General features: G+C 51.5%; 18 protein-coding genes across 34 annotated transcripts; 13 read left to right on the top strand and 5 right to left on the bottom strand.

The window, feature by feature from the left end:
- Window positions 1-399: 399 nt before the first annotated feature.
- On the top strand, window positions 400-38,835 carry PLXNB1 (plexin B1; the record flags this gene model as incomplete). Its single annotated transcript, XM_084214630.1, has 36 exons — window positions 400-1,533; window positions 6,042-6,224; window positions 6,640-6,768; window positions 8,530-8,630; window positions 9,306-9,438; window positions 10,146-10,302; window positions 13,145-13,253; window positions 13,352-13,460; window positions 14,032-14,892; window positions 15,015-15,140; window positions 16,201-16,323; window positions 17,294-17,387; window positions 17,641-17,807; window positions 18,829-18,980; window positions 20,839-20,944; window positions 22,245-22,381; window positions 23,002-23,178; window positions 23,368-23,536; window positions 24,646-24,888; window positions 26,131-26,307; window positions 26,641-26,789; window positions 27,152-27,252; window positions 28,019-28,236; window positions 28,423-28,601; window positions 29,085-29,151; window positions 29,708-29,854; window positions 30,329-30,506; window positions 31,297-31,400; window positions 32,052-32,136; window positions 32,844-33,010; window positions 33,353-33,513; window positions 33,756-33,903; window positions 34,607-34,671; window positions 34,753-34,828; window positions 35,185-35,259; window positions 35,801-38,835. The coding sequence occupies 36 exons, from the start codon at window positions 400-402 to the stop codon at window positions 35,903-35,905; spliced, it is 6,612 nt and encodes a 2,203-aa protein (XP_084070756.1). The 3' UTR covers window positions 35,906-38,835.
- Window positions 38,836-43,698: 4,863 nt separating this feature from the next.
- Window positions 43,699-53,103, top strand: LOC311158882 (SRSF protein kinase 3-like; the record flags this gene model as incomplete). The annotated part of the gene is made up of 11 exons (XM_084214557.1): window positions 43,699-43,744; window positions 43,903-44,011; window positions 44,506-44,593; window positions 46,674-46,778; window positions 47,030-47,116; window positions 49,006-49,168; window positions 50,377-50,462; window positions 50,889-50,996; window positions 51,423-51,492; window positions 51,576-51,668; window positions 52,916-53,103. The coding sequence occupies 11 exons, from the start codon at window positions 43,699-43,701 to the stop codon at window positions 53,101-53,103; spliced, it is 1,143 nt and encodes a 380-aa protein (XP_084070683.1).
- A 1,124-nt stretch (window positions 53,104-54,227) lies between these two features.
- On the top strand, window positions 54,228-118,562 carry SETD5 (SET domain containing 5). 4 transcript variants are annotated; one of them, XM_084214642.1, is made up of 24 exons: window positions 54,228-54,365; window positions 80,136-80,310; window positions 84,106-84,211; window positions 85,093-85,304; window positions 85,625-85,683; window positions 86,086-86,273; window positions 87,311-87,349; window positions 88,881-89,123; window positions 94,158-94,306; window positions 94,624-94,741; window positions 95,166-95,275; window positions 95,561-95,807; window positions 95,994-96,074; window positions 98,377-98,667; window positions 99,492-99,809; window positions 100,285-100,527; window positions 103,885-104,014; window positions 105,204-105,457; window positions 106,748-106,804; window positions 108,212-108,679; window positions 110,347-110,630; window positions 113,309-113,442; window positions 116,889-116,962; window positions 117,126-118,562. In XM_084214642.1, exons 2-24 carry the CDS (start codon window positions 80,240-80,242, stop codon window positions 117,720-117,722), a joined length of 4,473 nt encoding a protein of 1,490 aa, XP_084070768.1. In that variant the 5' UTR covers window positions 54,228-54,365; window positions 80,136-80,239; the 3' UTR covers window positions 117,723-118,562. The 4 variants fall into 4 exon arrangements, with proteins under 4 accessions (XP_084070768.1, XP_084070769.1, XP_084070770.1 ...); XM_084214643.1 differs by having other exon boundaries at window positions 86,140-86,273; XM_084214644.1 differs by lacking the exon at window positions 95,994-96,074.
- A 3,406-nt stretch (window positions 118,563-121,968) lies between these two features.
- On the bottom strand, window positions 121,969-132,006 carry LHFPL4 (LHFPL tetraspan subfamily member 4; the record flags this gene model as incomplete). The annotated part of the gene is made up of 4 exons (XM_084214693.1): window positions 121,969-122,404; window positions 122,725-122,741; window positions 122,925-123,161; window positions 131,601-132,006. The coding sequence occupies 4 exons, from the start codon at window positions 132,004-132,006 to the stop codon at window positions 122,396-122,398; spliced, it is 669 nt and encodes a 222-aa protein (XP_084070819.1). The 3' UTR covers window positions 121,969-122,395.
- A 1,561-nt stretch (window positions 132,007-133,567) lies between these two features.
- On the top strand, window positions 133,568-164,838 carry MTMR14 (myotubularin related protein 14). Of its 3 annotated transcripts, XM_084214668.1 has the most exons (19): window positions 133,568-133,742; window positions 133,818-133,963; window positions 138,265-138,373; window positions 139,403-139,478; window positions 140,203-140,263; window positions 140,758-140,880; window positions 141,408-141,481; window positions 144,241-144,311; window positions 144,908-144,982; window positions 147,317-147,383; window positions 148,362-148,447; window positions 148,683-148,759; window positions 148,982-149,018; window positions 150,480-150,550; window positions 151,175-151,224; window positions 151,432-151,570; window positions 154,273-154,449; window positions 161,157-161,312; window positions 164,482-164,838. In XM_084214668.1, exons 1-19 carry the CDS (start codon window positions 133,614-133,616, stop codon window positions 164,657-164,659), a joined length of 1,902 nt encoding a protein of 633 aa, XP_084070794.1. In that variant the 5' UTR covers window positions 133,568-133,613; the 3' UTR covers window positions 164,660-164,838. The 3 variants fall into 3 exon arrangements, with proteins under 3 accessions (XP_084070794.1, XP_084070795.1, XP_084070796.1); XM_084214669.1 differs by lacking the exon at window positions 161,157-161,312; XM_084214670.1 differs by lacking the exons at window positions 161,157-161,312; window positions 164,482-164,838 and adding an exon at window positions 154,561-154,672.
- Window positions 164,839-165,005: 167 nt separating this feature from the next.
- Window positions 165,006-172,031, top strand: CPNE9 (copine family member 9). 4 transcript variants are annotated; one of them, XM_084214675.1, is made up of 20 exons: window positions 165,006-165,329; window positions 166,794-166,834; window positions 166,919-166,965; window positions 167,171-167,274; window positions 167,459-167,498; window positions 168,073-168,149; window positions 168,365-168,428; window positions 168,545-168,648; window positions 168,729-168,833; window positions 169,195-169,236; window positions 169,329-169,404; window positions 169,475-169,528; window positions 169,641-169,702; window positions 169,983-170,029; window positions 170,111-170,292; window positions 170,477-170,604; window positions 170,720-170,822; window positions 170,899-170,956; window positions 171,101-171,174; window positions 171,288-172,031. In XM_084214675.1, exons 1-20 carry the CDS (start codon window positions 165,253-165,255, stop codon window positions 171,438-171,440), a joined length of 1,638 nt encoding a protein of 545 aa, XP_084070801.1. In that variant the 5' UTR covers window positions 165,006-165,252; the 3' UTR covers window positions 171,441-172,031. The 4 variants fall into 4 exon arrangements, with proteins under 4 accessions (XP_084070801.1, XP_084070799.1, XP_084070798.1 ...); XM_084214673.1 differs by lacking the exons at window positions 165,006-165,329; window positions 166,794-166,834; window positions 166,919-166,965 and having other exon boundaries at window positions 167,018-167,274; window positions 167,459-167,630; window positions 171,036-171,174; XM_084214672.1 differs by lacking the exons at window positions 165,006-165,329; window positions 166,794-166,834; window positions 166,919-166,965 and having other exon boundaries at window positions 167,018-167,274; window positions 167,459-167,630.
- Window positions 172,032-172,611: 580 nt separating this feature from the next.
- BRPF1 (bromodomain and PHD finger containing 1) lies at window positions 172,612-184,438 on the top strand. Of its 5 annotated transcripts, none has more exons than XM_084214648.1 (13): window positions 172,612-173,330; window positions 174,216-175,175; window positions 177,379-177,535; window positions 178,619-178,750; window positions 179,090-179,218; window positions 180,151-180,463; window positions 180,929-181,243; window positions 182,229-182,516; window positions 182,606-182,753; window positions 183,258-183,379; window positions 183,480-183,598; window positions 183,705-183,859; window positions 183,924-184,438. In XM_084214648.1, the coding sequence occupies exons 1-13, from the start codon at window positions 172,735-172,737 to the stop codon at window positions 184,126-184,128; spliced, it is 3,639 nt and encodes a 1,212-aa protein (XP_084070774.1). In that variant the 5' UTR covers window positions 172,612-172,734; the 3' UTR covers window positions 184,129-184,438. The 5 variants fall into 5 exon arrangements, with proteins under 5 accessions (XP_084070774.1, XP_084070773.1, XP_084070772.1 ...); XM_084214647.1 differs by having other exon boundaries at window positions 180,932-181,243; window positions 183,258-183,394; XM_084214646.1 differs by having other exon boundaries at window positions 172,613-173,330; window positions 183,258-183,394.
- A 241-nt stretch (window positions 184,439-184,679) lies between these two features.
- On the top strand, window positions 184,680-186,362 carry OGG1 (8-oxoguanine DNA glycosylase). Its single transcript, XM_084214690.1, has 7 exons — window positions 184,680-184,898; window positions 184,980-185,266; window positions 185,343-185,522; window positions 185,609-185,787; window positions 185,864-186,005; window positions 186,098-186,147; window positions 186,222-186,362. Exons 1-7 carry the CDS (start codon window positions 184,789-184,791, stop codon window positions 186,282-186,284), a joined length of 1,011 nt encoding a protein of 336 aa, XP_084070816.1. The 5' UTR covers window positions 184,680-184,788; the 3' UTR covers window positions 186,285-186,362.
- Window positions 186,363-186,770: 408 nt separating this feature from the next.
- On the bottom strand, window positions 186,771-190,110 carry CAMK1 (calcium/calmodulin dependent protein kinase I). Its single transcript, XM_084214685.1, has 12 exons — window positions 190,040-190,110; window positions 189,502-189,615; window positions 188,654-188,785; window positions 188,367-188,441; window positions 188,160-188,298; window positions 187,947-188,073; window positions 187,774-187,849; window positions 187,567-187,679; window positions 187,385-187,463; window positions 187,200-187,287; window positions 186,988-187,114; window positions 186,771-186,910 (listed from the first exon to the last, which is right to left on the bottom strand). Exons 2-12 carry the CDS (start codon window positions 189,585-189,587, stop codon window positions 186,855-186,857), a joined length of 1,098 nt encoding a protein of 365 aa, XP_084070811.1. The 5' UTR covers window positions 189,588-189,615; window positions 190,040-190,110; the 3' UTR covers window positions 186,771-186,854.
- Window positions 190,111-190,553: 443 nt separating this feature from the next.
- TADA3 (transcriptional adaptor 3) lies at window positions 190,554-193,443 on the bottom strand. The gene is made up of 8 exons (XM_084214676.1): window positions 192,951-193,443; window positions 192,576-192,826; window positions 192,301-192,406; window positions 192,008-192,149; window positions 191,753-191,856; window positions 191,547-191,656; window positions 191,238-191,423; window positions 190,554-191,161 (listed from the first exon to the last, which is right to left on the bottom strand). The coding sequence occupies exons 1-8, from the start codon at window positions 193,155-193,157 to the stop codon at window positions 190,969-190,971; spliced, it is 1,299 nt and encodes a 432-aa protein (XP_084070802.1). The 5' UTR covers window positions 193,158-193,443; the 3' UTR covers window positions 190,554-190,968.
- A 263-nt stretch (window positions 193,444-193,706) lies between these two features.
- Window positions 193,707-195,701, top strand: ARPC4 (actin related protein 2/3 complex subunit 4). Its single transcript, XM_084214698.1, has 6 exons — window positions 193,707-193,838; window positions 194,020-194,138; window positions 194,469-194,580; window positions 194,653-194,748; window positions 194,888-195,058; window positions 195,487-195,701. Exons 1-6 carry the CDS (start codon window positions 193,836-193,838, stop codon window positions 195,490-195,492), a joined length of 507 nt encoding a protein of 168 aa, XP_084070824.1. The 5' UTR covers window positions 193,707-193,835; the 3' UTR covers window positions 195,493-195,701.
- A 62-nt stretch (window positions 195,702-195,763) lies between these two features.
- Window positions 195,764-199,297, top strand: LOC311158883 (tubulin monoglycylase TTLL3-like; the record flags this gene model as incomplete). Its single annotated transcript, XM_084214558.1, is given in 13 exon segments — window positions 195,764-195,849; window positions 196,247-196,331; window positions 196,335-196,358; window positions 196,362-196,634; window positions 196,759-197,070; window positions 197,191-197,319; window positions 197,387-197,501; window positions 197,599-197,706; window positions 197,960-198,128; window positions 198,205-198,353; window positions 198,431-198,677; window positions 198,755-199,236; window positions 199,239-199,297. Coding segments are annotated over 13 exon segments (2,238 nt in total).
- A 1,261-nt stretch (window positions 199,298-200,558) lies between these two features.
- RPUSD3 (RNA pseudouridine synthase D3) lies at window positions 200,559-202,578 on the bottom strand. Of its 2 annotated transcripts, XM_084214691.1 has the most exons (9): window positions 202,424-202,532; window positions 201,952-202,019; window positions 201,831-201,875; window positions 201,658-201,754; window positions 201,462-201,569; window positions 201,309-201,393; window positions 201,113-201,239; window positions 200,891-201,030; window positions 200,559-200,810 (listed from the first exon to the last, which is right to left on the bottom strand). In XM_084214691.1, the coding sequence occupies exons 1-9, from the start codon at window positions 202,498-202,500 to the stop codon at window positions 200,640-200,642; spliced, it is 918 nt and encodes a 305-aa protein (XP_084070817.1). In that variant the 5' UTR covers window positions 202,501-202,532; the 3' UTR covers window positions 200,559-200,639. The 2 variants fall into 2 exon arrangements, with proteins under 2 accessions (XP_084070817.1, XP_084070818.1); XM_084214692.1 differs by lacking the exons at window positions 201,658-201,754; window positions 201,831-201,875 and having other exon boundaries at window positions 201,462-201,593; window positions 202,424-202,578.
- Window positions 202,540-203,681, top strand: JAGN1 (jagunal homolog 1). 2 transcript variants are annotated; one of them, XM_084214697.1, is made up of 3 exons: window positions 202,540-202,602; window positions 202,802-202,899; window positions 202,979-203,681. In XM_084214697.1, the coding sequence occupies exons 2-3, from the start codon at window positions 202,811-202,813 to the stop codon at window positions 203,439-203,441; spliced, it is 552 nt and encodes a 183-aa protein (XP_084070823.1). In that variant the 5' UTR covers window positions 202,540-202,602; window positions 202,802-202,810; the 3' UTR covers window positions 203,442-203,681. The 2 variants fall into 2 exon arrangements, with proteins under 2 accessions (XP_084070823.1, XP_084070822.1); XM_084214696.1 differs by lacking the exon at window positions 202,540-202,602 and having other exon boundaries at window positions 202,657-202,899.
- A 122-nt stretch (window positions 203,682-203,803) lies between these two features.
- Window positions 203,804-208,174, top strand: IL17RE (interleukin 17 receptor E). Its single transcript, XM_084214664.1, has 16 exons — window positions 203,804-203,919; window positions 204,000-204,015; window positions 204,484-204,639; window positions 204,736-204,842; window positions 204,917-205,040; window positions 205,112-205,251; window positions 205,333-205,401; window positions 205,507-205,573; window positions 205,666-205,853; window positions 205,992-206,039; window positions 206,155-206,200; window positions 206,318-206,466; window positions 206,538-206,606; window positions 206,684-206,735; window positions 206,811-206,912; window positions 207,091-208,174. Exons 1-16 carry the CDS (start codon window positions 203,812-203,814, stop codon window positions 207,696-207,698), a joined length of 2,049 nt encoding a protein of 682 aa, XP_084070790.1. The 5' UTR covers window positions 203,804-203,811; the 3' UTR covers window positions 207,699-208,174.
- Window positions 207,725-213,015, top strand: IL17RC (interleukin 17 receptor C; the record flags this gene model as incomplete). Its single annotated transcript, XM_084214559.1, has 19 exons — window positions 207,725-207,790; window positions 207,944-208,121; window positions 208,453-208,751; window positions 208,825-208,846; window positions 208,931-209,304; window positions 209,487-209,598; window positions 209,665-209,709; window positions 209,868-210,007; window positions 210,200-210,262; window positions 210,417-210,471; window positions 210,574-210,758; window positions 210,846-210,896; window positions 210,980-211,025; window positions 211,135-211,247; window positions 211,356-211,424; window positions 211,532-211,589; window positions 211,722-211,817; window positions 211,894-211,932; window positions 212,385-213,015. 19 exons carry the CDS (start codon window positions 207,725-207,727, stop codon window positions 212,990-212,992), a joined length of 2,619 nt encoding a protein of 872 aa, XP_084070685.1. The 3' UTR covers window positions 212,993-213,015.
- Window positions 213,016-213,690: 675 nt separating this feature from the next.
- On the top strand, window positions 213,691-216,856 carry CRELD1 (cysteine rich with EGF like domains 1). Of its 3 annotated transcripts, none has more exons than XM_084214677.1 (10): window positions 213,691-213,879; window positions 214,346-214,428; window positions 214,507-214,617; window positions 214,701-214,792; window positions 214,889-215,065; window positions 215,152-215,247; window positions 215,337-215,420; window positions 215,534-215,629; window positions 215,713-215,856; window positions 215,961-216,856. In XM_084214677.1, the coding sequence occupies exons 1-10, from the start codon at window positions 213,697-213,699 to the stop codon at window positions 216,179-216,181; spliced, it is 1,287 nt and encodes a 428-aa protein (XP_084070803.1). In that variant the 5' UTR covers window positions 213,691-213,696; the 3' UTR covers window positions 216,182-216,856. The 3 variants fall into 3 exon arrangements, with proteins under 3 accessions (XP_084070803.1, XP_084070805.1, XP_084070804.1); XM_084214679.1 differs by having other exon boundaries at window positions 216,351-216,856; XM_084214678.1 differs by having other exon boundaries at window positions 213,867-213,935.
- A 142-nt stretch (window positions 216,857-216,998) lies between these two features.
- On the bottom strand, window positions 216,999-221,482 carry PRRT3 (proline rich transmembrane protein 3). The gene is made up of 4 exons (XM_084214651.1): window positions 221,464-221,482; window positions 219,508-220,628; window positions 219,282-219,422; window positions 216,999-218,841 (listed from the first exon to the last, which is right to left on the bottom strand). Exons 2-4 carry the CDS (start codon window positions 220,607-220,609, stop codon window positions 217,100-217,102), a joined length of 2,985 nt encoding a protein of 994 aa, XP_084070777.1. The 5' UTR covers window positions 220,610-220,628; window positions 221,464-221,482; the 3' UTR covers window positions 216,999-217,099.
- Between the last annotated feature and the right edge of the window lie 1,454 nt (window positions 221,483-222,936).

Genomic DNA, 222,936 nt, shown 5'->3' on the forward strand with positions numbered 1-222,936 from the left:
GGTCCTGCAGGTTGTGTTTGTCTTAGACAGTAGTTTGTTTTTCTGTGGTGTTGCTCATTAATACCATATGCAATGTGCTGTCTCCTATGGAAATTTGGTCTTGTCCTGGAGAACTTCCAATACAGCATCATAGCTCAGCTGTACAGGAGTTGAGTTAAATGTGGGTTTTTGTGATGTTACAAGAGTAGTGATCAGCTTCAATGTTGCATTTACTTGCAGTACTGCAGCTTCTCCCTAGGATGCTGTGCCTGTCATCTTTGTGTGGAACTGACTGAATTAAATCTCTGATACTCCTGAAGGGCTCTTGCTGTGGGTGCTATTGAAGGATTTTGGGTATAAGTCTTTACTTCTGGCTCCAAGGAGTTATAACAGCATTTCATCTCTTGCAGAGTGTTTACCATGCCTCTGGGAACGTTCCTCCTTCCCTTTCTCTGTTTCTTGGGAGCATCAATTCCACGGGGACTGCAGTATGTCACATTCTCACATAATGCTACAAAATTCCTCCACCTATCCATGGACTTGGAATCTGGGACCATTTACTTGGGGGCCACCAACTTTCTCTTTCAGCTGACATCTGACCTGCTGTTGGAGAACATGGTTCAGACTGGGCCAGTTCTGGACAGTAAGGATTGCCTCCCACCAGTCTCAAAGCTGGAGTGCCCTCAGGCACACCACACTGACAATCACAACAAGCTGCTGCTGGTGAACACTGTGCAGAAGGAGCTCATTGTGTGTGGCAGCGTCCACCAGGGGATCTGTGAAAAGAGGAGCCTGGCGTCCATCGACCACGTCCTCTTCCGGCCAGAGAGCCCTGGGGACACTCAGTACGTGGCTGCCAATGATCCCAACATCACCACTGTGGGACTCATCACCTACTCGAAGGATGAGGTGCCCTTGCTGTTTGTGGGGCGAGGGTACACCAGCCGAGGAGTGGGAGGAGGAATTCCTCCCATCACAACCCGGAATCTCAGGGCCCATGGAGGGGATGTTCAAGCAACAGACTCTCACTCCATTTTCTCCTATGAAGAAACAGCAAAACTGGCTGTGGGCCGGCTGTCAGAGTACAACCACCATTTCATTAAATCCTTCACTTACCACTCCAGTGTCTATTTCCTCTTCTACCGGCGGGACCTCAAATCCCAGTCGCGTGAGTACAAGACCTATATCTCACGCATCTGCCTGGATGACTCCCACTATTACTCGTACGTGGAGTTACCTCTGCTCTGCCAGAGCAAAGCCAATACATACAGCCTGCTGCAAGCAGCCTATGTCACTCGGCCGGGAAGGGAGCTGGCCCAGGGACAGCTGGACACCAAGGGCGAGGTGCTGTTTGCAGCTTTCTCTGCCTGGCAGGCTTCCTCTGGGAAACTGAGCGAGGAGTCTGCGCTCTGTGTCTACACAATGGAGGAGGTGGATCGCCTGACCAACTGGACTAGGGATGTTTGCTACATGAGAGATGGGAAGTCAGAAGAAGGGACAGAAGTGGCATATATTGAGTATGATGTCAGTTCCAACTGTGTCCAGCTGCCAGCGGTAAGTGGCTTTGTACTTTTGAGCAGTCTGCAGTGTGTTCTTGTGTTGCTCTGTGTTCCTGAAGTTATCTGCTTACACAGATGGATGTTGAAATCTGGGTTAAAAGCCTTTGGGCTCAGTCTGTTGTGTCCCACATGGACAGGATTCCTTGCAGAGGGAGAGGATCTGTATGTGGCAGTGGGAAGAGCATCTGGTGTGACCTGGCCCTGAGGCCTGTCTTGTGGCAATACCAGGCAGGAGCACTGAAGCTGCTGTTCAAGTCATTCTTTATCTGTGTCATCTCCTGGTCTGCGCTGCAGGGAAGGAGAGGAGCGTGTGTATGGGCTCCTGTGTGTTGGGAAGGAGGGAACTGAAGGGGTGTGCTGGGTCCCTGTTGCTTATGGTGAAGTGCACTTCACAACAGCTTCCTGCAAGGGCACTCGGGAACAAAAAGGAACCTTAGCAAAACCAAATGTCAACAAAGAGATGTTCAAAAGCCTCCTGGATGTGCTCCTGTGTAACAGGTTTTAAGTGATCCTGTTTGGCAGAGGGGTTGGACTAGATGGTCTCCAGAGGTCCCTTCCAACCTTAATAATTCTGTGATTCTGTGAAAATCCCAGTTTCTTATAGACTGCTTTAGTCTTGCAAATTTTTGGGCGCAAGAAGGACCTTCTCCTGAGTTGGCTCTTTTTCTCCAGAGCTGTAAGAGGTGATGATCCCTTACGTTCAGTGACAAAAGCATGATGGGATGTTGCAGGATAAAAATGTGACCTAAAGTAGCTGTGACCCTGAATTCTCACCATCTGGCAGCCACACTGGCTGCAAAATCAGGGACAGTGAATCAAACATGGCAGCAGTGCTCTCCTAGGTGCAGTGTCCTGGCATGAGGCTCTGTGATTATGAGCAGCCTGTGTATTTCAGGTCCTTAGCAGAACAGTATGATACCTTGTGTCTTCCCTCTACAGAATAGGCTGTCCAGAGAATTGCCTCTTCCCAGCCTGGTGCTGTAAAGAGCAAAGCGTTACTGCAGAGCTTTAGAAGTTTCTGGGGTTGGGTGTGTGGTTCAAAACCAGTCTTAAAATTATGGTTTTCCTTTCAGTAGCTAAAGTTGACTGTAGAGTACTTGTGGGACAAGGGAAGGGTAAAGAGCAGACTTGGAGCAAGATGACTGTGAGGGTAGGAGGCGTATGTAAGAGTTAGGAAGGAGACTGTCTAGCTTGATGTCCTGCTTTCACTGTATTTCTTAGGCATGCCCCATGAGTCCTTTGAAAGGCCACACGGGATGACTTGTCACAAGTGATTTTTAGGGGAGCTTAAGGGAGTTAAATGTTGAACAGGTATGAGCAGATGAATCCTTCATTCAAAATGATGTAGAGTACCTTTATACCATTTGATCCAGTGGAGAAGTGGATGCACAGGGTGGGAAGAAAAGGTAGTCTGTCTGTGATTCCTGGTGCACGATCCTGGGGTCCCAGCTGGATGGTTTGGCTTGAGTGGGCTGACCATATTGTGATATTTTATTAACAAGTGTGTCCAATGATATGTAAATGTCCTAACAAACCTGATCCTTCACCATTCAGTACATGGTAGCGCTTGTCGTTCACATTGGATCTAACATGGTGTAAAGGTCTGTGCCGGCTCCCGCCTGCTCCAGTCAGGGCTGAGTGGAAGCGGCTGTCAACGGACATTTTATGCAGGAACAGTTTTAACTTGTTTTAGTGGTGGCAGCTTGTGCTGGATGTAAGGATAATGCTAATTAATTTCACATTTTTCTGCCTCCAAACCAAGTAGTGCGTAAGGTATGCCCTTTTCCTTAGTTAGCTCTGCCTCTGGGTTTCAGCTCAAAAAGGGAGGCTAAAATTGAGTTTTATAGTTCAGTACAATCTCTTGAACTGGGGGGAAAAAAAAACCCAGCTTGTTTTTATAAGAATTTCAGACCCAGTTTATTTGTTCAGTTTGCTGGAGATTCATTAGTTATGAGAGGCAGGAGGCTGTGTAGATGCTGTTTAGTAACTTGATAAATTGGAAGTGTGAAGCATTTCTACAAGGCTCAGGAAGACTGCATGTCTTCTGTGGGCATAGTTTTCATTGTCCTTTTGTTTTTAGTCCTCTTCATGCATAGATATAGTTTGCCTTATTGTTGTTTCCTACCTGTGCAGATAGGATACACACAGCAGAATTCACGACAGCAGCTGCTGCATTTCATTAAGATACTGGATGATTCCTCAAGTGCATTTTCTGCAACGTTGCCAAGATGTTATTCATTGCAAGCAATTCAAAGAGCTTCCATGTAAATTTATATAACTACTTTATACAGACAGCCCCTGCGAGGCTACGGCTGGGCTGTGCCAGTGCTGGGAGAGCTTGCACAGGTCACGTTGGTTTATGGTAAATAAATGCTGTGTGTGAGGTGACTTGCCCTTGGCATCACATAAAGGCAGCAGTAGTGGTGAGCACAACTGGCTTACAAATATTTCTGACTTGTATGTGTACTTTTTTTAAGCAGTCTTTGAAAAATCAGCCAGTAGTGGGGTCAATAGGCTCCAGAATTTGTACAAAGGTTACAAAAGATATCTAGAATCCCACTCAAAATAAGCACTTAATGCTTTGGAGCATGGAATTTTGGCAGTGGCCTGCTTCCTAATAAATCTTTTAGGAATTGGATAGCTGGAGAAATAAAGGTCTTTAAGTTACAAGAAGATGATTGAAAGAGGCTTAAAAATCAAATGGCAGGTGGTAAGAAAAATATATACTACTAAAAATGAATGATATTTTAGAGGATGGTAAAAAACTATAACCCCCTCAGACTTTGTCAGAACCTTACACTAAGTGTGCAGAAAAATAATTGAAGTAGTATTTGAAAGGAAAACAATAAAGCACTGGACTGAAAGCAGTGCTAGTCTAACTGGCATGGTTTGTTAATAGGACTGCTGTGTCAAGCCTTGCTTCCCTGCTAAGATAACAATGCATTTGAGAAGGGAACCGAGCTGAGCAGGTTAAATATCTTTTAATGTGGGATTTCCATAGACATTACCAAAAGCTGCCGATTGCTTCTAGTTTCTCCAGGAAGTAGTCAAGTATTTAAAAAACAAACAAAGCCAACAACAACACAAACCACACCAAAAAAAAGATTTAAAAAAAAAAGAGAAATGGGAGGAGAGGGCAGAGAGGGCTAGGGTTTTCCATGGGATCAGTGAGTGGAGATAAGCAGACACCTCAGGAATGCCATGATGTGCTGTTATCATGGGTCTCTGACAGGGGAAGCTCCATTGCCTGGTGCCGGTTGGTACTGTGCAGCCTGAGCTGCCAAATGCAAAGCCACAGACATCAGGCAGAAGGAATATGTAACCCTGTTCACAGGGAGTCTAAATTGAACCACATTGCCTGAGGCAAGAGAGAGAGCTGGAATCAGTATGGTCTGCACAGTTAATGTGCTGCTCCATGCTTAGCTTTGTCAGAGTAATTAGTAAGGGGCTGGAGAGGAGAGTGAAAACATTATCCATAAGGGATTTCATGATGAAAATCTTGAATTTACACAGGCCACATTGTTTGAAGAAAAGACACTGATCAATTAAAAAATGGTGTTTTAGATACTAATTGTTGGGTGAACAATCATGTATTCAGTCTCCAAAAGGATACTGTAAAATTGAAATGGACATGGAACAAGGCGCCAAGAAGGATATAAAGCAACACAGGAACTATCGTAGATAAGACTGAGCTTGTTACTTAGGAAAAAGATGAATCATAATGGGATGTCTTTTCTCTGCACACAACAAATAGTAAATAAGTTTGCAGCTTTCATTGTCCTTCTTTAGAATGCAGTAAGTGAAGGTTTGGTGGCACTGGGAGGGAGCTAACTGGAACAGAAGAATGACTGTTTCTGCACAGAGCAGTGGAGTTAATGTTCAGAACTCTCACGAGACTTAGAAGGATGCAAGCCGTGTGCAATGATGTCTCTTGTATGTGCTCTCTGATTCCTAAGTGCAGTTAGTGAGCTCTTTGGAGTACGTCATGTCCCACCCTGTGTTTATGTATGTCCTGATGCACTGGAATTCTACTTCAGGCTTAGAATTTAACTTGTAGGTGTTACAGCAAAACCATGCAAATTGCTTGAGGTGGAACTTGTCACAAGTTCCAGTGGCTTTGCACTGGAAACAGAAATTCTCTTATTTTTCCTTTGTTCAGAAAAACACAATTAATCTTCCCCAAAGCAGTATCATGGCAGCGTGTAACAGCAGTGTTTTTTGGAGAACTAGAGGGAGTTTCAATGCATTTCATTACTGATGCTGAATGAACTGGCTGAAATGTCTGCAGGATTCTGTGAGGGTACAGACAGCCAATATACCTAAACTAGTTATTAAAATGTGGGTGGTTTTGTCCTCAGTAAAAAAGTCTTATGAGGGGTTAAAGCTGAATTCACTGCTGGAGAATTTGGGTAGAAGGGGGATGGTGGGTATTGTTAAATGCTAGTGTTATTTGTACCCATTTTTTGGTACTGATTTCCCTGTTCTTTTCACTCCTCCAAAAAGGACACCCTGTATGCCTACCCCTGTGGCTCTGACCACACTCCCAGCCCTATGGCCAGCCGGGTACCCTTGGAAGCAGCCCCACTCCTGGAGAAAACTGAGGCCCGTCTGACAGCTGTGGCAGTGAATGTGGAAGATGGTCACACCATTGCTTTTCTGGGAGACAGCAGAGGAAGGCTGCACAAGGTATGATCTGCATGCAGCAAAAAGGATTAAACTAACCAGAGGTGCTCATGCAGAAGGGGAAAAGGGCAGTTTTTCTTTTTGCTTGGGAAGTTGGGTTCCTACTAAAGATTATTACTATCAGATGGTCTTTTCTCACCCTGTACTGCCTGTGGAAAATGGGAATGCCCCAGATGTGGTCCCATTGCCTTTAGTTACATCTGCACTGAGCCAGCAGCAAGGCTGGTGCATCCTGCATGGTTTGCACAGGTATTTCTGGGCATGTGCTTCACAGGGCTGAAGTCACTGCACAGAAGTTCTGGTGGGAGGTTAAAACCCTTGCACACAGCAGCAGTTCCAGTTTGTTCCTGTTGTAGGACAGGTGCCCCCAGCTCCTGTGGTGGTGCTTTGCCTGCTCGTAACTGTGGCTCTCTTGCAGGTGTACTTAGGAGCCCAGGGAGAGGCACACACCTATGCTTCAGTACCTATCCAGGTGAACAGCATGGTGAGTGGAGACCTGCTGTTCGACCAGTTGCAGGAGCACCTCTTTGTTATGACCCAGTCAATGGTAAGAGCAATACAATCCTTTCCACAGAGGAGCTGAAAACACTAGATGTCCAGACAAACTGCTGACAGGAGCAGGGGAGGCAGGGGGAGCTGCACCTGGCTAAGCTTGTGCTGGGCAGCAGCTGCCTACCAGTCTTCTTACAGGAATGGGGACTGACCTTTCCCAAAAGCTGGAGGAAGCATGGAGAAAGCCTTGTTAGCCTAATCCGTGGCTTGTTTGCGTGTGCATTTTCTGAAGTCTGTCAGGCTGTATCAGCAGTGATGGAGGAATGTGAACTGCAGGCTGTAAAAAGCTGCTCTGCTGGCATGAATACAAGGGACCACCAATTCCTGGATTCCTGTGTTGAGCAGGAACTGTTTGGACAACACTTTGGATCTCCATTTGAGCAGAAAAAAGCCTCTGGGTTCACATGTGACCCATTTTGGTTTTACAGGAGTTTAAAAAGAGAAAAGAGATTTTGTCACTTCTGTTTTTAATCAGTTAAAAGATCAAGCTGTTCTTCTGTAACCTACAAAAAGCAGAAATGTGTGGAAAATGTCTTCAGATAGCAGAGGTTCTCTGACCAGGGATATAATAACAGTCTTGCAGATTAAATCAGGCTGTGGAAGGACCCATATGAGGCACCTCTCTCTTTACCCCTGCTTTCTGTAACTCTGTGCCTAGAGGCAGTTGGAGAAGAGGCATTGCAATGCCTCAGGCTTTTGGGATATTGGTGTTTGCTGAGTAGGAAATCCAACTATGGATACTTTATTTGAGAGGATTTTTACCACCACTTGTATCAGCTCCTTGAACTGGAAAGAAAAGGATCCTCCTGGCAAAGGAAAAGCTGTCCTTGAGTCACTCTGAAGGAAAGAACAAACAACACATGGGAGCCACTGCTTCCCTTTACTCCTCCAGTGCACTTTGAGATACTTGTAACATTTGTAACACTTCAAAGCAGGAGTTGAAATCTGTGAGTGGAAGAAGATTAGCGAAATTTGAAATATATCCTTAACAGTAGTTATTCTGCCAATTAAAATATGCAAATTAAATCATGTACTTAGCAAAAGTAATAGGTCTGGGATTAGAAGTTGGTATTTCAAAGTAGCTGACAGTAGTAGCTGAAGTGTAGTAGCAGATTAAAGAGGGCAAGAGGCTGAAATCAGCAAGGATGGCAAGTTAAAGCAGAAGAATTTTGCAAGTAAAATTTACCCCAAGATGGCAGAAAGTTTTGTTCCACATTGATCAAAGCTTCAGGGTCTACTTTCAGCCAAAATGATAGCTCTGCCCGGTAGAGCTGGGCAATAGTGCAGATGGATTCAGAGGCTGCAGCTGTAGCTGCTGTCTCCAGCTTCAGTCACCTGTGTGTCAGGAGAGATACTCTCACATGACAGAGTCCAGAAAAGCAATAATGGATGATATTTAGTCAGCTATTCTATAATTCACTTGTTAAAATGCAGTTTTATGACTAAATACAATTTCCTCCTTGCAAAATGTGTTGCAGAATAACCAGTGAATAGCAATACAGTTTGCTTTCCACAGTGTCTCTCTACAGCCTGATGCCTAGATGTCCTTCACCAGTATGTGAAATGGCCATTCACATGGGCTCTGGAGACTCGTTCCCATTTTGTCTTTAGGGGAGGATAAGTTGAGGATCAAAAAGTTGTTTTGATGAGCATGTGGATGATGAGACTTGCTAGTTAGTTAGGCATAAGAAGCCAGTGACCTGGGAGCTGTGTTGTGTGTGCTGTGTATTCCACTTTTTATTTCCTTCTCTGGCAGGTGGTAAAGGTTCCCATAATGGAATGTTCCCTGTACTTGGACTGTGAATCTTGTCTGGCACTGAAAGATCCCTACTGTGGCTGGTGTGTCCTTCAGGGAAGGTAAGATAGATCCCTCTTCAGCTGTAAGGATTTTGGAGGGAGAGTGCCTATGGATTGTCTCTGCTTACTCTCTTCCTTATATCTGTGCCTGGATTTTGTTTATTTTTAGTTCCTTTATGGGATATTTGCTCTAACTTACCATTCCTCTCTCTGCTTCCCTAAAACACTGCCAGCAGCAATAGCAGTTGCACACAGGAACATCTTTCCATTGCTTTTTGGGTCTTTGGCCCCACTCATGATTCACCTGTTCATTAGATTTCAGCCTGGTTTTAATCTGGTTTCAGCTCAAACTACCACATTGCAAGTTTAGAGAAACTATTTTGTCTCTTCTTCTGGTGTCTTATTTGGCACTCTTTCACTACTTGTTCCCCTACGGATGTTGCTTAATGAGACATAGTTTATTCCAGTGTCTGTGTCTGCCTCCTGGCTCTGCTTCCCTGTAGAAAGTCACAGGAATTAGTTCATGACCCCTGAAGCCCAAAAAGTGCTTACCCATCTATAATTTCACAACACTTCGTCCTGTTATTGAAGGTGGTAGGAGGCTGGGACTTCAGTAGCTTGTGCAGCAGCTTCCCCAAGAGTCTAGCAAGGCTTGAGACAGCCAGTGTCTGCTTGGAAGCCAAACACAAACTGCTGCTCAGGTCTCTTACGGGGCTTCTTGCTGTCTCCCTGCAGGTGCAGCCGTCGCTCCGAGTGCTTGCGGTCCAGGTTGAGTGAACAGTGGCTCTGGAGCTTTAACTCTACACAGCAGTGTCTGTCTGTCCAGTCACTAACTCCAGCCAATATCAGCAGAGAGGAAAAGAGAAATGTGAGTGGGGGGTGATCCTCTGATGATGCTCAAGGTTATAGAAAGTCCTCTACAAACTACAAGGAGGAGTCACAAGTCTTTCTGTTGCTTTTACTGGGGTGCTGAAACACTGAACCTTCAGGCACATCGTCTGCCTCACATAAGTCCTGCACAGGACTTATCTCCTGGTACAGCCAAGCTGTTCATTCAGTTTTTTGGTTGTTTCTTTGTTTTCTCTGAAACTAAATGTCCTTGCCTGCTAAGAGTTACTGGGTATTCTGGAGTGTGTGATTCCTGCTTGGATGGGGATCCTCCTTGTTTTAGTATCTATAAGGTGCCTGTGTCTGTGCTTTCAGTGTTTCTGTCACTTGCTGTCAGGAAGGCCTGAAAGGAGTGGCCCAAAATTACAGCTCCTGTCTGGCATGTGATAGCTGACAGAAAAGCTAAGAAGGTGCTGGAGTGATTTGAAGTCTGTCATTTTGTCAGGAGGTAGCAAGAACCTGTCTTTTGCTAGAGGCTTGGGCAATGGGGGAAATTGTCAGTTGCTGGAGGGATGCCAGGTTCAGTTCGGGAATAGCAAGAGATGATGAATGGAACAGTCAGTCCTAGGAGACATTATAGGAAAATGAGCATTTTTGTAACTACTTTATGGAGTTCTTGAAAAATCAGAACAAAAAAATTATATTAAATGAAGGCAAATTATTTACTGGATATTATTGAATTGACAGATATTCTTGACCATCTCGGACTTACCTTCTCTGCGTGAGGAAGAATTTTACTCATGTTATTTCGAAGATTACGAAAGCCCAGCAGTTCTGACAGAGTCAGGAATCATGTGCCCTTCTCCAGATCCCAGCCAAGCACCAGCTTTGCCAACAGGGACAGGTTAGTGAAATGCTTTAAATGGAGTATGATAGCTCTAATAACATTGTTGGGAGAAAGTATGTTGTAGGCTGTCGTATTGCCAGGATTAACAGCCATGAATGTATGTGGACTGTCAGCAGGTGTTCATTTCATTCCTCATAATATCTGTTTGCTTTCTACTTGTGTCACACACATCCTGTGCTATTTTGGGCTGTTGCCAAATTCCAGTGCCAAATTCTGATAGTTGGAAAGGAGATCCTGTTTGAAGGGGTGTATGCAAATCTGAATGTGATCGGAAATGCAGTCTAGAGAGTGGCCGGTTTGGCAGCTTTTTCCTAAATCTGGGGAGAAAGGTCTCATAAATATTGCTTTATTATTAAAACCAAGCAAAGCACAGCCTTCTCAAAATCCATGTAGTGGGAGAAGGAAGTACACATAAGGAAAGGCAAGAAGAGACCTTCAAGTCTCTTAAAGAAGAGTCCTTAAAGATATAAATAAATCTGCAATGCGGCATAACCTTGGAAAATACACAGCCTGTGAACAATAGCTGGCTGAGTATTGCTGATTGGCTGCTCTAAAGAACCTGGAAAGTTCTCAATTTGTTTTCTTTGCATTTGGATTTTACCCAGCCTGTCAGTGTGAGCTCTGATGAGCTGATCTCTTCAAAGAGCTTGTTCATCTGAAGTAAAAGGCAGGTGTCCATTGGGACACATTCCACACCATTCACCTAAATGGCTGAACAGATTTTTCTGTGCAAGTATGCAGCTGGCTAATAGGTATGAAGCAATCTCCATGGACATAACATGACACCAGAACTCAGCTAACACGCTCATTCAAACTCCTTCATTTTCAATATTATTTGCAGTATTTTAATACTTGGCTTTCTCACTGCTTTAGTCTGGAACAAACCCACCAGGTCTCCATTCAGGGTGGTCAGGCAGAGGGAAGAGGGCTTCATGCACTGCCACTGCAAGCTGTTGTCAGGATTTGCTTCTCTGTTTAGTCATATGGGCCTGAATGTAAGCACAGTTGTGAAAAATCAGATAAAGCCACAGTCTAGGTCTCATTATTCTAGGCTTCAGATATTCTTATCAACTCCTTTGTAAGTCAGCCTTGCTTTTATTGCAAGGTACCTTTCCTACATTACTTTCATATTGTGGCTGAGACTTATCCAGTGGCTCCTGTTCTGTAGCATAAGCTTGCTCGTGGATGGTTTCTGTCTGTTTGATCTATTTGTGTTGTCCTTTTGCTTCCGCAGTGCTTCTCCCACTCAGTGAACTATGGCCAGGCCTTCCTAGCACAGAGCTTTGCTCTTTAACTGTGCCGGCTGCTTCTTCGTGTTCTCTTGTTTCTCAGACTTCCTCTCTCCTTCATTGTATTGTTATTCCTTCTCTGCGTGGCTTCTGTGCTCTGCTAAGATGAATTTGAAGCTGGTAACCAGATTCATACATTGTTTTCTAAATGAGATCTCATTAGGGCCTCAGATACCAACACTTTCCTATTCCTACTTGTAATACTTTCCCCAGTTCACTAAAATATTTGCCATTTTCCAGCTTTTTTTTAAAGGTTGCATACCGGCTCATCCATCATGTGTAGCTGTTGAGCTCCAAGTTATTAGCACAAACTCTTGCTCTCAATCTGCAAGTGCTCGACCTCATCTTCTGTACTGTCAAACAGCATTATTGGCAGTCATGGGAAATAATGGCATTTCTGGAGAAAAGAGTATTTATAAATATGGTGTCATAACCTTGAAATCCTGGGAGGTGTTAGCCCTTCCACCATTGCCAAATGCAATCACCTCTGTGACAGTGATAGGAGTTGGCAGTATTACAGTGCTTCCAGGCTCCAGCTGCATAGGATATACCTTATTTTCTGCACATCCTGTGTTTCAATACACCCCCCATCACTGTTTTGTTAGCATACTGCTTCCCTTGCCATCCTGTCAGGAACCCAGCTTAGACCTGACTGGTTCTTCACATATTGATTGTTTTGCTTTGACTAGAGATTGCTTGCAAGAGGAGCTCTGAAATCTCATTCTTTGAGGAACAGTGCACAAGGTTCTTGTTACTCACTTTTATTGCAAACTGCCTGAGAGAAACAGCAGCTCCTGGGGTTGAGCAGAGAATGCAGTGTGCTCCCATTATTTGGAGAGCTAGTAACAAACTCTAAGGTTGAAGGCATTTGTCTGGGACAAGTTTAATTAACAAGATTAAGCTGATTTAGTACTGTTTTATGCAAAGTATCTCCTTTCATCTGATGCTGTCAGCTGCAGTAAGATTTGACCATCTCTGCAGCTATTTGGTCTGCAGGTGACAGTCTCTTCCCAAAGAGAGCAGGGCTATCCTGAGGGCTGTGATTGATGTGAGACCTGGATTTTAAAGCAGATAAGCCTTCAGTCATTGCAAGTGAGAATACAAATCTTATAAACCTCTTCCCTGACTCACTTCTTAGTCTAGTCATAGAACAAAGCTCTCAAGGTAAAGGCAGCATGTGAAGGGTGCATCAGTTCTAAGGTTTCATTTTCCTTTGGATGGCAAAAGAAGGCAATCAGCTTTGAGCCTTAATATTACTTCTTTCTGTAATACAGAGATGGCAGTGGAATTACAGAGATAAGGATGGACAGATCTTCAGACTAGACTTCTTTCCCATGGGTTGGCAAGAGCTGTCACAAGCTACTCCTGGTGAACTTGTCCAACCTGTTTTTAGTGTCCGTAGGATAATCCAGTGATTGAGATGCTAAAAGCGTGGAAGGGAATCCGCCTCAGTGTTTGACAGTGTCTATCCTAAAGCATGCTGCATCTCCTAACAGTATGGCAAACTTGTAGGGGCTCCATTTCTAAGAAATTTTTATTTTCATTTTCAGATCATGTCACCATAAAGCTTGTAGTGCGTTTCCATGACATCTTCATTGCTTCTGTGGACTTCTCTTTCTATGACTGTGCTGCAGTGGCCCTGCTGTGGAAATCGGCACCGTGAGCACCTGCTTTTTCTCTTCTGTAGTTTTAGGGAGGGTGGCTGTCCCTTTCTGGGTTGTCCTGTCTTAGCAGCTGCTTTTCTGTCATTGTTCCAGGTGCCAGAAGTGTGTGAGCAGTCTCTGGGGATGTAACTGGTGCATCCAGCAGCACCTCTGCACCCACAAAGCAACCTGTGAGGAGGGAACCATTATCTACAATGAAAGGGTACGTCTCCTGCTCAGTCCTAGTCCTGTGTGCTCTCACAGCCTCAGTGAGTCAGATCTCTTCTCAGGAAAAATAGCAGCTGCCAGTCACATCAAGCAAGGAGGTGAGCTGCTGGAGCAAAGAGAAGTGACACTAGGCTCTGCATCCCTGATAGATGCTACAGGTTTCTGGGGAAGTGCCATCAGATGAAGCAGGTCACTGTCCTGGGGCTATGCAGCCAGTGTTGTCAAAGTGCAAGGACAAAAGCAAGCTGGCAGGGAGGTGGAACACGTGCCCTGTATGGCTGCCACAGGTGGCCTTGCATTTTTGTGGAGGATGAAGACTAGCAGACCTCCCTCTGAGAGAAGGCCAGTGCAGGCATCTGTGGGAAGAGGGAGTGTTGCTGGATCTTCTGTACTGTGAACATTCCCCAATCCCATCGCACAAGATGGTACAAGATATAGCTGTCATTAAAATCCAGAGGGTGGAACAGCATTTTATCGATGGGAAGTCACACAGAGTGTTTTTCTGCTTGGGTTTTATTGTTTCATTTCTTTCCCTCTTCTCATCTCACCATGTTGTTTCTTTCTAGGCCCAGATCCCAACCTCGAGTGTGTATCCCTCTTCAGCTGCTCCCCTCACCAAGTCCTCCACCGCAGCCCCCACTATGGCCACAAAACCTGTCACTACCCCTGTGCATGTGGGCCCGAGCACTGTGCCCCACACGGAGCCCATCCACGTCACGCCCTCCGCAGCCGCGGAGACGACGACGGAGCTGGCGCAGAGCCCCAGCTACACCCACCTGACCCTGCCCACCGAGGGCGCCTCTCTGCAGGCTGCCACTGAGGCCCCACTGCCACCGCCAGCAGACAAACCTGTCACTGTGCCAGAGACAACTTCTCCTGCTGCATCCGTCCTCTCCAGCCCATCTAAGAACATGGATCACATAGCCTTGCCCACTGAAGGGCCAGCCACAGCCCAGGAGGCCCAGCACACAGACCCACCCACCACCCTCGGGGGCAGCCCTTTGCACACGTCTCCAGTGGCAGCTGTAACACCTTCCCCTCATGTCACGAGTTTCAAGTGGCCTCCAAGTCCTTTTCCTACTACAGAGGCACTGACATCTGCCATCTCATCTCCCCAGACCCCCAGCCAGGTGCCAGGGAGTCCTGTTGTCTCTGATGATGCTCCTGGATTGCCAGGAACTGAGCTCCCTGTTTCAGGGCTCCCAACATCAGCTCCCCCACAGTGGCTGCTGGAGGAAGGCACAGAGCTCCAGGACACAGAGGACTGGATGGATTTGCTGCAGGCTGAGAATGACACATCTCTTTTCTCTGCTTCTACTCTTCTGTCGGGTGATGGCGATTCTTCAGAGAGGGATGTCCCTGACTTTCCGAGGATCCTTCACCCTGACCTCGATTATCAGTATGATGCCCCTGAGTTTTGGGAGGAGGTAAGTTACTGGCCTTTTGTAACTCACAGTCTAAGGCTGTAACTCTTTGAAGTTTTCTTATAAATTGCTAATATAGTATTTCAGCACACAGGAGGGGTTGTGTCCTGTGGTTTTTTTTCCAGAGTGAAGAGCCTAGCTGGGGTCCAAATGCATGTCCCTGTGTGCAGGGAATCCAGGGATCTTCGCTGTTTCCAGTCAACGTGGCGAGGAAGATAACCCTGCTGGGAAAGAACTTCCACCTCTATCAGGTAGTCAGCTTAATGCCATCACCATCAAGAAATTGAATTAATGCATGGCACTGTTTGGACAACCGGGCCACTGGGCTGCTAAAAATGTATAAGATAGAGGTGTGACTCTGCCTAGATTTTTCCTAGAGGAATAACCTATTTCTATGCATAAAGAATTCCATAGCTGGATGTGTTTGTATGTAGAAAGTCACCCAGAGAAAGGGAGAGTACAGGTGTGCACCAACCTGCTGGAGAAGATCTGCATGTATTTGGATTAAATTGCACCTGTGCCTCACTGCAGATGGTAGTTATTGGAATAACTTTCTGCTGAATCCATCCTGTTTGTCTCTCCATAAGCTAAAGCCAAGTCATCTATTCCTTTCTTTTCTGGCATGCTCATGTTAATGTGGCTATTCCTGCAATACCTGAAACTTCTGCAGTGGGGAAAACCACCCTTGACAGCTGTTTCTTGGGTGTGCCTCTGATAAAAATTCTCTTTGCTTCTCAAGACAGAAGATGATTTAGTAACCTTTGACAAAAAAACAACTCAAAACATGCAGCCCACAGTCTAATTGTTACTTTATACATTAAACCTGACATACTGCACTGCTCAGAGGAGCAGAGCTGGTTCCAGAGAGATGCATATCTAGCTTTTTTACAGGAAGTATCTAAGCAATTCAGTGGAAAGTTTACAGGAAAGAGACAGGGAGGAGAAATACACACTTACTGGTTTTGACATGCTTTCCCCTAATCTATGTACTGTATTCTTCATCTCCAAGCTAGTGTTTCACAGGGATATACTGGCTAAACTTCACTGTCCCACTGTTTGGTTTTTTTTTATTTCTCCCTCTGTGCTAAGTTCTCTGCACAGTGACACACGTGCTCCTTTCTAGGTGGAGGCAGTCACAGCATAGAGAGCCCTTGAACATAGCATAGAGTTGGCATAACAAGGGGAACAAGAGGAGCATGCTGCTGGCTTGGTGGCTTGGGGAAAGGTGCTGAAGTGGAGAGGCGGGACAATATCTGTGCAGCCCAAAGCTCTGTGTCACTGAGGAATGGTGCCATGTGTCTCCTCCTGCAGGACCAGCAGTGGGACTATGAGTGTGTCTTGAATTTGGAGGGGAGGACAGTGGTGATGGAAGCTTATGTGGAAGGAGAAGAAACAAACAAGTCCCTCTGTTATATCACCTGCCAGATGAACCAGGTGAGTGCTGTGCCATTTCACAGATCAGACAGGTGCTGGTTTTGCTCAGCAAGAGAATAGGATGGAAGACAAGCTCTGGAGAAAAGAGCATATTTTGAAAAAGTATTTGTAGACTGTTTAGCACTCTGGGGCCTTCAGCTATGATGCTGCTGCCTGCCAGTACTGGTACCTTCAATCTCAGGAAGATTATGCAGTCTGAGCCACATGATCTATTGCTGCACTAGCTATAGCAGGGGATGGTGCTGTCTCTGAACTGGCCGGCACAGTGCCACTCCTGCTTTAGCTTGAGGCACTGTTGTTTGTCATTCTCTGCATCATGGCTCCTGTGATGATTGTTCTTTTGTGAGAAGAAAAATGCTGCTTTGTAGTACTGATTTTGTCCTTGGTGATAGAAGCAGGCCTGTGGATTGTAAAATTATCAGGGAAAACTAAAACAGACATGTATGCTTCTGGATGCTCTGTGAATTTTATTTAAGGCAAGATTTGCAAGCAGAGATGTTATTTTTACTTTACAAACTCATATAGTTAAGGGAGAAGAGCAACAACAGGCTCTTGTGCATGAGCCCTGCAGACCAGTTGTGATCCTACATTGTCAGCTCTACTGAAATTACATAAATGCCAGCTTGAGCAGCTTTCTGAGCAGGTGGCTTGTAGATAGGAATTGGCCACTTAGGAATGCAGTTAGGAAGTTAGACAGGTATTGTTGTGAGCACAGACTTGGTTTTCAGTGTTCATCTTAGTGAACCAAAACCTGCTACTCTTTCTAGAGCAGAATTGTGACTGTGAATCATTGAGGACAGGCCTGTGCTGCCCCTGCCCCAACCAACACTGCCTTGTCTACATGCATGGAAGTTCCATGTAGGCTGTTTGTGCCATGCACTGTTCAGTATGGATGCTGGTGCTTCTTGCCCATTCAGCTGGTTTGGTTTTGCCTCTGTTAAGTCCTCTTTGATGATCTTTGTCTTTGCAGTACAGTTACACAGCGCCTCAACTCGAATTCAATGCTGTGGTGTTTGTACAGAGGCGACGACACCTTCGAGTGGACAGTGCTGCAGATCTTCATGGTAGGAGTGCAACACCTTCCCAGTAAAAACACAGCAGATGAGGTGGAAGGGAACTGAGAAATCCTCAAGTGAGGCTTCTTATACTTCTGGTAGTCCTATTACAAAAAAAACTAAGGAAAACAGAGCTGCAATTCTGTCACTTGTCACAGGGGCCAGGAGGAGGAGTGGGGTCTGTAAAAGACACCAGGTTGCTGGGTTATGCTGTGCCCTGTGGGCATGTTTGCAGGTACCTCTGAATTTTTCTTCTTTGCAGTGACTTTTTACAACTGCTCTGTGGGACACACTGATTGTAGCCGCTGCCAAACAGCTGACTCAAAGTACAACTGTGTGTGGTGTGGAGGTGACAACCCCAGCTGTATCTTCAGGGGCTCTTGCAAGGAAGAAATTGAAGACCTGTGTCCAGCACCTCTCATTCACTCTGTGAGTAATTTGCTCACTGGTGTACTGCACACAGGGCAAGGAGGGCTCTGTTCTGCAGTGGAAATCAAAGGGCTGTGAACTCAGAGTGCAAACAGTGCAGCTCATTAATTTATTGACCTTCTGAAGAGGAAGTTCAATTGGAGTCCCTCAGTGTTGTGAGGATTCTAGACTGTTGTTGCTGGGCTTTCAGTTTGCTAATGGAGAACAGTGGAGAATGATTCATTTGTATCTCAGCTGAAACTGGCACACCAGAGTCATTCAGGAGCTGGGAAATGGTCCACAGGATGGTTCCCCAACTGTCTTGAGCCAGACCCTGAAATAGGTTGGCCCAACTAAGCCTGGGGCAGAGGAGGGTAAAATCTAATAACAACAACACAGCAATGATGGGAAAGGCATGACAGGTTACTGGAATTATTTTTTTGTCTGTTTATTTTAAATGTTTCTTGCTAACTGCCACATGACAAGTGTCTGTAGCCATGTGTCCCTTTTGCTGTCAGCTTGTCCTCCCTTCAGTGGCACACAACATCCATGTGCTGCATCTTGTCTTAGTTTACCTTGGATGCTGCTCAGGGACAGAGCTTTGACATTTGTGCAGCATGCAGTTCATTGTCGTCCTGATGCTGAGGGGGGAATGGTGCTTGCTGCTTCAATACTAGTAACATGTATTGGCTTGTGCATTCCCACTCTTGAGCAGAAATGCCCTATGGAGTGGTCAGCATGTTGATGGGAAGGCAAAGTAGGGCAGTCTTTGCCTTCTAAGTGGATTATCACCTCTGTGTGGGGACTGCTGGCATCAGCGAGGTATGGGAAAGAAGGCTCCAACTGTGATGTTCTTTGTGGCCTTTCTTCTGATGAGGCTGCAGCCTGGGACTAGTCCAAGCCAGTAAAAGGAGTCAACAGCAGTGACCTGAACAGGCAGAGTTTGCACCAGGGCAACTGAAGGGCCCTGTGCTGTAGATCAGTCACCAGACTGGAGGTCTGAGATACTGTGACATTTACACGTGCGCGGATGTCTTTGCAGGTGTACCCCCTGTCTGGACCAGTGGAAGGTGGCACTAGAATCACCATCACTGGCTCAAACCTCGGGCAGAAACATCAAGACATTGCAGAAACTGTCACTGTTGCAGGAATTCCCTGTGCCGTAGATGCTCAAGAGTATGAGATCTCTAGCAGGTAGAGTATCTGTGAAACCTTCTCCCAGAGGCAGGCGCTGGCTTTTCCCTTGGCTGCTGACCCAGCCTGAGCTGTCTTTGCCTTTGCTGTAGTAGGTGTTGAGCCCTGCCCATTCCCAGGAAGTGCCCTGGGTAAGTTCACTGTGTGAGCACTTGCTCAGGCAGTGACCCTAGAGAGATAAGGGTGTGTACAAGGTGACAGCCAAACAGTGATGCTGTGTTCCAACCACGCTGCCCAGACAGCATGGAGCTGTGGGCTCAGAACCCTGCAATTTCATGGGTGTCTCACTCAGCCACAGGAGATTTCAATAAAGCAAAGGACATGGCTTGTGCAAGTGTCACTGATAGGGAAATAGCCTGACCTGACCGTGTTAACACAGGGTGAGGATGGGAACACGTGGTTGAAAGCGCACCCCTAGACTGTCAGTCTTCACTTGGTAGCAAGACTTCCCCCCAGGAACAAATTCAAAGAAAAGATCCTCTCTGCCAGGGACAGATGAGGAAGTCCTGGTGGGCCCAGTGCCCCTCTTCTGGTGATCAGGAATGCCTGACAGGTCACATAGTGCTTGTAAAAGTAGTGGCAAAGAGAAGGATGAGAAGCAGAAAGACCTATCCTCCTGAATCTGGCTCATGTCAGTGATAGAGAATTGTGTAGCTGGTATGTCTGACCAGGGCAGAACAAAATAATAAAGCAGTAGTTAGGTGTTATGAGGTATGAAGGGGGGATAACTAGGAAGCAAGGAGAAAACACTATTTGTGTAGTTGGCCTGTGGTAGGACAGGTAGGTGGGAGCTTTGGACAAGGGAGGGAGAGGAGCCAAACAACCAGCAGGAGAAGAGGAGGGCAATTGTGAGTAAACTCTTATCAGAGCTATCACAAACATGTTTTTCCATTCCATGGTAGCAGTAGTTGTAGCACCCTTCCCTCTAGGAGCCAGGTAAGATCCTGCTGGGAATGGCTTGCTGTGTTGAGCAGTGTTGTCCTGTCTGTGCAATTTGTTTGTCTGGATCCATCTGCTTTCTGTTTTCATCCTAGAATTAGAGCTTAATCTTTCTGGGGTTAGCACTGTCTGTGTTCTGTATCTGTAAATCACCTGGCATCACAAGGTCTTGGTTTGGACTGCACTGCCTTAAGTTCAAATTCCTCAGCCTCTTTAGTTGCGGGGATATAGCTGTGAACCTGGAACCCACTCCTGAGCAAGGCCCAGACAAAATTAATCTCCTGCAATGCAGGAGGGCTGGGAAGTCTCCTGCAGATTAGCTTTTCTGTTAGCAAATGAGTGCTAAGGGACTCCTTGCTGCTCTAAGTACAGTTCGACTTTTCATCTTGTCAGCATCTCCCATAGCAAATTATGTCTGGAAAAAAGGGCAAAAACGGCTGGGAGGAATGGCTGGTGCAGATGACGGGATCTGGCTGGTTGCAGAGGCCACTCGCTGAAGACCAGTGACAGCTAAACCCAGGTCTTGAGTCTGCTCCTGCATCAGATACAGCACTAATGTGTGAATTGACTACTGCTGGCCAGAGGTCCCTCCAGATGCGACTGATTTTGATCAGCTCTGGAATATAGAAGAGCTCTTGGACTCTTTGTGTATCTGTGACACAGTGAGATTCATCCTGTCTGTCCCAGAAAGAATAATTTTAGATAGGATGGGCCTGTTTGGAACTAGTCCCTGCTTTTTTCTGCTGCACCTAACCCAGCTTTTTTAGGGGTGTTTCTTGATGTTTGGTTGCATATTCTGAGCGTCAGATGAGGCTGGAAGAAGGGAACTGTGGTTGCTAGATGTTTTTAGGACATGCTGCAGTGGATGCAGCTCCCCTGCTCTCCCCTGGTGTGACTTTGTTTTTGGATTGTCCTGCAGCATCGTGTGCGTCACCGGCGGGAGCTGGACAGAGAGGTTTGGGCATATCGTGGTGGAAGTGCCTGGAGGAGGTCGTGGGGTTTCTGGTCATGTTTTCACCTATCAGGTAACATAACTGAAATATCTCCCCTGTTTTTCCAGTACCTCTGCTAAATGGCTGTTTATTGCATGAACTTACAGGACTCTACCAGGCACTTGCTGCTGGTATTTTTGTCTGATTTTTCTGCTGCTTGTGTTGTGTGGTGTACTGGGGTTTTGCTTTTTTTTTTTTTTTTTTGTTTGATTTGGTTTGTTCCTCCCTCACCCCCCTTTAGATTATAAGGACAGTTGTACTGGTAGTACTAAAGGTCCTGTGGTATAGTGATTTTATTTCTTTTTTGACAATGATAGCTGTTAAATACTTAGAGATACCCTTTATTTTTCCTCTATGCTTCCAACTTGAAGTTTTTTTTTTTTTTTAATTGATGGCTTAACATCTTACAAAGACTTTTGATTTTTCTTTCGTTAATATGCAAATTACTGTTTGAACAGCAGCTGGTGGCAGTAGGTCCAAAATTCCTGTGCACTGTGTGGAGAAATGCTTCCTATAATTTTTAAACTTGTTTCTGATAACTTTTTGATATCTTAAACCCAGCAACTATATGAAATAATACTTAAGTAACTTTTAAATACAATTACTTCTTTTTCTTCCTTTCTGTGCCATTTACAAGAAATTCTGACAAGTCTTGAGTTCTTCAGTTTTTGGCTTGATAGAACCATTTTATGGTTGTTGCTCTTCTTTTGGTTACCACCAAGATGCCATTTAGAGACTAGCAGTGGTGTACATGTTTGCTTTTTATCCTTTAGTCTCCTTCCTCCTCCTTACTACATGGATCTTGCGTTTTGTTTGTCATCAGTGACTTACCTGTGTCACTCTGCTAAATTTTGCTGCACCTCCTCAATCATACCAAGTTTTTTTTTGTTGTAGCACAGGTCTCAACAGAAATTCTTAGGGCTCCCTGCTGTTAATCTCCTCATCTGCTAGGCAAACAGGCAATTTATTTGCTACCTTGTTTTTCCTAAACTGAGTTATTAATCCAGTTACTGATCTGAACAATCCCTTTGGACTGTTAATCCTCAGGTTTGTGTGTGAGGCTCACAGCTCTGCTGTTTGCAGTATCCATATGCCTTTGGCACTCTGTGGAAAGGTCCTTGATTTGTGGTTCTTGCTGGCGTTATTGATCCCTCCTCTGCTCAGGAAAGTAGCTGCTGGAGTATAGCTGAGGCCTGCCTGTGGTTTGGATCTGTAGCTTCTCTTTTCAGAGCATTGTAGGCTACTGAGCACATTCTGCTGTTTTCTTTCCTTGTCTTGTCTTTTCAGGTCCTTGTCATTCACTTCCCTTTTATTTTTTTTTTCCTTCTTGTAGAATCCAGAGCTGAAATCCATTGTTCCAACCCAGGGTCCCAAAGCAGGAGGAACCTGCCTTACCCTTCTAGGCTCAAAGCTGCTGACTGGGCATCCTAATGAGATCAGTGTTCTGCTTGGAGACCTCCCTTGTCAAATGTAAGATCAGAACTTGCCGGTATGCCAGCTGTGCACTGTCCTGAGTCTTTCCTAGAGCCTCCCAGGGTGTGATGCTGCCTGGAGCAGCTGGAGCTCTGCTTTCCTCTGTGTTTCAGGGGATCTTCCCTGTGAGGGTCCTGGCAGCAACCTCAACCATCTTAGATTCTGGCCCACCTTTTCTGGATGTGAGCAGGGCTGCACACCTCTGTTCTGCTTGTCCCTTGACAGGACTGTAACCCACCCTGGCGCTCTGCTTTTCTTGGTGGGGAGCTGCAGTTGGCTTCTGCAGCCTGATCCCAAGAGCTGCTTGTTTCCTTGCGCCCTGGGACACGTAAACCTGCCTCACCTCACTGCTGGTGAGGAGGTGCACATGCCTCGGTAGCATGTGTCTAGTCTCTTCAGTCTGGACAGTGATTGTACCTGCTTTTTGTCTGTGTGCTGCTCCCAAGAGCTGCCCAGCAATTATTACTTGCACAGATGAGGCACAAAAGCTTTTATCATGAGATTTAGGAAAAAAGCAGAAGCGGTTTGCAGACTCTCTGCAAAGAGAAAGGTACAGTACTGTGAAATCTGTCTCTGCGGTGTCTGTGTTAATCCCTTGTTTTTCTTGTCTCTCCAAGCCTCTCTGAGATGACAGAGGATCAGCTGGCATGCCAGACAAGTCCCAGCAATGTGTCCACAGAGCTCCCAGTCACCATCAAATATGGGGAGCAAGAGCGGAGATTGGAAGGATCCCTCTTTAGATATACTCTGGATCCCAACATCACTTTTGCAGAGCCACCTAAAAGCTTCCTCAGGTAGAAAGAATGAGTGTTCCTTCCCCTGGGCAGTGTGCTGGGGCTGCAGCACCAATGTCATCCCTCTTGAGTAGCCCTTTGGGGTGAAGACAGGCTTGTCAGAATGAGCATAAACAGAAGGATGGGAGCATGGACGAAATTGAGCTAATGAATAACAGGTGAGTCAGATCAACTACTTCTGTCTTTCAGTGGAGGGAGAGTGCTCAGAGTTCATGGATACAACTTGGATGTTGTACAGAAACCAAAGATCCGAGTTACCGTTTCTCCAGCTGAACGGCGGCGCCGAGGAGTGGGGCGATGGCGAAGGATCATCCCAGACTCTGAGTGTCCTGAGGGCTCTCTGTGCAGCATCCAGCAGGTAGCACAGCATTCTGTGGGGGTGTGGATGCACAAGGGTTGATGTTCCACCTTTGAAGAAGTGGCTTTTCTGTCCCTAGGGCTTTTTTCCTCCCACCACTTGCTGTTATCTGCTTGGTTGTACTAACGGTCTTGGCCCATGGAAGTGTTCTCTGCCAGGCTGAGAGGTTAAGCACTTCCACAAACATTTCCATGGGCTGGGTCTGCCTCTGCCTAGAGATGTGCAGGACTGTGATGTGGGACAGAAATAGCAATGTAGCAGTGTGGAGATAAAGGAATCTACATCTGAGCCAGAGAGCTTGTGTTGCTCAGTGTGTCTGTGCTTCACATTCTTCCTTTTGCATATTTCAGTCTGTCCCTATAGTTCCTGGGATGTCTTTAACTCTGACATACAAAACCAGGCAGTGAAATTACCGGAACCACAATTATTTTCTGCTCTGCTGCTGCCAGTCTGCTGAGATGGGTCATTACAGAGGTATTGATGTGGTCACCAAGGTCACAGAGCATGCAGCAGAATTTGCAGAGGTAGAGGGTGGTTTGGCAGCCCGAGTACAAGAAGGATTTACATTATTAGTGCAAATGATGAAGGGCTTCCTGTCATAAATGTGCTCCTGATGCACATGCATCAATAACAGCTGGTTTTATCAATGTTCCTCAGAAAGATTTATGGCTGTAGGGCAGAAAAAAATACTCTAATACTTTCACCAAATGCATAAGACATATCCAACCAGGCATGGGAACACTCACAGAAGCATTCAGACTGGGAAAGCAGCCTTGCATTGAAGATGTTTGGTCCTGTTCTCTCAGAGCAGGGAAATCTAAAGCTGGACTCTCCAGAATTTGCTGCCAGGGGAATGTCAGAGCTGATTCCCACTGCTGAGACTTTCCAACAAAACCAGTGCTATGAAAGCTTTCCTTTAGAGGAACATAGGGAATTCCTCAGATCTTGGATTTTTCCCCTTTACAGTTAAGCAGGGTTCTTCTGGCATTTCTCCAGATTAGAAGAATGCAGACTGGCCCCAGATTGTTTGGGGTGGAAAGTACTGCCAAGCTGCAGGAGAAGCATTGGTGTTCCATTACTGACGCTTTTTTTTCGCCTTTTCCACTTAGTTTGAAGAACCATGTCTCGTTAACTCTTCCTACCTGATCCTGTGCAAAACTCCAGCCATTAACCTGCTGTTGAGGAGTGTCCGAATCAAACTGGAATTTATTCTGGATAATCTGAGCTTTGATTTCAACTCACTGCATCCCATGCCTTTCTCTTATGAAGTCAACCCCATCCTAAAACCACTGAATGCTGAGGACCCTGCCAAACCATATCGTCACAAGCCAGGAAGTGTCATCTCTGTGGAGGTAAGACAAAAGCCAGCTGGAATTAATGTTCCTTGTATGAAGTTTTAAGTTGGTGTCGTGCAGCGTCCGAGGTTTTTAAAGCATTTGACAGGTTGCAACCTGTCACAGCACATCTGCTTTGGCCTGTGAGAAACAGTACATAAGAGAAGGGAAAAGTACATCAAAAAAGCCTCTTGAGTCCATAAATCATTGCTAGGGCTTCATAGGGCTTATGGAAACTTCTGTGGTTTGTTTTTGGGTTTTATTTAATCCTAATAAACTGTTTGTATATGAGATATTAGTACTACATTATCCCTACATCCTGATCTCAGCTGCTGACTATCACAACTACTTCAGTTTCCTCTAGAAGTAACTTAGGAGTAAAAGAATCCTGCCAGTGGGGAAGACCTGTTACTAAGTGAAGGCAGAAAAATCACTCATTAAAGGTGATACAGAAGAGCACAGTGACTCTATTTTTACTGTACATGCAAGAAAAAAGTTTTTGAGGTATTTATTTTGTATGGAAAGGTACTTTTCAGTTCAGTGCTCTTAAAGAAAGTAATGCTGCAGCTATAGGTGCAAATTCTCCACATGCTCTCTTTTTACATGTGGGTGAAAAACTGTGAGGATGTAAGAGGATAGACGTACCTAGACCACTGCCACTCGAGTTGAATGCATCTTGGAGATGTAGGGCAGTTTGAGAAGACTGGAAGAGAACTTTAAAAGACAAGGAGGTTGGTCTGTCAGCTTGTTGGGATACCCTGACAGAGCTCTGGGCTTAGAAAGCATTAAAGCATAAAAATGTAATTAACATCAGTCAGCATGGTTTTATTAAAAAAAGAAAAAGTCTTAATCCCCAAAAATTAAACCAAATAAGAGAAATAGCCCAAATATGTTATACCTTTAAAAGGCATTGATTGACTCAGCTGAGTGTGCAGGTTAACTGACATAAGCCTACCTTTTTAAATATACGGAGTGAAGAGCTGAGCTTAGCTGGGTTTCACTGAAGAGCCTTAAGAGGACAGGCTATTTATAACTGTACTTATGCAGTGTGCTACAGGTCCTAAAGCTAAATCTAAATCATATGCAACTGAATTTTTTAGCTTACAAACTTCACTCCTGTGAACCCTATTCACATGTGAGCCTAAACAAAGAAAAGGCTGCTTTCATCTCATGGTATTGGTCTCCTCCGTCTTCTCTGAAGCCATGGCAATACATAGCTGTTTTTTTACAGATCTCATGTGCTGTCCAAATGTATTTCAGGGGGAAAATCTAGATCTGGCTATTTCCAAGGATGAAGTTATGGCTATGATTGGGGAAGGCATCTGTGTGGTGAAGACATTAACAAGGAATCACCTCTACTGCGAGCCCCCATCGGAGCAGCCAGCTCCGCGGCACCGCACCAAGCGGGAGGGCACGGACCTGCTCCCAGAGTTCACGGTAGGGAATCAGCAGCACTGCCAGGAACCCTGACATTTCTACAAGCATGTGCGAGAAGTGGGAGTGGGATGTGAAGTTAGGAAAGGTACAAATGCTGCTGAGGGACGGGGGAGGTAACAGGGGTGGCAGGGAACTGGTCTTGTTCTCAAATTCTGCTCTTAAAGGCTAAAGTTGCCTGAAAGTAAACAGTATAGCTGGGTTCACTGGGCTGTGGGACAGCTCTTCTGGGCAGCTGTGTGCCCCCTGTGCTCATTCTGGAGAAGTCCTGTGGCTTTGTATTTCATTCCTGTGCAGAGGAATGGAATCATCATGGCAAATACTTTCTTGTCACAGGTTCAGATGGGAAACCTGAACTTCCTCCTGGGCCGAGTGCAGTATGACACGGAAAGCCAGCTCACCTTCCCGCTGGAGGCACAGATTGGTTTGGGTGTCGGTGCATCCTTTGTGGCACTGATTGTTCTGGTCATCGTCTTCATATACAGGTAAGAAGTTCTGGCATGGGTGAGGCCTTTAAGTTCCTCTCAGTGTTTTTCAGTGGGTGTCACCAAGTGTGTACATCCTGGGCCTAAGCAAGGTTACAGTTTTCTTTATTTTGTGCCAAATTCTGAGCCCCTGGTGGTGTTGGATGCGGGAGGCATATTGCACTGCTAGTGCCAGTCTGCACTGTGGTTCATTCAGAATCTAATGGGTGCTTCAAGAGACTCATCTAGTTTGTGTGGTGTCCTGCAAAAATGATGCTCTGTAGAAACTGCCTCAGCACCAACTGCCCTGGCAGCAACACAGCAGTTGGCAAGGACAGTCTCTGGGCTAGTGCCACCAAGAACAATTTTGCTTCTTATTGCAGGAGGAAGAGCAAACAGGCTCTGAGGGATTACAAGAAAGTTCAAATCCAACTGGAAAATCTGGAAACGAGTGTTCGGGACAGATGCAAAAAGGAATTCACAGGTCAGTCACTGAGCTCCTGTGTTTTTGCAGCTTCAGGGAAAATTGGAGAACCACCCTCAACCCTACCTCTCTTTCCATTCCTGTGTACTTGTCTGCATAGCTCAGAGCAGGCGATAACTTATCCTGTGCCAGTGCATAGAAATGTAGAGCCAAATTCTTCCTTTTTTAATTCTTTAATTCAGGGCCCAGTGTTTTATACAGGCTTCTCTCATTCTCCACTTTATCCTCCAGACTCAGATGAAGAGCTAAAGTCGAGACAGCACACTTGGAGAGATCTTAAGGACAACTACTAGCCCAGTCTTTGTGTAGGGCAAGTTGAATTGCAGCCCGTGTTCTAAGCTTACAAACTTTATACTTCAGCTCTTTACAACTGTGGGAGACCTGGGGCTCTGAAACTCTGCACATGACTGAGACTGTAGTCCCCAATTAATGTGTGAAGGAGTGAGGAGCAGGCCTCTAATACTCTATCTTTGCTGTAGGTAATGCCTGTAACCACAGATGTGTGCTGAATAGTGTCTTTCTCTTTACAAAATTGGAAACCAGCTCCTGATTGGAACGTTCCTCGTGCTATTTCTCCTGCTGCCTAGTCTAGCTTTAAATGTTCTAGCAATGAGACCCCAATATGCCTCTTCCTGAGAGGAAACAATCTTCGTCTTTCTTGGTCCCATGCTGCTGGCCCTGGTTCCTCCGCTTACCTCATGCTCTGCACCATCAGTTGAGATAGTGTCAGTTGTGTCATCCTCATGGGCATTTTCCTTTCTCTTAGACCTGATGACTGAGATGATGGACCTCACAAGTGACCTTGTGGGCACAGGGATCCCCTTCCTGGACTACAAGTCCTATGCAGAACGCATTTTCTTTCCGGGCCACCGTGAGTCCCCACTGCAAAGGGACCTTGACATCCCTGAGTGCCGACGGCAAACAGTGGAGCAGGGCTTGGTCCAGCTCTCCAACCTCCTCAACAGCAAACTCTTCCTCACAAAGGTAATGTCCCTCTCTCTGCTGGCAGCCTGCTGCGGGGCCAGAGCCATGGCACTGGCAGCAGGAGGTGGGCAGTGTCTGTTAAGGTTCATTCTTAATAGTTCTCTGCACCTCTTCTTCCAAGAGCCAGCAGCTGTGACTGCTTTGTTTTCAGCAGATTCACACACTGGCTTTTCTCTCTCCCACCAGTTCATCCACACTCTGGAGATCCAGCGCACTTTCTCTCCCAGAGACCGGGCCTATGTGGCATCGCTGCTCACGGTGTCACTGCATGGGAAGCTGGAGTACTTCACTGACATCCTCAAAACACTCCTGAACGACCTTGTGGAGCAGTATGTGGCCAAGAACCCCAAGCTGATGCTGCGGAGGTGAGTGAGCCAGCCATGGTCCCACCTCCTGAGGGGACAGAGCCTTTCTGCCTGGTTGGCAAACTCTGAAAGGCTCTACCAAGTCTTTTAATCCCACTTTGCTGTTTAGAGGTCCCTGAGTTCACAGTTATGCCATGTTTGGAAGCTAAACTGAGATATTTCCCATGTTTAGATCCCCAGTACTCTCCTATCTGGTCCATCTTTCTGATCTGAACGCATTTCCCTTGTTTGAGACCTACCTACAAGAAGGTCCCTGCTTCTTGTCTCCCCAGTTCTGTAATTTGGTGCCTCCTTCAGGCTGACAAGTGTTTTCAATAAGCAGTGTAAAAAGCATTAACTGTGCTGGTGTTGAAAAGCTTTTTTCCCCTCTCCATTCTGTATCATGACTTAAAGTGCCCTTCTTCTGAAGCGAGTGATCTTTACCTTCAAATCTCCCCCAGTTCTGCACCACATTCCTGTGACCAACCTGTTGCTCTTTTTCAGGACAGAAACAGTGGTAGAGAAGCTCTTGACCAACTGGATGTCCATCTGCCTGTACGCCTTTGTGAGGGTGAGCTCTTTGTCCCATTGCAATGTAGAGGGGCCAAAAGAGGGGAGACAGGCACAGCTTTGCTTTGTGCCTCACTCATAGCTGAAATAGTGCCAGGGTCACCTTGTATTTCAGGGTGAGGAATAAGGGCTGGGCTGTTCACTGGGAATGGGGATTCTTAAACCAACATCAATACCACTTTTTTCCAGGATGTGTCACCAAGTCATGGAGGCCTCATTGTAGTTCCTTTATCTTGAAATACACAGGACACAGGCTGGTCTGTGCATGGGAGGACAGATACTGGTCTAATTCCTTTTCTAGAGGGCTGGGGAGGCAGCAAGGATTCTCTCAGATTAGTGACATGGAGGCAGAACAATGCCTTGTTCATGTGCATCTCTCTGGTAGCTGGACAATGCACTTTTCCTGTGCAGGGAGTAGGGGCTGTTGGCACAGGCTCTGTCTTTGCCTACTGTTGCTCAGCTGCTGTATCCTCAGTCCTGCTTGATATCCATGTTTCCATGCCTGGGGCTCTGCTGGGAGGAGCACGCTGAATTTCTCTCCTTCTTTTCCATGCCAGGATTCTGTTGGGGAGCCCCTTTACATGCTGTTTCGAGGAATCAAACACCAGGTGGACAAAGGGCCGGTTGACTGGGTGACAGGGAAAGCCAAATATACCCTGAATGACAACCGCCTTCTGAGAGAGGACCTGGAGTACCGCACTCTGGTAAGTGCCAAATCTTCTGTCCTCTTTTGTACAGCAGGGCTGAATGTCTCTGCTGCCATAACCAAAGCACAAGTGCAGCACATCCTGCCACTGTCTGCTGGGAGCCAAGTTTGTTCCAGCAGCACAAGTGCATAGATGATGAAGAGCTCTGCTAAATCAGCCACTTTTGCCCCAGGCTGATGGGAGCTTTCACCGCATTCATCTGGTGTACGTGCTATGCTGTGTCTAGAAATAAGGGGGTGACGTTGCTGATGGCACATCGAAGCTCCTGCCCAATGCTCTTGAACTGGATTCCAGCTCTTGACACAAGGCTAAGAACACAAGACTGAGGTGTTTAACATCTGTGATGTTATCTTTTCTGAATCTCCCAGTGAAAGGACTAGCTGTTAACTAGCCTGAATGCCAGCCATCAAAGGTGTAAATGTGTCAGATGTAATCTTATCAGCTGAGTAGCTGTGACCTTTTCTTCCCCAGACCTTAAATGCTTTGACACAAGCAGGAGTTGGTGGAGGAGGGGCAGAAGACTCTCAAGGGATTTCTGCGAAAGTGCTGGACTGTGACACCATAACGCAGGTGAAGGAGAAAATCCTAGATCAGATCTATAAAGGGACGCCATACTGTCACCGGCCAGACCCAGACACCCTGGACCTCGGTGAGCAGAGCTCTTTGGTGACAAAACTCAGTGAGGAAGTGAAGGAATGGTGGTTCAGTGTCTGTGCACAGCACCCTGGCATGTGTGACATTGGTCATTCTCTGCTGAGTGTGCAGAATCACTGACCACTCTGGCTGGGCGCAACAGGGAGGAGGCTGTAACAGAAAGAGGCAGGGGTGGGGAAGGAGCAGTTGGGGTCACCCTCTTTGACTTCATGGTGTTCTTTGCCAGACTCAGACCACAGCAATGGCTTGGGCAAAGGGATATGGAAAAAGTGTAGGAGGGGAGGAGGATTTGAGTGCAGTGCAAAGATGCTGTGGGCATAGACTGGCACTTCCTGGCAGCCTCTTAATAATATATGTCAGGGAGGATTTTGCCCATGGTAGCTAATGAATGGTAGAACTTACATTGGGCAAGAAAACACTCAGTTCTCCATCTTCTTAATTCTGTTGATGAATAATGGTGGCATTTAGGGGTGAGAAGGTACTGAGGAAGTAGTAGTCGATAAGAACTATGGATGCATGTTTGTGGTTTGAACCACCTACTTGAAGAGTCACAATCTGACAGAATTTGTAGGAACATCACAGATGGAACATGGGAGGCCATGAGGCCACTTGTCCCTGTGCTCAGAGTGGTCTGTCCTGTGAGTGCAGGACTCAGCATCATTACAGGCACTTGCTCAGGTTATGTTGTCTGTGAAATAGCACAGGTAAAAGCTGATGAGAACCAGAGGGTGTTTACAGCCAGGTTGACCTTTCCTTTTCGGTGTTTCTCTGTGTTTTCTCTGTAGAGTGGAGATCAGGGCTGGCAGGTCATCTGATACTGTCCGATGAGGATGTGACATCTGTTGTTCAAGGAACTTGGAAGCGTCTGAACACTCTTCAGCATTACAAGGTCAGAACTCAGTCTGCCTTATCTGTCTTCTCATCCTTCTACACACTGTCAGGCTCTGTTTGTAGCTCTGGCTCCTGGTGGACCACTGTCAGAAGGTTGGACCTTTCTTGCAGAGCATATTTAGTTTAAGTCAGTGCTGTGGCTGCAGCCTGACTTCCTCAAACACAACCCTGTCCTTATCCCATACCTGAAATGTGGGCATGTGTAGGGCTTGGAAGGATAGGCACAAGTTCATGCTGCAGTGAAGGCAATGTGCTGGATCTGTTCCTGTTCCAGGCCAGATCTGTTAGGAGGTGATGACACACTGAGCTGCCAAGTACCTTCTAACAATGGAAAGAGGGATTTTTTTCATTACCTTGCACCAGTGTGTTGTATCTTGCAGTATGTTAGTACCTTGCTGCAACATGTTCTAGATTTGAATGACCTCAGTCCCTGAATATTATCTTTGTTGTGCTTTGAACATTTGTTCTTTAATTAATATAGACAAGATTTTCTCACCCTCAGGAAAGGCAGTGATGGTACCTTCAAATCCCTATTTCTGTCCCTATTTCTAGTGATGGTACAGACTTTTATGCTCTACAAGCACTTGCCTATTATGCTGATGAGAAACATGCCATTTGCTTTGAATATTGTTGTTTTCCTTGTGTGCAGGTGCCTGATGGAGCAACAGTAGCACTCGTCCCACGCCTGACCAAGCACATCCACAGGGAAAATCAGGATTACATCCCAGGAGAAAGTGAGTTTGATGTCTTGTTCTCATAAAATTACTTCAGAGCACTTGCCAGTTAGTGGGACAAGTCTCTTGCTGTAACCCCAGCTTTATGCTGATATAGAAGGCTGACACATGCCTTGGACCCTCATAGAATTGTCAGGAAATTTAAAAGCTTGGTCAGGTGAGGTCAGAGAAAAGCAAAAGTGTGAGAGCAGAGGATGGCTGGGCTGGGTGTGAAAATGCAGAACAAGCACAGTTGTCTGACTCTCTAGGGCTGACCACAGTCTGCAACTTGCAGAAATCTTTGTGCCTTCAGATGCTGAGCATGGCTTGAGAGGGATGATAGGATGTCAGGCAGTTTCCTTAGTCTGGCAGAGTGGACAACTCCATGGATACTTCCGTGGCATGAGGGATAGTAGCCACAAGCTGCAGCTTAAGAGATTCACATTGGATATGGACAAAACTTCTTTGGCAAAAGTGTGGTTCAGCCCTGAAACAGACCACTGGGGTGGTGAGGGATCTCTGTGTGGGGAAGCTTCCAAGACCTTGAAGGTTTTGGGTGAACAAAGGCAACCTGCTGTACTGTTGGCAATGGTTGTACTCTGCAGAAGGCTGGATAGAGGCCTCCTGTGTTTCTGTTCTACTGGGAAATCTTGCTTTCTTGGGCCTCACCTGGCCAAGGTCTACTGTGAGAGAGCCAACACTCATTTGTAAACAATTGCTTCGTTTAGAAACACCAATGCTGGAGGACGCGGATGAAGGTGGGATCAAACTTTGGCACCTGGTAAAACCAACAGAAGAGCCAGAGCTTCCCAAGCATCGGCGTGGGAGCTTAAGAGATCGGGAGCGGGCCAAGGCAATCCCAGAGATCTATCTGACACGTCTGCTCTCAATGAAGGTGAGAAGAAGCACAGATTGTGTTGTGCTTGGGATCTTGCCTTCCTTCCTATCCCCCAGCAGATTGCAGAAGTGTGTGTGAAGACTTTACCTTCAGTGGCTTTGAGAACATTTGAGTCTCCTCTACATTTTGCTTTGTTCACAAGGTTTTCCCTGGCCTCTGTTCCACACACCACAGGGGCCTCCTTTCTCCATTGTTTCTGCTCCCTTCAGTGGGGGTGGAGTACCCTTGGATGGGTGAGGGGCTGTCACTGAGAAGAAGAGGGTGACCGTTCATCTGTGAGGCCTAGGCTCTCTACTCTCCTCTGCCTGTGCTGACCCTGTCCTGCTTGATTTTCCACAGGGCACTCTGCAGAAGTTTGTGGATGACTTGTTCCAGGTGATCCTCAGTACCAACCGCCCTGTTCCTCTGGCAGTCAAGTACTTCTTTGACCTGTTAGATGAGCAGGCCATACACTATGGGATCGCAGACCCTGAGACCATCCATATCTGGAAGACAAACAGGTAGGGTGTTCCTGAGGGCCATGGAGGAGGCACTGCTGACTTGCTTAGAGCTTGCAAAGTGACAGCCACCTCTGCTTCCTGAGAAGGAGCAAAATTCAAGGGCAGGGCAGCAGACCATAGGGTGAAGAGCTGGTTTTGCTGGGAGGGCAGAGCAGAGAGGTGCCAATAACATGTAGAACATCTTTCAACACTGTAGCTGCTACCTCAGCTGATGCCCTTTTGTACTTCTGTCCTCTCTACAGCCTCCCCCTGCGGTTCTGGATCAACATCATCAAGAACCCCCAGTTTGTTTTTGATGTTCAGACATCGGATAATGTGGACGCTGTGCTGCTGGTCATTGCACAGACCTTCATGGACTCCTGTACGATAGCTGACCATAAGTTAGGGCGGGTGAGTACAGAGGGAGAAGGGACCATGCTTGGCAGAGAGTTGAGCAGTGCTGCCTTAGGGAGGCAGTGTTTACATAGCACCACGGGGACAGCAGGCCAGGCTCCCCCTGGCTTCCATGTGCAACTGGAGCGGAATGGGGGCTCTTGGGAAGAGAGGAGGGAGAATCAGATTTTGTTTAGCAACAGAAATTGTTGAGGAATGCTCTTTATTTGCAGCTTGCAGTTATTTGGGGGACAGAGCTGAACTCCAGTTGGCTGTGGCAGACAGTGGGAGTCACAGGATGCAGCTTGGGACATTCAGATTGGCCATTAGAAAGGCTTTCCACCATCACTGCTCACCCTCTGCTGAGGGTGGAACAGTCCTGCACAGGTCACCACAGATGGGATGGGTGGATCTCTGGAGCACATCAGGCATCAGCTGTGCAAAGCCGTAGCCAGTATGGTCTCATACTGGTGATCACCCAGCTCCAGGGAGAAGGCTGGGCTAGGGGTCCTGGGGTGCATTCATCAGCACATCTCAGGGTACCTCAGACTGCATTACCAGAAGAGAGTCTGCTATTTTAAGTGCCTCTCCATGCAGAGGACAAAAAATTCCTGATCCCAAACAATAGCGAAAAATAGAAGTGATGGTGTTACCTGCTGAGGTTAGTCCACAGTACTATAAAGGAGCTTTTCATAACCAATTCTGGTTTTGGATGTTCAAGGACTCTCCAATCAATAAGCTGCTTTATGCCCGGGACATTCCTCGCTACAAGCAGATGGTGGAAAGGTAAGTGATGGATTTGAGGAGCTGTAGTTTCAGCAGTGAGGAGGGGGGACCATGCACTAATTCCTGTGTGCCTCTGTCTAGGTACTACGCAGACATTCGTCAGACCATCTCTGCCAGTGACCAGGAGATGAACTCTGCCCTGGCTGAGCTGTCACGGGTAAATAAAAGTATTTCAGAAGTCACCTGGCCCCTCACCTGTGCATCCAGGAAAGAGTTATTATGCAAAGATGAGATATTCCAGCTGAGTGTGCAGTTCTGTTCAGACACACTGACTGTGCCTAGTGGCTGCCCTGCACCACAGGGAGGGTGAGGGTCTGCCCAGCAAGCACTGGAGAGAAGAGGGTGTAGTCAAGGATTCAGGGCAAGAACTACATGTGATTTTTTCCCTTTGCTAGTCACTGTTGGTGAATTCTCTTTGCTGTTGCTTTCTTAATGAGTTGTGAGGACAAAGAATTTGATAGGACAATTGTTAGGTGTCTCACAGTTTTCTCTGATTTCTTCTCTTATAAACAGAATTACTCAGGTGATCTCAATTCCTTGGTGGCTCTACATGAATTGTACAAATACATCAATAAGTACTATGACCAGGTGAGTGTGTGTTTCCAGCAGGTATGAATATACCTTTCTTCTTCTACCACCCAAACAAAAAACCAATAAAAATTAACAATTAAGAGCAGCCAGACTGTTCCAACACTGCGTATTGTTTCATTGGCATGCATAACTCATGTCATGAGTTTTTATTCTTATCAAAGAGCAAGGGAGGAGATCAGCAAAAAGAACTTATCTCTGACTTGGACCCTCTTGGGATTTCATTTGTGCTTCTTTATTTTTACACCAATATCCAAATACTCAACTTAAAGAAGAAATGCAGTTAGTTCAGATTAACTTACTAAAGACTTAATTTTCAGGTGAGAAATTTAGCTTTTTTCTTTGCCGTGTGAAGTCTGTAAGTTACTACAATGAATCTAGAATACTTCTTTTGTGGCTAATTTGAGATTAATTACTGCATACCCACTCTAGACTAGAGCATACTGAATTTCAGCTTGAGGTTCTCCATAATGCATGCTGTTCAGCTGGTTGGGTGTTGTGTGCTGGAGAAAGGCTGCCAGTGAGCTCTGTCTGGTTGCAGATCATTACTGCCTTGGAAGAGGACCCAACGGCACAGAAGATGCAGCTTGGATATAGACTGCAACAGATTGCAGCAGCTGTGGAGAATAAAGTCACAGATTTGTGACAGGCACAGACAGACTGCTCTCCCCTGGCTGAATGGGGACAGTGCTCATCCTAGTTGATAAACAGGGTGTCCTGCTGCCATTGGAACCAGACTCTCCAAGGAACCCGCGGGTGACGTGAGCAAGGGGATGGCCAAGGCAGTACAACGTACAAGCGTCCTTGCATCTCAGAGAATATTTTTTTACAGTTTTTTTTTTCTTTTTAAAAGCAAAATGAAACAAAAAAAAAGGACAAACTCTGGTTTTTCCCTGGCAGACTGCTGAGGGACCACACAGGTCCTTCCTATAGATGTTATGTGAATGTGCCAAGTTTGCAAACCATGTTATTGAAGAGCCAGGTGACAACACCGAGCACTGTCTGTGGAGTCCTCAGCCTTGCACGGATGCCCTTTTCAGTGCTGGAACTCTCCCTGCTGCAACCAATCACTTCCTTGGGGATCAGGAAGCTTTTCCTGAGTTGATCACTGTGCTAACCTCTGTTTCCAGCTAGCAAGCACTCCTGAGAAACTCCTTGCAGCAATGTCCCTGCTGGTCCCAGATGCTGGATGTGGAAAGGAGAGTGTCCAATGGTGAAGGTCTCTTGCTCCCCAGTGCTCTGATCTCTTGACAGCTTGTGTGTGGCACCTGCTTGGCTGGAATGTGCTCACCAGCGTGGGTGTTTGCCATAGGGCCCACTGTAAATGAACAGCACCCCTCACCCTTTCCCTCAGGACAAATTCAGTGTCTGAGAGTCGCTACCTGGCTCACTTTGGTCTCCACTGACTCAGCTCGGATCTGTCTTCCTGGTTCCTTGTGGTCAGAGGTTGCCCTGCTCTTCGGAAAAGCACAACAAATGCCTTGTGCCACTTCCCCTTCCTCCAGTGTCCAGCTGTTCTGCTGCTCTGAACTGGACTTGTAAATACTCTCAAAGTTAATGTATTTAAATGCTAAAGGAGAATGTTTAACTTCGTGGCTTTGAGACAAAGCTTTTCTTGGAGAAGTATCTCTGTGCACTTCTACTGACAAACGTCTGTCAGCACTGGAGCAGTTTTCTCCACTGCTTTGTCTGCAGGGATAACTTGTAGGTGTCTCCGTTGTTGAACCAGCAGCTCACTTTTCCCCGTGGCTCAGTCCCAGGCTCTCTGTGCTCTTCTCTTAGGCTTGCCTTACACCTAACTCTCAGCTCCACTGCTCAGACTCTCCTGTTGTGGCACATAGAAGGGTTATTTGGTGAGCTGTGAACTCAAAGGAGCTGTCAAGCACAACCATGATGTTCCCAAGGAGGGTCGGGTGTCCTGCAAAAATGAATTATTTGTGCATGGAAGAGAGGCCTGGAGCAGGCACAAGCACAGTTAGTTGGCAGCTGTCACTGGGCAGCTCCTCACTGCTCCCTCCTTAGTTCCTCCACTTTGTGAACAGTCCTCTGCCCTTCTAGCAGCTAATTTGTAAGGGCGATTTACTTGCTCTCTCTCCTGCTCGCCCCACCCCTGCCCCCCCCAGCTGCTAATTCCACACTGATGTCCTGTGTGCCTGGGGCAGGTAGACAGGTCTGACTCCTCTGCCACTACTCTGAGGTAGTGATTGTGTGGGCCAGGAGGGAGCAGAGCTAGAACAGAGCAGGATCACATCCCTACCTCTCTTTACATTGCAAATAGCAGTAATTCCAGGCCTGCTCCATCAGCCCTGTGGCTTTGTGTGAGTGCTGTGCAGTTGCAGAATTGTTCTTGGAGCAGGCTAATGCTGGCCTCTTCCTCTTGTGTGACCCTCTCTCAGCAGTATAGCAGTGTTCCCAGGTACTTGGTGTGCCCAGAGTATGAGCATCCCTGTGCAACCTTCTGCTCCTATCCTGCTGTACAGAGCAGTAGAGTGGCTGGCTGGCTGCTGCCAGGTAAAAATGGGGCTGCAGAGTTTGCCTCTTTCCCCAGGTGAGGACCCATTAGCGTCTCACTCCTGCCTGACCATCCATTTCCACAAAACTCATGGGAACTTAGCATCACTGAAACCTTTGCCTTGACTAAATCTGATTGAATTGGTCACCCCAAAAAGCTGAGTAGAGGAAAGGACTGCTGGATGGGAAAAAGCCAATACAATGCATGTTAGTAAAGCCCATTTTTTAGGGACTGCAGGAGGAGATTGCTTGGTTTGAGGCAGGTGCAGGTATAGTGGTGGAGTAGCATTGTCCCCTTGTGTGTTGGATGGACTTTCTGCCCTAGGAAACAAGGCCTGGTTTATGGCCTCTCCAGCTTGCTCAGTGTCTGCCAGAAGCCACAGAATCTCTGCTGAATTTCTGGCTCTAAAGACTGTCAGTGTCTGCCCCTATTTTTGCAGAATTATCTCTGCACTTTCCCAGAACAGAGTGGCTTGAGGCTTAATTCTCATTCCACCTCCCACTGGTATCCAGATTCTCCCTGCTTCTGTGTTCCTGGATGTTGGAAATCATCTCCTTTCTCTGAGTGTATCTGTGAAAGTCTGCTTTTATTAGATTGATAATCAAGACTTAAAAATAGAGCTAAACATAGGTGATTGACTTACGTAACATATTCAGCTTGTCCTTGCATGGCTGGACAGGACACACTGCCCAGTGCAGGTGCAGTGAGGGTGGACAGCTGGTAGTGCCCATCTCCTCCCATCCATCTGTCCTCAATGTTGTAGATACCAGCATCCTGCTCCCTGTGGACACACACTGAAGGCCCTCACTGGGATCAGCTTGGGTGTTTAGGCATGGCCCCTCTTACCTCCGTCCGTGCCCCTCTCCTGTGGCAAAATCCGTTTCTGTGGCAGGGTTCTGTTGCATTTAAATTTGCACAAAACAGGTTTTATTATGAAATTCCCTATTGCAGGGAAAAACTTATTTATTTATTCCTCCTGATCCTTCCAAGTTTTTTCCAGTCTCTGCCTGATTCCACAACCAAACGGACATTCCTTGTCAAGGACAGAGAATCTTGTCTGGATGTTCCTGTTTGCTCACAAGTAGCAAGTTCAGTGGGCACCAGCAGAGAGAGCCCTGCCACCGCAGCCTGCTGTGGGACACAGGGATGTCACTGCTCCAGTGGGACTCCCAGGACCTCGATGCTCCCCAGTGGCAGGCACCCAGCTTTATTTAGTGCTGTGGTCAGAGGGAGGGACTTGCTCTTGCCGTGGTCTGGGTGAAAGGCTGAGAACTGATCAGTGTTAAGATAAATCTCCGTTCGTGTATTTGAATGTCTCTCCCTTTGGCATGATGAAGCACAGCTGGCGCCCACGTGATGTAGATGTGAGAGCTCCTCCTTTCATCTGTCTGGTGGCAAATTTAGGCTGTACCTGAAAGCTTTTTTATTTTGGTAGAAATGGTGGCTGATTTTTTTTAATGAAAACAGAGGGTTCTCGGATGCTGCTGCCTTGGTGGAATGCCATCTTTTTCAGGGCGTGCCCTGGTTGCAGCAAGATGCTTCTTTTTGTTGTTGGTGGTTTTTTCCTTTTTTTTTCTCCTTTTTTTTTTTTTTTTTTTTTAATGTGTGCCTTTCTTGTGGGGATGGTTATTTTGGTTTCCAGAACACCCAGGGCATTTGCTCTTGTAGTCTTTTTCCTGGTCTGTGTCGTGGTGACTCTGCTGTCTCCCAGCCTTGTGACTTGGTGTCTGTCTGTCTGTTATGGTATGGCCTGACCTGCATTTATGCCCTGCCACACCTTAGGTTCTGCTCAGAGCACCCAAGGTACTGTCTTTCTCAAGTTTGAATTAATAATTAATATTAAAAGCTTGAAAAAAAATCTGAATTTTGTTACATAGTGTAATAACTGTTTGTAGATACTGTTCTGAGATGTAGGAATCTATTGGTGATATAAGAGGTTTTGTCTGTAAATAATCAGTTTAGAGTCAAAATGATTTTAATAAAGAGAATTCTTACACAATAATTCAATAAATTTTAATATACAACCTTTGTGTCATGCTGGTATTGCATGATGATGCAATTGCAAATTACACAGAATGTCTTTGCCTCTTTTTCTTCCTAAGAGGAAACTGTACTCTGAAGCACCGGGACCCAGAAGCTGTGTGAGGAGCGAAGCTTTTCCCTCCTCCCTAGGCTGTGTTTCTTCAAGATAACCTTGTGCCACCTCCTACCTGCATCCCTCTGCAGTTTCCAGAGCTCAAATACCATCCCTGCCCACAGGAGCAGGCAGCCTCCCTCCACAGACAGTCTTGGGCTGGCCCTGGGGCCTCGTGGTGCATGGCAGCTCTGGCTGTGGTCTCTCACTGTGGCTAAGGGTTGCTGAACTGTCACTTGTCCACCGGCGTGAGGCAGAAACCGGTGCTCTTAATTTACCAACAACTTCATTCTTAAATGAATTTCACAGTTCTTCCCAGACAGCATTCTGGCTCCTGGCCCATCTGTCCTCTTTTCTTCCCTCCCCTTCCTGTACTAGCAGAGTTTTGTACAGTCTGCTTCTCCCCCTCTTTTAGTCCTTCCTCTCTGTACTCTGTGTGTTCTTGTTGCCCTTTAAGGGGTCACAAGCCGCTCGTCCCCTGCGTGCTGCCCCGCAGGGCTCAGCACCCGGCCTGGCGCAGCCTCTGCCCCCTTCCTTGGTATTTTTAGTGCAGGGAAGGCAGGTGAGAGCAGAGGGGCACAGGCAGGGGGAGAACCACTCTGGGAGGCCCTGGCCTGGGTTTGGCAGCCTGGAGCTGCAGCAGAGCTACTGCAGGCAGAGTTAACCCTTTGCTGCAGGGCTGGGGCCTGCTCTCTGCAGCCTCAGCCAGGAAACCTGAGCTGTGCAAGCCCAGGGCCCCCGTGAGGGGGAGGCCAGGCCGTGCCCAGCTCCGGTGTGAGGCTGCAGCTTGTGGCAGTGGGGGGAAAACATGTGATTCTTACTGTGTGTGGCCTTTTCCTCCCCTTGTTTCGTGGTGCTGGGATGCTCGTGTCCCCCCAGGGCTGTGGGGAGGATGCTGCTGTGCTTGCTCTCCAAGAGACAGGAACAGGGGAAGCGTGGCCACCAGCACCATGCTGTGATGGTGTTGGACTGTGCAGGCACTGCTGGAGAGGCTGAGGTTCCTCAGGCCTGGCAGTGTGGCACAGGGGCTGGTCTGGGAGCAGGGATGGCTCTGCCAAGCAGAAGATGGTGCCGCAGAGCAAGTCCTGCTGACACTGCTGGGAGCAGGGGACAGAGTCAGGCAGCCCCATGGTTTCTGGGTCTGGAGAAGGCAGAGCAGAGGGGGAGGATTTCTCTGTTTCCATCTCGGTAGAGCTGTGAATTTCCCGCTATAAATAGTTGCTGTGGAGACTGTGAATCTACTGCAGGCTGACAGGCCTGCTGCCAGGGAGGCAGGGAGAGGCCAGCAGTAAAGTGAATCCACCGCAGCTGTCCGAGGTCTCCTGCTCTCCCAAAGCCAAGGTTGTTCCCAGAAGAGGTGCTGTGATCTGATACCCTGCCCCACTCCTCACCACGTCCATCCAGCGATGCAGAAGTTTGGTGGGCTCAAGGCCATCCCTCCTGGGACAGTGCAGACTAAAATCAGAGCAGGAGCAGCTGGTATCTCACTTTGGGGAGCTCCAGAGTGAGCCAGATGACAAAGGGAATGGAGTGCCCTACCCGTGAGCTGCTGCAGGGTGAGTCTGTGCTGGGCCCTGGGGCCCAGAGCCCTGCTTGTGTGCTGCATGCTGTGACTTGCAAGGGTGCTGTTCTCAGCCAGGGCTTGTAGGTCTGTGGTGGTGCAGGAGCTGAAAGTGTGTATTGCTCTGGTGAGTTCTGCCACTCCAAAGGTTCGGGTGTCATAAGGCATGACTGGTGTTGGGCAGGTCTGTACACTGTTCCATGCAGGTTGGGTGGAGGAGTCCAGGCCAGATGTGAAGCATCACTCCTGTCCACGGCTCTCACAAACCAGGCAGGAGCAGTTCTTGGGCTGAAATTCTCTGAGCTAGTCCAGGCCTGCAGCAATTCAGTGGGTTCTGCACAAAATAGTTGGAATGACAAAAGCAAAATAAGTTGTATTTAATGTGAAAGTGTCAAGAAGTGAAGGATTAAAAGCACCAATTGTCCTTTATCACAAAGCTTAGAAAAGTGCATTTCACTTTCCTATACCAAGTTGCATAGCAACACTCTTCAGCTTTTGCCAGTGGTTCCATCCAGAGAGTGTGGATGGAGGTAAATCTTGCATGCTTGAGGATAGACTTGGCTTGCCTCTGCAGCAACAAGGCCACCGGGGCCTGAACTGCCCAAAAGCTGCATCTACCCTGGGGCTGAGTCTTACACTGTTGTCTGACTGAAGTCTCCTCTCACCAGAACACTCCACCAAGGGAAGAATCTGTTGAACTCTCATCTCCACACACTCGTGAGTTTTCCTTTGGCAGGTGAATGGTAAGCTGTATGATTAAAGCTTGCTTGCTCTCAGCTCAGGCCCTACTGTCCTCATGATGTGAGTGAAGAAGGCTCAGGCAGATGCTGGTGATGCAGGAGTGTGTGAAGGTACTGATAAGCTTAGTCTGTGCACAAATAAGGAAAATTTTGATTTCAGTTCTGTTTCATAGGTGAGATGTCAGGGAGCATTTACTGTATAGGGTGGCCATGCAGACATGCAGCATCCAGGGGGTTTATACCCAGAGACTGATTCTGAGCAGTGCAAATGCAAGGATTAGAGGTGTAGAAATGTGAGGAGGGGGAGGCATTTTGAGCTCCTAACAGACTTCTGTGCAGGCATGGGTAAACAGGGTAACCCAGAGCTTGCTGGGTGCCCAAAGGCAGGCTGTGCCTCTGGCTGCTGTGCTGGGAGAGGAACATCAGCACATGGAAAGAAAGTTCAATGTTTTGAAAGGTCAAAACATTGAGTCAAAACAGGTGCTCTGTCTCAGCAGCTGGAAGATGTTACAGCTCCAGAACAACTCCCTGCCACCAGCACTGCCAGCCCTCTATAACTATTTCTGAAAATCTTCTGGTTCAGATGAGTTCTTAGCTTTAGTGACCTGATTTGGAGGATTTAAAGTTCAATATTTCTACCTGTGCTAATTCTTTATGGGCATTACTCTCACCTGGCTCGAGCTCTGACTGTGTGTGTTAGCCCGAAGCTTTGGCTGTACAGCGACATTTCCAAATTATGAAAGGCTGGGTTGGAAGTGCCCCAGCTACTGTGGCTTAAATCTGTATTTCATTAGCAACAAGGGATCTGAGCTATTTCAGGTGACCAGTACTGAATCCAGTCCTACCTCAGTGCTGAAGCACTGGGGGACAGCAGTTGGATCAGTCTGTCTGTGCTGTCTTGGTGTTTATGCTTTGGACTGTCATAGTAACAAACCCCAGGAGCAGCCCCTTGCCAGGATGTCCTGTGGCCTTGCTGGGATGTCACAGGATGGTCAGTGACAAACCCATGCTCCAGCCCCAAGGCTGGACTGTGGGCAGAGGAGCAGCCCTGTAGTGTTTGGAATAAAAGTTCTGTTTCACACCTCTCTGGAGCAGGAGCTTGCTCCTGCCAGCCAAAGCCCAAATTCCCTCCTCAGCCAGGATGGGAGTAGGGAGGGGATCCCACAGACCCCGCTAAGCCCCTGAAAATACACACTAGGAAACTTGAGACTCCCACCTGGCCCTGGGCTGGGACCAGCCTGCCAGCTTTCCTCTTCTGAACTCTTAAAATGATCCCTGTCTCCCTGAAGTGCCAAAAGTGTTTGTAACAGCTTAACTCCAAGAGCTGCTGAAGGGAAAGGGAAGGAAGGGGATGAGAGCACAGCAGAGATATGGCCACCCTGCAGCTCTTTTGAAAGGAATAAAGTGCTGAAGCTCACACTGCCCCTGTCCCACAGCTTGGTGTCCCACTGCCTCCATCCCCTTGTGCCAGGACCTGCCGTGCTCCAGGGCCATGGAGGAGCAGGTGCAGCAGGAGATGCCATCAGCCCAGTGCACAGGTCAGTCCTTGGCCATGAGACTCCAGAGATGAGATCATGCCAGGCTCTTCCTAGGCTAGAGGAGGCCGCTGGGACCTCTCAGGCTGTCCTCAGCTGCTCCTTCACTCTAAGAGCATTTAGAGATGTCATTAATATCTCTTGGTGATGGTTTTCCACAGGAGGTCACCACCCCATGCAGGAGGGAGAGGTGTTCAACACGCGATACCAGGTGCTGCACAAGCTGGGATGTGGCACCTTTGCCACTGTCTGGCTGTGCCAGGACATGAGGTGAGGGACTGAGTGCCATTCAGGGAGGTGGGAAGGAGTGGCTGATGTCCTGGGCGGGGCTGGCCCCTCTTGCAGAAACAGCAGAGCGCAGTCTGGGAGCATGCCAGGCATCCCTGAGCACAGGGAAAACCTGACAGCAAGATCAGTGGTGTGCAATGAGCAGAGCTGGTCCCCAGAAACCAAAGAATGTAAATAAGGTGGGATCAACCTTTGCTCTACATTTTTTTTTTCTTGTTTAGACCCTGCAGTATCCATGTTCTTTTTCTCTCCAGTCTCTTGCTGGTCCCTGGGGCAGTTGTGCTGCCAGATGCCAGCAGGAGGAATGCCCATGGGCCTGGCGTGCTGCAAACCGAGGCCAAGGGTGCCTGCAGAAGGGCAGCACCTTCCCAGAAGAACACCTGGGGAGCCCAGGGCTGGCTGACTGGGAGAAAGGGAAGTGCTGCTGGTCAGGGCCACTGACATGCACTGGCTGACAGCTGTGGTTCATTTCCCAGGAGGAAGAAGCAGGTAGCTGTGAAGGTTCTGAAAAGCAGGGAAGGCTTTGCCGAGAGTGCCCAGGATGAGGTTGCTTTTCTCCGCTGTGTAAGTGTATAATGTGGGTCTGTGCTTTGCTCCAGCGGGTGGCCACTGAGTTCAGGTTTGAGTATCAGCCTCATCATCCCCTCTGACTCCAGGTGCCAGTCCAAGGAGCTAGGTGGGGAATAGGAAAAAAAACCCGAAAGCTGGGGAATTAATAGAAATCACCCTGGCTCAGCACTGGCCTCTGAAACAGGCATTTTCTCCTTCCTGCATCATACTGGGACACGTCCCACTTGCCCTGTCAGCCCATTTCTTTAAGCTGAGACTGAAATCCAGTAAAAAGGAGGAATCTGCAGAGTGATAAGGTGGATAATCAACAGAAGAAGGTGGTAATGCTCTTAAGCAGGAGAGAGGAGCATGTCTACTGTACCTGTATCATTCTCAGAGGAACATCACTCAGAGGACATTGCTGTATCACAACACTGATACTGAAGTAAAAGGAAATATCTGCAATAGAAAAAATATATGATGTACCGAAACACAATAAACATCTGAAGTCAGAAAGATTCTCCTGGCCTCTGCTAATGGAGGTGATAATTAGGTGCCTGTATCTGGGTTGTAGCAAGTTGCCTTTGCAGTTGGCTTGAACTGCTAGTTCTAAAAATTCTGTATTTTTAATCACTCTGTGGCCTTTCTCCAACAGGTTTGAGAAAGGTTTAGTTAGCACCTGTAAATCTGTAGGCCCTATCTAAAAGGAGATGAGCCAGATGCAGTGATGCAAGAGGAAGTACCAAGTGGCACTAATTTAATGTAATCAGAGGGCTGCTTTTCCACACATCAGCACAACCCTGTATAGAGAGTGAGCCTTACCCCTGATTTATTATTAATTCTGAGAGACATGCCTGCCCATTCAGCAGCACACAGCTGTTTCCCAAGGCTTGTTCCCACCAGCACTGGGGCTTAATGCCTGCAGAGCTGCCAGAAGAGATGATCTGGTCTCTGCTTTCAGGGCTGTTCACTTCTGTTGTGCCTGAACAAACCTTCTGGCACTGGTGCAGGTGGATCTGGCATCTGCAAAATGAACCAAACCAAAACCCTGGCAGCTGTGGCCATGAAGAGAGAAAAAACCAGCATGAATTGCTGTACCAGGATAAGTGCTCTGGAAGAGCAAGCCCCTGGTGCTCCTTGTCACACAGGTGTGTGGTGCTGAGGGTGCTGTAGCACCTGTGCCTGGAGGTTCACTCAGCACAGTACCCTGGGCCAACAGCACATGTCCAGGTGGGTGTAAGGACAAGCCGAGCACAGGGTGCTGCTCCCACTGAATGCTCCCCTGGTCTGTTGCAGTTTCCAGCTGCAGATTTCTCGGGTCAAGGAAGGATGATGTTTGTGTGGGCAGGAATTCTCAGTGGTTTTACCTTGAACCCTTACAATCCCCTGTGAGATTCAGTACCTGCAGCCCCCTGTAACAAGAACTGTCCCTAGTCACCCATGTGCTGTTTGAAGAACCATCTCTGCTTTGTTCTTGGACCTACTACACGCTGGGTTTGAAGACCCCTGGCCCTAGTACAAAGATGTGTTCACCTCCTCCAGTATCCCTCCATATCCTATAGATCACTTGCCCACAGCCAGCCCTTTTCCAGAACAAAGAAGCCCCCTTCACTGGGTTCTTCCAAATGTGGAAGCTGCTCTCTACCCTGATAAGACAAGTAGCCAAAGACAGCCACAATGTCTCTGCCACTCTGCAACCCCTTAAGGGAAATTGCTGAAGGATTGGTGTGAGGCAAAGGAAATGGACAGCCACTGATGCTGGGAGCAGGGAACCGTCTTCTTGGGGGAATCCCCTTCCAGCACAAGCAGGACCACTTTCTGGGTCTGTCTGGAGAGAATAAGCAGCAGGAAATGTGCTAAATACTGTCAGCAGGATTGGTGTGAGTCGTTTTGATGTTGTGACTGTGATGGTCCTATCTGGTCAAGAGAAGACAAAACATGCAGAAACTCCTTCCTGGTTTTCCTGATGTTGTTTTCATGGGATTTGTCACAAAGTGCCAGAAGAGAAAGTCTGTCAGACAGGATAAAAGGTGCAAAGTGTCCTTGTGCACATTAATGTCTCTGATTGCAGCTTTCTTGGAATCCTCCCCCTCAGGTAAGCTGCATGAAGAAGAAGGACCTGGCAGGAGAAAACATCATCTGCTTGTTAGACGACTTCAGAATGATTGGAGAGAATGGTTTTCATATCCTTCTGTGGAGAGTGCTTTTCTGGGCCAGCAAAGCCTGGACTTGCCTTGGAAAGCCACAGGATGGTGTAAATCTGAGTGCTATGCTGCCATGAGGACGATGAGCAGGGCTGCAGCTGGACCAGGGCACATGGGCGTGGCTGGAGGGGAGAGGCTGAATCAGGAGGTATTTGGTTGCTTTGATGAAAGGCAAAGGGTTGGTGGTAACACCTTTCCCTGTTAGTGAATCCCTAACTCTTTCCCACATGCTTGCCTGGTATTTGAGGTGCTGGGTCCTTCCATTCGATGTCTGATGGGAAACTACACAGCCCAGGGACTGCCCTTGCCTTTTGTGAAAAAGTCTTTACAGCAGGTGAGAGCTCAGCTGCAATCAGGCAAGGGTGCCAGGGGGCTGTTGGCTGTGGGACATGCCACAGTCTTCCTCCCAAGGGGAAGGACTTGGGTGTTACTGCCTAAGCCTGCAGCCTCCTCAGGCTTGGGATGGAGTCAGGGCCATGAAGTGCCAAAAGCCTGCAGACATACACCAGGGAGTCAGGGCTGGCACTTCTGTTCCCATCAGCTCACTAATCATTGGGGTCTCTGCTGCTTGTAGAAGTAGCAGGGGACAAACAACCTGCCATAGTTCTAATTCTTGTGGGCAAGCCATCTCTGCCCTCCTGCTGCCTGGAGAAGTCTCCTCTGGCAGTAATGCCAGACTGCTGGCACTTGCCTTGGCATCCAGCCATGGGTAGCACTGTCAGCTCCAGCAGCTTTCTGCATGGTACCACTGAAGGCTGCTCAAGGTCTCCCTCCCATCTTTACATGAATTTCTAAATTGCTGATTTGGTCAGCTGGTTCTCTTTCCATGTTGAGGTTTCCCTGTGCAGAGCTAACTTTTCCTTCATCCCCTGTAAGGATGTGTTGTGCCTATTTAAAAGATGGTAAAAATTGAGTTTCTTCAGGGCTGGCTCTGTTTAAGGAATGGGAAACCTGAGTGAGGCCTCAGAATAGTTAAAATTACTTTTTGCCTCTCGTGCTGAGATTTATCAGAAGTCTGCACACTTGCCAAGATGAAGATTTGCTACCCTGATTCCTGTGCCCTTCTAGGGATACTAAGAAAGAAAATTGCTTCTTCCTTCATCCAGTTTTCTGTAGTAGCCTCTCCTTTCTCTAAAGAAGCTCCACTAACACCTGAGTAAGCTACACAAAAATGTAGTGGCATTACCTCTGTGCTCCATTTTAAACTCAAGCTTTTGCTTGATATATTTTCTGCTTTAATTGTAAAATCTCAGTTCTGTTTTCCCCCTCCAGATCAGCACCGGGGCAGTATTTACTTCTGATTCATTCCAGTTTAGTTATTTAAATGTTTCCCCACATTTCACAGTTACCATTTAAGGCTGATATTTCCCTGGGGCTGGTGTTCATCCCAGAATAGAATTTGATAATACAGAGAATATTTACCAGTCCTTTATGACTGACCAGAGTGTTAAAAAACAAACCTAAATCTCCCCATAGCCTTTTCTCTGTTATTGATTTCTGATAATGAGTGTTCATTTCTGGTAGGTGTTATATCTCCCCTGTGACAGGCCAGGCTCTCCCTGCTGTATCACAAGCTGTTCTTTCCCTACATGGTTCTACTGCAGGGCCCTGAAATCCTCTCTCTGCACTCACTCATGGTCTCTCCCCCTCCTGTCTGTGTTATCCTGTGTCGTCTTCTTTCCTTGTATGATGGGACACCCTCCCATGCCTCTCATTGACACCAATCCCTTTACATGTCACTGTCATTCAAATGGAAGTTGGGGGCTAGTTATAATCAGTGGCAAGGCACAGAGCTCCCAGGACACAACAGCCATCCAAACAAGAATGTTTTTTCAGGAGAAAGTTCAGCTTTGTAATCATAATAGCCTCCTCATAGCCCTATCCTTCTCCCACCTCCCTGGGCTTGCCCATCTGTGCTGGTATCTGTGGATTGTCACACTGCCTCTTGCTGTGTGTCAGCCCAAACAGCCCTTTCCTCACTGGGCTGTCCAGGCCTCCGCTTGCTCCTGGGGCTCTGCTGCCGTGTGGGGTGATGAAACCCTTGTGCCTGCTCCCATAGGCCACCCCAACAGGAAACCTTTTATTGCCAGGAGTTACCACCAGTGCTCAGACTGTACCTGTCCTGCACTCCCGCTGTGCCTGCCCGCTCTGGCAGCTGCTGGGGCAGGAGAGGCGGTGGGGACCCTGTCAGGGCTGGTGTGACAGTGCTGCCTCATTGGCCAGGTGCTGGCAGGGCTGCACTTCCTGCACAAGTGCTGCCGCATCATCCACGCAGACATCAAACCGGAGAACATCCTGCTCTGTGGGCGCAGCAAAAGACTCCAAAGGCTTCTCATGGCTACACTCCACTGCGACCAGGGAACAGGAGGGAGGCTAAAGGGAGCAGGTGAGCACTCCAGGGCTTTTTTAACAAAAAACTGACTTAGGTGTTTATTGGCGGGAGAGAAATGAGAGGCAGCAGGTATAGATACCTTAGGAAAGGTTTACATCTCCTACAACAGCCAGTACAAAACATGATAGCCAGTATAAAACATTATAGCCAGCTTATGCTGCTGAAATTCCTCTCCTTTCTCTGCTTAACACAAACACCTTGAGGCTGGGCTCAAGGCACCTACAGGAACGTGGTCCTGCAGGTGGGTTTGTGTGAAGGACAACTACAGGTCATAGATTTATGATGGGGCTGTCAACAGAACCTCAGAGCTCACTCTCAAGGCTTTAGGTACAGGATAGTTCCACGTGTCTGATGTTTTCAGCTGCTGAAAGGTTTACATACAAAAAGGCTTGATCAGAAAGCTGTATGACACTCCTGCTCTTTATTTCCCTTATTTCTGAGGTTTGTGGGAGACTTGTATGTACTACTAATCTTCAAGGCCTTCTGAGACATAATTTAGGTGCACAGAATGGTGCGAATATTGAATAAGATGTAGGGCTGGAGAGTTTCACGAGAGATTATCTCATCTTCCAGCAATGAGACCTTTCACATTATCCTTGCACTGTGTTCTCCTGTGAGCATTTCTCCCATGACAGTGTTGTTTTGTCTCTCAAACTCTGGGGCAATCAGGGAATGCTAAATTAGTGACCGAGTCTTTTGCTTGGAGCAGAAAAGCACAGTATTAAGCATAGGCTGACAGCTCACTGTAAAGCACTAAACCAGGAATTACCTTTTTCTGGGATCATATGGAAGTGTAACATCCACGTTGCTTGCCAAGCAGGCTGTATCCAAGGTCTGTGACAGCCAGGGTTGCTGAAGGCTGAGGAGAAATTACAGATGTTTTGGTTCTGACTGGTGCTCTCCTCTGGGCCCACAGTAATTTAACCTTGGTGCTAGAGGAACCCTGCAGCAGGACAGGAGCATATGGTCACACTGTTCCACTCCAAGCTACTGTTCTCCCAAATATTCTCTTATGTTTTTACTGGATATCAGGTCTTTTTTTGTGTTCCTTCAAAAAAGAGGGGTGGCATTTGATTTATGATAAAAAGTATTTAGGAGCTTTTAGGCCAAGAAACTTTAAGGGAAGGCAGACATACCTCTCCTGTGGTAAGTGTACCTGCTGGTACAGAAAGACCTGATTTCTCTTTGTCCTTTCCATCTAGGAGGTGATCTTGGCAATCAGTTGGAAGAATCTGATTTAATGAGCATAGAGGTGAAAATTGCAGATCTAGGAAGCGCATGCTGGACAGTGAGTCTGCTCCAGGTCTCAATCCCGTGACAATGTGGGATGCTGTGTGCTTCTTTCCATCCCACACTGTGTCTGTCTGTCCCTTTACAGCTGAACAGCTATTTCAGAGATGCTGATATTGGGGGGTGTTGTGTTTGCCACTCTCAGCTCCAAGCTGTGCATGGTCTTCCTGAGCCACTGTCAGTTTTGGATGTTTCTCCAGCTTGCAGTTAGTCCCTACAATTAGAAATGTATAACTACGTTCAGTGTGAAATGGTGGGAGGTAGATTCCCACTGGTGTCAGTGGGGCCAGGAATGTGCTGGCTGAGCCCTGTGCAGAGCTGAGAACACACATTCATTTGTGTCCCCAATGTCCTGTCACTGCACAAGAAGCTTGTGACCACCAGTGTTGCTGTGACTGGTTTAAGGAGTTTGTTTCTGTTTTAGTACAAGCCTTTTTCCAAGGAGATACAGACCCAGCCGTACCGGGCCCTGGAAGTGCTTCTTGGATTAGACTACGGCACACCTGCGGATATCTGGAGTACAGCCTGCCTGGTAGGACGGGGGACAACACTGCCTGTAGGGGAGGGGACAGACCTCACCTGGCCAGGGCAGCATGTCCTTAGCATTCACCTGTCCATGTAAAGAAAGCTTCCTTTCAGAGAAGGCAAAAGGGGTTGTTGGAACTCATTCATTTTAGGGCAAAAGTCTGCTGCTGGTACAAGCCACTCCTAATTTAGTTTAAATTCTAAGGCAATTCACACTCCATGTAGATTAGCTCAGAGGCTTGCCTGCATCAGGCACAGGCTGCTTTTCATCCTGATAGAGCTAAAGGTGTGTTTTAGTGTGGTACAGATCAAGCCAGCGTGAGTATTTCCACATTTTAGGATCAGTTTTGGGTGATAAAGAGGGCAATATCAATTGGTGGGCAAGGAAAACTCCAACACAATTAGTGAATTAACAGTGCTACTCCACTTCTAGGCATTTGAAATGGCAACTGGAGAGTGTCTATTTGATCCTCAACCTGGGAAATACTTCTCCAGAGATGATGGTAGGACTCCATGAGTTTTATTCATTTCACTGACAGAAGTGTCACAGTCTATATCTAAATTTGTCTTCCCTCCCTCCATCTAGATCATGTTGCCCGTATTATTGAACTCTTGGGAAGAATTCCTCCTCAAATTGTTTTCTCATGGAACAAGTCAACAAATTTTTTCAGCAGGCCAGGTAAGAACTGGCATAATGAAGTTTATTTTAAAAATCACTGCAGATCTCAGACATACTCCTACTCAGCTCATGGTGAACTCCCCCAAAAGTTACTCACACAATGCAGGCTACAGGCAGAGATGGAACACTAATGGAAATTCCATAAAGAGCAGTAACACTCCCTGCCCTGCCCACTTTGCAATCCATGAGCGTTCCAGGGATGAATGCAAAATCCTTAAAAATGGTCATAGCAAACACCAAACGGGGAAAGCATTTCCATTATTTCTCCTTTGGATTTGGAGAAAATTGAAATACAGAGAGGAAACAGTTCCATGCCAGGAAGGCTGAGGAGTGTGTAACAGGCTGCACTTCACCCGTTCACTGATAGAGAACAATGATGACCAGGAATAGGACACTCATATCCTTCCACTGTGGCTGCTATATTTAGTCTTCTGACCCAACTGAAACATCTCTTCTGTTTTATTCTCCCCAGTTCCTTTTCCTTTGACTCATGAGTCTTGAAACCCTTCTTTGACCACAAGGCATCACATGACTCCACCCTTCTGCAATTTGGCCTATCATCCTTCTCTGCTTTCATGCTTGCTAGCCTACCCACAGTTCATTCAGTGCTTAGTACTGGTCCCAGGCTGGAATTTAGCAAGCACCTCCCTGTACATCCACATCCTTTGCTCACACTTATCTCTCCTATGCTGCTCGAAAGAAATGAGTCAAAACTAGTTCTACATTCACTCTCCCTGTGAACCAAGCAGGCCTGACCACACATGCCTAACTTGAATCACTGTATTTACACCGTGCACTCCCCAGGACGAGGGTTGCTTCTCGCCCAGTCATGCACTCTGCTGGGCCCCACAGAGCTGGCTGGCATGTAACAAATTCAACAAAAGTCTTGAGAGCTCTGACACTGAAATAGCATAATGCATCTGGGTGCCTGTGGGCAGGCACAGGGTACAAGCAGCAATGGCTCTGGCATGGTTATTCTGGGAACACTGTGTGCGCTCTTGGCACATTCTCACCTAAGAAAAGTACTCAGGAACAGGGAGGCTTCAAACACTAGCTTGAAAAGGTGGTTCCTGAGAATCACCCGAGAGCCGAACCTGCAAGGGGAAGCGCAGGTGGAGCTTACAGAGATAATTCCAAGAAGGCGGCAAAGAGCTTTTGGGATGCTTTGGGTTAATTCTGAGGCGAGGCGCGGTAGCCTCAGCCGTGCAGGTGTGACTGAGGCGCTGTGCCTACGCTGTTTCTGCCAGGCGCGCTCCTGCGGCTCTCCCGGCTCTTTCCCCGTAGCCTCCCCGGCATCCTGGCGGACCGGCACGGCTGGACACCGCAGGAGGCGGCCGCCTTCGCCGCCTTCCTGCTGCCCGCGCTGCACTACGCGCCCGAGCGCCGCGCCAGCGCCGCGCAGAGCCTGCGGCACGCCTGGATCGCCGCTCCGTGACCCGACCCGGCTGTCCCCCCCTCGCGGCACCGCGGGACCCGCCGCAGCGACCGCACCGCCCTCCCTGGGGGCGACGGGGCCGGGCCGGCTGTCACGGCGGGGGCGGCTGCCCGCCCGCAAGCCCCGTGCGCCGCCTCCGCCGAGCGACCCCGGAGCGGGGCGGCGGCTGCGCAGCCCCGGCGTGATCCCGCGGCTTCCTCCGCGCCCGGGCTCCGCTCTCTTCCTCCCGCGGCCCTGCAGCGCTGCGGACCGCACGCATCGCTCACTGCGAGTAGCCGCAGACGCGGTACACGGGCACCGGAACCGGGCGGAGCCCCTCGGCCGAGCTCGGGCACCGAGCGCCGCGGGGCCCCTCCTGCCCGGCTCGGCCGCCCCTCCTACCGCGGAGGGACCGTCCCTCCGCCTCACTGCCCCGCGGCCTTTGTTCGGGGCTCCAGGGACAGCGACCGGCCAGCTGTTGGAGCGCTGGCCCCGCCGGCCCGGCCCGAGGAGGGGCGGTCTCAGCGCCGGGCAGCCCCGCCGGGACCCCGCGACGGGACCCCCGGCCCAGCCCCCCTTCCACTCAAAGCCGCGCGCGCGGACGTGCCGAGCGGCAGGCCCCGCGCGCGCGCCGCCGCGCAGGCGCCCTGCGCCCGCCTCCGCCCAGAGCTCCCGGCCGCCCCCCGCACCGCCCCTTCGTTCTGCCACGTGTCCCGACGCGGGAGTCGCCCCGCGCCGAGCGATCGCGCCCCGCCGGCCCCGCCCCTCGGCACGTAGCGCGGCTCGCCCGGCGGGCGCTGCCGCAGCCAGCCCGCCCGCCCCGCATCGCGTCGACGCTGCCGGCGGCCGCCCCCCGCTCTCCGCGCCGAGTGGCAGCACCGCGCGCCAATGGGGCGCCGGGACCGTGGGGCGCGCGGCGGGGCTGACGCGTGGAGCCCAATGAAACGGCAGCAAAGGCGGGGCCGCGAGACGAGATCGCCAATGGCGAAGGCGGGGGGGCGGGGCTGTGACGGCGGCGGGCGCCCCGGCGGGGCGGGACGCGGCGGCGTGACAGCCAACAGGGAGTGGGGTGGGCGTGCCTGGGGCGCCCCTGGCGCCGGCGCCGGGGATCCCCGTGTACCCAGTGCCGTTTCCGCCCGGCCCGGGGAGAAGCCGCCGCTGCCGCCGGGGGAGGGGCCGCCGCTGCCGCGGCTGAGCGCTCGCTCTCGCCGGCTGCCCGGGACACGCCGTGGCGCCGAGCCGGGCCTGGTGCCGCGCAGGGGCCCGGGGAACGGGCCGGCCAGGTAGGCGCGAGCAGGCGGGAATCGGCCGTACCCGGCGGCGGGAGGGAACGCTGGGGCGGGCGGCTGGGCGGACGGCCGCGCGGCCCGCGGTCTGACGCTCTGCTCTGCGCTGCCTTGGCAGCCCGGTCGGCAGCGCCCCGCCGTGCCCCCGGAGACCCGGCCCGAGCTGACCCGGTCCGGCGCGGTGTGCGGGCATCATGGCGGGCCCGGCGGTGCGCGGGCTTGGGACGCTGCTGGCCGGTGCAGTGCCAGGGCCGGAGTCGGGGCTGGAGCCGCCGCGGGGCTTTGTCGGTGAAGGCGAGCGCCGGGGAAGCCCCGCTGCAGCCCGGCCTTCTCCGCGCCCCCGTGTCCTCGCATTGTCCCGAGGGGCCGCGGGGGTCGTTGTCCGGCTCGGGGCAGCCTCCGGGCTGTGGCTGCCCGCCCCGAACCGCCGGCCCCTCCAGGCCTCGGTGGAGGCGGTGTTTGACCTGCATTTTCTGCTTTCTCATGGTGCCCGCGCGGCGCCTTCCTCCGTAACCCCTGTTCCCGGCGCCGGCGGCTGCAGCGCGGATCCTCCCGCATTTCCTCGCCCGTCACCGCGGCCGCCGCCGGCGCAGGGGGGGTTCCCCGCCGCGCTTCCCGCGCCCCGTCCCCTCTCCGACCCCCGACGGCACCGGCAAGGTCACTGTTGACCGGCGGCTCGTCCTTGGGTGCCGGTGACCGGAGTTCACCCGCCGGGCCGGGTGGGGAAGCGGCGCCGGGCAGTGTCTCGCCGTCCCGGGGGAGGGAGAGAGGCGAGGCCGCGTGTGGCCCTGTGGAAGCGGGGGAAATGGGTGTAGTAGCGGGGGGGGGGTGGTTCGGAGCCCCTTCCCGGCCGTGCCCTCGTGTTCCTCTGAGACCAGCTGAGATCCTGGGTGCGCTCTTGGGGGGAAGATCGTGTTCTGCGGGGCTGGAGAGGTCACGGGGTGCTGCAGGGCTCCTGTGGCTGCTGCGGGCTCGGGCCATGATGTAATGAGAGCGTTGGGGTACGGCGGGGGCGAATCTCTCTCCTTGGGTGAGGGAAGAACTTGATATTGGTGTCTGGTTGTGCTGGTGCATTATGGATTTCAGGCAGTTGCCCCCACCCTGGCTGGGTGTTGCTGCCGGAATCTAAATCCAAAAAAGGAATTTTTTTTTTTTTTTTCAATAATCAGAGATTCCTCTTTTCACTTGTATAGGAAATACTAGGATTTCTTTTTTTCTTCTTCTTGTGGTTGACCCAGGAAGTCATCTTGTTGCCGGCATTCAGGGTTTTTTTTTTTTTGCTGTAGAGGTGCAGGGAGGAGGGTGTTGCTGTGCTCTGGATCCTGTGGGTAAGCGTTGAAGGCAGTGACAGCAGCTGCTGTTGGCTCTGGAGCTCTGGTTGCTATGAGAAAAGCTTCACTAGACTTGGCTGCTATCTCCAGGGAAGGACAGCAGAGCAGCCTCCATTAGTGTGGTGGTAGAGGGATGGCTCACTCCTGTTCAGCAAAGGACTTTACTTTTTGGGCTGTTTATACAGGCCTAAAGCAGGAGCAGGGATATGTTTTGGTCCTGTGGGACAAAAATGTCCAAGGTGGGTTTCATCGCCGGTCTTGAGTTAATGGAATTGCATTAAAGTGTGGGTTAGAAGCCCCAAGTTACCCTTTCCACATATTTTGGTCTGTGTGAAAAGTAGGGCAGCAAGAATTGATATGATCTTCCTGTGAAGTGAAGGCTGCAGTTGTGTCTTTTTTGAACTCCAGTCTCCTTTCCAGCCAGTAACAGAGCCAGATGCTTTTCTTATTGTTTGTATGTCTCCTTCCTCCCCTCCCAGCGCCTGGGCCCCACTTGCCTTATTGACTGGAATTTCTGCTGTGTGCAGTGGGTGTGTGCAGCAGACACCAGCCTGCTAGTGCTGAGGAGGGATTTTCCATTCACAGACCAGGGAACTGTCAAAATAAAGTCCCGACTCAACTTTAGGACTGGAAACAGAAAGTGGGGAGAGGTGTTTTCCTCTGCTGCAGAGTACAATTTATTCTCTGAGCTTCTTACATGCTTTTATGTCAGAACGTATAGGAAATGTTGCTCTGCTGTGGAATAGGGAGGTAAAACTCCTGTGGATAATGGGAAAGATTCCTCCCTTTCGGTTGACTCAAATGCTTGAAGGAACAGTTTGCAGGAGGCCATTTTTGACGTGACTCTGTATTGTGGAATCTGCCAGCTCCCATCCACACTCTGTCTGCCTGACTGCAATAGCTTCCTTTTTTTTTTTTTTTTTTTTTTTAAAGGAAGAATGAGTGCCTTTCTTATCTGCTTAACTAACCATTTGGCACTGGCCCCTGTCTGTATGATACTGTGCTGTCGAGTTAGAGCTATCAGCATATTCCAGTTCGTTTGTTAGAGATGAAACTGTTAGTTGAGGTATGCAGCATGGGAATACATTAGCATTAGAAAACACTGCCATCTTTGTAAACTAACACCTATCATGGGGAGCCCCTTGCCCTGGCCTGAGTTACCCAACTCAGAATTACCGTGAGCTCGAAGCAAAAAATTCCACGACCAGAATAATGTGAGAGATTAAAATATGCCCTTAAATCCGCTTGACTGGCAGCAATCATGTGGTGGATGCCAAACTCTGAGTAGCTTTTATACTTGAGGATCTGTAGCACACAATTTGCCTCACAAGATGGGGGGAGCAACTTTTAACCCCCTTAAAGTGCATCAGTCTCTGGGGCTGGAGGTGTCATCTGCAGCCTGACCTGGAGTGACATGACACCAGTACTGAACTCTGAATTTTGTGAGTATGAAAATTCTTGTTTTAATGAAATACAGAAAGTGATCTTCATGGCCCTTTAGTCTTTGTTTACAGTCTCTCTGTAGGTTGTTTACAATCTCTCTGTAGGTTATAATGGGGAATTGGTCCATTGCCTCACATTCTGTTGGATAACTGGCACTGCTTTGACAAGGCCCTGGCTCTTCATTTTACTGTCAAATCCCAAGTGACCTGAAAGTAATATTCCTTAGCTAATGTTGTCTGGTATTTCCCTACTGCAAGGTGGGGTGATGAAATCCCATGTACATTTGAATCACTTTTTAAAAAGAGCCTCAGTTACTGCAAGATTTTATTGTAAAACTAACAGGTCAAAGTTGAAAAAACAGAGGAAAGGGATGGCATTGAACTGGAATCTCAGAACATGCAAAAGTTATGCTCTTTTTTTCTGGAGGGAGAAAACCCAACCAGTGATCATGGATTTAAATTTTCCAAATGTTCCTTGAAGTAAAAAAAACCCATTTTTAATTCCAGGTGCAAAGTGTGCAAGGGAGAACTAAATGTGTGGTGTCCCAGACATGTAATTTATTAATCTGTCCAGTCTGTGCTTTCTCCCATTTTGGATGATCAGACTTTTACAAACTTGTGTTGAATGATGTGATGAGATAAAAATGTTTCTATCTATTCTGGCAATATTAAAACAAACATAATGACTGTTCAGAGGTTTGAAAATTCAAAAATCATTGTTCTCATGACATTATTGCTGTATTACAAAAGCACATTTGTGCTTTTACTCTGGTGCTGCTTGTGTGTGTAACTGAAATTTTGCCAATGAAATGCTGTGTTGTGTGCAGTGTATGAGGAAGATTGCAATAGGCAAACTGTTCTTTATGTGTACAAGATGTAGTAGCAATGCTTGAGTTGAAATGTTAAACGTGCTTAAGTGTATCGTGTGTAAGCTGTTAAGTCTTAGTTGCCCCTATGAAACTTCAGCTGTTATTTGATTTTAAAATAAAAATTGTGTTGTGTTTTACTTGTCTATTTAGTTTTTTTTTCCCCTCTTCCAAATTAAAAGAAAAATAGCTATGGGAATTACAGCTGTTACAGATTCTCTAGCCAGTCTTTGGCTCCCATGACTAACTTGTGGCAAGAGTTAGTGCACAGTAAGTTTGCACTTGCATTGTTAGGGGCGGGTTTGTATAAATCTGTCTTAACCTAAACCTTTTGCTTACTTTGATCATGCAAAAAGCCCCAGACCATAATGCAGCAAGAATTCAGCATTTTGAAACTGTGGGAGCTGAGATTTTTTTCCATTTTTTTCCTTTTAATTCCTTTTTGAAGTTGCTTGGGGGATCTTGGTTAGGGTTGGTTTTTTTTCCACAGGATTTGCTATTTTGGTGGCAATTTTCCAGTATTCCTGTAGCAAATCAGCTGAGCTGCAGCCCCTGTCCCTGCTGAGCAGGGAGAATGTGCAGTGCTCCAGGCCTCCCTGCTGAGCTCACACAGGGGTGGGACTTGCTAAGCTGCTGAAATCGCAGCTAATGCCCACTGAGCATGCTGAGAAACAGTTTTTCAACTGCTCCTAGTTTAAATTTTTTTTCTATAATTAGCAAAGATGCTCTTTGTCTTGAAGGATGATCTATGGGACAAATCAGGAGGTTCTGGTTCATCATTCCCCTTCCCCCCTCCCAAGCCAGTGGTGAAGTAGTATTTTCCTGCAACAAAAATAGCTAAAGAGATTTTTTCCTCATTTCAACCGATGAGTCTGAACTTGAAAAGCTGTAGCCCAAAAAAAGAAACCTTCAGCAAATAATAGTCTTAATGCTAGTTTCTGTTGCCACAAGTCCTATAGGAGCATTGATATGGTTCTTTAAATTGTAAATCTGCATCATTCTGATCCTTAAATCTAATTTAAATGCTAAAACAAGTAGAACAAACAAACTATATTTTAAATAATATATTTGAGAAGTAAAGTATTTCTTGGTGAGTTTTATTTTCCTCCTGCCAGACATGCACAAACCCCAATTATTTTAATGAGCAATATGGGAAATATTCAGCAAAGTGTACTGATGTACTGAGTCTTAAAGGTGGAAAAATGTGGGAGGATTTGTCAGCGGTTTGAGTGGCAAGCTTTTAGTGAGCGGGAGAAGTAATTTCTTTTGTGGTCAGGAATCAAATAGTCTCACATTCACCAAACATGAAGAAAAAAGGGGGGACTGAGAGAGAGGAACGTAGAAGAGTGGCATTGAGAAATGGTCAGGAATTTGACTTTTAGAGTGAAGTTCAGAAATTATCTGTTGTTTATGCTAAAGTGTGATCCTTATAAACTTGATAACGTAGACAGGTCTTGCATTCCTCCCTGAGGGTCACAGAAGGGCTAAGTTTAGCAAAGAGGAGGTATCCCAAACACTGAGATCTATCTAGTTTTCAAGGCAGCAAACTTTTCTGTTTTCATCATGTTCTAAACAAGCCTAGGGTTTGTTTTTTTGGGTTTTTTTTCCCTTACAAGCAGCCTTCTGAGGCAGAATGTGAGTTAGTTTTAAAACCAAAATGCCCTAAAATATTTCAAAGTAATTTCATAGTAGAAAGGTCACAGTGCTTTTGATGTGTTCATATTTAGAACATGATTACAATTGCAATCATACACATTGACAAGAAGATACTGTCTGGATTTGGTAGCTGCTCATTTAGTGACTCAGGCCTATTCCTGTTGTCCTCACAGAACTCATACCAGGGTTTTCTTCTGCAGCCTTGCTGATTTATAGGACAAAATGTTTTCAGTGACCGTGGCAGCAACCTGGAAAACAGTTTGAAGTTCTTTCTGGTGCTTTCCTTCTTACTTGACTTTAAAGCAAGCATTTGAAATGCAATTTGTTGATAGGGAAGGCGTGTGGGATCCTGCCACCGAACTTTTTAACAGAACATGCTTGCTGCTACTGATTCAGTAAAGGAAAAAAAAAGAAAGAAAGAGGATGCAACTTGGAGTTTTAGTTCATTGGAATCAGATTATGTGGCCTCTTGGTTTTACATGACTTTGAATCATGAAAATAAGTGGCAGAGAATTTTTGAGGATTATGTTGATGGTCATATTTGGATAAGGAAGCCCACATAAGACAGTGTGCTCACACTGTAGGACGCAAAGTCGCTTCTTGCTTCTGGGAGCAGAATATGGGAGATGCAGAGTTATACCTGGTGGAAGGATGAGACCAGGAAGACTGAAACTTCTCATCACAGCTCCAGGTAGTGCAGAGAATGGGAACAGAGGCATATTTTTCAGTATGGTCATGTTTCCCAGCGCTGCCTCTGCCCAAATTACATCTTTCTGGGAATGCTTTAAGTCAGATTTTAGGACTGGAACCCCTGCAGGATGCTGGTCTGGAAACTGCTGCCAAGGAGCAGTTCTCAACTGTTTTTATGGGAGAGAGTGAGGAGGTGAGAACGTATCCTTGCTTGTAGGCAGGAAGGAGTACACTGGGAAAAGTTTGAGAACCAGTGATTTGGGAAACTGAAGTGCCCTGGGGGTTCAACATGGAGCCCTTAAAATAGCATGCCTCAACCTGAGCTGCACTATCAATTTATAGATACTTGGAAGAGTGCACAAGCCTTTTGCATTTGTGTGGCCTTTAACTAAAGACACTAAAACATTATTATTTGCTGTGTTTCAGTGGCATTGAATTGGAATAGCTTATAATGTTACAAGAATGCTTTCAGTAATGTGGCTGTAGATTAACTTTTGCTACAGCTAAGATATGGAAGTTTCCTGTATAAATACATCTGAAGTGAACCTTTGAAGAAAGTTGACTGCTTGTTGGAGTTAAGTAGGCTGTGTTTGACTGGAGAGGAGACTGGCTTGCTGGTTCAAAGTTCTCTTGCAGTTTTATGAACTTAAGGATGTTGGGGTTCAAGATGGCCTGGAAGTTAAGAGGGAACAAGGATACTTGCAGGGTGAAAGTCAGGTTCTGAGCTTGTCACAAACTCGCTTTGTTGTGCAGTTCTTCTAATTTCCACCTCAGGCTTTGCTTGTATATGGAAATTTGTGTGTTAAACTGGAATGGGTGTTTGTGACGCACAGTATATTCATTGTACAGCTTTGTGCAGGTTTTTGGTGCACAGCAGTGTTCTATGGCAGTTCCGGCTGACAGCCCTGTTCTTCCCAATGTCACTTTTGCCTCTCTTCTGGCCCATGCCTGCCCCAGTAGCGAACTATTCAGGAAGATTACCATTCAGAAAACAAGTGCATTTCATTTTTGAAAGGAAGAGTTTTCTGCTGGCTTCTGCCTGAACTGCTTGTCTGTGGGGTCAGGTTAGCACCAGTGCAGGGAGGGATGGGGAGGCTGCACTGAAGCTGTGCCAGCTGAAGTCAGCTTGAAACTATTGCAGAACTGCACCCTGCGAGCGAGGTTACTCCGGGTGAAGTTACACGAGACAGCTGAGCATATCCAACTGCTCTGCTGCTGAATGGGAGAAGTTTTGTTCCCCCTTGCTCTCTCACCCAACGGGGAGTTCTGCCTTTTTTGTCTGCCAGCTCTGGTTCCTGCTGGATTCCTTTTCTGAACTCCTCCAGCTTGCTAGCCCAGCAGAAAGCTGTGTTGGGGTTATTTTATGTTTTGGGTTTTGCTGGATTTTTTTTTTTTGCCAAGATAACGAACTGAACTGGCTCACTGAGAGACTTGTCAGGCATCCAGAGCCCTCACAAAATAAATAGGGGAGGGCATATGGGTGGAAGTGCAGAGGATGTGGTGGGGACCAGAGAAGGGGAACAGGGTCTCCGCCTTTAAGTGCCGCACCCAGTGCGGCCAGCTCAGGCTGTCCCCTCTAACTTCACACTCCTCTGAAAGGAGAGTGAGCCACCATCCCTGCATGCTGACAAACCTGTGCCAATCCTGAGTTCATGCCCTTGATCATTGTGTGTGGACCGTTTTACTTAGACAAACCCTTAGTTCCCTGCTTGAAAATTGGTGATGTAGTCTTGCCTTCATCTGTTCTTGTTTGTCTGAGAAGCTGGTCAGATGTGAGTTTTAATGTAGGCTTGATCTGTGATGGTGGAGAAGTGTTACAGCCTAAGCTTGGTGCTTAACTGTTTCAAACGAGCAAAATATTGTAGGTATACTTTTGCAGAAAGTAAGTACAGCTGAAAGCTGGAGTGATGGTTCATTTTGGAAGATGGCAAAAAGTTAATTAGTATAAAAATATTACTAATCTGTGTAAGTAAGTGCATCACACATTATTTCTTTCTTTTTTTAAATTTTTTTTTAAACCTAGGAATTAGAAAGTCTCTATTTTGTATTTACTTGCCAGTTGTTACAGGTAATGAAATACCAAGGTGTGCAGAAAATTATAAATTACTGAAGATACACTGTCAACAGTATAAAAAAAGATCATGGTGTGAATTCCATATAACTTCACTGAAAATATATAAAGTGGATATATATATGACTGGAACAACACAAAAATGTAATTCAGCCAAGACCAGTTGCAGCAGAAACTTCAGTCCTATTTCTTTAATATGGAAAACTTGGTTATAGCAAATTTGAAATAAAGCAATTGTCTGTGCACTACAGATCCTGTTGTGTGCTGCTCACTGTGAGCTGAGGCTTTGTCTCTTACCTAGTGAGACTACTTGGTCTAACAGAACTTGAGGCAGCATTTTCGCTGTTTGTGTTTGAATAAAGGTATTTAAATGTTAGCATGTCATGACATCTCCAAACGCGTATTGCTGTGCAAAAAAAAATTCATGATGGGTGTGAGCAGTATGTCTCATAAGCAAGAAATCTCATCTCTTGCAAAGGTAATCTTTTATTTAATGAAACATTTGCAAATAGCCCCAAATCAGTCACTTTGCCGTAAGGGAACCAAGCAGAGTGTATGTGCTGTCTTACCTTCACAGCCTACAGCAGTTGTGAGTTTTTGCACTGTGGAGCTGAATGCCCAGGTGAGCACTCGGGTGATGTGTAAGAAGAGCTCTGGGGACTCCATCTGAGTGGTTGTGTCTGCTCCCCACCCATGCCCCAGGCTAAGGACTCTGGGTTGGAACACATCATTTATCTGTGACAGAGGCTGGGCAGGAGGTGGAAAGTTATACTAGGACGTTGCCTTTTGGGGCATGCCATCCCAAATCTGTCTCTTTAGATATGTCCCTTATCAGCAGGAAGATCTCTGCTGAGGTTAAAGCTGTGACTTGTGAGATAGGCAAAGGAAATACCTTAACTCTACCCTGCAGTGCTGCTGTTTGGAGAGGCTGTTTCTTGCCTGCTCTGCCTGAGGTGCTAGGCACTTGGATGCCCAAGTCCCAAATCTGCTGGCATTCTTTTCACACCTGTGGAAATCACCATTAGTGCTGCTAAGAGTGGTGCTTGTTACCTTTCCAGCTTAAATCCTGAAATACTTGGAGCATGGTGTGGGTCACTCAAAGTCAAGAAGCTGAGCACAGAAGTGTTTGCATCTGACAATGCAGGTTTGATCTCTGGTGGATTCTCTTTGGCCACTGCAGGTTCAAAGTATCTTTTATGAAATGTTCAGGTGCAGAATTTGTAAGATTAAAACCTCCCAAACTGGGAAAAGACTTTCCTCACAGGCTGCCATGGAACAACATAAGAGTTGAAATTGATGTGTCACAGTTCCTGTTTCCTGCTCCTGCATTTCTAAGTCTTACATGTGCAGACAGCAGTAATAAATTAATAAAGAATAAAGCACTAGCATGTTCTAAAAGTGAGACTATGCATTGAAACCTGCAGTCATTAGTTAAGCCTCTCTTGGGCGCAGCTTGGGACTGTCAGCTTGAAACTGGTCAGCAGAAATTTGTTGAATCACACATGGAAGGAGAATCCCAGGGAGAATGAAATGGGATGTCAAAATGTTCCTGTAAGTTCTGTGGTTTTTGCAGAACTGTATGAAAGTGTAGCCAGGATCCTCTCCGTGAAATCCTTCACTTGAAAAAAAATTTTTTTTTTTTAACAGTTTTTAAACAGTGTCGCACAGCAAAGATGGATGGGGGAGCAGGCTGTTCTTGTAAGCAAAGTTTGTAGCTTTCTGTTGCTCTTCCAGTGTCAGAGTTTAGGCGTCATTCCTTTTTCTGAGTAATAGTGAAGCAGTCTGTTCCCATGAGAGTCACTGGGCTGAGGCAGTACTTGAAAGGAATTCTAAAATTTTCAGTTTCACATGAAGAGAAGGTTGTGAAGGAGGAAAAAAGTAGCTTTGACACATATTTAAAAAATTATGGAAACTTTTGCTGAAGTTGTTGAGAGATGGTTGTTACTGAAATGGTACATGATTTTAAAATGTAGAAATTTGTCTTAAACAATTGGACTTTCTATGAAATTCTGTTAGTACTGAAAAGACATCATTTAGCTTAGTTTAAAATCTCTGCAGTTACACTGATCATTGCTGATTTTTGGAGTCTGCCGCTTCTCTCCCAGGATATGTGTGTGGGTCCTTTGCTTTTACTGACCAGGAATGAAACGTGTGAAAGGCCAATCACTGAAATTTTTTTCAGGTGCTTTTTGCCCCCTGAAAGTTCAAGATGAAATGCTGGCAAGATGATGGGTCCCCACTCCTATTCTGCTTAGAGCTAGATACAGCCCTGGCTTTCATGTCTAGAAATACTGTATGTGACATCTCAGGAGCGGTATTTTGATTTTACTGATAAAAATATTAAGGCACAAAAAAGAACTTGCATAGGACATCTTATAAGCAGTGTGGAGGTACAACATATTTGGTTTGGGGGTGTTTTTGGCTTTTGGTCTAGAGGTGCAAATTGCAGTTTTAGGTGGCTCTCTCACCCACACCAGTCATCACCTCTGCCTACATGTCCATGTTCTGTAGTGTTGTGTTCCTTCTCTATGTATCTTCAGTTTCTTTCAGTAAAGCTGTCAGTGGTTTTAATACTGCTGGTTTTAATACTGAGTGCATTATGTAGTGGATACAGGTGAAAACATCTGTGTGAGTTGATGATGGGGAAGCATGGTAGTATGAGCCCGGTGTTTTCCCTGCCTGTTTTCACTAGCTTTGTAATGCTCCAAGGTAGTTTGGGTTATGCTGCTACTGATTTGTAGCCACAGGACTGATAAGCTATGTAAAGGGGCCTTCAGAGTACTTTGGCAAACTGTGTTTGGATATGTAGTGTGCACAAAATCTATCTGCATTACTCAGGAAGATAATTCCTGTCTGTGCTGTTTTCCTTCTGCGTTTAGATCATTCTCGTATCCAGCTCTTACCCAGCTGAGGTCTCAATAGTTCTCAGTTTTTCCATAATGACAAAATCAAATTAGCCCTATGAGTGGTGCATGTGAAATTCCTTTTGGTTAAAGCACATTGCCCTGAATATTTCCAGGCTGTTTTTTTGAGAATTCAACGTCTTGTGTTTGAAAGAGAAAGGAGAAAAGATGCAGATGAGGAAATGCTGTTGTTTAAGGTACAGGGAGGAACAAATAACTTGTTTCTAGAACATAATCTGTCCAGCTGTGACTTAGTCATCTTCAGTCTTATATAAAATGCATCCAGTCTAAATAGTTGAGCATCTCCCTCCTGAATGCAGCAAACCTTTTAGCTTATGTGAAGATGTGAAGCTGTAACAGGCGCAAGGCATCATCTTAGGAATACCTTCATACTTGGGAACCTGCAGCATCCATCATACTGTCAAGCCTCATTTACTCATGTGATGGGATTTTTTTTATTTTATTCTGTTCCACATTTCTTTCAAGCTTAAAGAGATTCCTTGCTGTTGGCAGAGAATACAGCACTAATAATTCCAGACAGGAGAGCAGAGAACGTAACGTGAGAACAGGGGTGACTCTTGAATCAGACTGAAGGTTTTGTTCATCTCTGACAGGGCCAAAAATTGATGTTTGAGGAAGAATGTAAGGTGAGAAGATCACAGGATCTTGGCTAATGTCTCTAATTTCAGTGTAGTAGTTCCTGCTGTTACATTACATGCAGCCCTGGTCTTAGTCACTTGGATTTCACATAGCTGTTCTTCAAGGAAAGGGGGATAACTTGACTATTATGAAATGCTTTTATATGGATAAATGTATTTCCACACAGGTTCTTTGTTTATATAATTATGGAGGTTTTGGCGGGGTGGGGGAGATTTTTCTTCGTGACATGCAGGAACTTGTAAGCTTTGTAGGAACTGGCATGTGTGAGTTGAGAGATATTCTGTGCTAGTTAAGGGATGATGGACAGCCTTGTTGAGGTAGTCAAGAAAACTGATGTTGTACAACAACAACAACACTGCTGAGTGTGTTGTTAAATAAATGTATTGATAAAGAGAGGTGTTGATAAATCTTATGACTGTGGACATGGAAGATGACATTTAAAATTCTGTCAATACATTTCCCATTAATAGAGATTACATGAAACTTGGGAAGCTGGCATCTTCAGTCACATATATATGCAGGGGAAGGTCTCCTTAGGAGGGGTACTTGGAGCTGTGCTTCACTTGGGTAGTTAGAAACATTCTTCAAAGGCTTCTGAGAAGGTGTTTGATGTAGTTATAGTTCTAAAAAAAAAGTTCTACAGTTTTTTTCATAAGAACTACAAGTACACTGTGCTCACTGTGAAGACTTAATGGCTTGGGTTGATGCTGCTTGGGGACCTCAAGGCTGCAGTGCATTGCATGATTTTTGTGGTAAATACATATACTGTTTTTCAGGCTGTGCTTGACAAACATGGCCTAGCTCTCATGTAAGCTGCAATGCCAAGTGTAAAAATGACTAGGTGAAATTTTCCATTCTTTGTTAGGTGGAAAGTCAGATCATCAGAAAGTTATTTTTGGCCTTAAAATACATAGTTATGCAAAGACTTAGTGGCCCTGGAGAAGAAATGAGCAATGCCCTGAGCAACTGATCCAAGTTGGCCCCTGCTTTGGGGGTAGGGAGACAGTGTTTCAGTGAGTTTAACTTTCAATGATCCCTTCAAATCTGAATTATTCAGTGGTTGAGTGCAAGACTGGGTGTAGGAGGTCTGGGGGGACATGCCTGTTTTAGGTGGAGGGGGCAAAATGTAGGAGGAAGAAGGCTATACTCTGATACTGGAAATGTTTGTGCTGAAGAAATTGCATTAATAGTGGAGACCTGAAATATCTGAGACTGGAACTTGGCAAGGACACACCTAGCTTTACAGATGTTTGTGAGATGAAATCAGATTTTTATTCACTGTTCTTTAGATTCTTTTTATCTGCATAGCATAAAATATTTGATGATTCTTGATCACTAGAGAGGTGCTAGTGGGTAATAAAGCATATTTAGGGATCTCTGAATTGTTTTGCCACATTACAACAAAAGATATGAATCCCTCCAGATGCAAGGTGGTACATTTGTTAGCAAAACAGCAGACCCACCTAAAAATTGTGAAACAGTGTTTTGGAAAGCAGTAGCTCAAAGGACTTTAAGGTCATTACAGCTTGTTGCCTCTGCATTGTACTTGGGCCATTATTTTATTTAAAAGGGTTAATGTGATTCCTGGACATATTGAAGAGGAGGGGGAAAAAAGTGGGGAAAGGAATGTGAAGCAAAATAAGTAATCTTATAAACACAGCAGTGTTGAGACTGATACTGGAATTGAATTTTGGTTTCCATGCTTCAAGAAGAATGCCAGTGTATTTGGAGACAATTCAAAGGACAGCTGCAGAAATGATCCAGGGACTGGAAAATAAGCCTCATGATGTGAGGTTTAAAGGAGCTCAACTTACTCAGCTTATTGAAAAGACAATTGAGAGAGGACTTGATCTTTCTGTAAAAGGACTTGTGAGATTTGCTGACAAAGACATAGCAATATCAACTGAGGTTGCACAAATTCAATTTTGAAGTACAGTTTCTTAGTGATGATAGTAATTAAACATCGGATTTGTTTACAGACAAGGGGAAAGGAGCAAACATTCATCTTAGTCTTTTGCGAAAGGCCCAACTTAGTTATTTTTGGAGAAAATACATTGCAATTTTTTTTAAAATTATGATAATATGCCTTTCCTGACACTGGAGTTTAAGAATCTTTGGAGATTTTGTGTCATGATCAGTTGGTGCAAGTTCAGGTACATAAACTTGCAGTGACAGCCAAGATAATGAAATTAAGATGAATTTAGAGGAGAAATAGTTAAGCTGGTGCTAGAATACTGCCTTGCATAACACACATGAGATGTGAAGGCAACTCTGAAATTTAATGCTTTGTGGTCTGCATCACTGGAACGCAGCTCTTTCCCATACTGTGTTTCTTCAGATGTTTAAGATATGGTTAAGGCTTTCTGAAAGCCCCTACAGAGAAGCCCTGATGTAACTGTGTACACTCACGGTATTCAGATGAGCATTCCTGCATTCCGGTTGGCCGCAGCAGAAGTCTGTAAATCTTTTTCATCCTTTTTTAGAAACAGTATGAAAAAAAATTGCACAATGGCAATATGAGTATAATTCTTCTGAGAGTAAGCACAAACTCTCCTGGTAGGTTTCATTCTTAAATGAATGTAGGATATTCTCTATCTCTCAAGTTAACTGGACTTGTTCAGAAAGTTTATTTGTGTTTGAAACAAATAATTGTAAGAAGTGGTGTTCTGATGGCACTTGTTTGCTGGTTTTCACGCTGTCCAAATGTGAGAGTACTTTAGCAATTCTACTTGTCCATCACATTGTAAATTCACCTGGGGAATTGAGTGACTCAGTTTGGTAATGGCTCCAGATCATGCTTCTACCTTTTATTTGCAGTTGTGCATTCCACCACTCCCTTGACGGCTGCCAAGTTTCTATATTTCCATAGATTACCTTGTTCCAGATGCCTTTGCAGACATGCAGAGCTCTTAAATTCCCTTCTGGTAGCTCTCAAAATCTGCTGCTTTGTGCAGGTGGAGCTCTCCCGGTTGGTTCTGCCTGAGTGCATGCTCGTCCTTGCCTGTGCAGAGGAGGACCTTGAGCTACCTGGGGTGCTCTTTTCTCCTGTGTGGCTGCATTCCTGCCTCTCCTCTCTTCCTCCTCCAGGTCCAGTCAGGGAGGAGCCCCATTGCTGTCACCTCTGCAGCTGTGCAGTAAGAAAATGCTTCTGTATTCTATGGAAGAAGAGGCAGCTGAACATTTTCTCAACATTTTCCATCAATTTGTCGCATAAATTGTGCAGTTTCTGAGGTGGGAAAGAAGTTGTCTGGCAGCTGGAAGTTTCCTTGCTTAGGGCTAGAGGGATAGCAAACTGCAGGAACGTGTTGGGGCACTACACAGCACAAAGCAAAGACCTCCAGCTTTGAGATCAAGTGCAGCAACCCCTGCTACTCACCTTGTCCAGACAGCCCTGTCTGCCTTAACCTGCAGGAGCAGCTTGCAGGAAAAAGTCACAGCTGCACACAAAAGAGGTTGCGAGGGCTCAGTTTAAGAGTAGGGAAATCTCCCTCTTCCTTGCCTTCCCTCTCAGATGTGTCACTGTCCCCCTCTCCACAGCATCACGAGGCTGATGGAGAGGCCCTGCTGGAGAAGGGCTGTCAGTCTGTTCAGCCTGAGCGACTTTTTGCATTTCAACCTCTTTGTTTCATCCTGTGGTTGTACATACATGTGCTTAGTTGCATTTATGATAATCATGAAAAATACCCTGAATGTATTACTCTGCTCGTAATTCAACATTCAAAAAAAGATGGAGGTAGCAGATAGCATTACAAGGATGTGTTACAGAACCACTCACTCAGCATCGCTTTCGTGTGAGCACTCTTGGCCAACTGTTTGATGTCAATGCTCCTGTGTTACCACCCACAAGCAGTTAAGGTAGTTGATGGTGTGCTCTTCTCAAAGGAAGAAATTACTAATTTATGTGCAAGTCATCAGAAACAAATCAGGTTTAAGTGATTTTTGTCTTTTTTCAGTCACTGGTTGCAGGTGTTTTACTGCTGATTTCTGGTCATCTGCATTTACTTTGAAAATGTGTTCAACTGGATTATCTTGCTTTTTATCTTGTTAATAAAAAAATGGGCTATTCAAAAAAGTGATCGTAGCTCTCAGTACTGTCTCACCAAGCTTTGCATTTCTTGCCAGCAGTTAGGAAGTAGGTATTTGGGAGTTTCCTGAATAAGCATTACACCTTTTTCTCTGTGATTGTAAGAGCAAGTCTGTGATTATATTGTTTTACGAAAAAACCAAACAACTTTTAAAAATTTATATTCCTTAAATCTAGTTGGGCCAATATATTGCTGGCTATTGTCTTATTCTGTAAGTCTGACTACTGGGTGAACATTCTCTCTATGTGGAGGATACAACATGCAGAGCTGGGGCATGCTGAGTCAGTAGTACCTGCATTTTGGGACCAGTGCATATCTTACCAGTGCCAAAATACCATATAATGTGAGATGCAACTCATTCAGAAAAGTGAAACACGATAGAGAACATCTCTTGGACATTGTTCAGCATCATTGAGTGGGTGGAAGCCCCAGAAGGGGAGCTAAGGGTTTTTGGCTGATGCTGCCTTTGGGCCTCATGAGTGCTCTCCACCACTGTCCTACTGACTCAGTCTGCTCTCTTAACAGGTTTTGGGCTGGGAAAAGCACATCTGCCAGAAATGTTTGAATTTGCTAGGGGTCCCAGAACCATCTTACATGACCATGAGTGCAACTGGGCAGGTCCTGGGCAAGTGCTACAGTTGGTGATGTTTCCTAGAAAGATGTCCCTGAGAAGGGGATGTGGTGGGACAGCGCGGTGGGCTGAGCCTTGAAACGTGTCTCAGCAGGCAATATTGCCAAAATCCTGTAAAATTCACTGGATTTTAATGCATAACAGTGATTATGCAGCTCAGTAATGGACCTGACTCTTGCCATGTGCAGCACGGGTTGCAGGTGTTTTTGTCACCTGGTTTCTCAGTGGAGGCCCATCGGACAGACTGGTGTTTGTGGAAAGCAGCTCAAGAGCATTACACAAGCTTGGAGTAACTTCCTTACAACGCGAGTGAGAAAATGTATTTGCATGATTTCAAGCCCAGGTGCAAGGCTGCAAAATTTGCCAGTCACAAACCACAGAGGCCCGGTTGGAGATGGAATGGCACTCGGTGATGGTTTGGGCAGAGGTGAAGGGTCAAAACGAGTCCTGTAATGGAAAGCAGGGCTGAACGTTCGCGTGGGAGCTGCGGCTCCATAATTGCCACACTGTGTGATGTTGCCATGGCTGCCTGGGCAGTCCCTGCGTGGTTTCCTGATGTGTGAGAGCAGGCCGAGGCTGCCGGCAAGCGCAGAGCTGCCCTACGTGTTTGGGGAGCTCAGGCGTGCGCTGGCAAGCCGCGGTGCTGGGAGGATCCCTGTGTGGGAGATTGGAGGCTTTGAGATCAGTCTCTTCCCCGTCTCTTCCCTCCCAACAGATCAGAGAACGGGCTGTGATTTTTGCAGGACTTTAAAGCACCTTTTTTTGTTTTGTTTTGTTTTTTACTTCTTTCTCTCCATTGCAAAGTTCTTCATTCTGCTTTAGCTGGGATCGTTCTAGGAGCGAGGCTGCAGTGTGAAATGGAGAATCCTGGGGGCACGAAGGAAGGCCTGGGGGGCTTGCTGGGCCTGGGGGACTCTGGCATGTTTTGATCCCAGAGCCTTTGGCTGCCTTGCCATCTGCATAGCCTGTGAATAGTTTTCTCTGGCACAGACCTTGTTCCTTAGTGTTGCATCATCTCTGGGAGAAAGGCCAGGTCCGGAGCCCCAGCACAAAGGCTTTCTGAAGCCGATGAAGCTTGTTCTGTGTGCGGAGCGTCTCTCTCCTTCCTGTCGTCCTTTCCATGAGATTCCTGAAGCGGCCTCCGTCCGACAGCCCCCTCGTCAACAGCTGCTTTTTCTCCGCCGCTTCCTGCACACCTGGCTGATGCAACGTCTGCCTTGGAAGCGCTGCCGGAGTCTCCTGTGAAGCTGGGTTGTTTGCCCCGGCGGGGAGTGGCCGGGCAGGCAGCCTTGTCACGTGGAGGCCCTAAATAGATGTATAAAGGACGTACAGCGAGACCTCGAGGCACAGGCCGAGAGTATTTAGTGGGATTATGCAGAAATCTTTTTTCCGATACTGGGACTGGAGGTTGCAGTCCTACTCCTGGCAACTTGTTAGTGGTTAGCCTTCCATTGGTTGTAAATTCGGGATACTGTTCTCTGCCAGTAAATCCTGCTGATTCCCCTTCTATATTCAGCGATTTCCTGTGACTCTGGACTGTCCGAATTCTCATGGGAACTGTAATTCTCTGGCTTTGGATTTGATCCTAGTTATTGCCCTTTATTGCTGAGTTTCCCTCTGACCTTGCATGTGGTACAGACTTTTCTCTCTGAAATACCTTCAAAACGCAATTTCAAGGTCTAAAGGTTTTTTTCTTTTTGTGGGGGGGTTGTCTGACAAACTTTTAAATTTAAGGTTTGTCTACTTGGGAAAGTTTAATAGTTGCATGGATGAAACCATTCATGTAAATACTATTGCATCTGCAAGCAACAAAATTTACAACAAAGAAGCACTTTGGTCTGCTAAGATTGAACCAGTGTTATTTACATTATTTAAATTAATCTTGAATCTTACTTAACCTGTAGTCGTTTTCTGGTGTAGGCAGGTCTCTTAAAACTTGAAAACATAGGGATATATGTGGACAAGGTGTGGTGGACTGAGCAGTGGTGTTTCCAATATTGCTGTTCCTAGTTATCAGCCCCATTGAAGAAATTTATTGCCCCTAGAACAGTGTCTAAATGGGAATATGTATTTTACCTGTTTCTGCTTTTAGTCCAGCCTTCTTGGCATCAACTGCAATCGATGAGACATGGCAGTGTTTCCTTCCTGCCACCTGTTTTGGCAAAGACTTAGAGGAGACGGTCGCAGCAGTAACATCAGCTGCCACAGCTGGATTCACTGGAGGTTGGTTGTCAAACTCTTAATCTCAGAGTATCTGTTCTGAACCTTTTTGTTTGCATTTTTGTGACATACAGGCATTTGACTGTTCTCCTTCACCTCATGGGAAAAGAGAGCAGCAACCTCACAGTATAGGTCCAGCATAGCAATTAGGATCTGTTCCCTGCATTGCAGAATAGTTTTGCCCCATGACTGTTACAAAATCAAAAGTTTGTGGAACTGGAAGAGAAAAGGGATATCTTTCCTCTTTCCATTCCATGTACTTCTGTCTTAATCTGTGGTGCCTTATGTGTAATCCTTTTTTTCTCTTGTATTACTATATATTTTCCAGAAAATAGTAGAGAACAGTATTTGCAAAAAAAAATGTAATAAATACAATAAAATATACTAAATTAAAAAATACAATTTTAAATGCTTCACTATTAGAAGAATTTGTCACCTTCACCAGCAACTTGGAATGCTGTGAGATAGAGCCACTGTAAAGTAATGTTTTTAGCATAGAAAGCGGTTCTTTTTGAGTCTGGGATTTTTCTGAACTTCTCCACTATTTCTGTTATTACTTTCATTTTATTTTGATGATTTCACATTTTCATAGTGTTGTGATGTTTTCCTGAAGACTTCCTCTGTTTATCACCTTTAAACTTATGTGGGCTTTATTATGATGTTCTTGGTTGTGATAGTCCTTTTTGCATTGCATTGTTGTCATTCCTTTAAAAGATTGTCTGTGTCACCTTCTCAGCACTCTCTGTGTGCAGACCATGCAGATGCTGCCAGGTCCCTTCTCATCAGTGTGGGGTGCAGGCAAAGTTCGCTGGCATGTGCCTGCCACCTCTATATAAACATACCTCAGAATAATTTGGTCTGCCATGAATCACTGCTACTCTGTAATTTGCTTCTGCTTTCTAATATGGCATTTTTATGGAATTGTCTTTATGAAGGACTCTTCAGCCAGTTTACAATCAATAGAAATTAAGCTTTACAGTAAGGTTCTGTGATGCAAATTGGATGTTTTAAGAAAGTCCAAACAAACCCTTGTCTGGCATCTTTACCTCTGGAGCGTATTGAACGGTCAAGGATGTGATTGAATTGTCCAGGAGAAGGTATTTCTGGAGGCAAAGTCTTACCTGCCCTTTTTTTTTAATCTCTTAATAGGTTTCTCTTCTATTTTTTATCATAGTATCTGAAATCTTTAATGATTTCAAAAGAAAAACAGGATTTTGTTTTGGTTTGCATAATATCTCGACTGCCGAAGCCACAGCAAAGTTTTGAGGTTATTCTTTTTGCTTTTCAAAGTAATTTCTGCGCTCTTGGGTCAGTTGCTAAGAGTACTTGACTATGCATTTTGTAATTTCTCTGCTTGGTTTAATTTCTATCAGTTGCTCTTTCATTATTTGTAGTCCCTTATGGTGTAGGTCACAGAGGAGTTTAACTAAAATTGATGTTTTCTTCATGAGATAAAATGATGGAATCGTGTGGATGGATATTGTGAAAATTGCCTTAAAATGGCTTAAATCTAGTTTAATTTTTTTATTAAATTTACTTACTTTCCATCTGTTTCCAAATTTTATCAAAATCAGTTTAATTTGCTTGTACCTCAATTTTAATAATGGCTTACATAGCCTTCACTGAACAACTTTATCATGCTGACGTTGGCTAAGTAGGTGTATTCATAAACATGTGCTGAGGTAGTGTGTAGTGCTTTCATAGAGCACTTCAAGAATAATGGGATTTCATATCTTGTAGGGAACAACTTGACTGATGCATAGGCCCATGGATACCAAAAGCATTTTAAATCACCCATATTCTAAAAGCAGTTGTCTTGCCATTCCCTGATCTTTGACTCCAGCTCTTGTGAGTTTGATGAGCAGGAACAGCTCTCACTGGGTTGTTGCTTTTTGACATTTTACAATTTTAAAATGCTGTTATTCTTGTTCTAAGAGCTTGTCAGTGTTTTTCCAACTTTTTCTAGATCCCAGAGAACAAAATGAACTCTGAACCAAATATGTACATACAAGCATTTCTTTTTGCATATAGTTTCATACCTATAAACCAGGGGACAGTTTTGAGAAAGGCCTAAGACAAATAAATCTTTAACCATTGCGGTATACTTGTCAGTAATTTGGTTATCATGGTATGCATAGCTAGTAATGAATTTCAGTGTTGCCTGTTACTTTGATCCTTTCTGTTGTAGACCAGGGCTGAATTCTCCCAGACCCTGTGGGATAGAATTGCTGTCTTGCTTTGTCAGTCCACTAGCAGATGATGTATGGATCTAATGATAATAGTGAATACTTACATCAATATTTCATTCTTTGAAACTGGCACAGTTGTTTCCTTGCTGCTTAGTGAACCCAGCTTGTTTTCAGAGCAGAGCTAAGCATTCGTATTGGTAGATTGAGGCACAATTCAAGTACTTTTAGCAATCTGTTTCACAGTCACTTGGAGCTAAATGATTTAAGGATTTATCTGCTCTGCCCCTGTGTCTGTGTAGATGTCCTTATAGAACAACATGTCTGAAATTCCAGGGAATTTGCTGCATTTTTTGACTTAACTTAAATACAGAAAACCTTGATCTGTTTCTGTTTGCTCTAAAGGTGCTTTCCCTTCTGTCAAGAATCTGACCTTGACATGAGGTTTGTGCATGTACAGGGAGTGCTTGATTGGACTCAGGTGCACTGTGCACATATTTGAGTGGCACTGGCTGATGAGAGGACTATTTCAGCATGGTAATGGAAGCTGTTCCTGTTTACATTAGATGTCCCATAGATTTAGATTATTCTGAAATTTCCAGGGGAAAAGATGAATGAAGAAGATCTAAGATGCTAACACTTGTTACACTGCTCCACATGCCAAGTGATTTGCTGCTGGTGCAGATGACAGTGTAAGTATGAACTCATCAGACCTTGCTGTTCTGTCCCAAATGAGGCTGGCTGAGAGGATGCCAAAGAAGGCTACATGGCAGAGCTGCTATTACCAGTTTTCCACCAGCTCTGGACTTGCCTGTGGTAGTATGAGGTGCAGGAGAAGAAAGTGCTTTGAATTTGATATGACTGGTAGTGGCGTGGGAGCTTAAAAAATGTGCAGCTCATTATACACAGAGCTCATCCTTTGTTAGTGACTTAGAGGCCCATTGCTGAGCATAGAGAAGATGATGGTGGTTATTGTTCAGACACTAGTAATTCTGAGTTGTCATAAGTCTGGAATCTGTTTCCAGTTTGGGACTTCAATTACTGGAGTTGTTGGGAAGTGTGGGGAGAGGTAAAGGAAGTGTTTGTCTGTCCTTTACTATCTGTGAACAAGAAGTGGTTGCCATAATTGCACAGAGAGGTGATTTCCCTGTTCTCCCTGCCTTGGCTCACATGTTGAAAAAGCTTTTGTCAGTTTGTCCACGATATGGTTGTACCAGTGTTACCTTTTTATCTTTCTTGGCCATGCATGAGACGCTGGATGCACAATGGTAAAGTATTTCAGGCTCTCTGTGGAGACCGACTCACAGATGTGCACTGACCCTGCAGAGGAACAGGATGAATCTCTGTCCTCCCCCTGCTTGGTAACTGCTTTGCCCTTGAATCTGTGACTGTGGGAGGGTGCAAGGGACACGTTCTGTCCCCCCTGACATTGTACAGCATCACCTGAGCAGCACCAAAGGCTGATGGAGTCTGAATTTAGGTAGCACATGCAATCTGTGAGGCTGTGCTGAGGGTTTTTTTCTCTGCAGGTGAATTTTTCATGATGCTCACAAATATTTTGTAGAGTCTGTCACCAGCTGTTGCACACCATGGGTGTCCAGAGGTGTCTGTATGACTGGGACATGAGTGAAGACAGGTACAACCACATCTTGAAGGAGGAAGCTCTGGTGAGCTCTTTGACTCACCATGCTTGATTGTCCCTGTTAGTACAGACCTTTAACACCACAAGTAATAAAGTGAGTTTCCAGCAGTAAATTTTCTGCATCTGCTTTATTTGTACATGGATGGCACTGGCTGTGGAAGTGAGCCAATGCAGTGCTGCAGCCATTGCATCCTAAACAGCGTTCTGAAAATTAAATTCACTGTTACACCAGCAGGTGTTGCTTAACTTTCACTTGGCCAGCTTAGATTTATTACAGTCCTTTCTGTCAATACAGGATGTTACCTGAAATGACTGAATAGCATGTATTCATAGTGTAGCCAAGGAAGCCACTCACAGTGGGTTGGTCCCTTGGCATGTGACCTGTGCTGAGGGAGAACTGGGGATCCCAGCTGGGGTGGCTGTGTGGGTGGATGCTCATCTGGGCTGTTCTGATGATGTTGGGGAAGACCAAGTATCTTTATACCGGTATGACTGGTTAAGGAGGCTGGTGTGTAGGTGCCAAGTGTGGGGGTAAAAATATCTTTAAGTGCTGCACTTTCAAAACCAGCTAAATATTATCTACCTGTTAGGCCATCAAAATTCCCATTTCCATTTGATTTCAAGAGGAATTGTGTTGTAAGGCAGACAGATTTGTGCTGTGTTCTGAAGGTCATTAGATTTGAATTAAGACTTTGAATTTAGTAAAACTTCTTCCAGTGGCATCAGAGACAATTGGGTGTGACTTCTGTTTTTTTTTCTCTTTCAGCTGTATTTTTGGGGTTAGAGTTAGGAAGGCCCTTGGGGATTGAATGTACAGGAAATTTGCCAGTTTGGTGGGTGAACATCTGGATCTCAACCCCAGAGTTTTCTGTCAGGCTGATGTTTTGCATGTTAGCAGGCCAAGTGTCATGAAGTCCAGACTGTAGTGTAGCCTGAAGGTGATGTGGTCTTGGGCAGCCCTTGAAGTTGGTCTCAGCAATTCGTTTTGAATTGTCACAGTTGAAAGTACACATAAAATAGCAGCACCAAACAGTAAAATCTGAACATGGGTGATAGTTGGGCAAGTATTGCTGGGTCAACATAAAAGTGAACTGGAATTTGCCTTGTTTAACCTTTTGGTTTGTCATTTCATGTTTCTCCATCTCCTTCCCAAAAATGGGAGTTCAGACCATATCAGTGCAGCAGCATTTGTACAGTACTGATAGAAAGAGGATTTCCTATGAGAAGTGGTGAGAACTTGTCCCAGTTACTCCTGGACTGCCCAGGTATCCTGTGACTCTCTAGTCCAGAAGCTGCACCTGAAATCCTCCAGTTCTGCTGAGTCACAGGCAGGCGGGAGGCTGGAATTCATCCTGAACTGTCAGGCTGCTGCCAGCTGGGTACAGTCAGTGGCAAAGGCATGAGATCAATAGAGGGAAAAACATCTAAACAAGTATTTAGAAAGATTACTGGGTGTGGGGAGAGGAAGAGTTTTCCATGTTCCTTAAAGGGAAGAATGCTTCAGACACTGAGAAACTTGTCGTATTGCTTTTAACCTTGTGCTAGAGTTTTATGTGACTCGGTTGAAGCAGGGATTGATGTCTGTAGCTTTTAGCTGTATTTTAGGAGCAGTTTGTCTCATCTTGTGGCAGTGTAGAAATCACAACTCTTGTCACAAGCACAAGAAAGGGTAAATAAGACAATTCTGGAAGGTCCTTTTTTTTTTTTTTTTTTTTTTTTTTTTTTTTTTTTTTTTTTTTTTTTTTTTTTTCCAGAAAACACACTCAAGGACACTGGGCTGTCTTGGGTTGGAACTGCTTGTGAGCTTAGTCCTGCCTGTTTCCTTTTTCATCTCCCACCACCCTGTGAGACCATTGCTTTGGGGCATAACAGGGAATTGCCATAGACCACTTAGAAATCTTTATGTGCTACTTCTGTAATTCACTGTATGCCTGTCATACTCTCTGAAAGATTTTCCATAGGGATGTATGCTGAAGAAGGAAAGTATTTCCTTGTGCCAAGAGAAGTGGCCTGCCTTTAAAGACAGGAAAAGGCAACATAGCACGTAGCATTTAAACTTTCTGACTCTCACTCTTCATTTGCCCTTATAGTGAGTGTGTGTTTTTGTCTTTCTGGGGGTTTTGTGTATTAAACAATGGCTGGACTGTGGTGTCCAAAGGCAGTTCCCTGTGAGAAATTCACTACCCACAGGAAAACTTGGCTCACGGCCTCTCTCTAGCCCAGGAGGGTTTGCTGGCAAAGCCCCGAGATGCCGGGGAGCATGTGACAGCGGGCTGGCTTGTCTGCGCTGCCGGAGCCAGGGAAAGGCAGTGGAAAGTATTCAAGGCTGCCCTTAAAGTTTAACGTGCAGAGAGGGTGGTTGTCACCATTTTTCTTTGGTTTTGGAGCTACCTTTGCTGCGTGCAGAAATGCAGCTTCTCCCTGTGTTGTGGGGGGTTCTCTCGAGCTGTGTAGAATAATAGCTCCTTTATGCTCATCCGTGTTACTGAGGCTATTTACATAACGAGGAGCTGATCCCATTTCACCTCCGGCCGCCATCCGACCCGAGGAAGTCCGCGTTTATCGGCGATTTCTCTCGCGGCCGTACAAAGCGCTGTGGTCAGCAGGGAAGGTGGAGCCCGGGCTTCCCCGGCACGGCCGGCGGCTGCGCCCGGGTGCCGCCGTGACTCACCCGGCTCCCCGCACACAGCCAATGGTTCCGCCGCATTCCCCGCGCCCAGACGTCTGACGTGGCTCTGCCGTGGGGAGGTGTCAGGGACAGTCGAGGCCCGCTGTGTCAGGGCTCACTGAGCCACCGGCGCAGAGTCCAGGATGGGCCTCGTGGCCCTGGGGAGCCATCGGTGCTGTGGGAACAGCTGCTCTGCCGCTCACACTCACCTGTGTGAGTGTGGCCTAGCAAATGCACGTACAAGCTGATCTCCAGGGAGAGGTCTCAGCTCGGTCCTGCCTGGCATTGTCTAGTTGTCCACAGAGATGGGATTTTGCCTGCAGCTTGTTTGGGGAAAGAGTTAGGAAATGCTGATGGAGGGCTGTGGGTGATAGGTGACAGCTGCTGCTTATATGCAGAAGGAGCTAATAGATTACTTATCTGATAATTAGTCCTAAGTTTACTTGGGGGAGGAGGGAACTGTCATTATCAGCTTTAAGGCAAAGCAGCTCATTGCATGTCAGTCCAACACTGTAAAAAACCCCCAACCTCCCCACCAAACTTCTGCCATCTACCTCTTCCCTGGCCCTACATATGAAAATGAAGTTAAAATGATGTGGCATGTCACTGATGGAAATCTATTTCTGCTTTTCTTTGCTGTGAAAGCCTTCTTTAGAGGCATACAGGGAGACCTCATCCCATAACAGAGATGCAATGCTTTGTTTCTACCCTGGTAGGTTTCCCCATGTCCGTGACGTGTTGGCCGAGGCTCTGCGGCTCCTCTCCGCCCTCGGAGCGGCCAGTCGCTGCCCTCTGGACTCCGTGATCCCCGACGGGCGTCATGAGCATTGCAATCCCTCTGGGAGTCACCACACCAGATACGTCCTACTCCGACATGGCTGCAGGATCGGAGTGAGTGTTACCCCACGGATGAGGAGAAAGGAGAACGGGAGGGTGCCAGAGGGCTGACCTGGAGTCGGGCTGAGGATTGGTCCCAGTGCTTTCTCCACTCGGGAGAAAGGGGCTGCTGGTCCACTGGCTGTGTGAGAGATGGGTATTAACAAATGCAGTGTTATGGAAATTGGTAAGTTTGATAGAGGATATGGGGAAAAGGAGAATTCCAACATATGAGGCACTCAACCACGGGTTTTTTATCAGCTTGGCTAGTAAATCTATACTCAAGTGCAGGCAGTCGTGCGTTTGCTGTACCCAGACTTGATGTTGGCATGTTACAAACCAGCTCCTTTTCCAACAGCTTGCAATGTGAGGGATCAGTGTGCTGAACCTTCCTCTCAGTAGAGCCTATTAGCTCAGACTTGGTACCAGTCTTGTGTGACTGATTTGTGGAGGCCTGTGGAGTTTGACAGAGATGTGAGACAGCATCAGCCTGGGTAGGCACCTTTATTTTGTTTCTGCCCCTGAGCAGACTCCACGGAGTGCACCTCAGAGAGCATCCTTTGGAGTCCCCACCACAGGACCATGTGCAGGGCTCTCACTGCAGCTGTATCTCTGAGGCCTGTTGGAGGGGACTTATATTTCTTTAAAAACACTCTGCTTCTGCAGAGTCAGGAGCATTTCAAAATCAGGAAATACTGCATTGTGATCTCTTCTTAAAACCCTTGTTAGAATGATGTCAGCTAGGATTAGAGTATGTTTTTGTCAGGGATGAGAGCAAGGGCTGAAGTTTATTTCTGTGTGCTTCTACCTCCTGCTTGCCTGCATCCTTCTTTGAAACACAGACTGTAGTATCTCTTTACAAAAATCTACAAATGACATTTTGGAGATAGGTTTCTCCCATGTATTATCTAGGGGTATCTACTGCGCAAATACCTGCATGTCAGCTGGATCAGTGTAGAACAGAAATTGCTCTAGCCTATTGATTTTGATCTGTAAGAGCAGTGGGCTAAGGTTTGAATCGCTGTTTTTCCCTTCCATCTCACCCTGATTCGACTATGCATAGAGTTTGACTACACAGTTTTACTCTCTGCAGGACTCCTAATGCTCTTTTTTGTCTGTCTTGGCACTGGCCCCATTCTAGCCATTCTTCTTTGTGATGCTTCATTCCATCCTAAAGCCCACATTTTTACATGTTGTTTTTAAACAGAGAATCAGAATCTAGTAAGTCGCTCATCTGCACTGGTTACATGATCCTTCACTTTTCAAGATCTATCATTTAGTATTGCTTGTCACCCTGCTTCTCCCACAGCAGCACTTTGAAGACTCAACATGCAGGAATTTTAAACTGTTTATGGCAGGAGGAAGAGTGCTAAATAGTTTGCTCATGTACTTTGCTTTCGAAGCTGAGCATGGTAGGGAGACGAGCCAGATGTGTCTGCGCATGTGTCCTTTGTATCATTTAAGTATCAAAAAGACTGACTGTAAACCTTCTGCAAAGCATTTTCTTTCTCCCTTGTAAGAAATCTGTAGGTCCGACTTGAGACTAGGCTGGAGTGCTTTGAAAAAAAGTGTTTGAAGATTTCTGAATTGGTTTCTCTTCCTGTTTTCTAAAAACTGGGAATGCCAAGACTTCGTTCTCCAGGCTTTGCCTCAATGCACTGTTACTGCTGAAGTGTCCTTCATGGGTCTGTTCAAAGTTAAGGCTCTCCTTCACTTTGCCTTTGAAACTCTTTGGTTTGATACATAAAGTCTGGGGTACCTGAGCTTTGTACCTCTTAAAAGGAATTGATTCCAAGATGTGCATCATGAAGGCAGTCGGAAGGTAAAAGGAAAACTAGCTGATCCTCTTTACAGGCTGAGCTTTAACATCTTCCCTGGCCTCTGACATAGAGAGGAGGTGAAAATGGTGTGGGGTGTTGCTGTTCATCTGAGGGTGACATGGAGGCTGCAGAGTAGTTTTGCTGTGTTAGTCTGACTGCATATTGGAAGGTGTGGAAGCTCCTTGGCATGCTGCTGCTGAGGAAGCATGGGCCCCAGCGTTGTTGCCCCTGGACACCGTTGCACCAACAATTCTGAAGTTTTATTGCTAATGCTTGCAGCAGCATTGCTGGTATTCCAGTCTGACTGTGGTTAGGAGTGTGGGTGACCTGGATAGAGGACATATCTGCTGTTTAGACTGTTTAGGCTCTTTTCCTTCTAATACTGAAATATTTCTGAAAGGGCTATTAAACCTGAATGGATTTGACACTGTACCAATCTGAAAGTCCTAAAGGATTGTTGCAAAGGCTGGATTATGTGGCAAGCTCTACATGGTACCTTTTATTAAGAAGTATATCCTTTGAGAGAAATCATCTGTATCTCCTGTTCCTGACAGTTTAGCTGGCTGTAGTCACATTGAAAACCAACTGAATTTATCATGTCGTGCACCTAAATCCTGAACTACAGAGGTGTTGTTTGTATAGGTGTAATGTCTTCTACTTTCTGCAGTTCTTTGTACAATAAATTATTGCTCCTTTATGTGGCAAAGACAGATCCACCTTACTCCAGAATAAGCCAGAAGCTCAGAGGTTGGTGCCTTGGAGAATAGATGAGGTTGAGTGGCAGGGTGGGGCAAACTTCTGTGCAGCAGAGATTTCAAGAGCTAATAGGAAGTCCAAAGGGCAAGGGGTTACTCTTCTTGGGTGCCTAAGCACTGCCCCACGTGTGATTGCTGGCCATTGTTTGATGGTGCCTGATTCATGCTGACTGTGTAGGACCCACTGAGAATCCTGTGAGATCTCACCAGAGCAGCAGAGGTCTGAGGTAAAGTTTTCCTTTTCTATATTTTTCTTCCCTGCTTGCTCAGCTCCATGCTGTAATTCTGGTGAAGATTCCATCTGCAGACAGGATTCAGTAATATTCTGCCTTACTCTGATACGGGCCCTACTTCTGATCTGTGCAGAGGTTATCCGACTTGTATCTTCTACTTGTAACAGAAGACAGCATGTTTCCTTGTTGCTGTTCTGTCTGTAGCCTCATTATCTAATATCCCCTGCATTGAATTGCGGCTGTCCCTTCACCGAGTAGGTTTTCTACAGCTTTCTGCTGAGGATATACCTTTGATTTTTAGCTGGTTTTTTTCACCACCCTGTGGTGGAAGAGTGCATTGTACCTTAGCAGCAAGATTTCCTGTTCTGCTCATTGCAGGCTGCTGTATAGAAAGGAGGTTGAATCTGATCTGTCTGTGGCCACTGTCTGTCCAGGACATGGATTTGTTGTCTCTTTGTAACAGAAATCTCCAGTTCCTGGTAGTTGCTGTCAGGATAGCTGCAGTTTTCATGCAGGCTTTATCACAGGATGTTGGACTCAGTATCAATTTGTATCTGAGGGAGAGAGAAACAAGCGCAGGTGCAGGAAAGCTGCTTAGCTGCAGTTGAAATAAGCTGTTGCAGAGATAAAATGGCAGTACTGTTCAGTGGCTTTGAGATTAGGCTAGCTGGGTTCAGATGCGAATGCTGAACTAGACCCAATTTCCTCAACAATAAGGAAACTGAGCTTCTTACATGCTAATTACCTTTTTAACTTCGCAGACTGAGACCTAGTTTAATGAGCTATATAGGGTGGCCCTTACTCAGTTCCTTCCCTCTGAAAGCAGGTTCATCCTGTACAGCTTCTGCACACATGATGCTTGGTGAAATGCATGGCACCACCTCGATTTCATGAAGTTTCTTCATTTTGAGCTCATGTGTTCAATAGAAAAGAGCAGTGAAATACTGGCACTAAAAAAAATGATGTTGTATTGATGGGTTTTACTTCTGGCCCTTTCTGCAGCCCAGAGTCTGTGGAAGCTAGTCCAGCTGTCAGTGAGAAGAATGTGTACTCCAGCCACGGCTATGGGGCCACCCAGAAACACAGCTATCGCGGGCTGCCTTACGCAGTGAGTACTCTCTCTGCAGTGAATCAGCTCTTTACTGTCTACTTTTACTCTTTTCTGCTTGTTCCATAGTTCTTTGCCTATTAAGCCTTAGGAATTTTGGCTTATTTCCTAGGGAAGACTTAGTTAGAGTTGAGTTCTGCCATACATTTTTCATTTCTGTGTTTATTGTTTGTGAAGTCTTACATACTCTACAGCAAACTTTATTAGTATTCTAGGTGATAGATTTTTAACTGAATGAAATAAATGAATGAAGTGTGAATATATATGAATATATAATATTTTCCTGGTGGTAATTTTATGCCCCATTTGGTTTATTGTGCACTATTTATACTTGTTTCAACTGTGCAGATTTTCACAGTGGTAACTTAAAAGAACAAGAATCAAGGATCAGTCAGGAGCATGGGAGTGGGAGCATGGCTTGAAGCTGTAGGATGAACAGGGTGTCACAGAATCGTTGAGGTTGGAAGGGGCCTCTTGAGATCACATAATCCAACTTCCCTGTTCAAGCTGACTCTGCCTGAGCAAGTTGCTCAAGACCATGAGCAGTTGAGTTTTGAATATCTCAACAGACAGAAACTCTACATCTCAGGGCAGCTGGTTCCACTGTTTAAACACTTATGTCATCTCAGATTATTAGCAGTACAACAGTTAATGTCGAAATAGCCTGGTTGTTTTCATAGGTTTTGAGTTTAATTCATTGGTGCTGAAGGAAATAATTTACATGTTTCAGAGCTATTACTGTACCTTCTTGATAGGTTGAGGAATTCAGGCTATTGTTTTACACCAGTTAAATATTAACTTGGGAACTGTGGATTTGGGACTTCAGTTTCTAGGCATCATATCTTCACATTAAAAGTAGTACTGCAAATACTCATTTTCAGGATCATAATTATGGAGCCCCTCCTCCTCCAACGCCGCCAGCCTCTCCTCCTGTCCAGACCATTATACCTCGTGCAGAACTGAATGGCCTGCACTCGCCTGATGAGGAGAACTCCGGGGATAGTGAGAGCTCCTCAGAAGGAGAATCAATTCCCACTTGGTGCCACTGCAGTGTCTCCCAAGATGGTTTCCTTCTCAAGTGTGAAAAGTGCAGGTAAGCTTTGGTGCAGTGCAGATCTGGGCTGCTCCTTGTCTTGACTGCTCATACTGAACGGTGTCACCTTTGGGCTGTGGGACAGACTTCCTTTTGCTAACTGGAGCGTTCTTTCCAGTGCTTTACCCAGTATTGACCCTCCTCCTTTGCGTTGTCAGCCTGACAAGTGTTGGTGGCACCAGGAGAGGAGATGAGGATGTTAAATCGATGTTCTTATCATCCTGGGCCCCACTGAGGGCACGCATCTTGTGACATCCTGTTGAATTTCAAGTGACTTTACTCCTACAAACCAGCTTCAATTGTGCATTCTCCTTTGGCAGAGGAATGAGCAGGGGGAAGGTGATCAGACTCCGCCACCGGAAGCAGGACAACGTGTCAGGTGAGTTTGAGGTTATAATTCTGATAACAGTGACTTGTATTTCTTCAAGACCTTTGTCTTTTGGATGCTGTAATCATCTAACTGTGATCAGTGCCAGCTAATGTTCTTTGCCTCCCAACTGCTGGGATTTTCTCCTCTCCTTACGCTTCACCTCAGTTAGCTCTGGGGAAAATCAGATTATCTTGTAAACAGAAAAGGAGAATTTTCATCAGTGCCACTCTGTGACATATCAGAAGTTTGGATCACCTGTTTCCCAGTTTGGGTGGGAAAACAGAGGTGGTATAATTCTCTCAGGGAATAGCTATGTAGGGGCAGCAAGCTGTCATGATGAAAACGGACATAAGGGTAAGCTGCGCTCTCAAGGATGAGAAGCTGTTGCTCATGAAGCACTTGTCTCTCTAGGCGGGGACAGCAGTGCCACTGAGAGCTGGGATGAAGAACTCTCTCCCTCCACAGTGCTGTACACGGCCACGCAGCACACACCGACCAGCATCACGCTGACCGTCAACCGCGTCCGCAGGAGCAAACCCAAGAAGAGGAAGAGGAGTACAGAAAAGGCTCGCGCTGCTCCAAAGGCCAAAAAGATCAAGGTATGTGGAGAGAGACAAGATTGCAGCAGTTCCTACCAAATGCTGTGCAGTGTTGTTAGGAACAGGTTGACAAGTGGGCAGTAGACAAGATATTTTTGTTCTGTCAAGAATTGCTCTTTCGGGTGTAATAATGGGACGCCTTGTATTTGTGACCTGCTCCAGTATATGGCTGTTGGTTTAAAAATTACCTTGCTGGAACTCCACCCTTATTTCCCAATGCTGTCCATTCATGCTCAGCGCTTGGACTCAATTACATATTTTTTCCTTTTGCTGTATTAGGATTTGGGGAAGTAGCTTTTGGAGTCTGGCTGTTTGTGGGAAAGGGTCAGTCTGTGAATAGAATGAAAAATGAAAGGAGCATGGTATTTTTTAGCAGGCTTTGTTGAGGAATTTGGGCTGCAGAGCAGCTTGGCACTGTTCTTCAGGGACAGAGATAGTGCCTGTGTGGAAAACTATGTAGGTAGTGATGAACATTTGTTGAGGGCTGACTTTACTGTCTTGTTTATGAGGATCTGGGGACTGAAATAATTTTGAATTGCTTATATTGGAATGCTAGTGTGTGAGCAGCTGGTTCTTTCCCATCATCTGCCAGCTTTACCATGATTTTCCTCAGGTTAGGTTTCCCTTGAAGTTCTTCTGGTAGGCACTGATTAAATAAAACGCTGGGGGCAGGAGCTATGTGCAGTCTAGAGGGGTTATTTGTGAACCACCTTAATTCTGTTGCTGGACCTTTCTTGTATCCAAGCAAGTGAAGTTAGTTGGGACAGTTTGGGTTTTGATCTTGACATTTTTACTAAGTGTGAGGCAGGCTTTTTTAGTTCAGAAATCCTGGCCATCAAGCTTTTCAGCAGTTTCCACTGGATTTGCATTGCAGAATCTCTTTTTGTTCAGGTCCATTGTTTCTTGTGTAGGTTTTCCTGTAATTCTTGCTGTCTTTTATTAAGGATTGGAGTATGATTTAGTGTAGTTCTGGGACCCTAATTCTTAGGAAATTTATAATGCTTTGTTTTTTCTCTCTTTCCTTGTCTGGGGGACAGGCTTTTCGAGAGGGCTCCCGAAAGTCTCTGAGGATGAAGGTGAGTAGAAATGACAACCCTCTGTGTTGGTGGTGGGGTTTTTTCCCCTTTATTTTTGTCCCTCTTTTGGTTTCCCTGGGAAATTTCTGATTGTGGGGCCAGCCTTGTAATAAACTCAAACCTTACAGTGCACCACAAGGAGGCCTATTCAAAAGGGTATCACAGGAATTGCCCCTTGAACCTTCCATTTGCTTCTGATAGCTTCCAGTCAGATAATGCAATCCAGTTCCGAGAGGTGATTGATTCATGGCACTTGGGAGTGGGGTGTTTGATGTAAGGGATGTAGAACTGGTTGTGGCTGCTCTTCTGTGAGGGCAGTTATTGTTTGATTGCATCAAAGCTATTTCAAGCTTGGACATCAAAGTAGTTCACAAGTTTAATATTGGGAGTCCCTAGTAGTGCTACCTTGTTTCTCTCCACATCATCTTACTAGGGATGGATGGGACAATATATTTATCTCTGACTTCCTGCAATAGTGGTAGGTGTGGCCATTGAATAGGAAGGTTATTTGACAAAAAAAGTAGACTTGAACTGTGAGCTGCATTTATTTCTAGGCACACAAGAGGTGCCTTAAGGTTTGCTCAGTTCTACCTGACCCCAGTCATGCCACTGGCAGTGGCTTCTAGCAGGTGGCTGGAGGAAAGAGGACAGTACTGTGGTGTCCCTATGCACCATCTCCGTAGTATGCAAGTGACTTGAGAGGGTAAAAATGCATGGCAACTCTTACTGTTTTTAATATATATGATTAAAATAATGATTGCTCTTCACTTGTCCTTGTTACCTCAGTGTCATATGTGTCTCAGTGCTTTATGAAGCCAGATGAGTTGCTGAGCTCTGGAGTATTTGTTGAACTACTTCAACTACTGCCAAGTAAAGAATGAAGCTTAAGTCTTTTTCTTTCTACCAGCTTCTGTTTTCCCCTCCTTTACAAGACAGTCTAAACGGATTACCTGATTTTGCCCTCTCTTCTTTACTCTGCTTAGGACTTGCAGTTTTAACCCTGTGGGTATTAGCTTATGCTCTACATTCAGTTTCTTGAAACTCTGGTGACCATTTAGCTGGAAGGTTCAGGACTATTTTTGGATCAGTCACTGCAAAGATTGAGATGCAGTCAGCATCACTGAGCATTGTGTTAGCCATGAGTGGGTTGACTGCAGGACAAGTCTACATGAGATTTATTTGCCTTTGTGTATTCTGTATCTTTGCTTTTTTAATGTAGTTAATTATTTTTCCAAAGTGGCTTAAATTTTTTTTCTGGCCATGTGTTAGCCTAATTTTATTTTATGTAGCAGTGCCAAGTACCAGCTTTTAAGAGGTCTTAGTTCTGCACAGAAATCTCAGTAGATTTCTGAGTGACACTGTTGTACAGTGTTCTGGAGGGTGCAGATGCTGAAAAATGTGTCCTCATAACCAACACTTACATAGCTTGGCACTGATTTGCCTTTTTTTGTAGCATATTTATGTGCTTGGAGCACTGTGGATTGGTTTTCCTGCTGTGTACTATCCATTCATTCTTTGCTGTTTGGTGCAGAATTCCCCTTCTGAAGCACATGCCTTGGATGAAAACACAGCTGAAGGGTGGGAGAATCGGATCCGCCTCTGGACGGACCAGTACGAGGAAGCCTTCACGAACCAGTACAGTGCTGATGTGCAGAACTTGCTGGAGCGTCACCTAAACTCTAATAAAGACTATGTGGGCAAAACTGCTATGCTGGACACAATCAACAAAACAGAGCTGGCCTGCAATAATACTGTTATTGGGTCCCAGATGCAGGTAAGAACAAGCAGGGCAGAGGTGGAGTAGGTCAGGGCATGGTGAGCAGTAGCTCAGACCAACAGGCATAGATTTGATACACAGTGAATCAGAAATTATGCCAGTACAGAGAGAGATTAACAAATATTTGCATTAGACCAAATCAGTGTTGCTAAGTTGGGGGTATTTTGCACATTTCTGTAATGTGGTTAACAGGTATTTTGCCATAAATACTTTGGTCACTGAACGGCCTGAGACAGAACCAGATCTGTCACTTGCTGGAGATAGGAAATTTCCGGCTTTCTACCTGAGTTTCCCAGTCCTCTTTATTTATTTTTTATTTTATTTCTTGACTCATATTGTGTGGAAGGCTATTTTAAAGACCCTTTCAGCATTATTTCAGTATTTTGGATTATTTGGATTCTTGTAATTTCCTAACACTGCACAACTACAACTGACTTCAGGAAGCTGGTCTCTCCCTAACTTGCCAGCTATGAGCAGTGGTTGGTGTCTTGCCATCTTTATGAAGTGCATGTAAACAAGCAGAAACAGGGAGGCAATGTGTTTGTGTGGTATATGTCTTCCCCATTCATACTCTTGTTAGCTATTGCTTCATCTTATCTGTGCTTTATTGAACAAAGTACAGCGTTCTTACCCAGTTTAGGTTTTTCTGAGCCTTCCTTGTCCAAGAGAATGGAGATAGTTGCATCTGAAAGGGTGGGCTCTAAAAGAGAAGGGGGGCATTTCTTCTGTGTGAAGGGAGCAAAGTCAGAAACCTGAATATCAGGTATATGTTTGTGCTTGAATCATTCTTGTTTATATCAGCTGACTCACTCAGTGAAGTTCATGTGCTCCCTCCTACCTTTCCCTTTGCCTTCATGCAGGTGAACCACTTCAGGCAGAGCAGAGATATTGCCAGTAAGGGAGAGTGCAGAAAGAGGACTTTGGACCAAACTTTCTTCCATTCTTGTCTCTAGTTCTGCAATAAATAAGATTTCTTGCAGGGGAGGGGGAGGGAGAAAGACTTCTTGATAGCTTTTCTAAAGAAAACAGCTGAGGAAATGCAGATATGGAAAAGTTCTACTTCTCTAGAAATCTTAATATTTTTTGAGACTGAATGTAACCAATTCTGTCTGCCTCACATGGGTTTTAGGAGGAGTCCTGAAAAAAGTAATAAAACACATGCTGTGTTTCTTGATACGTGTACAGCGCGACACAAGACTATAAAATACACCATACATAATGTGCTTGTTCCTGCCATGCTCTTTCAGCCTCTCCCTTCCCAGTACAGACATAGGTTTTCCCATAGGAAAATGTGGCTAGCATTCCAAATCAGAAGACTCCAAATGTGAGACATGCCAAGGAAACAAAAAAGGTGAAACTTGCAAAACTTGTTACTGAGCTGTAGTTACTGTAAACAAGCTGTTGGTAGGTACTTGTCATTGCACATGCTGGGAAGGTGTCAGGGGACTTTGTCGTTTCTGTTGGACACTGAGAAAAAACTAGCTGCCTGTCCGGGGTTGCTGCTTGTCAGCTCCTGTGTCCTGCTGTCTCTGCTCAGGAGGTGGCTGTGGAGTGTTGTGAGGAGGGCACCTGCATAGGTGTGGAGCACGTGCTCTCATGCACTGTGTTCTATTTTTGTTTCACTCATTTGTCTCACCTTTGGTAGAGACAAACTGAGAAGGCTTCTTGGTTTGCATCGGTTGTCTATTAACTAGATACCATTATTGAACACAAAAATAGCTTTTCTGTGAGAAAAGGGAAAATAGGTACTTTGAGCTAGAAAAAAATCAGGAGGCTGTGCAAATATACATTTGCCAGCTGGGTAGAAATATTGATGCTGCTCTCTTTGGCTATGAAGACTGGAGAGAGGAGAAAGGAATTAAAAAAATGTTTTATTATGCCCTGCATACTCTTAATAGTTCAGAGAGTCATTTGACTTTGGTCAACAGTGATGCAAGTATGTACTTAAAAGAGATTGAAATGTGACCTGAAAGCTTCCTCAAATCAGGAAGAGTAGGGAAAGATGAGTTAAGAGTTGTACATGGAGGATATGGAATTTTTTTCACTGGAATATTTTGTATAAGACAAGAGGAAATGGTCTCAAGTTGCACCAGCAGAGGTTTACATTAGATATTAGGATTTTTATTTTTTTTTTTACCCAGAGGTTTACCAAACTGGAATAGGTTGCCTGGGGAAGTGGTGGAGTCAGTATTCCTGGAGGTATTTAAAAGACTTGGATGTGAATGTGGCACTGTGGGATATGGGTTAGTAATGGACTGGACAGTGGTGGGTTAGCAGTTGATCTTAGAGGGCTTTTCTAACCTAAATGATTCTGTGATTTTTATGATAAACCAGTTCTCAGCTGTCCTCATGATGCAAAGGGAAAGTTGTGAAAATATGAAGCTGTTTAGTGTTTTGAATAAAATCATCTTAGTCCTGGCTACTGCCAGTTGCTCGACAAACTGAAAGCTGTGAATCGCTTTCCTGACTGTTGTTGCCAAACCAAACCCAGGGTTAGTATTTGCCCTTTGCTGCCTCTAATAATTGCTGACTTGAGCTCAAACCCCTGACTGATTTCACAGTCTGAAGTGAAGAGCAAAAGGGCCTTTATAAAATAAAGCCACTGAGTATTATGCAGATGTTGCTCTGCAAACATATCAGAACAGTTTTGGCTGATTAGCAGTCAGCAGTCCCTAGCCTGTGACATGAATAAAATCATTTGTTCTTTTCACACATGAAAGCATGGCAGCTAATCCACTTCATATTTCTAAATTCAGAGAATGAAAACAAGCTGAGCTGTCTCTTACCGGAAGAGCTGTGAGATCATTCCTGTTTCACCAAACTCAGATAAATAAGTTACACAGATGCAGAGTTTCCCTTTTCCTGCATGGACTTTCTCCTTCTCTGACCACCCCACCTTATCCCACCTATATTTCCCAAGCTGTTTTCTGGCATGAGGGGAAGAGTGATACAAGTCAGTCATGGGGCAAAGGTGAGAGTGAAGGCTACCAGACATTAACTTCTGAAAGATATTATCTTGTTATACTCTTAGAGTAGTAGAACAGTTTAGGTTGGGAGGAGCCACTGAAGGTCATCTGGTCCAACTCTCCTGTGTAGAGCCAGCTTAGGTGAGAAGGTATAAAAACAAATCTGTGATAATATACAAAACAGAATTGTTCAACTGGAAACACACTGGGTCCTAATTCATCCAATAGCTTCAGATACTTTCTTCTTATCTCCTGTCATGCACTAGGAAATCTGGTCCCATTTATTTATTCTTTGTTGCCACAGTTGCATAGTATAAAGTGTTAAAAGTAATTTAGCCACTACTCCGTGTAGCGTAAACAGTCTCATCCTACAGCTCACTCATATCATGGGTTTGTTGATCAGAAATCACAATCAGTAGTGCAGCTTCTTAGTCTGGAAATAACATGTTTCTGTGGATTTAGGGAATCCTCTGTGAGCTTCTGTCAGGACCCAAGACCTGAAGAGATGAACACCCTGCAAGGCTGTTCAGAGTCTCCAGTACATATATCCAGGTTTTCCCAATTGCTGGCAGACAGAGTGGTATAAGACAGATAAACCCCATAGGCATGACAAATGTGGCACTGGATTGTATCTCAAGAGGAGCTCTGGGCCATTACTCCCATCTGAATAGGTTTCAAATGAATATTTTTATAAAGCTATCTTTATCCTGGATCTGAGTGAGAGAAGTCAACAAATAGATCTTACTTTACTAGCTCATCCAAGATCTACAAAATAATGTCTCATAAAAACAACAAAAGTCATTTCTTGAGGGGGTTTTAAACAGAGGAGATAGAAGATCCCAGTCAGAAAAAAGGATTTAAAAGACCTGTGGTTCAGTATTTTCATGTGCTCAGTACGAGGGTTTTGCTGGGTTCCCAAGTGCTGAGTACTGCCTTAAGACATTAACTTTTATTTCCACAAGGTTAGAACGTCATGTGTTCTGTCATTATTCAGTCTGAGTCCTTTAAACTAATTTTTATCCATTTCAGCAGAGTGCTCAGTAGCTGTTTCTAATGAGAGTTCTCTCAGGAAAAGTTGAGAACTTGCTTTCAGTAAAATTTTGTGGTTTACTCCTAATTTAGATACATGATTGTCATTATTACCAAAGTCAGAACACTTACGCTTCAATTCACCCTGGAAAAGTATCAAAACTGGGCCCTTATGAGAAGTGAATAGCATGCTTAGGAGGGAACAGGCACAGCACTGGTGGTGAGGCAGCCAGTCATCTTCACATAATCTTTACTTACAGAGAGGTTTCATCTCTTAAGTAAGAAAAGTACTTTGTTTTTATGGAATAAGTCTTTACTATACCCTAGTGCTTATGATATCCCTTCCATTATTCCATGAAATTATGTCATATCTTCATGTCTGTCCTTAAACAATGTTGTGGTTTCATGCTGTCAAGACACATTGTGAAAATCAGTTGTAATAGAGCTGTAGACTTTAACGTATGTTTTAACGAACTGTCACTACTTCATTAAAAATTCAGTTCCTCATGTTTAAAAAAAAATTAAATCAACAGCACTGGCTGAACAGAGATATGTAGAGAAGTTTCTAGATGGAGATGGAAATTGCCAGCTTAAGTCTTTGGCCTGTTTGTTGGAATTTACCATCCTGCAGAAGGAAGAGCTTGCATTTTTTTTCTCTGAATGTGTGACAACCCACAATTTACGGAAGATCTCAATTATTCTGGCTGTGAAAGTGGCCATAATTGCAAAGCAATTCCCTGTTAGTAGCAAGTGACAGGTCTGGTTATGCCTCCTAGCTGCAAGACTGAAATACTCGGTCTAATAGATTTGTCAGACTATTATTGAAGGAAAGGAATAAATACTGTTTGCTTTTGATAAATATTATCAAGGTTATTGGTCATTAGTAAATTATTATAAAATAAACAACATATTCACCTGGCAGAGTTTCTATGTGTTGCTATTAGAATATTTTTTCTTTTTATATAGGTAAAAGATTCTTCATGAGTTAGAGGCCTTTGGTACAAATTTTCCTCTTTTGCTCTGGTTTTTGTTACAGCTGCAGCTGGGAAGGGTGACTCGGGTTCAGAAGCACCGGAAGATCCTGAGGGCAGCAAGAGACTTGGCACTAGATACCCTTATAATTGAGTATCGAGGGAAAGTTATGTTACGACAGCAATTCGAGGTCAATGGGCATTTCTTCAAAAAGTAAGAGTACTATGAAATGATGGGTATGAGAGCATCGTGGCACAGAGAGACTGGTGTCTATGGGCTAGTGCTCACTTACAGGGTCCTGTCAGCTGTGCCTTCCATAGAAGTGGGAAATCAGATATATGATCTCAGCCTGATGCTCTGCTTATGGACCAAACCCTCTGAATTAGATCTTTTAAATAGTTGGAAGTACCTAACCCCAGAGCAATAGTGCTGATGGAAGTTCTGCTTCCAGTGAAGTGAGGGATACCTGTTAACAGCAGTGCTGTGGGAATTGGATATTTTGGGACTGAGATGTTCTGTTGCTTCTCCAGGCCATATCCCTTTGTGCTGTTCTACTCCAAGTTCAATGGCGTTGAGATGTGTGTTGATGCCCGCACCTTTGGTAATGATGCCAGGTTCATCAGGCGGTCCTGCACTCCAAATGCAGAGGTAAATTCTCTCTTCATCATCACCATTACTGCAAATACATGTTTTACATAAGCTTAGTGCTTTCCCTAACTTGAAATGCACTAAATACAGTAAATTTTCTGCGTCTCTTGCTTGTTTGATGGTTTATACTTGGAGTATGAGACAGTTTTGGGAACATGAGGGAGTTTTTTTTGGAAGACAAAGATTTCTTTTATGTCTTTCCTTTGGCTGCACAATGATACTGAGGGTAAGCAGGTGGTAGTAGTTGTAAGTGGAAAAGCACAGTATGAGACAAGAGCAGTGAAGAAGGCTTTTCCCTATGGAGAATTTGGCATAATTATTCATAGGGTAGAATAAGAGCTACTTTGCAAAAGGAGACTTCCGTCTTGGAAGTAGGAAATGCAACCTGTGGAGACATCAGCTTCTTTCTACTTCATTTAACAAGGTTCGTCATGTGATTGCTGATGGGATGATCCACCTGTGCATCTATGCTGTTGCCACCATTGCCAAGGACACAGAGGTTACCATCGCCTTTGACTATGAGTACAACATCTGGTGAGTCCTTCACCTCGCCCAGGAGCTCTCCACTGCCCTCCTGGACTGGACATCTTCCTCCAGCCCTTTCCTCGCATTCTACATATTGCTCCGTTTTCTACTGAATTGCATTTCCCGGCTATTCTGTCCAGTTCTGCTGGCATATTCTACAATAGAGGCCATAAGGTAGCCTGCTGTCCTTGCTTTGGCACGTGGTGAGATGTTTAGTAGGAGATGTATTAAATGTCTCTGTGCAGGGGTTGAGAAATGAAGAGTGACACGAATTATGTTTGTGTTTTGGAGCAGCAATTATAAAGTGGACTGTGCGTGTCACAAGGGGAACCGGAATTGCCCTGTGCAGAAACGTAGCCCAAATGCTGCAGAACACCTACCTCCACCTGTTTTAGGCACACTGATTGGGGCAGAAACACGCCGGCGAAAGGCCCGTCGAAAGGAGCTCGAAATGGAACAGCAGAGCATTGCGTCAGATGAGAACGGCAGTCAGCAAACTGAGGAAGTTCCTGAGGGACCTGCTGCAGTCAGTGACAATGAGGTAAAATCTTTGCCCCCTTATATATGTTAGCATTCAGTGCTGCAGGAGTCTGATCCAATAGCATTGGAATCTATAGAAGAGAAACTGCAGGAAGCCTTTTTTTAAACCTTTAGCGCCTTAAATTACCACAGAAATCTTGGTAACTTTGAACAGTACTGGGTTACTTAATCTGGGTTTCTATCTCAGGTGCCAGAGAAGGAGGAGAAACAAGAAGGGGAGAAAGAGGAGCCTGTAGATGAACAGGGAGCCTTGGTCCACAGCAGACGGGCAAGTAGCTCTCTCTGTCTGGATATCACCCTCTTTAGGACTTATTTCATGCAGAGACCAACACGTCCAGTTGGATATTTCACTTGTTTGAACACAAATCCCATCTGTTAGTGATCTTCTTTAGCAACAACAAAAGAAAAAAAGGGGGGAGTGAAAAACCAGCCAGGTTTGGTTGACTTCAAGTCACAGGATTTATGTTAGGCTGCTGCAGATTAGGAGATACACTATAGATTTGTTTCCTCATGGAAAGGTTTAACTGTTACTTTCAGGGCTGTTCTATGGTCTAAAACACACCTTTAGCAAAACCATCAGCACCAGATTCCAAAAAGGTAATTGGACTTTTTTTATATTCTGCTGCCCTTCCTTATTGCCAGTTACAAGAATTTATGGCACTATATAGAACCATAGCATAGTTTGAGTTGGAAGGGACTATCAAAGGTCACCTAGTCCTACCCCCCGTCAGTGAGCAGGGATATCTTCAATTCGATCATACCATGAACCAGAACCTGATTTTTCTTAAAACTTGATCATTTTTGCTGGGTTAGATTTGTAAACAGGTGTCTGTTCAGTGTATGGTTTGATAAGCATGTTGCCACGTGGGAAAAAGAGTGGGATCAAGTTGCAAAATTCAGTAAGAGGGGTAGACCACCAACAGTAGTATTGGCACTTACTTATATATTACTTACTTATATCTTAGTGTTCTGGGATCTTTGATAATATAGTCTTATTTTAGCCTTCATCTTTACTGAGTAGAACTGGTAGGGGTTTTTTTTGTGTTGCTTATGGCTCCTGGGATTGCTGCCTGGATTAGAATGTTTTATGCATGTGAATGGAGCTGTTCTGGCTCTTAATTCAATAATTTAAATAAACAAGAGAAAAATCTAAACAAAAATGCAAATACACAAATAAAACAACCAACCAGAAACCCAAGGAAGAAAACCAGAAAAAATGCTCCCATCCTTTTACCAGCCAACAAATGTATTGAAGCTAGGAATTCCCTGTTTTTCTTTGCTCACCACTATCATAATCACCTGTCTTCCTCTAATCAGGAATACAAATCTGCCAAGTGTAAATTTTCTGAGAATGCTTTAAATGTTAAGGTAGTGCAGCAACTTGGAGAGCCAAGGGCCATCCGGTGGAGAGATGCTTGGATTAGCTGATGGATTTTTATAGAACAGATGAGATAAAGCAGTCAGTTTCCACTGAAATTTGAATGAGAGCAGTCATCCATCAGATTGGCCTTAAAGCTTTGGAGGGAAGATTTCATGTTAATGCAGGGAGGCTGATCTCTTTTTGGGACAGAATAGTTCAGTAAGCCTAAGTGAAGTGTTAGTTTCCTGTCAGCCTGTAAGCCCTGTTCCTGTAGGTTGCACCAGTTAATCTGCTTTAATGCGATTCAGTTTTCTATACTTGGCATCAGGTAAATACCCATCTCTGTAGTTTCCCCAGTCTCTCTTCGTGTGTGTGTATGTTGTGTGTAGTATTTTTTAATAGAAAACTGTTAAGGCCAGGCAATGGGCTCCAAGATACTTTCTTCATGATAAATCTCAGAAGACACTTGACCCCACTTCTTAAAACCCACTTGATTCTTGCCAGCCGCTGCAGCATTATTGTACTGGGCTTTTTATATGCATAGGTACCAATTATTCCCGACACAGCCTGGTGATAAGATTTCTGTCCTTTGTGTTTACCTAGTAAATTGACTTGTTTTGTCTCTCTATTCTCTCATGTTCTGCTTTTCTTATCCACTATGTAAGCTGCTTAGACCAGAGCTTTTATTTTTGAGCTGGGTCATCTTCTGACATTCTTGCTGGGAAAAGAATGAATCTGGAACGTTTTAATCCGTTTGTGTGGTGTATTACACTTGCTGGAAATTAATTAATCACGTACATCTATTGCCCCTGGCTTCTGTTTGGTTGGTCATTAGCAAATAGCTGTATTTATTTCCAAGTCATCTCTCCACTGTACTTATGCTTTCTTATGGTTTTTAATTCTTCAGAATTATGCATTTCCTTGTGGCTGTTTTATTAATATAACTCAGTAGTATCTAAGTGGTCCTATTTAAGAACAAAGTCAAGTTCTTCTACTTGCGCTACAAACACATGATTATGTTGTTATTCTGGGAAATTTGCCATATTGAAAAATGCAAATAACTGATAAGAACTGCTTCTCTCTGTCCTCTGTCTGGCTTTTGTCATTGCTGTTTGGCAGTTGTTCTCTTTGTGCTGCTTCCCATATCTGTTCTTGCCTTGTTTATGTGCATAATTCACCATGCTTACTTCAATTTACCCTTGTGTTGTAGTCCCGGGAAGACAGGAAGGTGGAAGCCATCATGCACATGTTTGAGAACTTAGAAAAGAGAAAGAGGAGACGAGAGCAACCATCAGACCGTAACAGCACCGATGCTGAAATCAGCGTCAATTCTGAAGCTCCTGAGCTGGAAGAAGTGAAAACAGAGACTCCTGAAACTGAAGATGGAAGTTCAGCTCTGAGTGCTCCTCCTCCTCCTCTTCCTCCTCCTCCTCCTCCTCCTGCTGTTTCTAACAGTACCAGCAGTACTGGGGTGAACACACGACGGTCCTCACAAGTAGCGGTAAGATGAAGATAGAACTGTTTGCTATCTTGTATGAAGCTGAAGTGCAGCATTTCTGATCATAAGATCATTCAGGTGGGGAGGAGCTTTGTGGGCTTTCTAGCCCATTCTGAGTTAGGTAGGGACAGCTCTGAAGCTAGACCAGGCTGGCCAGTGTTTTATCCAGTCTTCTCTTGAAAACCTGCAGGGATGGAGATTGCACATCTTCCAGTTCATGACTGTTAGGTTGAAAAATATTTGTCATGTATCCAGTCTGAACCTCTCATTTCAGTGTATGTCCATTGATGCACCACTGCATCTTCTTAGTGGCTTCAGGCTGTTTGTAGGAAGACTGCTTTACATCCCACTCAGTCCTCTCTGGGCTGAACAAGCCCAGCTCCTTCTCCAGGGAAGAGAACTGATGTGAGCTTAAGTTGGATGCGTAAGTGCAGTGATGGAAAGTTCTTTTCTTTTTGTTTGGGTTTTTTTTTGACCCAGTCTACTTTGGGTGCATGTGTTCCCATTTTACGGCAGGGCTCAGACACTTGCCTGGAGTGCTCCATGTCAGCTCAGGAATAAGAGCAGTTATCTTGAGACAAGCAGCAAGTTTCCTATTGCTGCTTTCTTCCTAAAGACCCATGTTCTGTCCTTTAAGAATGCAGAAGACAAAACGATAATGTGCCAGTGTTGAAGGGTCCCCAAGGCCATCTTATGAACCAACACAGAGTCCAACAAGATTTTGAGAGTCAGGTAGTGTCAATAAATAAATCTCAATTCTTGATCCTGTATGCAGAGTAAAGGAATATTCTTAGAGGTGCTCAGACTAATGACAGTTTATTTTGTAGGATGCTGTCCCCGAAAAACCAGTGACTAAGCCAGCTCCAGCAAAACCCTCCAGGCCCCGACCAAAAAGTCGCTTCTCTCGATACCGGACCAGTTCAGCACAAAGACTGAGAAGGCAGAAACAAGCCAGTTCCCAGCAAGCTGAACTCACACAGGCTGTCCCAGAGGAAGGAAGCACTGCCAGCTTGGTAACCACAACAGATGTCAGCAATGTGGAAGGGCCAGGAGAAGGCAGACAGTTGACAGGATCTGACCCAACTGCTATCCTGGCTACAGGATCCCAGTCTAAAGCTGCAGTAAAGTACCCCAAAACAAAAAAGGTAAATATGGCCAAGTGCTCAAGGTTGGGATGGCAGGTATTCATTTAGGGTACAGCAAAGAGGTTAACTTTCTGCTTAGGATTGAAGACCAAGAAGGAATGTGACTGCAGCTGTCATGTACAAGCTAGGATAAAGTTGGAAAGGAGGAAAAATTGCAAAAGCTAACAGGCAGCTGCCACAAACTGGGCATAAATTAGCTGTTTGTGTCTAGAAACTAGTTTTGAACAGGGTGATCAAGTTTTTGGAGAATCTTCTAATAAGATGAATGGGGCATAAAATTGAGGTACTTCTGTGACATTGGGTTGTGTCTCTAACAGGTGAGAATTGGGTTTGACACAGGAAGTCCTTCCTGTTGAGAAGGAGGGAGCTTTTAGGATGTGGGCTGAGCTGAGCATTGCTTCCCATACACCATTGTGCCATGTTGCCTTTCTTCTTCACCTGTGCTGGTTGCACTGACTTGTGTTTCCTCCTTCAGTACCTGGTTACTGAATGGCTGAACGACAAGGCAGAAAAGCAGGAGTGTCCAATTGAGTGTCCTCTGCGCATTACTACAGACCCAACCGTTTTGGCAACGACCCTAAATATGTTGCCAGGTCTCGTGCACTCCCCACTGATTTGTACCACACCTAAACACTACATTCGCTTTGGTTCACCTTTCAACCCTGAGAGACGTCGAAGGCCCTTTCTGTTGGATGGCATTTACAGCTCCTGTAAGAAGGTATGTTTGCTCGGGTCTTACCTTTACACGATGTGTGCTCATCTTTCTGGCCCTCTTGTAAAGTTGTTGTGTTCTTTTGGAGTTTATTTCCGTGTATTCCCACTGAGCTAATGTGTTGATGCAGTGTCCAGGCTATGACTGCTGACCTCCTTGCCAGAGTTCAGTTTTCATTCTTGCCTTTTGCCGTGGTAGAACAACTGTTCTGTGACTGCCCTTTTAGAAACATGTACTTTCAGATCTGCAGTGGCTGTTTATTATCCAGCATACACAATTCAAAGAGTGTTGATTGCTTCCCTTAGAAAGTTTAATATTACTACTTTCGCAGTCAGAGGATGGTTGGCATTGTGGGGATAGGACAGTGTTGCAGAGGACCTCAAGAATCCAGTGCCTCAGTTAAGATTCATTGTCTTCGGAGAGCCTTTGTGGTTTAAAAGCTTTGAGTTTGGCTGTTCACAAGAACAAGTCCACAGTTCTTTGTTTGGCATCACAGACTGCCTATCTATCTACAGCAGATACTTGAGGCCATGCAGGAAGCCTGAACCAGGCCCAGCTAAGGATGTAGTTCCTCCAGACATGACCAGTAAATGCCAGTATTTACTCATCTGCAGGGAAGGCAGAGTAGTTCACTCAGTCAGGTTTGTATTGGAATCCATCTTTCCTGTTGCCTGCTAGTTTTGCTCAGAGACTTTCTAGTTCCTGTGTGATTACCTGAGGACAATTATACAGAAATCTTTTCTGCTCTCCCTGTTTTGGTGGCTTTCAGGTATCATGTCCTGGTTTCTTTGCCTTCTTTTGTTTGAGAGTATTTTTCCAGAGAGAATCTTTGGATTTTACTGTTTTCCACCTTCAGCCAATTTGTTGTCATTCCCTAACAGTCTCTTCAGTATTTCCTTCATAGGTAAAGCTCTTCATGGTTTGTATGTAGATGTATGACAACACCTTGTCTGTTTCTCTGTGCCTGGGCAACTTCCTCATGCATCTTTAATCTGAGAACTGCAAGGCCTGAGCTTCTTTTGAACCTTAACAGTGTCTTTGAGCCCCAGGGAAGAGAGAAATGTCCAGAGCAAAGCTGGCAGAGTTATTTGGAGTTCTGTGCTCGGTGCAGTTGCTGTACAACTGGCCAGCAAGCTCAAAATTGAGGGAACACTGTTGTCATGGAACAAGTCTTCCAATCTGTTGCTGCGTTTGACTCTTTTCTAGTCAAATGATAATTTTCACTGCTGGACAGGGAGTGGACTAGTCTCACTATTGATGACTTCTGTTTAGTCCACACCTTCTTTGAAGTTGTGTCCAAAACTGGGTGTTGTGTTGCAGCTGGGACATCTTCAAAGCAGAAAAGTTGCTTTGTGTCTTCTGACCTGTACCCATTTTGGTCATCCCAGTATGACCGAGTTTTCTTTGACACGTTGATTTAAACTCATGTTCAATTCGTGATTTTGTGTGTTGTTAGAACAACCTATGAGTTTTGTAGCCTGTAATTGTAGAAGTGATTGTTCTAGACTCTGCTAAGCTATGTTGTGTTTTTCCTTATCCATTTCCCAGTTTAGTAGGGAAATTATTAATGATGTCATCTAGCATTCTTGTTTCGTAATCTGAAAACTTAAATACGGTACCTATTTCATTAAATAGTTAATAAAGTATTGAAAGTTGCTGTGTCCAGAACAGATGTTGCAGAAATAATTTGTTAGATTTCTACTTTTTGAATGTAAATAATAGTTAGCTGTTCTAGTGAGAGGTTTCATCCATTTTTTAGGAGATCCCTGGCTTTTTCTTGGAAAATTACTTTTAGCATTTGGTGGTTTTATGATTTAACAGTCTGGAGATCTAGAAATCTGCTTCTTATGTTCAGGAATGTTTAGAAAACTCACAGGGAACACCTTCTTTTCAGCCAGCTGAGGTCTAGAATGGTCCAAAACTTGATGATACGCTCTCTCAAGACCTGATCTGTGTCTTGTCTACTTTTGACTACTCAGCCAAGGAGGTTGATTTATAAAGGCTGTTGAAATAGATCACATATTTTCTTGGATTGTCAGCAGGCCTCATCCTTAAACTACTGAGAACTGTGCCAAAAAACTCAGCTGATGATGTCAGTTTGCATCCAAAGCATGGCAGTGTCTGAACCTCGCAAGGAAACTGAACTGTAACCTGCTCTCACGTTAATCACACCCTCTGCAGTGACTTGGCTGTCAGATCAGATGCCACCTTTGAGGTAGAGGTGCTCCAGACTGGCTGCCACTTCTCCCTTTTGCTGGCAGCCACAGTGGAAAGCCTTGAGTTCCATTTGAACAGAGAAGAAGCGTCTGCTGTACAGTAGTGAAGGCCATCAATGTAGATCCTGTCACCTGCTCTTCATCCTCGCATTGAAGTTTTCACTTTGAGGATTGTGGCCACTGAGTTTGTGATGTACTTTCACAATAGCTTTGAGGAATCATAAGACACACACGTGTATCTCTAATAGGATACACATTGCTGGCATGCAGATGAACTGTGGATTCCTGAAAGGTAAAAGAACAATTTTAAACCTCTCTAGGACAAGAGGAGTCTGGTACAGTGAATCCCCTGGGTAAACTACACAAATGAAAATTGCTGTTTGATTTTTTTTCTGCAGTTTGCTGTCATTTCACTGGATCACCTGAGTGTTTTCCCTTATGTTGTGGCAGTTACCTTTACAGTAGAATAAGCAAAGATTCCTGCCTGCCATCAGGAGTCAGTCTGTATCAAGATACAGGGCTAGCACACCCACTGCAGCAGCTAATTTGCTGAGGCTTCAGTTCATGTTTGCTTGTGTGAGAAACATTCTTAATTGTCCATGTGCAGAAGACTACTGTGACTTACCATTTTTATTAGTAGCTAAAGAAAAGATTTGCTTTTATTATTCTTTTCTTGGTTTACACTCCTTGAAAACTGCTGCTTGCATTTTAATCAGATTTTTTTTTGTTCAAATTTGCTCTCCTTGGCAGGAAACAGCTTTTTTTCAAAAATCAGTGGTTGTACATAGTTCATTATATTTGTGTCCCTTTTCTTTTAAATGACTATTGTTTTAATAGATTTAGGTGCCACCATCCAGCATTTTTATATTTATAATTTGCTCTTTAGTTATCTCTGTTACTGCTGATGATTGCTGCTCCCAGAACCTGTGTCAGGAAGGGCACAGCCCCACCACAGTAGGTGGTGGGCTCAGTGCTGACAGCCGTGTTCTTAACACGCTCCCACCCGAGCGCACGCCAGCGAGGTAACACCAGGCTTCTGAGCAGCCTGCCCTGCTCCACACAAGTGTGGGAGTTGGAGTGCATCCTGCAGGATTGCAGAGAAAGTACCCGAGGAGTTTCACGTTTATGCAGTCTCGTTCTGTTTCAGCGCTGGATCAAACAAGCCCTGGAAGAGGGGATGACTCAGACCTCACCAGCTCCGCAAGAGAACAGAACCCAGTGTCTATACCAAAGCAATGAGAACAGCAGCTCCTCCAGCATCTGCAAAGATGACACAGGTAAGTGCTCAGCACCATCAGGGCAGCATGGGCACTGGAGTCAGACTGGGAAAGGTGCTGAATACCAAAGGCAGCTGTACGAGTGACATCTGTCCTGTCCTGCTGCCCGATGGCACAGCTTATGGGTAGGTGAGAATGTTGCTTTGCCATTCATTCAAATTTCTGCAGACCCATTCTAGCTTGAGTATCCGTAAAGTTTCTCGGTATTTTCTTGTCAAAAGATAATCACTTAACATTGCATTATCCATCTCAGTGCTCTGGGATGTCTTGTACAATGGAAGGGAAGGGTTAGAGCGAAGAGAGCCCAGGATCATCTCTTTTCAGCAAGGTGCTGTTAGAAGGTCAACTAAATACTTGCTGATTGTAGGAAAGTGTAGCAAAGTCTAACAGGCATGTGTGCAATAAACAAATCACTAAGTAAATCTCAAGGATGGAGAAGCTAAAATCTCTGAGTGAAGCAACAGAATGGTTAAATATTGTGTCTGAATTTACAGAGAAAGAGAGTGCAGCTCAGCCCAGTCAGGGATCAGTTTTCCAAGGATGACAGACAGGAGGCTAGACATTGCACAGATAATACAAGTTTGATTATTGAAAGGTGAGATGAATAGGAAATAAATAGAATGCCAGAACCAATAACTGTACCTCTTGAGCAAGACCTAACCTGTAGAATTTACTGGTGATTTGGTTTTGGTTTTTTTTTTAAGCTAAGCATCAAAAAATATTATTATTTTGAAGAGAGGTAGGCCTGAGGGAAAGGCTTTAATCCTTAGTAGAAGTGGAAATGTGCTTGGGCCGTATTGATGTAGCGTATAGGGAACTGTTAGGTAATGATAACTAAGCTGTCCCTGATTTGTTTGTAAGAATCACAATGACATGTCCTCTGACCTTTCTCCTCTATTCTCTCCCCTTTTCCTGTCTTCCTTTCTCCTAGCTCCCTCTTGTGCTTGCTTCTAGTTGAAATATTTGCTTTCCTTGTTCGGTGCATGTTCCTGATGATGTGTTGTTCTGTTACCAGTCTCTAGACATTGACATAGAAGTAACTCAGAGGTACTTCATTTTTAGGAGTCTTTTGTAGTTGCATTAAAGACTCCTGGGCTTCATTTGGGTTGGGAATAAGGAGAAGAGGACAGTGCGCCATGTGCTCATGTTCAGTGGGTCAGCCGTGTCCTCAGCTCAGTTTGTGTTTCAGACTTGCTGAGTCCCCTGAAGAAATGGAAGTCTCGCTACTTGATGGAGCAGAACGTTAAGAAGTTGCTGCGGCCGCTGTCTCCTGTCACACCCCCTCCTCCCATCCCTTCGGTCCTCGGCGCTGGGAGCCCACAGCTGGCCACGCCCTGCTCGTCTCTGCCCGGCGAGGAGGAGACTCGCAATGGTTACGGCATCATGTTCTCACCCATCCCCTCTCTGGCTGCCAGCCGCTGCAATACTCCACTACAGTTCGAGGTAAATCTGCCCGGGACTGTGTGTGCTAAAAACAAAACAGCAATGTTTGCAGCAGAGCTGGCACTAGGACCTGCTTTTATGAGTATGTATTCCTGAGCAGCATCACAGTCTCAGCCTCAAGAGCACTGCTGCCTTCCTCTTCTGCTTCACTTCTGGACAGATCTCCTGCTCTGTGAAATGTCAAACCTTGCTGCAGCCCTGCCTCCCCTCACTTTGTAGCTATCAGTAATATTAAGTCTTATCTTTCTTTTCTATTTCTGCAGAGTAGCTCCTAATTTCTCTGGTTTTTCAGTGACCTTTAATCATCTCCCCCACTTCAGATCTCTGTGCCAATGGGGTTTTCAATCCCTGCCACTTCCAAAGGGTACAAGTATTCCATTTCACAGAGGCTGTAAAGCATCCTTAGGCTCGTCTTTCTCCAAACAGTAATCCAGAGTATGGTAGCATTACTTCACGTTGTCTTCCACTTTGGTTTTACAGATGAGGTTTTTCAGACTGAGTTTTGTGATCTTTTTAGAGTGGAAGCAATTTTGAGGATGCTTGCCCCCTCTACATTCTTAAGAGTGGCCAAAAGCATGCCGCTTCTGCTTTTTTTGTGGAGTTTGTCAGAACTTTTTGTAGTTTTCTAAGGTTTGACTCCTGCTGTATTTCTCTGATAGCAGCCTAGCTCTGGGAATCCTGCCTCTCTGATTCTATTTTAGGCCTGCTCGGTAGCGTGGAAAGGGAAGTGCTTGGGAAGAGCCCTTAACAGTGCTGTCACATGCATACACTGTCTTCACTGATATAGGTGCTCAGATGATACATTTCATAAAGCTGGCTGCTCACACCTCTTCTCTTGACTTGAACTGGAAAGGTGGCCCACGGTGGATTGAAAGAGATATGTTTGTTTTATAGTGTATGTCTATGAAAGGTCATCTTAGTCTTTGTGGGATCTTAGTTTACTTTCTGGGCTAAACCAGGCTTTTCTTCTCTCCCATGTTCTCAGACTAAAAACCATAAGTGTCTTTCTCTATACTTCATGGTGCAAAGTCTGTTTGACAGTACCAGAAATATAGAGGTAGCTGCTACTTTTCTTAACATTCACATGCTCTGTTTTGGGTACTAAGTTGCATCATAAGATGCAGTAACCCAGTCCCATCTGTGCTTTCAGGAAGCTGTAGAAACTACTTAACCAACCATAATGCTGTCCAGGCTGGGGCCAGTTGTTTAGAAACCTGTGTGTTTTGTACATTGTAATTGCCTCTTGACTTTTGAAGTAGATGAATAACTAGATGCTTTTTCCTCCTCCAGAACGTGTCCTCCCCCGAGAGCTCCCCTGCGCATAGGCCCGAGTCCATGTCACCTGAGGTAGTAATGGGAGTGTGCTGGGAGGGGAGGGAGGAGTGTGCAGGCACTGGGAATAAGGGTGGAGCTTTAGTCACAGTAAGGCTGAGGAGAGTTTTCAGGGTTATCACAACAAAACAAACAAATTGAAGACTGGAATTTGATTCGTTTGTTGACCCTGGTGGGAATCAGCCAGTGCAAAGACTCAGTATGTCTCAGCTACTGAGGTGCAGGCAAGAGATTTGGGGACCCTGGAATTGCTATCCCTAATGTCAGACTCAGCCCAGCACGAGTGGTCTGTGAAATTTACTGAGTAGTGGCCAAATGACTGCTGGGGAAGGGAAAGCATTCACCACTATTTTTGACTTACAAGCACACAGTGGTACACCTGACCTGCTCTCTTCAGCCTTGACTTACCACCTACTCACTTGCAGACTGAAAAAGCTGAGGAGATGGTAAAATGTCGTATTCTGCTTACCTGACCTGTTGTAAAAGATGAGATGAACTACCTTGCTCAGTGACTGTTTCGTAGTAGAAAATACGTACTCATCTCCAACGTGGTGGATTACTTGGAGCCGTAGTACAGCAGGGGAAATGTTCTCAGCAACAGCAGGAGGGCAGAGCTGGTGCCTGGTGCTGCTGTGTTTTTCCCTCTGCACTGTAGTCCTACAAAGAGGATGAAATCTGTCAGTTATACTCATTGTTTGAGATCCTGACATATTAATGTGGTGAAGGAGATGATTATTCTGCTGCCCTGGAGGGTTTTTAGCACTTTAAGTAGATAAATGAATATACTGTTGTATTATTGCCTAGTGCTCCACAAACTCTGACAGCACAAAGATGATGCCATTGTGGTTTTGTTGGAAACTGTGAAATGTAAAAATGCAGTAAAAATTAAATGAATGTACTATTGTTAGAGATTTCCAAAGTTCACAATAAGTGAAAACAAATGGCTTAGAGGTCCTGGGTATTTTATTGTTAGGAAGTTAGTAGTGGCTGACTTGGGACAGGCAAGAACTTGGCTAATAAAATAGCAGAAGGACAGCAGGTCTGTTCTATTCTCTCCTGGCTACTGCTCTGTATGAGCAGTATGCCTCTGATGTATGAGGCAATTGAAAATGCTGAGTTTAATTCATTAACTGCCTGGGGATAGTGTTGAGCTTTATCAACTCTTGCTGCAGAAAGACTGCTGAAGGGGAAGGGGCATCCTGTATTGGACGGCTGAACTGATCGTTGTTTAGTCTCAGTCATTCCCCTGTGGAACGAGTAGAACAGTGCAGGAAAGAACCAAAGGGGTAATCAGAAAGGAACGGGGAAAAGGGAAGCTAACATTGTACAGAAGGTTTTCTGACTTAAATTTCTCTCTGTACCCTTGCTTGACCTTTTTCCTGACTACCTGCCTCCCTCCTGTATCCTTCTCGGATTTTCCAGGTCTGTCTCCGATCCGACCTGGAGTCGAAGGGTGGGTACCTGGATTCCAGTGCAAACACCTGCCAGGAACGGCCGTCGCTGCTCAGCTTTGCATCCTCTGATGTGGCTCCACAATCCTCCATAAACTCTACTTCAGAGACGAACTTCCCAGGGAAAAGTGGGGAAGCACAGATGCTGCTACGAAGCTCTGATCAGGCTTTTCGGACAGAGTTTAATTTAATGTATGCCTTCTCCCCATTGAACGCTATGCCACGTGTGGATGGGCTGCTGCGGGGCTCTCCTCCTTTGGGAGACAGGAAGCCGATGAATTCGGACGCAGGATGCTGCAGCTCTCCTGCTGAAGGGTATTTCAGCAGACACGAGTCAGGGCTGCTCAAAGAGACAGCACATGGGTCCATGTCCCCCTGCAGCGAGAGGGCTGCTGAAGGCACCAGAGCTGCTCCCCAGAATCCGCCACAAAGGAAGAAGGCAAGTACTCCTGTAAAAGAAATTCTTACATTGCCGTGAGGTTTACTGTTTCCACTCAGATTACTGCAAAGACAGGCAGAACAGAGAGAGTCTGGGCGAGTTATCCAGGCATCCAGTGCCTGAGTGAAAACAGTTACAAGAGGGAGAACTACCCTTTAGGCAAGATTTTGATGTGAGAAGTGGAAAAAAAGACACTATGGTGCAAATACCTCTTCTGGGATCACAGAAAAAAGAGCAAGATGCTAGCAGCTTTCATTAACAGTTGTTAAACTGAGACAAGACCCAAAGCAATAACACAGTGCAGCTGTTCAGCTGGTGAAGTTGTTATTTATCAGGATGAAAAGGGTTCTTACTGGGAAAGAGAGTCTAATGTTTCAGAAGAAAACATAGGCTGTTTACTAGAACATATTAGAACATTTCCATAACATTGCAACAAAAGTAAGATCAAGGTTATTTAAATTTTAGCTCTTTGAAACAAAAAACACCGGAATATAGTTTAACAAAAGCAAATACATACTGGTTTCTTACAGCAGGCCAGTGACCCTCATGGGACTAAAACTGAGGTAAAATGTTAAGTCAAGGTAGTGCTGTGATAAAATTGGGCACTCATGGGACAAATTATCCGTGCCTTTTCCTGTGCTTGGAATTTTTTTTTATGGCAAGTGTGGTAACTGAGATAACTTTTATAAGGGTCCAGCTGGGTGGTATATCTTATTTCCTTTCCATTTCTGTCGTCTCTTGATTTTTTTTCTTTGTTTTTTCTTTTAAAATTACATTAAACTTAAAACCTTCATATGTTGAGTTACTTTTGGAAATAACTTGTTCAATATTTTAGCATCATAAAGCCTTCTGTATGGGCATTGAGTCATAGCTGATAAATTCTTCAGCAGAGCTGCCTTCTGTGAGTCCTTTATGGCTCCTTACCTCATAATAACTCTGAGAGAAGGCATGCTGAAAGGTAAGTGCCCAGCTGGAAGTATTTGGCTTTTTTCGGTTCTGCTGACCTTGTGTTCCAAGGCTGCTTATCCTTGGTTGGTGTCTTTGATGAATCTGAGACTGCTTTGCCCAAAACACATTCTACCTGGGCTACAAGCAGTTTGTTTTGGTGGTAGGGCTGAAGTTTGCAATGCCTTCATAGCAGGAACCTGTTCTAACTAAGCAAGTTAAAATTCTGTGCAAGGCTTCGCCAAGCTTTTAGTGTTAATGTGGCTGAACTAGTGCAGATGTGCTGGGCACTGAAGATACCAGTTTTGTGAAAAAGACTCATTACTTTTTGGGCATGTACAGATATTGAAAAAAAATTACATAATGTCAGGAACCAGAGAGACTGTATGGAGGGTTTTGAGAGGAGGGAGGTTATAGAAGCTTGTTGCACGATTATGCATCTCCTGAAGTAGTGTGAAAATCCAGATGGTTAGAGAAGCAAACGAGCTGGATGTGTCTAGTGCTGTATTGGTCATAAAAAGTAAAAGGATCAAGGCAGTCTGAATTTGCACCACTTAGCTCTTTTCTGGGGCACCTGCAGATCCAGCAAGAGTTGATAATCTCAATATGCCTTTACAAGTTTTACCTGCAGACCCAGAAGATTTTTTGGACAGCGTGTGGGCCTGTTCCTCCCGGTGTCCTGGTGCTGTGTTCCCTGACTCATGGCTGTGTTTCCTCCCCAGGTATCGCTGCTCGAGTACCGCAAGCGGAAGCAGGAGGCCAAGGAGGGCGGTGATTCGGGCCGCGGCGCGGGGACCCCCACGCGGCAGGGCAGCGGCTCCGGGGCCGACGCCGACGGGAACGGCCCCTCGGGCTCCGCAGCACGAACTCCGTCCTCCCCACAAAGTGGCTTCTCCCCTTCTCATCCCTCCCTGCCTCATGTAGAGGACGTCAGCCCACCAGACTCGAGGGGCTGTAGTTCCTCATCATCGCTCAGTAAATCCCAGGAGAGCATCAGCAGTAGGTGGTGAGTGTTATCCTTCTAAGCAAGCCTGAGATTCCCCTCTGGGGAAGGACCAAACTCCCCAGGGGGCATTTCCATAACAATATGTGCAGTGAGATGGATTCATTTGGGTCTCTTGGTATTGTTCTCTTTCACAATTGCTAAACAACTGTGAAGGATACCAGCACTGTTCCCAGCCTGTCTTTTAGTTCTTGGTTTAGATATCAAAAATCTGTATTGAAAGGTACAAACTTAAGCAGCTATTGCTCTTCCACAAGTTCCATTTTGAGGTCTTGGGTTGTGAGGTCTTGGCAAGGCAGTGAAAGTCTAATGCAGGTCTTTTTTGGCTGAACCTTCACTCTTCTTGGACATGAGTGATACTAAGTCCACTCCTGGTCTGAAGGAAAGCTCACAGTCCTCTGTAGCTTTGCACTTGAGGAGCAGGGACTGTGCAACAGCTCCAGCTTTCCTAATTTATCAGACTCTGGTCACTGGCATGCCTAAGGCACGGACCAACCACCCCTTACTATGGTTACCCTGAGAAGGTTTGATAAAGTCTTCAAAAAATTCAAACCTGGTCCAAAACATGAAGTAGTGCACTGAATTGCCAAGTGTGGCATTACGGTGCCATTGACGGCTGGGAGGTTCTGCTGACTGCATCTGTGTAGGGCACTGGCTCTGCTGCCCTGGAGTAGGGTTCTGGTTGTGCACACCATCAGCAGAAAGGCACACACAGACACACAGCCCCCTTTTCTGATGCTGACCTCCACATACATGGTTGGGTCACTGCTCAGTTAATGACAGGGGGTTGGCATGAGGAGAAATTCAAAGCAGTGCTGAGGGCAATGAGAAGTATGAAGTTTGTCTTGAAAGCACTTGGGTGAATTTGGAGGAGTAATAGATCCATTTCCTTCCTTTTTCTATCACTTTTCAAGCAGAGTTCAATGGAAACAATTTGTCTTTTACCTCTGACAGTTTTTTGTCTACCTTTTGCCAGATATTGGGGCTGGCCACAGCTGAGGCAGTCTGTTAATGATTAGTTTATCATCATTATTTTATTTTCAAATATTCTATAAAAGTGGTAATAGCCCCTGTTATTCTCCTCCTGTGCTACTTCTTCTGCCTGTAAAAGAGTAGGAAAAAAGCCAACCAGCTGAATGAACTAAAACTAGTTCAGGGTGAGGTGTCAGTGTGGCATCCTTGCTTTAGTACCATCTTTTGTGTTCTCTGAGCTTCATCTGCTGCTCCCTCAGCAGGTCCTGCTCTGGCTTCAGTTTCCCACATGGTTTCAGGAGTAAGTATTGTGTGGGTATAAAGATCCTATTGTTATGGGACACTGGATATAAAGTTGAAACCATGCTGATATTTTTTGAAGTGGGATTAAGCAGATTTGCTGCCTTTAAAATTCTTGGGTTTCTGTGTTTTAATGGGCACGGCTGACAAATGTACACTCACTTTCTACTTTTTAAAAATATATTAGAACATCTTACTGAGGTAAAGTGACCCAGTTTCATCTTTCACTCTGTGTGCTTATATATCAGATACATTTCCAGACATTCACAATAATATTAGGAACAGAAGCAATTGGTGGAACTAAAATAAATGCCTTAATGTGTAGAGTCTTCCAGATTTTTGCTGAATTCTGCAATAATTGAGTATAGCTTTCATTAAAAAAAAAAAAGAAAACCACAATGGTTTGTCTATTTCAGTTGCCAGGATCAAGCCATCACAATGTAAACAGATGTGCTGCTGCCAAGTAAACCCAGCCTTGCAGAAAACAAGTCTCCAAGCAAACAAAATACTAAGAAAACCCTAATGGAAAGCACGGTTTTCAATATATCTTAACAAAGATTAAATATAGAAATCAGTCAATATCCAGTTAATATCCATGCTTCCATCATATGCAATGCATTTAATATAACCTAAATATTTAAATTCAGGCATTTTTAAGGCACAAATTCACCAGTGTCCAGAATAAAGGCATTGTAAATCCCTGGTCGTGGTGATGCTGTCTCTCAGTTAAATGACATATTTCCAAAGAGATTTGGATGGGTCTGTGCATGGTAGATGGAATGTTGATCCAGGGGCCTGAGGTTTGTCTGTAGCTCTTGTTTTTCTTCAACAGTTTGGCTTTAGGAAAGCCACTTCACCTCTTTGTCACCCTCAGACAAGACACTTATAAAATGGAACAATATCTAGCATTAATCTTGAGCGGAGAGTTTTCACACTACAAAATTAACAGAACCAAGTGGCTTTAGTGGGCAAAATGGCCCAGCTGGCTCTGCTGTGGAATATTGCAGTATCCAACTGTATTGTCTTGGCACTATATTATCATAAAGGTACTGAGTTTGCCTCTGCTTAGTTTGAATGAACATAATTATGCAAAATAACTGCAGTTAATCTTAAGCCAATACCAGGATTTCAAGAAAAGGTTTGAATCTCAAAACAGTTTTTCTGTAACCAGGTGACTTACTGAACTGGATGCTCATACCATGTTTTTGATTAAAGACTTGATATTCTGAGGGCAGTGGCATCATGATAGCAGGGACCAGCAGTCTGAAATCCCACTGGAGGTTTTTTACATGCCAGAAGCAGTTCAGAAGTTTGTTCAGAGCTGGTGGTCTCTGATCCCCTGTGCATTGGGGGTGTTGCTCCCAGCTATGTCACAGCCCTCCTCAGCTGTGCCCGGGGTTTTGTTGCAGGATGGTCCCGACGTCGGTGGAGCGGCTGCGGGAGGGCCGGGGGATGCTGGAGAAGGTGCTGCGGAGCGGGGCAAAGGTGGCCCAGAGACACGAATCCTCCCCTACCCAGGACTGTGCTCTTGAGAGAGATGCAGGTAGGATGGTGAAACTTGGGGATGTTTGCTTGGTGGGAAATTATGTGCTCCGATAACTTTGCCAACTTGTCTGTGAAGTTGGTTAGTTGTAACTTCATCTTTAACATTATCAAAGCTGCCTTCTGCAATCCAAACGTTACTGTTATTCAGATATTGCTTGAGTCTGTATCTCTCTCCTGCTGGATCTGGAAGACTTCTAGAGTTTTTCTAGGGATTGAATTCAAGACTGCCTGCACCTTGATTCTGACAGGGACAGCTTCTTTGTTCTTGGACAGATAGGTTAGCACCTTCTATGCTCTGAAAGAGCTGTCATTTAATGGACATTGGGTGAACATTTAGACAAGTGTATTACCTTGTTTCTGAGCAGTTGAGGGCAAGTATGTATTTTCTTCATTCCAAATCAGACTGCAGTAAGGTGTGTTTGAGACCAGCTATGAAAATTGGTTCTCATTTGTAGTTCTCCTGGTTTTGTACACCTAGGCGCATTCTTTCAGTGCTTTTTCTTCATCTAGTCTTGAGAGGAAATCTTCTTCCCTATCAACTATGTCACAGTTTCATGGGACCCCACTGGGAGTCTTTTCCTTGTCTTTCCCATACCAGTGGAAGTGGTTTTCCTGGTTATTTTTTGGAGGGGTAGGCAAAATCCAGGCTCTTGGAACAGGTCTTTACCCAGTGTAACTTGTACAGCTCTGGCTCTTCAGTGTCACACAAGACTTAGGATGGAGCTAAACTTTCATCTGCACTGATAAATTCTTTCTTGTTACATAAACCCCATCCTGTTCTGAGTTGTGAAAACCTAATGCTGCAGCTGACAAAAGTCATCTTGTTTCCCTCATCCTAGCACAGCAAAGTACTTTTTTTTCTTTTTTTGCTTGCTCTGGCAATTTCTTCAGCAGCTTGTTTAGATTCTTGTTTAGATTCTTTGAGCCACCTCCCCTCCCCCAGTTGCTGCTCTGCTTCTTAGTGAAACAAATGGGTGGCTGAGTCCCTGCTGTTCCTGGTAGCACCTGGAGGAGTTATGAAGAAGCACATTTTCACTTGCTGCTGCTGTAACAGATAATATTAACAGGAACTAAAAAATCCCAAAATTGGAGGGTTTGCTGATGAGGCATGTAGCAATGAAATGGAATTTGTGTAATTTGTGTGCATTGCACGCTTCTGAGAACTGCAGCTGCTCTCAGCAAAACCTGTCACTTCATATATGCTTTAGGTTGACACAGGCCAGTACAGCCAAGAAAAGCAGTTATTCATGTCCTTCCCTTGTGCAGGTATTGAGAATAAGGGAGGAAGATGTTGGCTCTAGCTTTTAAGTTTACATAAAGCAAATTCAGAAAGGTCATAGTTTATTTACCATTTGTAATTTAGTCTTGCAGTAGTCTTCAACTTGTCAAGGTTTCTTTCTGGGAACAGGCACTGCCAGTAAATTGCCTAGCCCTACGGGTGTGCCCAGCCTTTTAAGAAACAGTTTCTTCCAGAAATCTTTAGGTTTTTTGTGATTCTCATACTTGACTTCCATTAATCACAACAATCTCTGAATTGAGCAGCTCTTCTGTGCATGACTTTTTAACAAAACATGCCCTGAACTGAATTTTGCCATTCTGCAGTACTTGTGGTGCTTTGAGAAAGCTGACCTAGAAGAGAGGCTAGACAGAGTTAAAGAATAAAGTAGGTATTTATTAAAAGGCCTTAATGGTGGATACACCTTGGGCAGCACAAGAGCCTGGCCAGGCCACACCCAAGATGAACTGAAAATGGTCACAAAATGGATGACCAGTCACAACATCTCACACTTTTATAAATTTTGGTCCATTTCCATATTGGAGTTAATTGTGCAATTATAGCTTTAGCTTATGGAGTTCCATCCTCCTTGTTTTTCTCTTTTCAATTCACTGTTGTTTATACTTTTTGGGCCTGGATCTTGTAACAGTTGTCCTTGGACAAGCTGGAAATTTATTGTTTTGTCTGCCTACTTGTGAAGAGAACTTGATAACACATAATCTGAAGCTCAGAGTTACACACTAAAGCAGCACAGAATCTGAAAAATATAAAAGCTAAAACTTAAGGCATCACTTGGAATGTCACCAAACAGCCCCTTGCTGCATCAGTGACATTTCAGAAATGGAAGGTGGCACAGGACACATGCTGGAAGCTTCACGCCCCGGTGTCTGTGCAGGCCTGTGCCCTGAGGGAATTTCTGAGCCTCAAGAACAGACAAGAGCTACATGCTGATCCGTGTTAGCTAAGCCTGCACTGTGGTGTAGCACAGAGAGGACAATGGCAGCAGAACCACGGGCCCTGCTGGCACTGATGCTTGTGTCAGTGCAGCTGGGGCAAAGCCAGACTTGTCTGGCAGAAGTACAGAGCAGACTGAGGCAGCGTGTCCTGTTTCATGACTGAGACACATCTGTCATATAAATTTGATACTAATCCAAATACTGTTTCACCAAGGCATTTCAAACGCAACTGCTGAGAATCCCTGAGATGCTGCAGATAAACAGTTCTGTCTCATTAGTCTGCAGGAGAATTCTGATGTGAAATCATCTAATCCCAGCAGCTTCACCCCCCCTGCAGAACGGAGGATCACCAGCCATGGTTACAGGGGTAGCAGCTGAAGCACACTGTTGGCACAGTGGCTGTGTCACTGCAGGAAGTGCTTCTTGCCTACCCCAGGTCAAGTTCAGTGATATGGTAGGATAAGAAGCTCACCCACCCTTGAAGTGTAAGAAAGGGTTACTCTGTCAGGAAGCATTTTATTCCTCTTGGTCTCTCACATATCTGAGGTGGATCAGAGTGCACTGTATGCCGCCAGTGCCCTTCAGACCTCAAAGCATTTCCATAATTTTGGGCTTTTAGAAAAACAGGCATTCCTGAGTTCCAGGAGTATCTCTGTAGCAGCTCAGTTGGCTTGTAAACCATAGTCCCCAAAATGGCAGCATGGGACGTCTGTCTTCGGAAGCATCTGGATCTGCCTTTGAGGAGAACCCACCAGGGGATCCTGCTGACAACCCTCTAAGCGGGGCAGTTTTGTCTCCTTAGATGTAACTGTATCCAGTGTGGATTCCTGTAACCAAGACTGAGTGAGAAATTACCGAGTCCTTGGAAACCATCTTCTGCTTCTCATATCATACTGAAGAGCTGGGGAAGCCCTGGCTGTGTCTGTGCATTATCTCCAGGTGTGGTCATTCAGACAGGCTGGTCCAAGGAAGCTGGGCTTTGTGATAAACCAGAGCACATTGGTGTGAGGGGAGTGGCCACTCTTACACATGTGGCTGTTCCCACATGTTAGGGTTTCCCAGTTGTCTTTTGCTGGGTTTCTTCAGTTTCTAAAATGGTGGTGGCTGGGGAGGCTGGAACACAAGGGCTGGACTGTGCAATGTCATTCGAGAGGGAGGTGCTGTGGCCTCAGTTGGTGGGGTGAGGTTTAACATCTTGCCTGTACATTGCAGATGCAGCAGAAGGAGACACTCCAGAAGCCCACAAAGGACCAGCAGTTTACAGTCCTTCTCGATACAGCTACCAGGTAAATGCTTTCTTATCTTATCTGCCCATTCTGAAATAAAGTTTTTATAAGGAGGGAAACAGTGCTTAGCTGCCACTGTTCACAGTGTTGCACTAAGCACCTTAGGATGAGAAGCAGGTAGGAAATGGGGAAGTCGGCCTGACGTGCGTTTTGCTTTTTTCAGCTGCTGCAGTCTGACAGTCCCCAGGCAGAATCACAGACCCTGCTCCAGCAGAACTCCTCCCCATACAGAGGGCACCTCACGTCTCCTGGATACAGCTACCGAGCAGCAGCACAGAGGACAGGACACAGCCTGTCCCACGGTTCCTCGGAAACATCCCTCTCCTCCACCTCATATTCCAGCCCTGCCCACTCGGTCTCCACAGACTCCTCTGCCCTGTTTGCAGGGAATTCGGGGTATTTCAGCAGCCAGCAGCACTCTGGCAGCGTCAGCAGCAGCCTCCTGAGGAAGAGCTGCCCTGCGGCTGCCAGCCCGGCACAGCAGACAGCTGTGGACTCTCTCTCCTCAGAGTCGGGCTCCCAGCCCTGCACAGGCGTGTCGGGCTCTTCCTCTGCTCCCCAAAGTGCTCGCTCACTACAGTCAGACTTGCGGACTATCAGCCTGCCCAACTCGGGCCAGTCTGTGCTCTACCAGGGCTCCCGGGGCGCAGTGATTTCCAATGCACAACACTATCCGCACCGCGGGGGAAGCAGTGTCCATCAGTACAGACTGCAGCAGCTTCAAGGTTCTGGAGTAAAGACTCAAACAGGACTTTCCTAGGGCTGCCTGGACTTCAGGAGGACAAAACTGCCCATAGCTCCTTCCAGTCACCCCTGGAAGTGGCTCCTGGGCTGGTGTTGAAAGCTTGCACCTGATGCTGGGGTGCCAGGGGTCAGAGGCTGAGGTCGAAAATGCACGGGTGAGATTTGTGAGCAGTATTGGCCTCTGGCCTGGTAGGAGAACACAGATTTCTCTGAGGCAGAGACTGTAGCAAAGCAGTTCCCTGACATGTGGGTACATTGCAAAAACAAAAAGAAACAAACAGAAAAAAAAAGAAAAAAAATTTTAAAAAAAAAGAAAATGGTTCAAGTGCAATGACTGTGGCACAGCCTCTGTCTCTGGTCCGTGCCCATGGCCACAGTCACACATGCAGCACGGACGCAGTTCTGAATTCAAAAGCAGTTTAAAGGAAACATTGGGGGAAGTTAACTCCAATCTCTTTATAGGTCAGGTTCTCAGTGCGTTCTGGGGAGGGCTTTAATCCGTTACGATCATTCCAGTCACAAGCAGACGAGCGCACACGGCTGCCTTTGGGGTTGGGTTGCCACTGCCGCCGTCGGAGCTTTTCCAGGATGGGAGAGTCTCCACAAATGCAAACAGCACGGGAGGGTTTGGAGCGTGTGCCTGTGGCTGCAGAGGATCCGGGGTGCGCTGTCCTGTACTGCTTCATTGCAGGTCTGTCGTGAAAGAGTGTTTTTGAGGTCGCTTAAGGAATCTGTGAACGGGAGCACGGCAGGGGCCGTGCTGCCACGTGCTGCCGCGCCGGGGGCTCTCTGGCTGCTGGTGCGCAACGCACAGGGGATGGCCGGGGCCTGATCAGTCAAGTGATGCTGCGGCACACGGGGGGCTGCAGGCAGAGGAGCGGGGGGCTGCAGGGGGCAGTGGTGGGGTGGAGGGTGGGCACCCCGGTCTGTGCTGAGCCAGAGGCTCTCCAGGCAGTGCCATGTGGGGTCTTTCCCAGCCACTGTCACCCGCCGAGCGTGGCAGGAGAGCCAGCCCAGACACAGTGCGCTGTGTGTTCAATTCCATATGATTGCCAGCTTCTTTCTCACTTGTTTACTGTAATATCGGGCGTGTTTTTATTTATCTAATTTTATATTCAGTTATAACCATAGTAGGTTAGCTAATATATGACAGGTGTCATCCCTGGTGCTGCAGTGGAACTTCTCCTTTCTCTTGGATAACATAATGCTGTGAGTCTGTCTCCCCTCTCCTTGCAGATGCACAGTCTTCTTCCTCTTTTTTTAGGACTGTTACAGATTTCTCTAATTCACAATTGAAATCAGGTGTTTGTTCAGCCTAGGGGAGACTTTTAAAATATTGAAACAAAGAGTAGCTTTCTCACACTGTCTGGCTGTGAGCGTGTTGGGATGGAACTTGTCACCCCGCAGTTGGGTGTCTGTATACTGTATAACATAGGTGTAAACTTCACTTGGCTTAGCCCTGGAGGTGCAGCCTCCCCTTTCGTGCTCTGAGCAGCACGGGGCAGACGGGCTCTGCCCTGCCAGGCGGCGGGAGGGGGCCGGGGGGCCCTGCCCAGAGGCTCCAGCACCTTCGGGCGCAGCAGGGGGGCAGGAGGGAGGGACCCTGGAAAGCTCTAGGAAAGGTGGGGGCTGTAGCTTCTTACTCTAGTGGAGTTTTTACACCATGCTGTAACATTTGAACTTTCACAAGAGATGTAATAATTTTGATAATAAAAATACTTAACTTGAAAACTAGTATTGCTGAATTTCTTACCGCCTTTAGCACTGGTGCCCAGGACATAGGGCGAGAGGGTGAAGGCATGTTAAGTCTCTCTTCACTGTCTCCTGCAGGGCAAGCAAATCCTTGCAGACCTCCCTGCTGCCTTCTGCCAGGTGAAGCCAGGAGCTGCTGTTCCTTAGGAAATTCCCTGAGCTTCTGGCTGGGGTTGTGGGTTGTGAGATTTTTGACTCTGCTGCTGTTCTTCTTGCCCAAGCTCATTTGGGGAGGAGATGGATTTGGAGGATGTCTCCTGCACCACTGCACCTCCTTTAAAACCTGTTTTGTGGTGTGCCAGAACCTGGTATCCAGGGTTTTCACACTGTTTGCCTTTTCCTTAGGAAGTCTGACATGGGCTGAGCCCATGGGCACAGGGCCTGCCGGGTGTATCTGCAAGTGCTGGTTTGAGGTGCCCACGGCTTCTGGTCTTCAACTGCCCTCACTTGTGAGAAAGTTCCCCTTGACACTGTGGGACAGCATCTGTCATGGTTCATATCCCTTTGTGTCCCCCAAAAGAGTGGCTCCATCTCCACTACTCCTTCTCTGAAAGCAACTGTGGGCAGCATCAACCCTGCTCTTCTGCCATCTGCAGGGCTCACCTGGGCTGTGAGTGTGTCCTACACCAGGGGAACCAGAGCTCCCCATGTTGCCCTCACAAAGCTCGCTGCAAGTCCCAGAGCTCCCCATGTTGCCCTCACACAGCCTGGAATGCTCTCCCCACTCCTCTACCAGAGCATGCCATTAAATTGACTGGCCATGTAGTTTTTTTCTATCAAGACACTGGAATTTGATGAATTTCAGGAGTTTTTTGATTAATTTCATGGATTTTCCTATCAGTCTGTGTTAGTGAGCTGATAGACCACTCATTGTGCACTGTGGACAGGTAGAAGGGACAGGTTCAAAGGCTCCTTGGGATGGATGGGATTCTGCTCCAATCCCTGCTTTGTCTGTGGGACAGACCCTTTCTCTGGGGACTCCCTCTGGCCAGAGCCCCTCATTGTGTGCCAGCCCATGTGGGTGGAGGCTCAGCTCCGCAGGCTGCAGGGTGGGTTCCCCACCACAGCTCAAGGCACTCACAGGGGCTTCTTTGGCCTCCCACCTCCTTTGGTGATGGCCAGGATGAACCCATCCCAACCCTCCCCACAACACAGGGCTCAGAGCTCGTCTGGTTTGATTTATATTTTTCAATAAGGTTTTGTGAAACACTGTATCAAACTTTGTACTAAAATACAGATATATTACAGCTACTGTATTCCTTTCTCCACTGATTTTCTTGGTTTGTTTTTCCAATTCATCTGGCAACAGCACTCTCAAGCTGGCAAGACCCAGGCGCTGCGAGTTCCTGTTGACCTCGTTCTGGGGGGCAGCTGTCAGAGGGATGTGGGCACCACTGGGCTCATGGCTGGCAGAGGGCACTGGCAGGAGTGCTGGCACGCACTCCATCCCGGGTGGCTTTGGCTCCCAGATGGTGTTTCGGCACAGCTCCATCCCCCACCGCCACCCCACAGGGCCTTAGGGCACCACTTACCTGCTCCAGCCCGCCCCTGGTGCCTGGTGAAGCGCTGGGTCCTGCAGAGCCCTTCACTGCCATCCCCCAGCAGCCTCCACGCTCCGTGGTCCCACCCTGCTCTCTGCTCCCACTCGCCTGCTCCCTGGCCTTGCCCAGTGTCTCGGTCCAGCCCTGCCAGGGCTCCAGCAAGCCCCTGGGTGCCCTGCCCTGGGCCCTGTAAGGAGCCCCAGCTGCTCGCACTGAGACACGGCCAGTGCTGAGGACTTTATTGCATTGCGAGGGCAGTGGTGACCCAAGCCCCTGTGGCCAGGGGAAGCCCACACACACGCTGGTCTGGCCAGCAGAGCCACAGCCAGGCTACAGCCACCCGTGCCGGGTGTCGGCTCTCGGGTGCTGTGTGTGGGCCTCGGAGGCCGCCGGCGCTGCCCGGGGCAGCAGCCACCGGCTCCCCGCACGCCATCACCGCGGGCCAGCGAGGTACAGCCAGGAGGCCGGGTGGGTACAGGAGTGCTCAGGTACACCCGGCCGTGCCGTGCGGCAGGGAAAGCCTTGCTGTCACCAGTGGAGATAAAGCACCGTATGGGGATGGGGAGGGAAGGCGTTTGGCAACAGCCCGCGGCCGGCTCGGGGAGGGGTCTTGGCGGGGGGGTTCTCCTGTGCCTGCCCGGGGGTTTTGCATGTTCAGCTGCTCCCACTTACCAGGGCTTACATTCAACGGCGGCGCGAGTCGGGAGTCCCACGGCCGGCAGCAGCAAGGCCCCTGCGGTCCCCATGCTGAGGGGAGTGAGCAGCAGCCTGCGGCCCCAGCCACGCACCAGGAAACACCATGTCCTGGGCTGGACTCCCGGGGCGGGGGGAGAGGGGGCTCGAGTCACTTTACCCTGTTTAGAGAATATGAATTTACATGTAAAAGTAGGGGTTGGGCCCCATCTCGGCCACCGGGTCCCCTGGCTGTGGAGACAGGATCACGGAGCTGTACAAAATGGGAGTGGGGAGGGGTCCGGGACCCGGAGCAGCCGGCACGGGGCGTCACTGGGTGCGCGTTCGGGTGGGAGGCAGCAGGTCAGGAGTCCTGGGGATGTAGAAATCTGTTAAAAACTCCAAGACTGTTTTTTCCTTGAAACAAAACCGCAGCTGGATTCTGTTCTTGATCAAAGCGGGTTTGAGGCATCCTCCCCCGGCGGCGGCCCGCAGGCAGCGGTGGGCACGGAGCTGGCAGGGTGCGTGGGATGGTGGTGCCGGCGTGGACATGGAGGTGGCCATGGATGCGGCGGGCGGCTGGCGCATCCCTGGCACGGGCACCGGGGCCCGGAGGGCGGCGCGGGACGCTGTGTGGCCGCTGGCAGCAAATGAAGGGCAGGACAGGGAGGGAGCGCCCAGGCTGCTGGCCATGGGAAGAGGGTCCTGCTGCGGATGGTCGACCTTATATCCTCTGCAGGGAAAGCACAGCAGGTTGGGGATGGACTTGGGCTGGTCTTACTGCACCATCGTGCTACTTGCATGTGCCAGACATATGCCTGTCCCCACCCCTGCCACCCTGTCTCTGCTGCCCCTCTTCCCCATTGCACCCAGCCCTGCTGCCTGCACAGCCAGGGTCCCCCATCCCATCCCATCCCATCCCATCCCATCCCATCCCATCCCATCCCATCCCATCCCATCCCATCCCATCCATGTCACACAGACACCAAGCACAGTCACACCCAGAGACACCACAGAGGGACAGGAGACAGGACAGTGACACTCATGGCTTACCGCAGTGCCAACAAAATCTGTGGAAGCAGAAAGGAGAGAGGTCAGGCAGGGCAGAGGCTCAGCAGCTCCCTCCTACCCTGCCCAGCCTGGCTTGCCTTGTAGGTGGCAGTTAAGCCCATGGGACCCTGGCCAGGCTGCCAGAGGGGCCAAGCCCCCCAGGCTGCTCCCACCCAGGATCCCCCCAGTAGCATGGTGCTGACCTTTGCTCTCTGTCTTGAGCTCCTCGTGCAGCAGGTCGTTCTGCCGGTTGCCGAGAACAAAGGCCAAGAAGGAAAGGATAAGGGCGTTGAGGATGCCGATGATGGCCAGGATATAAGCCCAGCGTACAGAGCAGTCGCCCAGGGAGTACTTCCCTGTCTTCTCCCCGCACATGTCCCGGATGGTCTCTGCATCCCAGCCATCGGGAAAGATCATGCAGCCCAGCACCAGGCAGAGCGCTGCAAGAGGGAGAGGAGGGGGAGCATCAGAGACAATGGAGTGGCAGTGATGGTGCTGAGCCCCCCAGTCAGTACATGAGTGCAGCCCATGTCTGGCAGGGAGCCCACCTTGGCCCCTCAACAGCCCGGCAACATGGCAGGTGACAGCCACCACTGCCTCAGGAGCCCCAGGAACTGCGTTTTTGGCTGTCCCAAACCTGGCCCACGCACAAATGGGGACTTCAGGCTCTTGGTTTCTACCAGCATCAGCCACAGGATCAGTGGCTGCCCACGGGCTTTCCTCATCACTACTAACTCCCTGCATGTGGGCAGGAGCTACCGGTGCACTGTGGGCAGGGATGCTGCCTGTGGAAAGGACTGTCATCCCCAGGAGCCCCCATACCTGACCACCCCACAGCCTCCAAGCACCACTCCCAGAGGGGTCACCATCCCAGCAGGCCTCCCCCCAGCACACTGTGCTGAGCAAGGAGACATCAGGGAACACAAGGATGGAAATGCCAAGACAAAGCCTGTGACTATTAAGGTAAGGAGGTGACTTTTTCTGACTACAGCAAGTACAAAAGCTCCTCACCCCCTAGCAGACGGAAAAGCTAAATATAGTAATGATATTGGCTGTGGTGCCCTGCGGATACTTTTGCCCTGAGTTAAGTAAGAAGCAAGAGCTTGTGCCCACACCAGTAAGAAGTTCTCTCTCCATGCCTTTCAGCAAACACCCTGCAGGCAGGCAGCTGGTGGTCTGGCATGAGCTTTCTGGGTGCTGGAATGTGTTTTGCACTGCCTTTCCATGGGGAAGGGAAATCCCAGGAGGGAGGCAAGTGCCTGCAGGGCATCACACTGCACCCAGGAAAGGACAGGGACGCTGGCACAAAATGTCATGCAGCAGCTGCTGCCTGGTCTCTGATTCCTCCACACACAGAGCAAACCCCCTTGGTAAAAGTGTCTGCGGACAGTGGCAAGCCCTGCATGCTGATTTACTGCAATGCACAGCCCTGGTGCCACCCCAGCACCACATGGCTGCACAGAGCCAAGCCAATGTCTCCAGCACATCATCACCAGGGACTCCCAGCCAAGCACAGCCTGTCTGGGACTGGGCCAACCCAAAACCATCCCTCTGCAAAACCATCCTGCTGCACAATCAGCACCAATGCCATGCACTGCATGGTAAATGGTGAGGAGCAGCCTGGCCTGCTGCTGACCTGGGCACCTTCGAATAGGATGGCATTAATTCAGCTGAGGGCCTGAATTAAAGGGGATCAGGTGCAGCAGACCTGTGCCAGGGATTGTTCCTGTGAAAGCAGAGATGCTAAGAGGATTTTAGGATCCTCTGAGCTCCCAGTGCAGTGCAGCTGTGAAACAAGCTAAGGTGCTCTGTGACAATACCCAGCAAAGGGTGGGTTTGCCCCCACAGCACTGCTCAGGCTAGCACAACCCAGCCTGGAAATGGGCACGGTTGTAAGAAATCTGCTGAAATCATAGAGGAGGAGGAAAGGACCACAGGTACACAGTGAGGCTTGGGGAAAGCACAGAAAGCAGCAGCTCCAGCTGCCTGGGTGTGCCCTGTCCCACTGAGCAGTTACAGGATCTCCGTCCATGCCCTCACAGCCCATTTGACAGAATTAAACAATAAATTTACTACTGGGCAGAGGTGCGTGCTCAAGTCACCACATACACAAATGTCTCTGCCTGAGGGTGACTGGCCTCTTCCCAAAAACCCCTCACTGCTCTACAGCTCCCTGGGAAGTGGCTGTGCTACTGAAGGCAGGTGCTCTCCTGATGAAGAGCAGCTCAGTGCTCTCCTCCTCCCATCTGCCCTACGTGTCCCCAGCAGCAAGCCGAGTGCTCTGCTCTGTCACAAACAATTCCCTTTTTTGCACTCCCCAGGCCGCCCAGTGTCCTGGAAACACCTTCCTGTGCCTGCAGCAAGGAGTGACTTTGAAAAGAAGAGCAAGAACAAGGAGGGATGCCCACACAGTCCACAAGCCTCAATGCTGGCCTCTCCAACAGGTTTGGGGGATGAGGGGTCAGGGCTCTTCCTGCCCATCCCTCTGGCACCATTCTGCCAGCACCTACCTCCAAATGCCTTAAGACCCCTTGTAGACCTGCAGGAAAACCTTGGGTTTTGTTTAAAGTAGCAAATTTTCTATGCCTTTCAACCACAAGAAAAGCACCAGGTGATGGCTCCTATGAAGAGCCACTATTAAAAGAGGAAAAAATAACCCAACTCCTGTCCATTTTGCTTTTAATTCCTGTTCTTCTGAGTGCATGGTGCCAGTCCTCACTGCCAGTGGCACCAAGGATGGCTGGTTGGTCTGTCACATCCCACAGCTGCCATCCTGTCCCTAGGCTCTGGGCACCAACTCCTTTTCCTAGACTTTTTCCAATTGTAAAGACAGTTTTGAGAGCAGGCACTTCAGTGATCACTGGGACAGGGTGCGTGCAGAGGGAGGATGATCCTGCTGAGGGTGGGGCTCTGACCCCATAAAGCTGGCATTTCTTGGCTTTACAGCTGGTTCATGACTTCTCACTCCTCAGTGCTCCCTTGTCAAGGTCCATTAGAAAAAACATGGGCATCTCAAGGGCTTTTGATATCCTCACAAAATAAATTAATCAAAGGGAATGCAATGTTATGACTCAGGCTGTAACACTGAAGCAAGATTTGAGCAGAAAGAGGAGGCTCCTGCTGGCAGGACAACATCTCCTGGTACAAGGTGCATTTAGCTAATTTGGACTGTATGAGTAACCTCCATGTTTGCTGATTACCACTGCCCCTGTCCTGAACAGCTGTGACAGCAGGATTAAAATCTGATTTTTTAAAATTACTTTTTCTGTCTAGTTTAGTCTGCAGGTGTGAATGAAAACTGGCTTTTACTGCTGCCGCCTGCCATGGGTGGAAGGAGCTTAGGACATGCCCAGCAGTTGAGATGTGACCTCCCCCAGAGCATCACACCACCACAGAAGACACAAACAGGAAGATGTGAGGTAATGGGGGAAAACCAGCAATCACTGGATCCAAAAAGGGCTTTTTAAATTGGCATGAGTACAGCACATCCAAAAACCCCGGGGAACAGGGGCTGGGGTGTGCTGTTGGGGTCTAGAGTGACTTCTTCTCACCAGAAAACCTCCTGAGAGTTAAGCACCAAAAGGAAAGGGGACAAACACAGTCCCCCCCCTCCTCCCCCTAAAAACTGAAATCTCTCAAAAATAAATCAACACAAAGGGCAGCACGCTCTGGACGGCGAGCACCGGCCATTTACACAGACACGAGCTCCCTTATGGCGTTTTGCTCCACAGGCTGTTTTTGTGCCAAAAAATCAGCAGGATTCAGAATAGAGTTATGAGTTTGTATGAATCAGAACTGACAGTTACTTTATCTGGAACAACAGTTCAGGGATGTAAGCTCCAGGACACGAGCGGCTCCGAGACGCGCGGCTCAGCCCCTCCCCGCGCGTACCCAGGCACATTAAGAGCCGCCACGGGAGGGCTGCGCTGCCGCGCAAACCCCGCGGCGGCGGCTGCCGAGCACACGGCGCTGCACGGATGCAAGGGATGGGCTGCAGCCCTGCTCCTGTCCCCTCTGAAAGACCTGAGTGGTAGGGGAAGAAGAGGGGAATCTTTATGAAAGCTTTTCTGGGGGTCCAGAAGGCAGTAATTCAGCAAAGGCTGAGGGTTTTAGCAGTGTTGTTATTTTTGCTACAAGGTCAGCAGGTGGAAGTGGTTCATATACGGGCAATATTTCTCCCTTTGACAGAGAAAAGGCCTGAGGATAAACTGCAAAGTCACAGGATAGTTAAGGTTGGAAGGGACCTCTGGAGATCATTTAGTCCAACCCTCTTGCCAAGGGTCACCTAGAGCAGGTGATACAGGAATGTGTCCAGATGGGTTTTGAATGACTCCAGAGACAGAGACCCCACAACCTCCCTGGGCACTCTCACGCTCAGCAGCTGTCCCAGTTACACTCCAAGCTGGTTTGCAGCAATGGTATCTGCCTCATATTTTTTCATTAAGAATTTCAATGACTGACTTTTATATCCATGAAAACAATATTTTGAAACCTCAAAGTCTCTGAAAGGACTTGGGTCTCTAGCAAGTCACAGCCAGGAAGATGAGCCTGTCCTGATGTGGCTCAGCAGACCCACTGCATTGCTGCCAGAACCAGGGAGGGTCTTGGGGCTTTAGCACTCACCCAGGCCAGGTCATGCTTTCCCTTGGGGCTGAGGCCACACCACCACACAGCTCCACCATGCTCAGCCCAGCAGCTGGCAACAATTCCCTCATTACTCCTCTCCATGGATATACCAAAACCATGCCATGCAAGGGATCCCCACTGAGATGGTGGCAAACACAGCTGAGGTGCAGAAGATGAAGCCCTGCTCAGGAACCTGCCTCTGCTCTCAGGCCTTGGAAGGGCCCATCCAAGAGGTGAGTGTAGCTCTGAAGTGAGTCTGCCAAAGGAGAAGAGAGCTCAGATGGATATGTATCACCACATTCTCCATCAGGAAAGGTGGCTGGACATGTCACAATCAATGCCAAAATGCCACCGATAAGGACAAAGCCTAGCCCTAAGGCCAAGAGCATGACCCCAGGTGGAAAGGCACCCCATGTGTCATGTATCCCTAAGGGAAGGAGTATGAAGGTCTCACCACAGTGACTGCTGGACCTGGAGCACAGGGAAACACCTTGAAATGTGTCCAGCCAATTCTTCCCTGGAAGCAGTATAGTGTGCTCAGCTGGCTGCCTCTTCTGAACCTCAATAGACTCTAAGTACAAAACCAAAGACCCTCTGGAAACAGCCCTGGGTACCACGCAGGGTAATCATCCTGATGGGAGGCACATGGATGCAGTGTCACACAGAGGTGGCTGGGCTGTCTTGAGGGGCATTAGTGCTGGGCAGCAGGACAATTTTGTTCAAAGCTCGGAGTAAACTCACAGGGTGAGTGTCTGTGTCCTATGCTACAGCAGAGTATTGGGGAATCAGAGGAAATGCTCAGGCTCCTGGGTGGCCTGGTGGTGGTGTATTCCTGTGCTCTGATTTCCTGCAGACAAATCCCAAGGGGGATCACCCTCACAGCCCATTTCTCTTCAAGCATCATCCCATGGAACTGTCTGAAGGTGCCCCTCTGCTAATTTGGAGTACTGGGGTGGCATCAGGTGCTGTCAGTCATACAGTGGTTGACATGCTCATGTTAAAGGCCCATCTCTGGTTTTATAACAGAAGGATTTAGCAAAATCTCCAGTTTTGCGTTACTGGGATTTTGAACAGGGCAGATGGCCACATTTCAATTTGCGATAAAGCAGAGTCTTTCCTCTTAATTAGATCCCGTTTCTTCCTAGGGGGGCAGTGGCTTTTGAGCTGGAGCTTTCTGTCAAGCTCTAATTAAACCCTGCCTTGATTGTTGTCCACTAATTAGACATCGATGATTTAAAGGGTTTTTTTCTTTTTTTTTTTTGTTTTTTGAAAGAGATCCTGAATTCCTCATCCTCCTCCCCCACATTCCTGTACTTGGTTTTTCTCCTCTGAAAAACCCATCCATGCCCACAATCAGCAGCCCTTTACTCTGCACTGGCCATCCCACAGGGATGGGGTGGGAACACCTCTGCTCCATCTCTCTGCCCATCACCTGGCTTTCACCAGGGAGACCAAGAGACTTTGGGCCTCACAGTTGCTTCTGCCATAGTAGTGCAAGTTCTTCTTCAGCTAAACCCTCACTGAGGCAAGAGGAATTTCCTGTCCTTCTCTGCTCCTACAAACTCTCTGCTCTGACAGAATCCTCCAACCTCCCAGCCAAGTGAATCTCTGAAGTTTGCCAAAATGATGTGCCAGAGCCTGCATCAGGCTATGTCCCTGCAGTAAGATCTGCCCTATGGTACTCTCTTCATAGGTCATGGCAGCTATTTCTCCATGCACATGGTAAGTACATCCACCTGTGGCTGCCTCAGATATTCTAAGGGAAGTTCATCCCTGCCTGACCCCTGCCAGACAAGACTCTCTTGCTGGGACACACCACACCACCACCTCTGCATCCAGGCCCTCTCTGACGGGAACATCAGCCTGTCCTGTAGGACAGCAGCTCTCTCATGCGTCGTGTCTCAGGGTAGGGTGGAGGGCCACTCTCTCTTAATGGTGCCTTGGACTTACCCCAACAGAGAAGCCATGGAGCCATGCTGCTCTGGGAGAGCTCCCAGCCAACCTGGGCTGGCTGGGGCCACGGCCCCACTGAGCTGAGCACTCATGGTTCTCACAAGTGCACTTGTCAGCAACACGTGTAATTACAAGGTGCAAAGTGTGACCAAGGACAAGCCCCAACGCAAGGTGACGGGTAGCCAGAGGTGACAACAGCAAAGTGCTGTCATGGCCACCCAAACCTGAGCCAGGACAGGACAGGAGGCCCTGGGGAGAAGACCCAGAGCTGCCTCCAGTGCTGTGCCCTCTGCCACACAGCTCCCTGTGCGGCAGCAGCAGCTGGGCACTCCACGCCACTTGATTAAGCTGCCGACAATCGGTAGGATTTGGGCTCTGAGCTTGCTTTAAACTGATAAATCTTCAGGACAGGGAAAATTAAAGATGAGGGAATTTCCTGATAAGCCAAGGCAGCTCCAGGTCTGGCTGTGGTCCCGATCTGGGTGAGGGGAGGTCAGGCTTTCCAGCCCTCCAGCTGTAAGGGAAAGAGCTGGGCTAGCTGAAAAGTCCTCACACAGAGGGGCTGTATCCTTCCACATCAAGGACTGGGGCCCTTCTCACAGAGGGGATGAATGGGGTCCTTCTGTTAGGAATAAGGGGCACTGTAAGTCCTTCCAGTGAAAGCTCTAGGTCTATTCACACTTAGTATGCAGTGGAGAGTGTGTTTGTCCACACCTGGTAAAACTGTGCAGAGAAGGAAGTGAAGGGTCTTGCTACCAAGGGAAGTTTAACATCATTCTTAAGGATCTTTCTCCCAAAAGGACAGACCCTGTGTGAGGACACCTGGGAAGTCTGTGCATAAGGGGATACTTCGGATCCCTATCAATACAGGCATCAGGTCCCTTTCTGCGGAAAGGTCTGGGTTATTGTACAGTGTCACTTTGAGGAGTGAGTCTGTGAGGGTCTTGGGATATATCTACAGTGGAGTTTCATTTGTAGAGGGACCTAAGGAGGATCTATAGACAGGGTCACTTTTGGTGGGGGTTAATTACTGGGCTTGAGGGGTCATGTCAGGGGAGACATCAAGAGAAATGTATGGTGTACCTCTGTGGGAAGCACTGGAGAGGGCTGGGAGAGGCCTATCCTCACAGCCCTTCCATAATGCAGGAGAGAGAGGGCCTGGGTACAATATGTCTGTAAGGGAGAGCTGAAGGGTGCTTTTACAGGGATGGGGGATCCATGCATGGGCTTCTTCTAGTGATGGGGTCCCTTTGGGGGCTGAGTGTTCCCCTAAAGTGACTATCTCTTGAGGACAATCCCACATCTCTGGGGTTGACAGGGAGGCTGGTCCCTGATGTGGATCAGCCCCCCAGGGATTCAGGGGGCTGATCCAGCGTGTCCTAGGCCATGTTGTAGGGTGTCCCAATGCTGATCCTCGACTGGAGTGTACTGAAGTGCCCCAAGGTGGGTCCCTAGCCCAGGATATCCTGAGTGTCCAGACTGTCCAAACTGCCCAGGTGTCCCAGGGTCAGTGCCTGTTCTGGAGTCACCTGAGGTGGGTCCCTGATCCAGCTCTCTGGCTGTGTCCCAGGGAGCCTTATGTTTCCCTGGGGTCAGACCTTGCCTGGGGAATCCCAGGCTCCAGTGCCCCAAGCAGGTGTGACCATTCCCAGTGCCAGTCCCTGATCTGGATGTCCCAGGAAGCTCCGGAGTGTCCTGAGGACATTTCTTGGCTGAGAAGACCCATGGCCCTACAGTGCTTGTACCTGTCCAGCTTCCTTGAGCGATCCCAATGTTCCCTGTGGCCAACCTCTGCCTGGGGAGACCCAGGTGCCAGTGCCGAGAGCCAGCACCTGTCTGTGGTGCTCTGTCAGTGCCAGTGCCTGGCCTGCTTGTCCCAGGGACAAGTCCTAGGGCCAGCTCCTGGCTGGGATGCCCTATGGATACACAGTACCTGTACCCAGCCCAGCTTTCTGGAGCAGCTCTTGTGTTCCCTGTGGCCACGGGATACCAGCGAGCCCTCGGTGCCAGTGTCCCAGACGGGTGCCCATTCCTGCTAGTCAGCACTAGCACTTGGCCTGGGTGTGCCAAGAAACTGTGGGGCTGGATCCTGGATCCACGGCCCTGCAGTGTTTGGACTCAGCCCAGCTTCCTTGAGCAACCTTGCTGTTCCCTGTAGCCAGGGACCCCACTACCACTGCCGGGGATTCCCCGGGTACTGCACGCTCAGCGCTACCCACATTCTCCCCATCCCTCCCCGCCGCCAGGCACGGGGCAGGCCGGTGTTCCCGGTGCCGGTGGTTCCCGGTGCCGGTGTGTACCTGCCAGCAGCTGCATCCAGGCGCAGATCTTGTAGACGGTGGCGGTGTTGCAGAAGAAGAACAGGGCGAAGCAGGTGATGCAGCCCAGCGTCAGCACCATGGAGAGCAGCACGAAGAACGCGGCCGCCTGGAAGGCGCCCGAGGGGATGGTGCTGAAGTCGGTGAAGGAGCCGCGGCACGACAGCTCCCGGCCCGCCAGCCCGCTGCCCACGCAGTAGTGGAACAGCCCGAAGTACCCGGGCTTGGGCGTGTTAACGCTGTCGCCCACCCAGTAGGGCTGGATGAAGACCACCACGTTGATGATGGCGAAGCAGATGGTGAAGATGGCCCAGAGCACGCCGATGGCGCGCGAGTTCCGCACGTAGTTGTCATGGTACAGCTTGGAGGCTTCCTGCGAGGGCAGCATCCTGCCGGCCGCCGCTGCCGGAGGCGGGAGGGGCCGGGGCGGCGGGGAGCCCGCCCGGGGTCGGCGGGGCGGGGGGGCCGCGGCCTAAGAGCGCCCGCGGGCTGCCGGGCCCTGCGACACCCGCGCCGCCATCTTGGCTGCCGCCTCTGCGCCCCGCGCGCTCCCGCCGCGCGCGCGCGGCCGTGCGCCCCCCCGCCACTGCGGAGCCGAGCCCAGCCGAGCCCGGGCTCGAGCCCGGCCGGGCCCAGTCCAGCCCAGCCCAGCCAGAGCCCAGCCGAGCCCGAGCCGAACCGAGACCCTCCGAGCCCGTCCCCCACGGATCGGACCGCTCCGCCGCCTTCTGCTGCGCTCGCCTCGGGCTCGACCGAGCGACGGGCTCGTCTCGGTTCGGCTCGCATCCACTCGGCTTGGCTTGGCTCGGGTCGGGTCGCCGGGCCCATTCCTCTCCCCCAGTCCGGCAGGACCGTTCCCCGCACCGACCCCGCCTGGGGTAGCGCCGGGGCATGGCTCCGATAAATGCTGGAAGGTCCCTGCGTGGCTGCCTTTGGCTGGAGTGCGCCCGCAGGGAGAGCGTCCATCCTCCCGCATCCTTCACGAGTCCGGGGGAGGCCCGCGGGGTGCCGGCGTAGCCCCCCGTACGGGCGGCAGACCTTCCCCACCCTCCTGGCGGGGACAAGGCAAGTAAGTTGCCACCACTGTGGCTGCACCCGCTCTGGGGCAGCAGGAGTCGACCCAAAACCTCTGACAGAGCGAGGCCAGGTACACGGCTGCGCCAAGTCAGATGTGGTGACAGGGCTGGGGTGCATAGCGTGCGCCAGGCTAGGTGTGGTGGATGACTGGGCTGGGGTAAACGGCAATGCCAGTAGTGTCACACAGGCTGTCAGCACTTGTATGCCGGCATGTGCCCTTGCGAAGTCCTGCCACCTCCCCGTCAGCCTCACAGCGGTCCCAAACCCAGCAGAGACCAAACCATGTCGGGCCAGTTTCATTCTCAGGCAACGAGATGCACCGCGTTAGCTGCAGTTGAACTCGGCTGTCATTAAATGTTTGTAAAGATTCACAGCTGATTTGCAAATTAGACAAATGCAGACAAAAAACACGTTGTGTTCCCCTGCAAGAGCCAAGGAGCCGTGCCTCCGGCTGGGCACGGACAGCGCCCGTCACCCTCGGCACGCACAGCCCGAGCTGGCTCCGTGACACTGCCCGGGCACACGAGCCAGTGCCGGCCTCAGCCGTGTCCGGGCAGCGATTCCGCTCACCCCGCAGCTCCTCTGCCACGGGCTCAGTGCGTGCGACCACACTGCGGGAGGGCCTTCTTTAGTTGAAACCCGTTTCGGGATTCTTTCTTTAGGGCAACGCCCTGGGCACGCCCGCCAACGCCACGGTCGGACCCACTCGGCGAGGCCTGACAGCATTTGCCGCGTCTCGCTGCGGGTGTAAACGCGGGGCCGGAGCAGAGCCCGATACCCCCGGAGCGGGACGCGGTACCCCGGGGCGGAGCGCGGCGCGCCCCGATGACGCCGGGAGCGGGCGGAAGGGGCGCGTCGCGGGCGGGCGGAAGCGGCGGGCGGGACGATGGGCCCGAGGCGGCGGTGAGCGGCGCGGGTATGGCGGCGGCGGCGGCCCGCGGCTGCCCCCCGGCGGGCTCCGGGGACCGCTCCCTGGCCGAGCTGCTGCTGGAGTTCTCCCGGGCACAGTACCGCGCCAAGGACGGCGGCGGTGTCGCCGCTGCCAAGGTGAGGGCACCGGGACTCGGGGGGCGCGGGGAGCGGGAACCGGCGCGGTGGGCATTGAGCGGTGGCTGTGCGCAGGTGGAGCGGATCGAACGGCGGTGCCTGGAGCTCTTCGGCCGCGATTATCGCTACAGCGTGATCCCCAACGTGCACGGCGAGGTCTGCGCCCACTATCCGCGGCACATCGTCCTCCTGGAGCGCGACGCCGGCGCCAGCCGTGACTCGTAAGGCCCCCGGTTCCCGTGTCCCGTCCCGTGCAGCTGACGCCCGGCGGAGTTGTTGTCCCGGAGCTTCCGCGCCTGGCGCTCCGAGGCTCCCGCCGGCCGGGGGAAGCCCTGCGGGCTGCGCTGCGCTAATTATAGCCGGTGGTGTCAGCCGCTCCCGGGACTCCCCTCGCTGCCTGCCGGGGCTGCCGCCTTGGGGAAAGCTGCCAAGCTGAACCTGTTACTCGAGGGCTGTGAAGGAAACGGGGGTGCTCCAGGGCAGCACCAGCTCCGCTGCATGTGGCCCTGGTGCAAACCTGATCACAGCCTTGCCTCCTGGTGATTGTTGTGCTGCAGCTCACCCGAAGGCTCAAGGTTGTGAGAAAGCCTGTGTGATTCCCTCCCTGCCTTGATGAAGTACCTGTGGTCTTGCAGCAAGGCCTCTGATGTGGGAAATTTTAGTCTGCGAATCATCTCGGGTTGGGGTCTGATAGAGGCTAGGCAGAGAAGACAGCCTAGACAGATATTTCTGTCATTCCAGACCAGGTTCCAGGTTATTTCGTCTCCCCTCCATGAGGAACAGGTCAGTGGGCGCTGAGGTTTAGTGAGCTAATAGGAAACACTTATTCAGTTTGGTGCACATCTGAGCCAACACATCTCTGGACTTTGACCCACAAGCTCAGGATCACGTTGGTCTTGCTTCTGGCTGAGTCTGAGCTGCTCCTTCCAGCTCCAACCACAGCCTCTCATTTTTACCTTTTCCTTCAACAAAACATAATGTAGTTTTGCAGTTTTGACTGTGTGTCCATGACAAGAGTGATGTGTTCAAAAGGAGGGTCAACAAGTCTTTCTCACATGTCCAGCTGCTTTGCCTGAGGAAGGAAAACCATCAGCTGCCGTGCTGACACATAGGCTGGGTGCTGTAGGAGGGGGCATTTGGAAACCAGCCATGACTGACTGCCAGGTGGGAGAGCTTCTGCCTAACAGTTGGATGAGATTAGAAAAGATTAAACCCCTTGCTGCAAAAAACAGGAAACTGAAGTTTGAAGCTGTTAAGTGTAACTAGGGGAAGCTTTAGGGAAGAGAAACTGAGTGCTTCTGCTTTTCCTGCTCTTGCAAGAGGAAAGGATGCTTAATTTTTCTGACAAGTGTTCAAAATAAGTGTACTTACACTTGGTGCCCCATTTTCTTCTGTGACCTTTGCAAGCCAGCAGTGAGAATTAACTGTATTTATACTGATTCTTGACAGGTTTTGATTTACTGTCCAAAAAAGAGTCACAAAACCAGACTACACTTCAACATCACTCTCCTGATTTCAGTATGATGATTTTTGTAAAAGCTGCCGAGTCATTTTCCAACAAATGCAGGTTTTAGTTTAATCATTTTACTCCTATGGAATAATTATGAAATAGAGACCATTGCACTTCCTGTGTTATGGAAGGGAAAAAAACCGCTTCCAGCGAGCAGAACACTCCATCCTGGACCATGTCTCTGGCTGCCTCTTGTGAAACCACAGAATGGTTTGACTTGGAAGGGATCTTAAAGATCATCCAGTTCCAGCGCCTACTGACATGGGCAGGGATAACTTCCACTAGATCAGGTTGCTGAGGGCCCCATCCAACCTGGCCTTGAATGCTTCTGTTTTTATCTTTGTAATGTTTTTAATCAGCTGGTAAGGTCTACTTGAAGCTTCTCAACTCTGAGAATACTGAGGTGCTTTGGAAGCAGTTTTCACATGTACAAACTCTTCGTTGTACCATCATTTCTGTCAGTACAGCTGCTTCTGGAGTCATGTGAAGAAACAGCAAAAAATTGATATTTTTTTAACCCAAATCAGTTCATTCTGTAGCTGGGGGAAGAAAGGACTTTGCTTGATCCAAGTTTGCTAACAGTACTCTGAAATCTAGGCAGGTGCAGGAGGAATTCTGTGTGTTTTGAACCTTTTGCTTTAGATTTCACTCCTATTTATGCTGCATTTAGTCACTAATCCTGTAAAAACATTACACCTGTTCTTCAGAGCAGCTTCCCCCTTGCTACAGGAGTCTTGATACAACTGTTTGTTTACCATATTCATCTCCTGCATTACTGAGGGTCGTTATTGAGGTGAGATCTGAGGGGCTTATTTGTAGCACAGCCATGACTGATGGCAGATGGGTCTCTCCAGTGCGTGTGCAGACCTCCCAAGGAACAGGGCTGGTGTGCCTGGAGAGGGGCTTATCCTTCCATGTCCCCAGCAGGGTGCAGGGCTTCCTGCTCACTCCGTGTCCTGGGCTCCTGCCAAGCTGCTCAGACTCATTCACAAGTGCTGCAGAAAGCTCTCCAGGGAAGTGCAGTGCGTGAAACCTGTTGTCTTGTCTCGGCTCCCATAGAGGTGCTTCTCTTACAATTTCTGGTCTTTGGGTATTTCAGTTTTGCTAACTCCCATCTTCTAGACTTGGAAGCAGTGCCATGGAGCTATTTTGATGTATTTAAGTTTTTTTTGTTCCCTCCGTATTTCCTTTTGCAAAGGAAACATAAAGGGAACTGGAGCAGAGTGCAGGATATATCTCTTAATTGCATGCATTCATTTAAAAACAGCCCCACCACCAAATCTGTGCCTCAGAATCTTTTGAGTTTCAAAATAGTTTGGTGTTGGGAATTATATGTGAAGTAATTTCTTCTCACACTTGCTCACATTTTCCTGCCTTTCCAATTAGCACCCTCATGTTCACATTGTTTAAAGAAGATTAGCTTAGGTTTTTGTTCTTTAAATTTTGGTATATGTCAAAGGTCTTTGGAGCTGAACAGCAAAATAATTGTATATGCAGGAAAACATGAAAAAACTTAAACCACCACTATGAATTCTGAGAATCAAATCCTTCTATTAAAAAAAAAAGTATTTGGAAGTCTTGTTTTGTTTCCCTGCTTCTACTGGCACCACCTTGTATAATACTTTCCATAAACAGATTGTTTTCCATTTTAATAATAGGTTTGGTTTTTTTTTAATCCTTCCCAGAATGGCAGCTGCTGGTACATTGCTCCACACTCTTAGTGATTCTGAAGTTTAGCAACTTTCATTAACTCCATTGTAAAGGTATTAATTTGTTCTTAGGCCAGTGTTGTCCTTTGTATTTGAGTTCTCCACTTCCTCCATTGTACTGTCCTTCACCCTGATGCACATATTGCTGTGCATCTGCTTATCTTCATCTGCTCTTTCCATCTGACCCTGGTGGTTTCTCTTGCAGCATAGACTCTCCTACTCATCTTCCTGTGCCTCTTCAGGCAGGGGTGGGTCACTAGAATCAGATGCTTTATCTCAGCTGAGAGCCTGTGCTCTGCACAATAATGCTGGTACTTCTACATCTCTCTAGGGAATTTCCCATGATCTTATTTTTCCCCTATTTCAGATTTACCATGTTGATAATGTATTAACATCCAGAGATCAGGCAGTTCATCTGCCTCTTCTACTGTGCTCCATTACAGGAAAGGCTAACTGGAAATTCTTGTCAGCCATCTCCAGGTGCATAGCCATGCAGTTTTGTATGTCCAGACTTAACCTGGTTTCTAATATATCACTCTGGATGCTTCTCCAATTCCAGCTCTACTCCTCTTTACATTGACAGTTCCTCCTTGGGGTCTTTGTAGTTCAGAAGTGAGTTTGAATTCCTATCAAATGTGGGCTAATGCTTAAACCAACTGGAGCAATTTTAACATGTTTCCAAATTGTCTCCTGCTATGAAACACAATTTTATTTTAACTTCAACAAGAAAACCAAACAAAATGTAGTTCTGCAGGTGCAGCTGACATCTAAGTACCCTGCTCAACCCACTAGCTGATTTAGTTGTTTAATTACCTGGCAACACAAATGCTTGAGGATCATGGAGTGTTCAAGATTTGATTTTCTATTATATTTCTTTTTTTCTTGCAAAACTATCCCTCTGATAGTGAATTCACTGTGATGGTACTGCTGAGCTGGTTTTGAATGGAAAGGTGATAGCAGAGAAAACAGAACAAATATTTTTGTAGTCACTGACAGTCCTTCCCTAGTAATCCATGTGTTAGTCTGTGGCAGACCCTACTGGTGGTGCTCATGTTTGCCAGTTCCTGATGGTGCCATCATGTACTGTGCATTGGTCTTTCAAAATAAAGAAAAGGAGCCAGAAAAGTGTCCAAATGTGTTGTACAGCAGCAGAAGCAATTCTCAAAGTGTTTTCATGCTTACTAATTTTGGAGCTGACTTCTAGGGAAAGGGATGGGATTGCAGCCCAGGGTTTCTGTGGTGGCTTTGCTGAAAGATGTGCGAGAAGATGCTCTGTGTACTGACCTGAATCTCTGCCCACTAGGTATGAGAGCACTGTGCAGGTTGGCAAACTGCAGGACCTCATCAACCGGAGTAAGATGGCCAGGTGTAGAGGACGCTTTGTTTGCCCGGTCATTCTGTACAAGGGAAAGGTAAAGTTTCCTGAGTTACCTGTCTTTACTGAGCAAATGGCCTTTCTCTCTGCCGTTTGAACTGTGCAGCCACGCCTTCAGTCACTTGTCACTTTTCCAAACAGTGTAAAAATCTGTGCTTAGGTACAAGCAGGCAGCCTGTCGTAGCAGGTAGCTTTTGCTACCTAGGCTGCATAAGTTGTCTGTGGGCACTTCAGGCTCTTCTCCCCCACCAAATCACGAGCCTTGCACCAAAGAGCTAACTTTTTTTTTCTCCTATGTATGTCCCTTTTGAAGTCCTTACGATATTTGGCATTTCAGAGGAGAAAGATAATTATTGTCCCTGTTTGTCCCTTACTCTTCTCAGCAGCTCCCTTTGAGTAACTTTCCTATCTCCAGAGAAGTTTCCTTTGTCTATTCCCTTGGGAAGCAAGATTGCATAAATGGTCTTATGAATGTGTGGGCTTGTCTGCAAGGGGATCTGTAAGAAAGTGAAATTAGATTCATTTTTATGTGAATTACTTAAACTGTGTTGAAGCCCTGTAGGAATAGTCTCATTTAGAATTTAAGTCGCTTAATTCAGTTTTCTTAGTTGAATTTAGAAACACTGCATGAATAGCAACATCATACCTGTGACAATTTTAATCTAGCTTGACTGAAGCCATTGTGGGCTGCATCTGCTGACCTTTTTTGCAGGAGTGAACTGCCCTGAGTCATCTTGGGACCATCCATAATCTCATCCAGAGGAATGTGGAAATAAGGCTCAAGTAGGGTATTAACAGAGCATGTGTTGCTAACTTGGCAAGACCTGACTGTATTAATGCATTGGAGAACTGGAGATGAAAATATAATTTAAAAACTAGCTACCGATAAAGGCACTTGGGAGTTTGCTGTGTTTGGAGACCTCAATCTGGACCAGGGTTGCAGGGCAGACAGCTGAGAGATGATAGGTGTAGATACCAACCCTTTCTATGTAACCTGACAGCAAATAGGCATGATAAGGGAAGGACTCCTGGAGCCTCTGTGATTAATAAAAAAATCTTCCTCCAGCATATTTGCAGATCAGCAACACTGGCTGGCTGGGGAGAGCTCTATGGGCGCACTGGCTACAACTATATCTTCTCTGGTGAGTGAGGAGCCGTTCGTGACTGTCTGCATGGTAAGGCTGGTCAGTGCTGGGACAGAGAGCTACACATGAGGCCAAGCTCTTCCCAAAACAGTGGGAGCTCTAGCATGGGCTGCTTGTATCAGGCTTAGCATAACAGAGCAAAGACTGAAACCTCATGTCCATTTCCAAGCACTGTATACAGGACAGTGCCACAGCTCATAAGAACCTCAGTGACGAAAGAACTTGAGGTTGAAGAGTGAGTTACAGGAAATATGTAGGCAAATAAAGGCATCCCAAGGGATTCAGTGTAGCAATTCCCAAACACTGGGGATGGGAATAATGGAGGAAAGAGGATTAGAACTTGCTGTTGCTTGACTAATCATTGGTAATCAATGCTGCTAATGATGAGATATACTGCACTCCAGGGAAAGCTCTTCAGGGGGAGTAGTGGGTGTCTATAGTGTGGGAACTGAAACTTGGCTTAAAAAAGCACCACATACAATTTTTGAAGTATCCTCTGGCTGTCAGTCATGGATTTGACCTGCTCAGGTACTTTGCAATGACAAGGAAAGTGTGGGCTACATACAAAAACAAGATTTTCAGGAAGAGGAAATGTGGGGGACCACATTTAGGTGTGAAGAGAAGGCACCAAGCCATGACCTTTTTGTTTGTATACATATCTTGTCAAATTGAGGATGAAGTTGGTTCACAAAAGCTTCATTTCTTAATGCCTTTCTTGCAGGAGGTTCTGATGATGCTTGGGCAGATGCAGAAGACATTTCCGAGGAAGACTCTGCGCTTAGGTTTGTATGCATGACTGGGATGAGGAAAAGGGAGTTTGCTGAACTGGCTTAGCCATTCAGTTCTGCTCTTTTCTAGTTTGGGTTTTTGAGCACAGGCTTGAGAACCATCACCAGGCTCAGGGTCTTACTTTCCTTGCTTTTGGAAAAGAGTCTTGAGTATTAACGGCTGGCTGAAGCTTGCTAATTATTTTCAGAGGGAAGGGCTGGAGACAGGAATCTGTAGAGCCATTAAAAATGTATTTGAAGGGTTGTGACTGTGTTTACTTCATCAAAAAGTACATCTCCAGCCTGTACAAATTGTGCTTTATCATATGTGTTTGTTGCAGAATGGAGTGAGATGTGGGAAGGGACCATGAGCACAAAGCTTGCAGTGTCAGTTTGCAGAGTCTGACTGCTTGGGCTGTGCTGCTTATGGCTATAAATGGTTCAGGGAAGAACTGTAGCTCATCTGGGAAGAATCAGGCTCACCTTGCTTGCCTCATCCTGTCTTGCAGAAATGCGGACTCCCAGCTGTTTGACAAGGTCAGAGGGCACGACATCAAGCTGCTTCGATACCTCTCTGTCCGATATATCTGTGACCTGATGGTGGAAAACAAGAAGGTGAAATTTGGCTTGAAGTGAGTCTGGGTTCTTTTGGTTTTTTGCAGGCTTTGGTTTGCAGCTAGTGTAGCCCTTACCTGTGAATTGCTGTCAGGTGTGCAGTCAGCATCTCGGGAGCAGTTTCTGAAAGAATTCTACAGCAGGATAGGTTAGTTGATGTTGTAAAGAAAACCCCAAGGTTTTAGGCCATAGAAAACTGTATGAATGGGCAACACAGCTGCTTTCATCTGTCTTCTGTAGTCTGAGTGGCTTTTTCCCTGTAGAGCTTATAGCAATGAGACAGTCACCCCTTCAGAAGGGAGACAGCAACAGAGTTCTCTGTGCATAGGAACAGAGGGAGCTGTTTCTCCTACTTATCTTAGAGAAAAGCCTTAATGATTTTGGGCTGTACATATTTATGTGGATGTGTTGAGTAAGTTCTGCCCCTACTCACAGCTGAGTCAAGTCATAGCCCAGGGAGATGCAACAGGTAGATTTTTGGGTGCTGACATCTGTGCAAAAAACACTCTGTAAATATGTGCTGTTCTCCTCTTGTCCTGTACAGTGTGACGTCTTCTGAGAAGGTGGACAAAGCTCAACGTTATGCTGATTTCACACTTCTCTCCATCCCATATCCAGGTACAGGAATGATGTCCAGAGGGATTCACAAGGGACAGGTGACAATCTGTTTCTGGGCACTGGGAAATAACTCTGTGTGTGTATATGTAAATGACTGTGACTTGCTGAATGTTTCCTATGTACCTTCTGGAGAAAAACTCCTTTAAACTGAGAACAGTGCAATGAACGTGGATGCTCTGGCAGTGAGTCAGCATTAGGCACTCTTTGAGGTGGCAAAATAATTTCTCAGCAGTCCTTATTAATTCAAGCACAGAGGAAAAGTCCCAGAGGTGGAGCTGGTTAAGATGGCTTTTGACATCTCTGCAACTCCAAACTACTACTTGATGCAAAATATATATCTTGTTCTTTGTTATGTAAAGACCCAATTCTTAAGGGTAATTTCTAGTCTAGTGTTCCAGAGCTTCGCTGTAAGACATCCTCAGTGCTTGCAGTACAGTTCACCTGAGCCTGCAGTGTACAGCAGAGGCAGCCCTTTGCAGCCTGTCTCCTTGGCTATATCCATCCCTGTGCCTAGCAACCGCTGCTGGGTCACTCACACTCTTTACAGATGAACTGAATATTCCTGCTGCCTGCTGATGTCAGGCTTGGCGACAGGATCAGATGCGAGGCCGCTGTGCCTGAGGTCTGTCCGCAGACTCTTCTTTCTCCCTAATGCACAAAGAAAGGGAGAGGAGAAAAAACCAAAACTAACAAAACTCTGGTACATGATCCAGACCCAGACTTTTCCTTAATTGCTAGTTGTTGCTCTTAAAGATTTTTTAAAGGTATATTTCCTTTTATATAGTAATTAGTGACAATTCAGAGAAGCTGCATGAAGATTTTTATCAAGTTTGCCGTGCAGGTTGCCAGAGTGTACAGAAATAAGAGTATTACTGCTTTCTGTAGTACATAGCACAGATATATATTGCTGCTGCACACATCACCAGACTTGGAACATGACAAAGGCTGTGTACACAGGTCTTCTGTAGGGCTGTAAGGAATGAAGAAGTGACTATAGAGTTAAGCTGCAGAGTTGTTTCTGTTTAGGGATCTGCATATGGTAAGCAATATTATTCAGTGATGGTCCTTCCTCTTCTGCCCTCTGGGACAGCTGCTTTCTTTTAGCAGCTCTTCACTGTCACACTAGAGATAAACCTTATGAAACTGCAAATACTCCCTGCAGATGTTGCCTAATTTCAGTAGTGCTGGTCCATGGGGGAATGTTGTCATTCTGTTAAATCTAAGGCATACACATCTAAGGATCAACAACCCCTCTAGTGACTGGCCAAACGCCATGATACATTCTTATTGATGTTGCCAGGGTTGTACTGAAATAATTTCTGGTTTGTAATTTGTTTCTGAAGTTATTCTGAGATCCTGTTGCCTTAGGTGAGCAAGGCAGTGTCCAAACAGAGTCATAGAATTGTTGTAGTTGGAAAAGACCTTCAAGATCATTGAGTCCAGTCATTAACTCAGTGCTGCCTGGTCCCCCACTAAGCCATGTACCCGAGTGCCACATCTGCCTGTCTTTTAAATACCTACAGGGCTGGTGACTCCACTCCTTGCAGAGGGTGCACTTGATCCCCTCATCCAGATCATCAGTTAATATATTAAACAGGCCCCAATACTGAACCCTGGGGAACACCACAAAACCTGGGGACCAGATAGCAACTGGATTTAACTCCATTCACCACCACTCTTTGGGCTCAGCCATCCAGACAGATTTTACCAAGTGAAGAGTAGGAGCTGTCTGGAGTGAAAGACTTGAGTTAAAATGGGGTATCTGTAGAAGCTTTTGGTATTTGTGGATGCCAACACTTATGCCATAATCCCCCATTCTTTGCATGAAGTCATTGTTTAATTGGAGTTAAATCTCAACTGACAGACTGTGTCCTGACTGCATATTTGAGGATTAGTCCTATCCTTGCACAGATTCTTTTCTTCTCTTTTTTTTTCCACTGAAGTTACTTATGACTTGTGGGGTGAGAATCTCTCTCCATATCTGTGCCTGACACAGGGGTATCTGGGTGGTGTGGGCACTGTGGCACTGCTGAGGTGTGCACAGCACACTGGCAGAGGTGTTTTCTGTTGCCTGCAGGCAGCTGCAGTGCTAATGGTGCCGCTCAGCTGTGACTAAGTGACTGCGGCTTGCAGCAGACTTCAAATAGTTGTTTGAGAAGAGCTGAGCCAAAGGACACACTTGAGGAGGGGAGGGCTTGGGAGACAGCTTGGAAGTGGTTATGTACCCCATTCCTTCAGATGGGGTAAATCCCATGTTTGAAGGAGAAGACTTAAATGTGAGAGAAAGCAAGCCACCTCTGACAGAGCCCTTTATTGTCCCCTGCAGCAAATGTCCTTTGAAGATTGGCTTTCCCCAGGGCTCTGCCAACACCTTCTTTTGATGGTTCCTTCTCACTCAGCATGTCAAGCTGATGCCTTAGATCTGTGCAAAAGTCCAAGGCCCTGCAAAACATAGTTCCTTGCTGAAACCTTTTGTCCAGGAAAAAATTAAATCAGTCCCTCAAGCTTCCATTTGCTGTATTTGGAGTTTGCCCTTTGCTGTGTGAGTGTCTGTACTGCTGAGTGCCCTGGGCTGTTGTTGCTGGAGGCCATGCTGTGCAGTGTACTGAGGATTACTGCTCTTCTCTTCCCACAGGCAGCAGTTTTGATTGGTTTGGCTTTCTGGAGCCTGGGGCTGCCAGCACTCCTAGTCCCACAGGCACTTCACTTGTTAGATACCAGTTAGCTGAATCGTTGTTCATTATCTCCTTTTCTTGCAGGCTGTGAATTTTTTAAGGACTACAAAGACCGTGATTATACAGCTGAAGGTCTCATATTTAACTGGAAACAGGTACATGGATGTTACAAAATGGAGAGCTGTGTGTTTTACTGGGTTTAAGTTTTGCCTCCCAGTTCCTCAGTGATGGTCTGTATGTCACGTGCCTAATTTTAATCACAAGGAGGAAATCAACAGGACAAACAAAACAGATACAGAATGTAGAATGTACTAAATTATTGATTGTAAAATTAATATGTAAGATAAATTAATCATTATCCTGAAGTCTAGGATGCTTGACCTCTCATGGAAGATATGGGTTGCTCCCAATTTTGAATTCTGACCTTATTGATAGCCTTGGTTCTCAGTTCTTTCTTCATATTTTGTCTCCTGCTCAGGGGATGGTTGAGTGGGGCAGTCTTACAGAAATTCAGAGACTAATATGCCCTGCTTTCACTGCTGGGAGCACATAAAAGCTCCTCTGGTCCATTAGTCCTTCCAGGAGTCTGAGTTTATTCTTACGTCTTGAAGATTTTGTATCCAAAGATGTTTTGCTGAGATGTTTTTTTCTCATGCACCATTTGGCATTTGTTGTCTTGGTTTTTTTTCTGGAACTCAGTCCCTTTGAGTCGTGACTTTTCTCTGACCAACTGTGTTTGGGTTTTTTACAGGACTATGTAGATGCTCCATTAAATATCCCAGTCTCTCTGACCCAATCTCTGAATATTGATTGGAGTGAGTACCAGGTGAGCAAAGTGGATGTCTCTGTGGGAGGTCAGGAATGTATTCAGGAAGGACCAGGAGAGATTTGAAATCTGACTTGCTCCTATTGCTGTAATCTGGCTCACTTCATAGCATCCCAGTGGGGGCAAGGCTGCTTGACAGTTCAGAACAGCAGTGGAAATCTTGTACCCAAAAGCTCTGTGGCTTGCTGTGCCCCAGGGCAGCTGACTGTAAAGTCAAACCTTTTTTTGTGCTTTCAAAAATTTGCAATCCATTAGGGAGATAGGTTGCTAACAAAGGTAAGGAACAAGACAGGAAACAGAAAGCAGTATTTATTACCTGTTCTCAGTCTCAGCTCAACATGGACCTGCCCTGGGCAGACTGCCTTGGCTGTGGGAAGTCTTGAGAGAGGTCAGCCTTCTGCTCTGTGGGCAGAGCTAAGGGACTGGGCACCTTCTTCATGGGCATGCAAGGTGCCTTCCTATGGGAGAGGAGTAGAGAATCATAACTGGCCATGGCAGGTCTCCACTCTGTACTATGGACAGCATGGCAAACAGTAACTGAACTCTTCTGTTTGCTCAAGCTTCAAAGTCTACCTTTGTTCACAACAGGGAGTATCACCTTATACTACTGATTAGTATGCTCAATTTCACACATCAGTGGATCTTCCAGTTTTTGTGGGGATTGACTGTGCTGGAGCATGTCACGTTATTATGCCCTGTGGCTGGAAGCACCACAGAATCAGCAGAGCTCCCTGTGCTGGGCCACTGTTTGTTGTCAGTGATGTAAATACTGTTTAAGTGCCAGCATAAGCAGAATCACAGAAAAGTTGAAGCAGAACTAATAGAAGTAGAGCTTGTGTATGGCTAGAAACTTGTTCACTAGAATACTGAGCAGCCCATATTTTTAAAAGGATATTAAAAATTGAAGAGGGTGTAATAAATAGATGCAGAAATTGTTTGAGGCCTGGAGAACATGCTTCACTCAAAACTGAAGTTCTCAGTCTGTTTAGCTAATCACTAAGGTGATTAATGTATAAGTACATTTTTAGGGAGAAAATAGTAATTCTAAAGCACTCTTCAATCTGGGGAAGAAGAGCTACACAGGAAGCAATATCTGCATCTGAAATCAAGCCTTCAGATAAGGAAAAGACGTCTTGCATGTTACTTTTGAGGATAATCTGCTGGAACATGCTGCCAAAGGAGTAATGAGCTGTCACCCCTATTTGAGATGCTTCTCTGGGTAAAGATGTTGCCAAGTGCAAGCCTCAGGCTTTACGTGGGGCAACTGAAGAAAACTTTCTCGTTTGTGATATAGAGATCAGACTGGATAATTGGATGATGCCTTCTAAAATAAGCAGAAGATGGATTGAATTGGGCAGATAAAAGATTTTGTAATTATGTGTTTTTCTGCTGCAGGCTGATGGTGTTCCCCGTTTCCCTAATGTTTTGTGGCTCTGCAGGCTTCATGGCTGAGCAATATGCTCCTTGTCTGACTCTGGTCTTCAGTTTGGTTACACACAGATGTGCACACATGCAGGCACACAGCGAGGGTTGTGTTGCTTGTGATCACATGTCACTTGCACCACTAACACTTCTGCCATGAAATGTGTCCCATTCTGCTTTTTCCTTGCCAGTGCTGTCTTATTTCCCTTGAGCTAGTCCTTATTCTGATCAAACCACTGAATTTCCCTGCATCTGCTTGTGACATGATGGTCAAGTGGCAAGCTTGCTCTTGTTCTGATGTTCTTCACCTTTATGTCCTGTAGTACTGGAGTTCTCTTGAGTTCAGAGCGCTTCTGTAGTTCTGCTGCTACTTGGGGGTTACTGAAGAATCCCAGTGCCTGTCTGGAGGGTGGGTGAGGGTCAGCAGCCAGCTGGGGACATTTTCAAGGACCACAGAGTTTTGAGCAAAGTGCTTGGGTTGTGGGAACAGGCCTCTGGCCTTGGCCTGCACATCCTATCATGCTTCTGGTGTTGCACATGTGGCTGGAATGTGGCTCAGCCACTTGGAAAAGTGCACGTGTGCAGAACTGGGTCAGTGCTCTGCAGGTGTTTGCTGCCTCTCTGAGCAGGGGCTGCTTGCAGCTTTGGGGCTGCAGGCAAAGCAGCTCCTCTGCCAGCCAGGAAGACAGTAGAGATGGCCTTTTATTGCTTTATTTGTCTACCTGTTATCTTGTCCCAGAGTGCCTTTTGCAGAGGATGGGGGGGGTTAATACAAAGGGGAAATCTGTCACTTTGAGGAATGGCCATGTGGTTATTTCTGCTTTGCTGCTGTTCTGGATGGAGCAGCTCTGAACTGCAGAGCAGCCTTTGTCTGTGGGTAGACCCTTACCATAAACATTCCTCTTTCTGCAGAGCTGGGACCTTGTACAGCAGACACAGAACTACCTGAAGCTGCTGATCTCCATTATCAATAGTGATGGTAAGGCAAACTCCTTGCTCCCAGCAGTGTAACTGGAGCAGTCACTGTCCCTGGAAGAATAGCTGATGTGCCACTGTGGATCAACTCCCAGTACAGAAGTCACTTTTAATTCTCTCCCTTCAAAACAGGGTGATGGTCCTACCATCTCAGAACTCCAATTCCCCTCTTAGAGAGGGACTTGCTGATTCCTTGAAAACCCTTTCTTCCTGAACGTGAAGGGATATCTGAAAACTTAGACTATTTTTTTACTCCTTTAAACTCAAATAGAAGGAACATTGTGTCTTTGCTTTTTCACTCTTGCTCTTGTTTTGCTGGTTACCTGTGTTTTGTTTCGCCAACACAGGATCTCATTTGGTGCCTGTTTAAGAGCCCCTTCCAGCCCCTTTCATCATGGACACTCCAACTCTTTAAAGAGTGTCTCTTGCCCTGTGTGGCATCCCATTCCCTCTGGGCACTATGACCTAGCAGTGATGGATGGAGCCATGGCTGGCTCTGACAGCATGGCCAGCTATAGTCTCCTGGAGTAGCTGTGTTGGGACACACTGCAGGTTTTCTGTAGCATGTAGGATTTTTGCCTTGTGTGTGCCTCTGCTCAGTGCAGTAGGAAGGTTAGTGAGACTGAAAAAATGTTCAGTTGAAGCTGTTTTCTCACCAGTGTAGGAACAGATTGTGATAGTGGGTTACAGCTGGGTAGGTATATGTTCAGGATAGTAAAGTGATGTTCATACCTAATGACTCTGTGTCCTGAGCAGCTGTCAGGACCAGGACAGCACATCAGCTGGTGCTGCTGACAACCCAGGACACTCTGAGCAATTGGCTGGCTGCTGTATTTAAGACAAAATGTTCTGGCTGAGCTCTGCTCTTGAGCCTGGTCTGTGGGTACAGAGAGTAGCTTGTCTCTACAGATTTGCCATAAAGAAATCATTCCTTTCATTGCAACATCCTTTTTTTCCCTTCTCCTTCCTGCCCCTGGAGCAGATGACAGCGGGCTCCTGGTGCACTGTATATCCGGCTGGGATCGAACGCCTCTCTTCATCTCCTTATTGCGCCTCTCCTTATGGGCTGTGAGTACCTGGCTGACCTCCTCTGTTTCTGGGGCTGATTGCTTGGAGGGTGAGTCACTGTCACCAGGCAGTGGTGGTGGAGCTGTTAATGTTCCTACTGTTCCTTTGGACGTGCTGTCACAGGCAGGTAGAGGAAGATGGGTACCCTGGATCATCGTGACAGTTTTCAGCAGATCATGAATTCCCAAATTCTGGTCCCCAGGGCTGCTGCCTGAAGGCTTTGTTTGCTTTGCAGGATGGGCTGATCCACTCGTCCCTGGAGCCATCTGAGATTCTCTACCTGACAGTGGCCTATGACTGGTTTCTCTTTGGGTAGGCATGATAAGTTTTACTCGCATGTGCATCCCCCTGCAACAGGGAGAAGCCTTGAGGGGTCATTTTGATGTTTGAGCAGGTCCCAATGAGCTGGGACACGAAGGGCTGATGCCTTTTTTTTTTTTTTACCTGAGGGCTCAGGCATCTGGCTGTTCTTGACAGCTTGTACTCTTCTGCCAATTCTGGCGTGTGACTGAGCTTCCCTTGCTCTCTTTCCAGGCACATGTTAGTTGATCGACTCAGTAAAGGAGAAGAGGTGAGTGCTGGTCTGGGGCAGTGGCTGAGCACTGCTTTGTGTTCTCAGGATATCTTTTTATGGTAGCAGCATTCACTGCCTGCTCCTGGTAGTATCAGTGGTGTGGCTGGGCTCTAAAAAGATTGTTCAGGTACTGGAAATAGAGGTAAGAGCCTTGTCCTGTCACTTTGTGATGCATAAGTTATGGGGTTACTTCTCTCTCAGGCTACAGTTTTCTTGGGGGGTGTCACTCCTGCCAGTTTCTTTCCTGTGCCATTAGTGTTCAGGCCCCACATTAGAGGGTGCTAGGACTTGCTGTTCAGCTCAGCAGTGAGGAGGATGCTTAAGATGTGTCACTCCTTGAAAATAAAACTGGATAGTCTTGTGTGCTTGTCCTGAGTGCCAGCCCTCCTGCCTGGGTGCTGCAGCTGCATGTGGCTTGCATGTCATCACAGGCTCATGGAGCAGCCTGTGCTGGTTCTCGTGTGTGAGTTTGGTGGGATGTGTCTGTGGGTGCACATGTGGGTCTGGGCGACACTTTAAATTAGTGGAAGTAATTCTCTTCAAAATCTTTCACTGTTGAACAACAAGAGAAGACTGCTCTGACTATAGTTGCAGTATAGTGCACTATCATTTCTGAATAGAAAAGAGGTGGGGTGTGTCTAACCCTGTTGCTATTCCCTTGCTCGTCAAACTCTCACCTTACTAGGGAGTCTTCTACCTTCAAACAGCAGAGACACGACCCTGGCCTATTTCCCATCTTTCAGGGGTGCAGAATCCCCTGAAAGAGTCAGTATCATTCCTCCTGTTCATTCCTTTCCTGGAGTTCTACTGGCTCAAGCCTGGGAGCTCTGCTCTGGTGGCTGCTTGGTCATGAGTGGAGTCAGTAGCTGCAGCAGGAGAGGGGGTACCTGGCTGTCTCTGGCCCTCCCTGCTCCCCACTTCTCCCAGGAGAAGGGCACAGCTCTGCACGGGTGTGGGTGAGGTGGCAGAGGCACAGTGGGGGGAGTGATGCAGAGCACAGTGGGGGTGTGGCAGGGCACGAGCTTGGGGCCACAAATCCTGTAGGTACCTCATGCTTCTAGAGGTGGTACTGGTCTGCTGCTGAGGTGGAGCATGTGGCTCTAACCATGCAAGTCCTGCTGGGTTTGATGCTCACCTGGGTGTGTAAGCAGTTGCTGCCATCTCTGTTCCATTCTGCACTGATGGCATAAGTACCTGCTGTGGGCTTGCAGCATGTGTGCAAGGCATTGATAAGGAGACTTCTTGTTCCCTTTCCTTTCTGGGCCTCCCCGTGGCAGGGAGCAGAGGGGCAGTTTACATGGAAGAGAAGGCCCAGTGTGGCAGCCTGTGGCACATTGGAGACTGGTAGCTGCAGATTTTTTGCTATCTCCTTCCTGCCAGCACCTCCTCATCAAGATAAGAGGCTGCATGGAGCCTCGGGTTCATTCCTGAACCGCTTTTCTCTTTCCCTTTGCTCAGATTTTCTTTTTCTGCTTCAATTTTCTGAAGCACATCACCTCTGAGGAGTTCTCTGCTCTGAAGTCACAGAGGTAAGGAGCCTGTGCTTGCTGCTGCATGGGCTACAGAGCCAGGGAGCTTGTTAGTGCTGCTTCTTTGGGGAGATGGAAGCCCTGGTGTCCTGGCCCAGTTTTCTTTAATTTATTCTGCACTCTGAAGGCTGCAAAACGGGGCCGAGGCTTGTGAGATGCCACGTTGTGCTCTGAAAAACTGTCCATGCTGAAATGTGCTCTCTGCCTACTGACTGTCCGTGGCTGCTTTAGCACAGGTGAGCCCAGAGATGTGTGCTGTGGCTCAAGCAGGCTGCACAGCAAGCTCCATCAGGCACTGGTGAGCACAGAGGGGTGGCTGGTTTGTAACAGACTGCCCAGCATAAAACCTCCTTACTTCAGGAGGGACAGAAAGAAGCAAAGCCCACCCTAGATGCTCTGAATAAGCACATCATGTGCAGTGCTGCCTGTTGCCACCTTCTCAAAGCATAGGGAGTTTGGGTTGGCACTGTTAGGAGTCAGACAATGCACACTGGCCCATCCTCTCCCCTCTGCCCCTGCACAGCTAATTCCCCACTACTCTGATCTGCTGTGTGTGACGGAGACCTGGCTATGGCCAGCCTGCCCTGAAGTGTGCCTGAGGTAACTTTGTCTTTCCTTCCCCAGAAGGAAGAGTTTGCCACCTGGCTTCACCCTGGAAGAGATCTGCATGCTCAGTGAGTGTCAAGCATCAGTGCCCCTGGGTGCTGCTAATGGTTCATTGCTTGTGTGCTTGGGTTCCCAGCTTCAGGATGACCCCAAATGGGTGTGCTGCCTGTGGGGCCTTGCAAGAACACAGGGCATGGGAAAGTGTATTGCTGAAAGGGAGAGAAAGTGAATGAAACCAAGCTGGTTTTCAGGTAGCTCTGTTTTCTTCTCTCTAGAACAGAAAGACCGAGGCAGCACCACAAGCCTGAGCAGTGACTTCTCCCTGGGGATGGAAAGTTCCCCTGGAGCAGCTGGGAGCTTTACCTATGAAGCAGTGGAGCTGATGCCAGCAGGAGCACAGGCTCAAGCAGCATGGTGAGGAGAAAACCACTTGGTGGGCTTCCATCAGGCTAGCTCTGGGCCTGATGGAAAAAATATTTCTGAAGTGTCTTGCCCTCCAGGTTTGCTCACTGTAGCTGAATTCCTTACAGTGGGGGGAGGAATTTGGCTGTCAGAAGCTTTGCTGCAATTTGTACTCCAGAGCTTCTGCATCAAAAGTTGGAGGCCACCCCATGTTGAGAGGCTGTCAGGGTTCTGCAGGCATGCTCCAAAGTTTGTACATATATGAGAGTAAAGCACATTTGTTTCATTTTCACCAGTTTCACTGTTAAACTTCATCCACAAAGGATTTCATTACTTTTAAAAGATTGTTCCAAACTACCAGAAAAATTACATTTCACAGCAGCCTCCCTGGGGAAAAGTGCAGATGGTTTAGCTGCCCTAAAATGAAGCTTAATCAGAGTTTAGGAAAGACATTATGCACAGGGAGTGTCTGCAGTTAGTGGGAGCTGGGCTGGGTTGCTAAGAATTCCCTCTAAATTTTAGCCCCTCTACCAGCATGAGGTGTGTGAGCTGAAAGCAGTTCCTGCCTGCAGCACTGCTTAGAGACATTTCCGGGGGAGAATTCAGTACTGTCTCTTGATAGAGGGTCACAGAGGACTTGCCTGGGGATGCAGGTGGCTGTCTGGAAGAGAGGAAGGTGTCTGGCAATTCTGTTGCTCTGGGACAGGTTTTGGACTTGCTTGTGGAGTTTCTGGTGCTGTTTGGGGATTTCAGAGCCTTGCTGTAGGGTTGCCCCTCTCAGTTTAATTTTTCTCTCTTCTCCCTCAGCACATGTGAAGATGCTATTTTATATTGCAATTATTTTAAATTAAATCTGGGTTGTGCTGGAGGCATTTGAAGTCCTCTGGGACTGAGCTTGCAGCCATGCTAGTGGCAGCAGCCTTTCTAAAGCACATTGTATATTCAGTCTAAAGTGCTGAGAAGGGAAAGGAGAATATCCCTGCTGAATCAAAAAATGGAGATGGAGTGTCCCAAACTCTTTGCTAAGTGAGCAACACGGAGTCCTCTTAACACACAGAGCCTACCTATCCACATCAAAGTGACTGCATTGAGTAGAGAACAACTTTCCACTTGCAGGGCTGCAGGGTAGTGAACTGGAAGCATTTGTGTTGCTCTGAGTGCTCAGGACATACAGACTAGATTCTAGATTCTGCTGCACAGAACCTGTGTGTGCTTTTTACAAGATGTGAAGTGACCAGAGCATGCTGGAGGAGATAGCTGCACTTGTGTGGATGAGGGCTTGATTTTGCAATGTGCTTCCTAGCTCTGGGTTGCTTTTATTTCTGTGGGAGACCTCAGGCTGTGTTGGGGCCAGCAGCTGCTCTGCAGGGATGGTTTGGGCCATGCTGGGGGGCATGAGCTCGGGAAAGGGGAAGGTTGTGAGCATTGCCATGAGTGCTCAGTGAGAAGATTGGTCACGGGGGTTTTACTGCAGGCTGCTGTGGCTCTGTAGTCTGGGGAATACATTGAGCTTGCTACAAGCTGCATGAGCTGTGCTGTGCATAGCATGAGGGGATGTACTTTGTTGTGTTGCCCTGAAAACAGGTGGCCTCACAGTCTCTGTGCAGGGAGAGGCATTTGATTTTTAGCTGTTCAGACCTGTTTCTGCAGGCTGTACTTGGAGATGTTGGCAGCTATGATAACATGAGATGAATAAAGCTTAAGAGAGGCTGTGGTGTGATGTTTGAGGGTGGACACCCTTCAAGAAATGAAGGGAGGATATCTCACTTTCCACTGTACAATGAGCCTGTCTTTAGCTGCACTTGCTGACAGTGCTTGAGATCTCAAAGCTGAGATCCCCTTCCATGTTTTAGGAAGAGTTTCCCTAGAGTTTGTTTGCTTTAAAATTTTTCTTTTTTACTTTTGTGCATAGGGAGTCTTTGTCCAATTCAGTGTGGTCTTGGAAGGGGAGAAATTCTTGGGACTCTTCCAGGGGGGAAAAAAACCAAACAACTGTAAGCAGGAAAATCTTCTGAATGTGGAGCAGCAGTGATATGAATTAGTCCCAGATGTGTGCTTGTTTGGCATGTAGTTGGATGGTACTGTGAGCTACGGCCTGATGCAGCAATGGACAGTGAATCATGACTGAGTCTGAATGTGCTGGCTAGGAAAGAAGCCAGAGCAGTTTGGACTGTCAGCATAGAGAAAAAACTGAAGTGTACCTACCTCTGGAGTGACTGTCAGCTGTAAGCACATGGTCAGAAGTGTGGTCAGTGGTGCCCAAAGGGAATTGCTGAAAGGGAAAATAACGCTGGTGGTGTGTCCCTGTCACCCTCGGTGCGCATGAACGCCCACCTGGGCTGATACACACTGTGGAGTTGGAGCAGATTGAAAGGGTCTTTCCCCGCTGGGAGGCCCCTTGCTCAAGGCATTTTTGCTGCTAGACTAAACAAAGCAATCGCTGTGTGTGTGTGGGCTGATGCATTCTCCCGTCTCTGATTTCCAGGTCACGTGGATGGTGATCTATAAAAGAATGGGCTAAGATGGGTTGAGCTCAGTGTACCCCCTCCCTGAGCTTTTACCGTGACTCATGGTTCCTTGGGAGGGAGGAGGGCGGGTTCAGTGGAAACAAGAGCTTGTAGCTGCTGGGCTAAACTCCAGCCTGTGGTGGAAAGGCTTCCTAGTTGGAGTACATAGAAAAATCGGCTTTCTCACCCACGTCCTCTATCCCTCAGGAGGAAGAGCTGTGCATCATCACCGCAGGCTGTCCTCTGGAGCAGAGCGCAGCAGTCTGAAGACAGGCTGCCTTCCACAGGGTTGGTTGAAGTCAAGTCCTCCAGCTCCTCCTCATCAACCCATTCTGATAACTTCCTGAGGATTGGAAGCAGCCCACTAGAAGTGCCCAGATCCAGGTGAGGTGGGAGCAGGGCATTTCTCAGCAAAATGAGTGTCTGGTAAAGGGAGTGCAGGGCTGCGCTTGTGTGGTTCTGGAAACACTGGAGCACCTGTGTTTGTATCTACAGACAAACCTCAGGAGGACTGTTTCCTTTCTAGTCTGACCTTATGTGAAGTGCTGGCCACTGAACACAGACACTCCTGCCTGAGCCCCTAGAGGAGCAAGGAGCTGTGCTGATAACAGCCAGCTGTCGTATGCCTGTCCTCAGCGCATGCCTCAAATCTGAGCTCTGGCATCTCTGCATCCTGCATGCTTGCAGCTCACAGCACTTTCTCTGTCTAACACATCCACCAGGGTTTGAAATGGCTGTGGTGTTTCAGGAAGGAAGTTTTTCAAACCAAGCAGACCTCACTCTGCATCTATCCTCTCCCCCTTTTCATCTGCTGACCCTCCTGATGATGCAGGTTGGAAAAAACTGAGTGCTGGTGGCAAGCAGAGGTAGGAATTTGCTGGGAGCAAGCTTCGAGCACTGTGCCAGCACAAAGGATTCTGCCCTGAAGGCTGAGTGTTCCTGCTGGGGAATGGGGACCCTGGACCTGAGCCTAATCTCACACCATAGTAAAGGCACTCTTCTGGAGTCTGACCCTGTGATAGGGCAGCATCGAGCCATGAGCTGGCCTAGGGAAGAAAGAGCAGAGCTGTGGAGCAAACACTGTGTGTTTAGGCCACCATGGAATAAAGAGACTCTGAGATAAGAGGTTGCTGTTAACAGAGTCATATGCTCGTGTAGCCTCTGCAAGTTTTCTGATAAGTCTTTTTGTAGTGATTCTGAATCAGCCACCAGCCAAATCTGAGTATTCTCTCATCATATGGAAAATAAAATGACAAACAAGTAAAGCATTGAAAATTTATAAGACTTTCTTAACAAGTGTCTCACAATTCCAGAGAAGAACCCTAGTGTCTGACAGTTTTCATAAACGAGGGTAACTGTTCTCCCCAGGGAAAGATATCAATAGGAGGGGTTGGAATTGTTGCTGGGGCCCACCTCTGCATGCCCACCTCTGCATTTTCTGTAAGATGGAAAGAATCTCCTGAGAAGCGAAGAAAATACTGGAAAGAAAACAGCTTGTCTTGGGAGCTGCGTTGTTCACAATGGTAGTGCCGCAACTCCTGTGTGTGGTCCCATGCCCTTCCCAAGGTCTGACAGGCTGTTCAGTGCTTGCTGGTAGCAAGCTTGCAGCAGTGCTCAGGACGAAGCAGTTTGTAATGCTTCAGCCAGACTGCTCTGCAAGAGCAAAGAGGAGAAACAGGAGTAGAGGGAAGAGCACCATAGTGAGGGTTAGGATTGCCTTATCAGACACTGTCATGGGTTGCAGTTTCTGTGTTCTAAGCACGGTATGTTTTCTCCTGAAAGAGGTTGTGTCATTCCAATTGGCCTTTGGTCTCCCTGCTTCAGCTGTGGTAGTCTGAATTGGTCTAGTAGATAACACAGTACCTTCAGCCACCATTTTCTACTCTGAAGGAAACAGTAGATCCCATTTTGGGTGGAGGACTGTGACAGAAGGAAGAGGTAATTTCTGTCTCTTCACCTCCTGAAAAATCGTGGTACTAAGATGGAAAAGCAGGAGCACAGAGACTGATCAGGATGCCAAAAATACCTTTATTCCTGCAGTGCTGCTGGCAGGTCAACACCCAGGGCTCTTGAGATGAAGAAACCACTATACTTGACTTCCTAATCCTCTGCGTGGCCATAGCAACAAACCACTTTCCTCAACTTCTGCTGCAGTGGTTAAAATGGTTGCTTGTAAAATGCCAGCAGGTGTCCTTCAGGTAGTTCAGGTCAACAGCCCAGTCCAGGTGCTGGCAGGCAGGGGAGCTCTGGAGGGAACAAAAAGGCAAGTCAGCAGGAGACATGAGCATGGCCTAGGAGGGGAGAACTGGACTGCCTGAAAAGAAGGGGTCACAAATGCCCAGTCAGACTTTAGGAGCCAAGCCCCTCTCCTGGCCAGGCAATGTCAACAGGCTGCTGCTGTCACATTACCAGCCCATCTTGTGAATCTTGCTCTGATCCAGAGATCCTGGGTAAATTCCAGGATGGTTCTTGTAAGGCAAAGCAGTACAAAGGCAATTCCCATCTGTCTTTCTAGCTTATTTCAACATGATGGTAAGATCACATCTGCAGAAGACAAACACAGAGGAAGAGATTGCATAGACTATTTGCAGAGTAGAATAAGGTGCTGCTTGTTCTACAGAGAGCTCTTAGTATGGCAGTCAGTGTGCCTCAGATTGAACCCCCTGCATGCAGTGGAGTTGCAGTTTGCAAACCTTTTCCTGTATTTGCATTTGACACCAGCAGTCTAAGCGTCCCATGACACTGCAGAAAAATTCTGTATCTGTGTCAGGGATTTAGTGTGTGTCTACATAGAACTAATGTGGATTAGCAGCTGGATAATCTTTGGGAATGTGCTTTTGCTAAGTCAATTAAACAAAACCCAAAGTACTATGATCTAGAGAGTCAAGATCTGGAGGAGTTAAATTGCAGAGGATCTGCTTTGACCAGCAGTCACAGAGAACTCCCTTACTTAAGGGCTGCAGATGGCTGAGCTGTGAGTCTGGAGGGAGCACAGTGAGAGCAGAATGGGACAGAGAAGCTGCTTCCCCTTGGCTTTGGGTGTTTTGGTGGTAGTGAGAAGAGTGTGTGTGCACTGTGTGTCTTGCTCCTTTTACAGCCACCTCATTCGGAAGGTGTACATGCAATGTGACACCTTGGGGTAGTGACCACAGCAGGAGAGGAATTGTTTACAGCAATGTTTTCTGGAATTACTGCATGACCATGCCACAAAATGGGCTTGCTGGCTGGCACATGACTATGTGCTGCAATCAGAAATGGTGCTCACAGAGAACAGGCTGCTCGGGCCCTATCCCAGCGTGTAGATAACTGTCTGGGATTCAGCCAGGATTTGCAGTGCTTGGCAGGGTGCCATACTCCTTGCCAATATTTCCCACACAAAGGTGGGAAGGGTTGCCCTTTACTCCAGGTTGTCAGAGTCTGCCTGAACATACAGAACATACTTAATGCTTCAGTTTGAGGCAAGAACATATGCTGGCAAATGAGCTGCTTCCCAAATAGTCCTAGGTGTGTGGAAATACGCCAGGTGAGCAGGAGCAGCACGGGGCAGGATGGAGCCTAGCTGTTGGCACTTGGCACTCATCTCAGTTATGTATTAAGAAAGGGAAGGAACCCTGACTGTTGCTCTGCCTCCGGTATTGACTCTTCTCTGGCAGGCAAGTGAGTGTCCATGTGCTCTGAAATACTGTCTTGTGCAGCATGTTGCATGGAAAGCACTGACCTAATTAAAAGGAACCATTCCAGGTTAGGAGCTGCCAGTTTATGGCCTGCGAGAGGTCCCTTCTTGTGTGAAGGAACAGCTTGCAGCTCATCTCTGTTTTGCTAATCTAATTTAGTTAATCTTGCACTTTTGAGGGAGTTTCTTCCCACTCGTGGACCTGAAGAGGTGGGTGTGTGAAGCTCACTTTGATTCTTTTTCTGTCTGCCATTAGATGTCTGTGGCAGAGACAGCGACTTGAAGATTGGCTGTATCTCATCTCCTCTAACCATGTCAGCTCTGCTGCTGTTGTCCGGCTGCTTCCCAGCACTCTGTGCTGCCCTCACTCCTAGCCAGCCTCTGGCATGGCAGTCATGTATTGCAGGCATGCTGTTCTTAAAGACTTGGGAACTTGTTCTGGTGTCCTGGCAGTTCCAGCTTGTTCCCAGGGCCTCACTGAAGCTCTTTTGGGGTTCTGCAGTAAGATTTTACAAGAAATATTCAGGGTAGAAATTACAGGAAGACTTTCACCTCTAGCATTGACTGGATTGCATTGGGGTGCAGTCACCCCAGACATCTAGTCTTGGTCTCAAGCCAAATTCAACCTCTAAGAAGCTCTGTTGCCACTGCAGTGAGAACACAAAATTTCCCATGCTGTGTCTTCCCAGGCTTAGCCCTTGCTGTCTCTTGAGGCTGTTCAAGATCCTTATTGATTGTGACATTTCCTCAGGAGCCTCCTTTGAGAAGGCTTTGGGAATAGAGGGAAAGGTGTGCCACAGTATCTTACCTCTGCCAGCCAGGCTCAGATCTCTGGGCTGGGAAAGAAATTACTTAGACTCATCGCAGAGTCAATCAGTTTATTCAATGAATTGACAAGTGTTTATTGTGCTGTCTGGAGGCAAGGCACAGAATTGACTGCCTTGAACTCTTAGTGTTGTTGCATTAGCTGAAATTTACTAAGTTTGCACAGCTGCTTGACTGGTTTGGGGACCCCAGGAAGGGATGGAGGACTAGAGAGTCACCAAGTCAGTCTTGCAGGAGATACACTGTGCTTTTATCAGCCTGTCCATGGCAGAATTCAAAAGATGACTTTATCCACCTCTAAGAGGTGGTGTAAGATCAGTTTAATCTCAGCTGACAACCATGGAAGGTGACCAGCACCTGGAAGCTGAGGCCACAGACCCAAAGCAAAAAAACAATTTTCTGTTCACCTTCTTTAGCACAGACTTATCTGACTGGTGTGATTGATGATATTGGGCAGAGGGATATTTTTGCTGTCCCTGCTGCCCTGGATCATGGCTTGCCATGTGGGCAGAGTCTCCTCAGTAGGCTCCAGATACTACTCTCCCTTTACAAGAGCTGCAGAACTCTGCTCTCTGTTCTCTCTGGAGATCCTGCTGTAGTCCAGGCCCTCCTCTGCCATTCATGCTTGCCCTCTCCAAAGCCTTTGTTTCTATCTGGCCACAAACCTGTTCTCTGTTCAGCAGCTCATTACTTTTTCTGGTAGAATCCTGTCTCTGCCTACTTTCAGCCCAAGCCTATTGCCTACAGATCTCTTTACTCCTTTAGCTCAATTTTGTGTCACCATGTGTGACACTCCTGTTTTTCCTGTCTGGCTGTGCTGTGCTCTCAGGGAGGTGACATCTTCCTCTTCACTCTGCACTGAGGCAGCATTCCTCCATGCTTCTCCCTGGCATCCTGCACTGTTCCCACTGTGATTCCATCATAGCACAGTGCTGTGGGCTCAAACACTCTGCCTGCTCTCCTTCACACTGACTCCCTCCACTTTATCTTCCAAAGGCATGGAGAGAGGTAGATGTCACTGAACAGCAGCTCCCCCTCCCTTACAAATTCCTTGCTTTCCAGGGAAGATCCCTGTCTGATCTCCAGGAGGTCTTCCTAACAGTATATGCTTTGCTTTTGCTTTCAGTGAAGTGCTCTCATTCTTACTTGGGCATTATGTACCCCAGGAAAAGCACCATTTTGCAATACAGGGTTCTCCCAATACTCTGACCCTCACTCCTCAGTTCATTGAGCAGCCAGAGAACAAGATCTGTGTGAGACAGGTGAAGCTCTCCTCTCCCTGATTTCTGCTGTCATGTCCTTTCAGAGCCTGAGCTGCCATGCAGGGGTATTACCCCCAAACTTGCAGCCATGATGAGAAGCTGATATGCAGGGAATTGTGTGACTCCCTTTCTGTGCTTGTACAGCCAGCTTAGGACATTTCACACTGCTCAAACTTGGCTGTATTGATCAGACTAATTAAATGGCAGGCCTGGAATTAGATCGAGATTGCAAATAGGTTTCCTGCTGTGCATCTCTTCCCACTCTTGCTTTCCAGTCTAGCTCAGGTCCTTCTTGCTGTGGGAGAGCCTGTCTTTGTGGCTGTTCTCTTGGTCCCTTGGGGAGCAGCTGCAGTGCGCCACTGCTATTCTTAGCTGTGAAGACAGCGTGCAAGTACCTGGCCCAGCAGAGCTGGAGCACTGCTCTCTGCCCAGCAGAACTCAGATAAATTATCCAGAAGATCTTGGTAGTGTGTAATTGAGCAGCTCTGCCACAGGCTGTGCTTCCAGCTATGTACACTCTGCTGTGCAGCAAGGCTTAATAATTGCTTGCTCCCTTGGAAGCCAAGAGCTCTGGGTTTGTCTCAAGTGATTGTGCCCTCTTCTCTGAGATTTTGGAGGGACTCCTCAGACTTACTTGCTGCATTTCATGCTTCTTTCCTGGTGGGAGATTGCATACATCAATTATTCTTCCTTGGCTATTTAGCCTGTCCTGAAAATGTTTTGTCACCTGCTTTCTGGCACAGCCCTTTCTTTAATACAGAAATGAAGGGGGTAGGTGTCCTGGGTATGCCTTGAGCCTTGGCTCTGTTCAGATCTGGTGGTAATGGCTCAGGAGTGATCTGCTTTCTAACTGCTGCCGGGACAATGATCTGTAAGTCTTTCCCAGCACTAACCAAGTCACAGCCTTGATTTGCCCTGCTGCCCTGGGATGTGCTAACAGCTACAACGAGCAACAGGGGAATGTCCCTTATACAGCACAGCTTTTACATCTGTGAAGGACTCAGGGCAGGATGTGCTGTCCATCTCACTAATGGGTTCCTCAGTTCTGCATGGCCATCTGCTTCATGCTGGCTCTCTACTGTCCAGCTCCTGGTGTGCTCCTGCTGCTTTGTTGGCCCCAGCCAGCTTGGCTCTCCCTTCACTTTCAAAGGAAAGGCTTGGTCTGGGGCCCAGCTCGAGCTGCATGTTGCGCCCTGGTCCCTGCGTGTCAACAGCGCTGGCACGGGCGCTGCTGGCCGCCCGCCCGGCAGGTCCCTGGCAGCAGCAGCAGTGAGAAGCTTGTAGCTGAATGATCTGACTGATGGCGCCGTCTCCCTCTCTCTCTGCCCCAGATCGGCCGACCATTCTCTGCCCGGATCTTCCGTTTCCACAGACTTTGGCAGCTGGCAGATGGTGACAGGGTGTGGCAGTATTCGGGAGCAGGCAATCCTGAACGCAGACGCCTCTCTCCCTTGCAGCTTCCCGGATGAGTTCTCTAACGCTTGCCTGTAAGTGTCTGAAATGCAGGATCTCTCCTTGCGTCTCTTGGCTGCCTGCGAGCGCTGCAACTTTATCACTCTGGCACTTTTGGAGAAGCCTGGGAGCCCATAACGAACTGTTCCACCTTCTCTGCCTCGATGGTTTCTATCCACAAACTCAATCCCTGAGCACTATTTGCTTATGCCGAACACGGAAAGAAAATGGCACTTTTTCTGCCTAATGAGGGGGGAGCACTTTGCTTTCTGTAGGAAGAAGAGGTTTTTTCTCTCTTGCTTGAAGATGCTGAATTTGGGTATAATTGAGTGCAGTTGAGGATTCATGTTTGTCAGGACAGGACTGGTAACCCAGATTTCTTGCTTTTTGATTTTGCTCACCTACATCTCCCCACTGGGGTCAGATCCTTGCTGGAGTAAGAGAAGGACTTTCCTTCTGTAACCCAAATTTTGTCTGGGCTTGTGCAGTATCATTTTCAGGTGCTGTGCCTGGATGGTGCAGAGCCACAGAGACCTTGTGTCCTGCCACATGAAATGGCTGGGAGGCAAATATTCCTCCCCAAATAGAAATCCACCTCTGGAAGCTTGAAAGACTGGAGATGCTCTTTAATTGCTGTTAGAGGAGTGCCTTGGTTTGTGCCTTCAGGCTGCAAACTCTTCATCAAGAAACTGAAATGGCAGATCAGGGGCTGCTGCTAGCAAGCAATGCTAGAGCTGTGCTGCCAGATGCTCAGTCCCTTACTGAGATCTGAGTACGTGCTTTGGAGGCTGAGGGCAAGCGACGTGAAAACCCGTGTGTCCTGTGAGACAGGCTGCCTGCCCTGGCTCTGTGTCTCGTGTGGCTGCGTGCTGTGCTGCTGAACAGAGTAGAGCAGCTGCCTTCAAGTTACAGTGAAGCTACAAGATCCATGAATCGACAGATCAAAACATTGCAAGAGATGTTGGACATGGCCTGGCCAGGATTTGTTCTTCTCCTTTCCCGAGGACACACTGAGCTGCTCCTGCAGTATTTTGGAGATGGGAAAGGCAGAAGGGACTGAAGGATGGGCATCTGAATAGTGACTGCTTTACTGTGTCCTGAGCCTGGCTGTGCTTAGTCACTGCTGATCACCAGCAAGTTATTGCTGCCCTTGGAGTTGGATCTAATGTCAGAATAGGGAATTCAACAGAGAAACATGAATCAAAGTTGATAGGCCTTAGGCTTATGCAGTTTGGAAAATGACTGCTTGCAGCAGTGGATTCAAAAGGAGGAGAACAGTGGTGGTGCTTCTCCTGTGGGTGCTCTGCCCTGTTCAGCTATTCACTAAAGCTGTGGGTTGCTTGAGGGCTGGGGACTGCTCAACTGAAGCTGTTGGGACCAGGCACTGCACTGAAAGGATGAAGAGTTCCCAGCGGTGTTGTGTTGAGCTTAACCCAGAGCCTCTACCCTCTCTCTGTTCTGCATCAGCCTTGTTTGCTCAGGACTCCATTGTGGTTTTATCCCAGTTTTTGCAGCCCGACACAGTATGATTTTTTTCTTTTAATTCCATTTAAGTTCCCACTTTGCATCTTCACTGGCAGCAGCTCGATGAAGGTATGCTTTTCACAGCCTACTTCTTGTGCTTGTGTGGGGCTTGTCAGGGCTTACTTCGAGCTGGGGCTTTGACAGCCTCCTCTCATCCCGCACCCCAAGCTGCAGGCAAGCGGGCAGGCTGTAGGAAGTGTAGCGGGGCAGAGTGCCGTGGATTTGGCAAGGAAGCACGACCTGCCTCGCGGTGAACAGTTCAGGGTGAAATACTGCAGCCAGTCTGCAGGGCTTGGTGTGGAGCAGTGGCTGGCTGCTTGACCCTGTGCCTTAGAGTGTCTTGCTCCACAAAACAAACCGAAAAACCCAAATACAAAATCTGCCTTGTAAAGAGGTGTGAGAGCCACAAGACACGGGATCTAACTGCTGCACGCCCTCGCTTACCTCTGCGCGTGACATCTGAGATCGCTGTACTCGGGTGCAAGTAAGTCCTGCCTTCACGGAGTTTATTTTAAATGCTAGCAGGTTTGCGAGTTCCACGTCCTAATTAGGTTGCCAAAAAGCATCACTAATGTGTTTAGATATGTTGTTGCCTTTTTTTGCCCTCTGGCTTCTCTTTATTATCAGACACAGTAAACAGCGGCCTGGTTGGCTGCCTCGGCATCGCTTGCTGTTTATAGGCCTCCCACCATATCCTCTTGCTGCTGTTTCCGGACCGAAGCTGTTGGCTGTGGGTGGTTAACACTTCCATTCAAATGAGCTGTGCCAATTTATAGCCAGCCCAGGCGCTGGAAGATTAAAGAGAATTTTTTATGGGGAAGGTTCGCACTGTGCCCTTGGAGTGACCTTTGAGGAATGTCTTAATCTCTCTGGGAAGCACTGGCTTGTCGCAGAGGCACCACAGCAAGGATCGTTTGAGGCTGGAGAGTTTGGAACAGCTGCCTCTGGGCCCCAGTCTTGCTTTCCCCTGCTCCCTTGGCTAGTCTTGCCTTCCTTCTGCTGTTTTCCCCCTGCCCCTAACCAGGTGTGTGGATCAGCAGGAGAAGAGAGCAGGTCCCATGGGAAGTCATGCCCTACTCTGCTCCTGTTTGCTGAGAGCAGCCATGCTGGGGAGCAGAAGTAAAGCGGTGCTCAGCTCTCCTCTTCCTATGGCTGTAGTGTTCCTCGGGGCTTTTGTCACCTTGTCCGCTCCTTCTCATCCCCCCTTCCACAGAGCTCTCTGTGCTGGCACAGGCACGTGAAGCGGGGCTGGTGGAAGTGGTTGCAAATAGGTTGGAAGCGACTGTCCAGGCCCAGCACATGTGGACAGGCTTCATCTGTGTGAGGAGGGGAGGGAGCTGGCATAAGGACTGATGTCAGCAGCCACTTTGCCAAAGCACCGCTTTGTTTATGAACTGCAGCCTTATGAACACTATGGTGGTGGGAAAAGCAGGGGACAGTGGGGTGTATGAAGGAGGAAACCCCATGGGGGGAGCAGGAGACTGAGGTTGCAGCTGGCTCCGTGGGTTGGATGAAGAGGCAGTGGCACCAGCTGCCACCAGCTCTGTGGACAGAGCCTTTTCAGGCTTGCACTGCCTTAGCCCCTGCAGCCCCTTGAGCACCACAGCCCTATGTCAGGAGTGAGAGCTGGGATGTGGAGAGCAATGGCTGCAGTCACTGACCTCCCCTTCTCTCTCCTAGACTGGTGTCAGCAAGTGACCGAGAGTCTCGTCTGGAGGAAGTGCGTTCTGCCTTTCTGGCAAGCTACAGCCGGACCATCGGCCTAAAGGCCGTGCCCCCCAGCCCCTCAGGGGCCATCGGTGGCCTCCTCGAGCAGTTTGTGCGGGGCGTGGGACTGAGAGGCAGCAGCACCCTCTGAACACAGCGATCCCAGACCACTGCCTGGAAAACTGGGGCTGGCACGTCCCGCAGCAGAGTCCTGGGACCCTCTTCTTGGTGCGGGCACCTGCTGCACCCAGCGCCCGCTGCCAGCCCCCCCTGCCTGGGGCTGGGGGGGGTGCGGGGTCTTCGGCGAGTCTCTGCAGTAAATGACCCGAGCTGTGCCCTCTCCTGCCTCCTCTCTGGGCTGCGGGCGGGGGCTGCGGGGGCGGCGCGGGGGAGCCGCTCACTATAAATAGCCCGGCCCACTCTTCGCGAGCGTCGGCACCGAAATAACACCGAACCGAACCTGGGAGGAAGCCCCCGGCGGGGCGGGATTGGGGCTGAGCTCCCTGTGCCCCTGACTGGGAATCGCGGGCGGGACGTTCCGGTGGAGCAGAGCCCCAGGAGCCGAACCCTCTGGTGCCCGGGTTGGTGCCACCGCTGCCGGCAGAGAAGGGCCGTCGTGCTCGAGCTGTGCTGAGTTGTGCCTGTGCCGAGCCGAGCCGTGCCCGTGCCGTACCCGCCCCCGGGCGCGCCTCCTCGGCGGCGCGGGAGGAGGCGGCGCGGAGCATCGGCGGCGCCCGGGCGGGGATGGCGGCTCCGGGAGCGCTGGAGCCGGCGGCCGGCAGCGTGCCGGGCACCAAGGTGGAGCTCACCGTGTCCTGCCGGTGAGCCGGGAGCCGGGCGAGGGAGCGGGAGGGCGGCGGCTAGTCCGTGGGCACGGGTGGGTGCGAAACGCACCGGGATGCGCGGCGGGGCTGCTCGCTGCGTCCCGCTGCCCGCCGCTCAGCCCCTGGCTCGAGGCGTTGTGAGCTGCGCGTCCTCCTCTCTCCCCGGGTAGCTCTCGGTGCCGGGGCGTATGCCCAGCGTCCCTCTGCCCTGCTGCTATCCGTCCCGTCCCCTTCCTGGGGTCCCATGGGATGCTGTCACCGGGCACGGCTACGTGAAGCGACCCGATGCCCTCAACGGCGGCTGGGGTGCGGGACGGCCGCTCGCGGGGCGATGTTTGTGGGAGGTGGGTGGTGCTGGCGGGACGCGGGGTGCCAGCGCTGGCTGCGAGCTCGGTGCAAGGCAACAGGACCGGGAACGTGGCAGCGGGAGAGGGGCTGTTCTGTGCCCCAGCTTCTGGCCAGGGTCCGCCGATCAAGCGGCGGCGGCTGAGCCGGTTTGCCGGCGGCTAAATATAGCCCGTCGGAGGCACCGCTGCTTGCGGCCGGGGGTCCCGCTCGCAGGGACAGGCACCAGCGTCCTGCTGAGGGGTAGCGTCCCCGTGCCGGGGGTCCTGTGGCACGGTGTGCCCCGACCAGGGTGGGTACCTCCAGCACATCCCCGAGCTATGCAAACTCTGCGCCGGGCCGGGGGCTGTTGTGCTCTCGCGGCGGCTGAGCCCTGGCCCCCGCTCCCAGCTTCCCTCACAGCAGACAGAGAAACTGTGGGTCCACGGGACCGGGCAGCTCCAGGCAGGGTCTGGGGGTCACACCAGGAGACAACCGAGAGCAGCCTTCGGCTTCGCAGCCCGAGGACCCAGCCCAGACCAGGGTGGGGTCTCTCCCCTGCGTGCTGGGGCCAGGGGAGCTGGCTCAGCCCCGCAGCCCCCGGCCGTACCCCAGCCCACCCTGTGCTGCCACCCCGGGGGTGCGGGAAGTATCCCAGCAGAGCCGGTAGCATCCCCCGACACTTCCCGGTGTCACACCGCGCACAGGACTACGATCAATCGCTCTGCCGGTAGGTGTGTCGGGGGATGCCCACTGGCTGCTCAGCCCCTGCTCCAAATGTCTCCTTTCTTCTCACTTCTGCACCCTGCCATTAGCCAAGCTCCTGCTGCCGGGGCGCGGCGGGCACTCAGCCGGCGCCGCCGGCACCGGGGAAGGTTTCATCCTGTAAATGGGTTCCCTGTCATGTTCAATCATCATCAGCGCTGGAGACGCTGCTTGCCGCTTGCTCTGCTGCCCCACCGAACCTTGCAGAGGGAGCCAGCGTGTCTCCTTGGGAGTGCCGATGCTCTTATCCATGGGTGCCAGCACGGCCTTCTGGCATGGTGCTGACCTGTGATCAGGGGGATGGACATGGGGACCCGTTGCTGGGCCAGGTGGATGGCGCTCAGGTTGGCTCATGCCTGGCTCTTCCCCCAGGAACCTGCTGGACATGGACACATTCTCCAAATCCGACCCAGGTGGGTGGTAGAGCCGGGCAGGGGGCATAGCATGGCACAGACACAGCACGGCACGGCAGCCTGGCTCTGCTCCTCTCTCCGCAGTGGTGGTCCTCTTTGTGCAGGTCTCGGGGAGCAGCGAGTGGAAGGAGGTGAGCGTGGCCCCCTCTCCTGGTTAATCCCCAGCTGGGTTAAATGGGCCCATATGGCCACCCGTGTCCACGCTAATGATCCCTCCCCGTCCACGCTAATGACCCGGCCCCGCCAGCAGCGCTAATCCCCCACCGGGATTAGCGCCGAGGCAGCTGTGATGGGGACGGGTCCTGGGGGGGGCCACCCTCACCCCTCTCCCTGCAGTTCGGACGCACCGAGGTGATTGACAACACCCTGAACCCCGACTTTGTCCGCAAGTTCGTCCTCGACTACTACTTTGAGGAGAAGCAAAACCTTCGCTTCGATGTGTGAGTAGGGTGGCCAGGGAAGGGCTTGGCCCCGCTGAGGGTGGAAACAAAGCACCGAGTCAGTAATAAATAAGGATAATAAATAAGAATTCAGTGTCGAGTAGCATGGATGGGTGAGGAAGCGGGGTTGTGTGCTGGAGCATCCCTGCAGGCACCAGCTCAGGGCTCTGCTCTCCCACACCAGCTACAACGTGGACTCCAAGAGCTGCTCCACTTTAAAGCAGGTGAGCACAGCCTGTGCCGGGGGACACCCCGAGGCTGTGTCCTGTGTGGGTGCTGTCGGGGAGGGACAAGTGCCCCTCAGCGGGCTCTAACCTGCTCTCCATCTCTCCATGCCCCGTGGGGACTGGCAGAAGGTACGTGCCTGCCACACACCAGCCCCTGCTCTGCCCTGGGAACCCTGAACCTGGGAGTGCCGGGTGGGGCGGGATGGGGCCAGGACACTCCATAGCTTTGGCTTTTGAGGGGTAAGATGGGTCTAGGGTGGCACAAGGGGTTCAGAACAGGTCAGGGCATGGAGGGCAGTTTGGGGGGTACACAGGATGGGTCCAGAGATGTGGGCTGGCCCTGGGGGCACAGAATGAGTGTAAGGCACATGGAGTGGGCACCTCGGTAGTCCTGGGGATGCACAATGGGTCCTGGGCTGCAAGGTGGCTCTTGGGTCACAGTGTAGCTTCAGGAAACTTGGGTGGCCCAGAGTCAGATTGGTGGCATTAGGAGAGAAAGTGGTGGGTGTGGGTGGTAGGGAACTGGGGCAACCGCCCTCCATGGTCTCATAGTGCTTTGTTTGGGGCACAGGACTTGCTGGGGCAGGCATTTGTGGCACTGGGAGAGGTGATTGGGTCCCAGCGGGGACGCCTGGAAAGACCCCTAACGTGAGTCACACCCTCTGGTGAGGTGAGGCGGGAGGGTCCCACACAGTGTCTTTACCACCTGCTCCACTGGACCCCTCCCTGCATGTCCTGTGCTGGGGATTCTGATCACACTGCCAAGCACGACCAGCTGTGGGACAGAAGCCCCAACCCTGACCTCTTCTCTTGTCCCTGAACTGTCCTCCTTGTCCCCAAGCTGACTGTGCCTCTGGTTCCAGGGGTGTCCCAGGGAAGCGGTGTGGGACTATCTTGCTGATGGCTGAGGAACTGAGCAACTGCAGGGTGAGTACCCATGTACCGGCTGCAGGGTGGAGAGGGCTGCTGCTTGGTCCCTCAGTACAGAAGCTGCTGGTGCCAGGGGTGAGGAGGTGGCTGGCAGTGACAGTCCCTGCCCCTAGGACATCGTCACAATGCAGCTGTGTGCCAACAAGCTGGATAAGAAGGACTTCTTTGGAAAATCCGATCCTTTCCTCGTCTTCTATCGTAGCAATGAGGATGGCACGTGAGCACAGGGACCCAGTGGGGCAGACAGGGTGCCAGCGTCACCAGACGGCGTGGCCCAACCCTGCCCTGTCCCCCCAGCTTTACTATCTGCCATAAGACAGAGGTGGTGAAGAACACACTCAACCCGGTGTGGCAGCCCTTCACCATCCCCGTGCGCGCCCTCTGCAACGGCGACTACGACCGGTACAGGAACAGGGATGGGACAGGGACACAGGCAGCCATGGGGCCAGAGCAGGCTATGAGCAGTTCTTTGTGGGCTTGGCCCCGCAGTGGCAGGCAGCTCAGAATTGGGTCCCGATTGGGTTTTTTTCTCTTTTGCAACCCAAATTACATAAAAGCATCCCCCTCCTTTACAGGGCCCCCACCATGACCCAAATTTCCTGCTCCCTCCTGGCAGAGCCACAAGCTGGGCAGCTCTGCTGGAAGTTGGTGGGCAGGGTGCCTCTGCAGGTTGAGCTGTGGGCCTGGGTGTCCCTAAATCAGGGGCTGGAGGGGCTGTGCGAGCCTGGCTGGTGGCTTACCCACTGTGTGCCTTCACTTTCAGGACGGTGAAGATAGATGTGTACGACTGGGACCGGGATGGGAGGTGAGGGAAGGGACACCAGGGTGCTGCTGAAGCTTCCCAGGGCACCTGTCATCCAGGTGCCTGGCCCTACTGACCCTGTGTTCCTCCTGCAGCCACGACTTCATTGGGGAATTTGCCACCAGCTACCGGGAGCTCTCTCGAGCACAGAGTCAGTTCACAGTGTATGAGGTAGGGTGGTGGGTCAGGGTGAGAGCAGGGTGAACTCCATGCTGGGACTGACTCACCCCTGTGCCTGCAGGTGCTGAATCCCCGGAAGAAATGCAAGAAGAAGAAATATGTGAATTCTGGCACTGTGAGTGGGGCTGGGGAGTTCCTGGGCCTCCTGCCTTCCAGGGGCTGGTATGGCTCCACCTGCTGTGTGTGCCAGGTTCAGGGGCTCCAGATCTGATCCCCTGTGCCCACAGGTGACACTGCTCTCCTTCTCTGTTGAGTCTGAGTTCACCTTCGTTGACTACATCCGGGGCGGGTGAGTGGGGGGCCGGGAGCCCCCCAGCTCCTCGAGATCCCACATGGCTGAGAGTCTCGGGGCAAGGACAGTGGTGACAGTGAAGGTTCAGCCTGGGGGTGACAAGGGGGTACTGGGGCTGGGAAGTAGATGCAGAACAGTGACATGGGGCTGTGGGGTGCTGGCTGGGGAATGGGGGCCGAGGCAATGGGTCTGGGCAAGGAAACTCCAGCACTGTGGGGCTGGAAGATGGTGTCCCTGTGCCATGGGGCCGGCAGCCTCCCTCACTCTCCCCCTTAAGGACGCAGCTGAATTTCACTGTTGCCATTGACTTCACGGCCTCCAATGGTGAGTGCACCTGGTGTGTGGGGGGGTCCCCATCACGGTGGGGCTGGCCATGGGGCAGGTGTGATGGGCACTGTGCTGCAGGGTTGCCATCACAGCCCACCTCGCTGCACTACGTGAGCCCCTACCAGCTGAGCGCCTATGCCCTTGCACTGAAGGCAGTGGGGGAAATCATCCAGGACTACGACAGTGACAAGCTCTTCCCTGCCTATGGCTTTGGTGCCAAAGTCCCACCTGATGGCAAGATCTCCCACCAGTTTCCTCTGGTGCGCCCTCCCTGTGGGATGGGGCTGAGAGTGAATCCAGATCCCCTGGCTGTGGGGCAGAGCTGGTCTTGGGGGTGCCCACAGCAGCTTGGCAGGGAGGGCAACATTCTGTCCCAGCATCCCACAGCCTGGGGGACACCAGGAGCTGTGGTCCCCCACCAAGTGCCCCATCTCTGTCCCCCAGAACAACAATGTGGAGAACCCCAGCTGTGCTGGAATTGAAGGCGTGCTGGAGTCCTACCTCCAAAGCCTGCGCACCGTCCAGCTCTATGGTCCTACCAACTTTGCTCCTGTCATCAACCAGGTGGCTGGGTGAGCACTGGGGCATTGTCCCCTTTGCCATCCCCAAATGCCATCTGTCCCACAACAGGGTCGACTGCCCCACACCAGTGGGGTGCTTGAGGGCCCCCATCCCTTTACTCCATAGGATAGCTGCCCAGGTGACTGATGGCTCACAATACCACGTCCTCCTCATCATCACTGATGGTGTCATCTCTGACATGCTACAGACCAAGGAAGCCATTGTCACTGTGAGTGCACCCTTGTTGCTCTGAGTTCACCTCACATGGACACTATCCTGGCTGACACCCTGCCTCTGCTCCACAGGCTTCCTCCCTGCCCATGTCCATCATCATCGTGGGAGTAGGTCCAGCTGAGTTTGAGGGTGAGTTGGGACTTGGGGACACCAGGAAGGAGGGATGGAAACATTATCCCTTCCTCTGGGATGCCAAAGACATCCAAAGGGCTGGTGTTTCCATCCCCGGTGTTCATCCCACTGAGGCTTGGTGACACCAGCTGTCACCCCCAGCCATGGAGGAGCTGGACGGTGATGAGGTACGGTTGTCTTCCCGGGGACGGTATGCTGAGAGGGACATTGTACAGGTAAGTCTGGCATTGAACCCAGACCTGCTATGGGTGAGAGATGCTCAGTCCCCCTTGGTGAACCCCACAGCAATAGAGTTTCCAACCTGACTGCAAACTTCTTGCCCTCAAAGTTTGTGCCATTTCGGGATTACGTGGACGACTCGGGCAACCAGGTGCTGAGCATGGCCCGCCTGGCCAAGGACGTGCTGGCTGAGATCCCTGAGCAGCTGCTCTCTTACATGAAGACCCGTGACATCAAGCCTCGCCGGGCAGATCCCGAGTAGCTCTTCCACGAGCCATGGGACTGACTGGTGGGGTGAGGATATGTTACCTTTTTTCTGCCGGTGGCCAGGGCTTAACCATGGAGATGTGGCCCCTTTTAGGGAGAGAATCAGCTGCTATCGTTGGTCAAAAGAGGGCTGGGACCTGCTTCTGGCAGTCGAGACCACAGGGCTGGACATCCTCGGCTGCCCCTTGCTCCTGCCCGATGTCCAGCAGCAAGGCAGGACTGTCCCTCGACCGTAGCAGTGCGGGCAGGGACAACGCCAGGGGGAACACGGTGTGTGCCACGGTGTGCGTGTCCCTGGAGAGCAGCCTGGCCTCTGCCCCAGGGAAAGGCTGACCCTCAGTGCCTGCCGGGGGTCTCAGCCCCGCTGCTCCTTGGAGTAGCGGCCTCGCCCTGCTCCTGCCTGCACCCCATTCCTGCCTGCATCCCGCTCCTGCTCCTGCCTGTGCCCCCTCCTCCGGCTCTGCTAACCCGGCTGGCCGGCCTGCCTCAGGCCCTGCCGCACGGCCGGGGCTCCCGCCGCCGGGGGGTGCCGGGGCGGAGGGCAGGCGGGTCTCTACTGCGTTACCGACTGTAAATAAACTGCTCAACCGGGTCTGCTGCCGTGCTGGGGCACGGGGAGCGGGGAGAGCAAGGGGGACGGGAGAACCGGTGAGGCGGGGGTGGCCAGGGAGCCGAAGGTACCGATGGGCGTGTAGCCGGGCCGGAGGAACCGGGAGGACCTTGAAAATTGGGGTGACTTGGGGGACGGAGAGGTCCGGAGGGACCGGGAGGACCGAAAGGGTGAGGGGGCCAGGGGGTCGGGTTGGGGCGGGGCCGGGCGGTGGCAGCGGGGTCTGTGATTCGAGGCGGCAGATTCGTCACCGCCCTTGAGGCGCGACCCGGCCCGGTCCCGCCGTTCCCACGTGGCCTCCCCGCGCTATCGTCGCTGCCGCCGCCGCCTTCCCCCGTCCCCTCCGTCCTCGCTGCCGCCGGTCCCGCCCGGTGCTGCTGCCCGGCGGTGCCGTGGCGAAAGTGCGGTTGCTAAGGGCGGCGCGGCGCTTTACCCAGCGGCCGCCCCGCGCCAGGCGCCGCCGCAGCTCCATTGTTGGGGCCGGCCCGGGCCCGCCGCCGCCGCCACCGCCGCCGCCCATGGAGCCGCCCGCCCGCTGAGCGCGGCCCCGCGCCGGGGAGCGCCGCCGCAGGGAAGGAGCGGGCAGCGGGGAGCCAGGGCAGGGCGGCCGGGGCCCGGGGAGGGGGCGGCGGGGCGGGGGGCCCGGCCCGGCCCGGCCTCGGCCCCCCGCGGCCCCGCCATGGGCGTAGACTTCGACGTGAAGACCTTCTGCCACAACCTGCGGGCCACCAAGCCGCCCTACGAGTGCCCGGTGGGCACCTGCCGCAAGATCTACAAGAGCTACAGCGGGATCGAGTACCACCTGTACCACTATGACCACGACAACCCGCCTCTGCCCCAGCACACCCCCCTGCGCAAGCACAAGAAGAAGGGGCGCCAGGCCCGCGCCGCCAACAAGCAGTCGCCCAGCCCCTCCGAGACCTCCCAGTCTCCCGGCCGAGAGGTGATGACCTACGCCCAGGCCCAGCGCATGGTGGAGGTGGACCTGCACGGCCGCGTTCACCGCATCAGCATCTTCGATAACCTCGACGTGGTGTCCGAGGACGAGGATGTTCCCGAGGAGGTGCCCGAGAATGGGAGCAATAAGGAGAACACGGAGACGCAGAGCGTCCCGCCCAAATCTGGGAAGCACAAGAACAAGGAGAAGCGCAAGGACTCCAACCACCATCACCACAACGCCTCGGCCAGCACTACCCCCAAGCTGCCCGAGGTGGTGTACCGAGAGCTGGAGCAGGACACCCCTGACGCCCCGCCTCGTCCCACCTCGTACTACAGGTATTGTCCGTGGCTGGGTGCAAGGAGACTCCTAGGCTCATGCCCTGGGTTTGGAGGTGGAATTGGCCCCACTCTGTTCAAGTGGCTTGCCTGTGGCTCCTGGAAATGGCCTTTGTCTCCCTCTCCCAGGTCTCACAGAAGTGGCAGTTCCGTGGCTTCTGGCTCCTGGGGCTCTGCCTGGTGTCACATCACAGTTCTGAGGGGTCTGTGCATCTACAGAGCTCTCAGTTGCTGCTTAGGTCATTGCCAGCAGTTTGATTGCTGTGCTCTTTCCTTGCTGGAACAGCACATAAAATCAAAACAAAACCCAAATGTGTCCTTTTGCCTCGCAGTCTCTCTTTGGTGGTATGCTGAGATATTTTCAGAGCCCTTCAGCACCAAGGTGTACCTGTAGGATCTGTCTGTGGGCATACTTCTTAATTGTTTTCTTACAGTACTTTGTGAGAGATTTGGTGGATGCAGTGGCACCAGTTAATACCTCAGGCAGGAGTTAACAGAGCCCCGTAACCAGAATTAATGAAACATGGCACCTCCATGCATGGTTATCATGTCTTGGTTGTGAGCCTGTTGCCTCCAGAGCACTAGCACTTGCTGGGTGGCCCATGCAGGCTCCTTCCTTGTACTGATGAGTCTCCAAGGCCTGACCTTGCTCCTTAGACCAGTGTTGTTTTGTCTCCACGCTGCTGTTGTGCCGCTGTGCTAGTCAGGGTGCAGCAGCACCTTCCACTTGTGCACATTCCTGCTTTGTCCCTGTTTCTTTATTTTGGCTTATGGCTCAGCTGAAGCATTTGAAAATTCCCTCAGTCACAGACAAATCCTGGAGTTGGGGCTCAGCAGCTCCAAACGTGTCAAACATGGCCTTACTTTCCCATGCTGTCCTTCCAGGTACATTGAGAAGTCGGCAGAGGAGCTGGATGAGGAGGTGGAGTACGACATGGATGAGGAGGATTACATCTGGCTGGACATCATGAACGAGAGGCGGAAGAACGAAGGCGTGAGTCCTATTCCCCAGGAGATCTTTGAGTACCTGATGGACCGGCTAGAGAAGGAGTCCTACTTCGAGAGCCACAACAAGGGGGACCCAAACACCTTGGTGGACGAGGATGCCGTCTGCTGCATCTGCAACGACGGGGAGTGCCAGAACAGCAACGTCATCCTCTTCTGCGACATGTGCAACCTGGCTGTGCACCAGGAGTGCTATGGGGTGCCCTACATCCCTGAGGGACAGTGGCTCTGCAGACGGTGCCTGCAGTCACCCTCGCGCGCTGTGGACTGCGCCCTCTGCCCAAACAAGGGGGGGGCCTTCAAGCAGACGGACGATGGGCGCTGGGCACACGTGGTCTGTGCCCTCTGGATCCCCGAGGTGTGCTTTGCCAACACCGTCTTCCTGGAGCCCATCGACAGCATCGAGCACATCCCGCCCGCACGCTGGAAGCTGACCTGTTACATTTGCAAGCAGCGTGGCTCTGGGGCTTGCATCCAGTGTCACAAAGCCAATTGCTACACTGCCTTCCACGTCACCTGTGCCCAGCAGGCCGGGCTGTACATGAAGATGGAGCCCGTCAGGGAGACGGGGGCCAATGGTACCTCCTTCAGTGTGCGCAAAACTGCCTACTGCGACATCCACACACCGCCAGGTTCCGTGCGCAGGCTGCCTGCCCTCTCCCACAGTGAGGGGGAAGAGGAGGATGAGGAGGAAGAGGAGGAGGGGAAGGGCTGGAGTTCTGAGAAAGTCAAAAAAGCAAAGGCCAAGTCTAGGATCAAGATGAAGAAGGCACGGAAGATCCTGGCAGAGAAACGAGCTGCAGCACCTGTGGTTTCCGTGCCCTGCATCCCCCCCCACAGGTATGACCTGCCGCCCTCCCTGGGCTGGGGAGAAATTTCTCCTTTCCTCCATGCTTTGCATCCTCCTTCCCATGTGGACATCCTGTTCCCCTCCCTAGCTTTTTGCACAGGTACTTTCACTTTGTTGCTTCAGAGGGCTGTGCTGGTTTCCTCTGGGAGTCCTGCAGAGAGACAGGGCCCTGCACTGCCCTGCAAAGGTTCCTGGGCCCTTGGCAGGGCAGGAAATAGCTGCTGTTAGTTTAACAGTAGAGCATGAACTTGGCCGGATGCGTCAGGAAGCAGCTGGAGGTTCCCAGCACTCCTTTCCTGTTGCGCTGACCTCAGGCACTGGAGTAAACGAGGCGGGGAGGAGGGAACTGCTCTCCTTTCTGCTGAGGTCTGTTTTCTCCTGAGGCTGTGTCAGGCAAAATACAGAAGTGTGGGAGTGATTCAGGCCTGGGAAATGGGCTAATCCTGGGGTTATTTTGGCTCTGGAGCAGAGAGGTCTGGGATCGGGATCCCTGTGCTCTGCTGAGCAGAGCTCATCCATCCCACCAGCCACGTACTCCTTGCTGGGCTTCCTCGGTGCTCTCTGCCAGGCACAGCAGCTGCTGCTCCCTTTCAGCGCTGCCTGTTGGAGCAGGGCCGGGCAGCCACGGGTGCTGAAAGCTGTCTGTGAGGAGGGATGGCTGGAGAACACCAGGACTCCGAGGTCCTAAGTCTGACTCCCCAGTGTGAGGCCTCACAAGGGGCTATGTTTCTGTCTGGTTCCAAACCTGTGGTTTCATGGGAAGGTGCAAACACCCTCTAGTTACAGTTGCAACTGCTTCGTGCCTTGCTCTTGTTAGATTGTTTGGCTGAGGTGCAAATCCCAAAACAAGAGCAGCTAAGAGCCTTGCCAGAATTTGTCAGTGTTTATAGCTCTGGATGTCCTCAACAGCATGTAAAAGCACATAAGGGCATCCTAGGATGTTTTTGGATCTCATTGTCACCCTGCAGCAGGTGACACCCAGTTGAGCACAGGTTGAGCATGGAAGCATGGTGGTGAACCACCAATCTTGAACTGCTGAGGTCTCCTTCTTATGGCAGGAGCTGTGCTGGGGCTGTGACCATGGGACACTGTCAAGACCCTTAGACCCTCAAGACTTACTCCTGTGCACTTGGATAGGAGCACATGGAAGCCATGGGCTATGCTCTCTGGGCCGCATTCTGGTGACTTGGGGAGGCAGGTCTGCCACAAGGCTGCTGGCTTTTTACCATGGTCTGTTTGTGTCCCAGACTTATGGTTTTGCTCACTCAGGGCTTGCTCCATAGCAAGAGCCTCTTTTTCTTCTTATGTGTGGACATGTTGGCAGTTTGTAGGGTCTTGCTGCTATTGCATTCACAGTGAAAATACACTGATCTAGAATCCTGTTGGGATAATTATTCTTCAGAGGCTGTTGCCAGAATGCCGCATGTCTTCCTGGGGGAGCTGTGCTTGGCCAGTGATGGCATATGAGGCTGCTGTCCCCAGTCTCTTCAGCTGAGGCTGATGGAGGTTGAGTCATCCCTTGGGAAAAGCTGTCCCTGGGAGGAAGGGAGATGCTGAGGGTTCATCCCTTTGTCACTCTACTAGCAGGGCATCTCTGTCCAACTCTGCTGAACAAGGCTGCCCCAGCCCCTCTGGATTATCTGCTGTTGTAGGAAGTAAGCAATCCCTTTCGTGGTGTTCTGGGCTGTTCAGGATAGTCTTGGATGGGACATCAATTGTACTCATGCCTCCTGCTCCCTCCTCGTGCTTTGCCAGGGTTTGAGTTTCTCTGGTAGCATTTGGCCAGACCCCCCCATCACAGCAAGTGGCACTCAGCCAGGTAAATAATGGTTTTGGGGTAGTAGCACCATAGCACTCGTGGTCTCAGGGACCATGGGAGCTGTTAAAGGTCCAGCACCCAGTGTGGCTGTCTTGCACTCCAACCTGCCCTAGCCTTTGCCTGAAAGTTGACAGGAAGCAGAAAGGAAAAGTGTGTTATGGAGAGGCAAGGCTGCACATTTCCTGGCATCCTCTATTGTGCCTAGGCTGTGTGACTTGGTGTTACAGAAAATCCTGCCATGGAAAAGTCCTCTGCCTGAGGAGCTTCTCACCTCTGCTGGGATGGCCTTGCTGATACATGTCCCTAGCCAAGGCTTCTTCTGCACCAGCCAGGCTTGATTTGTTGGTGGACTCTGGTTCTTCTCCTTTCCTCAGGCTCAGTAAGATTACAAACCGTTTAACCATCCAGAGGAAGAGTCAGTTCATGCAGAGGCTGCATAGCTACTGGACTCTGAAGAGACAGTCCCGCAATGGTGTCCCCCTGCTCCGCCGCCTTCAGACACACTTGCAGTCACAGAGAAACTGCGACCAGGTAAGGGCTGCTTGTTGGGGGGCTGCAGGGAACCCTGGCTGTGTGCATGCTTCCTGCACCTTTGGAGCTGTGGGCTTGGAGCCTTTGCTGCATGTAATGCCTGCAGGTGCAGAATGGGGGTCAGGGGTATGAGCTTTCAGATGAGGAAAGGGCAGCCCCAGCTGCTTTTGCTGCTTCACCTTCTCCTCCGCTCTCAGTGTTCAGAGAATTGCCAGGCAGCGACGCCACTGGCAGCCTGCCACAAGAAGGGAATCCTGCCCTCTCAAGCTGCCACGCTGAAGGTATTTCCTTTCTTGTGCCTGCATTTAGCCAGTAGTGATGGCAAACCTGTCAGAAATGGCTCTAGTATGAGGCCACTGTGCCAGGCAGTGTTGAGAGAGACGGCCAGGGTTCTCCAGAAACAGTCTGGACCGAACCAAGGCATCTCTTCTAGTTTCTGATACTGCTCCAGGAGTGCTCCTTCTGGGTGCTGCTTCCAGCCCACAGTCAGCACTTCACAGATGTGAGATCTGGTGCCAGAGAGGAAGATTTTTCTTCTGGCTCCCCATCTGAGCTGTAAATCTTTCTTTCTGAGCCCTCTGATGACTGTGACTGGGCAGGGGTTTCTCCTACCTTTGCCTGCTCTTATTATTTTTGCTGGAGAAGAGTTGAGGCTGCGTCTGCTCAGTTTTGGCTATGGCAGGATAAAAACTGTAATTTTTGTGGTGCTCCAGAAATGAAAGCAACTAGAGCTGTTGTTCCCTTTTTGAGCTGTTGCACTTTGTCAGAGCTGTGAGCAGCATAGACCTCTTGGGCAGCTGTAGGCAGTCAGTTGGTCATGTTAGGAAGAGTGTTTCCAGAGGCTGAGGATGTGCACCTCCTGACATCCTAAGGGCTTGATGACCAAGGGGCAGGTATTTAGCTCTTGCCAGAGGTGAGACTGGATCACCTACCTAGGTTACAAGAAAGGATCTGTGACCTTTGCTGCACCAGCAGGTCAGGCATGGTGGTTCCCCTTACCAGAGAAGAGCCCCAGCACACAGTCAGGAAGGTGGAGATGGGAGCACATCTTCTATCAGCTCATGGTCTCTGATGTTCCCACAGAGAGACACTGAGGATAAGAACTGGGCCCTGAAGGAACAGCTGAAGTCATGGCAGCGCCTGCGCCATGACCTCGAGCGTGCGCGCTTGCTGGTGGAGCTGATACGCAAGCGGGAGAAGCTCAAGAGAGAGACGGTAACGACTGCCCCTCCTTGGGGAGCTGCTGGGGTGGGCATCAGCAGGGGCTCCTTAGAGTGCTCTAGGTGTGCCGGGGTCCCCTCGGCTGTGCTGCGCTCTGCTCCGATGGCTCCGAGCAAAGGTGGCTGCTCTGCAAGGCACAGGTGGGACGCACAGGTGCTGGAGCCGGTGTTTCACCTCTTCTCCCCAGAAACGGGGCTGAGGGGTGGTCCCTACCCCTCAGCAAGGAGAGGAGAGGGGTTGCTGTCCTGCAGGGCTGCACTGCTGCTCTGGGGGACAGTCCCCACTGCCTGGCTAGGGCCAGGGGCTCAGCCCTGCTTTGTTCCTTTCTTTCAGATCAAAGTGCAGCAGGTGGCGCTGGAAATGCAGCTGACACCCTTCCTCATCCTCCTCCGCAAGACGCTTGAGCAGCTGCAGGAGAAAGACACGGGAAACATCTTCAGTGAGCCGGTCCCTCTGTCTGAGGTAACAGAAATCTACGAAGTAAGAATCCCCTCCCCAGATTTCTATTTCACTCAAACTTGTCCCTTGCTGGTGCCAAGGGCTGCCCAGGGTGTGTTCTGGTCCAGAAGAACCCTGAGCAGCCTGGTGTTGGCTCATGCCAGCACCACTTGCTCATGGGTGAGCCAAATGCCAAACAGCTGAGCTGGTGACAGCTGGGGCACAGCACTTGGCTCTTCCTCTGTGTGTATGTGTGTTACTGGTGACATCCCAGGGTCTGTGAACAGCTGGGGATTCCCACTGGGAAAGGTAAAGTGCCAGCCCTTAGCAGTCAGCATGCTCTTACCTGTCCTCTTGTGAAGGCCTCTGCTGGGTGACTGAGCACAGCACAGAGATGGGTTTGAACCCTTAGAGTGTCATGCTACAGGCAAGGGAGATAATTCTTGAGATTGTCCCTGAGTCCCTGCCTGGGAGCATGGCAAAAGTTCACATGGTCTCTGCAAGGTTCTGGCAGCAGGTCAGCATGGAGGCATTTTAGCAGATGGGGAGGAAGGCTGCACCATCTCACCTGCCACCTGGACGGCTGTTTTACCTTTCTGCACTCACCTTCACCCCTGGGGCTGCACTTGCAGCACCCTCTCCAGGGAATAACATGTAGCATACTGGATCCCAGCTGCCTGCAGGCAGGAGTTAAGTACAGGATGCTGGCATGTGTGCTGGAGCTGTAAAAATGCTTCGGAGTGCATATCCGCTCTAACAGGTTGAGCACAGCACATGGGCTTCCTACTCCGGAGGCGTTGCTGTTCCTCAAGCTGCAAAAGCAGACGGCATTCCCCGATGTGCATTTGGGCAGAGCACAGGGAGTGATACCTGATTCCTCTAACAACTGTTTTCTTGGAGCAGGTACTGCTAACTGTGGCTCCTGGGCTCTTAGCTCTGGCTCTTTCCTCATGCAGGTCCCAGACTACCTGGATCACATCAAGAAGCCAATGGATTTTCAGACAATGAAGCAAAATCTAGAAGCCTATCGCTATCTGAATTTCGATGACTTTGAGGAGGATTTCAACCTGATCATTAACAACTGTTTGAAATACAATGCCAAAGACACGATCTTCTACCGGGCAGCCATCCGTCTGCGGGAGCAGGGAGGTGCCGTGCTCCGGCAGGCTCGCCGGCAGGCAGAGAAGATGGGCATTGACTTCGAGACAGGCATGCACTTCCCCCACTGTGTAACAGTGGAAGAGGCTCACATCCAAGACATTGAGGACGGTGGGTACTCGGTCCCTGTCCTGGGGTACGAGGGCTACTAAAAGGTAAAGCCTGGGCAGAGTCAAGGCACCCAGGAGTCTGAGCTGCCTCTTCTGGGAGGTTAAATGGAATGCTGGGCTGTGTGTCCCCACTCCCTTGGAGACCTGGTGGTTTTGCTAGCCAGATACTTACCAGCCCCATTAGGTTGGTTCTAGGCAGTGGTTTGTCTCTGTGTCCTTTCTTTCCTGTTGCATCCTTGTTCCAGACAATGTATTGTATTCCCCACACTGCTGATCAGCCTGCTTTCTCCAGTAGTCCCAACTGCCTGAGTTCCCACAGGGCTCCTTCTTTGGTCTTTTAGGATAACTTTCCTAAAGGGTCCACAGTGTTTGGTGCCATGCCAGCTCCTTTTTCGCCCTTTCAGGTAGAGGAGCTCAGCTGAGTTCCCAATTTCTTTCATCCATCTGCTCCTCTTTGTTTCCCCAGAAGATGTGCGGCTGCTGCTCTCAGAGAATCAGAAGCACCTGCCATTGGAGGAGCAGCTGAAGATCCTGCTGGAGCGGCTGGATGAGGTCAACGCTGGCAAGCAGAGCATAGGACGGTCCCGCCGAGCCAAGATGATCAAGAAGGAGATCACAGTGCTACGGCGGAAGCTCGCTCACCCGCGGGACCTGGGCCGGGAGGGGCTGGAGCGGCATAGCTCCTCTGCCAGGGGAGTCCTGCAGTCCCACAACCCCTGTGAGAAGGACCTGCAGACAGACAGTGCTGCAGAGGAGAGCAGCAGCCAGGAGACTGGCAAAGGTAATACTCCCTCCAGAGCTGCCAGTCTGAGGAGCCATGGAGAGCTGCCTCTGGACAGGCCTGTCTGGGGAGAGGCTGCCCTGGCAGGTGCCTCCTTAGGCAGGAGGACTGTGTGGGCAGCTCCCTACACACACACCTCATTCTTCACTCCTCCATGGGAATGAGGCAGGTGGCCTCATGTGGGACAGTCCCTTATCCTGCATTCCCCTGTGAGGACTCCTTGTTGCCTGTAATGCCTCCCTTGGGGTGGGTGCCAAGTATAATGTCTCTGCCTCCCCAGACATCATACCTCCCTTCCAGCCTGCTCACTGGATAGTTTGTAGTGAGCTGTGCCAGCCAAGCAGGGGGGATTGGATGAAGGAGGCCTCCTGTGTCTGGAACAGCCGCAGCCTGATGTGCGTGTGCCCCTGGGGAGGGTTGGCAGGTTGCAGGTGCTCACAGCTGTGGTGAGCAGTCACCTGGTGAATTCATCTCTTTGTCAGTCAAGGAACTGGATGCTGTTTCAGAGACTGACAGTTATAGCTGTGTGATGTGGGCTTGAGGTGGATTGTTTCCTTCTGATAGGACCTACCAGCTTGGCCATGTTACCTAGTTTCTAGGGGCATTATGGAGCAGGCTGCCTTTGGTGTCCCTTCCTGACGGAAGGCATGTGGGGGGGAGTTGCAGCAGCAGTGACTGCTAAACTCCAAATGCTCTCCCGGGCTGAGAGTTGAACAGGTCAGCTGCTAGCTCCCTGGATGGAGATGCTGAGCTGGACTCTGTGGGGAGCACAGCAAAAGCACCAGGCAGAGCCACCATGTGTCACTGTGCATTTGCCACCTCTGCATCCCAGTCCTGACATCTAATCACTGAAAAAGCAGGTTCTTCCTACAGTGAGGGAGGATCTTCTGAGATAATGTTGCCCAGAAACAAAGCTGTTTCATGATACCACTGCCATGCAGTCCCTGCCATCAGGGCTGCAGCTGACACCTTCTCCCTCTTCCAGGTCTGGGTCCCAATTCTTCTTCTACCCCAGCACATGAAGTTGGCAGGAGGACCTCTGTGCTCTTCTCCAAGAAGAACCCTAAAACTGCAGGCCCTCCAAAACGTCCAGGACGCCCGCCAAAGAATCGAGACAGCCAGATCCCTCCTGGGCATGGGAGCAGCCCCATTGGGCCCCCCCAGCTCCCAATAATGGGGTCCTCCCAGCGGCAGAGGAAGCGAGGGCGAAGCCCACGTCCCAGCTCCAGCTCAGACAGTGACAGTGACAAATCCACGGAGGACGCTACCATGGGTGAGTGCAGCTGGGCACCTGTGGTCCCACTGGCAGCACATGGCAGGCTCTGGTGCAGTGGTGATGCTCTTTGTTGGGGTGTTTTTCAGACCTGCCAGCCAACGGTTTCAGCAGCGGGAACCAGCCCGTGAAGAAGAGCTTCCTGGTGTACCGCAATGACTGCAATCTTCCCCGGAGCAGCTCCGACTCGGAGTCCAGCAGCAGCAGCAGCAGCAGTGCTGCCTCAGACCGCACCAGGTACTGCCCCTGGCCCAGCTCTGCTGACAGCGGTGCTGCCCAGGGTGCCAGTGGGCAGCTCTCAGCCTTAAGTTTCTGGACAAGCACCCCATTCAGTGGTCCCCATCTCATTCATCCTGCAGCTCAGCTGCTAATCCGTAGAAGTCTGTGGGTTTTGTGCCTTTTTTAATATAAAACCTAAAGGTGCAAGTGTGCAGCAAAGGGCTAGTAGGAAGCATGAACTGGGAAGTTCCCTGTTGGCATAGTGGCTGCTCTGTCATTGGCCCTTCCAGCAGCCTCCTGCCTGCACCTCTAATTCGCATGATAAATCTTCTGGTCCTCCCAGGTGGAACTGGGTGAGGGTCTGGCTTGCACCCTGGCAGAAGCACCATCCCTTCTTACCGGTGCCAAGGCTGGCAGGTGCCGGCCACAAGCTGTGGTGTCCCACCAGCCTGGCCCTCTGGAAAACAGTTTCTGGAAGCTTAATGTGACTCCTACTGATAGCCCTGTTCCCTGTCTCTGTAGCACAACACCCTCCAAGCAGGGCAGAGGGAAACCCTCCTTCTCCCGAGTGAACTTTCCAGAGGACAGCAGTGAGGACACATCAGGGACAGAGAACGAGTCCTACTCCGTAGGCACGGGACGAGGTGTGGGGCACGGCAGTAAGTACTGGGGCTGCACAGCTGTGTGCCTGGCTGGCACCATCACCCGGGGGGACACAGCTGACTGCCCTCTCCTCCTGTACAGTGGTGCGTAAGGGCATGGGGCGTGGCGCAGGGTGGCTGTCTGAGGATGAGGATTCTTCCCTGGATGCCCTGGACCTGGTGTGGGCTAAGTGCCGGGGTTACCCCTCCTACCCAGCGTTGGTGAGTACTGCCTGTTATCGGGACCCCTGAAATCCATGTCCCCTCCCTGCAGACTGGCTCTTGGGGTCCCTGTTCTCCTCTCAGCCCTCCCCTGCTCGTTTTGCAGATCATTGACCCCAAGATGCCGCGGGAAGGCATGTTCCACCATGGGGTCCCCATCCCCGTGCCCCCCTTGGAGGTGCTGAAGCTGGGGGAGCAGATGACTCAGGAAGCACGTGAGCACCTCTACCTTGTCCTCTTCTTTGACAACAAGCGTACTTGGTAAGGCCAAGGGACCGAGGGCTTGGGGGGGGATCCCCAGAGACGATTGTAACCCTCAAACGAGGTGGCCCCCTGCTCTCCACAGGCAGTGGTTGCCCCGGACGAAGCTGGTGCCTCTGGGGGTGAACCAGGATCTGGACAAAGAGAAGATGCTGGAGGGCCGCAAGTCCAACATCCGCAAGTCGGTGCAGATTGCCTACCACCGCGCCATGCAGCACCGCAACAAGGTGCAGGGCGAGCAGAGCAGCGACTCTAGCGAGAGCGACTGAGCCGGTGCCGCCAGCCGCACCCCCGCCGAATCTCAGGGCAAACGGGGCTCGGTGACCCCCACCCCGTGCAGCTGGCCTGCACCCACGGGGGGCCGGGGGACCGGGAGGGTTGGGGCCGGTCCCCCGTGCCCCCCCCACTCTCCCATTCCCGGTGCCCGCTCCCCCCAGCCCGCCGCTCCCCGGGATGCTGTTCTGGCCGCCGCCGTGCCCCAGGGCGGCCCCCCGCGCCCCGCACCCCCGTGCTGCCCCCCACCCCTGGGCCCAGCCCCTGGCCGGCCCCGCGCTCGGACGTTGTTTGTATTTATTTTGAAGGAAGAAAAAAATCTATTGATTCTTAGAAAATAAACCTCCACTGCGGAGCCGCGGCAGCTGCGGGCGGGACGGGGAGGGAGCGGGAGCGGGGGCGGAGCGGACATGTGCGGCGGGACCGGCTCCGCTTCCGGCCGCGAGCGGAAGCTGGGGCGGGGAGCGGCGGGCGCTCCGCCCGCGCGGGTTTATCTAGGGTGGGGAGTGGCGGGGCCGGGGCACGGGCTGGGGCAGTGTGGGGAGGTGTGGGGCCGGGCTGGGCCGGGGCTGGGGGGCAGCCGGCGGCACAGCGCAGGGCGGTGCCTTCACCCGCCGTCCCCGCGGGCAGCGGCGCGCAGTTGCTCCCCAGCCCCCATGAAGCTGCGGGACGCCCCTTCCGCCTGCCCGTCCCTGTGGCGCTGGTTGCCGTGCCCGCCGGCTGAGCTGCGCCTGGACCTGGTGCTCTCCTCGGGACAGAGCTTCCGGTGAGCTAGCCCGGGCGTCTCGGGTGTCCCCCGGCCCAGCTCGGTGCGTCCGAGCCGGCCCCGACCCCCCGTGTGCGGCAGGTGGTGGGAGAGCAGCCCGGGGGCGTGGACGGGTGTGCTAGGGGGCCGCGTCTGGACACTACGGCAGGACGGGGATCGGCTCTGGTACACGGTGTACGGCGAGGAGGATGAGCACGAGGGGGAGGAAGAGCGGGATGGGTGCCCCGCCAAAGCAGCGAAGTTGAACGCCGCAGAGACGGACCAGATCCTGCGTGACTACTTCCAGCTGGACGTGGGGCTGTCGGCCCTGTACCATGCCTGGGGGGCGGCCGACCCCCTGTTCCGCAAGGTGGCCATTGACTTCCCAGGTGAGGCGGCCGCACGGAGCTACGTGAGATGGCCGTAGCACCTGCTCGGCGTCCCCTCACGGCATCCTGCCTGCAGGGGTGCGGGTGCTGCGGCAGGACCCCGTCGAGTGCCTCTTCTCCTTCATCTGCACCTCCAACAACCACGTTTCCCGCATCACTGCCATGATCGAGCGCCTCTGCCAGGCCTTCGGCCGCCGCCTCTGCTGCCTCGATTCCCGGCCCTTCCATGCCTTCCCATCCCTCTCGGCGCTCACAGGTCCACCATCATCTCGCTGCTGCCACTGTCATATCGCCATGGCCTCGCCTGTGCCCACTCATGTCTCTCTGCTGTGCCTCCCCCAGGTGCTGATGCCGAGGCCCGGCTGCGGGCGCTGGGCTTTGGGTACCGGGCCAAGTTTGTCAGCGGGAGTGCGCGGGCCATTGCTGAGGGGCTCGGCCCCGAGGGGCTGTGCCAGCTCCGCACTGCGCCCTATGCCGAGGCCAGGAGGGTGCTGTGTGCCCTGCCTGGTGTAGGTGCCAAGGTGGGTGCCAGGACAGGGGTGGGACAGGGAGCAGAGGCCAGCACACTGGGGGCTGACTGGGTGCTGCTGGTGACAGGTGGCTGACTGTGTGTGCCTGCTGTCCCTGGACAAGGCGGAGGCAGTGCCTGTGGACACCCACGTCTGGCACATTGCACGGCAGCGCTATGGCTTGGCGCTGGGCAGCAAGAGCCTCACCCCTCGGGCCTACCAGGAGATTGGTGAGGGCAGGGCTGCATCCTGATGAAGGACCCTCAGGGATGGTGGATGGTGCAAGTGTACCCTCACACTGATGTTCACCCTCGTTCTGCAGGTGACTTCTTCCGGGAGCTGTGGGGCCCTCGTGCTGGCTGGGCACAGGCAGTGAGTACCCCCCCTTCCTGGCACCCTTGCCCTCCACCCCAAGCCATGCCCATCCCATTACTTCCCCATTCCAGGTCCTGTTCTGTGCCGACCTCCGCAAGGGCCAGAAGCCAGCCGGCAGCCAGCATCAGGCCTGAGAGAGCTGAGGCTGGGACAGCCATGGGGGTGGGCTCCTCTAGGGACACCCCAGGAGGAACAGAGACTTGAGTGAGACTGCACCTGCTGCCAGCCTGGGATGGAGCAGTGTGGGCAGCTGCCTGTTGCTTGCCCACTGTGTGCACGGGGGAAGCTGCTGCCCTGAGCAGTGAAGCTGGGGAGGTCAGGGCTGTGTCCAACTCCCTCAGTGCAGAGCTGACACAAGCACCTTTGGCCTCTTGCCTTTATTACAAGCAATAAAATAGAAACATCCATTTGGAAAATTGTCCTTGAACATGCTGGGGTTGGGGGTGTGGGACAGTGCCAGGCCAGGTGTGGAGGGAGGGAAGGGGAGTGGGAAGGGGCCTGGGACAAAGCCCCAAGCTGGGGGGCTCTGTGGTGTGCTCCTGCCCCAACGCAGAACTCTGCTGTGAGGCTGCAGTGGGGGCAGCTCCACATAACCAGGACAAGCCAAGCAGGGTGCCCACACACTATCTCCCCTGCTCCTGCACTGCAGAGCCCCCCACCCCACGTGGCTGGACCCCCTTGGAGGCAGCTGTGTGGGGCCGTGCTCAGTCTGGTGGGAGACGCTGAGCTCTGCTCGTGGGTGGGCGCCCACACTCTGACCCTGCAGGGAGGAACAGGGTGAGATCCAGGTGGCAGCCCTGAGGGGTGTGGGATGGGGATAGGGGGTTTGGGGCTCACCATTACTGGTCCCCCTGACAAACGGTTCGCCGGGGCTTGTGGGAGTTGTCTGCCCAGGGATGTCCTGGCTGGTTCCCAGCTGCAGCTTTCTCATGTGTCTCACCACCGCCGTGGCGTTGAAAGCTTGCTACTGACCCCAGTGTCCATCAGCTGGTATGGGGTGCCTGAGGGGCTGCTGCACCCCCTGGCACCCACCAGCACCCTACACTCACCTTCCACTTGCTCTTTGCAAAATTCTTCTTGATCTGCTCACTCACTGACTGGTGGATGTTCTTGTCCAGGGCTGTGTCCCCAGCAATCCTGGAGCAAGACAGAAGTCAGCCAGGACACCTCTATCCCCTGGCTGCTGTGGGGTGAGCTGGAGAGGAGGGCAGACAGCAATAGGTCTCCCCATTACCAGGGATGCTGCAGGGCTTGCTCACAGGTGAATCGCTTGCCAGGGTCCTTCTCCATCAGGTGCTGGATAAAGTCCTTGGCTGGAACAGAGCATGGAGCAGCTCTGAGTGTCCTCTATTCCTCTGGGTACTGTGAAGCTGTGCCAGGCTCACAGGCCCCACTGCTCTGGTGGTCCCAGCTCACCTGAGTCCGAGATATCATCCCAGTAGGGTGAGTCGAACTCGTACTCTGCCTGCAGGATCTGCTCGAAGAGCTTGGCATCATTCTCATCATAGAAAGGGGGGTAACCACAGAGCCTAGCGGGGCAGTGGGGAGGGGGCTGCTGGTCCCAGGCAGCCCCAAGGTGCCAGGCCCCCAGGAGGGGAAGGGAGTGGGAGGGGGAATACATACAGGATGTAGGCAATGACTCCAATGGACCAGCAATCCACTGCTTTGCTGTAGGGCTTCTGTGCTAGCACCTCAGGGGCTGGGGGGGAAGGCAGCAGTGAGGGGGGAATTCCCCAACCTGTGGGGGAATCCCAACCCCACAGCTAGGGTGGTGGCAGCCCATGGTAGGCGCTCACCCACATAGCCAGGGGTGCCACAGGCTGTGGACATGACACTGCCACAGCCCTCGATCTTCGACAGCCCGAAGTCGCTGATCATGATCTTGGAGTCCTCATCCATGCTGTAATACAGCAGGTTCTCGGGCTGCGAGGAGAGGGAGGGGTGACAGTGGGGTCTCCTCCTGCCTGGTGCCATGACAGTGCTGTGTGTGTCCCCCCTCAGCTGCTCACCTTCAGATCACGGTGGACGATACCCATGTCATGCAGGTATTTGACGGCGTCGAGGATCTGCCGGATCAGGGCGCTGGCGTCCCGCTCAGTGTAGAAACCCTTCTCCACAATGCGGTCAAAGAGCTCCCCCCCTGAGACCCTGCAGGGATGGGCAGCACCTGTCAGCATGGCCCCCCCGCCCCTCGGGAGCCCCACCACGTCACTCACAGCTGCATGATGAGGTAGAGGTGGGTGCCACTCTCGTAGATGTCGTCCAAGGCCACGATATTGGGGTGCTTGATTCTGCAGGGGGAGGCAGAGAGGGGTGGTGAGAGGGCACCGGGCTGCCCCCACGCCAGCCCCCAGGGGACAGGGAGCAGCCAGGCTCCACGCCGCAGGTCATCACGCGCCGCTGGCTATTTTGGGCACTGGCAATAACACGCAGCAACGAGTGCTGGCAGTGGGGGGAGCAGCACTGAGTGAACCCCCCACCCTGGTGCTGGGACGGCCCCTACTTGTGGAGGACGGCAATCTCGTTCTCAATGCTGGTCTCCTTTCCCTCCAGTGCCTTCTTGGCAATGCACTTGATAGCCACGAGCTTCCGTGTTGCCTTCTCCTCTGCCAGGACCACCTCGGAGAAGGCCCCCCTGGGGGGGTGAGGGATGAGCAGGGCACGGCGGCCACCAGCCGGAGCGGAGCTGCCGATGCCGCCATGCCATGATTGTCATGGCGACAGGCAGAAAGTCCAGCTATTTATAGGAGAAAAGCAAGCAGAAGCGGCTGGCTGGGATGGCCGGACATGGACCCTGCCAGCGATAGGATGCCTGGAACCCTTTGCCCTCCCAGTGTGGCAGCACCATCCCCATATCAGGCAGGGTAAGGCTGTGGTGTTGCTGAGGTCTAGCTGTGCTGGGGCTGAGTCCCCACGTGGGCTGCAGTAGCCCTCTGCTGTGCCATGGTGTAGCACCCAAGGCCACCCAGGAGCCAGCCAGAGCTGTTGGCAGTGCCCAGGTGGGGAAGAGACAGGAGGGACAGGCAGTGTGTTCACACTGTCCTGGGCCCTAAGCTCTAACATAATTAACCTGCTAATCCAGCCTAAGAGCCTTACCGTGTTCTGGGCACTGCCAGGAACCCCTCTGCCAGCCAGGGGACCACCCTCAGGTACCCTCAGCACAGCCCAGGAACCAGCCAGTGCCAGAGGGAGGTGGCACCTGTGCCCCACAGCATGTCCCCTCATATGCAAGTCCCACTTTGGGCAAGGGTTTGAGCTGGTTCCATATGGAAGGTTGGGCAAAACCTGAGGGGCCAGACTCATCACCACAAGTGGGCTGTCACTGGTGTGTCACCCCAGTCTGCAACTCACGTTCCCAGGACATCTCGGAAATCATAGATCTGCTGAATATCCTCGATCCTCTTCTTCCAGCTGGGCCCATCCTGCCCCAGCGGCATGGTGCCCTGTAGGGCCACCCACTCCCACCTGTGACACGAGTGGGGACAGGTTGTCAGCGTGCTGGGATGGCATGGGGACACGGGGATGACAGGGTGCTACGGGGCGGTGGTTGTCATCCTGGGGTGATGGGAACAAGCTGTGTCGACGCAGGAGTTTTGGCGCAGATTGTCCCAGTGGGGAAACATGCTGGGACCCTCCCGATGCCCGCCCATGGGGCGGGTGCGGGGCGGGCAGGCAGCAGGAGGGCTCCAGACATACGCGTAGGTGCTCGGGGGGTCCCCACCGCCATTCCCCACGCCCGCCAGCCGGCGCAGCGGCGCCGGGCGGGACACGAGTGGGAGCAGAGCTGCGTGGCGCGGGTGATGCGCAGCTCCACCGCCGCTACTCAGTGTCACGCGTGGGCACGACCTCCGCGCGTGGGCACGCCGCCCCCGCCCCGTCCCGCCCTTACCGACGGCCCCGGCCCCGGGCCCCGCGGCGGAGCAGCGGCGACTCCTCCCGGCGCGGCGCCGCCGGACAGCGCTGACGTCACGGTGAGGGGCGGGTAAGCGCGCGGCCGCTGCCAATGGGAGGGGGCGGCTCGGCCGCGGTGGGAAGGGGGGGGACACGCGTGACCGCGGGCGCGCGTGGACACGCGGGAAAAGCGCAGGGAGGGCGGCGAGCGCGGCGTCACCCACACGCTCCCCAAGTGCATCTATTGAGGAGATGCGAGGGCATTCCTTGGGTAGAAACGAGTGGAGTTGCAGGACAGACCCAGACCCGGCACTCCTCGCCCACCTCCCCAGCAAGAGCCCAGCACCAGCAGGACCCCCCACCCACAGCCAGGCAGGGTTGTCCCCCAATGTCACCAGACCATCACCTGCACACGGCTGCCTTTATTGCCGGTGCTCGTGGCAACAGAAACCACCGGTACATGGAGAGTTCGGACACGCACCCACCAGGCCCTCACCCCTCCAGCTGCTTGCCCTCCCCAGTCCCCCCAGTCCACCCGTGGGGCTGGGATCTCCCCCCGCCCGGCATCACAGAGAGGAACAGGGGACCGTGGGAATTGAACCATCGCATCTGGCCCCTGCTGTGACCTGGCCGATGTCACCCGAGTAACAGGACAGTGCAGGGGGGACATGGGAGTGGAAGCCACCAGCCGGGGTGGGGGTGTTCAAGGGAGGGACCTCCACAACTCCACGGGGTGCCCAGCATGGGTCAGTGACAGCCCTACACAGGGAGGGGACAGCAGCTGGGCTCCTTCATCCGAGTAGGGAGGCTGAGCAGACTCAAGGTGTGGGGGAGGCTGTGCCAGTTCTGTCCGGTGGTGGCAGGGCTCAGGCAGGGCAGCCCCCTGCGGATGAGGTCCACACAGAGTGGGGGGGTCCTTGGTCCCTGCTACCCATCCAGCAGCTTGAGGATGCTCTCCCGCTCCTTCAGGGTCTTCCAGGCCTGGTCCTTCTCCTTTTTGGTGGGCGTGCGCTTCTTCTGCCGGGCAGCCATGATCTTGCGGAATGCATCCATCACCTCGTTGTCAGCCATGCGGACACGCTGCCGCAGCTCCTGTCGGTGCAGCTCCTCCTTGGCCAGCCTGGAGGGCACAGCGGGGCGTCAGGCCCTGCCAGGCAGCCCCCTCCCTGCACCCATCCCAGCCCGCTGGCTCTCACCTCAGCAGTTCGTGCTTCTTGGTGCGGTTGTGTGCGCTGAGTGCCTTCAGCTCTGCCTGCCTCTTGCGTAACTCAGCCAGCACCTCGTCCTCCGAGTCCTCAGCTGGACGGTCCTCTGACTCCAGCAGGCCCTGGGCCACCAGCTCCTCCTTGATCCGCCCCTCCAGTGACTTGGTGTGGGGGACACTGCCAGGGTGGAGAGTGGCTGCTGCCCACCACACACCCTTTGTTCCCGGTGGCAGGGAGCCAGCAGCGTGCTCGGTGCACCCAGGGGCAGTGCTGAGCTCTGGGCCCGCCCCAGCTGCTTACCTGAAGGGCTTGTTCTGGCTGCGGGGAGATGTGCCAGCACCATCAGCTCCTGAGTCCTTGCCAGTGATCTCAGGGATGGGGGAGTCCTCAACAGGGGAGATGATGTTCTCCTAGCACAGGGAGCACAAGGGAAGGGTTACAGTGCTACGTTTTGGCAGCAATGCCCTACAGTGCCAGGCCACCATGGCACCACTGGAGCTCCTCACCTCCACAAGGGCCTGCAGGAGACGCTGTGTCAGTGGACCAAAGGGACACCCATCCTCTGGCTGCTCGTGCTGTGCTTCTGACTTCTTCAGGAGAGCATCAACATCTGGGAGGAAGCAGGAGAGAGGAAAAAGCAATCCCAAAGATAGAGAGATGAGCAGAGGGGCAGGGCAACCTCAGCCTTTCTTGGGCTTGGCTCCACTGGGCACAAGCACTCCCAGCTCCTCTGGGCAAAGGCAGGGGTGGGATTGGGGCACCTTTAGTGTCCAGCTCAGTCAGCGGCCCCAGGACACCTTTCTTCTTGTCGGCAGCAGCTGCAGCCCGGGCTCCATCCTTCTGCTCCTCCAGCAGGTCCTCTTGTGCCCAGCGCTGGGAGTAATGCTTCCCCAGCGGTGGAATCTGCAAGAGCAAGGCTCAGCACAGCTCCTGCAGCCTCTGCCTTGCCTCCCAACTCACCAGTGCCACGGCAGCATCCCAGGCAGAAACAGTCATTGAGGTGCCAGAGGGGATGAGGAGAGAGGGCAGAGGAAGGGGCTTAGGAGCTTTTCACCTTGTAATGCTCAGCCTCATCCTCCGGTGGCTTGAGCAGCTCCTCCAGGACTCTGACCTCCTCATTGGTGAGATCGGCACAGTACGGCTCCACCGATGCCCAGAACCTGCAAGAATGGATGAACTGTGAGAGGAAGCTTCAGGGCAGCACGTGGGAGATAACACATGTCCCCTTTCCCCCTGTGGCCCCTCTTCTCTCAGGCTAGAGGCAGCCCTTGTGCCATGTGCTCCAAGGAAGGAGAAAGATGATCCCAATGCCTCCCAATACCCACACACCTGTTTGGAGCATCATTTTTGGGGATGCGGGGCACATCAATGGGATCATCCTGGAACTCATATTCCTGGATCTTGGGCTGCAGGTTCTTAGACTTGGGCCGGCCGGGCCCAGGCCCAGTCCCATGGCCCCCTTTGCCCTCCAGCTTCTGTTTCTTGGGCTTCCCATGTTTTACAGATGTGCCTACATCGTGGTCCTTGCTCAGCTTCAGGAACCGCCGATCGCCCTTCTTATCCTGCCAGTCTGTCAGGATCTGGAAGAAAGTTGTGTCCCTCAGGTCCAGTGCCCAGCGCTGGGCAGGGGCAGACCAGAGGCAGCTCCTCGGTGGGAAGGAGCCAGACAGAGAGTCCGTCCCTGACCCAACGCGGCCCCGGCACCTGTGTCTCAGCCTCCAGGACGCGAAGGCGGCGGCTGGCAGAGGACAGCAGCGTCTCCAGCTCCAGCTGCAGCGTGTCCAGCTCCTCGATGCCGATGCCATCGTCCTCCGAGCGGGCCAGCACGGCCGTGTAGCGGGGGCACACTTTCACGTGGTCTACCGACTTGAAGTCATGGAACTGCAGCGGGCAGTCCTTCAGCTCGCTCATGGCGGTGGGGACCGGGCACCGAGTGGGCTCTGGGAGACCGACGGGAACACGGGGGAGCCGGGGACGGGGGAAGGCGGGAGAGAATGGAGTGTAGTGAGGGGCTACGGAGGGTCGGGGGGCATCGGGGCTCTGTGGAACCGGGGGTAGGGGATCACCGGGGCGCTGAGAGGAACGTGGGGAGAATCACCAGGGCGCTGAGGGAATAAGGCGGGGGGATCACCGAGGCGCCGAGGAACCCGGTGGGGGGAATCACCGAGGGGAAGCGGAGGGAGATCACCGGGGGGCTGCGGGGACGAGGCGGGGGCGGCCCCGGGGCGCAGCGGAGGCCGCGGGGCCGGGTCTGGGCCGGGCGCCCCTTCCGGCCCCGCGGGCGCCCCGCCCCTCGCTGCCCATTGGCCGCACCGCGCCCCGCGCCGCCGCTCATTGGCCCAGCCCACCCTCCATCTCTCTTCCCTAATATGGAAGCGCTGACAGGCCCGTACCAAGCGTGGCACGGCGCGGGGGGAGCCGCGCGAAGTCTCGCCGCCGCCACCCGGCTCCGTGCCGCGGGGGGGCCAGGCCGCAGGGCGGGAGCCTCCCGCCGCCCCCCCTCCCTCCCGCCGCAGTGGGAGGTGCCGCGCATCCCGGAAGAGGTGATCAGCCACTTCCGCCTGGCCGGACCGGAGCTCCGCTGCCACCATGGTAGGGTGGGGGGCGCCCCGTGAGGGGCGGTGGCAGCGGGGGGGCTGGGGAGGGTCGGAACCGGGGCCGGCGGAGTGAGCGGAGCTGCGGGCTGCTGGTCGGGGGCTGGGGCAGGGGCAGGGGTAAAGACCCGACTCGGGGCTCCGGTCGGGGGTCTGACGTCGCCGCCGTGTCCCCGCAGACTGCCACGCTGCGCCCGTACCTGAACGCGGTGCGCGCTACGCTGCAGGCCGCGTTGTGCCTGGAGAACTTCTCCTCGCAGGTGGTGGAGCGGCACAACAAGCCCGAGGTGGAAGTCAGGTACGGGGGCGGGAGGGAACAGCAAGAGAGCCCTGCGGAGCCCTGGTTGCCCGCTCTGGGGGTCGCTGGCCCGTTCCTGCCGTGCGGAACGGCACGCCCAGGCCTTAGGCACACGGCCGGTGCCGGCAGGGAGCCGGGCAGCTGCGCGGAGGAGGAAGGGGATCTAGCTTGGGACCGAGGGGATGTCTGCCCTGAGGAGGAACATCTTAGGGACACGGGAGCATCCTGTAGCAAAGCCCCCACATGCCAGTGATCCCTGCGGCTCCCCTTCTCTGTTTTCCACGTTAAATGCTTCCTTCTGAGTCACTCCTGCTCTCTCTCTGTTCGCAGGAGCAGCAAAGAGCTGCTGTTACAGCCGGTGATCATCAGCAGGAACGAGAAGGAGAAGGTGCTCATCGAGGGCTCCATTAACTCTGTGCGCGTCAGCATCGCCGTGAAGCAGGTGAGGGGGGTTCGGGCAGGGGGCTGGCAGCTCAGCCTGTGGGGAAGCCTCACTTCCCTTTTCTCTCTCCAGGCTGACGAGATCGAGAAGATCTTGTGCCACAAATTCATGCGCTTTATGATGATGAGGGCTGAGAACTTCTTTATTCTGCGCAGGAAGCCTGTGGAGGTGAGGTGACAGGGAGGGGACAAAGCAACTCCTGGCTCTGCTCCTGGCACTGGGACGGTGTCCAGTGCAGAACTGGGATGTGAGCTTGCATCGCCAGTGGTTTGGGTGCTAAACCCTAGGGTGCTTCTCTCTTGTGCAGGGTTATGATATCAGCTTCTTGATCACAAACTTCCACACGGAGCAGATGTACAAGCACAAGCTGGTGGACTTTGTCATCCACTTCATGGAGGAGATTGACAAGGAAATCAGCGAGATGAAACTCTCTGTCAATGCGAGGGCCCGCATCGTGGCGGAGGAGTTCCTTAAGAATGTGAGACTCTGAAATGGGAGGAGGGGTCTCTGATTTTGGCAGTGGGATGGGGTCAAAGCCCATGTGGCCCTTGTGCCCAGAGCCCCCCAGTCCCATTAGTGAGGACAGGGTGACACCCTGCCCAAGGAACCTCTTGGGGACCGGGAAGAAAGGAAGACAAAGGCACTTGTATCCCCTTTGCTCATGAAGTGCCAGCTTTTGACACCACCAGAGCTTGCTCAGTGGCAGCAGCAGCAGCCTTAGGGGATGGGACCCTTTTGGTGGGTGTTGAGATGGATGTGCATTGTCTGGGGAGGCAGCAGGAGAAGCTGAGCACAGATCTCTGTGAGCAGTGGCCACCCTCAGCCTCCATGCCAGGTGCCAGGCGGGCGGTGAGGGTTCTCAGAGCGCTGCAAGCAGGGACTAACAGCCGTGTGTTTTCTCTCCAGTTTTAGGCCGTGGTGCAGGACCCCGTGGCTCCCCTGTGCTTGTGCCCACCGGGCACTGTGCCTGTGCCTGCTCCCGTTTCTCGAGGACCGCTGGGCGGGGCCGGGCCCTGCCCGCCTCTCTCTGGGCTGGGCGGGAGCAGCCCCTGCTTGCGGCAGCGCGGCCCCGGCCGCTGCCCCTGTCTCGTCTTGTTTTTTAAACGGTCTTGTTTGCTGTACCCACCGCCTCAGTCTCCTCCCTCCCGCCGCTCTGGGCCACACCGGGGGATGGGGGGAGGGCATGGAATGGGAGCAGGAATGGAACTGGAAGGGCACAGTACAGCAACAGCAAACAGTGGGGTCAGCCCTGATGGTGTGTGAGGGACCGTGGGGGGTGTCAGGAGAGTATGAAAGGACTTGAAGTTGGCCTGGAGGCAGCAAGGGGCTTGGGTTGTGGGGCACAAAAGGATTTTGTGCAGGGTGTGAGGTTTGCGTGGGGGATGGCTGGCTGTGGACGTAGGGGGCTGTTTATGTCCCCCCTTGTGTGGAGTGGAGCCATCGTGATGGCTGGAGCTGGGGCTGTGACATCACAGTGGTGGTAGTGATGGGGGAGCCATATCCTGCATTCTAACATCAGTGGTACTGGGGTTCAGAGGCCATGTCCTCTGCTGGACTCTTGACTTAAGTCCCCAGCAGGACAGGGGAATAAGCCAAGCTGCTTGGCACAGAGGAGGAAGAGCCACCCACAGCTCTCCTCAGGCTGCCATGGGACAATGTGACCCAGAGAGCAGCACTGCAGGCACGCAGCCCCTCAAAGAGGGACAATACTTGAACAGGGTACACTTCAGCCACCTCATGGCCCAGGAAGCTGAAGACAACGGTATAGTGGGGTATCCTGAGACTGTGCACTGCAGCTGGGATGGTGGCACAAGGCTCAGCAGGTCGGAGATTACCCTTTCAAGGGCCCAAAGGTCACGTCAGAAGCAGGCAGGTCAGTGCTTTCTACCTCTCTGTGCCAGCCCTGTAGGACTGGGGATGTGGGGACCGTGGGCTCAGACAGGGCTGTCCTCATAGGGCATTCAGCAGCCACCAGCCACCAGGTTTGCTGCCAGCGCTTGCTTAACCTTGAGCAGATCAAGAAGGCCAAGCTGCACGTGGAGATGGCCATTAAGGTGAGGGACCTGATTTCACACCCCTCAAATGCCACCTGCTTGCATTTATTGCATTTCTGGCTCAGGAGAGCTGAGCCAGAGGAACAAGGACTGGGGCAGGCTGAGCCCACTGGTCTCTGCACAGGAGAAGAAGATCTTCATGGTACAGGGCCCCTACCCCATCATCCGCCGCCTGCTGCGAGCCCGGGGCTGGGTGGAGAGGAAGGTGTCCCGCACGGGCAGGCAGCAGGAGCAGCACTGTGGTGACCAAAACAAGCAGCGGCAGCAGACAGGGCCAAGACATGGTAGTGCTAGGCAGAGGGAGGTGCTGCTGAACCCACCTGGTGGGGCACAGCCTCATCCGGGGACCACAGACCCACTGCACTACCCATGGCTACCTGCTGAGAAGGAGGAAGAGCAGTGTGATGAGGACCCCAACGGCATCCATGACCTCATGGTTAGCAGAGAGGGCTGGGGCTGAGCTCTGCCACTGCCCCAGGCAAGGGCACAGCCTTGGACAGGGCACGAGGGTGGGATGGGGGCTCTGTGTCCCACCCTGGCTTCCTCTCTCCGCCAGTCCTACCTGGCACGGGACCAGTTGCCAAACTTCATCTGGACCAACTTCCTTGAGTCCGTTGACCGTGAGCTGATGCAGGACGACAGCGTGCTGAACCACTATGCCCGGGTGGATGCGTTCACCACCAAGGTGGGAGGCTGGAGCCCTTGGGGAGGAGGATGGGGTCCAGTAGGAACTGAAAACCTCCTCTAAACAGGAAGGGCTGTGCCTCAGCCTACAAAACCTGCCCTGGATTGAGCAAGCTGACCCCAACACCTTCTTCCCTCGGTGCTACCGGCTGGGGACCAGAGATGATCGAGAAGCTTTCATTGGTGAGCTGAAGGCTGTTGCCCTCCTGTCCCTCCTTGTGCTCCCACTGCTCCAATGTCCTGTGCAGGACTGGCTGGGGATGATGCCTCCCTCTTGCAGAGGATTTTCGCCTGACAGCAGCACGCAGTCTGCTCAAGCTGGCCCTGGAGGAGGCTGGGGATAAGCCAGTGAGGACTGAGCAGGTCTCAGACTCTGCCAAGGGGGAAGGTGAGTACATGGAGCTGGGCCTGGAGATGATGGCAGAGAGTACAGAGTTAGGGACAACTGATGGCTCAGCTTGGAGGCACAGCCTCTGCTCATGGCTGTGGCCTGGGATCCCCCACTCCCTCTTACTAGCCCAGCTCTTGGGTGCTCTGCTCCCAGCCCCATCCCCATGCACCCAAGGCCACCCATCCTACAGGGAGGCTCTGTCCCCAAAGCTGGCATAGGAGTCACATCTCTCACGCCAAGCACTCCACAGCACAGCCAGGCTCCCCCCTGTACCCTGAGCTGGTGGAGGAAGCCCTGGAGGTCTGTAAGCAGCACCTGGGCATTCTGCAGCATGAGGACATCGACAGGAACACCCCGTCCCCCTGCAGGACATGCATTGACTGGGACAACTTCCTGCAGCAATACTACCGTGTGGCACAGTGAGTGCTGACTGGGATGGGGGGACAGGGGGCACCATGACGGGGCAGCTGCTGAGGCCCCCTTTCCCCACCACAGTGAGGGGGCAGGGCTGGTGCTGACCAGGCAGCAGCGGAAGCAGTGCAAGAACCTGCTGCGGAGCCTGGCAGAGAAGCTGCCCCAGCTTGACATGGAGGGCAAGCTCAACGTCTGGATCCTCAAGCCTGGTGCTGAATCCCAAGGCAGGGGTAAGGCTGGGGGAAGTGGGGAGCACACAGAAGCTCCCCATTTAGGAGGGGGTCCCACTATGATGCCTGTTTCCCAGGCATCATCTGCATGACGCGGCTGGAGGAGATGCTGCAGCTGGCATGGAGCTACACAGCACCCTCGGTTCAGGTGGGCAGATGGGTGGTGCAGAAGTACGTGGAGCGGATGCTGACCATTTTTGGCACCAAATTTGACATCCGGCAATGGTTTGTTGTGACTGACTGGAAGCCACTGACCGTCTGGTTCTACCAAGACTGCTACCTGCGCTTCTGCTCCCGGCCCTTCTCCCTGCATCACCTGGAGCGGTGAGTGCCCCCACCCTGGCTCCCCACACCCCGGCACCCTGGCACCCCCTGACCCCGCCCCACTCTCTCTGCCCCAGTGCCAGGCACCTCTGCAACGTCTCCGTCCAGAAGTGGTACAAGACGTCACCAGACCTGGACCCCCGTGTGCCCCCAGACAAGATCTGGTCAAGCAAGCAGTTCCAGGAATACCTGGCACAGCTGGGGCAGGAGGATGCTTGGCACAAGGTGCTGGTGCCCGGCATGAAGGCAGCGATCCTGAACACTCTGCGCAGCGCCCGGGACCGGGTGCGCTTCCGCAAGGGCAACTTCGAGCTCTATGGGGCCGACTTTGTTGTTGGGGAGGACCTCCAGCCCTGGCTGCTGGAGATCAACTCCTGCCCCACCATGAGCCCCTCCTCGGCAGTGACCCGACAGCTCTGTGCCAATGTCCAGCGGGACACGCTGTGCCTCGTGATTGACCGCAAGAAGAACCCCACCTGTTCCATTGGAGCGTTTGAGCTCATCTACAAGGAGGTAGGCTGGGAGGATGGGGGCCACACACCCTCCAGACACCCTGAGCCCCCTACTACCTGCTGTCTCCCTGCAGGCAGCTGTGCCCAAGCTTCCGTCAGGACGTGTGAAGCTGCTGGTCAAAGGCTGTTCCCTGAAGAGCCTCGAGTCAGCACAAGAGCAAGCCCAGGACCAGCCCCCCACCACAGCCAATACTCTCCAGGACCCTGCGTCCCCAAGGGCCAGAGCCGGCCGTGTACCCAAGCGAGCGCAGCGTCATTTCTCCACCACTGCGCCCAGTGCCCGCAAGCTCCCTGCGTCCCCAAGGGCCAGAGCCACCCATATCCGCAAGCGAGCACAGCGTCATTTCTCCACCTCTCTGCATAGTGCCTCCAAGCTCTCCCTGTCCCCAGGGGGCAGAACCGCCCAGGTGCCCTGGAGAGCACGGCATCGATCTCCTACCATGGTGCCCAGTGTCTCCAAGTGCTCCATGTCCCCAGGGGGCAGAACCACCAAGGTGCACCAGAAAGCACAGCATGGATCTCCTACCATGGTGCCCAGTGCCTCCAAGTGCTCTGTGTCCCCAGGAGGCAGAATCACCCAGGGGACCCAGCCCAGAACAGCAACAAAGAAGCTGCCTCCTCTGGAGCAACAGAGCCACTGCCCTTCCACCAGCTCTGACCGCCCAGCACCACCAAAGCCTCGGGCCTCCTCTGCTGGCAGCCAGGGGCTGCCACGGCTTCGTCACCCGCCTGAGCAGCCCCGGATGAATGGCTGTCCCCTGGATTGGGTGCCGATGCCACCACCCCGGGGAATCCCCAGAAACCCCTGGCTAACCCAAGGTTCTGCAAGCTCCTTCCCTCCTGCCAAGCTTCTGCAACAACCTCTGGCTGCACAGAGCACCAGGACCCCGTGCCTGGAGCAGAAGGACACAGCAGCTCCCAATGGGAAGCAGAAGACTTGGGACACTGAGACAGCCCCAGGAGTGGACAGCACCTTGCCTGTCCTTGCTGAGCCAACACTGGCTGCCTCTGAGCCTAAAGAGATCCCACTGCTGTGTCGTGGTACCCAGCTCCTCCCACGCTTTAAAATGATTCTGTAAAGAGTCTGTCTCAGACCTTCTGTGTGTGAGAGTTGTGGGGAGGGGTAGGACTGCCCCTGGGATGGAGCTGTGGGTGGGAACTGGGGCTGCCAGGGCAGAGAGCAGGCAGGAAAAGCTGCCTCTGCTCCTGCCTATGGTCACCCCTGCCAAGCAGAGCTGCGCTGGGTGATGACACTGCTGCACTTGGAACCAGGGCAGGCAGGGAGTGGTGCCAGGGCTGGTGCCCCCAGAGGGACAGCCAGGAGAAATGCATCCTCTGTGTGCCAAGAAAAGAACTGAGTGCTGGGCCACCCAGAAAACAGGGGGGGATTTTAATGGGGTGACAGAGAGCAGAAGGGTGGAGCGGGTGTCCCCCTGCAGCACTAGGGCTCCTACTGCTCAGGCAGCCCCAGACAGCGCAGAGTGTGCAGGAAGTAGGGTGGTGGGGGGGCACAGAGGGGGCCCTCGGGCAGCACTAGCTCCTGCAGGTGGATGTGGAGTGGAAGGTGATGGAGCTGCCGTGGAGAAAGCCCCAGCCGGGACAGCAACTCCTCGTCCAGTACCTGCAATGTGAGTGGGCAGCTCAGTGGGATCACTGAGGGCTGTGCTGAATGCCCCACCCAGATCCAGCCTGACCACAGACCTGTGTGCGGGTCGGGACAGAATCAGGGGTCAGAAAGAAGGGCACTCCCAGCACCCTGCCCACGCGGGAGGAGTGCTTATGGTCACCCAGGGCCGGGCACAGCAGCAGCGTCAGGTGCACCTGGAGTTGTTCTGGGAAGGCTGGGGAGGAACAGGGAGAAGGTGAGATTGCAGGGGTCAGGAAGTGTGCCTGGGGTGGCAGAGGTGTTGGGGGGCCACTCACCCGTCCTGGGCTGGAGCTGGAGGAGGGCACAGCCCCCCATGGCACTCAGCACCCGGTAGCGTGTCAGGGTGCTCTTCACATCCTTCCTGGCCAGGCTGCGGCGTCCTGGGGCTGGGACTGGCACCACCTGCACAGCACAGCCCTCAGCACTCCCTGGGGTATCTCCCATGCCCCCAGCCCACAGGGACCCCCTTACCGTGGCTCTGTCCCCCTGCTGCTGCCAGCACAGTCCCGTGGAGATTTCACCCTCCACCTCTGCTGGGACACCCACGGTGATGGCACTGCAGGGTAAGGTGGTGAGAAGGGGACAGGACCCCCATGCCAGCATGGCAGGGTCCCAAGGACTCACCGATATGTGGCAGGGTACTGGCCTTTCCAACGAGCACTGGTGAAGAACTGTTGGAGCTTCTTAGTGGTGTGGTAGCAGCTGGACAGGAGGACAAGGCCAGAATACTCCCTGTGGGATATGGCTGCTTGAGACCTGGAGGGGGAAAGGCAGCCCCAGCTTCACCCCAGAACCTCCAGCCTGAACCCTCCTACCACACCTCGCAGGAGCCTTCACCACGTGGAGCTCAGCAGTGAGGCCCAGGCGTCGTCTCAGTGACGGAAGCAGTGTGTCCAGGCTCAGGTCCCCAGGACGTCCTGCAGAGATGCTGGCAGGTCAGCACCTGCTGAGCCCCCCATGCAGACACCCCCACCCCTGCTGTCCTGTACTCACCCAGAATGGGGAGGCCAGGGGGCTTGCTCAGTGCCAGCAGGGCTCCTAGTGAGGGGAAGCCTGGTCAGGATGTACCTCCCTCACTGTGTCCCTTGCCCCCATTCTCCCCTGTCGCAGGTACCTTCCCGGTGCACCACAGAGCCCTCCAACAGCTTCAGTGTCTCCTTGGGGCCCAGCAGCCGCCTCCACCTGCAGGGGATGGAGTGGGCAGGGGGACACAGGTGGGACTTCCCTCAGCACCTACCCTGCACCCCACTCTACGGGTCCATAAATCTCACCCACCACTGTCCGCCCTCCTTTCCACGTGTCTCCGCACTCTCATGCTTCCCCGGCCCCTCTGTGCTCGCACATCTGCAACCCCACAGGTACGTCCCCAATGCCACAACCCCCCCATAACCCCAATTCATAACCGCTCTGTACCCACGCGTGCGCGTCCCCCATGGGCTCCCACCAGCCCCCACGCGTGCGCATCTCCAGGTGCCAGCACACCCGTGGGCGTGTACCCACGTGCGTACACATGCTCCTCTGTACCCCCGCACCCCGCACATGAACGCACCCCCTGTATCCACCCCTGCCCCCCGCGCCCCGCTGACCCCGCGGCGCGCGCTCCCGGTCCCGGGCGCGCCAGCCCGCGCGCGGCGGCGGCGGCGACGCTCCCGGTGCCCGCCATGGCGGCAGCGCCGCGCCTGCGCCGAGCGGTGCCCCCGGCATCCGGAGCCGGCGGCCGCGGCCATAGAGCAGCGGAAGCGCGGGCAGAGGGTCCCGCCCGCAGGTGCGGCGGGCGGGGAGCGGCGGGCCGGGGGTGTCACCCCCGGGGGAATCACCGCGGGGATGTCCCGGAGAGCAGGGCGGTCACAGGGAGGGAGCCCTGGGGCTGTCGCTGTGGGAGGGAGAACCGGGGGGCTTGTGCCGGGGCTGCGCTGGGTAGGCGGGCAGGGAGGGCGGTCCCGCCTGACGCTGTGTCTCCCCAGGACAGCGCCATGGCCTCCCGCGGGGGTCCCCGCGCCGCCGGCACCGACGGCAGCGATTTCCAGCACCGGGAGCGCGTGGCCTCGCACTACCAGATGAGGTAGGTGTCCCCTTTCCCGGGATCCCGGGCGGACACACGACCCCAGCAAGGCCCTGATGGCCCCATACTCTCTCCTCAGCGTGACGCTCAAGTCGGAGATCAAGAAGCTGATCTACACGCATGTGGTCCTCTGGCTGCTGCTCCTGGCCCAGATGGTCGTGGGGCACCTCAAGCTGCTGCCCCACGACCAGGTGGCAATGCCCTACCAGTGGGAGTATCCCTACCTGCTCAGCATCCTGCCCTCCCTCCTGGGCCTCCTGTCCTTCCCCCGCAACAACATCAGCTACCTGGTACTCTCCATGATCAGCACCGGCCTCTTCTCCATAGCTCCCCTCATCTATGGGGCCATGGAGATGTTCCCCATGGCACAGCAGCTGTACCGCCACGGCAAAGCTTACCGCTTCATCTTCGGCTTCTCGGCCGTCTCTGTCATGTACCTGGTGGTGGTGGTGGCCGCGCAGGTGCATGGCTGGCAACTCTACTATAGCAAGAAGCTGCTGGACTCCTGGTTCACTAGCACGCAGGAGAAGAAGAAGAAATGAGTGGGGATGGGTGGGCTCCGTGAGGTGCTGAAGCTCTGCAGATCAGTCCTGTGGGGCAGCGCTGGCGCAGCTCCGGTGGGTGGGGGATCCTCGGGGACCACGGGGTGGATGTCTGAGCCACACCACGGCCCCGGGCTCGCATGCAAGGGGGAGACCCCCGAGGGCCGGGGCCGTGGAGGGTCCCTGGGGTGCGTGCCCCTTTCTCCGCGCGTTGCTCTATGGAAATAAAGCACCGTCCGCTCTCCCACGCGTGTCTGCGCCGCAGGAAGCGCCGCCTGGCGGGGTGGGGGGGCCGGCGGGGCCGCACGTGCCGGTGGAGGAATGCGGCGGGGCCGGCCCGGGGCGGGGCGGGGAGCGGCGGCGCTCGGCCATGGGGCGCCCGGTGCTGCTCGCCGCTGCCGCCGCGCTGCTGCTACTGCTGCTGCTACCGTCCGGGACCGGGGCCGCCGTGACCCGCCTCCGTGTCTCCGCCAACTTCGTGAGCGCCGGGGAAGGGAAGTGGCGGGGGAAGGTGGGGGGCGGGCGGCGCCGCGCTCACCCCCGTCTCTTTGCTTGCAGGAGTGCCGGGCCGCCGGTGAGTAGCGGCGGGGCAGGGCTGTCAGCGCGGGGCTGCTCCTGCCCGGCGATACCGGCTCCGGGGTGCGGCGGGATGGTGGGGCTTCCCCTGCCCGCGGCTACTGGGTCCTGGAGGATGGGGGGGCGGGGGCGGGGCGCTCCAGGTTTCCGGGGCACCGGGCTCCCCGCTTCCGAGGACTCCCGATCCCCGAAACTTCCTGGCTCCTGGAGCTCCCCGCTTCCAAATACTCCGGATCTCCGGGACTCCTTGTTTCCGAGCACTCCCGACCCCCAAAGATTCCCGCTTCCGAATCACCGAGACTCTCGGTTTGTCAGGACTCTCGATCCCCGGGGCACCTCCCTTCCGACTACACCTCCCCGGCACTCCCCGGGGCTCTCCCCTTCCAAGCACTCCCAGTCCCCGGGGCTCCTGCTGCCTGCCGGACCCCCGGCGCACGGCCGCCCCCGGTCTGCTCTCCCCCTGCAGCCGACAGGACGCTGAGCCGCCCTCGCTGCCGCCGCCCTTCGCGCCCCGGGCCGCCGCTGGAGCCGCCCGCCCTGTCGCTGAGCCGTGCCCGGCTGTGCCTGCCCGCGCAGCCCTGCCAGCCCTGCCTGCGGGTGCGCCTGGCCCTCCCCGCTTCAGGTACGCGCGGGGGTGGCGGGGCCGGGCATCCCTGCGGCAGGAGACACACAGCCAGTCCCCCCACCCATGTCGGCACCCCACGCCGGTTTCTCGCAGAACTCGGCGGTGTCCGGGGACTGCACCTCACCTTCCTGGAGCTGGGGTCCAATCGGACTGGCTGGCTGCAGGTTTGGCAGCGGCGCCGGGTGTTGGACAGCTCAGCGGTGAGTCTGCGGTGGGAGTGGAGCGGGGCGCACCAAAGCCCGGAGACCCCGCACTGACCCCCCGCTCCCCGCAGTGGCAGGTGCAGTTCGACTGCTTCCCGGCAGAGAGCGGGCGGCAAGTCCTCGTCTCCCTTCGCACCATCCCAGATCGAGGCTTGGCCCTAAGCTGCAGCCATATGGTCACCGCTGAGCCACCCGGTGAGACTGAAGGGGTTGGGAGGTGTCCTGGGGGGACGCCGGTACCAGCTGACCCCCTGCCTGCTCTGCAGGGCCTGTCTTTACCCATGCTTGGGTCCCTGAGGTGCGGGCCATTGAGGTGTGGGTGCCCGCGGGTCCCCCCCTCATGGTGCGGCTGTGCCACCAGCTGGCCCTGGAGTGTGAGGAGCTACCCCAGCCCTTCCACCAGCAGGTAATGGCTCTGCCCCCCGACACCACCGTCCCAGACTGGGGGACACAATCCCTGCCAGCTGATGCTCCCTCCATGTTGCAGGTGCTGGTGCCAGGAGGCCACCACATCTCACTGCCATATGAGTTCCTGGTGCCTTGCCTGTGCATTGAGGTGGGTTGCCCTCCCCTACAGCCATCAGAGCCCCTTTGCCCTTGTATGAAGGGGGAGGGGGGATGGGGCGTATCCTGCTCTGACCATCATGCTCTGCTGCCCCAGGCCTCCTACTCCCACCACGACAGCCCACGCAGCAAACACTGCCCCTTCCGTGACCGGCCAGATGCCTGTGAGTGCCTGCTGCCTGTGGGGAGGGGAGCTGAGTCTCCAGGGATGAGTCTCCTGCATGTCTCCCCACGCCACTGATGTGGTGCCCCACAGATGGCCCCGAGCTGTGGTCCTCGGTGCACTTCCATGACTACAGCACCAGCAGCAAGGACCAGATGGCAATGGTGCTGAGTGCCAGCTGCCCCCTGCACCCACAGGCCACCCTCTGCTGGAGGGAGGCAGCAGATGAGGCTGCACCCTGTCACGACATCCCCAATTCCACAGCCAGTGAGGATGAACAGGTGAGGGCTCCTGATCTTGAGGCGTCACAGGATGTGGGACCATGTCACTCGCTGGGCCATCCACTGGATCTCAGGGTCTCTATAGAGCAGTGGGTGGCTCAGAGGTGGTAGCTGTGACACCCTCTCCATTTGTTCCAGGTGTATGTACTGGACAAGGTGGATGTGCACCCCCAGCTCTGCTTCCGAGTAAGCCCCTGTGGGTGGGTGTGTGGATGGGTGGGCACCATCTTGGAAGGGGCTGGGGGGCTGTGGTGGGTGAGGGCAGCTCATCCTGCCCTTTGCTGATCCTACCTCCCCTCAGTTCTCCTACAAGAACAGCAGCCATGTGGAGTGTCCCCACCAGCCAGGTGAGTCCTATGGGTGGGAGGCAGCCCTAGGCTAAGCACAGCCCTGCTCTAGGGTCCCTCGCACCCCTCACCCTGTTGGACATCCTGCAACCTCCCCTTTCTCTCTGGTGGCTGCAGAGACTGCCTGGAATGTCTCAGTGAGTGTCTGGGGGCTCCAGCTGCACCTGCACCTCACCTCCCGCATCCCTGCAGCCTTCAGCGCAGCCCTGTGCCAGCACCGGGGTGGGCAGTGTGAACCCGAGGCCCCACTCTACACTGTCACACAGGTGAGTGCTGCAGGGCGGGGGGGGATGTGGTGGGGACAGACCCGCACTGACCCTGCCCTTGTACTTTGCAGCCAGAGGGCTCTGCTCCAGGGGAGTTGGCGCTGCTGTTGCCAGTGCAGGTCCTGGGCAGCTGTGTCCTGGTAAGGTGACCTTTGTGCAGTCATCTGTGCTATGGGGGACCCAACATGGTCCCCCTCTTACCCAGCCCTTTCCCCAGGTGTGGCGCTCGGACGTGCATTTTGCTCGGAAGCAGCTGCTCTGTCCTGATGGTGAGAGAGGGTCCTGGAGGGGACTCAGAGGGCAGTGGAAATGGGCAGACAGCCTCTTTACTGCCCCTCTCCCAGTCTCCCGCAGGCACTTTGGGCTGCTGGGGCTGGTGCTGGCACTGGGACTGGTGGTGACTGTGCTGCTCCTCAACTGCCGTGGTACCTGGAGGCCAAATGATGGTGAGGAGCACCCAAAGGGGCTGCAGGAGGGACGGCAAGAGGGGCTGGAGTGCAAGAGGGTGCCAGTTCCTGTGCTGCAGGGGGTCCCAGGGTGGTGGATGGCAGATGCTGTTGGATCCCAGGGGTTGCCAGTAGGACATGGAGCTGAGCTGTCACTGCTGTCCCCTCCACCCTGCAGGTGTCCCTGGCAGGCGCCCCGTGCTGCTGCTGTACTCGCCAGACTCAGAGGAGCACCTGGGGCTGGTGTGTGCCCTGGCCGAGCGGCTGCGCACGGGGCTGGGCTGCGATGTGCGCCTGGACCTGTGGGAAGCAGGTGGCTTGGGTCAGGCAGGTGCCCTGCCCTGGCTCTACGCCCAGCGGAGCCGCGTGGGCCGCCAGCGTGGCACCGTCCTCCTCCTCTGGAGCCGGGGCAGTGCCCGGCTCTTTCATCGGTGGCAGGTCGGGATGGCCGACGGGACGCCCGGGGATGCCCATGACATTTTTGGGGCAGCCATGGCCTGCCTGCATGGGGAGCTGGGGGCGGCGGGCCGCGGCGGCGGGTGGGTCCTGGCATACTTCAGCCGGCTCTGCAGCCCCCGCGATGTCCCCCGACCCCTTCGGCCCCTGCCCACCTACCGCCTACCCCGACAGCTGCCCGGTCTGCTGGGGGCCCTGCGGGGCAGCCCCCCGGCCCCTCGCCACTGCCGCTGGGGCAGGGCAGGGGGCCTGCTGCACCGGGGGCTGGAGGTGGGGGCTAGGGAGGGCAGCCCTCCGCCCCGGCCCCCCGGGGCAGCTTCTGGCACCTGAGTGCCCAGGATGGGCCTGAGCTGGGCATGGCTGCAGGGGGTGCAGGGCTGGGTGCAACCCCCCGGGGAGGGCAGGGGTTCTGCCAGGAAAAGGTAGGACTCAGATGAGAATATGCCCACTGCAGCAGCAGGAGGGACACCTATGCGTCCCCCGGGAAGGGCTGCGGGGGTCCAAGCAGGACTGGCCTCAGCCCTGGAGTGTGCTGCTGGGGCCGGAGTGAGCATCCAGCTGTCATCTGTGGCCAGGAGCGGAGATGCTGTCCCGAGCGGGGCCAGCTTTATTCCCACACAGGGACCTGCTCCAGAGGAGAGCCCATAGAAGCCCCTTTGGACGCCACAGCCAAGCGAGGAGTTGGGGTGGTGCAGGAAGAAGCTGAGAGATGGGGAGGCTCCCTGCCCTGCCCACGCACAGGTGGCTGGAGGGGTGGGTGCTGGGCACAGCGCGGCCCGGCTCTTTGCCTCGACATCGCCAGCAGGACTTGGTCTGGGGTGGAAGCAATAAAGATGTCATTTCACCCTGCCCTGTTGACTCTCTGGTGTACCGGGGGAGATTTGTTGCTGCCCTGGAGGACTGGGAGCTGCCCAGTGCTCTGCAGCACGGAGGGGCAAGAGGACGCACCCGGCTGGGCACAGCCTGTACCGGCACGGCTGCCACACCATATCCCACAGCCGCTGCGGCTGCCTGGGGCCAGCCTGGCACCGTGCCCATGTCATGGAGCCAGCTCGTCTCTGTGGGGCCCCAAGCCCTCCCCAAGGGTGGCGGGACACGGAGCCCTCCGAGGTCGGTGCGGGAGCAGGAGGCCCCACCCCAGGGCGGTTGCTGACGCCACGCAAGGAGCCGGGTGTCCGGGATCAGAGCAGGAAGCAGGAGCCGTCGGCGGCGGTGGGGCCCGTGGAGCCAGGAGAGGGGCTCCTGGGGAGTAGCCGGCGTGGGGCCGGGGCCTCGGGGTGCCCCGGCCCCACCATGCGCGCACTGGGGCATCTCCTGCTGGTGCTGGTGGTGGGGTCGACGGGTGGCCGTGGGGACCCCCGCGACAGCCTGGCCTGCTCCCAGGTGGGTTGGTGTCACCAGCGCGCAGGCATCGGGCACCTGGCAGCACCAGCGGCCTCACCCCTGCCTCCCCCAGGGCCTCACCTGCCGCCTCTTGGGTAAGTGCCATCACCACGCCATAGCCCCCACCCCACCCAGGGCATGGGGACCCCACCCCCACGCTGCCCCTTCTGTCCCCCCAGACGCCGATGTGCTGTGCGGGACAGAGCCCCCGGGGCCCCGGCACGAGCTGGCCCTGGCTCGTCTGCGGCTGGAGCCGGCACTGCGCTGCACCGAGCCCACGGCCTGTGCGCCCTGCCTGGAGGCACGCGTGCGCCTGGCCTTGCCACCTGCCAGCAGCGCGGCCGGCGAGTCCCGCCTCTCCGTGCAGCCGGGCACCTCTGGGACAGAGGACAGCGGTGATGGGGGACCGTGGTCACCAGCGGCTGGGACCGCACCGTCCCAGCCCAACGTTACTGGGCTGCTGCTGCTCTCTGGGCACACGTATGCCTCATTCCGCTGCGTGGCCGTGGAGGTCTGGGCACCCTTGGGCCTCGCGCTGCGCGGCCGAACCGTGGTACGTAGATGTGGGGCACCGGGGATCAGTGTTCCTACACTGTCAGTCCCTGGCCACTGGGGATCTGGGTGCTGGCATCGGTGCACCTCTGTGGCATGGGGGTCCCGTTCGTGTGCCCCAGGGAGGTGCGTGCTGGCGGTGCTGGTGCCTCACCGCAGTGGGGTGGTGGTTTTCCTGCCCAGGGTTGGGTGATCTTCCGGTGCTTCGAGGCACCGCTGGGCTCGGAACTCCACATCCAAGCATACATGAACTCACGGGGACGGCAGAGGCTGAGCCAGCAGCAGCGGGTGCCAGGTAAGCCCCGGCAGGTCCCCTGCAGTGGCCCCAGCCCCTCTGCCCACTGATTCATTGTCCCCACAGATTGTTCGTGGCCCGCAGCACAGGCTGCTGTCCCCCAGTGCCAAGGTAGGTGCTGGTGTCACCCCGCCTCGGTTTGCATCCCCTGGGGAGAGCCGGGCAGTGCACACCAGGGGCAAGAGTGACCCTGGGGGTGCTGTGCCCCATGCCATGGTGCTGGGCGGGCAGTGCCGGGAGCTGGGTGACCTGAGCTGCCTCTCACACAGTGCCCAGGCTGCGGGTCTCCGCGGGGCAGAAGGAGGTGGTTGTGGAGGTGGAGGGGGCTGCAGTAGGGCACAGCTACACACTCCGGCTCTACTATAACCATAGCCATGGCACCAGTGGACCGGGGCGTGTGGTGACCATGGTGAGTATGCACCCCATTCCCTGACCCCCTACCCTGTCTGTTCTCCACTTGCTGCCCTCCTCCCCATTCCCGAGAAGCCGTGTGTGTGTTATAGGCAGTGAGCTGGGAGAGGGTCCCCTGGGAGCAGATGCCCCTGGGTGACCCTGCTGGTGGCAATTTGCCATGGGGTGACCCACATGTGGTTGCTGGTAGCAGAGCAGTCCCATGAACTATATCCTGCCCGCCGATGAGGTGCTGCCCTGCCTCTGCCTGCAGGTAGGCATCTGACTGGGCACTGCAGGGATGGCAGGATAAATGGCTACTAAAGAGGGGCTCCAAGCTCCATATATCTCCCTCTGGCATCCCAAGGGAGCCAGCCAGGTCATGGTCACAGCATGAATGCTTTTCTTGTCTTTCTCCCCACTCCCAGGTCTGGCCGGAAACCCAGGACCCACTTCGGGCCACCCTGTGCCCCTTCTCTCATGGTACCTTCACTCTGAGGCTGGCTGGGCTTTAGGGGGCTGGGACACAGGGGGACTTGAGGGGACACCACATGGAGTGACACTTCTCTCCTGGTGCTGCTGCAGATGCTGAGGCCTGGGAGCGACTGTGGGCGCAGAGCCGGCTGGTCCTGCACATCGAGGGGCAGGTGCTGACCTGCTCCCTCTCAGCCCCCTGTGACCTCCTGGCTGAGCTGATGCCCTGCTGGCAACCAGTGCCCTCTGGGCCCTGCCAACCCCTCCCTGGCCTGCAGCAGCCTGCCAGGGGGAAGGTGAGTGGCTCTGTGTGGCTCTGTGGGGCACTGGGAGCTTTGGGTAGGATGGTGGTGACAGTTACAGAGCATCCCTTACACTCACAGGGACCCCAGGAGTTTGGAGGGCTGCGGCCACACCCCAACCTCTGCGTGCAGGTAGCACACCACTCTGCCCCACAGCTGCCCCATGGGCAGTCCCACATCACCCCCAAGCACTATTAATCCACTCTCTGGGGCAGGTGTGGAGCGGTGGGCAGGTCCGGCTGACCCAGTGCCTGCGGGACCGTGAGTACTGCTGGGGTGGGAGGGTAGTGGCAGCCTGTGTGTGCAGCTGGGGAGGGACCCCTCCTTGGCCTCCCCTCGCCACCTACCCAGCCCACTGGCACATTCCTAGGAGCGCTGCCCGGCCGCCCCGATGACCTCCTGCTGCTGGAGCGTGGGGGGAATGCCTCACTGTGTGCCGTGGAGCGGGGTGCCTGCACACCCCTTGCCAGCTTCACCAGCAGGGTAAAGAGGAAGGGACACCCATGTCCTGGCAGCAGTGGCACTGGTGGCACAGGGACCCCTGTGTCCAGCAGTGGTGGCACTGCTGTCTGACCTGCTGTGTTGTTGCAGGGAGCAGGGCACCCTGGCCTGCTGGAGCAGGATCTGCAGCAGGATGTGGCAGTGGGGCAGTGCCAGCAGGTCAGTGGCAGTGGGCAGTGGGCAGTGGGCAGTGGGCAGTGGGCAGTGGGCAGTGGGCAGTGGGCAGGGACTGGGCAGTGTCTGACATGTCCCTGTGTCCCCCACAGCTGTGGCACCCATTGAACGGAACTGGGGTTGTGCTCTGGGCCTGTCCCCTGCACAAGTGTGAGTGTTGACAGCCACGGTGGGGGAGAGGAGGGATAATGGAGGGCTGAGGGAGGAAACCTCCTTGTGGAGCTACTGGAGATCTTTGTTGGGTGCCGTGGGCCCTTGGTGGATGCAGATTCTGCCCTGCAGACCTGCGTACCCACTGGGCACTGGTGTGGATGGGGGTGCTACTGGGAGCTGCCTGTCTCCTACTGCTGCTCTTGATGAAGAAGGAGGACATGAAAGGTGAGTGGTGCACTTTCTGGGGGCTGTGCCTGGCCTGGGACTCTTCCTGGGACCTCACTGCCTTTCCTCCCTGCAGGATGGCTGAAATCCCTGAGGGCTGGCTGTGGCTCCAATGGTGAGTGTGGGTTGAGCCTGGGGCCTCGGGTGGGGTGGGCAGTCTATGCCTATCCCAGAGGGGTCAGAGGAGGGAGTGAGGGCGTCCCCCACCCAGATTAGTTCATGTTTGCCTGCCTGATAGGGTAGGTAGGGGTGTAGGGAAACAGAGAAGAGGGTGAGAACCCTCTGGGGGGTGGGAGGGGACGGATTGCAACCTGCTTCCCACCATGTCTGTCCCTTAGGGTAGGTAAAGGGTTTGGCAAGGGGATTGGGGGACTCATGTCAGTGGTGGCCTCAGCTGCGTCCCGTCGTGGCCGTTCTTTAGCTTGGGTACAGGGGGTGCTGCAGGGCTTGGCTGACAGAGGCAGGGGACACTCTTCCCCCATCGTGGGTGCTTCCCAGCATGGCTCCCACCACAAGCTGGGTACAGGGTGCCTAGAGGGATTCAGGCACTGATGATCTCCCCCTCAGGTCCGCTGCAAGGCCGGCGGGCCCTGCTGGTGCATGCGGCAGAGCCGGTGGCGGAGCGGGCAGCGTGTGCCTTGATGGCAGCTCTGCACTCACTGGGGCTGACGGTGGTGGCAGCACCGGGAGGTGGCAGCGGGGTAGCAGCTTTGGGGCCACTGCCCTGGCTGCACGCCCAGCACCACCGGGCACTGCGTGACAGTGACACCATCATCCTCCTCCTCTCTCCGGCAGCCGTAGCTGCTGCACAGCAGTGGGACGCCGGGGCCAGGGTTGTGCCAGAGTCCGGGGCCGCTGAAAGCAGCCTTGGGCCCCGGCACAACCCTGACCCTGATGATGTCCCCACTGTGGCACCCTGCGAGGTGTTTGCGGCGGCTCTGTCCTGCGCCATGCCAGTGTTGGCGGTGGCCCGTGGGCGCTACATGGTGGCCCGGCTGGAGGCCTTGGTGCCGGCAGTGCCCCCGGCCCTGCGGGCAGCCCCTGCCTTCGCACTGCCCAGCGAGGTGGAGCGGTTCTTGCAGGCGCTGGCAGGCCCAGCTCGGCAGAGGGGCCGGTGTCTAGAGCCATACGTGGCGGCGGTGGCCGAGGCTCTGCAGCGAGCGGTAGGAGAATAAAGGGATGACAGTGCTTTTGCTGAGTGTGAGTCCAGCTCTGAGTCCAGCAGGGACTGGGATGGGTTGGGGAGGGGCGATGGGGTGGACTCGGATGGCATGGAGAGGTATGATGGGTGGGTACAGGGGGGTGGGGACAGGAAGGGGGCTGGCCTGTTTGGGGCGTGAAGGGGAAGGAGGTTTTTTGGTTGGGGGGCGGATGGGGAACTGAACCAGTTTGGAGTGGTGATGGGGAACTGGACCAGCTCATTGGCAACTAGGACAGTTTGTGGGAAAGTGTGAGAACAAACTGGACCAGTTTAGGGTGAGATGAGGGAGAACTGGGCAAATTTGGGTACAGTGAGAGGGAACTGGACCAGCTTGAGTGGAGGGGGTGAAGGTGAAGGCGCCTGGTTTGGCTGGGGGGGTGGATGTTTAGAGGATCCCGCCCAGGCCAGGCGAGGACCGGTGTGGTGCCGTGCCGTGCCGTGCCGTGCCGTGCCGGTCCTGCTGCGTGCGGGGTCACCAACTGCAGCCCGTCCACGCTGCCCCCGCCCCGGGCCTTTGCCCGTGGCCCCTTTAAGGCGCGGGTGGGCGGGCCCAGGGCGCGGCGCGGATTGGCTGGGAGCGGGGGGCTGGCGGCGGCGGCGGCGCGCGGCCATTGGCGGGGGCGGCGGGCGCTGAGTCAGCGGGCGCGGCCCACGTGGTGTGGGCGGGGCGGGCGGGCGATGGGGCCGCTGCCGCTGCTGCCGCGGTCGCCCCGGCGCAGGGGGCCCGGGCTGGGGGGGGCCCTCCTGGGGGCCGCCCTCCTCGGGGGGGTCCTACTGGCCGTTCACGCCGACCCCGACCCCCACCGAGACGGGGCCGAGCCGTGCCGAGCCTGCCGCGGCCTCGCCGACAGCTTCATCAGGGTGCGCGCGGGGGGCGCACAGGAATGATGGAGGCCGCGGCGAGGGGCACACGGGGGGTAACGAGGGGTGTGGGTTGACACAGCCGCTGCTTCGGGGGGGAGCTGGGGGCGAGGGGACAGTGGCGGGAGGGGCCCACGGGTGGCAGACGTTGGGGACACGGCCTGGAGGTGACAGTGAGCAGGGACGAGGGGGGTCCTGCGTGGCGTGATGTGGTTGGAGGGCCCAGAGGAATCACAGACCGGGGGGATAAGGGTGGTGACAGGGCCCGATAGAGGGGTGGTTTGCGGGGGACAGTGGTGAAGTGGAAGCACTCCTATGGCATTCCCAGGGGCACAATGGCTGGGCTCTGGGGAGGGGAGAGGGTGGCAGGTCCCTGGAGGTGATGTGTCTCATGGAACCCTACGGCTGGAGAGGTTATTGGTGGGGGGGGTTTCATGCCTGCACTGCCGCTCCCCCATGCACCCAGGGCCTGGAGCGGACAGAGCATGAGGGCTTTGGTGGGGGTAACACAGCCTGGGAGGAGGAGAAGCTGTCCAAGTACCAGCACAGGTAAGTGACCCCAGTGAGGGGCTGGGTCAGCCCAGCTGCTGCAGAAGTCATACCCGACACTGGCTTGTGTCTCTGCAGTGAGACCCGTCTGCTGGAGGTGCTGGAGGGTGTCTGTGCCCCCTCAGACTTCGCCTGTCATCAACTGCTGGAGCGGAGTGAGGAGCACGTGGAGCAGTGGTGGTTCCATGAGTGAGTCTGGGGACAGGGACAGGGGGATGGCAAGGGGCACAGGAGGATGGCAGGGGCTGACTGCTGTATCTTCCCCTCCCCAGGCAGCAGCAGCACCCTGACTTTTTCCAGTGGCTGTGTGTGGACAGGCTGATGCTTTGCTGCCCGCCTGGCACCTACGGCCCGGACTGCCGGTGTGAGTAACTGTGGGGGAAGCGGGGTGCTGGTGGGGCTGGAGGGGCTCCTCTGGCTGCTGCCCTCTGTCCCAGCCAGCTGGTCTCTCCCCGTGCAGCCTGTGCCGGTGGGCCCCGGCAGCCCTGCAGCGGCAATGGACGATGCGATGGTGACGGCACACGCCGCGGCACCGGCCTCTGCGTCTGCAGCCCGGGCTACGGCGGCCCCTTCTGCGCCGAGTGCGGTGATGGCTACTATGAGGCCTCGCGGAACAAGAGCCACCTCGTGTGTGCTGGTAGGTGGGGGCTCTGCCGGTGCTGTCCAGCCTGGGTACAGGCAGCTCCCCCCTGCCTGTGTCCACGTGTCCCTCCCTGCCCGCAGAGTGCTACCAGGCATGTGGGCGCTGCACGGGTCCCGAGGACTCCAGCTGCCTTCGCTGCAAGAGGGGTTGGGTGCTGCATGAGCACCGCTGCATCGGTGAGTGAAGGCCAGGGATGAACTCACAGCCATGGGGGCTACGTCCCTGGAGCTGAGGCTCAGCAGGGCTGTTCCCGTTTCTCCTGCAGATATAGATGAGTGTGGCACAGAGATGGCACATTGCCGAGCCAACCAGTACTGCGTTAACACAGAGGGCTCCTACGAGTGCCGAGGTCAGGGGGAGGTGGTGGGTTTTCATGCAGGTGGCTCTTCCCTGCTTGGAGCCAACCCTGGCTGGGCTGGGAAGGAGCTCTGGCAGCAACTCTGGCTCCTTTCCCTGAGGCAGACTGCTCCACGGCTTGCATCGGCTGCATGGGTGCCGGGCCAGCTCGCTGCAAGAAATGCAACAAGGGCTACTGGCGGGATGGAGCCAAGTGCCTGGGTGAGTGCCTCCTGTGGACTGGGCGGCCATACTGCCCCCTCTTCACTGCCCAAGCCCTGCCTGAACCCTGGCTCCACCCCCAGACGTGGATGAGTGTGCCAGTGCCGAGGAGCCAGTGTGCACAGGGGTGCAGGAGGTGTGTGAGAACACAGAGGGCAGCTACCGGTGTGTCTGTGCCCAAGGCCACGTCCGCCGAGACGGGCAGTGCGTGGAGGACAAGCCCCCTGGTATGGCCTAAAGCAGTGCAGAGGGACATTGGGCAGGGGGTGTGGGACATGGTGGGGGGCTCTTGCTGGTTAGCTGTGCCCTCCCACGAGTGTTGTCCATGCAGATGCCCCAGAGAAGGGCTTCTTTGATGACGTGACTGATGACGAGGTGGTGGTGCTGCAGCAGATGTTCTTTGGTGTGATGATCTGTGCCCTCGCCACGCTGGCTGCCAAGGGTGACATGGTCTTCACCGCCATCTTCATTGGTGCCGTGGCTGCCATGGCTGGCTACTGGCTCTCTGACCGCAGTGACCGTGTCCTCGATGGCTTCATGAAGGGCAGATAGCTCTGGAGCTGCTGGGCACAAGCAGAGGGGCAGACTCAGCTTGGGGTGCAGGGCCTCCCCCAAGCAGGGCTGGCTGCCAAGGCTGCATCCTGTAGATGATGCTGTGCCCTGCATGCGTCCCCCAGCCAGCCCCCCTTAGCATAGGGTCTTGTTTTCCCTGTCCCTGCAGAATGAGCCAGGAGTACCTGATCCCGGGGGCTCCCACACTGCCCCCTCTGGATGGAGGGGTGATGCCAGGCAGTGCAGCATCGTGTGGGGGGCACAGCATGCTGCCCCCAGCTCCTCGTGCTCTGGAGGAGGGAGAGGCCTGGCATTGTGACAGGTGAGGGGGTGGAGGGGCAGGTGAGGGAGGGACCCTGCTATCTGCCCCCAGGCTGGGGCTCCTGGCCCTGTAGGACTCCCCTCCCATGAGGCCATTCCCTGTGGGAGAGTGGGGGGCTGGGTCTCCCCATGCCCTGAGCTGTGCGGCTGGGAGAGCTGCCCCCCTGTCCCTGGGCAGAGCCCATCTCCCCTCCCAGGCTGGGGGCCAGGGGCCCCTCACCACTGGCAGGGTGCTGTGCTGGTGAGGGGGCCCTGCTGGATGCATGAGTGTGGCCATTGCATTTGTCCGTGGTTTGTCCGTCGGGGTGTGCCCATCTGTCCGTGTGTCCATATCTCAGGAAATAAAGCTCTGCACACCCATCTTGGCTGCTCAGGGTAGGAATTGATGGGGACTGGGGGTGCTGCTGCCCACCACCGCTTTCACATGCCAACAGGACCGCATCCTCCCAGCATAAACTCTTTTATTTGTCTTGTTTGGCACAAATGGAACCGCCCCTGCCCGGCCCTACAGGGGCGCAGAATCAGACCCCCACACCCTTTCAGTGTCCTCACCCTCACATCGTCTCTCTGCGCCCCCAGTATCTGCCTGTCCCGGGCTCAGAGCTCAATGGTGTCGCTGGAGAGGCTGCGGGAGTCCACCGCCTTGCTCAGGGCTGGGAAGGCGCGGGGACCCTCGTGCTCCCAGCCGGGGGCTCCGGCGGGCACCAGAAGAGGGGCCCGGCTGGGCGCCTCGTCCAGGGGCAGGCTGTCGGGCGAGGACAGCCCGTGGCGCCAGGGGTTCCAGCTGATCTTCAGTGAGCTGCTCTCCAGCGAGCTGGCCGAGGCGGTGACAGTGACAGTGATGGTGCCGTGGGGCTGGCGGGGGCCGGGCAGCTCCGTGAGCGAGCTGCAGCGCACCATGCGCCCCAAGCTGGGGGTCTTGTCAGGGGCAGGGGAGCCGTGCAGTGAGGAGCCGGAGCCGCGGCGGGGCCGGCCGAAGAGGCCATCGTGCAGGAGGTGGCGGCGGCAGAGCGCCTGGTCGATGCTGCGGCGCAGGTCGATGGGGGACGGCGGGCGGAAGATCAGCTCCCCCAGGGAAGGGGACGAGCCCTGCTCAAAGACGGCGCAGGAGCGGGCGGCCAGCATGTTAGGGCACTTGGGGCTGAGTCCCGGCATCCCGGTGCCAGCTGCCCAGACCTCGTTGCTGTCCTTCAGAGCCCGCAGGGGCAGCTGCTCCGCCGGGTTGCGGATGAGGTTCTTGGAGATGTCGTTGGCGGGTGTCCGCTCCGCACCGGTGCCACCGGTGCTGCCCCCAGCCCAGTCGTAGCAGTTGTTGGGATATTCGGGTGCTTCAGCTTTGCGGCCGGCGCAGAAGTACCGCAGTGCCTTGGCCCAGCAGGAGTGGCCGGCGGGGCTCCGGCGGCGGCACCGGCAGCACACCGGCTCGGCGGCGGCCGCCAGCAGCGCCAGGGCCGTGCCCACCTCGCCGATCCGCAGCCAGAGCTGTGCCGCCCAGCTGGGCCGGGAGAAGCGCCCGTGGGGCCCCAGGACTGCTCGCAGCCACACAGCGCTGAAGAGCTGCAGCCCGCAGACCGGCAGCCCCGCCACCGCTGCCGCCAGAAGCGCCCGCGCCCCCGGCTGCGGCCCCGGCCCCTCGCAGGGCGCCCGCAGCACCCGCCAGCACCCCCAGAGCCCCCCCAGCAGCAGCAGAGCCCCCGCCACGCAGCCCAGCGCCTGCAGCCCTAGCGCGGCGGTGAGCCCCAGCCGAGGAGGCAGTAGATCGGCGGCCCCCATCACCGCACTCTGCAGGGCAGCCACAGCCCCCAGCGCTGGCAGTCCCCGCAGCCGGGATGGTAGCAGCTGAAGCTGAGCCAGGCGCTGCAGCCGCTGGAGCAGGAGGGCAAAGGCGGCGAGCAGCAGGGGGAAAGGGGCCGTGTTGAGCAGCAGCAGTGCCGGAGTGGGCAGACGGCCCCGTGCCCCATAGGGATCCAGCAGCAGGAAGGTGGCCCGCAGCAGGCAGGCGGCCAGCAGCAGCCCGTGGGCCCCCACAACGTGGAGGAGGTGTGAGGGGCGCAGGATGGCTGACCCCGCCAACCCGGCCAGGCAGCCCAGCGCCAGCAGCAGGAAGACGGCAGCCACTCCATAGACATGGGCCTCCCAAGAGAAGCCCAGCTGGCGCTGCAGCTCGGCCCAGCGCAGCCCGGTCGCGTTGGCCCCCAGCGCCGGGGGGGCACGGACTGTGGACTGTGGCTGCGGCGATGATGGATCTCGGGGGACTGGCTGAGGCGTCATCCCTGCCCGTCGCCACGTGGCCGAGGGGGTCGCAGCGCTGGAGGCTGGGGTCTGCGTCCCCGGTGTGTCTGCAGGTAGGAAGGAGGAGGACAGTCGGGGGAAGTGGGGGGCTTGGTGCCACTCCGCCCGCACCTGCACCCCGCACTGTGCTGCATCAAATGTGGCTCCCCAACACTGCAGCGGGGGATGCCCTGTGCTGGCTGGTGCTATGCTCCACCGGTGCCTCCCGGGGTTTTCTCTCAGGACGCGCTGTGCAAAGGGTGGTACAACCCCGGTCGCGTCCCCCACCCCCTTGGGGAAGCCCCCACCCACCGAGCATTTAGCGCTAATCCCTGCGAGCAGGAGTAGATTAGGGCCGTTGTCAGGTGGCAATCCTGATTGAAGGTGTCACTGTGTCCCGGCTGGGCAGCCCAAGATAGCTGCCATCCCCCCGCCAGCCCCGACGCCCCAGGGATGGGCTCCCACAGCGTCTGCAGAACGGATGGGCTTGGGCGCAGCCCTGTATCACCTGGGTGCCTCGTCCCAAGCGTCCCCGTGGTGGGATGTGCCGTTGGCTGTGGGGTCGTTTCGGTGGCATTTGGGACGCTCACAGGGCCCACGGCGCCCCGGACCTGCTGCGGGGAGCCGACATCCTCCTCGGGCAGCAGCCCTGCGAGAGAGAGCAGAGAAGGGAGCTGCCACCTGCGGAGCTTGGTCCCCGCCAAGGGGTTCCCCCTCACTGTGCTGGCTCCTACCTCTGCTCGGGGTACCGGGGGTGGCCGTGCTGGAGGCGGGGGGTGGCACAGGGCCTGTCCTGAGGACAGATCCTGGGACGGACTGGGGTCCTCGCTGCCTCGTAGTCCCAGAGTCTGCCCGGGAGCCTGCATCGCCGGGGCTGGTTGTAGCGTGGCTGAGTGGGGCCCTCCGGGTACTGCGCTGGTGGGAAGGGAGGGCTCGAGTCCAGGACTCAGCCAGCCCCCAGGATGGGGCAGTGTGGCGCAGCCGTGGGCCAGAGCTGGGCAAAGCCGGGGAGGGGCTGGGGGGCCCTCCCGTGTCCTCCCAGCTGCCCACCAGCTGCACAGAGCCAGGGCTGTCATGGGGACCCCAGGCCGGCCCTGTGCCTGTGGGATCGGAGACAGGGGCTGTGCGCGGCGGGACCGACTGGCTGCTGGCTGAAGTGAGTTGGGCATCCTGAGAGAGGCCCGGGACCGGTGTGTGTCCCTCTGCCGCTGTGTGTCCCTCTGTGTGGGCATCTGCTGTCCTCATTCCCGCCGCCAGCGTGGGGTCCAGGGCAGTGGCGGATGCGGTTGGCAGAGGGCTGGGGGTGCTGACTGTCTTGGAGACGCTGTGCCTGGACAGGGAGAGGCCCTGCCCTGCCCAGGATGCCCCTGGAGAGTCTGCCCCTCTGTTCGTGGTCACCTTAGGGCCCGGCATACCCAGTGCAGAGCCTTGGGGCAGGAAGCTATCCTGGACTTCAGCTTCGTGCCCGCGCCAGGCAACAAGCGACTCCTCTGTCACGGCTGGGACTGTGCTGCCGTCCCTCCAGAGCTTGGTATCAGCACCTGTCATAGCGGTTTCCATCTCCAGGGGTGCCGTGGTGCCCTCCCCTGCCTGCAGCGACGGGGACCAGTGCACGGGGTGCTTGGCCCCCCAGCGTTCACTCCTTGGGGCCCCGGCACCGCTCGGCTCCCCCGATGCCTCCCAGGTGGGGGATGGGCCTGGCCACTGCTGTGCCCAGGCAGGGCTGTGCAAGGAGTCCCCACCTAAGAACAGCCCTGCCGGCAGCACCCCCTGGGCTTTGGCAGGGACTCCGGTGGCCAGGAGCATCCCCCAGGTGATGAGCTGTGCTGCAGCCATGGTGAGTACAGAGTCGACCCTGCGGGAATGGGGATCTGGTGAGCCAGGATCCGCGGCAGATGCCCAGGTAACTTGTGCAGCTGGCCGTAATGCTGCTGTGCCCTTGGCCACCCACTGCCAGGGAGAGAGACAGTGGCCTGCCTGTCCCTTCCCGGGTAGCCCTGGGCTCTGTTCCCAGCTATCCCCATCCCCAGTGGCCCCATTCCCAGTTTTCCCTTTCCCAGTGTTCCCTGGTGTTCCCCATCCCGGTGTCTCCGGTGTGGGTGGTCCTTGGTGCTAAGTGGCCCCGACCCCAAACATCCACGGTGTCCTTTTCCTAGTGCTCCATCCTTAATGTCCCCTTCCCCGTGCTCAGTCCTGGCGTCCCTCTCGGTGTCCCCTCCCCGGTTCTCCATCCCCAGTGTCCTCGCCCGATGTCCCCGCCGCCGGCGGCCCCGCTCCGCCGCGCACAGTTCACCTTGGCGCGTCCCGGCCGCATCCCGGCGGGGATGCTCGGCCCGGTGCCCCGCGCTGCCGCCGCACACACGGCTCAGACCCGCCGGGCCGGGAACGGGGCCGGGACCGCCAGGGTGCTGCGGCGGTGGCCCCGCGGCGCGGTGCGGATTACCGGCGGGGCTGCGCAGGGAAGTCGGGCCGCGGCCGGTGCGGGACCACAGCCGGTGCGGGACCACAGCGGTGCCGGTGCGGCCGCCGCATCCCGCCGACCCCACCCGCAGCGCGCCGGGCCGGCTCCACCGCTCGGTGCCCGGTGCGCGGTGCGCGGGCCGCGGTGCCGCCAGCCCCCTCCCGCCGCCCGCCGCAGCACTGGCGGCCCCAGAACTGGTGCCCCGGGAGCCGCAGCCCCCCGCGCTGACCTGCCGGTGCCGGTGCCGGTGCGGGCGGGCCGGGCTCTGCGGCGGAGCGGGCGGCGGCGGCAGCGGCAGCCGGTCACGCGCCGCCCCGAGCCGCGGGCACCCGCACGGGAGCCCGCCCGCACCGGGAGGGGGGGCGCGGGGCATGGCCGGGGCCGCCGCCGGGACGGGATCCGCAGGGTCGGGCACGGGGGCAAGAGGGTCTGTGGTGCTCAGCTCCGTCCGGGGCAGGTTCGGGTGGACTCCCGGGGACAGGTTCTCCGTGGCGCAAATCCTCCGGGGCGTGGATTCCGGAGGGGCACCAGGGCAGGTTCCCCGGGGGTCAGGACACGGTGGGGCGGCGGAGGGGGGATGCTGCCCGCGGGGCGGGCAGGGCTGCCCGGCCGAGGCTGGTCCCGCGGCCGCCAGGAGTAGGCAGAGGGAGGGGGCAGTCAGACCCACTAGCAGAGTCCTGAGGAAGGTCTGAGGGGGCCCTGCCCCACACCTGCCCCACACTTGTCTTTCAAACGCTCAGCAAGGATATGCAGCACCCTGGCAGCAACTGGGATGTGGGACCCTGCCAAGGTTCAGGTAATTAGTTAATCTGCTTAATTGTCCGCCTGGAAAACTGCCCACCCTGCCTGGGCTTGTGCTGGCAATGGTACGGTCAAAGCATCAAAAAGTCACTCAGCTCAGGACTCCATCCTGCAGGGTGACACCTGCACTCCAGCTCCCTGCCTGCACACCTGCTCCTCCCTGCCTGCACCTCAGCAGTGCTTGAGCTGCCGAAGCCTTGGCAAAGTCCTGCCATCACCATCGCTCTTCTCTCGCCAGGCAGCAGGTACATGTGGCACCTCAGGTCCCCACAACAGCACCTGTGTGCTGGCAGTAGCACACAGTGCCCCACCCCTGTTCCCTGCCACATCTCCATTCCCGGGGCACTGTGTTCACCACTAGCACATGAGGCATTTCTGGTCCCTGATCCCCTCCTCTGTGGGGTCAGGAGGCTGTGGCAGCCAGCTGAGCACAGAGTCTGGGAATTTGGGCAATGCCGGCACACAGGGCCCCAGAAGGCAGGCAGGGCAGGCAGCTGGTCTGGGGATTAGTGCTGGGGAGGCCGCATGGGGGAAGAGTGCAGGTGATCCTGCCCTGCACCATGCACTGCCAGCACTGGGCACCACTGCAGCTGGATGGCCTCACCCTGAGGAAGGTGCAGCTGCAGTGCTGAGTGTGCAGTGGGACTGTGGGAAGGGAGCTGCCTGTACCCTATATGTCCCAGTCATTGGAGAACCTTTAGCACAAGGCAGGGGCAAAGCAGCCACCCCCACATCCTCGGTGCTGTCAGAGGTTTCCTCCTCTGCCAAGTGACTCACTGGCAGATGAGAAGCTGAGCCCCCTTCTCTGTGCTGCTGCAGCAGCCACATGCCTGCTGCCTGCACAGCTGGGGATGCTGGGTGGAGGATGCAACCATCCAGTTCTCTCAACCCCTGTGGCCAT

The sequence above is a fragment of the Fringilla coelebs genome (genome assembly GCF_963513975.1).
Source record: "Fringilla coelebs genome assembly, chromosome: 13".
NCBI classification, from domain to species: Eukaryota; Metazoa; Chordata; class Aves; order Passeriformes; family Fringillidae; genus Fringilla; species Fringilla coelebs.

Excerpts from the sequence above, each read along its gene's own strand:
- OGG1 (XM_084214690.1), top strand. The coding sequence starts at position 184,789 with ATGAAGCTGCGGGACGCCCCTTCCGCCTGCCCGTCCCTGTGGCGCTGG. Across the intron at positions 185,267-185,342 it reads GGTGGCCATTGACTTCCCAG|GGGTGCGGGTGCTGCGGCAG; the intron begins GTGAGGCGGCCG and ends TCCTGCCTGCAG. Across the intron at positions 186,006-186,097 it reads TCGGGCCTACCAGGAGATTG|GTGACTTCTTCCGGGAGCTG; the intron begins GTGAGGGCAGGG and ends CTCGTTCTGCAG.
- JAGN1 (XM_084214697.1), top strand. The coding sequence starts at position 202,811 with ATGGCCTCCCGCGGGGGTCCCCGCGCCGCCGGCACCGACGGCAGCGAT. Across the intron at positions 202,900-202,978 it reads GCCTCGCACTACCAGATGAG|CGTGACGCTCAAGTCGGAGA; the intron begins GTAGGTGTCCCC and ends CTCTCTCCTCAG.
- ARPC4 (XM_084214698.1), top strand. Across the intron at positions 194,139-194,468 it reads AAGCCCGAGGTGGAAGTCAG|GAGCAGCAAAGAGCTGCTGT; the intron begins GTACGGGGGCGG and ends CTCTGTTCGCAG. Across the intron at positions 194,749-194,887 it reads TGCGCAGGAAGCCTGTGGAG|GGTTATGATATCAGCTTCTT; the intron begins GTGAGGTGACAG and ends TCTCTTGTGCAG.
- CRELD1 (XM_084214677.1), top strand. The coding sequence starts at position 213,697 with ATGGGGCCGCTGCCGCTGCTGCCGCGGTCGCCCCGGCGCAGGGGGCCC. Across the intron at positions 214,429-214,506 it reads CTGTCCAAGTACCAGCACAG|TGAGACCCGTCTGCTGGAGG; the intron begins GTAAGTGACCCC and ends GTGTCTCTGCAG. Across the intron at positions 215,248-215,336 it reads GCATGAGCACCGCTGCATCG|ATATAGATGAGTGTGGCACA; the intron begins GTGAGTGAAGGC and ends TTTCTCCTGCAG.
- BRPF1 (XM_084214646.1), top strand. The coding sequence starts at position 172,735 with ATGGGCGTAGACTTCGACGTGAAGACCTTCTGCCACAACCTGCGGGCC. Across the intron at positions 173,331-174,215 it reads CGTCCCACCTCGTACTACAG|GTACATTGAGAAGTCGGCAG; the intron begins GTATTGTCCGTG and ends CTGTCCTTCCAG. Across the intron at positions 182,517-182,605 it reads CACGGAGGACGCTACCATGG|ACCTGCCAGCCAACGGTTTC; the intron begins GTGAGTGCAGCT and ends GGTGTTTTTCAG.
- PRRT3 (XM_084214651.1), bottom strand. The coding sequence starts at position 220,609 with ATGGCTGCAGCACAGCTCATCACCTGGGGGATGCTCCTGGCCACCGGA. Across the intron at positions 219,423-219,507 it reads CCCCGGTACCCCGAGCAGAG|GGCTGCTGCCCGAGGAGGAT; the intron begins GTAGGAGCCAGC and ends TCTCTCTCGCAG. Across the intron at positions 218,842-219,281 it reads GCTTGGGACGAGGCACCCAG|ACACACCGGGGACGCAGACC; the intron begins GTGATACAGGGC and ends TCCTACCTGCAG.
- CPNE9 (XM_084214675.1), top strand. The coding sequence starts at position 165,253 with ATGGCGGCTCCGGGAGCGCTGGAGCCGGCGGCCGGCAGCGTGCCGGGC. Across the intron at positions 166,966-167,170 it reads GGAGCAGCGAGTGGAAGGAG|TTCGGACGCACCGAGGTGAT; the intron begins GTGAGCGTGGCC and ends CTCTCCCTGCAG. Across the intron at positions 169,237-169,328 it reads GACTGGGACCGGGATGGGAG|CCACGACTTCATTGGGGAAT; the intron begins GTGAGGGAAGGG and ends TTCCTCCTGCAG.
- SETD5 (XM_084214642.1), top strand. The coding sequence starts at position 80,240 with ATGAGCATTGCAATCCCTCTGGGAGTCACCACACCAGATACGTCCTAC. Across the intron at positions 86,274-87,310 it reads CAAAGGCCAAAAAGATCAAG|GCTTTTCGAGAGGGCTCCCG; the intron begins GTATGTGGAGAG and ends TCTGGGGGACAG. Across the intron at positions 96,075-98,376 it reads CCTTGGTCCACAGCAGACGG|TCCCGGGAAGACAGGAAGGT; the intron begins GCAAGTAGCTCT and ends CTTGTGTTGTAG.
- MTMR14 (XM_084214668.1), top strand. The coding sequence starts at position 133,614 with ATGGCGGCGGCGGCGGCCCGCGGCTGCCCCCCGGCGGGCTCCGGGGAC. Across the intron at positions 138,374-139,402 it reads TCATTCTGTACAAGGGAAAG|CATATTTGCAGATCAGCAAC; the intron begins GTAAAGTTTCCT and ends ATCTTCCTCCAG. Across the intron at positions 150,551-151,174 it reads TCTGCTCTGAAGTCACAGAG|AAGGAAGAGTTTGCCACCTG; the intron begins GTAAGGAGCCTG and ends TTCCTTCCCCAG.
- IL17RE (XM_084214664.1), top strand. The coding sequence starts at position 203,812 with ATGGGGCGCCCGGTGCTGCTCGCCGCTGCCGCCGCGCTGCTGCTACTG. Across the intron at positions 204,843-204,916 it reads GGGTGTTGGACAGCTCAGCG|TGGCAGGTGCAGTTCGACTG; the intron begins GTGAGTCTGCGG and ends CGCTCCCCGCAG. Across the intron at positions 206,913-207,090 it reads TACCTGGAGGCCAAATGATG|GTGTCCCTGGCAGGCGCCCC; the intron begins GTGAGGAGCACC and ends TCCACCCTGCAG.
- TADA3 (XM_084214676.1), bottom strand. The coding sequence starts at position 193,157 with ATGAGCGAGCTGAAGGACTGCCCGCTGCAGTTCCATGACTTCAAGTCG. Across the intron at positions 191,657-191,752 it reads TCCTGCAGGCCCTTGTGGAG|GAGAACATCATCTCCCCTGT; the intron begins GTGAGGAGCTCC and ends TCCCTGTGCTAG. Across the intron at positions 191,424-191,546 it reads AGCCAGAACAAGCCCTTCAG|TGTCCCCCACACCAAGTCAC; the intron begins GTAAGCAGCTGG and ends CCACCCTGGCAG.
- RPUSD3 (XM_084214691.1), bottom strand. The coding sequence starts at position 202,500 with ATGGCGGGCACCGGGAGCGTCGCCGCCGCCGCCGCGCGCGGGCTGGCG. Across the intron at positions 201,240-201,308 it reads AGCAGGGGGACAGAGCCACG|GTGGTGCCAGTCCCAGCCCC; the intron begins GTAAGGGGGTCC and ends TGTGCTGTGCAG. Across the intron at positions 200,811-200,890 it reads CTGTCCCGACCCGCACACAG|GTACTGGACGAGGAGTTGCT; the intron begins GTCTGTGGTCAG and ends CTCACATTGCAG.
- CAMK1 (XM_084214685.1), bottom strand. The coding sequence starts at position 189,587 with ATGCCGCTGGGGCAGGATGGGCCCAGCTGGAAGAAGAGGATCGAGGAT. Across the intron at positions 188,074-188,159 it reads TCGTCCACCGTGATCTGAAG|CCCGAGAACCTGCTGTATTA; the intron begins GTGAGCAGCTGA and ends CTCTCCTCGCAG. Across the intron at positions 187,464-187,566 it reads GGATGATATCTCGGACTCAG|CCAAGGACTTTATCCAGCAC; the intron begins GTGAGCTGGGAC and ends GCTCTGTTCCAG.